Source organism: Netta rufina, assembly GCF_964035555.1.
Source record: "Netta rufina genome assembly, chromosome: 3".
NCBI classification, from domain to species: Eukaryota; Metazoa; Chordata; class Aves; order Anseriformes; family Anatidae; genus Netta; species Netta rufina.
The window spans coordinates 43,164,330-43,452,687 of NC_140125.1; the positions used below are offsets into that span (position 1 = coordinate 43,164,330).

Sequence of the window (288,358 nt, forward strand, 5' to 3'; positions counted from 1 at the left end):
GTAACCACAGCCCCGAGGTGAGCCAAAGGTCTTGGGCTGGGGGCTTACAGCCATGCCCATGTCCCCAGGCACCAAGGGGCTATGGGGGGGATGTGGTGGGTTTGCCTGGTCAGCAGCAGCACCTGCAAGAACACAGTGTGTGTCCTCCCTGCAGGGAAAACTGAGTTCACAGAATGAAAGCATCCCTGCTACAAGCTCAGCCACCGGCTGGCTGATGGAGCCAATGCCAGCAGCACAATCACACCTGCAGAAACAAGTTTCAGAAACATTCTCTTCTGAAAGAAAGCAAGCTGCTGGAAGTTTGGTAACAGAAAAGCCCTTTTCATGTTTTACTCTGTACTGGTGACTAAAGTCAGATATGACAGATTCCATAATCAGGTATCAGAAAGTCCTGGTGAGACCAGATGGCTAAAGGGACAGCTTTTTCCATCAGAAGGGTTGTCAGGCTCTCGGCTCCTTCAGCGCAGAGTGAAAACACCCAGTCTGAAGCAAGAAAGAAGCATCTGTGAAAAAATAAGACCAGAAAACAGTTACCACAGAGCAAAAACCTTCAGAAGACACCTCACAAAGCAAATTGTTAGGAATTGCAAAAGAAAAAGTGTATCTCCAGCATTTGGAAAACACTGGAACAAAATTAATTTTGCAAGGGTTTACAACCATGTGCAGTGAGGACCACACAGTAAATGCATTGCTGCTTTATGGGATGTGGCAGCAAAGGTGGCAAGGCACAGATATACGGGGTGCTCTCCGCAAGAACTGAAATGTCCAGATTAACTCCTTCACAAGAAGAGAATTACATTCAGATGAAACCAGTATTTGACAAAAAAATATTTAGAGGGAAAAAAAAAAAAAAAACAGAAAATGGAGAATTGGTATGAATGATCCAGTTTCCCTTTTCCTACTGCAGGTATGATTTGATTTCCAATCGAATAAAAGTAAAAATAAAAATCACAGCTCAAAATAAAAGATTGTTGTATCTGGAACAGTCAATATCAGATTTTAAAAAACACAGGTGATTAGTTCTGGATTTGCTTTAGAGAACACATACAATAAAGGGGCCCCTAAAATGTACACAAAATAATTTCCAGGTTTCTTTAACAGGACTGGACTGAACACAGAAAATCAGTTTTTAGCACTGTTGCCCAGAAATTCATGCTACCAGGAATATCCTTTATAATGAAGTCAATAAATTGAAAAAAAAATTACTAACTGGGTGAATTTACCAACAGTAGCAGGAAGAAGTAGTAGGTCACTGAGGAAAATATTTAGGACTTGAAATGTTCAATAAATATCACTGCCTACATCTAGCAGAACATTTTTATTGACATGATTGAAGCTCAATATTTTTAAACATTTTGATGGTTCTGGCACATTCTCTAGATAAGGAGAGTTCAGTATGCACTTCCAATATGCCATATGGGAGCAAATACGGTTATAGACTACTCTGTGGCTTAAAATCTGTCCCTGGTATTTCATTCCCCTACAAGAAAGCATCACAAATTCCTGAAGGAATACAGGGCAAAGTAACAGACAGTGCACTAAAAGGACAAGAATAAATCCGAATGAAAGGCTGCAGAGAGCATCCAATAGGGCTCAAAGAGCAGAACTGAAATTCGACAGAGAACTTGAAGGTCACAGAAATAGCATTACTTGGAGAAAGGCTGAAAATAAGGTACAACTAATGCAGAGGGGCATGCAGGCACAGTGAACTCCGGAGGAATGTTCCTATCAGTCTTGTCAGCCTGCACTCATCTCCATATCCTTGTACTGAGAAAAGGAGCTGCAACATCCTCTCAAGAAGAGACTTGTCTGCTTTAAAGGGTTTAAAAAGGGAGCTTCCATCCTTGCATGCTTTTACAGTAAAAGATAGATCAAGTTTTCTACAGGCACCTCAAAAGGCAACGTAACACCTGGCATACATGCTAGAATATGATGAATGTTGGACCTTAGTGACACATGCCCAACTTACTTACTGAAACAGAGGGTTGCTGCTCACAGGCACAAAGGCATAATTCAGTGGAGGCCAGTTCTGGTAAGAATTGGAAGTGACAGTGACAATACTGCATACATTGAGAAGAATTATACCTTGAAAAAAAAAAAAAAAAAAAAAGGGCTTTTTTCAACTGTTATGGGATGGCTCATCATCACTGCATACACAACAACATTGGGTGCTGATGACAGACACGCTCCTGAGCACCTGATCAATCTGTTCTCGAGAATGATACAAAGAATGACAGGAGTGTGACTAGTGTGTGCAGGAATTAGCTAGTCATGGAAACAATGTAGAGCGCGTTACAGAAGTGATAATAAAAGATGAAATAGTTGCAGTAAGTCACTAAGCCTTGCTCTCCTGGGTGGCTGTGGAATTATATACCAAGACTATATTACCAATTCAAATTACTGTGGCTTGCTGTAATTGTTGGCTTGCTATTTAAGGGTGTGAAGAAAGTGCTGCAAGTGGCATTACACCCTGACCTGCTTGCTTCTGAGGACACATGAAGGTCACAGTGGTACACAAAATGCACACAAAAAAAATCATGGGATTTACAGTACTGGTCAGTACTCGGTTTTCTTTGTAAACCCATGTGAAACTTCAGCATAGGAAAAAACATAAGACAGGCTAGTACTGTGATCTACCAGAAGCATTTGCATCCTCTTCCTTCTAGAAGCGAGGATATGGAGGAAGAGTCCATCTTTTTCAATATCTCCCCCAAAATGAAGTAAATCTGAAAGCCTTGCAAAAGCCCTGAAGGAGTTGAAAGGGAAGAATACACCCCTGGCAGGAGCCAGGGCATGCAGAGTACGTGCAGTGCACAATGAGCACCGATAAGCAGCCTGCATGGCTGAGCAACTTTTGCAACACAACAGTAACATTGGATAGTTTGCTGCTAGTAGAATGAAAAAAGATGTAAAGAAGGTCTGGAAGAGAAAACGATCTGTACACAGTTTTCTCAAACACACCCTTGCTAAGTTCTTCTCTCTTGTGAGCTGCATGTAAAGTCTTCTTGAACCTTGCCCCCAAAGTCGTATAAGAAGTTGAAATAAACCCAAATCTGTGTTTCAGGCTGGAGCTTCAGCAAGATGACAGCTTTCTCCTTCACTAAGAAGCAGTATGAAAAAGTCTTCGCTTGAACAAATGTACATGAAAGAGGCTAGTTCTGGTATTTTCTGCTTTCTTTTCAGTCCATCGAATAAAAATATTTGATTTAAAATTTCTGTTCATATTTAAAAGCCCTTTACTACCCTTAAGACTCATGCTGGTTCTCTTTAAATCAAAGGGAAACAAATTGGAAAACTGGAGATAATTAAATCTCACGGCATCTCTGCAAGCCATCCTTAATCTCTGGAGGATGCAGCTAAAGCATAGAGGAATTTGCCCAGAACTATAGCTTTGCTATGTATATGATTCAGTCTGTACCACTTCTCTGCTCAAGTTTTAAAGCTTGTAACAAGACTACAGACCAGCCTAGTTGTAACTACAACTAGTTAACATCACTACTCTATGTAATGGTAAAAATCTGTAAGCATGTGAACCCTCTTCAAATCTGTACGTGTGCTGCCTCTTCCAGTTCTGGATGATCAGGAACATGCAGGAAATCACAGTTTTGATTATGATAATTGGTGAATGACCTGGGGAAGAATTAGGGAAGAAATGGAAGAATTTACAAAGCATTTGGCAGAGTCTAATCTGATGAAAAGAATCACTTCCTCACTCAAAACAATAATCTATTCCTTCTGTTCCATGCAGCATCCCTCTGACTGACCTGGTTTTATCCACTACCTGCTCGTTTGTCAAAAAACACCAACCCTTCCACCACCACAAATTTTAACAAATCTTCCAGTTAACCCAAGTCTTTTACACAAGGACAGAAGTTTTAGTAAGAACAGCATACGTTGGTGACATCTAGTGGACACAAAAAGCTTAACAAAAAGATCAAGCCACATTCTGAATAATTCAACACGTAAAAAAAAAAAAATTGACCTATGCTATATCTACATATTTTTGGCCTTCAACCTCTTGAGTTTAATTTCTGCATTGGCTTGAGATCACAAACCTGAATGCAAGCCTAACGTTTATGGTGGTAAGCTGCTCCAAATGCTAAGATATATTCCAGAGAGCCAGCTATGCCTTGCTTTCTCCCCTTTTTCACACCAGGACACATTGCTGACAAGTCCTCACGACAGTCTTTCAAAATTGCAAGCAATCTACTATATCACAAGTGATTTTAAAATTGCAGGCTCTCCAGGAGGAAAATTAGTCTGCAACACTGTCAAAGAACATTGATTTGTCTGCCATGAAATTGTGCTATTTGAAAGTATTCCTACCTTCTGCCTGTAGAAACAGATCCAAGTGGGCTAAGCCCCTTCATAGGAAAGATAGTAACTAAAAGCAATTAAGCTCATCATTTGAATCAGTGCTTTTCCCACAGGTTGGGTTTTTGTTAAGTGTTTTGATTTAACGACATCTGAGAAATGAAGCTACATAGTTTATTTGTTATCCTAGTCTTTTGTTAAGTGACCAACTGAAGTACCTCTACAGGACCCATTCTGGTGGCAAAGACGTAGGGCAATTTCTCATGGTGTTGCCTTCCCAGGTCTTGCTGCTTCCAGTCTTTCTCCCCTTGCTATCCTTTGGAGAGCTGATTCTGGAACGAAAATTGGCTCGGTTAGCTTGGACTAGAGAGAGAATGTAGGTAAATTGTTTATATCACTTCTCAGGATTCAAATCCCAGCTTCATTTCACATCTACACAGCACTACCAAGACTGTTGGGCTTCTAACCTGAACTATTAGGTTATATCTAGCATTCCCAGAACTCAAGCACAGGACTGAAGCTTTAAGGAAACTTGGGAGACCTTTAAGCAGACACAAAGGATGCTTTAAAGGCACTTTTTGGAGCTGTAATGGTTTTATGCTTCTTCTATTCATTCTTTTTTTATTTCCAGGAAAAAAAAAGTAACATAATTCACTGAGTTTTAAAGGTATTTTGAAACAAGAATTCTTACAGTAGTTTGTCCCCAGAAGCATTTATACAGCATCAGTTTAGGGACTGGTATTTTATGCTTTAGTGAATCTCTTCTCAAGAGGATTATTTGTTTAAAGGAAATTTGGAAAAAAATAAAAATGAATTAAAATAGAAAGGCAGAAAAACTAGGGCCTCTCATCATATCCACAGCCTCAGACCTGCTATTCAAAGCAGAGGCAGTGGCATTATACCTCCAGCATACCAAAATAACTCAGTTCCTCCAAGTCATGGTCCAGGGAATGAAGCTGAACCCTTCACCCAGCCACATGTGACTCCTCATCACCCCCACTTCAGAGTCAGGTCCCTCTATCCCCTCTGGTCAGCCCCATCAGTATATGATCCTTCAGCTTGTGGTCTGCACTGTTCGGACATCATATGGGAACTGAATCCAGTGAACCTCCATTTCTTACCACCCCCATCTGCTTGCAATATACTTCTACCCTATACAATCCCAGGGAAGAGACCCTGAACTAATGCTGCAGAATTTCTCTTACAGTCATGCTACAGCCTACTTTCTGCTCACAAACGCACTGGTTCAGCCAGCTGTGATTACAGTGAAGGAGGCCTTAAGGAAACTCAGGAATAATTACCCCCAGCAAATCCTATCACACCATACTGCAGGAGCAGGAAGACACCCCTGTGAGCTTTGAATAGTAATTCAAAAACATGTTTAAGGCAATTAGTTCTACTAAGTTTATAATGCAATGCTTAATTATCCCACTTATAAATGTGGGATTAATTAATAAACCTGCTGCATTGCTGCATTCATATCATCATGCAGATTAACAATGCCAGGGTAAAGGAATTCTGTGTTTTCTCTAAATGCTTGTATATAATTCACACAGAATCACACAATTTCTAGGTTGGAAGAGACCTCAAGATCATCGAGTCCAACCTCTGACCTAACACTAACCAGTCCTCCACTAAACCGTATCCCTAAGCTCTACATCTAAACGTCTTTTAAAGACACCCAGGGATGGTGACTCAACCACTTCCCTGGGCAGCCCCTTCCAATGCCTAACAGCCCTTTCAGTAAAGAAGTTCTTCCTAAGATCCAACCTAAAACTCCCCTGGCACAACTTTAGGCCATTCTCCCTCGTCATGTCACCCAGCACATGGGAGAACAGGCCGACCCCCACCTCGCTACAACCTTCTTTTAAGGTACCTGTAGAGTGTGATAAGGTCAACCCTGAGCCTCCTCTTCTCCAGGCTGAACAAGCCCAGCTCCCTCAGCCACTCCTCGTAGGATTTGTTCTCCAGGCCCCTCACCAGTTTCATTGCCCTTCTCTGGACTCACTCAAGCACCTCCATGTCCTTCTTGTAGCGAGGAGCCCAAAACTGAACACAGCACTTGAGGTGCAGCCTCACCAGAGCCAAGTAAAGGGGGACGATCACCTCCCTAGCCCTGCTGGCCACACTGTTTCTTAAGCAAGCCAGGATGCTGTTGGCCTTCTTGGCCACCTGAGCACACTGCTGCCTCATATTCAGCCGACTATCCACCATCACTCCCAGGTCCTTCTCTGCCTGGCAGCTCTCCAACCATTCCTCTCCCAGCCTGTAGCTCTGCTTGGGGTTATTGCGCCCCAGGTGCAGGACCCAGCACTTGGCCTTGTTGAACTTCATGCAGTTGACCTCAGACTGGGGACCAGACCAGGTGAAAGAAGTCCTCCAGCTCCCCAACCCAAATGAAATTTTAAACCCCAAATCACTTACCTGCCTGCTTCTGAATTTGACTCACTGTCAAACAACTTCACAGGGAAGTAGCATCACCAGGGTTTTCCTCTTCTGAGTTGTCACCGCCGATGTTACTAGCTCATACATTCTCCAAAGCTATTTCTCAGAGATGGCAGAAAACACGATGAAAAAGCAGTCTATCTTGGAACACTGAGTCCATTTCTCCACGACAGTAGAAAAGCACCCAAAGTAACCTAAGCCTCAAACTCCTCTGGAGTGGCAAGTCTTCCCATGACTCCTCATGCTTCCTATATAGCAAAGGTCAAATGATCCCCACCTGGCAGATTTCATTTCACATGTGTGGAGTCATGAGACCTTGTGGAATAGGCTCAACAAGCTCGTTTCAATGTTTAAGGTTCAATTGCTCCTTATTGCTAACAGAAAGAACCTGACAAGGGGCTCAGTGGTTAGAGTTGACCTAATTAATTAACTACAAAAGGCATGTAAGGGTCGTATTTCTGCTAGTCATTCTGTGAGGAAAATTAGTACAGAGCCTGTTAAAATAAGATAAATCAACATAAAGAGAAGAAATAAATAAAAAAAAAAAAGAAAATGACCTAAAAGACAAAATTGCCATCCTGGATTTTCATCTGTCTAGGCATGACAGATAAGGAATATAGCAATCAGAAAGACTTTACTTGACATTAATGTTGCTTAAATTTGCTTTTCTGAGATCTCTTCCTTATGCCGGACTTTTCAAAATCTAGCGCCATGACCTCCAACTGCAGTATTAACTTTGGCTACATATAAACTATCACGTATAAATGCCAGGCTCTGGATCCTCACTCCCTATTCAGGTCAAGGACCGGGCTGAAAGTTTTGGCTTTAATTTGGTTACATGACTACATTGCTGTCTTTGTGGTTTCCCCCAGCCAGCAGCTAAGCACCACACAGCCGTTCGCACAGCCGTTCGTTCGCTCAAGGCTTGTTGGAGCTGTGCCGGGGAAACAATGGCAAGGCCGGGGGATAAGGCAATGGCCCAGCTGGAGTGCATCTACACCAATGCACGCAGCATGGGTAAGAAACAGAAGGAGCTGGAAGCCATCGTGCAGCAGGCAGGCTATGACTTGGTTGCCATCACGGAGACGTGGTGGGACCACTCTCATGACTGCAGTGCTGCAATGACTGGCTATAAGCTCTTCAGAAGGGACAGGCAGCACAGAAGGGGTGGTGGTGTGGCTCTCTATATTAGAGAATCTTTCGATGTTGTGGAACTCGAAGCTGGGAATTACAAGATTGAGTCCCTTTGGGTTAGGATTGGCGGGAAGGCCAACAAGGCTAGCGTCCTGGTCGGGGTCTGTTATAGACCGCCGAACCAGGATGAGGAGACGGATGAGGAGTTCTACAGGCAGCTGACAGACGTTGCAAAATCGTCGGTGCTTGTTCTCGTGGGGGACTTCAACTTCCCTGACATATCCTGGAAGCACAACACAGCCCAGAGAAAGCAGTCTAGGAGGTTTCTGGAGAGCGTGGAAGATAGCTTCCTGACGCAGCTGGTTAGTGAGCCTACCAGGGGTGGTGCCCCGCTAGACCTTCTCTTCACAAACAGAGAAGGACTGGTGGAGGATGTGATTGTCGGGAGCTGTCTTGGGCAGAGTGACCACGAAATGGTGGAGTTCTCTATTCTTGGCGAGGCCAGGAAGGGGACCAGTAAAACCGCTGTATTGAACTTTCGGAGGGCTGACTTTGAGCTGCTCAGGACACTGGTTGGCAGAGTCCCTTGGGAGGCGTTTCTGAAGGGCAGAGGAAGCCAGGAAGGCTGGGCGCTCTTCAACAAGGAAATCTTAATGGCGCAGGAGCGGTCTGTCCCCACGTGCCCAAAGACAAGCCGGTTTGGAAGAAGACTGGCCTGGCTGAACAGAGAGTTGTGACTTGAGCTTAGGAGAAAAAAGGGGGTTTATAATCTTTGGAAAAGAGGGCAGGCCACTAGGGAGGACTATAAGGATGTTGCGAAGCTGTGCAGGGACAAAATTAGAAAGGCCAAAGCTCATCTGGAGCTCAATCTGGCTACTACCGTTAAAGATAACAAAAAAATATTTTTATAAATACGTCAGCACAAAAAGGAGGACTAAGGAGAATCTCCATCCTTTACTGGATGCGGGGGGAAACTTAGTTACAAGAGATGAGGAAAAGGTGGAGGTGCTTAATGTCGTCTTTGCCTCAGTCTTTAGTGGCAATACCGGTTGTTCTCTGGATACCCAGAACCCTGAGCTGGCGGAAGGGGATGGGGAGCAGCATGTGGCCCTCACTATCCATGAGGAAATGGTTGGCGACCTGGTACGGCACTTGGATGTGCACAAGTCGATGGGGCCAGATGGGATCCACCCGAGGGTACTGAGAGAACTGGCAGAGGAGCTGGCCAAGCCACTGTCCATCATTTATCAGCAGTCCTGGCTATCAGGGGAGGTCCCAGCTGACTGGAGGCTAGCAAACGCGATGCCCATCTACAAGAAGGGCTGGAGGACTGACCTGGGGAACTACAGGCCTGTCAGTTCGACCTCAGTGCCAGGGAAGCTCATGGAGCAGATCCTCCTGAGAGTCATCACGCAGCACTTGCAGGGCAAGCAGGCGATCAGGCCCAGTCAGCATGGGTTTATGAAAGGCAGGTCCTGCTTGACGAACCTGATCTCCTTCTATGACAAAGTGACGCGCTGGGTGGATGAGGGAAAGGCTGTGGATGTGGTCTACCTTGACTTCAGCAAGGCTTTTGACACCGTCTCCCACAGCATTCTCCTCAAGAAACTGGCTGCTCATGGCTTGGACTGGCGCATGCTTCGTTGGGTTAGAAACTGGCTGGATAGCCGGGCCCAAAGAGTTGTGGTAAATGGAGTCAAGTCCACTTGGAGGCCAGTCACTAGTGGTGTTCCCCAGGGCTCGGTGCTGCGGCTGGTCCTCTTTAATATCTTCATCGATGATCTGGATGAGGGGATTGAGTGCACCCTCAGTAAGTTTGCAGATGACACCAAGCTATGCATGTGTGTCGATCTGCTCGAGGGTAGGAAGGCTCTGCAGGAGGATCTGGATAGGCTGCACCAATGGGCTGAGGTCAACTGCATGAAGTTCAACAAGGCCAAGTGCCAGGTCCTGCACCTGGGGCGCAATAACCCCAAGCAGAGCTACAGGCTGGGAGATGAGTGGTTGGAGAGCTGCCTGGCAGAGAAGGACCTGGGAGTGATGGTGGATAGTCGGCTGAATATGAGGCAGCAGTGTGCTCAGGTGGCCAAGAAGGCCAACAGCATCCTGGCTTGCTTAAGAAGCAGTGTGGCCAGCAGGGCTAGGGAGGTGATCGTCCCCCTTTACTTGGCTCTGGTGAGGCTGCACCTCAAGTGCTGTGTTCAGTTTTGGGCTCCTCGCTACAAGAAGGACATGGAGGTGCTTGAGCGGGTCCAGAGAATGGCGACGAAGCTGGTGGGGGGCCTGGAGAACAAGTCCTACGAGGAGCGGCTGAGGGAGCTGGGCTTGTTCAGCCTGGAGAAGAGGAGGCTCAGGGGCGACCTTATCGCTCTCTATGGGTACCTCAAGGGAGGCTGTAGCGAGGTGGGGGTTGGCCTGTTCTCCCATGTGCTGGGTGACATGACGAGGGAGAATGGCCTAAAGTTGTGCCAGGGGAGTTTTAGGTTGGATCTTAGGAAGAACTTCTTTACTGAAAGGGTTGTGAGGTATTGGAACGGGCTGCCCAGGGAAGTGGTTGAGTCACCATCCCTGGGTGTCTTTAAAAGACGTTTAGATGTAGAGCTTAGGGATATGGTTTAGTGGAGGACTGGTTAGTGTTAGGTCAGAGGTTGGACTCGATGATCTTGAGGTCTCTTCCAACCTAGAAATTGTGTGATTCTGTGTGAAGTACTCCACCTGGTAATAAAGCCTTACTGCAGGAGGTCCTTCCCCGAGCCAGGTCAGCCTGCAGTCCCTCCCAGTCGATAACTGTGTAGAAAATAAAGATAACCTTGCCCGGCAGTCACTGGATTATGGTAATCAGGACACTTCATTCACCTCTTCTCTTGAAGCATATAAAAAACACACTGCATTTCCCGTTGAGCAGTGATAGCGGGTGGCAAATATTAACCATCAGGTGTAACTCCGTAACTGGCCCTCTGGCACACCACACAGTCAGTCCCACTGAGCGCCCTTGTAATTCTACCCCAAGTCTCAGTGCTTTGCACCATGCCCTTGAGCTATACGATAGCATCTCTGCAAAGAGCTCCTAAAATATGAGCAGAATACGCATGGACAGCCTAACGCCCTGTGCCAGTGGCACACACTTCAGCGGGTCCAGAGTGAGCAGAGGCAGCTCGGTCTGTACCCTGCCCAAGGCCAGCGTGTCCCCACAAGCAGGACAGGGAGGCACTTTGCACCTAGAAAGCAAATGTGTGGAGCCCTTTAGGCGAGCTGGGAGCAATTCTTAAAGAGAGTAAATGGCTTCCCCTCCTTTGCAACGGAGGGCTGTGTCTGGGCAGTGGGAGGGAGATGTGATCTAGGAAACTACGGCAATTTTACTTTCAAGTTGATGTCGTTTGTTGTCTCCAGTGGCTGGGGGTCACACTTTCCATCAGGATGTCTCTGAAGTGCCCCGACAGCCCCACAAGGAACGGTGCTTTGTGCCTGAGAGCGCAGGTACCAAGCATGAGTCAGGCAAGCTGGTGATCTATACAGACAGCCACCGCAGGAGCTTGCAGCAACACAAGGACTGAGCTGCAAGGAAGCAAGCGTGCCTTGTAAACAAGCTCCTTTCGCTGGAGGAATGAGTGGTGCTGCTGCTCGTCTGACAGCAGCAGTCCCAGCAGCACGGTGGGACAGAAAGAAATTCAGTCTAAGCACTGTAGAGCCCCTGTCAGAGTGTTTTGTGGTCAAAGAAGGAACAAATTGCTGAAAGAGGGAGCAAAGTGGTTTCCAGAGCCACGCCTGCAGACTCTGCTCTCAGATTAGGACACTTAATCTCCTTTGAAATTCTCTTGGTGCCAGCAGCTGAAGAAGCGGAGGCTGGTGCACTCACTCCTTGTGCAAAAGGCAGAGCCCCCCGAGGTTTCCCCAAGAAGGGCAGGAAAAAGCAGCCAATGAGGTTGTGAATCAGAAGCTTTATTTGAGCAAGGTTTGAGAGATGTGGGGTGGGGTGGGGTGGCGCGGAGGCGTGCTGAGCTCTCTTGGCCCATAGCTGCGGGGCCCATTGGTGTGCTTGTAGGCCCATGGCCAGGTAGGGACGGGATCCTTGTGTGCTTCCTGCTCCTTTGGTGGCTGCGGTTGTAGAACGCTGCACCAGCCTTCAGGTCAGCGGCCGCGGAGGAAGAGGACAGTGGCGGACGTTGTTGTGCTCGGGGCTCTGTGATGGGGTGCGAAAGGAAAATGATCCAAAAGAGCAGCCCCAGCCTGTTGCCAGGGTCAGCCCCTGTATGCCCGGGAGAGGCTCTGTGAGCCTGACAGCAAGGCTGTCCATCCCGGGTCTCCCTCATGGCCAAGAGTCAGCCATGTTGGGCCAGGCCTTCCCGCAGGCAGTGAGACTGTGGTGGGGAAAGGGTTGGGGCGATCTTATCTGTCCTGGAGAGCGTTGGCAGCTCTTCTGTCTGAGTTCTCAATGGGAGAGTGACCAGGAGTGTGCCATGGTGTGGTCTCGTCGGTGTGTTTGTGGCTGAAAGAAAAGAAACACCAAAAAGAGCAGCATCCCCTGTGACCACGGGCAGCCCCTGCCTGTGTGCCAGAGGGTCTCCAGATACTCACTGAGGCTGTCTGTGTCCCGTCGTCCTGATGGAGAGGTCACTTTTGTCCTGGCCCGATTCTGTCACGTTCCTGCTTGCTGTGGACCATGTTGGGTGTGGGTTGGGGTGATCTTACCTGTCCTGGAGAGCGTTGGCAGCTCTTCCTTCCAGCTGAGTGGTCGAGGGCAGTGAGGCCAGGTTGTGCCGTAGTCTGGTCCCATCCCCAGACACACATCTTAGAGTGTGTGTGTTTCCAGCTGTAAGAGAGAAAGCCAAAGGGCAGTAGCCTTCCCCTGTGGCCAGGAGCAGCCCCTGCCTCCCAGCCTAAGACTCTCCCAGCCTCACAACAGTGCTGTCCATCCAGCTGCTCTGTGTTGGCCAAGAATTACCCATGTTTTACCAACTCCACAGGCGCTGAGACCATGGTGGGGAATAGGCTGGGGGTAGCTTATCTGTCCTGTAGAGCGTTGACACATTTTCCAGCTGAGGTGTCAAGGGGAGGGAGGCCAGGAGTGTGCCATGGTCTGGTCCCATCGCAGTCTGTTTCTGGCTTTAATAAGAGAAGGAACAACAGAGCAGCATCCCCGTGTGACCGCGGGCAGCCCCCACCTCTGTGCCCGAGGGTTTTGAGCATCTCACCACGTCCGTCTGTCTCCTGTCATCCTGATGGAGCGGTCCCTGGTGTCCCCGCTGGATTGTGTCACCTTCCGGCTTGCTGTTAGAGCCTGGTGGGTGTGGGTTGGGGTGATCTTACCTGTCCTGTCGAGCGTTGGCAGTTCTCCCTTCCAGCTGAGTTCTTAAGGAGAGAGAGACCAGGATTGTGTTGTAGTCTGGTCGCATCGCCGTGTGATTCCAGCTGAAAGAGAGGAAGCACCAAAGGGGGCAACATCCCCCTGTGACCACGGGCAGCCCCTGCCTCTGTGCCCAAGAGTCTCTAGCGACTCACCAAGGCTGTCCGTGCCCCATCATCCTGATGCAACGGTTGACTCCCGTCCTGGCCCGATTCTGTCACCTTCCTGCTTGCTGTTGGAGCCTGGTGGGTGTGGGTTGGGGCGATCTTACCTGTCCTGTAGGGCATGGAGAATTGTCTGGCCCAGTGCTGGCAAGGAGCAGCCAGGAGCGTGCCATGGTTTGGTTGGGTCCGTGTGCTGTAGGGCGCTGAGAGCCATTGGAGGTGAGGGCCTGAAGAGAGAGGAGAGAGGAGCTGAGTTCCTCTGGTGGAGTTTGTGTCCAGAGCTGAGGCTGAAGCAGGAGCAGGCAGCTGAGCAGCCTCCCCGTCAGCACGGGCAGCCATGGCAGGGCTGCGTGGCCGCTGGGGCCAGTGTTCTGGGGCCAAGGCTGTCCCCGCCCCTTTGTGACATGGGGCACCCCCTGCCTGCTGTGCCATGGGCGCTGCATCCCCATCCCCATCCCCGGGGGGTGGCAGCAGGTGATGCGGAGCCCAGGCCCAGGCCGGGCGGTGGAAAAGGTGCCCAGGTGTTTGGGCAGGGCTGCGGGGCCGTGCCACGAAGCTGTGCGAGCGTGCTGGGGTCTGGCTGGGGCTGTGCTGCCTGCCCTCTGAGGAACCTGCTTTGGCGGGGGGGGTGGACCCGATGATCGGCTCCGGGGCAGACGCGTTCTGCAGTGGAGCGGGGAATCGGGCCAGGCAGGGCTAATACGAACACCTCCTTAACAACAGCTGTTAGCTAGGTGATAATGGTCTCCACCAGGCACGGTGTGCTCTCCAGGAAGTCGGTACACACCCAGACCGACCACCCGTTAAAAAATGCAGCAGTTCAGGTCAATGGATGCAAGGAGTGTCTGAGCCTGTTGCTGCCATCGGCGGGAGGCAGAGAAACTGCATGCGTGAGGTGTGAGCAGGTGGATGACATGGTCCGCATGGTGGCAGAGCTCAAGGAGGAGGTGGAGAGGTTGAGGGATATCAGGGAGTGTGAGCGAGAGATAGACTTGTGGAGTAACTCCCTGCAGGGCCTCAAGGGGGAATGGACTAAAGTTGTGCCAGGGGACTATTAGTTTGGATATTAGGAAGAACTTCTTTACCGAAAGGGTTGTTAGGCATTGGAAGGGGCTGCCCAGGGAAGTGGTGGAGTCACCATCCCTGGGTGTCTTTAAAAGATGTTTAGATGTAGAGCTTAGGGATACGGTTTAGTGGAGGACTGGTTAGTGTTAGGTCAGAGGTTGGACTCGGTCCTCTTGGAGGTCTCTTCCAACCTAGAAACTAGTCACACACTAGTCACACTCCTGTCATTCTTTGTATCATTCTCGAGAACAGATTGATCAGGTGCTCAGGAGCGTGTCTGTCATCAGCACCCAATGTTGTTGTGTATGCAGTGATGATGAGCCATCCCATAACAGTTGAAAAAAGCCCTTTTTTTTTTTTTTTTTTTTTTTTTTCAAGGTATAATTCTTCTCAATGTATGCAGTATTGTCACTGTCACTTCCAATTCTTACCAGAACTGGCCTCCACTGAATTATGCCTTTGTGCCTGTGAGCAGCAACCCTCTGTTTCAGTAAGTAAGTTGGGCATGTGTCACTAAGGTCCAACATTCATCATATTCTAGCATGTATGCCAGGTGTTACGTTGCCTTTTGAGGTGCCTGTAGAAAACTTGATCTATCTTTTACTGTAAAAGCATGCAAGGATGGAAGCTCCCTTTTTAAACCCTTTAAAGCAGACAAGTCTCTTCTTGAGAGGATGTTGCAGCTCCTTTTCTCAGTACAAGGATATGGAGATGAGTGCAGGCTGACAAGACTGATAGGAACATTCCTCCGGAGTTCACTGTGCCTGCATGCCCCTCTGCATTAGTTGTACCTTATTTTCAGCCTTTCTCCAAGTAATGCTATTTCTGTGACCTTCAAGTTCTCTGTCGAATTTCAGTTCTGCTCTTTGAGCCCTATTGGATGCTCTCTGCAGCCTTTCATTCGGATTTATTCTTGTCCTTTTAGTGCACTGTCTGTTACTTTGCCCTGTATTCCTTCAGGAATTTGTGATGCTTTCTTGTAGGGGAATGAAATACCAGGGACAGATTTTAAGCCACAGAGTAGTCTATAACCGTATTTGCTCCCATATGGCATATTGGAAGTGCATACTGAACTCTCCTTATCTAGAGAATGTGCCAGAACCATCAAAATGTTTAAAAATATTGAGCTTCAATCATGTCAATAAAAATGTTCTGCTAGATGTAGGCAGTGATATTTATTGAACATTTCAAGTCCTAAATATTTTCCTCAGTGACCTACTACTTCTTCCTGCTACTGTTGGTAAATTCACCCAGTTAGTAATTTTTTTTTCAATTTATTGACTTCATTATAAAGGATATTCCTGGTAGCATGAATTTCTGGGCAACAGTGCTAAAAACTGATTTTCTGTGTTCAGTCCAGTCCTGTTAAAGAAACCTGGAAATTATTTTGTGTACATTTTAGGGGCCCCTTTATTGTATGTGTTCTCTAAAGCAAATCCAGAACTAATCACCTGTGTTTTTTAAAATCTGATATTGACTGTTCCAGATACAACAATCTTTTATTTTGAGCTGTGATTTTTATTTTTACTTTTATTCGATTGGAAATCAAATCATACCTGCAGTAGGAAAAGGGAAACTGGATCATTCATACCAATTCTCCATTTTCTGTTTTTTTTTTTTTTTTCACTCTAAATATTTTTTTGTCAAATACTGGTTTCATCTGAATGTAATTCTCTTCTTGTGAAGGAGTTAATCTGGACATTTCAGTTCTTGCGGAGAGCACCCCGTATATCTGTGCCTTGCCACCTTTGCTGCCACATCCCATAAAGCAGCAATGCATTTACTGTGTGGTCCTCACTGCACATGGTTGTAAACCCTTGCAAAATTAATTTTGTTCCAGTGTTTTCCAAATGCTGGAGATACACTTTTTCTTTTGCAATTCCTAACAATTTGCTTTGTGAGGTGTCTTCTGAAGGTTTTTGCTCTGTGGTAACTGTTTTCTGGTCTTATTTTTTCACAGATGCTTCTTTCTTGCTTCAGACTGGGTGTTTTCACTCTGCGCTGAAGGAGCCGAGAGCCTGACAACCCTTCTGATGGAAAAAGCTGTCCCTTTAGCCATCTGGTCTCACCAGGACTTTCTGATACCTGATTATGGAATCTGTCATATCTGACTTTAGTCACCAGTACAGAGTAAAACATGAAAAGGGCTTTTCTGTTACCAAACTTCCAGCAGCTTGCTTTCTTTCAGAAGAGAATGTTTCTGAAACTTGTTTCTGCAGGTGTGATTGTGCTGCTGGCATTGGCTCCATCAGCCAGCCGGTGGCTGAGCTTGTAGCAGGGATGCTTTCATTCTGTGAACTCAGTTTTCCCTGCAGGGAGGACACACACTGTGTTCTTGCAGGTGCTGCTGCTGACCAGGCAAACCCACCACATCCCCCCCATAGCCCCTTGGTGCCTGGGGACATGGGCATGGCTGTAAGCCCCCAGCCCAAGACCTTTGGCTCACCTCGGGGCTGTGGTTACTGCTGTGGGAAGCAAGGTGAGAAATCACTAACAGCCTCTTTACCTTCGCAATGTGCAGGTGATGGTAACTTTTCCTGAGCCCAGCCTTGCTGTGTTTGTGAGGTGGTTCACTGATGGATGTAATATAATGCTTGCACTGGTTAGTTGAAGCCGGTGGTGTACAAAGCAGTTATGAGTGTGATGTATGTGTACCAAAAGAAAATGGTCTAACAGGTAATGGAGCTGTACAACAGACAGAATTAATGCTGTAACTGACTGCATAAGATGAAGACAAAAAGAAATACATGTACAGCTCATCTACAAAGTTTCTTTGCAAGTTACAATGCTTTATGTTGTAAAAGAAGTCTTTTTAGAAAGCTAGTTAAAATCTGTAATGCTTTTCTCTTTGAAGGGCTTGGGAAGATTATTATTGGAGTGCTAATATTATTGAAGTTGTGCTGGAAGAAGAAAATTGTTATTTTAAGGAAGAGCTTTATTTTGGGCTTTCTCCTTGGACATTCCTTTCTGCAAATGCTAGAGCCCTGCAGTCAGGTTGTACTGAGCACCTTGTAGTAGCTTTGCATGACACCACAGCTCAGTTTTAATATGAAATACTTAAGATATACTCGAGATACTCAGTTTTAATACAAGATGCTATCACTGTTCTTTAATTATTAAATGGACAATGTTTCTTGCATAACTTGCATTGTTATATTGACATACTGCTTGATTTTTATGTAAACTCTGAAATTTTTCTAATAAAGTTTCAGAGCTGCTACAGGCTTGTTTTTCCACAGACCTCTTTTTCTTATCTTTGCTGTCCTGTGTGACTTTTTTGCACCTTGCTTAAAATCAGCTCAGCATTGTGATATATGTTCATCTGATTCGTGTCAGTATGGAACAGAGCTAGGGCCGCATGGTATGATGAATGTGACCTTCTGTCTTACATACCCTTGTATGACCACAAGTCTAAGAAAAACAGAATGGTTATGTATATAGTTCTTGTACCTTGCAAAGGAATATTTTAACAATTCGTGTCAATAGAGAGCAGTTCTGGCTGTCTCTGGGTCCTGCACTGGCAATTTAATTCTTCCACAGATGTGGTTTCTTCCCTTTCCTCCCAGTGTCCCAGTCTCATTGAGTGCACCCTCAGTAAGTTTGCAGATGACACCAAGTTAGGTGCGTGTGTCAATCTGCTCGAGGGTAGGAAAGCTCTGCAGGAGGATCTGGATAGGCTGGACCGATGGGCTGAGGTCAACTGCATGAAGTTCAACAAGGCCAAGTGCCGGGTCCTGCACCTGGGGCGCAATAACCCCAAGCAGAGCTACAGGCTGGGAGAGGAATGGTTGGAGAGCTGCCAGGCAGAGAAGGACCTGGGAGTGATGGTGGATAGTCAGCTGAATATGAGGCAGCAGTGTGCTCAGGTGGCCAAGAAGGCCAACGGCATCCTGGCTTGTATCAGGAACAGTGTGACCAGCAGGGCTAGGGAGGTGATTGTCCCCCTGTACTCGGCTCTGGTGAGGCCGCACCTTGAGTGCTGTGTTCAGTTTTGGGCTCCTCGCTACAAGAAGGACATCGAGGTGCTCGAGTGAGTCCAGAGAAGGGCAACCAAGCTGGTGAGGGGCCTGGAGAACAAGTCCTACGAGGAGTGGCTGAGGGAGCTGGGCTTGTTCAGCCTGGAGAAGAGGAGGCTCAGGGGCAACCTTATTGCTCTCTACAGGTACCTTAAAGGAGGCTGTAGCGAGGTGGGGGTTGGCCTGTTCTCCCACATGCCTGGTGGCAGGACGAGGGGGAATGGGCTTAAGTTGTGCCAGGGGACTATTAGTTTGGATATTAGGAAGAACTTCTTTACTGAAAGGGTTGTGAGGCATTGGAACGGGCTGCCCAGGGAAGTGGTTGAGTCACCATCCCTGGGTGTCTTCAAAAGACGTTTAGATGTAGAGCTTAGGGATACGGTTTAGTGGAGGACTGGTTAGTGTTAGGTCAGAGGTTGGACTCAATGATCTTGGAGGTCTCTTCCAACCTAGAAATTCTGTGTTTCTGATGCAGTCCCCCAGCTCAGAGACAACCACCTATTAGTCTGGCACAACGGATTTGTGTGTTCCTTGCAGTAGCTGCTCCTTCACCTCCTCTTCACATACAAGGACACGCGTCTCTTTCACACTCCTTCAGGAGTAAACAAGCCAGGAGAGATTAAAGCCTCTTTCTTCAGGTCAGTAAGATACCTGCCTTTGGTTTCATTGAGAATTCAGGCCCTAACAACTCAAGTGTCTTCTGGACGGTGTTTCTTCTGGGTAGGATAATTTCATTTCCCTTTTGAAGACTTACAGGGATGCAGTAGCACAAGCAAAGGCATAAAACGGTACCTGAGGCACAGGCTACTTTTCAGCCTGCAGCAGACTATAGGTATGATATCATCCCTATATCATATACCATGTTATCATATCAGGAAACGTAGAAAACTGCCTGTTGCTTCTCAGGTTTAAAGTTTTCCCTTAAAAGGTGTATGCAAAGGTGTAATCAGCTGTTTCAGTACACGTATGTGTACACGTGTACACGTATAATGTACACGTATACATGAACATTTTCCTCTCCCCTTCCCAACTTGGAGTGCAACAGTTTTCATCATACTGTTATAAATTCCGAGTCAACTTAGCTTTATGAGATTTATTTATGGGCTTAATAAAAGGCAAGTAAAGAGTGCTGGGTGTGCGGGGAGTCTGGGCTCCTCCAACATGCGCACAAGTTACATCAGGCGGCAGCTTTTTCTGCTCCTAGGCTAATACATGTTCATTACTACTTCTGGAAAAGGCAGGGTTATTATAATTAGTTCCCGGATTCCGAACCCTCCCACTGGCGCATGCGTATCAGTCCCCGGTGGTCCCTCTGGGGGTCTCTCGTGCTGAAGGCTCATAGTCTTCCTCCCAGGCTTTGTCCTTGTCCTTCGCCTTTGTCCATCTTGGCCGGACATCAGGCATTGCCTCTAACTCTATCCAAGAAAGAGAGAGAAGCACACCTTTCTACTCTGTCAGCTACTGGCAGACCTAGAGAGAGAAAAAAAATAAATGTTGTTAATTAAAAAGTAATGTTGTTTTAAGGCATTTCACCAAATATGTGATATTTGGTAGAAACCAGACAACAAATGAAAGGGAAGAAGAAACAGTAGAAGGTACTTACATGGTCTTAATTTCCATGGCAATGGACAACAACAACAACCTGCAATGATTTACAAGTGCCTTACACCATTCACCCTTGAGACAGAAAACTGGGATTCCCATATGATGTAAGGGGAGTGCAATCCCTCTCAAAATACAGGAGCCTGGCTGACGTTACTGAGTACTGAAAATGTTAAGGCTAGGCAGCACCGAACTCAACAGAGAAGGGAGGCTGAGTCTCCCTGGCTGTTCACGTAACAGACAAGAGCCTCAGCTTTTAGCCCTAAGCAACGGTTCGTAGTGCCAGGTGGGAACTAGTTCTTCTTAAGCCAGGGACCATTTCAGCATCTTTAAAGCTACAGAAAGGCTTGAAGGCTCTGTGGAATCGTGTTCCTGGCACAAAAATCTGGGGACCAGGACTGGCCAAGTGTGTTGGGGAGCAAGCTCTCTGGGCTGATTACCAGGGCTTTTAACTAGGTTTGATGGGGGAAGGGAGGGGAGCTAAAGGGGACAGAGAAGGGCTGGGGGAAGTCCTCGCTACTGTTATAAATGGCTCAGTCTTCAAAATAGGACTATAATCAAAGTTTACAATTTATTAAAGGAATAGAGGCAAGCAAACAGCGCTGGGTGCGCCGGGAGTCTCTGCTCCACCCAGACTCACACCAGTTACACCAAGCAGCTGATTTTTGCTCCTAGGTTAAACACATATTCATTACTACTTCTAAAAAAAACCAGGGTTATTATAATTAGTTTCCAGAATCCAAACCCTCCTACTGGAGCATGCGTATCAGTCTCCAGTGGTCCCTGTGGGTGTCTCTCATGCTGAAGGCTCGTAGTCTTCCTCCCTCTTGTCCTTCTCCTTTGTCCAACTTGGCTGTATGGCAAAGACTGGTGCAGCGTCCCCTGCAAGCTTTGTCTTTTAGTCGTTCTTCAGCTTTTCCTGTCTCCTTAGTCTCCTGGCCAGATATCAGAGACTTGCATAGTGTCCCATGCAACAGTCATAATAAATAGTCATACTAGTTAGCAGCTATTCTGACACCACCCCCCCCCCCCCCCCCAGATTTCAGAGACTTCAAGGAAAAGCCTACAAATACATTTTCCTTCAAGCTCTCTATTGACACGAATTGCTGAAACATTCCTTTGCAAGGTACAAGAACTCTATACATTAACCACTCTGTTTTTCTTAGACTTGTGGTTATACAAGGGTCTGTAGGACAGAAGGTCACATTCATCACACCATGCAGCCCTAGCATTGTTCCATATTAACACGAATCGGATGAACACGTTTCACAATCCCCCATCTCCTTTTTCATGGCATTGATTCGTGTTTTCCTTTCCAATCAAGTCAATACTTGCCAAATTGATACCAATTGATACCAATTTTGGATCTTTCTTTGTTTTTAGTATTAGCATCAGGGAATGGGTTTTCTCCTTTCCTGATTCTGGGTCAACAGGTACCGCAGATATTTGCATTCCTTGTATAACCGAGTGTATTAGTCTGGTAATACAAAGTATTAAACATGGATTATTAACAATCCTCCACATATCCCCAATACAACCATCCTTATTTTAGCAAGCCAATCACCACCCATAAAGCCCCCTCCCATCATGCTCTTAGATCGATTCCCTTTGAGATCTGAACTGGGACATGTGCAATTTTCTTCATTTCTTTTACAAGTTCATTTACAGCTTTTCTTTCTGTTGTGGTTTAACCCAGCGGGCAGCTAAACAGCACGCAGCTGTTCACTCACCTCCCCCCTCCTTCTCTGGGATAGGAGAGAGAAACGGGAAAGGGAAGCCCATGAGTTGAGATAAAGACAAGAAAATAACAACAACAATAATAATGACAATAATGAAGATAATAGTACTACTAGTAATAATGTGTACGAAACAAGTGATGCACAATGCAATTGCTCACCACCCACTGCCCGATGCCCAGCCTAACCCCGAGCATTCCGGCCCTCCTCCCAGCTCTTGCACCCCCAGCCTGCCTGCCGGCAGGAGAGAGTGAGAAGCTGAAACGTCCTTGGCTTGGTGTAAGCACTGCTCTGCAACAATTAAAACATCAGCATATTATCAGCACTCTTCTCATCCTAAGCCAGAACATAGCATTCTACCTGCTACTAGGAAGAAACACCCTCATCATCAATCTCTAAACAGCAAGTACTAAGGTTAAGTTTTCCACAGACTTCTCCTTCTCTAGTAAATAATCCAAAGCTAAGCGATTTTGATACAAAGCAGTTCTCATCTTGGTATTTGGCTTTGAAATTAATCCAAGCGCGTCTCCGGTTTTATTTACAACTATTTCTATTACAGCTTGTAACCTAATTATTCTATTAAGTATATATATTGGGGTCCTATAGCCCCAGGATCAGTCTTCTGCCCACGTAGCTGGATCATAATAAGCAAACGTCTTCAATCAAGGGGTTGGGCCCGCTTTCAGGGTCGATTTGGGCTTGTGTTACCATCCAGCCTGTCAGGGTGATGCAGCTCCTGGAAAACGAATCACAATTTTATATGGTTTAAAAAATAAAAAAAAAAATAAAATAATAAAAAAAAAGTTCTTACCTTATTTTCTCAGGACAACCTGACCTTAGTGTGGGAGAAGTCCGGTCGAGGCCCTTTCACTCGGCAGTCAATACCCATAGGGGTTGCCTCCCTCGGTAAACCATACACACTGCAGTGGAGGGTCCTGCCCTGGTCTTGCCTTCTCTCTTTCCTCCCTTTACGCTTGTCCCCTTTATTTGGCATCCTTAATTCATGCAGAGCCTCATTGCCAGAATATTAGTTCTTCTGTAGCTTGAGTTTCAGTGCCCCAGGAGCGGACTCAACCCTCCAAGTTTCAGTAGTTACTGGTCCTTTTATTCTGGATGCGTGGGTCCAACCCCTTTCTGCTGTGAGGTAGTAAGGAAAACAAGGTACAATCCCTCCCGTCGGGGGTTCAATGATTCTTCCCTCCAGGTTTTTATTAAGACGTTGTCTCTTGGTTGTATTTTACAAATAGCAAATCCTAAAGGTGGTGTTTGAGCCATCATTCCAATTTCTCTTAGCTCTTGTAATCTCCTTCCAATAATAATTACACATTTCTGGATGCTATGATCCTCAACTACATTGTTTCATATGGTGATAATCCAGTCTCACTGTGTGGTTTAGTTCTTATGTTTAAAAGTGCCAATGGTAAGCATCTCGCCCAGGGCATTTGTGTCTCGATCATTAATTTAGCCAATTGTTGTTTTATTGCTTGATTCGGTTTTTCTACTTTCCCTGAACTTTGTGGGTGCCACAGAGTATGGTATTCCCACTGAATACCTAATGATTGACATAATAATTTTATTATTTTAGAAGTAAAGTGTGTGCCCTGATCAGAATCAATGTACTGGATTATCCCATTTGTAGGTACCAGGTGTTCTAATAGAATTTTTACCACCATTTGTGCCGTAGCTCGTGCTACGGGATAAGCTTCTACCCATTGCGTTAAATGATCTACTATGACCAATAGATATTTTATTCTCCCTACCCTAGGCAATTCAGTTAAATCAACTTGTACTTTATTCTCAAAAGGCCTATAAGCTGTTTTTTCTCCCTCCCGTGGCTGCTTGTCGAAACACTTTCTTATTTGTCTTCTGACAAGTTAAGCAACTTTGTACAATTTGCTTTGCTATTTCAAAAATCCCAATGCAACCAAATTGTTTAAGTAAATGATCACTTAATGCCTTTGTACCCCAATGTGTTTGTGCATGCAAACGTCCCAATATTTGCTTCGCATAAGCTTTTGGCAATATCTCTCGTGAGTCTGGCAGCGTCCATTTTCCTTGTTCTAACTTAGCCCCTATTTTCTCCAGTTTTGTTTGTTTGCTTTGTTTTGTTTTCCATTGCATTTCAGAGTCGGTCCAAAAATTCCATAGGGGTTTCTTTTGGATCTTGTTGGAACAGATTCTCAATTCCCAATTTAACCAGATTTTGGTATTTACCGTTCATTATTTCCGGGGTGACTATAGTCTCAGTGTGGGGTCGGTCAGGGGAATGCAATTGTCAACAGTTCCCTGAGCGGTCCCATTGGCAATCTGAGCTCACTCATAAACTCAGGTTGTTTTAAGAGTTCGTTGCTTTTCTGTGCCCATGACAACCCTCTCGCACCCATCATGGTCCCTCTGCCCCAAAGGGCTCACACCGGTGATTTTGAGATCACAGCCTCCTGTGGAGGCAGAACTATTAACACTCCTATATCCTCTTTCCCTGCTCATTCAACTTCAAACAGCTCTGTTAAATACTACATGCCACACCTTTAACACCCTCAACAACTCTTTTAACCCTTCCTTTACCTTTCTCCAGCCTGTACTTTTCTCATGCCAACACCAAAGGCTCAGTCAGGGGCCAACTTAATTCCACTTCTTTTCCCTCTAAGATGCTGGAACAACATGTCAGTATAATACATTTCATCCTATTTTCCTTCTCTCCTCAAAAACAACATTAATTGCAAGATAGTGTTACAGTCGATTGATCCATGAAGTGGCCATTTAGTTTACACAGTGGCTAACAATGATTGCAATACTTGGTGAAAGTCCTCTCACTTTCTGTGCCCCCAGTTCTAACAATATCCTTCCAATGTGCCAATATGCTCCCAAGGAGGCTTTCTTTAAAATGTCTTTGCTTTGGATATTACTCATTTCCTTGATTTCCCATTCCCTTTTATTTATTTATTACTATTCCTTACTAGTTACTGTCCTTTGTTTCAATTTCCACACAAACCTGCAGGTTTTTACTACCTTTTTCTAATCTTCTTCCCCAGCGTCCCAATTCTCTGGGATTAAATGCTTCTTCCCACACACAAACTTTACTATTTCAGATTATGAATGAGCCCTGTTCCAATCATAAATCCATGGAACTTCAGGAAAACAGCTGAAGCACTCAGCCTTTTGTCTTCTAGACAAACATTACCGCCTTTTCCACAAAAATTTACATTTCAACAGGACCGAATTTCAAGCCGAATACCATTTTTTCTCATGCACTTTGTTAGTAAGCCCATGCAAAACAAGGAATCACTCCTGTGTATCCATCAATATGGGGGTTTAAAAAGGTATTGAGGCCTAAATAAATTCGCTCTCCCCCTTCTTACCAAATTCCCAGGGCTCAAGCCCGAACCACCAAAGAAATGACTCTTTCAATTCTGCTTTGATAATCAGTCAGCCCCCTCCCCCCCCCAGTACTTGGGAAACTCACCAAACACCACAGCAAATACACCAACACTTCTCAACTGTTAGTTACTTAGATAATGCTCCCGCCTTTTTCTTCTTGTCACACTCAAAGCATTTAAGAGCAAAAATAGGCTCACAAGATACACCACCAGGCCCGTATATTGGGCACCGCCAATCAGACCTTGGATAAAGCAGCCCTTCTTTTCGGTCTGTCACGCACTTCGTTCGTCTCCGCCCAGTCCCCTCGCGGAGAACACGGAACCGCGGATTGAAACTCCGCACTCATTTTGCAGCGATGCTGTGTTTCACTCACACTGCACAATCATGCAAGCACACAAAGAGGCCTCTAGCGCATCTCATTCATACCACAAGAACATAATTTAGAATAATAACCAACCCAAATAAGTATTGTCTCTGACTGTGTTCTTCGTGAAGCGACTTGTAACACTTTGTTTCAAACCCTTCCACTTACGCAAATACTTTCAACACAAAATACCTGGACATTTCAGAATAAGACATACAATTATTAACACTCCAGTTAGTATCCCTCCAGCAGCTGAAAACATACCGTTTGTCTGCAGCTTCAGGAGGTCTTTGTCTGCTCCTGCGGTGAGCGGCTGAGTGGAGTCCCCTCCGAGCAAAACACTTGGGGTGCACCTAGGGGCATCTGCTCCGCAGCCGATCCCACAGCCGAGCAGAGTGTCTCCTGCCTGGCTCACAGAAAGACGACAAAATGACTCACAGAAAGCTGACTCCACGATCAGTAAGATTGTAAAGTAGGCATGCTCACTCAGTTCTGGGCAGCACGGAGGGGGTAGTCCCACCAAAGTTGTGCATGCCTAACGTGGCAACTTGCTTTGGTTATATCTAGCAAAGAGTTATATATACATGAAGTTTCCCAATGCTCCTGTACATATGCATAACCTGTCCCTTTGCGAACAATCCTCCTTATCTCAGACCTCTTGTCCTTCTCCTTTGTCCAACTTGGCTGTATGGCAGAGACTGGTGCAGCGTCCCCTGCAAGCTTTGTCTTTTAGTCATTCTTCAGCTTTCCCCATCTCCTTAGTCTCCTGGCCAGATATCAGAGACTTGCATAGTGTCCCATGCAACAGTCATACTAGTTAGCGGCTATTCTGACACCCCCCCCCCCCCCAAGATATCAGAGACTTCAAGGAAAAGCCTACAAATACATTTCCCTTCAAGCTCTCTATTGACACGACTTGCTAAAACATTCCTTTGCAAGGTACAAGAACTCTATACATTAACCACTCTGTTTTTCTTAGACTTGTGGTTATACAAGGGTCTGTAGGACAGAAGGTCACATTCATCACACCATGCGGCCCTAGCATTGTTCCATATTGACACGAATCAGATGAACACGTTCCACACTACTGCCACTGTTGAAGACAGGGAAAAACTTCAGAGCTCTCCCATAGGATTGTCTGAGGGCTCCTCAGAGAAGGTAGCGTTCCCAATCCCCCATCCAGTACATTCTTCTCGCATCCCCTCGGGGTAACTGTACCTGCTGCTTCCCTAAAGTGCCTGTACACCAGTGCACGGAGCATGGGAAATAAACAGGATGAGCTCAAGATCTGTGTTTGGTCGCGGGGCCACGATCTCGGTGCGATCACTGAGATGTGGTAGAACAGCTCACACAAGTAGAATGCAGTCATGGATGGCTACGTACTCTTTAGAAGAGACAGGCTGGGGAAGCAAGGGGGTGGGGTTGCCCTTTATGTGAGGGAGCAATTAGAGCATACCCAGCTGCAGCTGGGGGAGGGTGATGGACAGGTGGAGAGCTTGTGAGTAAAAAAAAAAAAACAACACAAAAGGGGTGGGCTGGTATGGGAGACACCGTGGCGGGGGTCTACTACAAATCTACTAGATCTGTGTGTGCTAAAGGAGCTGTCAGATGTGATCGCTGAACTTTCCCTATCATCTTGGAAAGGTCCTGGAGAACAGGTGAGGTGCCTGAAGACAGGAGGAAAGCCAGTGTCATTTGGATCTTCAAGAAGGGCAGGAAAAAGGATCTGGGAACTACAGGTCAGTAAGTCTCACCTCTGTCAATGGAAAGGAATTGGAGCAGTTTGCTTGGGATGCCACAATGGACCAGGACTGGGGACCAGGACTGGGGACCAGCCTATTCAGATCCTCCTGCAGAGCCTTCCTACCCTCAAGCAGATTGACACACGTGCATAGCTTGGTGTCATCTGCAAACTTACTGAGGGTGCACTCGATGCCCTCATCCAGATCATCGATGAAGATATTAAAGAGGACCGGCCCCAGCACCGAGCCCTGGGGGACGCCACTAGTGACTGGCCTCCAACTGGACTTGGCTCCATTTACCATGACTCTTTGGGCCCGGCTATCCAGCCAGTTTCTAACCCAGCGAAGCATGTGCCAGTCCAAGCCAAGAGCAGCCAGTTTCTTGAGGAGAATGCTGTGGGAGACGGTGTCAAAAGCCTTGCTGAAGTCAAGGTAGACCACATCCACAGCCTTTCCCTCATCCACCCAGCGCGTCACTTTGTCATAGAAGGAGATCAGGTTCATCAAGCAGGACATGCCTTTCATAAAGCCATGCTGACTGGGCCTGATCGCCTGCTTGCCCTGCAAGTGCTGCGTGATGACTCTCAGGAGGATCTGCTCCATGAGCTTCCCTGGCACTGAGGTCAAACTGAGAGGACTGTAGTTTCCCAGGTCAGTCCTCCAGCCCTTCTTGTAGATGGGCGTCACGTTTGCTAGCCTCCAGTCAGCTGGGACCTCCCCTGATAGCCAGGACTGCTGATAAATGATGGACAGTGGCTTGGCCAGCTCCTCTGCCAGTTCTCTCAGTACCCTCGGGTGGATCCCATCTGGCCCCATCGACTTGTGCACATCCAAGTGCCGTACCAGGTCACCAACCATTTCCTCATGGATAGTGAGGGCCGCATGCTGCTCCCCATCCCCTTCCACCAGCTCAGGGTTCTGGGTATCCACAGAACAACCGGTATTGCCACTAAAGACTGAGGCAAAGACGACATTAAGCACCTCCACCTTTTCCTCATCTCTTGTAACTAAGTTTCCCCCCGCATCCAGTAAAGGATGGAGATTCTCCTTAGTCCTCCTTTTTGTGTTGATGTATTTATAAAAATATTTTTTTGTTATCTTTAACGGTAGTAGCCAGATTGAGCTCCAGATGAGCTTTGGCCTTTCTAATTTTGTCCCTGCACAGCTTCGCAACATCCTTATAGTCCTCCCTAGTGGCCTGCCCACTTTTCCAAAGATTATAAACCCCCTTTTTTCTCCTAAGCTCAAGTCACAACTCTCTGTTCAGCCACGCCGGTCTTCTTCCAAACTGGCTCGTCTTTGGGCACGTGGGGACAGACCGTTCCTGCGCCATTAAGATTTCCTTGTTGAAGAGCGCCCAGCCTTCCTGGCTTCCTCTGCCCTTCAGAAACGCCTCCCAAGGGACTCTGCCAACCAGTGTCCTGAGCAGCTCAAAGTCAGCCCTCCGGAAGTCCAATACAGCGGTTTTATTGGTCCCCTTCCTGGCCTCGCCAGGAATAGAGAACTCCACCATTTCGTGGTCACTCTGCCCAAGACAGCTCCCGACAATCACATCCTCCACCAGTCCTTCTCTGTTTGTGAAGAGAAGGTCTAGCGGGGCGCCACCCCTGGTAGGCTCACTAACCAGCTGCGTCAGGAAGCTATCTTCCACGCTCTCCAGAAACCTCCTAGACTGCTTTCTCTGGGCTGTGTTGTGCTTCCAGGATATGTCAGGGAAGTTGAAGTCCCCCACGAGAACAAGCACCGACGATTTTGCAACGTCTGTCAGCTGCCTGTAGAACTCCTCATCCGTCTCCTCATCCTGGTTCGGCGGTCTATAGCAGACCCCGACCAGGACGCTAGCCTTGTTGGCCTTCCCGCCGATCCTAACCCAAAGGGACTCAACCTTGTCATTCCCAGCTTCGAGTTCCACAACATCGAAAGATTCTCTAATATAGAGAGCCACACCACCACCCCTTCTGTGCTGCCTGTCCCTTCTGAAGAGCTTATAGCCAGTCATTGCAGCACTGCAGTCATGAGAGTGGTCCCACTACCACGTCTCCGTGATGGCAACCAAGTCATAGCCTGCCTGCCGCACGATGGCTTCCAGCTCCTCCTGTTTGTTACCCATGCTGCGTGCATTGGTGTAGATGCACTCCAGCTGGGCCATTGCCTTATCCCCTGGCCTTGCTATTGTTCCCCCTGGCACAGCTCTAACAATCCTTGCTTCAGCCCCATCCCCCTTCTTACCTAGTTTAAAGCCCTCTCAATGAGCCCTGCCAACTCCTGGCCCAGGATCCTTTTTCCCCTAAAAGACAGGGACCCGTCTGCGGCCATCAGGCCGGGTGCCGAGTAAAGTGCCCCATGGTCGAAAAACCCAAGATTTCTGAGTTGGCACCAGCCCCTGAGCCACGTGTTTATCAGGTGGGCTTTCCGTGTCCTCTCTGTATCCCTCCCTGCCACCATAGGGATGGACGAAAACACCACCTGCACTCCCGCTCCATCCACTAACCGTCCCAGCCCCCTAAAGTCTCTTTTGATAGCCTTCAGGCTTCTCTCTTCAATGTCGTCAATACCTGCCTGGACTATCAAAAGAGGATAATAGTCTGAGGGGCGAACCAGGTTGGGAAGCTTCCTGGCAACATCCCTGACCCTGGCCCCAGGGAGGCACCAGACTTCCCTACGGGTAGGGTCAGGCCGACAAACAGGGCCCTCTGTTCCCTTGAGAAGAGAGTCTCCCACAACAATAACCCTTCTGCCTTTCTTGGTGGAGGCAGTCCTGAGGTGTGGAGTCGACCTCCTCGCCCTAGGCATCCTCCTGGGAACACTTGCTACCTCTTCCTCACCCACTGGCCTCTCAATCTCCAGGGCCTCAAACCTGTTGTGTAAGGGCACCTGGGAAGGTGGGGCCGGAAGGGGAGGGCATCGCCTGCGATGTTGAGCAGGGACCTGTTTCCATTCCTCCTCAACTCCCAGATCCCCTCCCTCTGCCCGAGGGCTTGTCAGGATCCATACCTTACAGTTAAATGCCTAAATAGTTAATTAGGAGCATGAGGTTCAATGTTCTATACTGAAACTAATCTGCAAGATGATCCTTGTGTTTCCAATTAAAGACAATCTTTTCCCTCAGCTGATTTTGCTGTTTCTAACTTCATCACTGTGAGCAGCAGATGGATTTGGCAGTGAGCACATTCCCACTGTTGCTGGAGGAATTAGAAACCTAACTAGGTTTGCTAAGTGAATGGGCTGAAGTTCATTTTTCCTCATAATCAGGAGGAACAAGCAGGTGTCAAATATTTATATTTGAATAGGTAACAGCTCCACTCTTCTGCTGCCACTATCAGTATGGGCCAGAGGGAAGAGAAGGCAGCTTTTACCTGTTCTTGCAGCCTTGAGTACCAGAAAATTAGTGTGTTTTAAATAGCCATCATAAGTGAAAAAAGCTGTTAAAGGGAATGTATTTATTTTGGTATTTCAGCTCTCAACTGAGGGAAGCAGATGCATGCTAATTTTGTGGGAGCAGAGAACATGCAGTTCTTACATGCATTTAAGTTGCTCAAAAGACTTTTTGCTCTCTATTAGTCTTGCTCAAAAGAATACAGCTGATCACCAGAGTAAGAACATGATTAAGACTTCTGAGACTTTGATTTTGGCCCCATAGGTGACTAAATCTTGGTTTCCTCTTTAGTCTCTCAGCATATTAATGTGATGCACAAAGTGACACTGGGCAAACTTCATCTCTAGTAGCTGGTCTGAAGTCCGTGAGTTTATAAGATGGCACTTTTCCTTTACTATTTCTCATCTATTCATCACATGATGATTCAAGTTAAATCTGAGTGTTGATTACAGTAGGTCTTATAAGAACTAGTATACTTTTCAGTCGAAAGGAAAACATCCAGCACAAAGAGTAAACAAATGCAACCTTATTAAATCTAGAAAATCTTAGGCTTCCATCACATCTTCCAAAAGGCATTTACAGCATTGTTTAAAATCCTAAGACAGATGTATGAGACTAAGGTCAGAGAGGAATGACAACAGTAGTTGTGGAAATGCAATCAGTTATACCTTGCTATATGAGGTCCCAGCTAACAGCTCTGGACAATAGCTCAGGGTAAAAAGCGTGGAATTTGTTTTTGTGATCGGGGTATTTAAAGGTACGCATAAGTCTGGCCAGGATTTGAATGCTGGTTTTCTACCATTAAGAAAAAGAGCTTAAGTTGTTGGTTTTTAGCATCTTATTCAAAATACATTATCTTGAAGTTGAAGATTCCTCTTAGGAATTATTCTGTCTTCTGTTTCAAAAACAAAACAAAACAAAACACAAAACCCAGAACTTTTGACATTTATGTATTTCATGATGTCACACATGATTTCATAGTGTGTGACAAACACTACTTCAAAAATATCCCATTAATAAGAAAATCACCTCAGTGTAAGAAATCCAAGGTGATACACGAAGCCCAAGTAAATACAAGGTGTCATGTTAGGACACCTCTAGTTTAATAAAGGAGCTCATAAGTTTTCCAGTGATGGGAAACCTTTGGGATCCTAGAGATAAACTGAGGATGAATCAATATCGTCAAAAACAGACTTTCACAGAGTTCTGGCTTTGGCAATTTTGCTTTTCTTCCTTTCTTTTTTTTTTTTTTTTTTTTTTTTTGAAAAAGCGTTATTGGAAAGTCCCAACCAGCTTTGCATCTAAAACAACTATAAGCAACATATCATTGAAAGAAAACAGAATGGCTGTCATTCACCACTGTGATTTCACATAGATCCCTGATTGCCCGCAAATATCACACCACTTATATACAAACATGGTAAGCAGGTTACAGCCACAGTAACACCAAAGGCTACATGCTCAGAAGTAAAGATAAGAAAAGACAATCGGTACAGGCTTTGAAGAAAACAACTGTTGAGGTCTTCAAAGGAGTAGCTTGAAAAGGCAGAGAGCCCCACTTTTGGCTTGTTTAAAGAACCAACTCGTCATCATGCAGAGCTGTTGTGTAGCTGCTCTTCCATCAACTGCTTTCCTTTGGAATGTGAAGCTGGAGGACCCCAAACCTCACCTTCTTTCAAAGTTAGTGACTTCTTGTATCTCATATTCATACCCTTATAGCATACAGATATTTTGGTGGTGAGTGTTGGTAGTAATGAGCTGTTCCTCTCACTAGCTCTGCAATATACTACTGCACAATCTGTACTTCAGAGAGATGAGACTTACAGTGTAGCCTTAGGCATTCAATTTCTGTAGCTCAGTTATAAGCCAAGCCTTTCTATACCATCAATAAAGCCTCCAGAGACCCATTCAGAGCTCTTACTTCTTCCAATTCACAGTAGGTACTTATTTGTGTACAGTCAGATGCCTCAATCTGGATAATGGAGTATCTCTTCTCCTCCCTCATCTTTATGTTTCACGTTAATTTATTAAATCCCATCTCCAAGGTAAAGAATTGTTCCAAGAGAGAAGTGCTACTGTGAAGAACAGCGTGGGGAACTCCTCCTGACATTTAGGCCAATAGGCTGTAACATCATTCTTCTTTAGGAAGACTTTCTTATTCCCTGCCCTCTCATAAGTGGGGAGCAATTAGATGATGAAGCTTTTACAAGAGTAATATTAAGCAGCAGTAGTTGAGTCCTTTTATTCAGACAAAAAAGACAGACTTAGTATTTTAATGGATTTGGGATAGGGGCAACAACAAAACAGCATTTGTTTTATAAAACAAGAAATCAATGCTAAGTTTTAATATCTTTGACCAATTATTAGAATCTTAAACTACTAAACTTAATGTAATTATTTCCCTAACGTGGCAGTTACTGGTTAAATCATTGCAGACAGCTCTTATTGGAAGCATTCCTTAACAAAGTTAAAGTTTAACTTCTAGAAACCTGTGCTTTGAAATAAAAGTATGTACAGCTGGCTGTGTATTCAGTTCCCAGGCTAAGAATTAGTGCTACTGTGTGTGTAAAGTTAAGGTATTAACTCTGCTGTAGCTGTTGTTTACCAGCGAAACACGGTGACTTTGGCTGCAGTTCACTAAGTGCATTACGGAAAAGGATGGAATAATTATGTTTGCTTTACTGACCAGAGCCAGAGTTTACAAGCTACAAATAAGTGAATTGGCTCGACCAAGATCAAATGCCAAGCCTGGCCTGGAACTGTGGCCTTATCTCCAGATTGTACTGCCTGCAGTTACAACTTCCCTGAACTCATTGCACTGAAAAACAGAGGAGTAAACCTATTTTAGAAGCTGCTGTTCAGCATTTCCAGAACTAAATATTAAATATCAAAGCAAGACGACAGCATTTAATCAAATGTAAGTAAAAGTTCTTAAAAGCTTAAGTCTAATTGACCTTCTAAAACATTTGCACAACTCCTGAAGTACTAAGGTGGCTGCATTGATCCAACTTAATTACATAGGCACATTTTTGAAATCTCTCTTGAAACAGCACTGTTAATTATTGCTGAAAGTGGCATGGGAGAGGTCACTGAATTGATAACATTTAGATATAGTGTTTTTAACTCTTTGGTATCAGACACCATTAGGGACAAGCCTACATAGACAAACTCTTAGACTCCCTCTATCACGTTGATTCCTTAACATGCAGGGAAATAGTAAGGCATCCTTGATGTTGAGACAGAACACATTTATTTATGAATATGGACACAATAAGGCAAAGGGAGAGAAAAGAGTAGATAAAACTGGTATTAGATGGTTGTATAACACCCCAGTAAGGATGAGGCAGAGCTGAAAGTCTTAATACAATAAACATGATTAGTCAATTAACACAATTTATAGGAAGTATCATAACCAGAATACAAATAATAAAATACAAAGATTATTCAAGAATAAAAAACAGATGGAGTCTTTAGTTTAGTTACCAAAAGATTCATATGCTCGCTTGGTAGTCCAAAATATAGGAAGAACCACAGATATTAAAAGTCTCTTAATTTACTCCAAAAAGGGTACACTCAGTCTCCCTCCCCCAAACTAATAAAAATACCTGAAGGACCTGAGCACAGGCTGAAAAGTGTAAGGGAAAAAATTAGAATCCTTGGATCAAGGTCATGGCTTCAAGCTACTTCAGTTTGAGAGAAATGAAACCACAGAAGACAGATAACTTGGGTAAATTGTGAATTTTTTTTACTAATTAAAAATACAGGGCTGAAGAAAAGGAAGTTTAGAAAAATGGTAAGAGTACATGGAGGAAAAAATGATGTGAAACTGGAAGAAAAAAAAGTGATTTTATAAGTACAGTAGGAATAAAACCAATCAACCACCACCACTACCACAAGGAAAGTGAAGCTATAATTCCCAGCAGTCAGACAAAACCATCACCTCATTAGTTGATACCAAGAAATCTTAAGTCTTCGTGATCTTGTTTGCATCATTCTTTTTCTAAAACAGATCAGATGTTAAGCAGCTCCTACCACAATTAAAGCCAGCAAGTAAAGGTAAGGCTTCAGTGTAAGTAGGTAAAAAGCAGGCTAGGGAAAGCCTGGAAAATGGGGAAAAATAAACTCCTAATTAGTTGGGCTTGATGAACCTATCCGATCTGATTGGAGCAGTCATTTCTAAGAACCACAGAAAAGAAAGAGACTGTAGAAAAGAACAGATGGTGGGGCTTTTGTTTGTTCATTGTTTTGTCAAACATTTGAAAAAACAGAGTGAGCAAGCTAGTTTGTAATGTACCTGCTCCATTAAAAAAAAAAAAAACAAAAAACAAAAAACAAAAAAAAAAAAAAAAAAAAAAAAAAAAACACCCCACAACCCCAATCCAATCAGGACACTCTGAAAGCACCTCAAAAGGTGACAAGTGGCAGCTACAGTGTTTGACAAGACTTGACAAATTAACATAATTTCTTCTTACAACAGGATAACAAACCATCTGGCAATGGGAGAAGTACCAGATGTATTTTGACCATGACAAGGCTGTTGACGTTGTCACAGATGATGCCAGTAAAGGTCTCAGCTAGGGATTTTTGGACACTGCTTTGCCTCCCTCCCAAACTCTGAAAGCAATAGAGAGCCCAGAGAGGGATGTAATTTCTAGGATGTTGTTCAGGAGGAAGGACTGAAGGATGGCTTTCCCTAGTAAAGAAAAACTGAAATGGAATACGATAAATGTGTCTGTAAACATGGGAGAGCTGATGTGTTTTTACTGTAGGGGTATCACTGTTGAAACAAAAATAAGTAAACATCTCGGTGGTGCCTCCTACCACAGAAACAGAGCTGTTTGATGAAAGCAGATTGATCTATGGGATCAATCCATCCTAAGAAGTCCCGAACCAAATTCCTGGGCATACTGCCAGCAATAGAAAGAAACAGAAAAACCAGAGAAACTGGTAAAGAAAAAGACCTAGGAAACACATCAGCATTTGCTAACGAGCAGATTTGAGTCAACAGTGACACAGTGCCTATACATGTAGAGGGCAAGAAGAGAACACATTTTGTTGCCCCTTGGTGTGGCAATCACATCAGTGCAAACACCCTGAACAACATCAGATGATGTCTACAGAACATCTTTTGACATTGTCCACAATATGAAATTACATTTTCGTACTATAGAGACCTTTACATACTGCTTTTTGTCAGAGAACTACCTTCAGTAATATCTGTTGGGGGACACATAAGCCAGACCCCTCTGTTTGGCTCACATGCAGCCAGATAGGAATAGCAGTGTCCATCCTTCTTCCTTCAAAGCTCTAGAAGTCTGAAGAGGTTTTAAAGGTAAAGGGAGAAAAACATCTAAAAAGCATCTATGAAAATATTTACAGGTAAAAGAGAATCTACAAATATATAACGCACAACCACAGAGTACCCCAGATATCCTGTAAGAGATTCAGAATCCCTAATACATAAATAAATGGTCTAAGGTACATTTTTCTCCTAAATATACTATTCAATTCTTAGCATAACTCTGGAAAGAGTTTCACATGGCAACTCTGCAAGCCTGAACGAATATATTCTGTAGAGTCCTCCAACTTGCTAAAGACATCATGGGTGGTGGCCACATGCTATGATGCCCTCAACATTCCTTTCGCAGTCAGTTATCCGATGTGATATTATTGTAGAGAGTATCTGTTCTTTAGATCTTCTAGCTATAGATAACATCAGAACAGGTATCTCTTAGTGGTCTGGATCTATAAAAACAACAGAATTTGCTTAACCACAGGAGTGCACCCATGATAAAAAAAAAATCCCCTCACTTCTGCTGGGTCTAAATTGGCTAAGGGACAATCAAAAATCCTAACCCCATTAACAGTTAGAAGCAGAAAACTTCTAGCTATTGGAGGGAAAAGCAGTTTCCCTGTGATAAGACAAGACTGTTCCCTTGCTTGCAAACATCTAACAAGTGGGTAAAATAGGGTGTGTCTCTGCGCCAGTCCCAGGAACCAGCCATCAGGTAGCTGCATCCCAAATGAGAAGCAACCAGGGCCTTGGTGACGAAGATTTTCACTACCAAGAAGGGAGCAGTAGGGATAATTTCAGGTGTTCTTCAGTGAGAAAAGTAGGCATTTTGATGACAACTACCATGGCTGATGGAAACACCATTATCAGCTCTGCCTTAAACATTTCAGATGGCACTTGCATATTCATTTCTCTAAGAGTTAAGAGCGCATCTGACCAGTGAATACCCTGCCCCTAGAAATAGCCTAGAAGGGATAATCCAGCACTTCCAGGAACAATACACTCAAAATAGCTTAACGTCACTGGGCAATATATGTGATGTCTTTGACTTACCTAGACTGCTGGCAGATACACTTGATGTTTGATCCAGCTGCTTCCTAGCACGACTACCTCTCCATCGCACATGGGAAAATCTTGTGCCCCTCCAACTGTTGATAACATTTAGATGCCATTTTTTTCTGCCTCATAACAGAAAAAACAAACAACTCTTTTAATCTGGAAGGTAGAAGAGTAAAAAGACTTCATAAAATTTTATTGCCTAATCCTGTCTGCCATAAAAAGGAGGTTAGGAACTTTTAAATTATTCACATGCTTTACAGAACTGCGAGAGGAATGAATAGCCCTATTCTTTCTCTCTGCAGAGAGGTTCTTAAGTCTCCATCTGTAGAGATATTCAAAACTTGACTGGACATGGTCCTGAGCAACCTGCTCAGGCTGATCCTACTTAAGCGGGGGGTGGGGGCAGACTATATGATCTCCGAGGCCTCTTCCAACCTAAGCAATTCTGTGGTTCTGTGAAACAGATGGGTAAATCCATCCTACTCACATAGCTCTGTATATCTGGTCTCCATACTATCAGAAGAAAAAGCTTTTTGTCTAAGGCACCAAATAGGCTCCCCAGGGAAGTGGTCACAGCACTAAGCCTGTTGGAATTCAAGCATTTGGACAACGCGCTCAGACATATGGTCTGATTTTTGAGTAGTCCTGTGTAGGGTCAGGAGTTGGACTCAATGATCCTTGTGGGTTCTCCCAACTCAGGATATTCTGTGATTCTATGGAAGAAAACTATCGACTAACAGATCACAGAAGATACTGGATTTCTAACAGCATTGAGATATTTAACTCAAGTTTGGTTTGCTCATTTTCACTTATGATCAGGAAAAAGCCTGTTATATACTTGCAAGGACTCTCTGGCATTAGTTTAGAATATCTAAAGCTATAAAACCTTAAGTACCCTTAGCTCACAACGAAAGATATACTGGATAAAGTCTCATGCTGCATGCACTGTGGTAATCTACCTAGTTATATTAAGAGGTGGCTAATGAGAGACAGGATCTTTTCCCTTGCCACACTGCTACATGCAGATCTTAATATTACTGTTGTAACACTGCCTATAAAATAAATAGCCTGTGCAGCTTGGCTTGTAAGTATTCCCATCTGGGCTCTATACTGACACTCACTGGCCACATGAATATTTGTTAGCTAGGCAGCCTCACTGAAAGCTCCACACAGGCATGTTTGTAAGACGGGCCTGACAGCTTTTAGTTTCACTGCATCGCTAGAAATTATTATGGTGCCTGTTGCTACTGTGCAAACAGATACTTCCTCATCTCCCTACCCAAAGATGGGCTAATAAGCCCATGGGGAAAATGAAAAGGGAAGTTAAAAGGCAGCGATAGAAGCTATTACAAAAAAACAAAAAACAAAAAACAAAAAACAAACAACAACAACAAAACTTCATTCTCTTAAGTAAATAAATAAAAATCCTTACCTGTACTCTTGATGCTGAATCAGATGCAGAATTTATTTACATCTACTGCCATACCACCTCTAAGGGTTGGACACGGTGCTTAGGGACATGGTTTAGTGGGTGACATTGGTAGTAGGACAATGGCTGGACCAGATCATCTTGAAAGTCTTTTCCAACCTTAACGATTCTACGATACCCAGCCACCGTTGTAAAAGCATCAAAAGAAGTACATTCACACAAAAGAAAGAACGAGCATACACCATATGATTCTGCCCACACCAACTGCAAGAAATTACAGGAACATTCGCATTGCTGTGCTGGATAATTAATCTTAAAGTAACAATCACATTCAAATGTTCCAAGAACAGGCTGGCCACAGTTCCTGGTTACTCCCTGAAGAACTCCTTTGTACGAGTTAAGATAGCATTAAAATATAATTTTCAAGAAAATCCAGGTCACTTTGCAACACAGTAGCTACAAAACATTTATTTTTTTAAATAAAAAACATTTAAATCATCAGGTCTTGTAAAACAGCATGTCAAGCGTTCATCTTTGTTGTGTGAGCACCTTCAGTTTTATGCTAAAACAATCAACACAGTTTATTATTTGGTCAGACTATTAACCTATGTTGAAATAAATATACCTTAACCAAGACAGATCACTTAATGCACACCAGATTACCATAGCTTTACAAAAAGTTTCTCTGGTGACAAGTGAAACAGAGACTGCTAAACTATGATTGCAGTGTTTTTTCTCTTTTTTTAATTTCAGTGAAGACTGGCCTATGAAACTATGAAAAACAATGATAGCTTAAAAGGGCTATATAACAAAAGAAACACATTTGAGACGGCTTACCTAAATGCTCTCAGAATGAGAGGTGGAATACATATTTCTAAATTAGTTATAAGATGCCGGGCAGATCATAACATATGACCCATTCTCATGCAAAACTATCCACGGAACAGAAATAGAAATTTTTGTTTAATAACAAAAGAGATAAGCCACTGATAAGTGAAAATAATGGAGTCCACAAAGGGCATTTTATGCCGATACTACTGATTACAAGATGTAGGGTGTAAAATTCCACAAAGTGATATAAACCTTTTAAAGTAGAGAACAAAAGTTTGCAGGTCAAAATTACTTCAGCACCTGAGATTTTCCTGCAGAAAGGCAGACCTTGATACTTCCTTCAGAAACATGTAATACAATAACTCCTTTTCTCTCAGTGTTGCATCAGAATAATTGATCAAGAAAGAGTTGAAATACACAGTGTTCCACATTTCTAATTATGCCCTGAAGATAAATCTGCTAGCAAACTATATTTAAGATTTGATCCATGTGCATTACATAATTGACTGCTTTATGAAAACATTTTGTATTATAATTGGAATAGATTTCATCTACTAAGTAGTCTGATGAAACTGAGTTTAAAGAAAAGTCAAAGAACAGCATGCAACTTGAATCATGTTGACAATGAACTAAGATTACTGAAATAAAAACATGTTTGAACAGAATGTAATAACTTAACCTGCTATGCATGAATCTAGCTTTACAGACAACTAGTGGTTATGTCTTCACTTTTGGTAAAGATAATACTTTAAGGAAATCCTTTTCTATTCTCACTTTGAGACCTGGGAAGTTACAAGTCTGTGTTCTGCTCTGCATGACTAAGAATTCATGATTTTGTACGTGCAATTTTATCTGTCATTCTCAAGGTAACCAGCAAACTGCATACCAGTCTTCAAATAGAAACTTTCTTTTTCAATTCCTTGGCTTTGAAACTTTTAAGTAATTGTGTATTCTACTTAACAACTGAACTCCCAGACCCCACGGGAAAGAAGAACATATAAAACAAAGGCCTCAGCAAAACACTGTTCTGAGGAGAACATGGTAGTTTTATTCTAACATGATCTAACTTTATTTATGAAAATTATTTATCAAATGATATGCAAAAATAAGATTTCAAATACTGGAATATAACGGCTATTCATTTAATTCTAGAAGGAATGCATTCATGAGACAAAGTAGACCATACACTTGGTTTTACTTATTCATTTAGTGAAATTGGATTTTTTTTTTTATTTTTTGTTTTTTAAAATCAAGGTTAAATGTCCCTCCCACCACAACTAACAACCTGGAACTTTCTGGAACCTTTCTATCCCTGAAAAACAGTTAAGAACATCTCTTTCTGCCCTTTAATTCTTAAATATGAATAACTGGGCAATCAGTAGTAACTTGAGGTAATATTTTTTTTTTTTCAGTTTAATTTAATTTGTTTTTGCTGCTCTAAAATCTGAGTGCAGTAAAATGCAGTTATATCACTTAAAAGCAAAAACCAGTCGTCCTTAACCCCATCAACTTTTCCCAATACAAGGTGCAGCAGAATTTAAAAAAAATGAGGGGAGGGAGAGAGGCAGAAAGGGGTGCACAACCCCCTCCATCACAAACAAAAAAAATCCCAAACCAAGAATATTTTTTTTCAGTGCAAACACTGCAATCTTCAAAACGTTAAGAGTACAAATATTTACATTCCAGTGTATCCTTACCTACCAGGAATGTTGTTTCACATTAGAAAGTATGTCAAATACCTTTAATCCAATCAAAATACTAACGTTTACCCTCTCAAATTGATACAGTGGCTGAAACCGAAGTGTTTATACAATCAGTACAACTTTCTGGAGAAACTAATGCACACAGTTGAAAGTTCTCTCAAAAACCAAGGACAAAGACTGCAAATGCAGCTGCTGGTCCTTAACCAATTCCAGTATAACAGGCTAAAAAGAAACAAGGCATTTAATAGAGTGAACTTCTACACTGGCATCTTAATCCCTACCCCCTTCCCAAATTCTATAGGGCCTAGAGTCTAGCTGCAGATAATCCCCATTTATGTGAAACACTTTTTCACTGAATATAACATTATTTTACATTGTTCAGTTTTTCAATGTGCAAATGTTGAATTTCTAATAAAAAATTCTAAAGGGAAGGAAAATGTATGTGACACTGCAAAAGGAGGTGGATACATTATTTTAATCGTTCAAAATATGCTCAGCAACTTCATCTAGAAAACTATTTTGCAGCACTGTGCTTGTAGAATTACTAGTTGGGATTCCAAGAAATATGTGAAAAAGGCACCTATTATAGTTTCTTAATTAGCTGCCCATTTTAATAATTTTGGTACTACTTGTCACAGTACATCAGAAAACAGCAGCACAAAGCATTAGACGGACAAGAATTTTATATTTGTTCTCCTTTAAAAAGCAAACATTTTAAAAAGGCACTTAAGACAGAAACTCTCTTTCCAGTTCATATATAGATGGCCGGCAAGTTTTGCTCTTCATTCTACATAAAGGTACAGTACAGTCTCTGTTTTGACCTTCCACATCAATATCAAGTAATGAAGGCATGTGGCAGTTAGTTCTTTCCTCAGTATCTGGCAAGAAGTTAACATCTGGATCTGTATTGCCTTCTGAACATTCAGGGTCTTTAGAGTTCGGTTTATTAACACGTGGAATAATCTGCCATGAATCAATTTTACTTCTTACAGAAGAAGGTCGAGGCCTTGGTATAATATTGATAGCTCTTTGTTTTTCTATTGAAATACCACTGTGATTGCTTCTTTGTTGAAGAGACGGGGAATGTAGAGTTCCAGTAACTGACAGAATGGGCAACTTGGAGACGTCATTGGTTGAAGTAAATCCATTAGCTAGTGGAACGGAAAGGCCAAACACACAAACAAAAGAAAGAATGTAAACCGTGTGTCTCCTTGATTTCTTTGACATTTGTAAAACTGGGTTACCATAAGCATTATTGTGTTTTTTCCCCCCCCATCAAAAAAAGATTAAGAGTCTCATATACATTTGTGGTGAATCTCTTGAAAAGATAGCGTTACTCAATTAACACTTCCATCTATACTTTCTGCTACAGGTCATACCAATTTATATTTATTTCACTGTTACAAAAGAAAGAGAAAGTATTAAACATCCACTAATTGGATTCCACTAATTAATAGTGGAATACAGCCCCCCAGATTTGTCAACTTATTACGAATAATTACATACACATAGAGTACCATAAAGAATATTACACTTAAGCCACTATAGAATATGACTACTGAAATTCAGAACTTCTGTTATTTTCAAAAAGTCATTAATCATGAACATATCCATTGACATAGTAAGCAAATATAAAGACTTTTTTTCCCCGCTTCTATTTGCATTAACATCTTAAGGATTTGTGAAGTATGTAATAGAATTCCTGGGTCAAACAAGCAACTCAGAACTCATCAGATTTGCTTTTCTTGAAGTTAAAAATGTGCAGTGTTAAAACGAGAATTCCCTCACTTACACAGACTGTGAAACAAGTATGTTTCTCAGTCTCATGAAGTCCCCAAACCACATAATGCATGCAGCTCACAACGTAACTTCAGTTTTTTTCACCATTGTGAAATAACACCATCATTGTACATTTCACAAAGAACGGGTTACCACTGACATAAAAAGACTAGTGAAACCTATTTTTGCAATACTTGAGAAAAACAAAGCATCTTTTCCAGTGAAACCTTCACAATACCAACAATGTAATAGGATCCTATTCCAAGGCTTAACGCAGGGTTCAGACACTGAGCACTTACCCACATACAGTTATGATTGGTGAGCTAACACTTGACAGTGTAATAAAGATCTAGTGACTCATTACTGAACGGTTAGTTTCCGTATGTTTTCTGTTTCTATACTTAACAATTCCCCACATTTGAAATTCTCAATTACCCACCTGTGGTCTGAAAATTGTTCCCATCTGATAAGGTTCGTCTGTGACCCAACACACGTAACTTTGTTGAGGAATCATTTGGCGCATTTTCAGATTCTTGTTGCAGACACAGATTGAAAGGCCGATTTTTTAATCGTGTAGAAACTGTGTTAGGAGCCAGCTGTATTCTCTGTTCTCTCTTACTTTCGTAAGTTTCAGATGAAAAGTCATCATTAGAACTCCGTGGATTGCAATCACCAAGCACATTGCTTATAAATGCATCTTCACTGTCAGACTGAAGTAGGCATTTTGTGGAAATGGAGGGCATAGAGAGAAGATTCACAGTATTTACAGCTGGATTTAAGGATGGAATACTTGTTTCCTCTTTCTTGGACTGCAGTCTTGTAGGGCTGGCACTCCTGCGAAATTTTGAAGCACGCTGAAATAGTCCATCGCGTTTCTTCTTCTCATCTTTAGGCAAGAGCTCATCTGGACCCTGCGATTTGTTCAACTCTCTAATATCCAAGCCCAGGGCAACAGATGCAAGGAGGACTGCACACCCATAAAGCACCGAATCAGTCTTCTTTTTCTGCGTCGTTCTGCTCAGACTGTTTGTAGGTGTCATTTGAGGAGTACTATTTGTAGAACTAGCAGAGGTTCCTTCTTCAAAGCTCTCGTGCTCTGCTGTGTTCTCTACTTGATCATCCTTCCAAAGAGGTAGATTAATATAGGCCTGATTTGGCAACTTAATTGGCTTTGGTCTTTTACTGTCCAAACCTTCAGGAAGATGTCTCTTATCTGTACATACACCTAAAAACATTACAATATACTTTAAGAATACAGTTCAGCTGCTATGCATGCCTGCATATGTACACTAGGATTTTCTATTACTTGTAAGTATTAATCTTGAGATACACCGTATGCGCCCTTTAGATGTGGTCAGAAGTTCAGAGACTCACATTGTAACATTCAGAAACACACCCTTAGCCTAACCTTTTCAAGTTCTCTGGATAGTCTTTAAAATAGCAGAAGAACCATTTCACTATAATGTCGTACTTTTAGCAACTCAAAAGCAAACCCTAGTAGAAGAAACTTGCAACCAATCTTCCTGAGTACATAAGCTAATTGTGAAGAAATTGTGTTTTCTAGAATCGAAAGACAGTTTTGTTTTTAGAAAGGCAAAATATATCTTCCAAAAGTTACAACACAGTTGAAAAGCAGATACTGTGTTTGCACAGCTTTGGTAGTGCTTTTCAAGTATTCCTGCGTATATATTACAGTAAAGTGATTTAATATACACAAACTGACAGATGAGATCTGCAACCGTTTCTTTACAACATTTTCAATTGAGCTGTGTTACAAAATCCACTGAATTTTTCCAATTAATTCATTAGGTCATGGTGATCTGAAGAGCAAATTTGACATTTCACATCTAATGACAAATAAAAAGAAAGGTGCAATTGACTTGCATGTGTTATTTCACTGTAAACTACTGAACAGTAGAGAATAAACACGGACACATTTGAAATGCAAATATGTCAACTTGTACAACCTTCTCTGTGTGTAGGGATTTAACAGTAAGCTAAAATTTTAAAATTTTAAAGTAAAGTAAAATTTTAAAGTAAGTAAAATTTTAAAATTGCTATTTGCAATGCTGTGTTTTATACCCCTACCAGTATACAGGAAGATGAAAATGCCTTTTTCCTAGGGAGAAAAGCAGTGTCTAAGCAGCTTGCCATTTCCACTTCCAGCTGGTGCAAATCTACCAGCTGCTGGGGACACCAAGTTATATCAGTTTATTGGGTTTTTCTCCCCCACGATAGTGGAAACTTAATTTTCTCAGTTAAGAGAACCTGTAGTATAGATTATATGTGCAAATATGAAAATGATTATGAATATTGTATAGGTATAGCACACTATAGGAACGGACATAAAAAGCAACATTTTGCTTATATTAAATGCTATTATGTCCCTGATTTTCCTTTGTGATTTCCTGTAAATCCCAATACGTTGCCTCAATGACTGAGATTTAAAATCCACATAATTTTTCATGAAAATTTAGAGAATAACCAGCATTAGAAAAAAAAAAAAGTTAACAAATATCTGGAAATATATTAGGGCTTACAGTTTTTAATTTACTGCATTTGTTCCCTGCCTATGCAGAGGCCCCCAACAACAACAAAAAAATCATTAATGATTATTTACATGTCAAGACAGTTATTGCTTTAGGTATTTCTTTACAAAAAAAGCTACAAAGCAGTGCACATACCTAACACACAAATCAGCCTACTGACTCAAAATCTTGGAAAAAAAAAATCTGTGTGATATGGCAGATCTCATAAACCTGTATCTATTTGTTGGCTGCTAATGATGGAAAGGTAAATATTATACCATTTAGTGTTGTTATAGATGGGTTTCTTTTTTGTTGTTTATTTATTTGCACAGGAATAGTATCTGTAGCATGACAACTCTTAATAATCTGCATAATTCTTGAGGAACTTGAACAATGGCTTTATACCACTGAAGACAGTCTTCACGCCATCATATGGCAACTTCCACTTTTTCAGAAATAGCTCTTACCTTGGTCCACGAATAGTGAAGCTAAAGGAACACCCTTCTGATTTTTCATTACAAGGGTTGACCAAGGGTTGCTGCCATCTGAAAGGGGTCTTATTCTGAAATAACGATAGTTATTTTGATATTACAGAAGATATCATGCTTATATATACACTTTGACAGAAAAGTGCTACAATATCTCTCTTTAAACTACAAACATGTAGTACACAACTTGAAAACAGTAAAGCTTCCTGAAGTTAAAAAAAAAAAAAAAAAAAAAAAAAAAGGAAAAAAGTAATAAATAGCATAGTAGCATAGTCATATGACTTAGGATCAGGAATTTATTCTAACATGAAAATTTCAGCACATAATAGCCTAAAAAGAAAAATAATGAAAAATAGGCCTTGGCTACCTAACGAAGAAAAAAAGCTGGTGAAAACTGGGACATGTTCACTGTCTCAAACTGACACAAATATCAGAAATTTATTATACATAATGATTTTCAAAGAAACAAAAATATCATAAAGCCAGTTTCAATAGACGGTCTGGAACTAACCAGGTTAGCAACCAGGTAAATGAGCATATGACTCCACAAAAAAGATGCATTTAAGTAATTATACATGCTAGAAGCAAAGGGATCTCTCTCATTAGAAAACAGCTAACCTCCTGTTTTCAGCAATGAGAGAAAATTAAGTAAACACGTTCAACTGATTTTTAGAACTCTTTCACTCTGTATTTGTCAGTGTGAATGCTTGTGTGCACTGTGCCTCATGTGCACAAAGTCACTCTTACTTAATTGTACTGGAGGAGCCCACTGGGTGCTATGCTTGCAGTTCCTCAAGCCAGTCTGAGGAAGGGCGAGAAAGACAGAGAAGCCATAAATGCCTTGTATGCATTAGTAGTTCAGCATCCCAGTATCTTCTAAGTCTCAAAAACTGCAGATAAAGGGTTATACATAAGAGCCACAAAAACATTAAGACAAGTAAACCTTTTATCCTCAAATCTGCTTGGGAGAGCTACTCATCACTCATGTAGTTCCTAAATTAAAAAATAGGTAGGACTGAGTTTTAGCTACAACTATAGAGAGCAGAACTTGCTCACTACCTACATTAGTGATTCAGTTTCCAAGGACACTTAGTATTATCAAACAAAATGTAGTAGACATACTTGTCCTTACAATCTGCACGATCCTTTGTTTGAACTGAACTTGGTCCCCATGTACAACCTTTCTTTTTAAAATTTCTCTTCACATCTTCAAACTCTTCTTGGTGATAAGTTGTGCTCCTTCCCCAGGTTCTGTTACTTTCATCTGAAGTTACTAGAGATTGGATTAAAAAATACAATAAAACTAGACTCTACAAAAAAAACAACAAAAACAAGTAGTTTTATAAAAAATATTTTGACAGAACTCTTTACTGCAATATCATTCTGACACAATAATACAGGAGTAAACAAAATCTGAGACTTTCTTCTTTTAAAAAAACCACCACGCAAGCTGCAGCGAAGCAAAAAGATGAGCAAGCAAGAAAAGTAATTTATGAGCTCAGAAGACACCCAAATTAAAGACAAAGCCACAAGATGATCATATTTTCCATGCTTCCTTTAACTGAGAGCCTTATATTTAGGTAATTCAGACAAGTGAATTAGACTGAGCACTTAAATTCCAATGAAGAAAATATACGCTGTGAAACAACTGTTATCAAGTGAAACAGGATATTCCAATGTGAGAAAGATTGATGTTTTCTTTCTCATTAAATCCAAACAGATCATATTTTTAAAGTGTCACTTCTTCGTTAAATGCTTAGTCTTTCACTTCCGGTCAGCTGTGAAATTTAACAGAACCAGCACCTTTGAAACATAATGAAATCTTGCCTTTTTTCATAACCCCACTGGGAAGTTCATATTCACTTGTGATATCTACATCTTGCTGGTACACATATACACTGTTTCTTCGGCCATTAGTTGTGTGTGTATCTGTTTTGGGAATCACTGAGGAAAAATTAAGAGAATGTAGTAGAAATCTTAGTCAAGCTGATTTCAGACAGGGATCTGTTTCCCTTCTTATATTTTTAGCTTTGGTCATAAAGTCTGGGTCTAAAAAGGCACTAAGCATCTTTTGATAGAGGGTTTTTACTGTAAGGTTTACAGGGTCCTCTTTCTAGAACCAGTCCCAAGAAAGTACGTTTTTGTATGCAGCCAATTGGAGAAGTAAACTTCTATCAATGTAGCATACTTACAGCTATGATGGAGACATAAGAGAAAAACAACTTAGCTTGTTATAACAGCATAATTAACAAGGTAGTCATTTACACGCCAGGTCTTCTGCCACTCCTGCACCACTGCAGAGTATTCTCCTCCCTCACTGTACACCTTTTCACCAGCACAACTTCTTGTGTAGTACAACAGACTACTTGCCTTCTTTCAGCTCCCATACTTCAACTGTAATTCTGGGGCCTATGCAATGTATATCTTCCAGGTTCTCATTCCCCATTCAAACAGCTTTCAGAAGTAGCTGAATTAGGTTTTATGACAAGATTTACAATCGACTAGATTTTTATTTTAAAATAAAAAGCATTTAGATTTGGAAGTTAGAATCACTGATGACAAAGCAAAGCAATCAAGCAACCAATTGTTAGAAATGCCTGTTCAAATCACCTGTATTTGAGTAAGTCTTCTTGAAACAAAGACACTTTGAAGTGAAATCAAGATAAAACATTATTGTGGGAAAGAAAATTTATTTTGCACAGGTGCAGATGGGTGTGGAAGCTAAATTGTTTCACCTAGATACTCCTGAAAGATCTGATAAGCTTTTAGGTAAAGCCTAGGGATTCACATTCAAAAGTAGAAGAGTGCTTCTTTTAAAGGAGAGCCTTTATGTTGTCCCATATGTTTTAGACCTACAAACACCAATGCCTGCTCAAAGAAAAAGATCTCCAGTGGCACATAGCACACATGTTAGGATTTACACTGGCACTGCTACGCACAGGCTATGAATTAAAAACAAACAAAAAACCCTTGAGTTTTGTGCCAATACCTGAAACTAGCTTCATTTCCAACTTCCATACAGAGCAAGGAGAACCAAAGATAAAACAAGACATTCTTGTTTATATATAATTATGATATTTCATAACAGAAAACCTTTTTTCTTGCTGCAGAAAGATAAGAAAACAAAAACAAAAATCTACAAAAAAGCACGGAAAACCACCACAGCCATAACACTTTGAAGAGGTGGGAGGAACCATTATAAACACAGTTACTTGTCAGCTAACTTCTTGAAAAAAAAAAAAAAAAATTCACTTTCCTTCAATCTCAAATTTTCTTTAAGAAAAGCAAGATGGGGTTTGTCCACCTTTCTATTACTCACAATATATGGGTAGTAATAGTCTTTGGCCAGAAAACGCTGAGTTACAGCTCAGCAAATACTGGAGTGAGTTACTATTGTCAGAAAAGACACTATTTTACCTTTAGACAATAATTAATGAGAAAGACTGCATAAAGCAAGAAGAGAGATGTGGTTTCTACCCAAGTTTTAAACAACGTTTCAGGTTGGTTTCAAATAAAAAGGAAATTTTGATTTTTCCTCCTCCTTGATTGTCTCTGTTACAGCCCAGATTCTCAAATAATTTCCTTCAGAGGAAACTACTCCGGCAATGCCAGACAGCCACTGTCCATAAGCAATCAACTGAATTGTGTTCCACTGGTTTTACGGAGAAACTTGGAAGGTTTTTCCTTTCATGTAATATTCCATTTCAAATATGGATAATCAAACAATCTACTTCACACAACAGATTAAAAAGTATAAAAGCAACCTATCTCTACATTCCCAGAATTATTTGGGAATTTGGCATTCCCAAATATAAGTGTTGGCTTTACTATAACAATATGGCAAGTTTGCTTCCAAATTCATAACTCCACTACATTAGCTTAAACAGATTCCCTTCTGGCATCAGTATACAGGGAATAATGTAAGATTCCTTCTTTATTTTATTCTGTTTTGTATTTGCTTACAGCTTGCTTCTTTTCTCCTGAGCAAGGTAAGTTACTGGTTGATTCTTTGGCCTTTCCACCTTACAAGACTGCCACGTTCACTGAACTTTTTTTGACAGTCCACAACTGATTTAACTTTGCAACTCTAATAAAACTAATAAAAACTTGTTTTCTATCTTACATGGGTTCTGAACATGATGTTTTCCCTTTTGCTATTACCAATTTTGATTCCTTACTGTTTTATTCACATCAGTTTACAAATGAGTTACTGAAGTTATTAAGATAATGAGTCAAAGTAGTCATGATAATTTTGAATTATTGAAAGTTAGTAAGCATTTTAGCAAGATTATCCCTTTCACCAAACAACAACTTGCAAAAGTTAGAACAAGTTAAGTGACCTGCAAATCAGAAACCTGTCTGAAATCTGATCTTACCACCAGTGTTTCAATGAGTATATAAAACAAACATTCTTTATTGACAGAGTGAACAAACGGAAATATTGGAGACTTACATTGTATAGCTCGAAGACGAGGAATTATTGTGGGGCTACTTGATGGACTGGAACTGTTACTGTTTAAACTCCTCCTCTTATCCAGATTAGGGGATGCCTGCACTGTTATTTTGTGCTGGAAATCTATTAGAGAGAATTTAAAAAAAAAGTGTTAATGTTCTAAGTAAAGACTCTTCAGGAGATTATACCATTGTACTACTTAAACCAATTAAAGAATATAGTGAATTAGACTTGACTGCACAAGAGATGTTCATACTAAAAATGCTGACAAACTCTGACCCTTAATGTAACGATTTAGATCTTGAGTCAAAGTTAATCAGGTAGGATTTCACACCTTCACAGACTATGTGATAGCTTTGCAGTAATAAAAAAAAAAAAAAAAAAAGTAGCTACATCTAACCAGACCCAAACTGATACATATCCAGATGACAAGCCATCATTCAATCTTTTTGGTTGTCACAGAGGGAAAGAAAAGCTAAACAGACATACCCCAGTATTTCATCTCAAATCAATCCATATTCAATGAACATTTCAAAGTTTAGATTCAGATAATTCCGAGATGATCATTAGGCAAAGATGACTGACTGTGCTAATACTGATATTAAATACACTGTATGCTTGAATTATATAGACAGAGGATGGGCACTCTTCACAGCAATGAAACATTTTTTTTCTTTTTAACATGTAATTCATTTACAACAAAAAGGTAGCATTAGCAAAGACGTCACATCCATCAACAACACATCAGACAAACAAAACACCAAAATACAGAATTTGAAATATTTCTACCAAAATAAATATTGGAAAGCAGGAAAAACATTATGAAATCAAGTTTGACCATATGTTCTTCTCTAATTCCCATCAACAATACAATTAGATTGTGTGCTATTGTTATAACAGACCTGTCTTAAGTACAAGGTCATCTGAATGATTCTTGACAACAAAGAACTAAGTGGTGTTCTGGAAAAACTATTCATATTCTCACTTTTTTCAAATTAAATAATGAGCAAAGCCGGGGGGGGGAGAGGAGAGAAGAGCAAACGTTTAGTTTGAGCTTGTGATCCAGCCTAAAGCAAGTTTTGAAACAAGTTTTGAAGAAGTTGACATGCTTTTCTAGGAGGCTGTAGTGTGATTTTTTTGTTATTGTTTTTATTATAATTGTTAAAATAGGTAAAATAAGCATATTCACTAGAGCTGAAACTGCTCTAAATATTCATGCACGTCTCTCTCCACCTTCCAGGTGTATGATTCGGACCCTACTGTGACAACATGGAATTAGTTACTCACTTCGTTAGCAATAAACTGACAGACCTAGAAATGACTGAAAGGAACGCAGCTCACTGACACCAGGATACTAATACCACTCGTGAAGACTTGCCAATCACAGGCATAAACTTGAGTTTCTCTATTGCCATCGTGTGGCAGCATTAATAAGGTGAAAAGAACAGTCCCTGACACTAGAACAGTGTGACCTACCACCTTTGCAAAGGTGGTATTTCAACAGATTTGGACCTCCTTACGCTTCTTGTCTCAACGAACTGCTGTTTTTCCACTAGGTATTTGCAAGTTCAAGGCAAACAGTAATATGTGATCATTTTACAAAGTTCTGTGATGTGATAAAAAGGTATTTTGCTATCAACACAATGACAGGAAAATCTGAACGTCAGATTAGCCTCAAATCTTTTGACTTTCTCTCCTGATTTGCTTTCCCTCTGGATTCAAAGGATTTCTAGCTGAATCGGGTGAAAGATACTTCTAATTGAAATTAAGGACTACTCCACAAAATACAGCATGTGAAAGTGGTATTTTTAAGAAAAAAATTCTTACGTATCCTTTGCACTACTAGGATAGAAGAGCACAGAAATTAATTAAAATAGCCTCCAATACTGAAAAATTTAACCATGGAATTGAAGGCTGCATATTTAACTTAATATATACCGTGAACTAGGAAAAAAAAAACACTGCAAACCTGAAGGCAAACTAATTCTGTGCCCATCTTTAAGTTTTAACCGGCTTCTTTTGAATTTGCCCTTCCTCTTCTTTACATTGGGTTTCTCTTGATTTAACTGGAATATCATGATATTCAGTTCACGCTCCAGTACATCAATCTCACGTTCTGCTAACTGTTGCTCACGGCGCTTAAGTAGTTCTTCTTGAGATTTTTGCTGAAGAGCTGCCCTCGTCAACTCCTCTTCTCGTGATCGAAGCTCCTGAAAATAAGATTTACACAAGTGAAACTAAGTAACAATGTGAAGGCTGTATTAAATGATATGCCAAGTGTAGGAAGGTTGTACTTTCTTATCTGTTTTCATGATGCACTATAGATATTTCACATGCACATATGACCTGACAGTCCTCCATTCTGCATAAGCCAAGATTCTGCATCGGGACACAAACAAGCATTATACAGATTTCCTTTCAAGTATTTAACTTGAGTCACTTTACTTAAGCTAGGTAAGCACTTGCAATGGGAACAACATAACCAACCAAGGATTATCAGCTTACAGCCTAGCAGAAAGAGTGCTCTAACTGCATCACGTCAGAGACTCTCTCATTGCACGTGGGTTGCTTCTATACACTAAACAAAAAAGAATGACCTGACAAAGACACAAGTGAATGCATTTATCTTCATTTTCCTAACCTTTCCTGTTTTTCAGCCATGTATTAGGTAAAACTTTTCTATCTGGAAAAGCAATCAGTATTATAATGAATGAAAATTAGTGTAATAGGATAAACCAAGTCATAGACAGAAGACAGCTGTTTCTTAATTAAAATCCAGCAGGTATCTGTATAACATCAAACGACTAACCACTGAATTACACCACATGGGCTCTCCAACTATTAAACCCATAAAATAGTTGTTCTTTTGCCTTCCCTCTTCCCCCAAGAGTGAGGAAGCTTATTAATTTTTAGTATAAATATATTCTCAAGGGTAAACAACTTTAAGATGGTAGGGTTACAGCTACCTTAATTTCCAACTAACAAAATTTGTTATAAATGTATCTGAAATTTAAGAGACAATGAGTAAAGAAGAAGCTACAATGTGCTTGATACCATATGTTTCTCACTAGAGATATTTTTTCATTTTAATGTATGATTGTGTAAATTCTGTCTGGATTGAAATCAAAATTCAATTGAAAATAAAAAAAATAGAAATTAGATTATGCTAAAAGTTCTAGATTTATAATATTTTTTCCCCCTACTTAAAATTCCTTCATTTGTCATTGTACAGTCTTCTATTTTAAGAGCAGACTGCCTACTTCTGGTCATCAGTATCTACCAACGTCATATGCTAGCAGAGACCCTTATCTCATGCCAAGCTTTTATTCAAATACTGAAAGCATAAGACAAATATTCTGCTCTTTCATCTCCCACTTTGCTTTGAATAAGGTAGTTTCTGAACAGTATCACTTTGGTACTTTCAAGGGGAAAAAAAAAAAAAAAAACACACCAAAACTCTGTTCTTGCCTAAAAGACTACAGATGTCAAAAAGAGGTTAGCACCGAATTAAACTCTGGTTCAGCGAGAAGTATCTGTTCCTCTGAAAGACATTTTTTTCCTTTACAACTAATATATACACATTGCTTATCACTGTTTTCAAATTTAATTTAAATGATTGACACATTTCATACAGCTTGCTAATTTTAAGTGAGCTTGTTTCAACAGAATTTTTTTTAATATACTTTTTTCTCCCGCTCTTAAATCCAATCTGCTTTACATACACAACTCGGCAAAAGGTAATTATGTCTCTTAGGAATTCAAGGGAGCCTGTCTTCATGCCAGCAATTTTTTTTTATTTTTATTAAAAAAAAAAAAAAAAAAAAAAAAAAAGGAATTTGATAACCGTTTAGAAATTACTGCAAATTCTCACTTTCCTCCTTCTCCCATCCAGTCAAAACTGGACAAATTAAAACAAGGGTTGGAAGCAGAAGGCACAGGACTTCAAATTTAGAATAAAGGTACTTCAGATTTTAAATAGAAAAGATGTTTATTGCTATGAAGCATTAGGAGATATTGTTGAGAATTCCTATCTTGTCCTCAAAGCCAGGTTACATAAAGCTCCAGATCACAAGGAAAAGATACTGAAAAGGTAGACAATCTGGAAAATGGAAGTGTTTCTTCATTGAGGGTTTTAGTATTTACTCTTTTCCAAATAAACTAATTAAAGATAGACTTACTGCAATTAGTTATGCAATGTTTCTACACCACTCTACAATTAAAACACCCATTATAAGGAAGCTAGGAAAGAGTTCTATATTTAAGTTGCTCAAGAATGCTCATCAAAAGTAGATTGTGATCTTCTCCTGGAGTGGGTGTCACCATCACTCATTTAGAGCAAGCCCTTGAGGAAATTCCTGCAGCTACAGAAGTTCCTCTTGCACAGGGAATAAGACTCCACACAGGGTTGTTGTTGTTTTGTTTCTTCTTTTTATTATTATAAATACTTCAGAGACGTGAGTTTCTCCCTAGTACCTGTCAGTAAAACTGATAATGTGCCAAATTAAATAAACACAAACTTTTGAAAGCCTTGTCTCAGTCAAAGTTACATGCTTTAATTCTTCAACAAGTTTGCCTAATTAGGGTAGATGCCTTTGGAGATGCATTTACTTTGGCAGATGAGAAGTAAATTTCATTTTATATTTTTCCCTCTTTAATTAAATGTAATTCACTTTTACACCAAAAAATATGACTCTTCTCAGAAAGCTTTGCACTAACTTATCTAATCCTCAGTTTAATTTGGTCAGTGAGGTTTCCTTCAGTAGAAAAATCTCATAATCTACTAATGCCTACAGAAAATAAACAAACAAACAAAAACATCAGTGGGAATGCCTGTTCTTATAACAATTACTCCCACAGTAAGAAGGAGAACATGGTTGTTTGAGCAGTTGCTGGAGGGGAAGAAAAGAGCTAGGCCCTACAACAGATTTTGGCAGTGGCTGGTGACCCCACAGCAAGTAAGAAGGAGCCTTTAGTCTCTGTAGAGGTACTATAACTCATCTGGAAAGGAAGAAAACTGACAGCTAGAGAGGCACATAGCCCAGCTGTAGCAATCCGTATGCCTGTTGCAGACAGAGGGGACCACGCAGATAAACATGTCCAGGTCTGTGAAGTGAAATGCAAGAGGGAAAACCAGAGGGCAGAGGAAAATGCAGACCGGAAAGAAAGAAGATTATTATTGAGGACACTATGAACTTAGTGGTGATCAACATATTCTGATAACCACACATACTTATATTACTGTAAGGGATCCATAAGATCAGGCCTACCATGAGGTGCTAGCCCACAAAAGCCATTTATGATGTTTGGTGAAAAGACACGAGGGAACAGACAGCTGACAGTGACTTGCAAGATGCAAGTTTTGGTTTTGATTGTATCAAAGTTTAAGTGACTAAGTCTTTCATAAAAATTCTTCTGCAAGTCCCTGAATCTCAGTTCTCTTCTTCCTCGCCTATTACTACTTCATGACAAATGATACATGCCAGACAATAATTATACTGCAAGAACACTGCAAACAAAGGACCCCTTTCTGCTAGAAGCGTTTTAACAGTGGCTGGAAAGGACAACTGGCCTATTCCAACTGGTATCTTTATCAAGACGTCTAAAGGAAAATATAAACCTCATGGTGATTAAGAAACATGCTGAGGTAACTAAAGGAGAGGACAAACAGAACTAATTGTGAGGGCTCATTTAGCATGAACATACCATAATATGAAAACATGTAAAGAAGATCAGTAACAGGAATCTAGATAATAAACAGGAGAAACTTGATTCACTGATTCATGAGTATAAAACGGACCTAATCTTATATCTGGCAAGAAGATTTCAAGAACCACAATACTGAAAGATCAATAATTTAAAGTTTGTTCAGGAAAAAGAAGAGAAAAATACTTTTCCCTTTTTGGAAAGGAAGCCACATGATACAGTCATGTAACAGGATGAAAAACTTTTCATTCCAATAACTGAAGATGCTCACTTGCAGCTGCTAAAAGCAAAACATGAAGACTAATAGATTCAGAAGCTACACCCCAGAGTTTTTGAAGAGAGACAGCCAAAGGATTCTGGATTGGTGACCTTAATGTTTAATAAGATTCAGGAGAGGGAAAAATAAAACAGGATAGATAATAGGTAAATAGGATGGTAAGCAACTATACATCTGCCAGGTTGACATCTCACATAAAAGAGTGCACTGGCTGATATATAGCTTCATTAACAATGAAAATAAAAGAACAATATAATTAAGGCCAGTCAGCATTCCTATAAGAAAACGAGATCTAAAAAGATCTAAAACTTTTTTTTTTTCTTTTTAAGTAGGATACAAGTCTAGCTAATTAAGACAATGTTTGTTAATAAAATTATTTTGCACGGCTAAGTAATTTCTTGTATTTGGTATTGCTCTAATTTCTAAATAAAATGGAAAAGGAACAGACCGGCCAATAGGCTGGCTACTATAGCTCAAAAGTATAATCATAACTAGAAAGATTACATTAAATTGAACTATTAACAGAGTGACCTCATGGAAAAAAAAAAAATCTCTCCACAGTTATTAGCATATTAAATTTACGAAACAAAAAAAGAAAACCATGAAAATTTGCAGTGGTTATAAAAATTAGGTAAGGAGTAAATAAACTCTGGTTTGTTTGATAGGTGATACACTCAAATATTCAGAAAAAAATAACATGGTAAAAAGCCTACATGCTACATTTACAGATCTAGAAACTGTTTTCTTTGGGAAGGCAGATGGGGATATGCTGCCTCTTCAATCACTGAAATGAATGACATATTATACTTCCTGTCACATCACATCATGCTTCCTGTCAAACTTAACATTTCACTTCAACTGAAGTAACAACAGCCTCAGCATTCAAGACTGTATTGTTTTTATTACAAAAGAAAGGAGAAAAGCAACCTTACCTGAAATTTGAGAAAACCAGTAATCAAACCTTTTTTTCTTAAGTAAGCTTGCTACAAGACAGTTAAAGTTCTATCTTAAAATACTGTTCAGAAACAAATTAATGGCATTTAAGAAGAGTACATCCACCAATAAAAATAGGAAACAAAATTAAAAACCTGTTTTAATGAGAGTAAATCCTCTCTTCCATGTAGCTTATCCTCTCAAGTGTGTCTCAGCAACTAAATCAGGTTTCTAGTATTATTTTGATAAACCACAACTCAAAAGTTCAACATTGCTGTATCATAAACATACACCCTTCCTTCACTGCCACGCAACAGGAATATAAACTTACTTTTTCCTTGGTCCTCAATTCATTGAATATCTGCTGAATTTCCAGTTTCCAGTCATCTTGCATAGAATGGAAAGACTCCTGAGGCATTTCCGTCATAACTGCCCCCTCAATGGCAGTAAGCTGTTCAAGAATCAAGGCAAACGATGGTCGGATATGAGGGTCCTGCTCCCAGCATTCTAGAATTTATTAGAATCTCATCAGTACTTAATGACTCATAGGCCTTTCTGAAGAACTAAATGAAACTTCGAGGTATTTGTTACTGTACTTTAAGTTACATAATCCATTACCATCAGCTGCAAGGCTTTCCTCTTTTCATGTTCATAAGCTATATCTACATACCTGTATTCAGAGAACTGTTTTTGTTTATAGCCAGATTGTTTTTCATCTCTATCTTTAGGATCTTGAACAGCAAAACTAGCAGTACTGCATACAAGTGATACTTATCAAAAGGTAAAGAAATTCATTACACATGAGGAAATAGCCATTAGCAAGCAACATTTATTTCTCTCCTGAGTATTTCAAAAACATTTTTGACACTCAAAAAAAAAAAAAAGAGATAAAAATGCCATTTGCAGTTCTTCCCCTTGAGATTTTCTCATATTTATCTATTTATGTAGTATATAATGTATTTTATGAAAACTTATGCAATTTGAGTGTAAAAAGAAATCAGTAAAAATAGAGTCATAAACAGACAAAATGTACTCTGTCTCCACTGAAAAGCTAAGTGGTATATCGTAATACTCTATGACTTGCTCAGAAACACATTCAATTGTCTGTAACACCAGACTGCTGTGAAAAGAAGAACAAAATACTTTGGTATGCTGTACATTATCAAATAAGGTGTTTATTTTAACTCCTATGATTATTACAGGCAAGGATACATACCCCCAAACCAAAATTATTTAAATACACAGGAAGAAACAGCATAGATACCTTTCATTAGTTTTGCAAACGGTTCAGGACAGGTGGATGGAATGGGCAAAGTAAGCTTATTGACAGCAACTCCATAAGCCACAGCAAGGCCATCAATACCACGGTAAGGAACTTCTCCTGTAAGCAGTTCCCACAGCAACACTCCGTAACTACAAAAGGTAATTTTTTAAAAACAGTTATTTTCAGAATACTGACACATTATTTACTTAAGAACAAACAAGTACCTGTCCAACCACGTACTGAAATTTATGAGGATTTCCCGTGTCAAAAGTAAACGCCTTAAAGAGTTGACTATTTCAGTCATCTCACACCTTTCCACTAATAGTGATTAGCCAAATTGGATCAACTAAGACTTGCTCACATCCTACTCATTGTCATTTCATAGCTGAAAAAAAAATATTGACATGAAAGACTCCTACTCAAAAATGTAACCTGAAGTCACTTTAATATTAATGCTTGTGTCATGTAAATCTCACCTACGATGAAAGTCTGAACCACAGGAAAACAAGCAACCCTCTCCCTGCCAAAACCAAACAGAATGAGAAGGAAAGCCTTGGCAGAGCATTCAGACCATACAACTTTCCAAACCTTTCACAATTTACCTAGATGTACATTAAAAAAAAAAAAAGAGAGAGAGAAGACAGCTTTATTTAGAAGTTTGCACTTCTATATATTCATATACGTATGTATAGACAAGGGATTATATATAAAGGCCTGTTTAACTTTTCCAACAGATACTACAAAATTGAGAAATGGCTACATAAACTAATTTCTTCATACTAGAAAAAATACCACTGTCTGCAATGAAAGGTGATGGAAAGAGATCTTTTCTTAGCATCAGGTATGGAAATCAAGAATCACAGGAATTCCTATTGCAGCAACATTAACCATAAGAATTTCTGCTATGCTCTCTACTCTAGAAGAAAGGCTGGGTGTTGCTTTTACCTTCTTTGGGTTTGTATACCCCATGCTTGTTGAACAACCCAACCCTCTACAAAACTCTGGGACAGGACACTAGCTGATGTTGTTCTAGAGCTCCCATTCCAATACCACTGAAACTGATGACTTTTACAGTCATTTTTGTGGAAGCAGGAATTACTCCTTGTAGAATGTAAGCCTGAAGTAGACTTCTCAATTTTTTTTTTTCCTTCTTTTCCTGCCAGGGAACCACTATCTGTAGAACAAGGATACAAAGGACAACCTATTACTGCTTTTGAATAGCAAAGTGAGTAGGCAAAGGGAAAAATTAGAATACAAAGTATTGCTCTTGCAATATATATCTTCTCTACAGTTGTGTGAAGAAACCATCTGTAAGTTTTGCAGGACTGGATCCAACTCTCCTACAGGAGGAGAAATGCACAAAGCACCGGTGAGGTAAGGGTTATGCACCCCTTAATACCCAACACCCCTTCTTTGCAGCCAAGTAAACCTTAGTACTAGAAATACAACCCCAACTATTGTAGATGTGACAGGGAGAAGCATACACACTAGTCAAATTTTTCTTTCACTGTCGTCTTAACGAGAAAGCCATTTAGCACTGTGTAAGACCTTACATCACTTGAATTAATAAAAAAAAGCACAGTAATCTAAATACAAACACAAACAGAACTTACGATTTTTTACACGTATGGTAATTACATAGGAAGCAATTTGAACTAAGTACCAATGCTTTGTTTATCTAAGAAGTTTTGCCTATCATAAAATCTTGTAACTGTGAATTCATTCATTATTTTGTAACAGTTAATCAAAAGCTAAGGAATATGGTCTATTCCTAAAAAATTGAAAAGAAACAGAAAAGTCTTGGGCTTCTTAATTACTTCACCCAAATGTTTTTCAGTCTAATCTTTGTACTTCCTTGTATGCTCAAAGGATGATAAAACCAAAAAGTCCTATTTTGCTTTAAAACAGTGGTACTTCTGACAACATTGAATTTCTGCAATACATACAAGTTTTATATATGATGAAGGAATTCTACTTAACTACATCTCACCTGTGTTTTTAGACAAAGCATTAAATACGATCTTACGCCTCTCCCAGCAAGCACAGACTGTTCTTAATTCAAAGAGTTCCCTTGTTCAGACTATTCTATATGTATTTTAGCATGAATTATAAAGTTAAGCAGAACAATAATAAAACTAACTAAAAAGAAATAATATTTCATAAAAACCTGTGTCGCAACATTACCTTCAGTTATATTTACAATTTTGGCCTTTAATGCTGGGTAACTTTCAACAGTGCCAAAGAAGACCTTGTAAAATTTTAACAGACCAACACCATAACAGCCTAAAGTACCTCTTGTAATGAATGAAAAGTCTTAAACTCAAGTACCAAGAGCCAGTATAAGGTGGGGAGGAATCCTACAGATGTCCTATTCCTACTGTGGTGGAGTTTTTGGGAGGTACTATCCTATCATTATGTAGGACAACAACTGCTTATTAACTCTTTCAACTACGGATGTTGCTACTTCACGCATTAAATTTCACCTGCCCGCATATAGTCACCCTATGTATACAGTCAAAGCTTCTAAGAAATATATTTATTTTTTTTTTTAAGAGCAAAAAACATCTCCTTTTACATCTTCAGGGGAAAAAAAAAAAAAAAAGCAGGCATGATATGCTTGCATTATACAGTAAGACCACGTAACCTAATACACTTTCAATAAGATATCCTTTAAACATTTGCATTATTAAAATTTATTCTCCTGCTGTCAAATGTAATTTAAGCCTTACTATATCTCATTACAGCAATACCTTGCTGTTTTGACATATTTTAAAAGCTGATCAAAAAGTAGGTAAAGTTCTCAAAGTTTATTTTACTCTACAACCCATCTTCTAAAGCAGAGGTCCCTAAGCATTACTACACAAATCCCTTGAAAATTATATGAATGCGCAAGGCAAAAGCAGCTACTAGTTCTGCTATTCAGCAAATGCTCCTCATATTGTCAAGAGCTTGTACAATGGAGGCATGAGTTATTGTGAAAATCACTGCTGAAGAACACCATCATCACTTGGAAATCTGTGAATGCATTTGCACTTTCAGGCTACATACACAAAAACAAACCGACATACCAAGTCTGAAAAGCATGATAAATGATGGAGGGGTGGGAGTGAAGGAGTAGAATTCTTTGGGAATTTGGAACTATACATCAAAACCAATACAAATTTATATTTTTGAGTGTTTTATTTACATGTAAGTGTATCATATTACTTACATAAAAGATATGTATTATTTTAATAATAATTGAGAAATTATTATTATAAAATTATTATCAATTTTTTTTTAAAGTTATAATTCTGGTTTGGGAAGCAAAAGGATACACAAGCAGGGCTTGGAAAGCACCCATTCTGCTACCTAGGATGACCCCTCAAAAAATGCTGCCTGGAAGATTATGCATGAAAACACTGACATAATAATTCCCATCATTGGCTAATTCTGAGAGCCCACATGCAAGTGCAATCATGGTGAGCAGGCTCAAATGCTCATGAATTCCTCTCCCCTGCCTTTTTTTAAGAGGCATAGAGACATTTTCTGGAGACTCAGTATGTGCAACTTCTTAGAACTTTCCTAAAATATGTTGTGTTACTGCCGTAGAAAGACACAGACTTAAATTTATAACCTGAATGTGTTTTAAAATAAAAAACACTCCCATAACCAGAGCATTACAAGATTTACAATATTCATTATTTGGTTTTCTTTTGAAGAAAGAGTAAAGGTAAGCAACAGAATAGATCAAGATGCAGTAAGCAGGAAATCTTTAGAAGCCAAGGAGGACTAAACTATACTGTACAACAGAGCCTTTATACTTAAAAACCTCTCCTGTTAGAAGCCCATCATTGAACTAAATACTTACATTTTTACAAGAGAGGCGTGCAGGAGAGAAGGCGAAGAAGAGAAATACTGTAGGTTCCAAAAATGTAAACTAATGTTGCAGCAGAATTTAAAATAATTGCACCAAAGCATACCCCCTCAGATACCTAAAATCACAGCAACAAGACTGGACAGGACCTGTAATTAAGCATGGAATACAGCTGATTAGGGAAACGCCTACACCCAACCTCCACCCCACAAAAGAAAAAAAAAAAAAGAGAGAAAAAAGGAAGAAAGAATGGAAAAAAAAAGAATGAAGCCAATGATGTTTCTCAACTGGTCATCAACTCAGACTGATGTAAACAACATGCTGAAAATCAGTTCAAAACAAATGGTTGTCACAAAACAGTAGTGCAGATACAGAATAATCCTGAGAATGCCAGAAACATTACTTCATATTGTAGAATACCAGGCATCTACACAAAATAGGACTCTATTTAAGAGCTATACAACACTGAGCATGCATAAAAGGCATAAGAAAACAGATTAAAGTCCTCCCCTCCTTCCCTAAATAGCTACCACAGATCCTTCGCAGAGAAACCATTTTAAAAAGAAATGTAGACTTTTCAGGGTGAGGCACTGCAGCTTTTAAAGCCTGTTGTGCAATCACAACTCTTCCCCATTCACAAAACTAAACTGAAACTGAAGTCTAAATCACCTTTCTGTGATACATGTGATACACCACTCAAAAATAGCATCAGTATTGAGAGACATCATTTATTAATGATCCACCATAATGTCTGTAATGCAAAATTCAAAAACGTAACATAGGCAGTTCCTCACTTCCCAAATTAGACAGTAGGTTAAAATAGTTTTGTGAAAACACTCTCTCTTCACTCCAGTTACTGGAAGCAAAATCCTATGAACATAAAAACTCAGATCTGTTTACTTTTATGCATAACCACATTCTAGATTCCTAGAAAGCGGCACTAATTTCAGTTAACTGGCAAAGTTCTAGTTTGTCAGTTAGTTTTGTTTATCGGACATGACAAGGTAATAACTGGCTGGTCACATTTCTTTATGCACAATGAGACTTTTCAGACATCTGACACAGAGCAAACATACAAACATTATCAAACTGATCATGCGGTAGTATATCAAGAGTATTTTATATTAATACTCCAGATAAATTACTTGGGTATCTTAGCCAACAGGTATTTTAAAAAGCTTCTCTTAAATGAGACCTTGCTTTCTTTCCAAAATATGTTTTTCCTGCTTATTTTCCCTCTCCTTCCTCCAAATTTGTAAGTCACAAATACAGGTAGATGAAATGAAGTACAGGCTGAGATATTAATATTTTTCTTAGAACAGCTATGCTTGCCATATAATGAGAAAGTAACTTAGAACAACCAAAGAAAAAGTAAATTAAAAATCCATCCAAAACCATCAACATACTTGTACTGAACAGTCTTCAGACAAACTTCTTACCTCCAAATATCACTTCCTTTAGAGAACAGGGAGGACTTGATAACTTCAGGAGCCATCCACGCATAAGTCCCTGCTGCACTCATTTTGGTTGTTCTGTGCCATTCTCTAGCCAGACCAAAGTCTGTAATCTTCAAAGTTTTATTGCAAATGTCATCATGTTCCATCTTCTCTAGCAACAAAACTGCAAAAGATCGAGTTTGTAGATAAGTTGAATTGGAATCAAACTAAAATATCTAGTCTTGTTATTAATTTCACATACACCTTGCACTTCGCAAATAACTGTTTAATACAAATGTTGTGAAATTACTGAAATTTTACATAAAAATGAAAAAGGTTACTGATAATTCTAGCCTACTCTGAGCAATGAAAGGGAGAAATACGGTGTCATGAGCACTTTCTGCAATTGTGTAAGTACACATTAAGCTAGTATATGAAACCCAGTGGAAAGAGATGTAAAGCAAAGCACTTAAGTTTAAGAAAGCACAGAATGCTACCATCATACAGATGACGACAGGCCATGAAAATGGTATTCATTTTGGAACAAGATTCTGAAGTAGTAAAAACAGGAGTAGTAGTAAAACAAAGGTGGATGTTAAGAATTCTTCTCAACACAATAGGAAACCGTATATCACCATTAAAAATACGTCCCTAATACTATATTCAATCCTGGTTCATCATCTCAAAAAGTGTATCATAAAACTGAGATACACAGAGAAAGATGCAACTGGGGGTGCTCCGAGCAGCGCGCCCTCAGTTACAAGGGACGGTTGATAGACCGGTGCTTGTGAGCAGGGGAAAGAAACAGCTGAGAAAAGAGTCTCTGATAACAGGCAGGGAATGAAGCAAGCTACAGGTAACAATTGTTCACAGCTTCTCAACACGAGACGTGGACAACATCAAACAAAATTAGCCGATAAGAATCAAACACACGCGGCAGTTGTTCACACAATACTGTAGGTGTACTTTGGAATTTTTGGCATAGCGTGTGAATACTATTATTTTACTTCGATTTAAAATGCACCTACACAAATTCACAAAAGACAACTCCATCAAGAGCAATTACATTAAAAAAAAAAAAAACAACAGGAATTCAGGTTCAAGAAATCCCCAAGCCACAAATCACTAGAGATTGGGAAATTATACCAGGGAGGTTAGCTTGCCTTGGGAATACACAACCAGCAGCAAGTCCCTGGACTTGGATCAAATCCATATTGTGTTAGATCCACTGTAACTTCACGCCTGTTCAAGGTGAATTGGCAAATTATCTTTCTTTCTGGTGCTCCCTCATACAGCTTGTGTACTCACCATCTGACCTGTTCTTAACACAAGAGCATTGGCGAAGTTGTCATAAAGCTTCTTAAAAGAGCCTTAAAAGAAAAGAATGGGCTTGCTGTGTTAGAGCTGACAAAGAGAAAGCCAATGGGTGCAAAGGAATTGTTATTAACACACTACAATTTTAATTTCATATTCAGTGCCTCTGTCACCATCTACGGTAGTAACTCGATTTTAATTTTCTGCTAAAACGATCTCCTGGGCCGAAGATCAAAAGTTGTATTGCAAATAAGAAGAATCAGCAATGCACGTGTTTTCCAAGCATATGGAGTGCAAAGCACAGTTCAAGGGAACCCATTAAGAAAAAGCAGATGAAAAATGACCTTGCCCTACAGAGGAAAAACCGATGAGCCTGTATTTGCAATTGCAAGAAATCGTTTTTACTGGTACAGATTAATTGCACTCTTATGAGCATTTCAAAAAATGATGTCAAATCCAGATTAAAAAAGACAGAGCCCACATTCCATTTTCAGTAAGCTTCTTAACGCGGAGTGGAAGAAACGAAGGCCAAAATGGTACAGACAAACACCGAGCTCAAAGCCGGCACCACCAGAACAAGCTAAATTCATGCACGGGTTTTTATAACTTTTATACTTGAATGAAAGACCTATTGTTTGCTCTTCCATTTCAAACATGCTCAGCAGAATTCCTGACATTCCTTGTCAGTCAATGTGACCGAAACCAAAAACAGTCAGTCTTGCAACAGGTAATAACTGGCCGACGGCCAGGTTTCATCCTAGGAAGGGACCACGTTCCTCAACAAGCCGCGCTTCCGTTTCCTGCAGGGTCCGGCGAGCGGCCCCAGGGCGCGCGGCCTGGCAACACAGCGGAGCCGCGCTGCTTCCCACATGGCAGCCTGCGGCCCCTTGTCCTTCTGCGGCCTCACAGCCCTCACCAGCCACCCGTCTGACCGTCCGAAGTCACTCGGGCAGCCCTGTGCTCGCCCTGCTCACGCAGCCCCCGCTTATCACTCCTCCAAACCCCTCAAGTTATTCTGCCAGGCTCCCGTGCACCTCCGATGCGGGGCTGGGTGACAGCCAGCTTAGCGCTCCCTAGCTTAACGTTTTTCAGACTTGATGCCTTCCACAAAGAGTAAAGTTCAGGCTTATACAAGCAAAACCAGAGACCGTGACTATTTCCGAATGATTCAAAACCTAAGAGAAGGAGACTAAGTCAGATGTGATAAGAACGCTTTGCGTCAGTCAAACTAACAAAACTTTATCTCGGATTGTTATTCAAACATCGCATGTACTACGGCAAGAAATAAACGTTTGACTAAATATTTTAAGGCCGCATATTTTCCACCTGGTTATGCTGTTTTCAACTTGATTCTGAGTTTAACACGCCTTCTGTCCTGACTTTGCCCTTCTGCAGAGAGATCAAGGAGACAAAAAATTTATTAACATCACAGTACCTGAGGTTTGAGTGCCATACACCAGGCACTGCTTGAATATAAGTGACAGCATGTGCCCAGAACTATTTACAACTGGGGAACACAGATGTCACTGCATGCTATTTTCAATAATTCCATGAAATATAAATCATTAGGTTGAAGATAAATGCAAAAAAATCCTTAGAGTTAGAGAGAAAAATGAAAAAATATAATTGCTACATGGCTGAGCGGTATTAACATTGGAAGCTATGATATAGTGGATGTCCTAAGAATTAAAGAAGTTTTTGAAAGTGTAGCAAGGATACACAAGGGTTCTAACAGCATCCCTAGTAAATTTCTATTTAACCGTACAGATAAGAACTTATACTCTTGAGCTATCTAATGTTACTGAAGAAAAACTGGAAATCCAGGCATAACTCATTCTAGACCACTAAGGAAGTAGTTCATAGAATTTTAAATAATTCAGGTTGAAATGGACCTCAAACCCCCCACTCAGAGTAGGGCTAACGTTAAAAATGTAAATCTACTATCAATCCTTTTTATGACTCTGTAAAGTGATGGCAGTAAAGATCTATATTCGCTCAACAACAGACGTTAATTTGACTTAAATGACATCTTGGAATAGACTTTCAAGAACACTAGTTCAGGACAATAATTAAGGACACTGAGGCACACAGAACAGAACAAAATCACAGCAGAGTTATATTACAAACAGCTCACATCACGCTAATCCCATTTTTTTCCTGCTAAATAGTTTTTAAGAGAGGGATAAGGTAGCAGACCTGAGCAGATGTAAGTGCGTTTTAGGAAGTTTAATCATAAAGACAGGGTAAGAACTAATCAAAGAATTCTATACAAGTGCCATATAAAGGAAGATCTCAAAAGACAAGTTAGTTACCAGGATGAAAAGAAGTCATCACTGAGTTTATTAGAAGCAAGTTTGCTTCACGTGCCAATTAGCAATCTGAGGAAAAATACAAAGTGCATGTCAAGAATGGACAGCAAAGTCAGAAAATAGTGCCCACTCTGAGGAAGGCCACATTATCACGCTAGGAAAACACGCAAAGGTAGAAGTGATTGATACCACACTCTTCTGCTACAAAGCAGAGGTGAAGGAAGAAGAAAGGTCTGGCTATTCTAGCTAACAGAAGGAGAACCAAAACAGCAGTTGCACAGAGTTGCAGAAGTAGCTCATGCAATTCTAAGAGGTACTAAAAAAAAGGCTTTTTTCAGGAGAAACAGGGAAGTATCATTAGAGTTGTACAAGGCATAAGACCTCACGTGAAATACTGGATGACTAGAACTGAATATATATGTCCAACAAAAGTAACCTAAACAGGGGCAGGTGCAGAAAATAGAACAATTAGGAGCCTGTAACACCTTTAATTTAAATAAGTTAGAAGAGCTTGTCCTCTTCACTACGCTAAACCATGGCTGAGAACAGATATCAGCCATATCTACAAATAAGATGCAGGTCTAAAGCACTAGTGCTCTTATCAATACCATGCTCTCCCTGGTGCCCTGCCCAGCCCATCTTACTTGCATGCTCATGACTAAACTTGGTTTTATAACTGAAGCTACAGGGGTGGGGAGAGATTCATACCAGATTCCAAGATATTGCCTCTGTTCTTCCACCAACCCCTTCTGGCTTGCTCCTCAAAAAAAGTCACAAAATTCAACAATCTTCCTGTCAAACCTAATGGTTGCTAAAATAGAAATGCCATTAAATCTGTCCCGCTTGCTTTCTGCATTATCATAGTTACAGCTGGAGTCTTTCTCTACTGATGGTGTACTGCAAATATTTTATGGTGTAGCACTATGCAGATAAGTTGTTCTGTACTTTTTATAACTGGATCTGCAGAATCAGAAAGCACCGGCTAGCTCAGTGTTTCTCTAATTAAACCTGGACTGGCAGCACCTCCACAGAACTACTATCGTTCCCATACATCTGTCATCCATCAGGAAAGGAACAGAATTCAGGCTTGAGTTGAGTTGAAAATCTTTCTGAGAAAAAAAACAAAACAAAACAAAAACACAAAGTGTGAGGCAGGACATAGATGCTGTGTTCCACAGAACAGAGAACTGAAAGTTGGGTGCAGGGCTCTGCTACATGCTAAAAAAAGAACAAAGAACATGAGAGGAACCAACTGGTTACACAAATGGGGAGACGGGACCCAGTTCTTTTTTTTTTTTTTTTTTTTTTTAAGCACCAAATATTACTGCCATCAGATACTTCCTGGCTACAAGATTAGCTGTAAGTGGTTAAGAAATAATGGGAAAGAGCACATTTAGACAAGTCAGATTCCTGGGGTGCATGCAAACTCAGATCTAGGACAACACCCCCAGTGCTACCTCTAGTACTGAGCTGAAACTCTAAAGAGTAATTGAAATCATTTGTTTAAATCACAAGAATTTTGTTTAAAGCACAACTTGACCAAAAAAGCTCACTTTCTCCCCTTTCTATTTTTTTAAATTCACATAGTTTAAGTAACAGTATTTAAAGCAAGCCTGAGGGAAGTCTGGACAGACCTTGTAGTTGGCAGCATAACTAGGAAACTTCCACCTAGCGCTAAGATCTTCAATGCTATTCTTTTAATGTTATTTCCTACCGTGTTAGTTTTCTTTTTTGTTACTAAACATACACAGATCATTATATTTCACCAACTTTGTTAACTATCTGAAAGTCCCCGTTTAATACAATCTTTGACAAGATTCTTGAAATCCAAAGACTTTATGCAATTAAATCAATTTTAATTTCATAATGCATTCCAACACTTCGGGCAGACCCCTTTGGGTTACACAATTGGTTTAAGGGGCTAAACAAAAAGAAGCCAAGTTAAAGGACTGAACGCACATAGGAAGCTTAGATGCATTTTTAATGCTTAGATTTACAAAAATTAACCTGAAATGCTCAACTTCTTTGGATTACTCCTATCTTTACCGTCTCTGAAGTTTCTACTATACTATACTCTCTTCAACATCTGTTTTGTTGCTATTAAGAATACAATGCTAAGCAGTCTTACTTTCTTGAATTAGTAGTTACTTGCCACCTTTTCCTGCCAATTTATCTACAGTTCTCTGAAGAGTTCATTATGCATTTTGCAAGTTATTTAATAGTATAGCTATTTAACTTAATATGATTACAGGTTGAGTGCCTACATGCCATTATATTTACCACCGATAAAGTCATTCTTCAAGAACACCAAACAGAAAATGAATAGGTTACAGTATACAGCTCTACTTGCAAGTGAAGATTGTGTAGACAATGCTGCTACTGTCATCCCCCCATGCCCCCACTCAGTTCCCTCTCCATCTGTTTGTAAATTAATCCGGTTCCTGTTAATTCACTAAATCAACATGCATCAAAACCAGCACGGCAACCTTGTATCTTTACCTGGGAATTACCAAGCAGGAAAAAAACCTGATTAATCACGTTGCATATTCAGCTTATGAAACACACTACCTTGTCAATATTAAGAGACCTACCTCCATTCCTTCTAGCTGTTATTTGGTTTCAATTGCAATTTGACATTAAAATTTCAGCACTGTTTATAGAAGCCACGTCCAGCTCTACTGAGTGTTTCAACTGCAAATTAACTATCAGAGTGAAAACATTAACTGATCAGGATGTCTTCAATGCGTACAAAAGGTGATCCACAGCACTACTTCTTAGACACCTTGCTTTTCTCCTGCGAGTTCTTAATATAACAGTTAAGAGCTGAGCCCCTCACCTCTGCAGCCAGCATCAGTCAGATTGTGATCATCTCACTGGATGAAGTTTAGAGCTCACCATCAGCAAAAGAATTTTATCCTTTACATAAAGATTACATATGCAGGAGGCATTCCTCTACCTCTTATTGTGAGACTTCACCTGGAGTACTGCATCCTGCTCTGAGACACCCCCCCTCAACATAAGAAGGATGTGGACCTGTTAGAGCAGGTCCATGAGGATGGTCAGAGGGCTGGAACACCACTGCTACGAAGACAGGCTGAGGGAGTTGGGGTTGCTCAGCCTGGAGAGGAGAAGGCTCCAGGGTGACCTTATAGTGGCCTTCCAGCACCGAACCTCCAGGCTTATAGGAAAACCGCGGAGTGGCTTTTTACAAGGGCATGTAGTAACAGGACAAGGGCTAATGTTTTTAAGCTAAAAAAGGGTAGATTTAGTTTAGATATTAGGAAGAAATTCTTCCCTTATAGGGTGGTGAGGCCCTGGCACAGGCAGCCCAGAGAAGCTGTGGGTGCCCCATCCCTGGAGGTGTTCAAGGCCAGGCTGGATGGGGCTTTGGGCAACCTGGTCTGGTGGGAGGTGTCCCTGCCCATGGCAGGGGTTGGAACTGGATGATCTTTACGGTCCCTTCCAACCCAAACCATTCTGTGATTATAAGGATACTGTGCTCCACTATCCTATATGCCCTTTTGCTACATACATTCTTTAATTAAGAAGTTAATCACTTCTTAATTTTCATACTGAATTGAAAGCATCTCAACAATTTGTTCTTAAGTATATTTATTTAAAAACATCTAGCTTAGAAAAAACCCTACCTCACACAAGCCAACATATATTTAAGAAGTCCTGAACAAAGTGTTCCTAACTGGAAAGCCAAAACAAGACAAGACTTGACAGAAAATGTCCTTGATAGCAAGAATTTACAAATACACACCAAACACATAAGAAAAACATGTCCCATAGTGGGCCATGTGGCACAGAAAAAACAGGCAAAACATTAGAATGACGGAGACTTGCCTGAGTGTCTGGAAAAAAGGAGGAGAAAAGAAGAGAGAGGAACAGTTTCAGCAACTGCAACATACCTTACATCACCATTTTTTTGCTTCCCCTTCACTTCTTTAATAACCATTATTAAAGCAACTTTGGGCAAATGGAAACTTGAGAGAAAGAAGCAGTTTTAACAAGTTATTGGCACACACTGCAGATGCTGCAAGTTATTTTCCTGCCTGCCATCTGTGCTTTACCTGCTATTCTGATAGTTCTGCAACACAAAACAGAAATTTCTGTTATGCCTTAAGAGGAAGTACCAGAGGTAACAAGCATTTATAATTAGACATTCAAATAATTACCAGTTTAAAAAGTAAATTCTGAAAACTGAGGATTTGGACGTTGCACTAGAAAAAAAAAAAAAAAAAGCAGATTGTACACTAAACGTTCAAGTCCTTTGTTTAGTAAAATACCAGGATTAATTCTATTTAAATTTTGCACTTAAGGGTTACCACACTACAGCAATCCCTCCACAATTTTACAATTCAATAGAAATCAGTCCACGCTGAAGCTTACTTTTAAAACTCACAGCACTCGTTTACACTGTACCTACCAGGAAATTCCATACTCATTTGAAACACAGCAATTACTTTGTTTTCAAGTGAGCTTTTAAGGTCTTTCTTCTTTGCTTGTTACTAGTTTTTAAAAGGCAGCTATGCAATAAAAACAGTGACCAAAATGCGGGGAGATTAGAAAGAAATGCTAAGAGCAACTAGGAGCAATAGTTTGGTGGTAAATCAGTCATTCCTGACTAAAGAATTCTTTTAGTTTCAAGCTCTACAGAGTAGAGTGAGTGCTTATCCATTCCTTAAAGATAATCATCTTTGTTAGGAAATAGTGAATAATTTATTTTTCTTAAGCAATTCCTTTCTATTCAAAAAAAAAGTCAAACCAGAGCTATTATACTCAAACTGCAAAAGGAGAGTCATAGCCAGTACGGAATTCATGAGGTACAATTCCCTCCAAAATAAATTTTCAGAGAATGTGCTAATACCTCCCTTACTCCAAATTCACAACCTGGACATTTTCTTCAAATTAAACCAACGTATGCTATGCAGCATACCAAATTCACAAGGCCAATGCAGCTGAGGTTTGTAACCTCAGAAATGACACCCAGAAGCAAGAGGTTACCTTCTTTCGGAACCAAGCTAACAAATTAACTTTGCTATCATTAGCCAAATCACCTGCTCAATAGTTAATTTTAAAAAGCAAGAATATTTAATTCAAATTTCTTTTGGATTTAGATTATCTTCTTCCAGTAAATAGAAAATCACTTGCTGTATTTTTTATTTCAAGCTAATCAGGAAAATCCACAGCTTCTGAACACATGAAAGCATTTACATAGTTGACATACTTTTCCTGAGCGTAACACACTATACTTGTCAATTATGTACTTCCTTGTTACTTTACTTTTTGTGGTCCATATCAAGCTGCATTTGCTGTGCTTGTTTTAGGATACTTTATGCACAGAAGTACCACTTTGAAATCAAAGATAGGTTAGAAAAGTTTTAAATAAATGTATAGACATACACACTAAAAAATTAATTAAATCAAAACACATTCTACCTTTAAAGGTGACTTACTAATGAAACTGAAGTATAAGGGTGTAGGCTGATGTCAAAACCAAGACTGTAAGAGCTACCTATCACTACAATACATATCTTAAACTCCTCTTCAGTTATGGCCCCTCACCTATTTTGGTTAGTAGATCCAACTCTTTTACAACTAGGTATAAAGATGGAAAAAGCAGCAAAGCTGGAATCTATTATAAAATCACCTTTGATGAAATTTACTATTGAAAAGAATCAGCTGAATAAACTCAAGACAAAATAATTTTTTCCTGTCCCTTTGAAGATGCCTACACTATGAAAAATTAGTCCAAGAACCCAAACAAACTCTGGTTGTAGACACTTTGTCAAGTGTAGTCACGTAGTTCCCTGAGAAACTCGTCACGACAAATGAAACCCCTTTAACATCATTTCTATGGGAGATTTTAATAAGCTACATTCCATAAAGGTCTTCAACTTTGATCATCAGTTTCATCTGAGAATTAAAGCAATTTATTTTAAAGAACATTTAAAAGAGTCTTGTTGTTTTAAAACTTTTTTTTTTTTTTTTTTTTTGCTAAACTCAGACTGTTTCAAAATAAATCAGGAGAAGAAAGACAAATTTTGAGCCCACTTCTTTGTTTTTCTAAACACAAAACTTGGCAGAAAAAAATATATCAAGTTTTTGTTAAATCCTTGCGGCTTCCTCAGTAGCTGAGGAGCAGCCTCTCGCAACTGTGCGTTTCCAAGAACTCTAATCTTCTTTAATAGCAAAGGCAAAACATGTAATTTAAAATGAGTATTTGCAAGCTTGGCAGCACTCTTGGGAAGAGAAAACCTGCTCTTTTATCTCAATTAGTGTAGATTCAGCAACAAGTTAAAAATGATAACTTTTCCTTTTGTATGATACATTAGGAGAAAAGAAATACAATTAGTTTCAGGCATAACAATGACATTAATCCTAGTAGAAAAGAAAGAGAGAAAACAACCCAAACATACAGAACCAAAACACATCCAGTTCCAGGAGTTACTTTGTCCCATAACAAACCACAGAAACGAAGCAGTTACTCCTGCATTTTTCAGAGGGAGGGCCAGCTTATCAGCTCCGAGTTAATAGCACACCTGCCAAAACACAGATTTTAGTAGCTACGAAGAGAACAAAGCATGATTATATAGCCAACACTGGCATGTCTAGGATTGATTTAACCGGAGCTATGACCCCACACAAAAAAGGTTAAACCTGGCAGGAAGAATACTTATGTGCTGACATTATACACTATTTTTTATATATACTTATATCTACATATATCTAGATATATCTATCTAGATATATCTTATATCTATACTTATACTTATATCTAAATTTGTTTTATATATAAACCCATGGCTTTCAGAGGTGCTAAGTGGGTCAAAATTTATAAAACCACTTACTGGCAGCTACTGATGTGGGGTAAAGCTCTGGTAACATGGTTAAAGCAAGGTAAAAATGGTGAAATTAGTTTTAAATGGTCAAATCAGGCATGTAAGTTTATGACACCAGTTATTAGCTTGGTACTGCTACCATAAACAGTTAAGTCACTTGGTCTTCAATGTACTTCTACATACACTTTTATTGACTTCAATACCATAATTTTACCTCTAACAAGAAAAAAAAAAAGCTTAAAAACAAACAAATCTGCACTTTTTATAAGCATTACTACTGAAGACCACTGAACTGAGGTTCAATGTTTCAAATTTAAACAGATCATCAAAAATAAAGAAAACCAAGGGCAGAAGTCATCCATGCTGCAAATACTCCTTGCAAACATTCATTCTACAAGGCCACAGAACTTGAAACACTGAAGCATGTTTAGAAGAAAGTTTATGCTTACTGATAAGAAAAATAAAAGGCTGCAAACAAAAAGCCATTATCTTCTAAGGTCAAAGAAACCACAAAATAGCATTCAACATCCAAGTACAGTTCAATGATGTGTTACTTCTTCATTCTTTTAAGTTTGCAGAACACAACTATGAACTGAAAATATTTAATTGGAAGGTCCAAACACACGTACTGTGCTTGCAGTCCCCAAAAGCGGTGGGGAGATACACAACTGGAGCTGAAAACTCAATTAGCTCTCACATTTTTCTAATGTTGGCTAACACTATCAATGCCCAAATCGCAGTTATACTTTTGTGTTATGTTTGTTTAATGCAATACCTCATCACACAAGCCTTACAGTCAGCATGCAAATTTCTTTTCTCAGTGTTTAGGGGAAGGAACAAAATTATATGATTATTTTAACAGCATACGGGAGCTATTTAGCTGCCTGATTTTCCACCCCCAAAACTGCCATTTCAGAAAAAACAGTCAGAAAATCTGCAAGGTGCAGACTAGGATGTGATCGCCCATGCTGGGCAAGAAGAGGTCTCCAGAAACCTTGGCCCAAATGCACCTCTTGCAGAAGCCTCCCAGGGAGGAGTCCAACAGGGAGCAGGAGGAGACAGACTTCCAACAGCTGTAAAACAGCTCATTTGGTGTCTTACAGGAGACAGAAAAAAGACGGGGAGGAGAAAGACATGAGAGATGTGAGATTCAGAATGAGATATTATATATATATATACACACATATATATATTTATTAACTATACTACCCGTTGAAGGACCAGAATCTTTACACCAAATAAGAGAAAGAAACAGTATATTATTTTTAAAAGCCAAAACACCTCCTTCCCTTGGAAGTTAACCTCTATGACATTTTATCACTAGCTATTTCTACTGCAGATGGGGAAAGCCACAGCAACCAGCTATTTAAAATTGTTCTTCATTGAATTCTAGTATCTCTTTCTGAACACAAAAGATAGAAAGTATTTACATGCAGCAAGTAAATGTATCAAGTGAAAATATAATGGGCATAACACAAAACATTTCTTTTGATACACTGTGTCTCAAGGCTGCTAGGCCTTTGCTGCTCCCACAGACTCCAGCAGGCTGTCAGAGTCTCTAAAAATAGAGAAAATAAAATCCCTATCTACAATAGTCAGAGCACATCAAATACTGGGAGCAAGGTTTTATGAAACAAAGCAGAACACTTTCAAGTGATATAACGATACTGAAGAGAAAAACATACTTGAATTCAATGACATGCTAACTTTTATAGTTCATAACCTTCAAAAGAGATGCTGTTCTCCAAGCTGATGAAATCCGGCAATCCTACAGTTTGCATGAGGGTATTTTTTAAGAATACTAATCAGACAAGATTGCTAAAACCAGAGCTCCTTCCTGCTCCACATACCCAGGATGCACGACCAGTTTTTCTGTTGCAATGCAGCAGCATTATCTTCACAGCACAGCACAAGGCAGGGCTACTTAAACTCATACAGATGGGCTAGGAAGCTGGTAGACCTGGAACAGTTTCTAAGCTTTATGTAATTTAAGTAATTAAGAAGAGTAGCGTTTAATTACCATGACTTCCTATATGAACACAGCACTGAACACTAAGGCAGAAGAATTTTAAACTGCTAACAAATAAGTGGCTCATGAAACATCTACAGAATTATCTATGGACCGAGCATCTTCCTAACCAGAGGACGATCCAGCATATAGTCTAGGATCAGCGGTCCACTACCTGTGGGCTAAGGGTCTTCTTTAAGCCAGCCTTCCTGAATTTGGCCCCACTATTTTATCTGTCTGTCAGATGAAATACTGAGAGCATAGCCATGTTCTCGGAGCTGTCAGGTTCCTTCGGGCTTCATGGAAATCAGCCATCTTACAGAAGAGGACACCCGTCAAGTCCACCAGAGAAATGTTCTTTCCTCTCCAGACATTAGAGATGCCAGCCAGTATTGCCACTTGAGTGGGGAGCAAGGCTACATGAGCTGTTTTCATACTGATGACAGCAGATGCAGGCTGCTACAGGAGGCAGCAGGAAGGCCCTAGTAGTCTGTGACAGCGAACATCCCAGGGAGCAGAAGAGCAAAACTATCATGAGTGAGAGCATCACAGGGAGGTGAAGAAGATGCGGGGCACATGCCCGCAGAAAAAACCAAAAACACTTTTTTAAAAATGTATTATATCAGGTGAGCAGTAATTGTCTCATGGCTACAGAAAGAAACAACTCCGAGTTTTGCTGCCATTAGAAGACATCTTGGGACTTTATTTACAGACAAAGAAAGTTAGGTTGAAGCTCGAATTTGCAGAAAAGAGTCCTTCATCAAAACTACCAAAACCAACTGTATTAATTTCATTTTGATTTTTTCTTCATAACTGCTCCTTAGAAAACACTGCATATTCAAGCACTCTAATGTACAAGCAATCCTTACAGCTTTACTTGTGATGTCCTAAGTCTTCCCTCTTCGAAACAGAGCTAGAAGACAAATTCTGCACCCCAGTGATTTCAGAATAAAATTGGTTAAGATACCAAATAGAAATCTGATGTAAAACTTTTCATCCCCTCACACAACAGCTAGCATAATGTTGCTGGGTAAAGAAGTTAGAGGGAAAGTAGATGTTGCAGATCCTTGAGAACATCTCCATCTTATTTTAAGGGAGTTTTAGCAGCATGACGTGAGCAATTTCGCTACAAATAACCTATAAAAAAGAACCAGAGGTTATTTGTCCTTGCTTTTCCTCAAATTCCAGTACACCTTCCCTCAAAGTTATTGTGTGAGATTAGTTTGAAGAATGCTACATTGAAGTGGATTGTCCAGCTGCAGTTTCACTATTCTGTTGTATGCTTGATTCCTTCAGATTTCAAGTATTGCTTTCATTAGCACGGTCACATCCACAGCCTTATTCAACAATCCTTGCAAATCAAGCTGTTCTTGACGGTATCTAAAAGCCATACAAACTCAGCACACTTCAGAGAAGTGAGGGCTGCAATGGACCCTGTGATGCTGGAAAAACTAGTGGAAGTCACAGCAAACCAAAGCCTGCTCACATATCCATCTCTAACAAACGAATACAGAGGACTTATCAGTATTATGCCAGTACACTGAATCTGCACCTAATCAACTTTGTGCTTTACCTTGTACTCATGGATGTGTCCACGCCATAAGCAAGACATTCTGAACTTTTTGTAATGGTTTCTGCAAGTACACAAAGCTGCTGCACTAGAGATAAAGCACATTTTTAGGCAGAAGTACTGCACAATCTGCAATCAAGCCCCAAACCACAAACCTCTGCTTTCTCTACACTAGACTTCAGAAGGTGAAGCCTAGCTCGTTTTACCTGAACATATTAGTAGCTTTATTCAGACTCCAAGAAAAGCATCAGAAGAGGTGGCAGCAAGCCCCTAAACCACCCCAGTTAACAAAAAAGTTGCCCTTTGAAAGAGTCATCAAACCCACTGAGAAGTGCAACCCCCCCAAAAAAAACTCATGTTATTACTAGCATCCAGTCTTGTACATGAATGATTTTATTTTCAGTAAAGCAACTTTGTCTTGATCAACTGGCACGCTTAATTGAAATTATACTTGTACCTAGGAGAATTAAGAATTAAGAGTTAAGAATGTTAAAGTTTTTTTTTTGTATTTTTCACACCTTAAGATACCTGCATTTCATTCACATTATTCTGTAATTCAGAATTCCTTGACTATCAATGCTGATTTGGAAAAAAATCTGATTTGGAAAATCTCAAGTTTTCTTTTAAATTTTTCTTCAGATTTTAGATAGGTAAAGTCCTCCTTTTCATCCTTCTTTTAGATCATCTTCTTAACCTGTAAACTATATCTAAGAACATAAGAACTGCTTGTTAGGAAGATGTAAACTATGTTCTCAAAATAGAGTGTGTTCTTTTCCAGAGAAACTTCTCACCTTGTCACCTGCACAAGTTTTTATAAAGCACCCACAGCTAATTTGCAAATCACCATTAACGGCCATGTCTATGCTTACTATATTTAATTTCATCAGACCTACCTAAAAGCTGAGTGCTCTTTACAGCTTTGTTTTATCTACTTCTGAATAACCACTAAGTAAGGAACTCCAGAATTGAAGAGATTCCAATACCAACAAAAGCCAAGAGTAACCCCCTTAATCCCTTGTCCAGCCCTCATAAACATTGTTAGTTTTTCTTCCAAATATTGAAAACATTTCCATGTGTATTCATTTATTGCTTTGGCAGAAACAAAACCTTTTCCCACCTCCTAAAAGGAGCCCAAAGAAACCTGTGCATACAAACCTAGCTGGCCTCTAATGTCCACAAAATAATAATAATAAAAATCTACTGATCTTATTACTACTATTCAGTTTGTGGCACCTTCTCTAAACTGTCATGTCAGTGAACAGCACTACATATACTGTCCTACAGATCCCAACTCCAGGGAATGGCTTGGAGAGAAATCACATGCTTGCCTTTGTCTATTGCCTGCCAACCACAAGTCCAGACATATATCCTTTCTGGATCAAATAAGCTGATGGAAGGGGCTAGAAAACAGTTCTTACTTAATTGTTACGGAAGAAGTTTGGTGAGCATCCTGTAGCACTCCATATCAAGGGAAGTAAGTTTTCCAATTTCTTGTCTAAGGAAGAAAAATCCCTTATCAGTGAAAATCAGTAAGCCAGCACGAAACGGACACATTGGCATAGTACCTGGCATTGACTAATGGAGAGCAGTGAACCCCACGGCTAACAGTCCATGGATAGCAGCAAGGAGCAGACAGATCCTGTGGCAGAGCCCTGTCTGTGGCTACAGCCATTGCTAAGCTGCTGCCATCCACGCTAGCAAGTCAGCCAGGCACCCCTGCAGCTTTCTACTCCCAGCGTGTAAGGCTGGAAAAGGCAGCAGTAACAGAATGAAGGGAAGTCCTGGATGAGTGGACAAGGGCCGTAACAGTACACGCTGTCAGGATTTGCAGCCATTTTAAATTCATGTAAAATTGTTGAACTTAATGACTACAGCATCACTACCGTATTACTGACTTCCAATGTTATCTTTTAGTTGATGATCAAGGCTGTCTGCAAGCTTCACCAAGATAAAGAAATGCGGGTGAGAAAACTAAGTGGCTAAAGTTAATTGCATGTGCAACAGTGGTTAATAATGAAAGAAGTGAATAAGCGCATATACTGAGGTTGTAATTAAAAGCACATTTTTAAAACGCTCTGCCATTATCTACATGCACAGAGGTGATAATGGTAATCAGTTCACAGCAGTCACCAACTCAGCTCTAAGCACTATGCTAAACCACAGGGTTATGAATTCATTTCAGATATGGACTTTGCCACCGTCAAACGAGGAGGGTAGCGTATTCTGTCTAAGGAAAGGCACACGTACTAAAGGTGAAGCAGCTCAGTCTGAACAGAGCAGCAAACTAGGAGGACACAAGCTGCCTGCTGTCAGCTGCATATGATTTAAGGCGTTGGTCGTGACGTCTGCCAGGTCCTAAAGCAACGTTCCAGGAGTTCATCATCTTGCACTACAAACAGAACCACAAATACAGCTGAGCTAGGTCCTTTCTTTATCAAACAAATAGTGAAAGTACTCTCGGGAACAGTCCCATGACTGAGCCTTGTCTTAACAACCCATGCATGATGACCTTCAAGGCATACTGCAAAAGCCTTTTAAACAAAGTGCTTCCAACTTGAATGAAGCTTTTTCATTTCGACTTAACTACTTAAGGATGCCCAACTGAAAAAAAAAAAAAAAAAAAAAAAGCAACACCGCTGCACATTTGGGCTGCTCAGAACAAAAAGGAAAGGCTGCAGAGACTGCTTCAGCCATTTCTGTATGGACTAAGATTTCTACTTTCTGGTCACTAATTTGAAACAACCGCAATGGCAAGTCATAAACACCTCTACCCCAGCAAACCAGTGTTCAAGCACAACTCTCTTATGTGCTCCTGTCTCAGCTCCAGCAGCTGGATGAAGGATTCACTAGGCACGAACCGAGTTACTCCCTCACTCTTTCAGGTGCTCTTGTCCATGCCAGAGGCTGAAAGCCAACCTGGCAACCGCACAAAAGTTCCTACTGTTTTTAAGCTACTGTCTTTTCTGCGGCAACGCTCTCTATGCAGGTGAGCTTTATCAAAGCTAGAAACACAGAATGTAAAACAAAACCACGTGCAAATGTTCACAAGCGATTAACTTTGCGAAACCTGCCTTCGGAAGTCATAGTAAGCCAAGGCCTTGTGAAAGCAGAAGTACTGAACGTGTGCGAGCGAGCAAAGGAGTCTCGTGAATCTGCAGCCGTGACTGTGCAAAGATTTCATCCCGCTTCCCTTCCGAGCGAGCTCCCGCCCGAGAGGCCAGGACTTTGCTCCGCGTGTTTTTCCAGCGAGCCCTTCTTCTCCCCAGCCTACCCGGCTGTCAGCTTCAGGGACAGCGCTGAGCGAGCCCACCAGGCTGTGACACCTCTCTGGGAGAGGTGGGATGGGGGCACGGCGCCCAGGCCGGCTTGGTGGGCAAGCCACTGGTTTTTGGGCAGCAGCGCCGTGCCCGGCGGCCCGTGGGCAGCGGGACTCACCGTTGCTGGACTTGAGGTCGCGGTGCAGGATGGGGACGATGGCCTGGTCGTGCAGGTAGAGCATGCCGCGGGCGATCTGCACCGCCCAGTTGACCAAGACGTGCGGGGGGATGCGGGCAGCCCCGGGCCCGGCCGAGGAGGAAGAAGAGGATGAGGAAGAAGACGAGGAGGCGGCGGCAGCGGCCAGGGCCCTGTTGAGGGACCCTCCGCGGGCGAACTCCATGACGAGGCAGAGGTTGGGCTCCCGCAGGCACACGCCGTGCAGGGCGATGATGTTGGGGTGCCGCAGCATGGCGAACAGCCGGGCCTCCCGCCGCACGCTCTCCGCCGTGGCCGTGATGTCCTCGTCGGGGTCCCGGCGCGCCGCCTTCACGGCCACCTCGCGGCCCCGCCAGGTGGCCCGGTACACCTTGCCGAAGCCCCCGACGCCGATCACCTCCCGCAGCCGCAGGTGCTCGAAGTCGATCTCGGGCGGGCTGCCCCCCGCCGCTGCCTCCTCCTCCTCCTCCTCCTCCTCCTCCTCCTCCCGTCCATCTCCGCCGCCTCCGCCACCGCCCGGCCGGCGGCTGGCGGTCACGTAGTTAGCGGGGAAGATGCCGAGGCGCTGCCGGATCTTCCCCGCCCACCACCCGTCGTCGCCGGACACGGCCGCGTCCTGCGACAGCACCTCCACCACGTCCCCGCGCCGCAGGCTCAGCTCGTCCTCGCCGCTCGCCTCGTAGTCGTACAGCGCCGTCCACAACGGCGCCGGGGCCGGGGCCGGCTCCTCACCACCGCCGCCGCTCCCCGGCGCGGCCATGGCAGCGCGCTCAGCCCCCGCCGCCCGCGGGGCGCCCGCCCGGCCGCATCCCCACCTGCCGCCGCCCCGCCCCGCCCCGCCCCGCCGGGAGGGAGGGAGGGAGCGACAGGGAAAGGGGCGGGGACAACGCGGAGGGGGCGGGGCCCGGCCGCCGCCGCCGCCGCCGCCGCCACCGCCGCCGCCGCCGGCCGGGAGGGCGCAAGCGCCGAGCGCTGGAGGGCGGGGGGAGCGGAGCGGCGCCGCTCCCCGCGCTGCCGCCGCTGATTGGCCCGCGGGAGGCACGTGAAGGGGGGCCGTGGGGGGGCGTGCGGCTGAGGAGGGGGTTAACGACCACAACGGGCGGGGAGGGAGGGCAGTCAGCATCAGGGCTCTGCCCGCTCGGCAGTCGCGGGCGGTGCTCGGGGCTCCGCTGGAATAAAGGCTGAGGGGGTGCTGACGAAGCCCCCGCTTCCCTAATTCCGCTAAGGGGGGCGGGTGGCTTCCACGCGGCGAGCTTCCTCCTCCAGCCCTGCTCTGCGCCCACCCTGTGAGGCCCCGCGTGGCTCAGCCGCTTCTCTAGGGAAAAAAAAGCCTGGAAACAGCACCTTCGCCACACCTGCTGTTCCTGGGTCCAGGTTTTCCATATCCCGTCTGGAAAAAAGTCATTTTCGAAGCACCAATACTTGTCTTGAAAGCTTGAAGGAAGTGTGTGGTCTCAGGGACATACTGTCTTCTCACCAATGCTGTGGGAAGTGCTGTTGAACAAAAACTTGTTTTCATCTCTGGAGCCCACCGCTTTGTCCCACCAAGCCCAACGTTCTGGAGGAAGCTGCAGCCAAGGGCTGGTTTCCAGAGGTGGAAACCGAGGTGGCTAGAAGAGGCTGGGGGAAGGTGCCAAACCACATCACCTGGTAGAATTAGCAGGCGCGATGAATGCTGCTCGAGTTTTCACACCAAAACCCGCACCCCGAGTAGTGCACGTAAACACAAAATTTGCAACTGGGTATCCCAAGGCTGAGGTTCCAAAATAGTCATGCAAAATTAAAATTACACAAAGTTAATAAATTCCTTTTTATCCCACAGCCTAAACCGTGTCTGCAGCTCTCCACAAAAGGCGAAAATTAGACAGTGACTTACTGAACCGTGCTAACCAAAAAGAAAGAATGCAGAACCAGCGTGTCTATCGAGTCTTTTCCCATTTCCTTTAATATAAGAGAATGCCTTGCAGCTATTCAGAGAGATAATTGCGAGCCTTTTCCTTATCTGCATAGTTGCCTTATTATAAAAGCCATAAAGTATGTTGTAATACAAGCGTTCTGCCACACAAATTCCACCTTGAACTTTATCTGTTATCCGAAGGAATCTGCAGGAACTAATTAACTGTGGAATGTTTTGGGTCAGGCGAGGTATTGGTTGCAGCAGAGCGAAAAGTTTAAATATTTATTTAGAGCTGCTCTTCCAAAATTTGCTCCCCGAAGTACCACGATGCACGAGCTCGGGTCACCCTGCGTTCGGGTCACGCTTCTTGTTTCTGCAGCACCGGGCACTCCAGGCTCTCGGTGTGTGATTGCTGTCCCCAGGTGCTCTAATAATGGAAATTACTTTCCAGAGGACGGCAGGAGGCTGCTGTAACCTTTCCCATGGCACCACCTAGTGGAGTCGTGGTTCCGAAGAAGGCAACGCGGGCTGCTGAAGGTGAAGGGCGCTGCTCAGCTCTCTCGAGGACTCTGCGGTCACGTTTTCCATCCTCCTCACTCCGCTGCAGCTGCGCCACGGCCGGGACACGTGCCCTGGGCTGGAAATGACAGCGCCCTTCGTACCCGCAAGTACCAATGCACCAGCAAATGCTCGGTGCCAACGTGAGCGAACATCAGATGAAGGAGAGGGGCAGGATTTGAGGACGGGACGGACACACCGCCCTAACGGGGCACAAATTGCATCAGCTGCACTGAAGCGCTCGCAAAAAACCTGGGGCTTCCAAATCACGCCCGACATGAGTCAGCTGTCTCAAAAAAAAAAAAAAAAAAGGAGAAAACTTCGGAAGAAGCTTTCCAGTTCCGCCTTTCTTTCCCCACCTCTGCTTTTCGGAGGTGCGCGCGTTGTCATGTGTCGGGATGTATAGGGAAAGCGAGCTTTTATTTATTTATTTATTTTTTATTTTTTTTTTCTGCCAAGCCAACCGCGTGAGTTGTCACGCAGCGGAGCCGGTATTTATAGGGGGCTAACTGCAGATGCAGGAGGACTGCGCCCTCCTCCCCGCTCCCTGCCCGTCGCTTTGGCGAGGCCCCGGCCCCGTTCCCGGCCCCCCCGGGCGTGTCCCCGAGCCCCCCCCCCCGAGCATCCCGGGGGCGGGCGCGGGGCGGGGCGGGCGGGATGCTCGGCGTCGCGGGGCACCATGGGAGAATCCGAGGGCCCCCGGCATGGCGGCGGCGGCGGGGGGCGGCTGAGGGGCGCCGCTGGCGGTGGTGGTGGCGGCGGCGGCGACGGGGGAGGCGGGGGGCGGCCATGGTGTCGCCGGCGGCGCGGCTGGTGGTGCAGGGCGTGTGGGCGGCGCTGACCGGCGGCTGGTACCACGACCCGGAGCTGGGCGCCTTCGCCAACAGCTGCCACCTCTATCTGTGGCTCTTCCTGCTGACGCTGCCGCTGGCCATGCACCTGGTGAGCGCCCCGCCGCCGTGGTGGGACCGGGAAGGGCACCCCCGGCCGGCGTGGGGCTGCGGGGAGGGGAAGGCAGCAGCCGGGCCTGTGCCCGGGGTGACCCCCGCGGGGACAGCTCCAGCGCATCCCCACCTGGCCCGGGCTGTGCTGCTGGGGAGGGAGGATAAATGGGGGAGGCTGGGGCCGAGCCGTGTGCGCCTTGCTGAATGTCACCCCGCTGTGTGTCACCCTGCTGTGTGTCACCCTGCTGTCACAGCGCTACTATGCACCGTGCCCTTTGGGCTCGACGTAGCAAGGCGGTAGTTTTATAACCGGGGCGCATTTGCCTGACTTTAGTACGGCTTTCCTTGACAACTTGAAAGTTTACTCCAGGTGTGTTCTCCTCCTGTGCTAGGAAAGCCTAAAAGTAGTTTGCTGGATCATTGCATCTGTTCATTGGTGTGTTCTTCAGTGACTGTAGCTGTGTACTGCTTCTGTTGGTGAAAATTGCCATTCATCTCACACTGACTACTAAATTCTTAACAAGTTTGTAGTTTTTTTTTTGTTTTTTTTTTTTTTTTGGGGGGGGCAAACATTCTAAAAAGGTCTCATCACCCTGTAGGGTAGGTGTAGTCAGCTATGGGCTTCATTTTCAAAAGCAATGAGCATTCACGACTCCCTCTGCAATCCCAGGGAAAAGTCAGTCTTGTGTTTTTTAAAAATCAATCAGTGTACTCTATTTTGTGGCATGGATTGCGCTCACTCCCTGTAAGAATGGTTCACGGAGTTCTTGCACCAAGGTAACAGTGTATTTTCTTCTGATTAATTGCACCTCTGCCTTCTGCAAGCCAGCAGGAGCCTGAAGTTGTAGGATTTACTGCCAAAGTGGTATGTGCGATTGTAAGAAGGAAAAAAAAAAAGAGGAAGAAAAAAGTAAGGGTTAACTTTTCCAGTTGGTGCTAGTAGGTTTGTGTCTGAAAGAATGTGTATTGCCTTGTGGGTAATTTCCGTGCTAATACCCTGGAAGAAGGCATGCAGGGGTGCACAAAAGAACACTGGACCTAGAGATTCTAGGTTAGACGTAACATAGGAAATTATTTAAAGAGAGAGAAGGACACCTAACTTATCTACTGAACTTCTCACTTTCTCTCTCCTGGGTTTCATCATTGTCTATCCTGATGGACTTGCTTTTTCTGCAAACTGGCCAACTTTGTGATGAATCATCCGGTTAAATGCAGGACTTATGTTCTTGAGCTAATGTATCTCAATGGGAGTTCTTTATCCTTGATAAGAATAGTGTATTTATTATGCTGCCTGCTCAAGTAATGATGTCCTCAAGTATTTGTTTTCCTGCTTTTAAGTGGTTGGGCTTTGTAAACTTTGTGCAAGCCACATATTCTTGCCACTTAGAAAACTGAACCTGCCATTTGATTAAAGGTTTTCTTTGGGGAATTTTATTTATAATGTTTGACAGTGTTTGGGGTGGTATTTTTGTTACACGCTTACCATTAGTAGTTTTGGATTCAGCTTAAGCAGTCACAGATATCTCTTGAAATGGCAAAGTCAGAACAAAATAGAGTACTAGTACTAAAAATTTTCCTTTGAATTGGATTGACTCAATCATGCCTTTGTCAAAGTCAGAAAGTCTCTCTGGAATGGTTTGATTTGAATGAACTGGCAAAATTCATCCGTCTCCTTTTAGGTTTTTCACACTGGCTCGGGTGAGATATGCTGACAGTAGCATCAGGGAGCTTATAGTATCAAGTTGTTTCTGTTGTGTGGATGGAGGATTTCATTCTCTAGCACCGTCAGCATAGCTTACTTTGGTTCTAGTTGTTCCAGTGTGAACTTCCCTGTCCCTGAAAATGCAGATCTCTGTTTCCATCTCTCCCTCTTCTTTCTCGGTTTTCCTTTGTAGTAGTAAATATACAATTAAAAATGTATATTGAAAACTCTTTGGAGCAGCATTGCTGCTAAAAATCAACTTTCAAAATCTTAGTGAGATCTCTTTTTACCATGTTGTGTCAAACCTCATAGCAGATTATGAATTAGTTATCTTATTCCACCGAATAGCCCAGGGTTCCCAGGTGTCGTGTGCAGGAAAGAAGTGGTGCATGTTAAACAAAGCCACGGGGCTGCATTCAGCCCCAGTGCAACACCACTGAAGCAGAGAGATGGCTTTGGGGATGCTTGTACTGTAGCCTATTGTACAAGCTGCAAGGCACTGCAAGTTCACGTTTTGGCGAGTCCCTGAAATGGTGAGAGTTTCTTCTGCATTTTGTTGGACAGCAAACTCTTGAACTTAAAGGTCTGTGACTTCTTATGCATTAGGTCTTCAAATCATGCCATGATAGGATACATAGAACATGGCAGTATAAGGGTGTGGGCATGTAAACAAATTACTCAGAGGTAAACTGTGATAAAAGTTGCAGTGGGTTGGCTGCTCTCAGTCCCTACTTTATCTCTTTGTCTCTCCATAAAAGTAAGGAAGTGTGTGCCTCTAGGACAGAGAGCTAAGCTACACCGTTCTTACCCTATTTACTGTGAGGTAGAATGCACACTGAAATCTGAGTTTACACCCCTGGGCTTTGATGTGCTACCTGTTTTTCCATGCTCTGTACTGCGTTACGGACGTACCTTAGTTATTAATTCAGCTAAAGGAACATCAAAATATTTATCTTTGGCTCCAATACTATTATCTCCCACTCTTTCTTCAGCAAGCGTGACTGTAGTGGCTGACTGCACATTTGTTTGGCAGCTGACTTGTTTCAGTTCTGTGGCACGCCGAGTCCCAGGTGCAGCACCGTGTACCTTTAGATGCAATGGTGGGTTACATCTGGGTCTAACCAACTCTAAATATTCCATCCGATTTACAAGGTGTGGTAGTTTGTTCAAAGGTTACATGCCTTTAACTTAGGAAATACCTCAGTCACCTCTACCTTTGTGCTACCCAGATAACGTTAGCAGACGCACCGAGAAGTTGGCCATTCCTCTGGGAGTGATCTCTGGGCAGGCAGAAGTCCCCGGCAAGTGTCCTGCCTGCATGGGCAGGACAGTCCTGCTGCATTTGCAATAGTAAGGTCACATTTTGAACACGTGAACCTGTATTGTTGCCCATGGCCACACAATGTTCTGGTTTGGGGAACTATTGGAAAACAAAAAAGCATGTTATAGTGGAATATTTAATTGCACAAGAGGGAAAAAAAAGCTACAGCTTCCACAGAAACCTGTGGGATGCCATAAGATTGCTTTTTGATTAACTTGTATTTTTGGTATATTTTTCTAGCTTCTAATAAGATGTCAGCTCAGCTGAAGCTTTTCCTGTCATGGGGGCAACATTCAAAGGGCAAAAGAGCCATGCGTGTTCCTGTTGCAAGCACGGGAGGGAGGTGTGCTGCTGGGGCCTGCTCCCGGTGGGGCTGTCGTCTCTTGCAGTTAGGTGAAAGTACCCAAAGAACTAAGAAGTCATTCAGCAGAGAGGATGGAGAGAGATGATGAATACACAGCCACATGGTGTGATTATAAAACCTCGTTTCCATAGGAAATGAGGCTAATTATAACTATAGTACATCAGAAGCAAATCTATCATGTAATTCCTCAGTGGACTATAATTTAATTCCTCCTTAGCTCATTCGGGTAGCTTTCACATAGCTGTACCTGGGAACACCAAGCACACTCGTGACACCTCTACCTTATGCAAGAGGCCTGATTCCAAAAACCCAGAGCTTTCCATTCCCACCTTCATCTTTCTCCTGACTCCCCACGTGGGCTGGGAGCAAGCTGCCAGCTTGTAGTACTTAGCTTGCGCCAAGATCCAGAATATTAAGGATCTGCTGGCCGTATTTACATCTATGTATGTGCACGGGTTTTGAGTTGCGGGCTCTGTGGGAAGCACTGTATGTTGGGTGGACCTGCAAGGGGGAGCACAGGGGGAGGCACAGAATGTGTGTCTGGGGGGTCTGCTTATGAGGCAGGGATGCGGACTTGTGGCACTTAGCATTAGCCCAAAGCACTCCTCTCCTTCCCTCAGAAACCTGGGAGCCTCTGGTGGTTTCTCTCCTGTAGCGCCCTCTGTACAAGCATAGATTGCGTTATTGGAAGTTGATTTTTGTTGTGTCTGCTTGAAGTTATATCATATTTATTAAGTTTTATAAGTGTCACCTACGAAGCACTTCTTTTCTAGTGACTCATTCTGTGACGTTATTTAAGAATGAGTTTTTTAGTCCACGCTTTTTTAGCGTATAGTTGAAGAGATTTCCTGGAAAGTGAACACATCTCTTTGAAACAAATAGTTACAGGTAATTGGATGACATTCTTTGTGGAACCAAGCGATTTTTAACTTGTATTTTGCAAATACGTTAGTCATACATTAGTCATAAGATTCAAATTCCTGAACCTTATCCGCCAAACCTTCTACCTTGAGAACTCTGGCTTGCAAACGGATCCTCTTTCTGGCCCAGATTCAGTAAATGACTGAAGGGTATGCTTAGTTTTGGTGTACACACAGTGCCATGAAGCATTCTTAGCAGACTAAGCCTCAACTTGTAGAAAGTCGTGTCTTTCTTATTAGGTATCGTTCGTAATACCTACCTGCTAGATAGCTTCTCTGCTTCTATCCAATAGACTCTTTGTATGTGAATCAGAATAGTCCTAAAAAGGACTTGCCTGAAAACTTTCCCTCGTGTATTTTGAAGGTAGGAAGTCTTGCTAAGCCAAAAGTGGCAGAAGAGTAGCTATCCTTGCTTACGATAACACAGAAGAGATTCAATACACTCATTTCAAGGTCAGGATAAATGCAGTGACATGTTCTAGAGATGAATTAAGCGTGCCTTGTTCCCTTGCCTTCCCCAACTATGTGGGGGTAGTGCAATTCATTTCTGAATCTGAAATTCTTTTTGCATCCAAAGACTCCTTGATCTGCAAAGGTGGTACTTAAAAATGATAGATTTAGGGCACAGAGTGAGGATCATTCTTAAAAATTCATTTCAATAAACTTTTAGCATGCCCTGAGCATTGGAAATCTTCTTTTTAGTCTCCATGACAAATTGTGCAGAGATATAATAATGCTCTGGAAAAAAAAAAAAAAAAAGAGAGAAAGGAGATGAAACGTGCTGTGCGAGTGCAGCTGGATTAAAACAATATGTAAGGGTGTTTCATGAGTACAACGATGAAGGCTTTGGCCCTTCAAATGTAACTGCAAGTATCTATTGCTGTGACTTTCCCTTTACGGTAAGGAAGTATTTACATAGGAAAGTGCTGTTAGTACGTCATGTCAGTGCAGCACCAATGTCTGTAGTTGAACTATAATTCACTGTAATGACTAAGAGAGAGGGTGCCCATCACGGATCAACAGGCACAGATCAGACAGCTGCGAATTAACAATTATGAACTTCAAAAATAAAAATAAAAATCAAAGAGGCTGCCGTTACAGATGCATTTTATTCATTTGTGATGACTAGTTCTGATTAATTATTTATAATTCTTCAGAAGTAAAGATAATAGGAGACATGCTGTGAAGTGTTGGAAAAAGCAGACTAAACTACAGCATTTTACTTCCAAATCATAGCTTCGAAGCAGGGTAAGATAACAGATTTTTTTCAAAAGGGGGTCCCCATTTGTGAGTAATTAACGTTTCATTATGCCTGCATTTCTGTAAGTTCAGGAAAGGCTGCATTATCCTGGGAATGGAGTATTGTAAGAGTGTTTGAACAATGTTTGTTAATTGTACGCTTTTAGTGATTCTGTTCAGAAAATACTACTACTCGTAGCTAATCAAAAGAAGAATAAACCTTCTAGTATGATTTGGAATTTGTACAAATCTTTAGAACTTCTTGGTGAGCAGAATTCATGTCTGCTGCATGGAGATGCAGTACTTGTGTCTGCAAAACTCAGTAGGGGTACAAAAAACATAACAAGAACTAAAGATTTTGAAAATAACTTTAAAGATTCTAGTAGCATCTTCTTAAAGTAAACTGTTATGATGATGTCTTTATTATTCCTTTCTGTAGGCTTTTCCAGCAAATGCTGTTACGGCTTTCGCATACTGCAGCTCAGTGACGGTGTTCTTCACAGTAATTAAGGTGGTCAGTTACCGTCTGCATCTGATGTTTGATAAAGGAGAAGTAATTCAACAGCAGATCTCAAGAAAAAATGGAAGGCAATGTAAAGATGCAGAGGTCCCAAAAGGAAACACAGTTCAGCCCTCAAATCGTAGGTAAGGTTTTCGTTGTACATTAATGATACACTTTGTAAAGCTGGTAGGTTTGTACAATGGTTCTGCATAGCAGAAATGCCTGCTGACTGCAAGAAAACTCCTTATGGTTTTGTGAGGAATGTCACTTAAAAACCTGCTTAGTGCTTGAATTCTCAGTGGCTCCAGCCACTGTGTTACAGCTACAGAACTTCAACTGAGAGCTCTGTGTAAATGAACTTTTTGTTTTGTTTTTGGTGTGTTTACAGTTGCTACTGAAAGCTCTGCTGCTGCTCTGTGCGAACTATGTATTAGAGGATTTGTTCTTGTACCTTTGTGCTGCTGTTCTTTTGTGTCTTTACATACATGTATACACGTCTGTGGCACGCTCCTAGCAGTGACGTTGCTGGGAGTGTTGAAGTCTGCCTGCACAAAGACTCTTCTGAGAAATGCTTCTTATGAGTCAATAACCATACAGAGGTTTTGATATAGTTGAAGGATGCCTTTCAGGCTCTGTTTCTGTTTAGTTCTCACCAGCCTGCAAAGCTGTTCCCTGTTTACGGGTGTCTGATACAGTAATTTAGGAGGCTCATCTGTTCTAGGTTGGCTCAAATTTAAACAGAACCTCCCTGTGTGTTTTCCTTTTCTTTGGCTAATGAAATAAATGTAAACTTTCATTATCCTGCCATTGTTTTGGTTACAAATTAGAGGTAGCATCCCTTGAAACCTGCATGTTAAGTCACATAAGGTGTTCCTTATAGGAGGTCACAGACACAGCCGTATGTTATTTATCTCTTGATCAGAAGATAAATGACTTAATTTTGACTAGCTGGATGACAGAAGTTTTAAAACAGGCCTTGGTAGCAGGCAGGTTGGTTGAACAAGTTTTTGAAGCCAGCTAGCTACAAAAAAAAATTTCTGGGGAAGGTAACTGAACTGAGACCCCAGGGAAATAATTTTGTAGCTTACGGGTAGCTGTAGGGTCTTAAAACTAAAATTGGAATAACAAAAAACACTTTTTGACATTTTGTCATAGTGGTGATTTTCTTTTTCAACTAAATTTTTGTTGCATTATACCAGAGAAAGAGAACTTATTGGTTCTTGTTAGTAGGTCTTGGTCAAAAATACTTGCTTACATCCATGGAAAATCTAATAGAAAATGTGTGAAAAGAGTAATGAATAGCTGAATACATCCACCAAGAAAATGATTAACAAGTTGCCTGTAGCATATATTTCTCTTGCTTAAGATGAGAGGAACATCTTTATTTTGTCATCTGATGGTTATATTAACGCACAGTATGCATTGCATTTCAAACAGTTGTTTTATGGGGGATTGTAAATAAGTAGACAGATAAAACAGTATGTATTCAAGGGTACAGTAAAAAGATGTAGAAACCAGGAATTACAAAAGGAGTAGCAAGGAATTGTACATTTAATAATAAAAATAAATAAAAAATAGCCTTTTGTGCCAATAAGTCTGTGCATTTAGCAGGCAGGCTGAATGACACTGTATGCACATAGGGAGTTTGGAGAGATGTCATTATATTTCTCATAGCAATGTCCTACTACTTGTGAAGGCACCATGAACATTCTACATTGAGTGATTTATTTATTTAGCAAGCTCTCTTGGAGAGGGAGAAGAGGCAAAATAGATCACAGCGTTTTTCAGCCTTGTACTTTTAAACTGGAGGGGGAAAAATATGCTGGCACTTCATCACATTGTGCTGTTCCTTCCTATTCCATTGTTATTCCTTAACTTCTCAAAACTTAGGGTGATCTTCTGTGGTTATAAACATTTGGTTCCTTTTCCCCCTTTTCAGCAATAACACTAGGGATAATGGTGTAGTTGGCGAGATCAACCAGAATGACTCTACCCCGACAACTCATGAGAGTTCAAGGGTACAGGATCTCCACTCGCAGAACTCATCTGGACCAATGGTTAGTATGCTTCTCTGTACTCAAGTTTTCACTCTGTGCATTACGCAGCTTACCACATAGACTTTTTTATGGTCAGGTGCTGACTGCTTGAAGCACATCTGCCCTGAATTGGAAGGGTACTTCCATGAATATACTGTGTATAACCACTGCTGTTGGCCAGCCTTGGCTTTGTCCTAAAAGTTTGGGTTTACAAAGGCATATCTGCTATAGATAATTCTGTAAGTCATTAGAAACCTTTGAAAATCTTGCTAAAAGCAACTAGTTTTCATGACTGCTTTGAGAGAAGGGAGAAGCTAATGCAATCAGAGTGGTCTCTCGTAACCTCAGAACGAATCTGCTCCTGGAGTATTAATAACTTGTTTTTGTTTAACTAGACTTATGCTTATACAATAAACATTCAACATGTACCTTCGGTATTTAAACAAAGCATAAAAACAGATTTTAATCTAGGGGATGTCTATGTGAGTTTAAAAATGCATGTATTCCAAGCCATTGTCCATGCTTCTAAATCAATTAGTGTATGAAATAATGAATGTGATATTTGTAGATCTTGTTATTAAAGGAAAAAAATGAGATATCCTTGAAGTCTGAAAAAGGAAGTATTCAAAAATTAAGAATCAGAATGAACACTGTGTGTGATCTTAAGCTACTCCCCACGTACACTGTGATAAAATCTTTAATTATGTGATCCCATGCTATTTTTTCCTACAGGACTTCTGCCTCAGTCAGTACAGAGGATGGTTAGCAATCTCTGAATAAGTAGCTATTTGATACTTCATTCTGTCTTCCTTTTTTTTCCCTCTGTGTCCCTAGTTATAGCAAACTATTCAAATCCTGGTTTGAATCAAAACTCTCTCATTTCCCTAGAGTGTTTTTACCTTTCTGTAGCATCTGTTTGGTTTAGAAACATTAACGGTTTTTCTTTTATGAGCTATTTTCCACCTTGTTTCTGTCCTAGTCCCCAGTATTCTGGTATTTGTCCAGTCTGCAAACCCATTTCTTCTGGGGATCTTGTCTGAGTCTCCCATTTCCAAACATGTAGGTTGGATCTACTCAACTAGTCAAACCTTTTCTTGCCTACAGGATACCCCCATGAGATTTTTGGGAGATAACAGCTGTTTTTTCTTGGGTTTGGAGTATGTTAGCCTGAAGAAATCCATGTTATTTTTTCCCAATGACTTTTATCTAGTTCTCCATTTAGGCTGTTGAATTTTAATCCCAAAGTGTTTCTCTGGAGTATTGTCTAGTCTGGGGCTTTGCTGTGCAAAACAGACATTGACCTGCTGATGAGAACGCATCAGAGGCTACCAAGATGGCTGAGGAGCAAGGTGCATGATGAATGAGGACAGGCAGATTTTTTCCTGTTTTAGATGTTTTTATCCTAAAGGCTAAAATCCATGTAAAGCTAAAAGAAGAGCTTTCTGTTCTCTTCAGCTTGCTAATGGAAGAATATAGAGAAGATTGAGCACTCTTCTCAGCAGTGTGCTGAGATAGAATAAGAGACAATGGACAAACTACAATTGAATGTAAAGATTTTATTTATTTATTTACCGAGAGTGTGGTCAAATACTGGAACAAGTCCAGAGAGGTTGTGAAATCTCCATTCATGGAGATATTCAAAGCTCTGCTGGAGGTGGCCCCAAGCAACTTGCTCTAAATGTACCTGCTTTGAGTGTGTGTATGTATGGGGGAAAGGGTTTGGACTAAATGACCTCCACAGCTTCCTTGCAATCTGAATGACTGTAGGGTAATTTAATGGCTTTCTCCTCTAGTTTTTCATCGAAAAATTGCTGGAGATCAAAGTTTTTCAGCTACATGTTTTCAAAACAGTAAAATGAAAAGAGGAACAGGTGAATGCATTCTATTCCTTAACAATTAAAAAAATCTAGAGTAGGCACTGCAAAAAAAAAAAAAGTTTTTTAAAGATCTTAGATTTTCTTTTTCCCCAAACATCATGCACACAATTGCAATGATGCAGTTTGGAGCATGGCTATTCTATAACCATCTCCCTCACCCACCCTTTGCATTTTGTGTAAGGTATGCATCCAGATTTCAGTGGTGTTTAGCAGTAATACCAGTGCTGTAAGTAACCTTTGATTAGATAACTGTTGCATTGATTTGTTACATTGCATCATTGTTTTATTGCTTTTTTTCAGCAGAACTTAACATGTAGCCACACTAACTTTGTGTGTTTTTTTATTTTTAGGAGCTGCCAACACGGGAAACTATTGAAGATCTCAAAGGTACATGTATCTCGAAGGCTTTATAAACCCCTTTAAACCTTTGTTTAATTGTTGCTTGGCACACAAGTCCCCACAACGGGTTCTATCATGCCTCATGTCAGGAGCTGAGTGGAAAAACTCAAGAAGACAAAATCTCAAGCGGATTCTACCAGAATAAGCTCTCTCAGCTCTCAGTTGGGCTGTTAGGACCACAGCCTTTTCATGAGCGCACAGATAACTTCCCCACTTTTGACATGGGGAAATGAAAGAGCCTTCTTCACACGTTCTTGGGGAGCTCTGTGCCTCTGGGAAGTATTAAAAGAGGAAGCCAATATTCAGGTTACATCTTAAAGCCCTCATACATTTTCTGACTGTATACCTTTGCAGTTGTTGACCTTTAGCTCAGTAGGGTAGACTCCAGCACACCTTGCTTTGCCTGCAGTTCCAGTGCTTGAGACGTCTCAGTATATTTCAGTTTATCTCCTTTTGGTTTAGGTTGATCACCATATCCTATGGAACCGTTTAAGAACTGCCTGAAGTATTACAATAAAATTCAGCCATGCTGGCTTATACTTTCTTCTCTCACTAAGTGGGGATAATTCTGTGTAAAATATTTATTTTTGATATTAGCTGTTTCTTGAGCTAATTTGATTATTTAAATAAAATAGACATGCTGCTACACCTGTTCTGATCTGAAAGGATTCTGGGTATAGAGTAGAACAGCAATTTTTCCACATGAGCCCTATTTTAATCTTCAAACACAATCCTACTAGTACGACTTATAATATGCCCACAACTATTCATAAAACTAATTCATCTTTGTCATCACAAAAAAATGGCTCGTTTGGTCTGACATTCTGACATTTATTCTCATATAAAGCACTATCAATATTACTGTATTTGCTTTCATAGTATTGTACATGCAGCTAACCAAAAGGATCCTTGCTTAAGAACTGCTGTAATCAGCTGTGCCACCTGTGCTTCCATTTGCTCTGCTCTGGAGCAGTTTTTCCTAGCTAAAGAATGGACCTTGATAATAGATAGTTGTCCTTGTTTTGTGAGACCGAACTTCTGTTATGTCTTTATTAGGGGTTATGGTACTAGAAGACCAGGCTGTACCAACAGTTTCATCTACCTCACCCTATGTCAAAGCAGATACATTACCTGTTTCTACAGCTTCTGCTTCAGGTTCTACTGCATCAGCAATAGCAACAAAACCAGCTGCTATGGAAACACTTTCTGGGAATGAAATAAACGAAAAAGGAGAGAATGGACACTCATATGGAGAGCATGGATCACGAGGTATTCTTGTGGAGAGAGATGTAGCTAAAAATTTCTCCAATGTTTCTTCATCGCAAGGTGATATTTTAAGGACTGGAGTATCTTTGGAGCCGTGGGACAGTGAAAATTCAATTATTTCAGAGCACTTGAGTAATCCTAGAAGTCACAAAAGAGAGAAATTGCTAGATGGCTCGCTGCAGGCGAGCTTTAGCAGTAACTGCCCACAGTGCAGTGCCTTTACAACCAAAGATCCTGAGCACGTGGAAAGTTCTTGCAATGCTGGTAATACCAATGAGGACCTTGATTGCTCAGACAGTGAGACTGCTGTTGCAGTTGTTGACAACTCTCTTCCCGGAGACCAACTGTGTGAGCCCATTAAAATTGTCATCACGATGAGCAGCACGCCAACCACCACCCTCAGCGACCTAGCAGGCTCTGTCCATCTAAAGGGTCTGGGGACTGACAGAACGAGCTCAGCCCTCGAGTCTGGTATAGTTACTGCAGATTGGCAAAGTCAACAAACTAATGAACAGCTCAGAATTCCTGTTATAACTTTTGATTTGTCTGATGACAGTAAAGGTAATGCCTATCCAGAAGTTAGTGAAAGTGATAGAACACCAGAAATTTTAAAGGCAGATCTGTCGTCTAACCATTGTTCTGGCTATGAATCTGGTGACGCAGTGAAGGAACACAGCAATCCAGCAAATAGTCCTTTGGAAACTAACACTTGTTCAGATCCAAATCAGAAGAATGCTTCGGAAAACATCCAGAAAGTGGATTTAAATCCTAAAGAAGAGCCGCAGAACCTAGATCCGCAGTCCTGTAGAACTGCTCATGAAAAGAGGCACATGCGGGTGCTGAGCGTAGACAGTGGGACAGATGTGCTTTTGAGTAAGAATTTCATGGAGGTATCTGAGAAAGAGAAGACCTTACCAACTTCTAAATCTGATTTAGAAGCTAAAGAAGGACAGGTGCCCAATGAATCTAACTTTCTGGAGTTTGTCTCCCTCCTGGAATCCATTAATACCTCAAAGATGAAGGCATCTAATCAATCCACTGTCAAAACAGAGACTACAAAAGAAAATGTGCTTGTTGGAGGTATGGTGCATGATTTACAACCCTTGGAATAAGACAATTGAAACTAGTTACATTATTTATAGCAACATTGCCTGAGATTTGCAGTACAGTGAATGCAGAGGAAAACTGGTTTTGTTAATAGGGTCAGGGAAGGGCTGGACTTGGTGGGATAAGGTTGTTTAGTGAAAGCGTGGTAGTGCCAGCTGCAATTTCTTGAATACTTAATTTTCTTAACGATTCCTTTTGAAAAAGCTAATGCTAACCTCAGCAGGTGTCCAGTTGTCGTGGTTCCGCTCGAGTGGGCAGCCGAGCTCCACCACAGCCGCTCTCTCACTCCCCCTCCTCAAAGAGGAATGGGGAGAAAATATGTGAAAAGGGCTCAAGGATTGAGATAAGGACGAGAAAATCACGCAGTAATTATTGTAACGGGCAAAACAGACTCGGCATAAGGAGATAGTAAGATTTATTGCCTATTACTAACAAGCGAGAGAAGTGAGAAAACAAAGGAAAAAGCAAACCAAAAGCACCTTCCACCTCCTCCCCCCGAGCGGCGCAGGGGAACGGGGGAATGGGGGTTATGGTCAGTCTACAGCACTTCTTCTCTGCCGCTCCTTCTCGGTCACTCTTGTCCCCTGTGCTGTGGGGTCCCACCCACGGGATGCAGTCCTTGATGAACTGATCTGGCGTGGGCTTCCCACAGGCAGCAGCTCTTCCAGAGCTGCTCCAGATATGGGTCCGTACCACGGGGTCCATCCCTCAGGAGAAAACTGCTCCAACCTGGCTCCCCTACGGGCAGCAGCTCCTGCCAGGTCACCTGCTCCTGCGTGGGCTCCTCTCCACGGGCTACAGGTCCAGCCCAGAATCTGCTCCGGCAGGGGTCTTCCACAGGCGGCAGCCTCCGTCGGTGCAGGGCCACCTGCTCCACCGTGGCCTCCTCCACGGGCTGCAGCGTGGAACCCTGCTCCACCGTGGTACTCCATGGGCTGCAGGGGGACATCCTGCTTCACCATGGTCCTCACCACAGGCCGCAGGGGACTTCTGCTCCGGCGCCTGGAGCACCTCTCCCCCTCCCTCTACACTGACCTCGGCATGTGCAAGGCTGTTCTCTCACTCCCTTGACTCTCCCGGCTGCTGTGTGGCGCAGCGTTTTTTTCCCTGTCTTAAATATGCTCTCACAGAGGCGCAAAACAACATTGCTTATTGGCTCGGATCTGGAAAACAATGGGGCCCTTCCCAAACATGGGGCAGCTTCTAGATCTTTCTCACAGAAACCACCCCTATGGCTCCCTGCTACCAAAACCTTGCCACGTAAACCCACTACACCAGTATGGATCTAGTGTTCCATGCTAGAATAGCTTGCATGTGGCAGGCCTCGATTGCAGGGATACCAGAAAGAGTTCTTAAATTGTGCGTAGCTACAGCATTACAGCTGCCTTTGCCCATCTTACCTGGTGCATGTTACTAGTGATCTGTGGGTTTGTAGAAACTGGAAGTGTCACTGGTGGTAGTTCAACTTCTATCTAATTAACGCACGTGTGTTCCTGAACTTCCTCTACAGTTGTGGGTTGGTTTCTAATTAAAAACAAAACAAACATACAAACAAAAAAATACATGTATTTGTTCTCAGTAGGTAAGAGTTCTGATTTTTGGTTGCTTAAAACTAATATATTCAGGTTTTAAGGAGGAAAGTTGGAGGGGTGGGGTCATTGGAACTTTGCAGTATTTTGATGAAAAATGGTTTCTTCTCATCCAACTTGTCCACTTAATTAAAAGGTTTTAATTTCTTTAAACAAAATCAACTCATTTAAAAACATATACGCAATCCAATTTACAGTTCTGATAAAGAAATAAGTGTTTCTAACCAATATTTTCATTGCTGACACCTAAATCTGTGACCCCTTTCTGTTTTGAAGGAACAGTATTCGTAACATCTTCAACTGCTGTGCAGACAAACCTAGCGAGCCTGTTTTGTGAGTGTGTGAGATGAGGTGCAGTGGAGCTGTGTGGAGTCTGGAGGTACTTGCCAAGTGATCTGTAGTTCCCTGGTTTAGAAGATCTGGGCTAAAGTCAAATAAGACAACCTCTATCCTCCCCTTCTCCAGAATGTTCTGTTCACCTTAGATCCTGTAACAGGTTGTTCTAAGATAGCCTAAGAGGAGGCAATCTAAATGCCTGCTTTGCATTGAATTTGGTTAACTTAGTGGTGCTCAGCAGAGCATCTCCTCTCCCCCGTTTCAGAATGACATCTCTTCCCTAGACTGGCCCTCAGCAGCCTGAATTTCCCTGCCTCTTCCCCCAAGAAGCCTCTCATTACATGGAAAATGTACAAGTGATTTCAAAGTTGTAAGCTTCATGAAGGCAAATATGAAATTCACATTTTTAGCTTAAAAATGGTAGATATTTCTTCTCAGTGCATCGTTTCCTGTCGGTTGCCTTTAGCCTTCACTTCACTTTTCCTAACTTTTTTCTCTTCTCTGTCCTATCAAAAGCATTAGACCCTTATCACGGTTTCCCCCTACGCTTATTTCTCCTTCCACTTTTATATTTCCCGTCCACTATTTATCCCTTTTCAGCATAGGTGCTTGACTTCCCTCCTGTGCCACCTCCTTATTCTGTTTCATATTTCTCATCTTTCTCATCTTTCCCTCCGTTCTTCCTAGCATTCCACACTGTTGCTTTTCCACTGTCTTTAACTCGCCTGAAATCATTGCCTCCCCACAACGTGGGGGAAAAGCCACATGGTAATATTTCCGAGGTAAGCTTAAAACAAGAAGTGCAGCTAATTCATAAATGGCTTTCAGACAAGCACCTTCAGATAACATGACTGCCTTCATAAAGGAAGGAATAATGGCTGATCAGAATAAATCAGATAATCCATAAATTCCCTGGTGACACACACACACAAAAAAACTTTATTAATGTGTGTATAGTTATTAGGCTTTCGATCTGGCAAACTAAGTGCTTCTTCTTAATATCCATGGATACATGTATAGAATAGCTATTCTATATCCTCTTGAATGAGGATTCAAGACCTTCCCTCAAACCAATCTGATACCTGAAGTGACCAAAACGGAATCCTCTACTTTCCTGTTTCTGTAAGCCCACGTGTTTGAAAGCCAGTGGAGCTGAGCATCATAAATGCGTGGTTAAGCTGCCCTGCTCATGTCTCAGGTGGGAGTGGAATGGGGATTAAGCAGCAGCTTCTACCACTGTGCGGTGTCTCCCAGACCTTGTGTTGGTGCTGTGGGAAAAAAGAGTTTCAAGCTGATTTTTTTTTGTTTGTTTCAAGCTAGTGAGAGGTAGTTCAAAGGCAGTTACTTTTACGGGCAAGAAGGCTTTATTTTCGAGCCTAGTCAGAATGAGCTCTTTGCTAAAATAAATTACTGTCATTGCTGGCAGCTTCCCCACAGTAAGACTTGATTTTAGGACTGAGAAAGCCTCTAATTTGTTTACAGCCTTGCAATTACGAATGTTTTTTAACAAAATAGCATTTTAGAGTAAATTTGAATAAACATTATTCCCACATTAAAGTGGTTGTTCAGAAAAATGGAGGGGAAGGAATATAGAGCAAGACAAGCTATGTACCACTTGTTTTGAGGGAAGAGCTTGTTTGTCTTTTTGTTTCTTTGTTCTTTTGACCTTGCAAACCACTTAATTGGCAAAAGCTAATAATAGATGCCTGGTCCAAGCGATCATGAAATGCACCGCACAAAGGTGTTCATTAGGAAATGTGAGAAACTTGGCGAATTCCTGGAAAGTCGTGTGTTCAGGGCTGTGTGTAAGAAAGCTGACGTTTTGCATAATTTGGAAAAGGCAGGGAAATGTGCTAATTGCAACAGTCTTGAAAGTGAGCAAATGTCATAGATGGTTCTTTGTTCACTGTCTGCTCCCTCCACACACTTGTGAATTGTGTGAAAGCAGAAGATGTATAATCTTCACCCAACAAGCCCTTAAAACCTTAGAATCACCGAACAGTTTGGGCTGGAAGGGACCTTAAAGACCATCTAGTTCCAGCCCCCCTGCCACGGGCCTGGACACCTCCTGCTAGATCAGGTTGCCCAGGTCCATATAACCTGGTCCCATCCAACCTGGCCATGAACACCTCCACGGATGGGGCATCCACAGCTTCTCTGGGCAGCCTGTGCCAGTACCAGCTCACTAAAATGCAGTACAAGAAAATAAAAGCCTTACTTAACACTAGCAGGGATGCCAGATTTAACGTGTTAAAATACAGGATGTAAAAAAGCTGTCTCTAAAAAGCTGTTCTGTTGCCACCCCGTCTCTTCTAGATCGTGAGAAAGTACCACTGACACTTGCTAAAAATGGCTTTTGGGCCTGTGTCCTTTCAGTTCTGAACCAGACTTTCACCACCCGCGTAATGAAAGCCTGTGGAAGGGCAACTGCAAATTTTTTTTATGCTTTGAGATGCATAAGGAAAGCCAGGTTTGTTGCGTTGCTTCGAGTTCCTCTGCCATGCCTGGAGCTGAGGAAGAGGAGCTGTACATCTGATCTGTGCAGGACGAGGACTCATGTATGTGCTGCCCCTGCTGACGCAGGTGACTCGCACTCTAGGACAGCTAATGTTATCACCTGGGGAGCAAAGCTGGCCGTAGGAGTGGTGGGAACCCACACAGAAGAACCTAAACCAGGACTGCGTGGCCTGAATTTGGATGTTTTGCAGGCTCTTTTTAGAAAAGGCACTCATCATCCTGGGCAGCGCACAAACCACAACCTTGAGCAAGTTCTGGATCTGAAGCAATTACCCTGCTCCTATAAAAAGCTGAAACATACTTAGGTCGATATTTTTAGACTCCTCTTTTTTTTTTTCCCCCCACATGTAAGAAAGAAAGCTACAACATATAATCATGGGGGAGAAGGATCTTGTGCGTAGAGCCACCAGCCCAGCTAGCTGCTGCCCTGGGAGGGGCAGGGGAGCTTCCTGGCAGAGCAGCTGCGTGCAGGAACCACGTGGAGTTTGATGCCACTTTTTGGCAGGGACTGATGGGGTGCAGAACTTGATTTGCTAAATCTGATGCTCAAGATGCATCAAAGCACCCATCAGTCTTATGGGTAAGGCTTGGCAGGCTGTGATTTAAGAAATTCAGGCTTGAAGTTCCAGTGGTGCTGCTGTGCTCAAGGGTAGGGCTGGCACCTGTAAAGAAATCATGAGGTTGTTTCAGAGGTTGGTCTTCTGACATAATTGTTAGGTTTACTGTTCAGTCTATTTACCTGAGACCTCAAAAATGGGGTTTTATTCCCTGCTCTGTTACTGGCCTAGGTGATTATTTTGAGCAAGTCACTTCAGCGCTTAAGTTTCCCTGTCCTGTAACAGATAGAGCGAGTGCCGTTGGTTTTTCCTACTGCTTCAGGATTAACATGGTAATCCTGATTAATGGATAGATAATCCCATGTGCTTCTTCAGTGCCTGTGGTGAAATTTTATAGCAATTCCTGGACTGCATCAGGTTCACTGGGCACTGTTCCTATTAGAGGGTGACTGGCTTTAATATTGCTTTTCTATTTTAATGTAGTTGTAGCATAGTAGGCACATTTGGATCGTGAGTAAGCTAGATGTTACTGCTGAAGCAGAAGGAGTGAAGAAAGGGTTGGGAATGGCAATTAAAGTGTCTTCTGTTGGCTTTTATGATACATGCTCCACAGATATGAATGGGATATTTCACAACTCAGACGGTTATGGTTTCATGCTGGGTACTTACAGGAGCACAGACTGATTTGAAATTAGTTATCTCTGCATCCAAACAGGCAACAAATATAGTTCAAAGTGAAACCTCCTATTTTGGATCATAGCGTTGTGGGGAGAGGTAGATTCTGCAATAGAGCAATTAAAGAACAGAAGAGACTCGGGCTTAATTAGCTTAATTCTGTTTGACCAGATTTCAAAACAGATGGCATTTGAAATTATGACAACAGTGGCATTCGAACTTGCAAGAGTGTGTTGTGGAGATTGGGATAGGGATACGTAGATAAAAGACAAGGGAACAAGGTATAGGAGACAGGGAAAGGGGACAAAATAGTAAAGTATTTTGGAGAAAATTTACAGAACGATAACATTTCATTCTAATCACCTAATGAAACAAGGCATCTTTAAAGTTGTGATAACCAGCTGTCAGTGTGTTGTGACTACATGTACAAAGGCTGCTCCACTTAAACTGTAAAACTTTTCCCAGTCTTTTCCCAGTGTGAAGTAAGGGCATGTTGACAAAGGTGATTTGTGATACCTAAAATCACTTCCACAAATGAACAAGTTGCATGGCAAAGGCAATTGTTGATAGTGCAGCTGCATTTAAAATAGGAGCTTGTTCCTCAGTTTGTTATATCCCGAAGTAACATCACTATGCTGCTACAACTCTTCAGTGCAGGGAGTATCTTATTCCCCAATGGGACATACGAGAATGTTTATTTTGGTAAGGATTTTGCCAGGATGACTAAGGGATGTGTGTTATGCTCAACCAAAATATGAAAGCAGTGTACAGACCAAAACCTAGGCGTTTGTGCAGGACTCTTCTGCTCCACCCTTCCCCAAGCCTGACGTGGCTATCAGTCTCGATAGTTTGACCTCGCATGCTTAAGACGTGGTGTATAATTTCCAGATACGTGTCCAAGTTACTTGTTGAGCCCACGTCTGTGCTTGAGGCTTCTGCTGGCCCTGCTGCTTGCCCATCAGAGATGTGGAGCAGTGCCGCTGTCTCAGTGGCTCTGGCTGAAGGCCATGGTGAAGGTGCAGACATACTCAAGTGTTGTGCTTTTGCTCCTGTAGAGTGTTTTCTTCTCATAGCTTAAAGTCAAGCTTTGCCAGCAAAATTTTCACGCAGGGAGCGTTTCAGTGATGTAGAGCTCATTATGCACCCTGGCAGGACACTCCCCGTCTAGACACCTCTATCTCTGCTTAAATGCTGAAGGTGTAAGTCACTTGGAAGAAAAGGAATGATAATTGTGACAAACAGTCATAAGTCCATTGCAGCTTATCTCTCCAGTGCTGGAAATAGTCATCACCACGGTGTTGTCTGATCGGCGTATACAGCCTGTAAGAAGCAGTACTGTTTATGTTTACATTATTCTGACTTTTTACCACTGCACTGCAGGGGAAAAATCTGAAAGACTTGTGGTTTGGAACGGGAAAGAGAGGCATTTTCTGAAACCACTAGATAATCAAATTAAAAAATATTTTAATTGTTCCAGCCCTAGAGCCAGTTTTGGGTAATATGGGGCCAATTAGATTATTAAAACCACAATTTCTGATCACTATCAATTATTCTTACTGCTTGGGACAGTCCGAACCTTTGGGAAGATGGTTTTGATTAGGTATCTACAGCCCTTTCACCTATTTCTGGTAGCTGCATGATTAAGGGGATGCTTCATTAATGCCACAGTTAAATATGATACAGTCACTACTTTAGCTGAAGTTATCTTTAAATAGGAAGGAAAAAAAAACCCAAAACACACTCACCCCTTTGTTTTTTAATAGGAGAAAGTAGGTCTGGAAGGCCCACTGAAGATTGTCTCCATATCCAACAGATGTAAAACTTTTCCCTAAATCAAACTCTTATTATTGCACAAGTCAAAATCCATGGTTGTAGCATGCTACAGAAAGAGAGCAAGAGACTCAGAACATCATCGGTATCATAGTGACTTTTTAATTTATTTTTTTGTAGAAGCTGAAGGAAAACTGCTGTTTCAAGCAAGAGTTACACGGTGTCTTTACTTCTGCTGCCCACTCTGTTGTTTTTGGTACCCCAGCTGGTTAGACCTGTAGTCATAGTCTGTGGCCCTGGTGAGGTTCTTCAGGTGTGGTGCTGCTTGTTGCGCTTCACGTGAAGGGCTGAGACCTGCTGGGACCAAGATGCCATGGGACAATTAAAGTTGTCTGTATACTTCTGGATTTTAATTATCTGAAGAAAAATAAGAGTGCACAGTGTCTTATGTGATTATGAGGCTGAAGAATTTGTTGCAGGTGTCTGAGGCTTTAAGATATTCTAGGGGTGTGCAATGTGAACTGAAAATGGTGTAGAGATGTCCTAACTCCTGAAGGTAGGTAGGTTTGTAGAAGTAAGGTGTTACAAGATCAGCTGATACGGCTGGAAAAAAAATGCAGACAGGTGATCTAAAAAGTCTGTGTATCCAAAAGCTTGTCTGCTCAATGATATCAGTTGGCTGAATAAAAAGATACGTTTTTCTCTGGAAGCCTTGAACCTGCTTTATCCTCAGACCATCTTAGCTATAACAACATTAATTCTTGACTGGTGACTCTTGCAGGTTAGGATGGTAATCGTATTGGCAGGAAGTGCAGCTTAGCAAATGGAATTTTTGTAAGGGGATTTTGTGCTTTTTTTTTTTTTTCTTGATGATTAAATTTCTACGACGCTTAAACAGCATGTATTGCAAGAGACCTGGGTAAGTACATATCAATGCACCTTGCAACATGCAAGAAGCTACAGACACACTGCAGCATCTCTAGCAAGCAAAACAAAACCTCTTTTTTCCTTAAACATTTAATTGTGTGACTACTCATGGTGATGAAACCAACATATGTTGCGCTTCAAAATCCCAACAAATACATTTTTTTAGTTTACAGTCAAAACACAGTTGAGTTGCAACATATTTCACAGTTCAACATGAACATCAGTAACTAAAAGAGATCACCACTTGAAAGTTGTATGCATATGGATAAATGATATATATGAATGGTATATCTGTAAAAAAAAAAAAAAAAAAAAAAAAAAAGTAATGCAATTGCTAGGAACTGAACATATACATTGCGTGTATTTTAAAATCTTTGGTTTGGTATTTTCTAAGCCTCGGGAAATCTACTGAGAAATTGTTTAGCCCCTTTGTTCTTTTTCATTGTATCAGGAGCACAGCTGGTAGGGAAGAGAGATTAGGCAGCTACCTACTTTCCAGTGCAACAGCTCCCTTTCCTTTGAAGGTACTGCCTGCCTTTTTGTAAAAGGGGAATGAGCCAGTGCTGCTGCTTTTCTGCTGTCGGTATGCATGACTAGGGAAAAAACTGTGGCCCCCAAGAAAGTTACCTATTACTACTGTAGGGTAGGGATAGATTACTTCTCATCTTCATCCAGAGGGAAGGAAATTCTCTTATTTGTAGCATCATGCAGGTGGTTCTTGAAACAACCCATTTGTTTGTCCTTCTCAGGTCAGAGTACCTCCTCATCCAATGTTCTGTTGGAGTTGTTTAAACAATATTGTTTGTCATGTTAATGTTTTTTGTAACACAAGTGTTGGCTGTAGTGTTTTAGCTTTTCTTTTAGATGTTCTTACCCAGTCGTCAATGAACAAAGCTCCTGACAGTCATCTGTGGAGAGTGGCTCTACTTCACTGCCCTGTTTTCCAGATAGCCAGACGACAGAGAGAAAAGAAGAAGTGGTGGGAACAGAAAAGCTCCGTGAGCAACTTCCTAAACAGGAAAGATCAGATGTACAAAGCCAAGATCGTGCTAGTACTAGTCCGGTGCTACCAGAGTCTGCCAAATTTACAGCACTGTAAGGCCAGTTTACTTTACAATTTTGTACTTCAAAGATATGATGTAAGCTGTTTTGTTTCATTGAGTAGAAATGACATAAACTTTTAATTAACCTCTCTTTCTTTTTGTTTTATTGAGAACAAGAAAAAAGTTCCTCATAGTAGTTTTGAAACATTTTTGTGTCAAGTTACCAGGGCAACAGGCAAAGGCAGATAATCTACCGGGTAACTTCTCAGCAGGACAGTTCTGTCTTGCAAGTAATAAGTGGACCTGAAGCATCTGTACAAGATGAGCTGTCCGTGGATGCAATGCATGTGTTCATAGATGAAAACGGTGAGTTTCTCTAGTTGGAATAAGTGCAATATGTGAAACAATTAATTCTGAAACCTTTAGACTCCCTAGAATTGTATTTCTCTTCTTATCTGTTACTGATTGCTTGTTTTCTGTGTGCATGAAAGAAAATGGCTTAGTAAGATCAGTAAATTTACTGTTGGATCAGCAATAATGAGAGAGTTCAAAATTCAACTAGCACAGACCTGAGGTATGCACAGTGCTGTATCTGCCAGAAGTTTGTCTTCCAAACATTACCCTCGAGAAGTGCAGGTTTAGCTTTGCTTTCCAGAACCTCTGGCACTTTCTGCCTGGGGAGGACGGGGGTGTGAAGGGAGGAGGGTCTGTACGAGGACGGCAGGGCAAAATGTTTCTCTTCTTTACTGTTGTGTTCTCCAGCTGAGCATGATTAGGTGCTGACTCAGGCTGAACTCTGGTAATGCTGTGGTTGGTCCTGTTCAGATTCGTGGTCTGCCATCTCTTTCAAGTGAATTGACGAGTGAACTAGTTTCTCTCAATGCCTGTGCTGGAGCACAGTTTCTCTGCTGCTATTACTGGAGGTTGAAGCTGTAATATGCGTGGTGGTGGTTTGTTTGAACTCCACGTGGAGCCCTGTGAGGTCCTGGCCAATACCTCTGAATGGCAGCCATCCCAAAAGCTGTGTTTCCTTTAAAGCTGCCTTCAAAACCAGTGTGGAATGAATACTCCTCATAGCTGGGATCCTGATCCCAGAGTTTTTTGGTTTTCTGCTGACTCCTCATGGCCCTGCTCGCAGCCCTACAGCTGCTCCTGATGTGTTGTGTGTCTAAGAGCAGCAGAACATCATGGCCTCTGGCTGAATGAACAGTGACCCTTCGCTTCTTGCTGCGTGTGCAAGGGGAAAGTAACAGTGGCTATGCTTTTAGCAGAATTTTTCACTGCTTTGTACCTCCTGACCTCACCTTTGTGAACATAAAGAACAAATCTGTTTTGTAGTGATTTCATATATAGGCTTTTTACATTTACTTCACGTACCTTTTAATGACGGTGTAGTCCTTAAGCCTCTGATGAATCTGTTTCAATGGATGCTGTTTTAATTTGGCTTCACATCATTCTTGTGCCCAGCACTGGAAAAAGAGGTCAAATCTTCACTGTAATCTGTGCTCTGATCTATCTGAGGTTTTTACTTGTTCAAATGTTAATTTCATTTCTGAACTTCAAAATAAGCCTATTATGAAAAACTATATTTAGGTTTAGAAATGTGCCTGATATAAGATATATTTTGATAAATTTTGATGTGGAAAACAAACCATCATATAACTTAACTGTTGTTTTTTTTTTTCTGTTTATTTTGTAAAGGGGAAATTAGATCCTGTTATTTAAAGGCTGGCTGTCAGAAGGAAGGAAATTTTCGACATCAGATATCAAATTGTGATTGTATTTCAAATGCTCAGTAAGTAAGCATTTCTTATTTTTAGAAACGTTAAGAGCTTTCATTGCTGGAAGCTATGAAGCAGATTGTAACTGTGAGAGATGCATGTGAAGAAGAGAGCTGGAGGATAAATGTGTTAACCTATTCTAGAGATGTCAAAACATGCAATTTTATTCTGTACTAGAACAATGACTGCTTTATAAGAATATCGATAAGGAAAAGTGAAAAGGAAAACCAGAACAAGTCAGTGAGGTTTTCATAACTATCTGGGAAAAGCCAAAGTCAAGTGTGGGGATATAAACAAGACAAGACAGTAAATAAAACAAGGTGAGAGACTGTTATCAGGTGTTCTCTCAACTTTATTGTCTTGCTCATTTCCCTTACTTGTTGTGTTTTGTCAGTATCAGCCTGTGACTCTATTTCCTCTGAACTAGAGCAGCAGAGCCTTTCATCTTGCATGAAATCTCTAATGATAATTCGCCATTCTGAAAAAGGCATCTGAACAATTTTCAAGGTTTTTTTCGGAGTGATGGCATAAATCCCACACTCACTCTTGTGGTTTCTGTTCTCTGATGTATTACGTTGTTACGTATGTTTGCAAGAAGAATTTTAACTATTGGTAAGTATTTCTATTAAATTATATGTTTTTAATATTGTTATAGAGAATTTGGAACCGTCGAGCTAGGGGGTGAGAGGGGTTGTTGTTAATAGCAAGTATTGTTCTTAAAATGTTTGGCTTTTGGTGGAGACTTTTGAAAAGCTCAGGAGTATGTTAAGAACATGTTAGCATTTTAGATAGAATGCTGTTAGGAAAGAGATGAGGATGTTTTTTATTTTCAGTAGGTGAAGACTTAAAAAACAAATTAATAAAAAACTGGTTCCATCCACAATATGTTCCATTTCTTTAGCAAAATGGAGGGACAAAAAAAAAAACAAACAACTGGTAGAGTTCTGTTTTGATTAAATATCAAACATTTTGTTTTGGGGTTATTTAACTCTTGCGACTTATTTATTTTTTTTTTTTAATTCACCTTGTACAGGATAATGCCTTCCCCTCCCCAGCCCCAACATAGTTACATGGATTGAATCTGTCCTAAATTCACAAATAGTTTAAGGTCCCCTGACATCTATCAGTTAATCTGCTTTTTTGAAAAGAGAACAATCTTCCTTCTCTTATGCAAAGTCCTTCTAAAGCTGTCTACTAGATGTTTATGTAACATCTACCACATTAAATGCAGTTTTTTAGTTTGTGGTTTGCAGACCTCTAGAAATGTGAGTTACTTTTAAGGAGTCTGCTAAATACTATTAGCAAATGCAAGTCCAGATGTTCTCTGCAGTCATTTTCATGCATTTAATTTATAAAGACCAGTACCTTTGCTGGAAATCTTGGAGTGTAGTAGCAGTTCAGACTGAAACAGAACAAAGCAGCAAAGATCAGTGCGTTCTCAGGACTGATTTTGTATACGAATGGGAAGGGAGAGCACAAGAGCTTTTCTAAGAACAGAGCAGCATGAAGGAAAGTACAAAGCAGAAGTTCACATGAAAAACAAGGAAGGAGAACCAGGAAGCATGAAGCATGCCCAAAGCTGTTTTTGCAAGGGCAGTTAGTAATATGACTAGGCCAGAGAAATTAATGAGAGCTGTTTGTTCAAGCGGCAGTTCCTGCCATCTGTGCATTGATTTAAGGGTAGCATGGGAAAGAAAGGGTTTTCATTTTCTCCTTAGATGCTCACCATCAAGTAAGCTTGTACTTAGATGTTATGGAACATTTCTTGCCTATAGAAAATAGAGGGCAAATCTGATTAATCATCCTTAAAAACAGTTCAGGAATGAGGCATCTTTCTTACCTTGTTCCCTCCTACCTCCACCAGCAGGCATGCACACCAGTTATGTCAGGTTGGTTTCTTGGCTATGGTTAAAGATAAGCCAAATAGTCACAGTTATCAACTAAAGATCTGTTCATTACTACACAAAAAGGCAAATATATAGAATAATAATAAAAAAAAAAAGCTCAAGGCTTAATCAATTCATGTTTCAGTTACAATCTCTTTTGTATGTCTCTGTGGAGAGCTCTCCAGAGAAATTATTCACTTGATGTTGGCCCTCCTTTGATAGAAATGTTCGGTATTAAATAGATTAAGATTCTAGTATACATTTCCCCAAGCCAATAGCAAGCTATCTCTTGTACTGTCATTGTGAAGGATAGTAGGACTTCCTGGTATCATTTACATACCCCCTGTGTCTTTTGCGTTGTTTCTTATGTTGCGTGAGAAGTCCATACCATCAGGAGAGGCTGCTTTTATGGAAGAGTAGTGGAAAATAGCTTCTTCATGAGTATTTGAGGTGATGTAGAAATAACAGCTTTAAAATTTGTATATGAATGCAATGGTGAGCCATCCAAATTAAATTTTATGTGCTCAAAGGATGTGGGAGAAAATTAGTACCTGGACATAAGAGAGGTAGCATCCTCCTTGAATAGGAGGGCTAGGGTTTTGATCTCAGTGAGCTCAGATTGCAGAAGCTAGAATAAGATAGTGGAGAAAACATCTAACAAATCTGCAGTAGAAGTGTATAAGCTTTTAAAACACCTATCACAAATCACGTTCTCTCTACTATGAAGATTAAGCTGCTCCTAAAGCAAAAACATCAAACTGAGTTAAGCCAGTGAAGTAACTGCATGGATGTACATGGGCTGTGCCCTGATGCACCTCTGTGAGGTGGAGAACCAGGGACACTGCACCAAGCTGGTGGTGGCAAGAGGCCCCTGGCTTTGTGGCTGTTTTGGGGAGAAGCAGTAGAGCAGAGGTGCTGTCACTCCTGGAGCTGTTGGACTTCTGGGCAGTGCTGCAGCTTGTGAAAGGGGAAGGGGTTTTGACTGAGGAGGGTGTGAACCCTGACTGGTCTGTCGAGAATACAGTAAGTAACTTATGAATTGGCAGAAGGTAAATATACCTTTTGACTAAGTCAAGCAAAACTGGATAAAGTATTTAAGTCTATGAAATAATATTTAAATATGACTTGAAAGAAACCATTAAAGAGAGCCTTGAGGCAGACTAACTAATGATTAACAATCTTAAATTCAAATTACAACTCACTGTTTCTGTCTATTGAATCCCACTGTTGTCTGCTCCAGGAGTAAAGTCTTAACCAGTCTGGCATTTTACAACAGCAATTGTTAGGAACGGAAGTTAAAGTGGTATTTGTATGGCCTGTGAGCAGTTTAGATTAAACTGCTTGGCATGGCTTCTGAAATCCAATTCTCTCAAATAATGCAGAGTCTTAGCACTGCCACTCTCTCACAGAAGTGATGCTGTGTTATGATTTCTTCTGTTCTTCGCTTGTAAAGGCTAGGTGGATAACCTGAGAGAATAAAAATGGATTAAAATATGCCATAGAAAGCTGATGTCCAAATTCGAAGAAATTAATGCTTTCATCCTGAAGAGGCTCCTTGACATTGGAAGCAATCTTGTCTGAAGGGATTGGCTGAATTCAAATACCAGTTATCATCACCTCTTTTAGGCTCTACTCTGTTGTGAGATGGTCCTTGGAGTATTCTCCAGTTTATCAGTGTTAATATATATTCTACCAGATGCTATAGTAGTTGGCCTAAAAAAAGACATTACCTGTACCTTTAGTCCTTGTCCTGGAAACTTTCAGAACTTCTTAAAGATAGCATAAACACTCATTAGTAACTTCTAAAATTATCTCTTAATTCTGCCAGAGATTGTTGAAAATTAGAATAGTTTTACATTAACTTCATATTTGTGTCTCACCAAATTCTATCACCAGTCCAGCTTCTTAAATATTTAAATAGTTAAAGTTCATCCCTGCATTGTAATGATCAACAAAAAAAAAGATGATGCCTTTTTCATCTCTAACCTCACTTTGCCAGTGATTCTTGTTAATGAGTTTGGTGAATTACTTCAACGTTGGCAGGTAGCTAATCAATTCCCCAATTGTCCATGTAATTACCTTGACCCAACTTTTGTCTGTTGTCTTGCCAGCAGTCACTGGAATGGATTCCCTGTGGAGCTAATTGCCTCAAACTTTGATGCTCCCATTACCTTGCCAACTTCACCTCTAGCCCTTAAGTGCTTTGTGACAGACTTTGACAAGACAGAAAGTGCTTACTGTATTTGAAGTTCATGGATTACATCAGAACCTAGTTGCAGAAAGACCTTTTGGATTTGTTTTGGAGTGGGAAATCTGAAATAGCTTTCTCATCCTGAAAACCCTTCTTCTGCCCCATTACATTATGCTCCTTACCAATCTTTGTCTCTTTTACAGTGAATCCTTAATGTTTCTGTGCCATGTGGCTTAGGTATATGGATGGCTTCTGAGAAGGTAGAGGAGGACAAAGTTCGCATTTGTGTAAAACTGGTGCCTAATATAAACTCAAACAGCCTTTTTGTATGGTCAGTTTCTTTTGATAAAATGGTTGCAAGGTTTAAAACCCTACCTGTATACAACAGTTACAATCTCCAGTTAAAAAAAAATCTTCCCATTGATTGGTGATACAAAGTAAAACCTACTGTCCTTAGCAATAACACATCCTTAAAAACATGGAGTGAAAGGATGTCCAAGTGAAAGAATTGTTAGAGGTGTATAGCTGGTTTGGAGGTTAGTACAAATGCATTGGAGTTGGGAAATGTCTTACCTATTAGGAGGTGTCACTCTGATGCATCTCTTCTGTCTGTCACTGTGTGACAGAAAGCAGATGTTTCAAAAGAGTGTCTTTTAACTACCTTGACTGTCTCTTGTAATTAAATAACTAAATTATTAAATAATTGAATAACTGAATCAGTTTTGATTAGCAGTGAAAAAGATAAATGTGAGCTATCATGCTATCTTGGGGTGACATGTAAAGTGGCTAATAACTACCAGTAAAAATGTAGCCCCCCCCCAAAGTTACAGTAATCATAATAATAGAATTAACATGTTCTGCATCAGCAGCACAACCTGTCCCCAGTACGGAGGTCAGTAGCACCATAAGCTACCAACGTCAATGTGTAAATTATAGTGCACTTGTATACTCTGTGTGTACTTGCTGTATCAGGCTACTCTTTTTTTTTAAGCATTTGATTATTTTTCTCCATGTGCTTTCTTTGCATGCTGCTCTTCTTGTTTAGAAGATCATGCACCCTCTAGTGTGTTTGAGTTCATGTACGTATTGGAGAAAAATCTATCAGTATTTGTAACTTCTCAGTAACACAGCTTTCCTCAACGTGTTTGAAATACTGCCCTCTAAGATTTCTGTCTTTCTAAATGACTTGGATGCCAGAGGTTGATAGATAGGCATGTTATCCTTCCTAGGTATAGCTGCCATTTTTTCTCTCAAGTACCAAGTGCTAAAGTAATGTACTGCCTGAATCTGTAGCCTAAAAATTTGCATGAGCACTCTTTGGTGACGAATAAGTGAGACAGTCATTTTACAATTCAGTGGTGGGACTTGGAACCCTGTCTGCTTCCTTAACTTAGGTTGAAAAAAGACAGGAAAAGTAAGCTTACATTAAACTTGTGGGCACTGATGTGATATGCTTTACTGTTTTGATAGTTTCTCCTACCAAAAAGGTAATTCCAGTGTTTAAAATTGTGTTCTTAGTGTTTGGAGAAACCTCGAACACAACATCTTACATTATACTTGACAATACTGTATCTTAATGTTGTTAAATAGCTGTGACAATCCCTGAAATGGCCTAATGTTTATACATTCAGATTATTTGTTCTTCCTGCCTTGCCTTTTAAAATAACTTTGCAGATATTCCTAGCTAGAAAGAAACTATCCAAAGCTTCCATGGTACTGCCTGAAGCAGTTCACAGGCATGGTAGCATGGTGGCACTGTAAAACTTGGTTGTTTTCCTCTGTAAGTTTTAGTAATGATGTATCATGATTTTTATCTCAATGTGTCATTTTGACAGTTTAAGTGAACAAATTCAGTTTCAGGAAGGGCTGGATTCATTTCCAGAAAGTGTCACATTTTTCCTAGGCTGTTTTGCTCAGGTATATTGCAGTGCATCCCTGGTATGTTCAGATCTGAGATGAAAACAGATCATTCAATATCCCTGAAGAACATGCCAGTGTAGGGTTGCGGTAGATACCCAGTAGTATCTATGGCTGTTTGAGCATTTTGCTATGCTTCCTTATGTCTGTTTTCATTTAAAGCATTGAGCTTTTTTAATGTGTGTGCAAACATGGATGTGCTACGGTTAACTACAGTTCCAAAAATACAGAAAGTGGACCACACACAATCCTGATGTGGAAATGTCCATACCAACCTGGCAGTGCTTGCTGTGTGAAAAACAGATGTGTGTAGCTCCAAGGAAAAACATTTTAGTGATTTATTTATTTTTTTTCTCAAGTAGAATAAAAGTGAAGAGCTACTTTTTAAGGAAGGGCCAATTTTCTCTCTCAAATCAAGTATTAGCTCTTATAAAGTCAACTGGAGTTGTGCCCAAAAAAGCTATGGAAGCATTATACTTATATTTCCGTTTATATTTCCTTTAAGAAATACTTTTTTTTTTTTTAAAAGAGAATCCAATTTATGAGAATAGTGCTTGTATTCTTGAGCCAATTTCCTTCTCTCCTGTATTAAGCTACTGAAAAGAAATCAAACTCCCAAGCCCTGTGCAAGATGGTATCATCATACACCTGCATTGGTTTTGAAGTGATAGAGCTGGTGTCTGTTTAGAGCAATCCAAATGTTTACTGACAGCAGTTCAACTTGTGATACAAGTGTTTGATTCGTTGAAATACTTAGATAGGTTGAAGTGTTGTCCTCTTGTTGCAGTTAATCACTTTGAGTCTGGCAACAGTCAGTAGCAGCCATAAATTGCATTAGGAGGCTGATGTGCTGTATGCATGTAATATAAACTAGAGTTTAAAACAAATATGTAATGCTGCAGACATGGATATATGGCACACAACTGAAAATATTTGAGAGATGGAACAAAGAATTTTTAGACTTGCCCAGCCCTGAGGAAAAAAAACAAACAAACACATCTTTATCTTAGCTGCACTTTCCCCCTCCTGACTGGATGACATCTGGGCAACATGAAATCTGTTGTGCGTATATGAACTTAGCTTGCTCTATACCTTAAAAAAAAAATAAATCATTGTCTGCTTTATTCATAATGTATGTTTTGTCATTTACATAGATTATATTACACAATAATTTTATGTGTAATATAAATGTAACCCATATCATTGTAGTTGTTTTTTACATATGGTTCATCCATACCAGTATTCATATTGTACTTTGCATGTTCTGAGCAATCAGTCCATCTAAAACGATGTAGCATTTACAGAAGCTCTGGCACTAAAACAAAACTTCTCAGAAGCTATATTCTTTTTTGATTTTAAAATGCTTTCCAGTATAGGTAAATAATTCCATACAGAAAAAATAAATAAATAAAAATCTGCTTGTTTCTTATTTTCTTTTGTTTCTTTGAGAATAGAGCATTTTTCAGCATTAGCTGAGCCAATAGATTAAAAAGAAGTAATAGCAGCAAAAATGTGACTAGCAAGTACTAAAAAAATAATTCAAGTTACCTGCCAGTATAGCTTTTATGTGTCACAGAGTGCAGTGTTTCTGGCCCTGGGCAAAAGAGAGCTTCCAATCAATGAGTTAACTTAGTTGATTTGCAATCATATCCATGAATAAGCTGCTTGAGTGCATTATACTCTATGAAAGCACCTATCTGAATGCCTTAGCAGTACTGTATGTCTCCTGTATAAACCCATTAATACTTTAGTATGTTCACCACTGGAAAATTCTCTAAACCTATGAGGAATAAGCATCATAGGAGAAAGTACTCTGATTATTTTATTTTATTTTTTTTTTTACTGCTAACTTTTTTAAAGTGCCATTTTAGAATGAGAAAATACTATATGACTAAAACATCTTTGTATTTCTCAGCAATGTGACCAAAATTACCAAGACCAACTCCTGCTCTGACAGTAGGCTGCTGACTTAGTATGAAGGACTCTTAAAGCTGCTTAGCAGGCTGTGCAGTTCTGCAACTGGGCACTTTTTAAAATGGCTTCAATAAATATTTTGTAGCTCCTTTTGGGATTCAGTGCTTTCAGATGAGCTGGTTGCTTTAAGTGTAAAATTGCTTGAATGTGTTATATATGAGTATAGGGTATGTGCATGCACTGAAGACAGTGATGTTTGAATTCTGATAAAGCTAATGATTTTCTTAAAAAACACTCTTTGCAAACTCAGTAGCCTCTCCTTTTTCTGCTGGCTTGCTAGGTACAGGAGAGAACATTTGTGTTAGTGTGGCCACTTCAGATCTTTTTCTGTGGGTGGTTTTTTTTTTTTTTTTTTTTTTCAATCCCCCCATCACTCTTTTAACACAGAGCAGGAAAGTGCTTTTGACAGAATGGGGAGGTGCTGCCACATGATGGCAGCAAAATCCTGATCAGGAATGGGAGTTTCAGTAGTCTTGTAGTTTCTGGGGCTGGTGTCTACCCCACCTTTCAGATTGAGAGCTCAAGAGGATCTTCTAAAAGACTGGTAATAATGGTGCAGTGGGTGCTTGCTAATGCATTAATTCCAGTAAAGTTACTTCTTCTCATCCTCTAGTTTAACTAGTCTGTGCTGTTTGTGTTGTCAGTAATAGTTTTACAAATTATTGATTTACCTCCTTGATACAAAAACTTAAAAAATAAAATCTGAAAAGAGAGAAGCAAGGGTGAACCAAGCAGTAGTGTCTCACTTAATGAATATAATGTGTGCTGCTGCTCCTCTTGTAGTACTTTGCAAGACTTTAACAGTGGCCTTATATCATTTTCTGTCTGTTATGTCAGTAAGTTAGTGTATCCAGCTTTCTCATTCTGTCAACTTGTGTACTGTATCTTATTACTGTTAGGAGTGGTATTGTTGTTAGCTAAACAAATAATAAAAACCACTCCTGAAGTCCTGTTGGATGAGTAACAAAATGTGAACAAGATTTAAGAGAGACTTAATGTTTAACTTGTACTCCCCTCAGCTGTAATCACTAAGGGAAGTTAAAGTATGCATTCTGAATTAACATTAGTCTCTGAAACTGCTAATTTCTTTCCAAAATAAGTGAAGATTGCTGCTTCTTATTCATTTTTTCCCTATTTGCCGTGATTGGGCTTCTCACATAATCATCCAGTCTTTAATGCTGCTCTCACTTCTGCATATTTCAATTTGCTTACATAGTTTAGGTTGCCTTTTAGTTTTTAAGTTGTCTTTATTTCATAGGACAGTTGGCAGCTGTAAATCTCCCATAACCAGTGGATTTGGTCTCAGTGCTGGGTTATGCAATAGTCTGGCCAGGTTAGTGCTGGCAGTTCTGTGGTGGAGGCCAGGCGAGTGCACGTGTAGCAAGAGGTCTGGGTGGTGAGGTGTACAGATGATGAGGACATGAAATGGCGAGGGAGGCATTTGAGGTGAGAAGGAGCAAAGCTGCTCAGGTGGTGGTAGGAAGATGTCAGCAATGGGGTCAAATAGTGGAGGTGCCGTCAGGGAGCCGTGGGCTGCTATCGATCCGGGACTTCCAATCTCACTTCAGACAGCTGTGTTTGTGCTTTCATGTCATTATGACGGTATCAGTTGGAGGTATTTTGAACGCACCTCAGATGAATACCTCAGATGTGCTGAAAGGGAGCTTCCCACCTCTGGACTTCGCTCTGGTTCACAGCCATAGCTGCTTGGACTTAAGAGTGGCATTTTAGTGGTTATTACAAATGGTTTCAACTGTATTGTTATAGCTGTGGATATTTATGTAGCATGCTGTTACACTCTGTAGTGACCTAGACAGCTTCCTGAAGCAGTTTGATGGGATCTTGATGGTTTTGTATGCAGGAGTATGGCTGCTATTGCAACTGTTGTGACACTGGTTACAGGCTTCCCTGTCCTAATTTAACTTTCTATCTTTAACTATCGAGGTTAAAATGAAATTTAGCCAAGCCCTGCAAAACATCTTTATTAAGCAGAGAATCCGTTGTAATTGTGTAACGTGTCTTTGTAATGAGCTTACCTTGAGAGGTGTTCAGACTCGAGGCTAGCTAATCCTTAACGAAGGGGATGACTCAGGCTGGGTTATATTTGAATAGCTTGAGCTAAATTGACAACAGTATAAGGCACACATACGTCCTGTCAAACAGTAACCCGAAAGGGAGAAGGAAGATTTTTCCAGTGCTGTGTAGTGATACTAAAACCCCCAGGGCTCGGTGCTGGGGCCGGTCCTCTTTAATATCTTCATCGATGATCTGGATGAGGGCATCGAGTGCACCCTCAGTAAGTTCGCAGATGACACCAAGTTAGGTGCGTGTGTCGATCTGCTCGAGGGTAGGAAAGCTCTGCAGGAGGATCTGGATAGGCTGCACCGATGGGCTGAGGTCAACTGCATGAAGTTCAACAAGGCCAAGTGCCGGGTCCTGCACCTGGGGCGCAATAACCCCAAGCAGAGCTACAGACTGGGAGAGGAATGGTTGGAGAGCTGCCAGGCAGAGAAGGACCTGGGAGTGATGGTGCATAGTCGGCTGAATATGAGCCAGCAGTGTGCTCAGGTGGCCAAGAAGGCCAACAGCATCCTGGCTTGTATCAGGAACAGTGTGACCAGCAGGGCTAGGGAGGTGATCGTCCCCCTGTACTCAGCTCTGGAGAGGCCGCACCTCGAGTACTGTGTTCAGTTTTGGGCCCCTCGCTACAAGAAGGACATGGAGGTGCTTGAGCGGGTGCAGAGAAGGGCGACGAAGCTGGTGAGGGGCCTGGAGAACAAGTCCTACGAGGAGCGGCTGAGGGAGCTGGGCTTGTTCAGCCTGGAGAAGAGGAGGCTCAGGGGCGACCTTATCGCTCTCTACAGGTACCTTAAAGGAGGCTGTAGCGAGGTGGGGGTTGGTCTGTTCTCCCACGTGCCTGGTGACAGGACGAGGGGGAATGGGCTTAAGTTGAGCCAGGGGAGTTTTAGGTTGGATGTTAGGAAGAATTTCTTCACTGAAAGGGTTGTTAGGCATTGGAAGGGGCTGCCCAGGGAAGTGGTGGAGTCACCATCCCTGGAGGTCTTTAAAAGACGTTTAGATGTAGAGCTTAGGGAAATGGTTTAGTGGGGACTGGTTTGTGTTAGGTCAGAGGTTGGACTCAGTGATCTTGGAGGTCTCTTCCAACCTAGAAATTCTGTGATTCTGTAAAACACTTCCACTGTTGTACCGTTGCTCAACTAGCTTATGTTTATTGTGTTCTTACAAAACTGAATTGTGAGCCAGGAAAAAATTCCTGGCTTTATGACCATTTATCAGTAGAGGGTGCTATGTATCTTTTGCATTCGATCTGCATAGGTTGTATGTTTACCAAAGATATTTTTAGTTATTAATTTATTATTCAAAATTTGGTTCAACTATACCTTTGCTTACATTAGCAGTATGGTTTACCATAGTAGATCTTGATAACGTTAATTTGATTCTGCAAATGAACAGATTTTCTGTTTAGTAAGATTCTATGTTATACTGACATCAGCTTTGTTACGGTGATTTTATGATTAGAGAGTGCTCCTATTCAAGTATGGTAATAAATCTATGGAATCTACTTTACAGGCTTACAAAAACACAAATACCACCATCACATTTCTTTCTGGTATTTGCTTTCAGTGTGATAATGTCATCAGATGAAATATGACATTTAAGTAGCTGTGTAAGCATCGGGGAGTTAGCAGGTGAATGTGAGGAGGAGGTTGTGTGGAAAATAAGAATAAAGAATAATAATAAAAAAAAAACAACAAACAACTAGTTGAAGGGAACAGAAAATCAGGGAAGAGTAAGAAAAGATACAGAGATATGAGGCTGATTAAATAAAAGGCATAGGAAGCAGACAAATGCTAGAAGACAACTCCCAGTTTTGAAATTATTGCTTTGGTGGCTCTGTCTTTCCATCCCCAGTGCCCTGATTGCCTTGTCAGGAATCTAAAGTTTCAGCTTTTTCCCACAGTTAGTGTCCCAGCTGCTTATGGCTCTTCTGCCAATTGCTGGTAGGTGGAGCTGTGAATTTTGCTGCTGAAAGCAAACAGAAAACAGACTGTGGGCTCTCCTGGCTTTTCAGTTATCTTCAAGTCTGGTGGGAGAGAATTTGATCTCCAAGATTATTCTTGGAAGAAGTCTTACGAGTAAAATGATTTTGATTTCTGAGAACTAGTAGAGGATAGTACCAGGGGAATATCTTGGCGTATCCATCCATCACTCTGCCAGTTCCATTCTTGGTAAACATGGGATAAAAGACATGGGCCAATTAAAAAATGCTCTCGACTCTTATTTGGCTTTTGTAGAAAGATAACTAACAACGCAGAAATTTATTGAAGATAACTCTTCTCTTAAGAAGATATAAGTAGACACTATTCTATTCCCTTGCTGTGTTTTAAGTCACATTTTTGGCAGGGATTCCTGAAGCAGTGTTCCTGAAAGCCCTCAGCTACGTTTGCCTTTTTCCTGCTGTGAACAGGGAACCCCAGGATCGTGCTCACAATGGCAAGGAACAGGACGGCTCATTTTAGGGAAACAAGGCAATCAAACCGGACAAGGTCACCCTTCAGTAGGCCACTTCAAAATATGGAAAAGGCTTCATTCATTAGCTGTTCTGAGAAACTTTTTTTCCTGGGAAGTGTGCCTTTAGGCTTGCTCACCTGTCTGCCTCCCTGAATCTGTCGGTTGAGACCCAGGCTCTTGGGTCAGTTTGCATCACTTCTGTATGGTTTCATTATTGTCTGTTGGCAAGGTGCTGTACAGAACCCATAAAGGAGATATATTCTTATGGAGGGCTGGGCCATCAGCTGGGTCGAATTGAGCCAAGTCCTCATTTCCTAGTACTGCCCACAGGGAATGTGACAGCTGTCCTGAATATGTGGAACAGATCTGCTTCTGCCTGTAGCAGGAAGATTGGGGAGTGTAGGGGAAGTCATTAGGGCTAAGAACATGGGGAGCGTTCATGTCTGCTCGTCTGATAGCTCTGCTGGAGAGGCAGCTGGCAAATATTAGGTCTGGCATCCAAACCTGCTACCAGTCAAGGCCTTCATTTAAAAAACAAACAAAAAACCCACTGTGTGTCTCAGAGACCAAAGGCAGGATGATTCCTCTAGTGACAGTCAGAGCTGCTGATATTCCTGTTGGTCCAGACAGAGCTAGCAAGTCGTGGTGCAGAGAAAAAGAGAGTATGTGTGTTTCAAGCTGTTGGTGTGATAGTTCAGCCCTGCTTCTAAGCAGTCCAGGCACCTTGTCCTAGCACGACACTAGCCATTGCAGCTTAAGTTAACACCCAGGTATATTCAGGACAGCCACAATTGCAAAGCTCCTTTTGTTGGGCTTAACAAGGGTTTCAAGACAGGCTTTGGGAATTGTCCCCAAAAGCAGGGAAGGTTGAGTTTGCTAAAATTAATAAAGTTGCTTGGGGGCGATCATAGGATATGCAAGATGAGTTTTGTTTTTGCCCTGGCACAGACTTCTTGGGTCTGTGGCAAATTTTGTAGGCAAATGACTTCATTTTCTTCCTGCTTGTCTTTCCTTCATGGCAAACGGGAACAGTAGATATTGACTACCTTGCATCAGGTAAAAGCTCTGAGCTGCTTGGATAAAGTACTAAGAGCCCAAGGCAGGCAAGTAATGAGCTCTGAGCAGGGTCCCTAGTGTATCAATCCCACTTACTGTTGCATGTGCAACAAGTATTCAAAATAAATCTTTTCCACAAGTAACCATGATCTAATTTCAGTATAGTTCTTGCTGAGACCATGTCAGTCATGCTATAGTGGCTTACCATTTTTGCAAACCAACAGGTATTGCTGCTGTAACTGCAGAGGATTTCCTAAAGTAAACTATTTCAGTGCTGTATCTATAGCATAAAGCAGTAAATGTGGAGGTGAGGGGGAATCATCTTGCTCAGGGCCCTCCCAGGGTGAATTTAGGCTTGGTGCTGGGGATATCTGAGCTAGCCTTATGTGAATTATTGATGTACTGCCATCTTGTGAGGGCAGAAGGAAGTTTCTTATAGCCTGAATTCTCAGTAGGTAAGTTATTACTTAAAAAATTCTGTGCGACTGGGACAAAACTGGTTTGGTACCTAAATAAACTTGGTTTAAAGCTAATCTAGTATCTCCACAGCAGCTACTCTGTGGTTCTGCACTGGGGATACCCAGCTTTTGACCTGAATTATGAGAGCAGGTAAACAAGAGGGAAACTTTGACAAATAATCTATTATTGATAGTAGAGTAGCATGCTTGGGAGTAGTAGAGATTTGTAGACAACCAGAAAAAGGAATGGTGTTTTTCTTCCAGAGTTTTATGTCAATATTAGTGGTCTTAGAGTATGCCACACTGATGTTTCTGAAAATAACTCCTGGACTCGGAGTCACATCAGGTAACTTGACGTATTTATTGCACAGATACCCAAATCTGGACTTAATGTACGGTCTCCATTGTCAGCAGTCACAAAAAGGCACTTCTGAAGTGTGATTCATTGTAGGTGTTCATCTCAGGATGAGAAAAACCGTGGTATGGAAGTGTCCGTTTCTCTGCAGTGGATGTAGAGAATGTATCTAAATTTGGGGTTTAACTGCTGTGGGCCTGGGCTAGACTTCAGGTATGGACGTGGAAGACTCCATGTCCTTTGAGCCAACCTGTCTTCCTCCGGTAATGTTTCAGTAATACTAGGAAAATGCTGCTTTGTAAAACAGTCTTTTTCTGTTCTCTCCTCTGTGTGCAGTGAGATCCAGTTCAGCTCCTCCAGCACTACCACTTCAGAGAGCCAAGATCCATCTTCGGGGGATCAAGCAGCAAGTGCACTTCAGCAGCAGCTGCTCCTCATGGTGGCACGAAGGACCCTTTCAGAAACCCCACGGGTACATTGTAATATCTCAGTTTCTAGCGTTTTGATAAACTGGCTTTATAAACAAATGCTGCAGGCTTGTTGCTGAGCCAGTTTTGTTGCTATCCTGTGCTTTTTTTTGCCTGGTACAGCTCACGTGGGAGAAGATTTATTTTTACGCTGATAGATGCAATTGAGCTGCTTTCTACTGACACTGAGGGGTGTCCTAAGAGAAGAGTGGTGTTACTGGTTTAAGGGGCTCCTTGTAGAAAAAGAGGGTAAGCAAGGGAGAAATTCCTCTGCAAAATACAGATCTGCAAGCTGTACTAGAGACTCCATCACCTTCAAAGATGATCTTCTGCCTAACTTCATTTGAAAGCAAGAGCACACAGCTGTTAGGTTTTTAGACGCACCACCAGATTTTAATAGTATGATATGTTTACTTCGGATTCATTAGTATCCTAAAACCTTATGTCTGGTTTCCCTTTTCTGAAACTGGCAGCCAGGCTTCTGGATGTCTGTTGCGGAATGTCAAAGCCACCTCCCTCAATGCAGTTGCTAAAAGAAAAAGGCCCTCAGAGTTCAGTCTGCATGCTAATATGTGGACATATTTGAACTTTACAGTGCTTGGGGTCTGTGACCAATGGCTTGAGGCTGTGGTCTTGCTTTTACTGTTCCCTTTTTGATAACTTTAACCTTCTCTTTTCTTCCACAGCAAGTTCTAATTTGATATATAACCTCAAAATGCCAGTTAATTATCTTTCATCTTGGATTTTGAACAGAAACTTTAAGCTAGATACAAATTATATAGAGGAATTATTTTAAATTAAAAATCTGGTAATTGTCCCTGTCCGTTAGATGTTTTTCAGATTTGGACAGACTTCTATCTAAAGGCTAAGATATTTTCCAGATATTTGTAATCTTGTAAAATGCCTGTAAATTAGAGAAAAATTATCAGTCTCTTTTGCTTCTAGGAAAACAGCGTTATTAAGAAGTAAGGCATATTGCTCAAGATTACATAGCAAGTTCGTAACAAGGTCAGGAAGTAATTTCAGAACTTCCTGTTTTATGATTTATTATTAAACATGAAATCCTGAGTCTATGCAAGTCAGAAAACGTTTTGTCATAGATTTCAGTGAAGCTAGGATTTCATGCTGTCTCTGACACTATATAAATTTATGAAGTTTTACAACTTTTTTTTTTTTATATGAGGCACAATTACACTTAGTGAGTAGCTCAGGGCTACTCAGTTTCCCAAATGCTGCTCAAAATTCTGACTCCAGCCCCAGTACTGCAAGCCTCGTGTAATTGACTTTATCCAAATATATTACGCCTCCTAAGGAGTCAAAACTTCACTTATGCACTCAGTTTAATACATGTTAAACTGTTCTGAGGAGCAAGCAATCAGTTCTTCAGATCTTTTTAATAGGCTATTTGCCACTTTGTTTTATTTTGATTTAGTTATAGTGAACAATCTAGATTAGAAGAGTGGAGCTAATTATTGCAGTTGATTGAATTTCATGTTACTTTCCGTTGGGACGGAGAATGAAGAAAGGAACAAGACTGCCAGAATAAGCAAGTGTAATACTTTCAAGTAAATTTTTCCTTAAAGAAAGTCATCTAGCAACTTTGTTTGAGTGATAATAGAAATACTAAAATTTTGCATACCTAAACTATTTTAGATTTTAATCACCATGATGGAGGGATTGCAACTTGTCTTATTGCTTTTGGAATTATTGGAAGTTACTTAAAAACAACAACAAAAAAGTGCTTAGCAGTCTGGCATCCCCTTGAAAGTCTGAATGTTGAGCAACATAAATGAATTACTGTTCTTTGCTGTTACCAGCTGTGTTACTAGGTGTTGTGTGGATGTGCACTTTTAGACAAGGGGGCATGAGATAAAAGCATAAATTTGGATTTTTCTCTGAATCTAGGGCATTTTACCTCATTCTTGCCAGCAGACTGAGGGTATTAATGAGTCTATTCCTATGGCTTGGCTGACATACAGCCATACATTAAGCCATGTGTAAATTATGTATAAAATTCCTTTTTCTGGAAATGGAAGAATATAAATTATTCCAATAATTTAAAATAAAAAATTAATAATTCCTTTGTGCAGGGAGATAGGTCATTTAAAAGTCTGCATTTTGCTAATAGTTACAATTCAAGATGGTGATCAATTATTTCACACAAATTAAAAGGCATGTTGAAATTAGAATGGGGAGGGCAAACACCAAGTGGTTAACTCTGGAAAGTGATATTACCTAAGAGACCGCTTAAAAGTTAGAACTACTGATTGCCTTTAGGATAGTATTAACCTTCCTGGTTAGAGAAGGAGCTCTATCATAGCACAAATAATTCTAATGTACACATTTCATGGAGATCCATAATATATTTATCATCTAAGTTCCTTAATTATGTTTAACAATAGCAGTGGCTAGAAAAAGGTTGAACACTTCTGGACCTTACACTGATTAGAAATCTCAGATAAGTCCTTGAAGGCAAAATAAATGATTTTTGTTTCATAAAATCAATTATCGGTATGCTCTGGAGTTTGCACAGGTTTGTTTTTTTTTTTTTTTCTTTTTTTCTTCCTGTTGTCTAGCTTTGCAGACTGGCTGGTGGTCTGCAGATAAGCCTTCTTCCTCACAACTGCTGGTGAAGCAGTGCAGTGGTAGGGTTAGAGAAGATCTGAAATGTTCTAATTCAAATGGGGCAAGAAAAAAAGATGTTGAAATCTAACAGAAGCAATATTCAAAAAGAATTACTTATGATTATGTTGGTAAGGTTAGAGACTCTTAAACTAGTGGTGAGCAACGTGATGATGCTCACCTGATGTGCTGTTAGAAGCATCTTAGGAAAGATAAAGCTGTGTTGTGTAAGGAGAGTTAAGTCATGGCTCTGGACCTTAAACATTACTTGAATTTGTTGGTTAAAACCAAGTATTTGTCCTATCAGGGGTAGTTTTGTGTTGTGCTGTAATAGGCCTGACACGTGGAAAAAAACTTTAAAAACAAACTTTAGACAAGAAGTTGCGAGTAAAGGGGATATTTTAAAAGGAACATTTGATATTTATGTTTAAAGTATATATCACTGTTGAGCTCCACAATTGATACAGCTTCTGTCCATCTGCAAGAAATTAAGCTGGTGTGATATCTTTGTTTATAATTTGAAGTGAAGAAAATAAATATGTTCTCACTATCCCTTGTAGGAGAAAAAAAATATCTGAAACTTCATGTAAATTTGGCCTTTTAAGCATGTGTTTTGCTGGCAGCCATATGTCAATGTGAAAGAATGTTTTGTGTATTTCTGGTTTGTTTGTTTTTAAAGCAACCCAGTCAGGACCCTGAGGATTCTTCATGTTCTTCAGCACAACGGAAACTGAACAGGCAGTTTTACAGATTTATTATATTTCCTGGTAAATGGATTAAAATCTGGTATGATCGGCTGACCTTGTTGGCGTTGCTGGACCGGTAAGCTTTCTTCATGCAATTCTATGTAGTATTGCAGTGTGGGGCACTGTGTCTGTAGAACAATGCAGACCACTGAAGAAGAAAAAAAATGAGCATAGTGTTAGTCTCATATTCAGGTTGAGCAGGTAAATGCTTGTTTTCCTTAAGTTTAAGAAAATATTCTCCTTCTGAGTTGTTTTTGGTGGTTCTCACTATCCTTCAGCTTCAAGAGAGGCTTTGATTCATGTGAGCACCAGGCCTACAGAAGAGTCCTTAAATTTGTCTCTCAGCTGTAGGATCCAATGGTTGTGAGCTTTCTATGGAGAAAATCAGCGTGTTGTGCAAAAATGTGGAAGTGGAAGGGTTCCAGGCTGTTGTAAGCCAAGTATTCCAATCTGAAATTAAAAAATAATAATAATAGAGTAGTATTCAGAAGAGAATCTTTCAGTGACTGCTTCTCTTCTACTTCAGTTTTATTTGTTTAGAGAAAATTTCTTGTCTTGGCATCTCGCATCCTTCCAGTCCCTCTGTTTTGTATCAACTCTTTTGGCAGCACTTTTTGCTAGAAGACCTCATGTGGTAAACTTTTGGACTACTAAAACCTTCAGACATATTAGCCTGCATGCCTCATAGTCATTACTCTCCTATCTCTGCTTGATTCTTCATTTTGGGTTTGGGTTTTGTTCTACCCTGTATGGTAATATGGGTTGCACAGCAGAAGTCTCAGAAGACAGCTTTTTACATGCTGAAGAAATCTGGCTATACAGTCAGGGAGCTTGGGTCCAGAGCAGATAAATTTTTTTTTAATCTGTGGTGTCTTACCACTATTTCAACTGCAAGAAAATTGTATACTGATAAATTCTTTTGTAAGAGCCTGAATATTAACTTTGTTCTTTCAGTCAGCTTCCATGTTCTAACGGAACAGATAAAATGAATAAAATGTAAGGTGACAATTTTGGTCTTTGATCTAATTCTTTGTTGTCAGGAGTATATTTTTTCATTAAATGAATGTCCTATTTCCTTATTTATTTATTTATTTTGATAATGGTATTTTGAATACATTTAAATCACCTCCATTGTGGAATTCTATCTGGGAGATGAGGTTGGAGGGTGTTGATAGTCTCTTCTGGGCTTCAGTGCATGTCTTATCTACCCATTTTAGCTGTCACTATGGCTTAGGTCTTTGGTACAGGGGTGAAGACTGTTAAACATGGAGATGTAGGTTTGGGAACAAAACCTCAGGTCTTTTAAAGTCTGATAGCTCCAGCACTGCCAGTTTATACCAGCTGCAAATGGACCTGCCCTGCTGTAATGAGTATATGAATATATATATTTTTTTATTCACATAGGACAGAGGATATAAAGGAGAACGTACTTGCTGTCATCCTCGTAGTTCTCGTTTCACTTCTTGGATTCATGACTCTGAACCAAGGCTTTTGTAAAGACATTTGGGTTCTGTTGTTCTGCCTTGTTATGGCCAGTTGCCAGTATTCTCTCCTCAAGGTAGGAAACAAGTTCATATCCAATGCTGACTTCTCTTTTAACTTCTTTGAAGGCAAAATCCTGTAAGCAATTTTTTTTCTGTTCTGTTTTCAGAGTGTTCAGCCTGATCCTGCTTCACCAATACACGTAAGTCTCTGCCAGAAGAACAAGTCTTTCTCCTTTGTTATAACGTGTATTGTAAAACAGTCAGTTGTTCAGTGAAACAGAGGAATAAGTATTTTGCCGTTCTAGGTGATTTATGAAAATGAACAAGATACCGCCTTAAGTCATTTGAATTTGTAACTGCAATTAGAAAAGTGGTTTTTATTTAATCTAAAATACATGGTTAAAGCAATGTATCTGGACCAGTTTTCTGAAATTCAACATTGTGGCATCAGGCAAGCATTTTCTTCACTTTGCTTTGGAAACAGTGGCTGAACACAGCCATTGTTCTGGATTAGAACCTTGGTCATTGGTCTGTTGGGACTTTTTGAGATAAGGGATTTTATTTATTTATTTTAATTTGGTATTGCAGTTGTAAGTTTCAATAGTATTACTAGCTCATCAAATGGTGTAGATTTTGCCTTTGTTACAATATGGTCACTGCTTCAGTGCCTATGTAGTAGAGAAAGGACCAAATCTGTGGGTAAATGCAGGCTCTAAGGATCTGTTAAGTTTGTCTGCTGAGTATATTCTGAGAAACTGAACTCTGACAGTGACACCACCCTGAATGGAGCCAGTTCCTTACTCAAATCTATCTTCATTATAAGACTGATTGGAACATCAACATACTGCTGAAACCTGACCCCTACATCTGTCACGGTTTCTCAGTTCTTTTGATTTGCTGGTCTTGGGACACATTCCAGTAACGATGTGGTACCTCACTTGCTTTTACACCCTCTGCCCAGATACTAATGTTTCTTACTTTGTTCTTTGAATGTTTTTGAGGAATCCCTCTCTTCCCTCAGGGCTCCAAAACAGCATGTTGAAAACTGCAGGTCTGTTGGATTATTTCCCTTTGGCAGGGAGCAATTATTTTTGTCAGTTTAGAAGCTTGAACTACAGGCTGAACTTGAAATTGAGGTTATTTACAAGTGTATGCTGCACATCTCACTAAGATGGATTTTAGTCGATTCTTAGTTCCCCTTCTATGCCAGTTGTTATGGGGTGAACTTACAGTATAGTTGGCTACAATGCATCCACAGGAAATGCATGTCTTTGTGAAGAGTAGGGAAGGCTAATACACAGCAACTTATTTACAGATTCACTGCATTCATTATGGTGTAATATTTTAAATTAGTTTAAAGAAATACTCCTATCTTAGTCAACAAAAAACAGCTTTACACTAAAATCAATTTGTCAGTTCAAGTAGCACGTGTGAAGGCATACTAATGGGAACCATAATCAAATAGTTTGCACTTACACAGACATTAGTAACATGCACATTTGCTTAAAATGAGTGGCAAACCTGTAATCAAAACTTCATTATAAATGTACCTAGCCCACATTTTTTATAGCATTAAGGACAAAGTAGCTAATGAAGTTTAATAATAACATTTTTTGTGCAGAATCTGGGTTTGCATTTCAGACTTGCACAACACTACTGTTACAAGTATTATTCATCGTATTCTGTTCATCATGTAACACTGCATCAAAGTAACAGACATATTTCCGTCTTTCATAGGCTTCTCTAAAACGTATGGACAGTTTCTTGCATACTCTTTAGTGCACTATAGAAAGCCAATGGAAATAAAATGCATTTTGTTTCCACGCAGGATTTAAAGATGGAAGGCATTACAGAATAAATTAAAATAGAAGATGAGCTATATCTACGTAATATTACATCTCATTATACAATACGATAGGTATTTGTAAAGGCTTGCTTGATCTAGTGACTACTATGAAGAATAAGAGAACAAGAAGGCAAGAAAAGATACGCCTTGTACTGTTTCATGATACATGTGACTACATTAAAATTAAAGAGAATAACATCTCTTGATGTTAATGTGAGGATGCAGATCAGCATGGGGATTACTGAATGATCAGTACCATGTCCATGAATGAAAATGCAGATGAGATTTTTCAGGGTGAAATGAACTATTGGCAGCTACAGATTCGCACGCTGAATTAGTTTATAGTCTTGGATTCATGAGTAGCCTCTAGTGCCTTATGTTACCCTTGTGTGCCCAGGAGGTTCGAAATTTCTTCTGGGTCTCTCACAAGCAGGCTTTCTTACTGCTTGATGGGACTTTTTCATCTTTAGCTTTATACCCTTTTGAAAGACTTTTTTTTAAAGACCACCCGGTGAATTCAGAAAACAGTGTTTAGGAATGCATAAATCTTTGGCTAAACTCCTTCCAAGTGCCAGTGTATTCACATCATGGTATTGAGGAAAAGGTTGCTGACTAATCCTTGTGAAGTCTGGTACAATTTTATTTATTTATTTATTTTTTTTTTTTTTTGAAAAAGGATCTTTTCTCTCTACTGAAACTCAGATCTTGTCATGATGACAGTATTAAGACAATAATCAGTGTTTAAATCAGAGACTGTAGCTGTCACAGCATGATATGGGGCAAGAAATAATTCTAACTCAGCTAATAATTTGAATTTTATGTTGTTATCACAATTGAGTAAAAATGTATATATTTCTCTTTTGATCAACCTTAGTGTTGAAGTTGGAATTTCTCATGTTGTACAGCACCAGTCCTACAGTTTATACTTGCTACCAGCATTTATCATAGCAGTAGGTTTAGGAGTGTTTCCTGCTGCAAGATGAGAGCATAACTTTCCTGTCACCCTGTGCTTTAGCCTCTTCGGGTCTGGTTGAATGGGAGCTGGGAGCTTTAAGGTTTCTCTTCACACAGGGGTATGTGGTTTTGTGCTGGTGAAAGTCTGGAATAGCCTTTTCACTGGAGTGATGGGGAGCAGAACATGAAGTCCATTTCAAATGTGAGTTTAACCAGTTTATTAACAGCATAATGAAAGGGAGGTACCAATGACTGCAGCATATTGAATTCAGAGATCCAAGAGACCCTAGCTGTGTGCATTTCAAGGTTATAGTCAAGTGGCTTTGATAACTGCAAATTTCTTGTTATTGTTTAGCAGCAGCAGTGGCAAATTGGCCAATAAAGGTTGTGTCTGTAGTAAATCACTATATAAAAGGATCATGAGAGCTTGTCTGTAAATCCCTCTAAGACACCTGTATAGCTCAGGATCTAGTTCAGGTCTACAAAGGCGTTTGAGCTTTGAAGGATTATGATCAAGCTCTTAATAAGATCTACTGAATCACTTTTATAATTTCATTGTCCTGGTCTCATTACCTGCCAAAGCAGTTATCTAACTCAGTTTGGTAACTACCGTAGTCAGTTTAAAGTGCTGTATGGGATTTAGAAAAACTATTTTTAGTTTGTTCCTGTATGATTTTCTGTTAGAACCAAGGACACACACTTTTCTTTTCTATAAAGCTTTCCGTCTGTCTTCTTGCATGTTTGCACACAAGCAAAAATTATTTAATGTCTTTCTGAAATTTCCCTCATCAAAATGCTTTGCAGTCAGAAGTGCTATTTTACTTTGCACTTGAAGTATTGATGAAATTGTTCTGCCTTTGTTGAAAATTTTCATATTTTTATCAAAACATGAGATGTACCAGCTCTGTTTGTAGGACATGAATGTGTTTCTGAATTAAGAAATGTGACCTTGAAAAACTCAGTGTTTTTTTTTTATTTGGCAGAGTTAAGGGAAAGCAAGAGTTTTCACTGATGTTTCTTAGTTGAGAAACTACTGTTTGATAAGTTAGATGTAAAATATAAGAGAAACCCAGATTTACTATTTAAATTTGTCTGAAGGAGGATACAGAGCAGTTTCACCAAGATGAAAATCATTTTTGTATGTGAAAATTTGAAGAGCTGTGCAGCCAGTGTCCTTCCAAATGCATCAGTGCTCTTTGGTTTGCTCCTGTTGGTCCAAAAGTACCCAGTAACTCCAGTTCAGGATTCTGTCTTGTCCCCTGGTGCCACCTGAAAAATAAGGAAAGTAGTATTTACTCACATTTTGCAGACTGTTCAGACAACCCTTCAAAGCTTTTCCCTCAATCCTAACTAGCATTGTTGTTATTATCATGTTAAGACTGATCTGTTTAGCCATAAGAGTTAAATACTTGATGTAAACCTAATTGAGTATGTTGGTGTTCTGCTTGGAACTGAAAGATGTTTAGATCTGAACCTCTGGACTTCTAGTCATCACCTCAGTCTTACCCAACTGCTTTCAAACAACTACCATGCAAAAGTAAAATCTGGGTTCCGTAAATCCAGAGATAAGACAGGACTGTAATGTCACAACAGAAGTCCTTGCTTTGGAATGTGCATCAGGCTGTAAGTCATTAAGCAGTTTAGATGCAATATTTACTAATTTCTTTTCCTAAAGCACAATTTGTATTTAAGATAAATGAACTGAAGTTTAAAAATATGCTTATAATATTATAACTTGTCTGTTTTTAAAGTCAGTTTTTTTCCCAACTCTCCTATGATTTTTTTCATGGATGTGTGTGGTATTTAAAAAAACAAAACCAAGCTACACACGCAGTACTTTAGTAACACTGAAACTCTTATTAAACACCAGCTAGCATTTTGTCAGTCTGACGAGATTCATATTCCATGAATATAAGGTGCAATATAAGCACGCTAGTTCCCAGCAATCTGCCACCTTGTTAACTGATTGATCCCAAAAGAGAGTACAGATCTGTTAATAGTTGTGCTAACATATAAGCTTGGCTGGCAGCCAAACAAATACAGTTGCTGTTTCAAATCAGTGAGTAGACTCGAAAGAAACGACCTTTTATTATACTCACTTAAATTACACTTCACAAATAAGAACACTTTCACAGCAACTTTTTGCAAGGCAATCACAAATCCTTGTCACTCTGCTCCTGGCTTTTCACACTGAAGAAATCTTTTTTGACTTGCAAGCATTTGAAATGTCTTATTTACTCCTTAGCTTGCTACCAGAACTATTAAGATTTTTTTTGTGTCTTTTATTCTCTCTGGCCCGCAACCCCACAACAATTTTTTGTAGGATTAGTTTGAATCAAGCATACTAGAGATGAGTATGGAAGGTGTAAGGTAAGGATCCTTCCTTGTATTTGGATTAGCATTTCAAAGCGCCACTTGGAGCGGAAAGGCCAGGAGCTGTTGGTGTCACCCCTTCCAGGAACCACAATGGTGTCAAATAGTTGAGATTAAAAAAAAAAAAAAAAAAAGTTGGTGCAATGTGTCTGTTTGCATTCTTTTGCCTGAAAGGTTCCCCTCAGCAGAAGTCTTGTCTTGCTTTCCTTATGTGGGCAAAATGGCACTGAGGAGACAGGTGGCCAACAGGAATCCCTTAATGCAGCGCTGAAATGCAGCTGTCTGGGGAAAGGAATTTTGCAGATGTTTAGTACCACATGCATCCACGCACACAAGCATTCTGTATTCTTGCGGGTGGAGGAATAAGTGTTTCCATAGAATGTATGTTTTCCAAAGTAGCAGATGGATAAACTGTACCTGCTTTAGGGCAGGAGTGGGAAGGTGTTAGCCTCCACTGTCATAAAACCATGGCTTCATGATGTGCATGTGCTGCAATTTAGTGTGGGACAGTAACCAGTGGCAGTTGACCTCTGCTCTAACTCTGTTATGCACTGTTATGGGACACCTGTTGAAAAGCACAGTAGCAACTTCCATAACTTTTTCAACCTGGCATCTTGCACCGTGCCCAGTTTCTCTAAAGGGGAGTGTGATGCCTTTGAAACCGTTGTGATGCATCTGTTTAATCAAGAGAGAAGAGGTTCTACCTGCTGAGTCACCTCCAACACTGCCCTGACTTACAAAACTACAGTACTGGCCTTACCCATGCCAGCAGGGGGACAAGCAAAGGACATCAATGGAAGGAAAAGTAGTCATGAAAAAAGACTGTCCTGAGAGCAGACTGACAGTTTGTTCAAGGGTTTGAGATGTCTTTTTAACACATTGCCCTTTCAGGGTGAGCCTGGGAAGAAGGCCAACTCAGTTGTTACTTTAAAATGTGTTTCTAAATGCCTGTAATGGTGAATGTTCCTTTTAAATGTATTTTTGGCCTTGCTGGAGACAAAAGGTTCTCTTTGAAAAGATGCCGTTAGCTTCTTCGTCTGGTCTCATGGTGGCATCTGCTGTCAGTGTTGTGAACGGTCATACCAGGGACCATCACTGCACATGTTCTGTGCCTTCACCATGGGGTTTAGTGAAGTGCCATGGCATTAGGTAGGCTCAAAAACTAAGGCAATTTAAAACCAAGGACCAACAGCATACATATGAACAATTAGAGCAGGATCCTGACAGAAGTGGACACAAGTTCATTTTGAGCTGTAGGCATGCCTGTACAGCTGGCTGTGGGGACAAAGCTGATTCCAAGGGACAGTTAGTGCAAAGGCAGAGGCAAGGGAACAACATGGATTAAAGAAAGTTTCATAGGAGGACAGCATGCCCACAGCTGCCAAAATCAAGTGCCACACCTCATAATACAACTAGCAGGTGCTCTATGACTTTCTTTTTTTGCTTCCCAGAATACTCTTGTATTTCAAATAGTAATAAGTATTAGCCAAGCTAACTGAAGCAGACAGTCATTAAAATAGAAGTAATATAGAGAAAAAAATCTTTCTGTTGAAAAGAAGGGTTCAGACAGATGGAGATTTTTTTTTTCCATAGAAAATAACTTCTTCTGTAATTAGCGTGTTTTGAAAGGTCCAGAAGGTTAGATATTCGAAAGAATAAATGATTGCTAGAGTTAGTCTTAACTGGTTTTTGTGCCTTTTGAAAGTCTCCTCTGGAGAAGATAAAATGCCTTGTTACATTTTTCTTATTAATTAGTATGTATAAGATATTAAAATATTTTGTCTGACTCCTGAACTCTCTCCAGTTTAATGTAGAGCACACAGTAGGAGAGTGAATACAAAATTCAAATGCTCTTTTCTTTTTTTTTTCCATGCCAGGGGCACAATAAAATCATAACCTACAGCAGACCTGTATATTTTTGTATATTGTGTGGCCTTATTTTGCTGCTAGATGCTGGATCTAAAGACACGAATCCTTCAGTTTACACAATGTATGGCTTGAAGCTCTTTTCGCCTAGATTTCTCCAGTCGGCCAGAGACCATGTAATAGGTGAGTCAATATTTTTCCTAAGACTGTAAAAATGAATTAAGTGTTAGCTGGGGAAGTCTGTGTTTTCCCATGCTGGCAATCAAATGCATGTTATGGAGGCACAACTCTGAGTCAAATTGATAGAAACATTTGGAATGACTTAAGACACGCGGGGAGGGGGGCAGTTGGCAACCTTCCCTCATGTAAAAAGAGTTCTTAATGAAATGAGGCTCATAGAAAATTCTCTATAGAAAACTAACAGTCACTGATGTTATTAGCAAAAGACATCATCTGTGAAATGCGGTTAATCTTTGTAAGGGCTTGTCTATGTGGAGCAGTTACTGTAGAATAAGTCGAGCTTTAAATTTAATGCCTGGAAGCTAATCTCTGCCAAGTCCTCAGATGAACATTCATCTGCTCATGAAGAACACGCTTTTTCTTGGTTTAGTTTAATCTTGCTGTCCACATGATGTGTTGGTGTGGAACCGCCAATCTGCAGTAGCTTTTCCAACTTGTTTCCTTCTAGAATCGTATCCTGAAGTGGCTAAGGGCATCCAGGTATTGCCCCAAAATAGTACTTATGGTCCTTAGCACTAATTTGGGGTAGCTAGAGCTGGAAATACCCTGTTCTGTCAGGACACTTCTTCCAGTTGTGCATTTTTAGTCTATAACTGTGCTGCTGCTGTAGTTGTGTTACAGGTATGAATGCTGAACTGGACTTGGGTCAAACTGTGTAACGCTGTTAGGTATGAAGTAGAGAAGTTATTAGTCTTGGGATTTAGAACTAGAAAAATGTCCTGTGTTAGAAGAAAAAAACTGTGCTGTAGAGTGTATGACCTTTGAGATCATTGTTCACCTGTGACTATCGGACTTGCATTTTGCTATACTTAAGTCAGGCTGTTATTGCCTGAAAGGTTGCTATTTTTAGGAAAAGTCTTCTGGTCCTTCATGAGGGTTCATTGACTCCCAATCCTTCTCACCAGAAACAGGGGAATAATGAAGACCTGCATCTCACTTATTTTCATTAGCTTCTTTCATTACTTTCCTTTGGTCTCATTAAAGTTTCTTCTTACATCTTATTTTCTCTGCCTATCAAAGGTGAACAGTAAAAATGCTGATAAATAATTCAACAAGAATCTTAAATGACTCCTGGGATAGAGATAAATGAAAAACTATAGCAACCAGTATGGAGAGAAAAAAAAAAAAAAGCGTGGTTATAAATGTGCTAATTTTGACTGGCCTCAAAAGAGATCCTGGAGCAGATTCTTGACACATCCTGGAGGGGGAGCGGAGAGAGGAAATATAGGCTCATCTCACCAGCTGGCATCTGTTTAACAGGAGAGGGAGAAGAAACCATTTCCCTTTGCTTGTTCCCCCATTATTATTTTGCCAGCTCTGGGAGCTGGCACATCTGCAGGTATATTTGTTCAAGTGATGTTTGAGGCCACACTCTGGCTCTTCCTTGCTTTGTCTCTCTGGGAGTCACAACTTCTGGCTCCTGTGAATCCTTGCAGGTGTTCACAATGCAGCTCTGCCTAAGCTATGGTAGTCTGTCATCTTCCAGCCTCTTGCTGCACTTTGAGTAGATTCCCTTAGTCACTTAAGGTACAGGAGCATTTGTTGTAGGTAATAAAATCAGGAGGGAAGTTGGCCCCACGACATACCAATGATGGGTTGCTGTTCTCTTGCTTTTTTACCCATCTGCTGGTTATTTCTAACAATAACTATCTATATAGATATATGTACATGTATATAGCCATATAACTAATAATAAATAAGTAGTATGTTTGTCATTTTACATTTACTTTAAAGCTTGTATTTTACTCATAATTTATTGTGGTACTCAGAACTGATGTATTGGGAAATCAGTGGATTTTTGACTCTACACCACAAAGCACTGAGCAAAGGAAAAATTTTCTATTTCAGGTGTTTACTATGGTAAGAAGTTAGTGATAAAAACTGTAGAAAGGACTCACCAAGGAACTGGTGTGATGCTGTATAGCATGCTATGATCAAAGTCTTGAAACGAGGTTAAGAAGAAAATCAGTGGAAATGTATTAGATGTGTAACCTAATTACTTAAGAAATGTCTCTTAACAGGTCCAGTTCTTTGGAAGCAATCTATTTAGGATCAGATTCTGTTTTATTTTATAAATTGATGATGGTTCTGCTATTTATTTATATTAGTTGAGGGATCATGCCTTTAATTCACTCTAACTATGGCTTTCAACTTGAATTTCTTAGTTCAGTTGATGTTTGTGGTAGATTAACATATGTAGTGCAAGTAAAGGTGCAGACGGAGGTGCATTGGTCAGTAAGTGCTGCAGTGGCAAAAATCATCATGCACTACATGCGTGGTAGTTTTTATGATGAGACCACGTGAGCATTAGAGAGAGGAGTGAAATTATTTGATGGAAATCTCGGAAAAGTATCAGGTACTGGCAGAATTTGGAGGTAGGAGGTCCTCAACTTGCTACTTCCAGTAATGACAGAGCTTTTGTCAGGGGGAGAAAGCTTGTGTGAATATTCTTTTCAGCTATACTCAGAAGGGCAGAACAGAAGGACTAATTCTCACCAAATAACACATTTATTTTCCTTTGACAATATGTATTATCACACAGCAAGTGGACTAGTACCCAGATGCATCTTTTTAATGAAATCACCCTTTTGGAAAAAAAATAAAATAAAATAAAATATTTGCAGCGACATTGCCACTTATTTATCGTTCCTCCTTTCTCAAAAGACCCAAAGGTTCTCCAAGTCAAAATTTGTGTTTTCCTATGGCTATTATCTGGTTGATCCTCCTTTAGAAGAAACTTCCAAACTGCAGTGTTAAATGCCAGCAGCTCATAATAGCATCTCTTAGTGGTCAAACTCTTGAAGGTGTTCTGTGTGGAAATGTGTGCTGTTTAAACATTCTCTCTGGAATTCATAATGCAATTCCAACTGATTAATCGGCTCCTTTTATTGACACTTTCCCACAAGAGAAAGTACTGTTCCTAAATTCAATCCTCTTTTAAGTGACAACTGTTTATTTTGCTCTCTGGTGTGCTCCTTCATGCTGGAGGAGATAAACAAACCTACCTTAGCTACAGAAGTAATTAGGATTATTCAAGTTATTATCAGAGAGAGAGTGAGGTGAAGACATAGCTGTAGTCAAACAACTTTTCTCTTCTTGTTTATTCACCACTATTTATTTTGGTGCATTGACAGTACTGTGTCTCAGGTCTTGTCCTTCCTCTTCCTACTGTCATGCAGGTTTTTCTGAAGTTGCTACAGCAAAGGCGTTCATTTGAACTGTAAATTACAGAATTCTAGAATATCCCAAGTTGGAAAAGACCCCCAAGAATCATTGAGATCAACTCCTGGCTCCATACAGGACCACCCAAAAATCAGACCAGATGTCTGAGACCATTTTTCAAATGCTTCTTGAACTCCATCAGGCTCTGTGCCATGACCGCTGCCTTGGGGAGCCTGTTCCAGTGCCTGATCACCCTCTGGGTAAAGAAACTTTTCCTAGTGTCCAGCCTGACCCTCCCCTGCCCCAGCTCCAAGTCCTGTCGCTGTCCCTAGAGCACAGAGCTCAGCACCTGCCCCTCTGCTCCCCTCGTGAGGGAGCTGCAGGCCGCCATGAGGCCTCCCCTCAGCCTGCTCTGCTCGGGGCTGAGCGAACCAAGGGACGTCAACTGCTTCTCATCTATCTTGCCCTCCAGACTCTTCACCATCTTTGTTGTCCTTTTAGTCAGTACTCTGAGATGAGTTCTGTCAGTTTTGCCATTCCTTTGCCCGAGGAGCTAGTTTTCAACAGTGAGTTTTGGGGATCTTTAGTTGATTGCATGGAGATGCTGTGTGGCCTGCTGGGCAATTTGCTGTCATGCCATTGTCCTTTCTTCAGGAGTCTTTGGTTGGCTTGGTGTGGATTGGTTGAATACCTAAAAGAACAGAGTGGTAAAGAAAGATTGATAGTGGCATTTGCATGTAAAAAGAAAGAAAAGAAATGCCAATTTTATACATGGGAGGAGTATAACTCCTTCCATGGCAGGAATTCATGAGGAAGGGTGCATTGCGAGTGCAAGTATACGTAAGTGAGCTGTGTCTGTGTTTAACACTTGAGTATGTCATTTCTTCTCCTGTGTTTGACTTCCTCAGCAAGATTTACAATATTAGATACTAGTAGTGTATAATAGGATGAAGATAAAAGCTGTCAGATTAAACTCAGTGTATTGTTTTATTTTAGCATGATGTGCATTAGTAAGAGGAGCTGGAAGTAAAATGTGAAATTAGCATTCAACAAAGAACACAAATCCTATTGTTACCTTCTTAAAATTTGACTGAAGTGGGAGGGGGATTAAGTAATACTGGTGATTTGTTTAATTTGCTCTTTAAGAGAATGAATAAGAGGAGACTGCAGCCTTCGTAGCCTGTAAACTAACAAATGCATACTTGTTTATGAGGAACAATGGCTGACACACGTCTCTGTCCTTCAAGTTGGAGAATGTTCTGGTACTAGTACGACAAAGCACCAAGGATATGATTAATCATGTGCATATATCCTTGAAAGCTGATGCTGCTAGAGACTTAGGTCAAGTGTGTGTTTAAATGCTTTGCTGGACAGCTATGCTTAACAATTTCTAGAGGGGAGCTAAGAGAAATGGATAAGATGGAGGAGTGGCTGGAAATAAACAGAACGTAAGACTAGAAGCACAGATATCCAAATTATGGCTCCTGCTTTTCATTGACTGTAAGGCAGCCATTTCAATTAGCATTTCTGTATAGGATGAAACTGTGAGAAGATGGCATAGTGGGTTTAAGTCCTAAGTTTCTTTGCTGTCTTTAATATTCTTTCACCACTGCAAAGTTAAGATCTACACTTTTAGAAGGTAGAGAAATATTCTGGGGAAGTATGATTGTAGGTTTGTCCCATTTTTACATACTTCCATAGGTCTTCTCTGTTGATTTCTGCCAGAAGAAGGAAGATACAGTGATAGTCAAGATACTGAGGGTCTCAGCTATTAAAATATTTTTGTTTGCTTATATTGAAACTTTATACATGTAGGTGTGCTTAAACCTTTGCAGATTCAAGGAAGAAGTTCCAAAGTCTGCGAATTAAGATTTCTTTCTGTATTTTAAATTGACTAAATATAACTTTTCAAGTATTTGAGAAGCAGTAAGGAGGTTACATAACGCTATTTTTCTGCCAATGTTTTTATCCAAAATATATTTAACCTCTGAGCCTTATTTCCTTGCATGTAAAATTGAATAATTTATTTAGTATAAATAAGTAAAATATAATAATCATGACTAAGGTTAAAGTATGCTCACTTGAGTAATGCTCAGAATTTATTGTAATGTTTTATTCCAGTATTATGCCTGTTCTCTGTTTGCTGTGATGTATGACTGTGTTCTAACATCCACCTTCTCTTTTCTTTAGTGTTTTTATATTGCTTTCCTGCAATTTCCCTTCTTGGTCTTTTCCCTCAAATCAACACCTTCTGTATATATCTTTTGGAGCAAATAGACATGTTGCTTTTTGGTGGTTCTGGTAAGTAGCCTGTTGAGCCTGAGCTATCACTTTCTGAGTGCATCTCCGTAAAGGATATTATTGCATGTTTTAGATCACAGTGTATGTTAGAGTTCAAAGAGCTAATGGTATTAACTTAACAGTGTGGTGAATACTAATACTTAGATTATTTTTTCTTTTAAATGGTTGTATTCAAATTGTGCTATAGGCTGTAGAATATGGCTAACACCAAAGAGCTCTTCCCTGCCATGCCCAATATGAATCACTATTTTAAAAACAAACAAAACCCCCACAACTTTTTGAATAAAAAAAAAAAAACACTCTCAAAACTCCATTTAAAAGTAGAAATTACTTTTTTTCACATTGTTCGATGGTGTAAGGCATGTTGACATGACACTGGTTATGATTTATTATGATATTTCAGTCAGAGATTAAACAAGACCCATGTGAATGAGAGACAGCACATAATTTTTCGGTGGTGGTGTTTTGCTTTTCATTATTGCTTAAATAACAGAGAAAAATGGCGTACATAAGATCTACACTGTCATCTTAGTTTGGATCAGAAACAAACTATATCCTTCTTCCCACTAACCATGTTTTGCATCATGAAATGATGTGTGAGTATGCAGCCTGGATTCGGTTTGGATGAAACTTGAAGGGCTCACTAGAAGGTTCACTATTAGGGTTCACCTAATGCACTCCAAACACTTATGAGTGTAGGGTCTGTGGGACCAAATGAGAGATACTCTGCAGTAAAGCATCTCAAAGCACATGTATCATGGATAGGACATCCTCAGCACTTTTCATTCTACATACCCGCAGTTACTGCGTTGTTACTGCTACTGTAGGCAGAGCCTTTGGCAAGTGGTTAAAGCTTGTACTAATGATTTAGGTGTGCTTTGGTTCTTGTCTCATAGATACCAGAGCAGACTTGGAGGAAATGCCTTGATAAAGTCCCCATCCCATGATTAATGTATGCTGAAACCTAACTAGAGGACTGTTTTGCAGCCCATGTGTCTCCATTGTGGAGAGTGCTGAACTCCTAAGTCTGTCTGAGACTGTTTCCTACCCTGGTTTTGGAAGCTTTTGCAGGAAGTTAGAGATGAGATGGCATCCTTCTCTCTCCCTTTAAGTTCATTCACGTATCTTGAATACAGTGCAAATCATGGTTTACTAAGCAAGTTAGGATGCTTTTGGATGATACCAGAGCCTGAATCTCAGGAGCAGAGGGAAGGAAGAAAATTCCACATAGAGCTTGACTAGAAAGTTGCCTGATTTGCCTATAACTTCATTCCTCCTCTGTAGCAACATGAAGAAGCATACAGATATTTTGGCAAAGCAGCATCCAGCACAGAAAGCAATAGTGGGGGACCTCAGATATATGGAAGAGACAGGGAATACAGTGACATCAAGCTTTCAGTCTTAGTTGTAAAGCTTAGTGAGCTGATTTGGGGCACTGTTTGTGACACTATGGTGTTCTCTCAACAAACAGCTTTGTAATATCTTTTATTAATTTGTACATCTATTGTGATGCAAGAACTGGTTGTTGTTGTTTTTTAATGCACTTCCTCATATATGAGGAAATTAGTTATCTTGTGGTGTCTTTATTTCAGCTGCTGCTGGGCTTGTGTCTGCACTCTACAGCATTTCCCGAAGCTTTGTGGTTCTGATTGTCCTATATGCTTTCTGCTTTAGTGCAGTAAAGGTAAGTTGAAACACTAAAAAAAAATTCGAAGTTTCAAGCTGAAAGTTTTTGTAGTCTAGGAAGACCGAAACTGTTTGGTGCTACATGGTCATCATTATTTATCAAGATAAGCTTTACAATCCATGTTTTATTTTCTGCCTGTTAGCTACACTGAAATACCTTGAAACTGCAGTGGAAATACTAATGTAAATGTTTCACTGATACTTGTGATTGTTTGCCTCCTTACTTATATCGCATTTATGTCTGAAAAGGGCCATTGAATTTCCAGTTTTGAAGACTACGTCTTCTGCTTAAAAACAGTTGCTGTTAGTTCCTTTGAGACAGGCTGAATTTGGCCTGTTTTCTGCACACCAGTGGCTGCTGACACATCTGTACACTGGCAAGGTTCATGCATGGATTTATTGGGAAGCCTGTTAAGGAGTGAGCTTTACCATCATTATTGGTATCAGCCAGCATGGCCCTTATGTGTTCCACCTGCCATGTGATGAGCCAGCAGCCACATAACCATACAGCCCTGTTGCTGGTAGTCAGATAGGTGCTAGATCAGCTCTATATCTCTTCATGCTCCAGCATTGCACATGCTTTTTGGTATGGAGAATTCACTGTGGGACATCATTGCAGGCAAGTCTTGGCATACAAAGTTCACAGTCAGAAAAGAAGTGTAAAGTGTATAACTTATACATGCCCTTCCTTTGGCTGTATTGAAAAGAAAGTAGAGAAAAATAAGAATTTTCATGTCCTGCTTGGGCAGAGCAGCAGACTGTCTAGCCCAGTACTTCCTGCTTCAATAGCAAAGGCAAATGCAATTTAGGAATTGAATGACTACTTTTTTGCCACTCATTCCCCAAATATTCCACCAGTATCCACAATTGTTGGTTTAAGGCTGTTAGTAAGAGCATCTTTGCCTATTTCATTCATTCAGTGTTGTCCATGAATTTGCCCAAACCCTTTCTGAATGTGCTGCTGCTACCTGCCTCCACAGCTTTCTGTGGCAACATGTTTCAGATTTCACTGTGCTCTGTGTGAAGAAGTACTAATTTCACCAAGTCTTCTCTATTCCTAGTACTGCAGGATTTGTGGAAAAGCAGTTCTGCATTCACCGTATCCAGTGTCTTGTTAGTTCTGTAGCCCTTAGTCATATCTGCCTCAGCTATATCCTCTCTAAACCGGAGTGCCAGCCTTTCTAGTGTCTTCTTGTAAAGCAGCTCCTCCTTGGCTTAGTTGTTCTGCTGTGTGCCTTCCATTATTCCATTATGATCCATAATGGATTATGATTTCATTATGAAATGTGGAGAGTAAACTCTGTATGGTACTCGGGATGTGAGTGTACCACAGCTCTATATGGTCACAAAATTGCTTGCTTTCAGTACCCTTCGTAATGATGCTCGATGTGTTTTTTTTTGTTTTGTTTTTGGCAGATGCTGCCCTTTGAGCCATGTTTATTCTACAGCATTTCTTTTTTTTGCGTGTTAATGTATATCACCTGCAATTTTAGTTGTTGTCTTAAATGAGAGATAATGTTGAAGCTAATGTCTTCAAGTCTTCTGTAAAATTCTCAGTGACCACAGTGAGACCACAATTTCATCCTAGTTTTGTGATAAAATTTATTCTTTAAGGAATAATCTTTTCATGGTGTTTCATTACAAGGTAGATGTTGTCAGTGCCCATGCAGGGATGCACCAGGATGTGCGGTGATTTACGAGCTATTCTCAACATCTTGCAGGCATACGTCAGAGGATGCTTTGTGGTGTTACACATCTGCAGCGCACGCAGAGAGCCTGATATGAGGTTCTGCAACAGCCAAAGACGTATCATGTCACCACTCAGGCTGGTGGTTTACACAGATGAGAGGTGCTATCAGATGTTTGTTTAAGGGATTTCTTTAAGGAACACAAACATTTCTGCAAAACAGCTTTTAACAAATTTTCCACTTAAAATTTTAAATAGGGGGGCTTAAATCAAAACTGGTCAATTATACTGCATTAATTATCTGTCACAAGTGAGTATAGTTAGCTGTGCTTGAGTTTTCAACCACTCACAATAGTAAGGTAAAACGTGTTAAGCCGCTGTTTTATCTTGCCCCTCTATGGTTTGAGTCCATACGCAATCAGAGACTCACAGAATGATTCGGGTTGAAAGGGACCTTAAAGATCATCTAGTTCCAACCCCTCCCCTGCCATGGGCAGAGACACCTCCCACTAGATCAGGTTGCTCAAAGCCCCATCCATCCTGGCCTTGGATAATAATTTACAGTAAGTCACCTGCTGAACAGTGCTCCATTGAGACACTCCGAGTATCTTTGAAAATAGGGTGTAATCTCAGGGACTCTTGGTCACCAGGCTCACCCAGTATATCAGTTCTACTGGTTTGACCTTTGAGTTGTGTGGTGCTAGAAAGCTTAACTGCTTCTCTTGTGCAGTGTCCTAAAGCTTCTGGTATTCCTGCTACCATTTTCCAGCTATAGTGATGATTCAGAAACAAGCAAATGGGATAAGGGTGTGTCTGTGAGGCTGAAAAGAGTGAGAAAAATCTATGGTGGGGGTTGGGGAGCTGGGGGGCAGAAGCAGCGAGAAAAACTGAGAGAGCTATGTGGAAGAAGGAATTGAGTTGAATGACTGACAGGCAAATACCTGCAAAAATGATCATTTTTCCACTCAGCTTGGCAGAGGACAATTCACTACTTGGGGGCAGAGAAGTTGTGTGATGGATACTTTAAAAAATAGTTTTGTAAATAGTATTAAAGAAAAGCCTCTTAAAATATTCTACAAACTCCTTTCTCAGCATAATAGTTGAAATTACAAGATGCAGGTGGCTTTGTAGATAAGCAATCTCCTCATGGATTAGACTTCAAACTGCTTAAAAATATGCTTTAATGCTACCCTGAAGTTATAGAGTGCTGTGAAAGATTTACAAGATATCTGCTGTAAATTGCCAATATTAAGTGCAGACTTTCTGTTCACACAGAAATTACAGTTAATTTGAATTTTTATGGCACTGTTCTTGTGAAGACACTTCTGAGGAGGTTAATTTAAAGCATGTAAAGATGATTCCACTTGATTCAGCTCATCATCTCAGTCCACTGGGGTCCTTGAAATTTCATGTATTTTTCTACTAGAAAAGAGCATTTGCACTCTCCCTCCTTGTTCTTCAGTCAGGTCTGGAGCTTTTTGCCTTTTGGGCTGTTATAGATAACATGTCAAGGAAATAATTCTGTCAGACTTTTTCTTTCATTGATGGAGGAAGAGGAAGAATTAAAAGTAACAGAATCTGATCCTGAATAGGGACAACTGTGAAAGGCAGCGTAATACCTCTGTAAGAAACTGGAATTGTTTTGATATATAGTGAGCTACAACTTCTCATCCTAATCAAATCAAGATTTTTTTTTTTGATGCACTTAGAAATTGCAGAGTCTAATTCAAAATCAAGTAGGTGCTACAGTCTGTCTCACTTAGGTGGTTTTACAAAAGAGGTAAGTATGTGGTTGTCTTATGGTAGAAAAAGGCATCTCCTCCACACTTACGTTTCACAGCTATTCTTTATTGTATAGCTTTTATTTTTACTCTCTTCACTTTTAATTTGGCAAAAAAACAGACTAATGCAAAATTTTTAATAGTTCATGGAGGTAAAATTATTCCAATCAAAAAGATGCAGGAAGGGAAACATGACAGACTATCTTTGATAAAGGATTTCTGGGTTGTAAAGCTTGTTTTTTGGCTGAAGTGTAACATCCTCAAATGTAAGCCCTGTTTATTGGCGGAATATCGTATAGCTCAGCAGGTATAACGAGCAGAATTCCATTTCCTGAAGTAAATTGCAGAGCAGAATGGATCTCTATCTAAGTGGTTGTGTGCTTGTTACTGGTGAGCAATTGCTCACGTCAAATGCCCAGGCTGAAGATGCATTCCAGCAGTATCAGGCTTTAGCCTTTCCTTCCTGAAGTGCTTCTTGTGTTCTAATTGCTATATCGCCGTGTAACATAGTCTAGCCTAATTTCTCTGTGCATGTTAATTATTCCAAAAGGAAAGATAATTTCTGAGGAAGATCATTAGAAGAATAATTTATCACATGGCTTTTTTTTTTTTTAATTAAAACAAATAACAGTTCTAGAATAAACATTTGTTAAGTGAGGTTTTTTTTTTGCTGATGTTTAGAACTACAGAAACTATATACACACACCTACAGTAGAATGAATTAATTTCTAAATTTGGCTGCATTATTTTAGAGTAGCAAATTCACATCAGTTAATTCTTTCCTCTAGAGCTCTTGTTTTAGGAAAAAGGAAATCAAAAATAAGAATTGAATTGTTTTGGGGTATGTCCACAAAGCAGCACAAGTAATCACATTAACTTCAACACGCAAACACAAGCTCTAAGGACTGAGGTGAATAGGCCTGTGTTGAAATCCCATGCCTTGTGCAGACTGATTTTGTTGTTGAACTGTGTTGTACAAAAACAACTGAGGGGCTCTGTGAAAAAGCAGGATAAACTATAATTAGTTTAATTTAATTGTCATCAATTCTGTTTGGAAAAGTCTCCTGAAGAAATCATTATATAATATTCTTGGGATTTCATCTTATGATTTGCAGACCAAATTTGGCTTGCCCAAAAAGTTCACGTGGCTCTCAAACTTTTTCTGAATGACCTTGCAGCTGCTTTGCCATCACATTACCGGAGAGGTTTCTCTGTAAAGGCTAAAATACATGTAGCACCTAAAAGATGATGGTTGGCTCTCAAGTCTTGTGCTAGTAGTGACTGGGCAAGTTGGAGCATATGACAGGCTGCTTACGTGTCCAATCGTATGACTTGATTAGAAGCATGTGATGGAAGAAAAATTGTGCATTTTGCTGTGAATAGAATACTGCATCTAAAACTGTAACAGTTGCTCCAGAAAAACCCATAACACAAAGTGGCTGGAATTTCAGGTCTCCAGCTGTGTGTCTGAAACCTTGAGGACTTGTTTGACCATCAGGACAGGATGATATTCATCGCAGGTGTCAGTCAAAGGCACATATTGCAAGAGGAGCAGATTTTCAAATCATGATTGTGTTCTGGTGAGGCTGGTGAACAGAAATCATGCTGTCTGGTGATGACTATGCTCATATATATGATATATGCCTGCATATATTTTTGGTTTACAGTCATGTTATCCCGGTCATGTAGAGGTGGTTTGGCTACAGCTTTCTGGTGCTCTGACGCATCTCTTCATACATCTGATCACATGGCACATCCATGTCATGAGTGATGAGACACCAGCTGCTTATCCAGCCTTACATACAACAATACTGTGTACTGTGACCTTGACTTCAGATAAGAGAGAAGTGCCTTTCAGAAGTGCCTTTGCACTTCAGAAGCAAAGGTGTTTGCTTCTGAAGTGCAAAGACCTGAGCTTCTCCTGGTTGCTTTGAGATTTTTTCATCTCCTAGACTTGTGTCTAATGATGTCATCACTCCCTACTCCAGTTCTTTTTCCAGGTCCACTAAGAACTTTCATTTAGTTGTTGTTTAATAAAAAGCTCTCAATTCTAGATACAGTTTCATCACTTATTTTTTTGTCAGTCCTTGCACTATTACATGTAATAGCATCACTTTTTTTCAGCTTTCTGCTCTTTTGAAGCTATTGGGTAACAGAGTTTAGTTTAAAATTATCTACATTCACTTCAGCCTGGCTTTATTTCTGATCTCAGCTTCAGTCCTGTAATCTTAAACAGAAATTGGCAGCTCTAATAGCTACCTTGGCTTTGATATATGAAAGGGTTATCTCTTTTTCCTGGAGGAGATGTTTTTATTTTCAGATATTATATCCATCAGATAGGAGACACAGGAACTTCCGTGCCATCTATTTCATTTGAGTAGAATTGCCTGATGTGCTGATTTTTGTCTCCTGCTCTGTTTTGTGTTTTTTGTGCAAATATTATTTTTTAAATATCTGTTAAATAAAATCAGGTATGCCTGTTTTTTCAACTAACATTCATTCTGGAATTTAGTCATCTTCATACCTCTCTTTAGCACCCAGTGTGTCAGTGTATTGCTTTGAGGCAGAGGAGCACATCCTCAAATCTTTCTGGAATTAGTCAGTCCTTCTCTTCCGCCTTCTTCATTACCTTAAATCTGAAGAAAGTATTCTCAGGTAATTTATTTATCACTTCAATGGGCAGTTACTAAAAATCCTGAGAGTATTTTAAGCCATTCACATCTTACAGTTGATGTAGTTTGTTTCCTTGCTTAATGAGTTTTAAACTCATTAATCAGAATAACAATGCTTCTTGATTCCTGTTTTCAACAACACAGGCTTCGTCTGTGTACTAATAATTTTGAAATATGCGTCTTTATGGTTTTATAATGGGAAAGTATTACAAGCATACATCTCCCTCTGTCTGCTAAGACTGTCCAAAACATTTCTAAACAGCACTGAATGGGCCCATGTGTATACACAGAATTCCCGCATGTGTAAGTGACCAAAAATAGAAGTATAGGATTATTAGACAGCTTTATTTCTATTTGATAAAATGCTTCCAGCACCATTGGAGGTTTTCAAGACAAGGCTCATCAATTTTATGTACTTTCCAATTTGGAGACCCCTGAGGTTCAAGCAACAACTATTAGGAATGTTAATTTTGGAGAGTTGTCAGATATCACGTATTTCACTGAGTGATGTTTGCAGCTGTAGTCAGACTTGCTCTTCAGTTGTAACCTCAGTAGTTATGCTCTTAGATCTCTGTGTGTATAATAGGAGCTTCTTGTCCAGACATAATAGAAAAAGTGTATTCTGTCTGCAGAATCTAACGTGGCCTGAGGTTACTTTTTTAGAAGTATGTCACTGCATAGGAATGTAGAAAACTGCGATTCTTGTTTAGGATAAACTCACCATGACATGAAATGTGAACATTCATGCCTCCTGTCCAAAGTCATTGCCCATCTCACACTCTGGCCCGGGAATTCCAGTCACAGACTGAGAGCCTGTTGAGTAAGGTGACATGCACACGTGCATGCACATCCATATGGATGGCTGTAGCATATCAGAGTGCAAAGAAAGAGACATCATCAATCAAAATGGGGAGCGCTATCTGTGTTCTGCTAGTTCATCACTTTCCAAGGCTTTGGAGGTCTTCTGGGAAAGCAAAGTTTAGTTTTCTTTGGATGATGGGAAGATAAGGCTGGTGGGCATCTCTCTCAAGAACATGTTTCTAGCAAGTTTAATGCAAGGATTGTGAATAATTAATGATTCCTGGTCATTAGTGTTCAATGGAAACAGAGTATCCATGGTAACATACGTGGCTATCTTACAGTTACCGTGGACTTGTTCTCTACAGGGTTATCATTTCCTTAAAACTTTGGGTGCGGGGTTTTATTCCCTTTTACAGTTTCATTCAGATAGCAAGAAATGCTATCATCTTATTTCTGAACTTAGAAAATATTTACTACTTAACATACACATGTGGAATGGCTGACAACAGCTGTCCTGCATTTTACATAATGTAAGCAATAGCATAGATCCATGATGCAGCTGAGGAGTAGAAGTAAAGAGAAGAACAGAAGAAGATCAGTTGAGTAAGGATGAAACGATGAGAGAGCAGGAAATTAGAAGGTCTATGAGCTTTGTGGAGACTAGTTTCAGTTGTTCTTTATAGTAAAAAAAAAAAAAAGAAGTCACAATGCAAAACACCTTCACCATTTCTTCCTTGAATTAGCATTTTTGAATTATGCTAATGCTCAAGCAATCTATAAAGTCTTTGAGTTTAGAGGACTATTCTGTTTCAAAGAGAAAAAAAAAGGAAAAAGAAAAAGGTGTGTGTGTGAATAAAAAAAACAAAAACACACATATAGAAACCATGCAACCACAAAAAAAAAACACCAAGAATTCTACTTACTACAAGGGTTCTGCTGTGTTCAGAGCACTCTGTCTCTGGAGTAGGACATGTGATTTATTTTAACATACCTTTCAAAGATAAAGGTTTGCTACATGCATTTTTTTTTAAGGGAAGGAAGAAGCAAAAAGAATAAATCATGTAGGACAGAAAGCTACTATCGCCACTTATTTTTAAAAATACACTTTCCTTCCTACCTCTACAAGTGGTAAAAGGCTTGTAAGTTCAAAGCCACCTTTATCTTCCTTTTTAGTGGATTGTTTGGGGATTAGGCAATTCTGTGGTTGAAGTGGAACACCACCCCCGAACACTGTATCTGTTTTAACTCACCACTTTCATCCTTAACCCTGTAAGACCATTTGAGTTGTTTTAGAAATGACTACGTGAGTATCTGCATCCAAGTCAAAACTCTATGTGAAAGCACTACATGTCACCTCAACCAAATGAGGTAGAGTAGGCAGTCAAATTCATGTCTGGGTTGACAGATAATACCAGTTTCCGAGACTAAAATCTATCATTCCTGTTTTCCCACTGAGAAGAATCATAGTCCAATTATTGACTATATTTTTTTTTTCATCTTTTTAATTTAAAGCTCTACCAGGCGTCATTAGAGGGGGAGGAAAATGACAAAATGGAGCGGGGTGCATCACTGATGCTGGAGAAATGACACCTTTGTGCATTCTCAGCTTTTGTAAAACATTGCGTAGCCTTGTTCTGGAAAATCCTGCTCCCTAGGCAGCAAATATTGATGCTTGTCCTGTCTGCCTTCCTAGCTCCCTGACAGCTGTTTTCAGGAGATGAGGGAGAGGTGCTTAGGAAGTGGAGCCCAGGCTAGCCAAACACAGAGGCTGCTCATAGTATAGAGAAAATTGGGAAGTAAAGAGCTCCTGAGCCATTACTATGGGAATCAGCCGTGTAGGGTTTTACAGTAGAAAGAGCGTGGAATGGTTTCTCAAAATGATACATTTCAACACCAGATGTATGGATAGGCTCTTTATAACGTTTTGCTTTTGTAAGAAGTTGCAGGGCAAAAGGGCAGTCACGCACTATGTGGTTATGCTGTCCTGGAAGTGCAGTGGATATTGGGATAGGCTCTGATCCAGCCACTTGCAGACCATTTTGGCTTCAACTACTTTTCTGCAGTGTCTTGAAGAATATGAATTTCTGACCTGAGACTGAGCATAGGAAAAGCTAAACCAAAATGTATTTGGTTCAGTACCTGGGAACAACCAAAGAATAGAATTGGATGGCAAAGTTTAACTTGATCGGATAGAAGTTGTGTAGAAGCACGGAACAAGCCTAGTGAGTGAAATGGCTATGGATCTGATTCACCAAGTTTCTGTGTCCTTCACAGCCAAAATTTCTGTCCTTTTGCAGCCAGTACTCACAAGTATTTAAGATTAATTTGTAGCTGAGGATGCCACAGATGAAGCTGGTCATAAGTATTCATTAAGCTTCCTATGCCTCTTTTTATTATCTCTAGCAAATTTTAGCTGCCTAAGTCACCCAGAGGTAATTTCTCATCTTGATTATGCTCAGAGTATGCTAGTGAGTGTGTAAATTGTCTCTTTCCCCCCTGCTCAAGGACAGTGGCTAAACATGCAGGGCCTAGATGGACCATATAAAGCAGCAGAAAGATTTAGGAGTGAGTTGCCAGGACCATACCCCAGCTGGGTGGAATGGGCATTTGTTGCAAGCAGTCTGGCCACAGGTCAAGTAAATCACAGAATCAATTCAGAGTTTAGACAAATACAGTGGAAATGATTTCACTCGCATCTCATTTTAATGAAAAGTTGCCTCTAGAGTTTCATTAAAGAGAAAAGAAAACATGCTTTTCATGTGCTTTCTTAGCTAATTGCTGATAATAGAGGAATTACAGTAGCATAATCACAAAGCGTGTCTGTAATATTGCTGTCTTTTTCACAATGATAAACTTTGAAAAGATAAAGGATTGTCAAACCTTGGTAGATGGCATATAGACTTAGGTGATGTGCATTTAACATTACATGCACAGCATGGCCTACTTAAAAAATAAATAAAAAAAAATAGTACTGCATTCCTAACTTGCAAATGCTCTGCTTTCTGTCCCCCTGTTCAGGAACCCTGGGATGCACAGCACATTCCAGCACTGTTTTCTGCTTTCTGTGGTCTGCTAGTTGCACTTTCTTATCACCTCAGCAGACAAAGCAGTGACCCATCTGTACTGATGTAAGTTGCCTGCAGTTGTTATTTATTGATTTACCTTTACAGCACAAAAAATGTGGTTTGCTCGGAGTCATATCTGTGTTTCAGAACTGTGGGGATTGTCTCCCAAAATGACTGTGGTGAGGTAGAAATTCCTCAGCATGTCTGCTTGCATGGTTCCTGTCAGTCCTGTTAAGTAAATGAAGTGCTGCAGTCAGATCAGCAGTAAGGCTGGTGCTCTTTACATAGCTCTTCCAAATTGTTTAAGGCAGATTTTATCCTCTGGGAAATTGAATGCTTGCCATATCGGAGGATAGTGATTTAGTTGAGGGGACTTGCAGACTTCTGGAATTGCAGAACATTCATTGGGTGGCACCTTGGCAAGGAGAAAGGTCTTCTGATTTGTGGGGAAGATGGCTTAGGGTGAGCATCAGTAGACAGTGCCTCTTCAAGATCGACCCTTTTCTGCTCCAATGTACTCTGCTAAAGGTAGCAGAAGAGAGTTTGTGTGTATTGAGAGTGGATGCTGGGAACAAGGGAGATCCAAAGAAGTCCCAACGTCGTGATCTGACAGTTGATGTGATGTGAGAGAGGCTTCTAGATCTGTAGCTTCTTTTGTGTGTGGGAGTTGTGCTATGTGACTGTCATGGGGGCTGTGGTTGTGCACAGACAGCTGGGCATCTACATGTATGGCTGTGGGCTTAAGCAAGCAAGCAGATTTCATGCTGCCATTATCACCATGTCATCTAGGATTCTGCTTCACAGGCAGCTCGGTCTTATCCTGGCATAGTGCAGAGAGCGTATGAGGAAATCCAGAGGCTCCCTTCTCTCAGTTCTGTGAGGTGTGCTGTATATGTCATGAGGTGAGGCTCATGTATACGTAGTCTTGAAGTATATGAAGATTGCAGTAGGCATGTGGTAAGTCAGGCTGGTTGGCCGCACAACTTTGTAATGCAGGAGAGAGGGCAGAAGTGAGATACTAACAGAAATGGGCTACCCGGTAAATCTCACTGAAGAGCTGAGAAATTCTTTCCTCAACATTGAGAAGATTGAGGGAATGTGAAATTTAGATATTACTAGGTCATAGTGTGACAAAGTAAAAAGAGCTGCTTGTATCTACTGTCTTTATCTGAAGCCTACCGTGTCTTGCACTGGCATCAATAAGACCTGGATCAAGTTCTGTGTAGGTAGCGTGTAGTTCATAGGCCATTACAGGATGGAAATCAGGTACAGAAGTATGAAAGTAAAGCTGTGTGCTGTATTGGGGAAGTTTTTTTTAGCTTTGGAGTAGAATACACGCAGGTAAATTGCAAATCAGCATGTGAGTGTGAGCTCTTTCAATTTTGGAGTAATTTAAATGTATATTTTCTCCTCCACTCTCCAGGAAAGACACACCAGTTCATTAACTTCCTTAATAAAGTAAAAACTTGTATTTCCTTAAACTTTTAAATCCAGCTCCTGATTCTGTAATATTCTTAATCAAATCCTCAGCAGCTGAAAAGGTTGTTAAATATCTTGTTTAGGTTTATGTGTACAGCAACATCAAATGTTCTTTATGCAATCGTGATGAAAATGCATAATCCTTAGGGAGAAAAAAAAAAGAGGTTTAAGATATTTTTTAAACAGCTCTTAAACTTAATTAAAGGAAGTTAAGGGGATTGGAAACAGTGTTTAAAGGATGGCCTGTGGCATAAACTTCAAGATAGAGAAGGTAGCACATAAATCTTGAACTGGGGATTAATATGCAATTTATACAGAAATGGCCTCTCTGGCCTTTCTAATGTGGGTCTAGAGAGCTCTCATATTGGTTTCAGCTTAGCTGAATTATTAATAAAGGGCATGAATACCACAGTACCCTCTTAGCTCATTCCTCTGAATGACACAGGCACATTGATTGGACTGCTCTGGTTGCTGAGACTCCTTGACATTTTGATGAGGAAGCTGTACCCTGATCAAAGGTAGAGCTGGTTTGTATCAATCTCCAGCTATACAAAGATAAGATAGCTACTGCATACATGAGGAAGGAAAACTGAGGCTCTTCTACCTCCTCTGCTCCTTCCCCTGCTCCCCCCACTGCAAACATTCATGTCTGTTAGACATGTTAAGAAGTATCCTAACTAGTTTGTGTTTTTTTTTTTTTTTTTTTTAAACAGGTCCCTTATTCAATGCAAATATGTGCCTCACTTTCTACGTCAACAGTTTGAAGATTCATCAGCAGATCCACTCCCAGAAAAGATGAGAGAATCAGTGGTAAGACCTTTTCTTTCATTACTTTCTGCGTGAAGTGCTTTCCCATCCATTTTCCACATTGAGAAATCTTCTAAATATTCTTAATTAGCAATTTAAATATTTAAACTAATAAAAACAGAAAATGGAAGGATATCTGTCCTGTTCCTTTAAATCCACAGATTGAAACTGTGGGAAATACTTCCAGACCTCTCCAGAGAGTCCTGAAGGGAGAACTGGTACCCTGCAGAGGTTGATCTCATAGAGTTCATGTGGGAAGATCATCAAGCTTCTCAAAGTGTTAAGGGGCATTAGGGATTTCCTAGAGTCATGAACTGTCACGTTCTTAGCTGTCAGACAGTGATTCTTCCTGATCACATCCTAATGCCTGCTTAGGAGCATTTACAGCAAAGGCAATTATTCCTAAAGTCCTGAATGCTTTCAGAACCAGGGAGTGCTCAGAGTGTCTGGGAGACAGACCGCCTTTTTTGACCTTAAGACACAGCCTGAGAGTCAAAAGTGCCAAGGGATACAGGTCACTAGTATGGTGCCTGGCCTGGCCTCCAGGTGTCCCTTCATGTGGATGCATCTCTCTTGTATATCTTGTATCATGTTTGATGGACATTTTATAAGGTGTTATGTAGCCTAAATTAAGCATATGAGTTTAATCCATTATATCAATATTTTCTGCTGTTCATTGCTTAGCTGCTGCTTAGATTATTTCCTACCAAGTACAATGTTAAATTGCTTACTGTAATAAGGCCCACATAGGATTAAGTGATACATGTATGTTTGGTCCTTGGCTTTATTGAGCTTCAGCTTCTTGCAAACTGAGCCACATTGCAATGTGAATGTAGTAACAGGAATAAAAAAAAGAAAAAACTTTTTCTTTTTTGCTATATTTGGTGTGTAGACTTTTGCCACGAGTCATTGTCAGTCCATTCTTGTACACAGACACTGTATTGCAGATGCAATGGAAAGCTTCTCTTTCCCTGGTATTTATATCCCACTTGTATCTTTTGCTGATAGCACCCATTTTGGAGCAGTACAGAGTCTGATCTCATCTGTTCTGCAGAGGGACTCTTGCCAAGGGACTGAAGCAGTTAATACAGCTGTCCACTTAGTTGGTTTCATTTCACAGTGCAGAGGGAAACCTTGAGCAATGCTTCAGTACATTGAGTAACACAACTACACAACAAAAGAATGAACAAATTCACATCTAAGATCCTGATTGTGTTTTCAAAATGGAGTTATGCTGCCGACTCCAGACCTGTTTTTGTGCCTAATGTGGATAGGGGTCTGATGTCTTATATTCACACAGTTACCATGTGGGTCAACTGCACTGGGGCTCTTCAGCCACTGGAGCTGAAGATGGCGACTCCTCAATCTGCCAGGAGACTCTGCCTCCAGCTGCCAGGAGACTCCTCCTGTATCTCAAAGTGCAGTAGTAATATAGCAAGTAGTGAAGAATTGAACTAGCAAAAAATGCATCTACCTCAAGTTTGAGGGACACAGTCAAGCCACGGTCTCTACTGCCTGGCCTAAGCAATAACAATCATGTGCTTGTCAGGAGGCAACTGACTTTAAAAGCAAACTTAAATTTAACTTAAAATAAAAATAAAAAATCTGAGTGCTCCTCTGCAAGTAGAATAATCCCTGCCAGTGCTGTAAAAATGTGCTGGTGATGTTTAAATGCCACACAAAACAGCCAGCCCTGCTCAGGTCTGTATGTACATGTATGGTGTGCATAACAAGCCATTTAAATGAGGCCCTTTAAAATCAGAAATTCTGAGGCATACAAAACCAATTCGCATTGTTAAGCAGCTGAAAGCAAACAAGGTTAATACCAAAAATTAATCTGTTGTATTCTGTAGTGGCTTCATATTAATGTTAGCAGTAATAAATACAACATCTCTAATGTTTAGTTACATGACCTTTACTATTTCCCTTTGCTTGAATAGCTGTGGAAGAATTGCCAGCTTTGGAAGCCTGAATTATAAAGCAGCTGTGATGGATAATTGACCATTCAACTTTGAGAATGGAGCTTCCTACCATTATAATTAATTTCTATAGGCATCCACATGGCTGATTGCTAGATTAACCAGTGGCCTGAGGGTGTTAATGTGTTACATTCAAACCCAGGTTCCTTCCTGGCCTTTAATACAAACATTTAGATAATCAGTGAAAGGCTTTGTACAAAGCTCCAAAAGTGTAATCAAAAATAATAATAAAAAATCCTGTTATAATATGTAAAATCTCTGAGGCATTAAATGCGGTGTTGTTAAGTCAGTATTTCTTTGTTGCCTTGAGTGTAAAATGGAGGGAAAAAGAAAAAGAACACCTGCTTTCACCCCAAACCATAACACATGTGGTAACACAGTGGTAATGACTCTCACTGAAGAGATTTTAGCTGTGATCAGAGCCTAACTTTCCTATATTGGATCAAATACAACAAAGGATTTAAGCGCCGCATTGTAGGGCGATTCAACATTCATTTCATAATTGCCTGTGGTTGGGAATGGAATCCAAAGTCCTGCTTTAGACAGTTGGATTTAAATACAGGATGGAGGACAGAGTTGTGTAGAGGGAGGCATGTGCTTTGCAACAGCTAGCAAGGTCAGGGGATGCCAAGTGCAGGAGAGGGTCCTGTGTCCCATCCATGAAGACTGCAGGAAGATGCCTTCACTCATTTTGAGTTTCACAACTTTCAGTCCTCTCCTGAAAATGCTTTTTTTTTTTTTTTTTTTTTTTTTTTTTCTTTTCTTCTAGTGAGCTGAACAAGGCTCATTCTTACAAGACAGTCTGAACAGTTGGTGCTATAGTCAGCTCATCAAGCAGCTCACAGTGAAGTGAGCTGTTCAAATTCACATGGAACAACCATTGTGCAACCTACAGAAAAAGCAGTCTAGAAACAAGAACCAAAACTTCTCTGCTTCCTGATCTGCCTCCCTTTGTGTGGCTGACAGCTCTACTGGTCGAGTCACACTCCTTGCATTTCCCACAGAGCCTTTAGGCAGTGACTTGCCTTCAGCAAGAAGGGTGGAAGCCACAGACCCACCCACAGCAACCTGTAGGTGGATGCCCAGGGCCTTTTCCTGGAAAGTGGCTCTGAATCCCCTTTAGGCAGAGAGACAACTGCCTAGGGTCAGCAGTTTGGTGCAGGCTCTGGCCATCATGCATTGATATAAGACAAAGTTGCTCCTGCCCAGTTTGTTTTAGAACAGGGGAGGGGGAAAAAAAAAAAAAAAAAAAGTTTTAATGTGTCTACCACATCAAGCTCCTGCCTCCTGTGTGGACCATGATGCAAGTCAGCAGCTGAGCAGTATGTTTACATTTTGAAGCAGTTCTGTGCACGTGCAAAGGGCATGTGCCTGGCATAAATGAAACCTTAGGCACTGCAGATATCACCGAAGTTGGAATGCAACTATCTAATTTGGATTCAAATACCTGGATAGTAAGTCTTGCTTTAAAACCACAGACCTTTTCCTGTATGTGTTGCAATGTGTCAAAAGCAGTGTGATTGAACCTTAAAAAGAGCACTTGTAAAGTCAAAGATGGGAAAGATGAGAAATACCATGCAAATACCATGCAGTACAGTCTGTGTAATACAGTTTGCTCTCTTTGGTGAGCTGGCCTGAGCGTGGAATGGAAAGCTTGGATGCCTTTTCCCCCTGCCCCCAATATCTATTATTGTCAGTACTTCTGATTTTATAGCCAAGTTCTTAATGTTTGATATAGTTCTTGAAACGGCAGCTTCTGCAGTCACATGGTTATGAAAACAACTCAGCTGTCATTTTAATAGTAATCCTTTTTGCTTGTGGAGGAGAGCTTGAAAATATGATTGGCATGTGTTTGTTCTTATAAGCTTGTTTTAGATTATTGAGTAGTTGGATTCAGCTGCACAGAAAAATGATACTTGATGAAGACTTTTCATAATACATCTCCACAAAAGGGCTGGAGTACGGTGCTGCATAAACCTGGCACTGCTCAACTTTCTCAGATACTGAATTTTATAACCTCAGTACTGCTGCTTTTTATTGGCTTTGTGTGAAGTAGCTTTAAAATTTTGCAAACGTTACAAAATTCTGTCACTTATATGAGTTAGTGGTAATTCCCTTATTGGGGTTTTGACCACAGTTTTTCAGTACTGCTACACATACTAAATCCCCAATATTTGCTAGTGAGAGAAGGTCTAAAACTGACTGTAGAGAGCCTGTGGGGATGTGTAGGGGTCAAAGGTTTGTTCACTGAAGATGACCTTCTCTGAAAGGTCCCTAATGTGGTTTTCATGGTGCATATGGTGGCCAACAAGCAAGGAACAAGGCCAGCAGTGCTGGGTTCTGGAAAGATGGTTCAGGAGGAGTCCAGCCTAACTCTCCTCGTGTTTCTTCCCATCTGTAGTCCTTCCTGAGCACCATACTGCCTGAAGAGGGCACAGCCTGAGGAGTGGAGTGAGCGCTGCTCATTTGCAAGGATGGCTTTCTGAGCAAACTAAGAAAAGACACAGGGCAGGTTTTATTGCTTGAGAATTCAGCTAAACTGGATTGGAGTTTCATGGGACAAAGCAAAAGTACCTTTTGAGCCTGAAGGCTTTTTAGTCCTGCTGAATTTCAAAGGCCTACTGCAGCAAGTGGAAGTGCTGATGCTGGTGACCTTTTACCAAGCATTTCTCAAAGCAGACAGTGATAGGCAGCCTAAATATAGTGGTTGCTGCCAGCTTCCCCTGTAATTCACAACCCTTCTGTTCGCTGCTTCTACTTTCTTTGTTTATCTCCCTTATTCTTAGGTTTGCTATCGCAGCATTATTTTATGTTTCCTTTTCTTGTCTCTGATGAGATGAATGAAGGCTACCTAGATTGCAGCACCAGGAAATTGGATGTGTTTCAAATTCTAAAAAAGTGTTGTATTCCACGTGTTGTTTCTAGATGCCTTTGAATTAAAATATAAGTTAGTATTTAAACCAAGAGCTACAAATAGTTACTCATATGATAACTTAGTGCAAGTATTGAGTACTGAACTTAACCATCCCTCTTATAAATCTAGGACAAGATTTTCATTTACTGGGAAAGACGTTTGAGTGACCTCTGAAGTACAATTCAGAAGATCACAGAGCTCAAAAGCTATCTTGTTTATTTGTTTACCGAGAATGACATTTTAATCACAAGAAAAATGGGTGGCTGGAAAGACCGTGATATTTTCTAATCTTTCAAAACAAAATTACTCCTACTGTAGTTATAGATCTTTATATAAATGCAGACTTGTCCTTGCGTTATCATTCGGTGATACCAGAAAACGCCTTGTCTGAAATCTGTAAGGTCTTGCTGTAATTTGGCTTCTGATACAGAAAATCAGAGAATGGGACATGTGACTTTAGAACATCAGAAACAGAAGTTAATATATTTATTGCAACATTATAGAACAGCATGAGTCATTTCAGTAATGCAAGAAAAAGTAAAACTGAAGCAATCGTATTGCTTGCAAATAGGTCAAGGAACCAGAATTTTGATTTCCCAAACCAAAAGACCGTAATGCGAAAGAACTATATTCCTTAAACAGGATCAGACTCAGTATGAAAATGTATTACTTTTATTTCTGCAGTGTTAAAACCAGATTTTAAAATGTATCTTAAATGTAGGCACGATGAATTTAAACATAGTTACTTTGACAAACGTAGCATACCAAGAAATAATTTCACAAAGCAGAGTGGAGAAAAAACTTTATCAGGAAGTGAAGATTAGCCTCAACACAATGCAGACTGCGAGTACTTGGGAAGCAAGTCACTTACTTTGCCTAGTTGAAATAGCATTGGCTTGCTAATTTTGTATAAAATAATTTTCACAGAAAGAAATTTTGAAATCGGATCTCATTGTCTGCACAGCGGCTGCTGTTCTGTCATTTGCTGTCAGTGCCAGCACTGTGTTTCTATCATTAAGGGTATGTATCTGTCCTTTATTTTTTTTCTAAGGTATTATCTCTTTTATGCAAAACCACAGGATACTTTAGCTGGAAGAAATAGAGATTGTGGAAAGAGAAATTAGGGAAAATGTATTTACTGACCATGATAACTTAATGCTTTTTGATTTGCAGTGCAATTAGATTGTGGATATCTGTATTAGGCAAAGTATTACTTATCTGGTGTTTCTTCCTTTAATCCTTTGCATATCTGCACCTCTTTTAGGATATGCAACAGGGGAGACAGAAAGGACAAACCTAATCATTTACCTTTTCTCCTCCATTTAGGGGGAAAAGAAAACAACAATTCAACAATTGTTCATGCAAAATACATATTTCAAAACACATCCACCTGTGTAGTCAGTTTGAACATGAGTTTCTAAGTGCGCAGAAATACCATTTTAGGAAATGTTGTTACATATCTGCAAATTATAACTGTTTTTCTTTCTTTCTCACTTGGCCCAGCCATTTCTCAGCATTGTCCTGTTCGCTTTAGCGTGGACTGTGGGATTCGTAACACATTACATACTTCCTCAGCTTCGCAAGCATCACCCCTGGCTGTGGATCTCCCACCCCATACTTAAAAGCAAAGAGCACCGGCAACGGGAAGTGAGAGGTTTGTAATGAAATCTTATCTAAACAATGGATGCAGTGGCTTGCAGCTTGTCTTGATTTAAAAACAAAAATCCAGAAGGAACAGGGCTGAGGGGATAATTTATGTTTTATATTTGATAAGATGTCCCATGAGCCTTTTCTTTTCAAGGCTAAACAGTCCCAGCTCTCTCAGCCTCTCCTTGTATGCCAAACACAACAGTCCTTTAAACATCTTGCTGGCTCTAAGTGGCCTTTCATGAGCCATCATTTGATCTGCTTTTTTTTTTTGCTTTTACATTACAATACTGTTACTTGTGTTGCTTGATACACTGGCATTACAAATAATTTAAAAATTTGAATTGAAAGATTATGAATGAAATTGAGGTAGAATTATTTCTACTTTTTGACTTACAATTATGCATCATTTGGACAGCATGGATAATGCAAGTTAGTTTTAATTTCCATCGTAACACTTTTAGAGGAACTTAAAAATTGAAGGAAACTGTGAAAATTTCTTGATGACTTGTTCTTGTTTGTCTGCTGGCTTAAGCAGTGGTGCCCTGACACCAGTATATGTAAATATTTTATTATACTGGGGTCTGATCTCCTGTTCTGATTTAGTTATTTCCAGGAGCAGACAGTATACTTTGAGAAGGACAGTTATTTTCCCCCAGCTCTCATCTTGTATTTGCTACCAGCCAAAAGCTTGCTTGTCATTTTTTGATGGATCCTGTACCTTAATCATTCTCAATATATGTTCCTGAGGTGTTTGAAGACAATGTTGTCAGAACACAGTCTGCTGAGGGACTTTAATCTGTTCAGCTAGGCAACAAAAGAGTTCAGATCACTCTCTGCAAAAATACGCGTTAAGGATTTAAATTTTCTTTTAAAAATTGTGTCTTTCAAAATGATTACTTTCCAAACAAGGCTTGCGTATGAAAAGGTACCCAAGAGACTCGATTGAAGGTTGCCTTTTAACTTTTACTGCAATACAGCAAGGAAAGCGTAGTAGAAATATAGATGTTTTTAAGGTTCATGTCCAATTGAAAACATTGTTCGGGGCTTTCTCTCCTTGATAATCATGAAGTCTGATGTGTACCCAAGTTCCGTTGTTGCATTAACTTAATCATAAGACATTACTGTAGGTCTTCTTTGCTTTGTCCCCTATTAAGTCTGTCTTCATTTGTCAGAAAACGTTATTTTCCTAAATGCAATGACTCAGCTTTTGAAAAGGTTGAGGTCTACATAGAGAGATGCCAGATTGATCTCCACAGATGGGTTTCCTTCTACTTTGAGATCAGATGCATTTCACGTGGTACCTGCTACAGGCAGCAGGCTTTTCTGCTTCCTTTGCAGTCCTCATTTTATATAATTTATATTTCCTCACTTTGGGGTTTAAATATTATTGGAATGCTATGGTCTTCTGTGTAGAAAGCAAGAGTTTAATTTATTTATTTTTTTGTCTATTTATTTATTTATTCCCTGGTCCCTCGAGCTGCTGAAAAGGATTTTTTTATCATGTTCTGAGATGAGAGGCTGAGGAGAAAAAGTTGTGTAATCCCTTTGATAGATATGTCTGACAGGCTGTCTTCTTTCTTTTACCCTGTAAGAAAAATGTAGAAGCAGAACTTAAAGGTTACCTTTGTGTATAGCAGAAGGAGGTTGGAAAAGAACTGTATTCTATATTTTCAGGCGTGAACAGTAACAGGACAAATACACAAAGCAAGGGTTCTGTTAGCACTATTAACAGCATATAATTTAATTTTCAGCTTCCTAATTTTTGACAAGTGCAGTTCTTATGGTAAGGATGAATGATTGCTAGCAATTAGATGAGCAGCTGGTAATGACAATTCCACAAGTTTATTCTTGGGTTTGTTTTACAGACTTCAGACGAGTCATTTGGACTTTCAGGCCCTCCACAATATAGCAATTTTCAGAACAGTTCTCATGATGCACCTACGAGATAACTGATATATTTCTTGTTATTATTTTGTATGAGTGCAAGAAGAAAGGCTGAGCTTAAGATGTGTGAGCTTATGGTACAACAGATGTGTAGAAAGTAACGACAGACTGTGTGAGAAGGCCTGAAGCAAAAGATTCTTAGATTGTTTCCTCCTCCTTCCCCATTTCTGCTCTTATACCCCACAGACTCATCTAAGCCATTTTCAAACCATCCACTTCTTTCCCTGGGTGCCCCCTCAATATTTGCTATTCTTTTCTCTGTGCGTTGTCCATACATGCCTTGCCATGTCTTTCTGCTCCTGTGGCTACCTTTCCTTTTGGTCTATTTGCTATGCACATCTCTTTATTCAAGCTCAAGTTCTTACACAGAAATTGGCTTTGGGCAGCCAGATGAAGTTTTGTAGAGCATAGGAGCTCTGAAAGCAATTTGTAGATCAGGAGAAGGAGAGAGCATAGAGAATAAAAGCTAGGTTCCAAAATAGGCATCTGACTGTGTGTGTATAATCTTAGGAGGTAGCCTGTCAGCATGTTGTCGTTCTTTGTCATTGAGAAGGTGGTGTGTGGCTGTGTGTGTGTGTATACATAATTATTTTCATTTCTGCAGGAAAAAGTGTTGGAGATTCAGTAGCTGGCATTGTTATTTCTGAGTCAATACCAGGTTCTGCCTTTTTGTGTTTGCTCTGTTTCTCCAATAACCTTGTGTAGATGAGTTCAGTTAAGAAGAAAGATGCTACTGTTTTCAGTACACAAGTGGTTCTGCACTCAGTTCACCTAAGTTCTCGTAGCACTTTAGTTGTACAGAACATTCTGTTCTTATTTAATATTCCCATTAAACCTGTGATCTTGTTAGAAAAGTCTACTGCAGAAAAAGATATTATTTACTGATGGGTGATGTGATCCTGGCAGATAGTTATTACAACAGCTGTTCTTAAAGTGTCTTGAGAAACATCTGTGACAATGTCTTGCTCCTATTACTTCTTCAGTCTTTAGATATCAAAGCGTATTTAGTAATGAGGTCAGTAATACTTTGCAGTCAAATAAACAATATTTTGCCAGTTGGAGAGAGAGGCGCAAAGTTCAAATGAGGTTCCCGGTCAGAGCCAGAGCTGGAGAGGGCCTCTCCAGAACCATTGCATTACTAAAGGTGCTATTTAATACAGTGACTAGTAATTGAATTAGGTAGAATCTGCCATTTAGCATGTGCCACCTCTTATAGTTTCTGAGCATTTCTCATGAATATGATTATAAAAAGCAAAACAGATACTCTCCAAACTCGGAGAGAAAAATGATTTCTCTGGGAAAAAAACAAAAAAAGAGGACTTCTTTGTGTAATGAATTAGTTGGTTTATTGTATTTATTAATATGAGCTAACTCATATTGTTACTTCTATGGTATTGCAGTGCAAAAATGTAGATAATTTGATGAAATGGTGTGTTATCTGAATTTTTTATTTCAGATGCTGCTCATTTGATGTGGTTTGAAAGACTCTATGTGTGGCTTCAGTGCTTTGAGAAATACATCTTGTATCCAGCTATAATATTGAATGCCCTCACCATTGATGCTTTCTCAATTAGTAAATACAAGAAGCTTGGTACACAGTAAGTTGATTTGCTTATAACTCATGGCATGTGATTAGTAGACTATTCAGATTTACACTAAAGACTGAGAAATGAAATTTGTTTCTTAAATAAGTCTGCTTTTCACAATTTTCCTTTGTGCCTGAACTAATAATGTATTAGTTCAGTATACAATAATCATTGGCTCTGCTGAAAAAGAAAAAAAAAAAAAAGCTACCATAGCACATGCTAAGGCATGACTCTAGTGAGAGACAGAGAAATTAAAAGATTAAAGAGCTATATATAGATATATATGGAATGTCTAAATGTCAATTAAAAGCAAGACGATCTATACTAGGCTGCAGGTGTCTGATGGGTATAAACACAGTGGGGTAACTAGAATTAATCAGATGAAAATGAGAAATCGAGGCTGGATATCAGGAAACATTTCCTAACTGAGGATTGTTAAGACTATGGCGTAGCCTCCCAGAGGAATTATTGGCAGCTTCACCACTCAAGTCAGACTAAACTGAATAAAATATTCAATAGTGTAGAATGGCAGGTAGTCCTGCATTAAAAGTGGTTTTAGAAAGATATGGATATACTTTTTTTTTTTTTTTTCCTTTTCCCAAGTCTGTCTCTGATATTAAGCAGAAGTGATCCATGGACTCACAGTATGATTCTTGCAGAGACAGCCTTTTATGGTAAATATTTTGGTTGGTGACTTACCTACTGCAGATATTCAGCAGGCTTAGTGACTGCAGTATCCCCAGTGAGCAGAATTTCTGCAGTCTTTTTATCAGAATGACAGTGATGCAGATGATAAAAACAAAGAAACAGCTTGTGTTCAGGAAGGAAAGTTCCAGTACCAGGAAAAACTGCTGGGGCAGGGAGAAGTTCCTCAGTATTAATAATAATTTAGATTTTTGACTTTAAAAATTAGATTTAGAAATTAATGTACAAATGCATGTTTTGCTTATTCTTCTCTTAAAGAATAACACAGCTTTAAGGACTAATTTTTTTTATATATATATTTTTAAATATGTTCTCTGCTTATAGTGGCTAAAACTAGCATAGATTGTTAAACAGATTTTTCCATATATTCCTCCCAGACAGCTGCTTTTCCAGAGAGACTCTCAATGGTCACTCAGATGGGCTGTGTAGTTCCCCAGTGACCTTTTTGTCCTTGGGAGATTCTAAGGTTGATGTACTTCAGGGGTTTAGGTGTGTTATTCAGGGTAGGTCTGTGTTGATGACCATCACTGTATTTGGTTCTGCAGGGCTGGGAAAACTAAAACATAATCAAAATGATATTTTTCAGTAGTTAGCAGACGTGAGTGAATACATGCACAGAGCAAATACGTGGAGTTTAAAAGGTGCTATTTCTGCATAGTCATTCCTCAAAGCTAAATTACACTTTAAAGTATCACCTCCCTGAAGCCTTCAGATGTAGTGAGTCTGTCCAAAAATCTTGAGATTAAAGAAAGCAATTACATTTGTCTGCCTCTGATTGTTTAGCCTGTAGGGGAATAACATGACAATCCTTTGCTTCCCCATCCTCCGTGTGTATGTGTGATCACCTTGGATTTAAATCTACCTTTTAGCATGCCAGTAAAAATAAAATTCCTGACTGCAATTTCAAAGAAGTTCCACTCAGGTATGCCCAGACTTCAATCAAAGAGATTCTGTTGACTTAGGGAGCTAAACCCTATGCTGACAGTGGTAGAGCTATAGAGCTGTAGCTCCTTTCAGACAGTAAAGCCCATGGGTGAATGCTGCTGTGTCAAGACTACTGCTGACCTTGGTGGTACAAATCAGTTTGGGCTATGTTTACCCATGTGACAACTGTATTAGTGGACTGCAAGGAAGATGAACTCTTGTTTTTTTTTAGTCCATAAGGTACAGAACTTGCCTTTCCTGCCCCTTGTTGTCTTTCTCCTGATCTGCTGCCTCTGGTAATAGGAGCACAGAGGCAGGAGAGGATGGAAGTTGCCACATAGTTTTCTGTCTGCTTTTTGTCTACGCCGATCTTCATGTCTTTCCTTCTTTTTCTTGTAACTGAGGTTGCAGCACTCCCAGTATCCCCTTCTCTCGCACTCCTCTTTAGTTTTCTTCCACTAAGACTAGCTTGTAAATGCCACGCACAAGACCTTTGTCCTCAGATCCTATCTCTTTCTCCTCAACTCTGTAAGCCCTTGAAGGAGTCCTAGATTCTCCTTTGTCCTTCATATGCCATGTTGCTAACACAGAGAAAATACAACCCTCAGTATATAGATAGCTATTTTCTTTTGTTGGAACACTCCTTACTTATTTACCACCCAAGGATCAGACTGTATCATGCTGCAGAGAAGGGAAGGCACTCTCCTTTTATGTGTCTGAAAATACCCAATGTGGTAAGTTTCGTTTGATTTTATTTTGGAGTTTTTCTCAATTCAAATCTATTTCTTAAAGTAAGTTTCATCTTGTTTTATGATTAAAAGGACTGAAGTGGTTTGCTTCTTGGAGAGGCAGCACAGCTGCTTTCACAGCCAGAAGTTCGCTACAACTTTGGAGACCCTAATGTGCTGGTTATTAGTGGGATTCATGCTGACAAGCTGAAATGCCTTCTCATGTTACCTGCCACAGAGAGTTCAGAAATAAGCCCTTATTTCTCATTCTCTCTCTCCCGCTTTCTCTCTACTGGGAGTTAAGGCACCGGGAAAGGCATCTTGTGCGACAGTATCTTTAAAGAAGAGGGATAATGAGCAGCTTATTACCTGTTACCCCTTGAGAGCATTATTTTATAAATGTCCTTTTTGTGAAATTTTCCAGGTGTTAACAGATTTGGTAAGGAAAAAGTCATCTTTTTGCTCTATCATCTCTAAAATTTCCATGTGAAAATTCTTCCACGTTGTAAGAATTTTATTCTTTCTGCGAAACATAAGATCCAAATGGTTTGCACGTGACACATTGGGATGGATTCTGGTGACTTCAGAGTCTGTTCGATTTAGGCACTAGGTTAGCCCTTCAGGAATTCGGGGAAAATTGAAAACCGCAGCTTTGACAAGGCGAGAAACAAGGTCAGCTTGGTAATTCATTCAAAGAGTGATGTCCTGGTGATTCATTAGAATGACCTGCACTCAGAGAAACTTGTATCTTCATTAAGGAAAATACACAATAATGAATAAATGCCACATGAGATCAACCTGGAAATGCACAGGCTGAGAGCCTTCCTAGAATGATGAAAACCTGTTTGGAGCTTTCTGACCCATCAAATGTCAGTCATGGCAGCAGGTATTCTCCTGGTTCGCAGCAGGATGGAGGAGAACCTCCTGTGCATTTTGCAAATATGTGGCCTACTTTATGAAGTCACTCAGTATTCATTAAAATCCCCATCTATTTTTACCAGCATCAAAACACAACACATCTCCCCAAAAGTATTTGTATTTGTGTTTAATTTACATAGGAGAAGTCATCTGGCTCTCAATTCACAGGGAGTTACTTGTACATGTCTATTAAGTTTATGTTGTCTTTTCAGGAATAGATCCAATTCAGCTTTTAGGCATCAACATGTAAAACTGCAATCCGAATGTACTTGTTCAAGTGCCAGAAAGCCCTGGGGATGCCTAATATCACTAAATACTCCTGAACTTGACTTGATGGTTCATTAGGAGGCTCAAGGTGTACTTCTGAACGTGCCTGGAGCTTTCTGAATAAATAACTTTTACCTTACCCTGACTAGGAAGCAAACACCCAAAGGTTTTGAGCTGAGAGGTGTTGCCCAACATGTGATCAGGATTGGGGTCACAAAATACTGCTTCTGTTTCCTTCCTTTTAAAGACCTTGGTGGCGCAGTCGGTGTTGCCTACTTCATTTAACCAAAGTCCAACTGCTGAGCTCCTGCCAGGAAAGTGGAGGCTATGGAAGGTTTGCTCCTGATTCCTCCTGCTTTGGTGGGAAGGAAGTTCTTGTAATGGTGAGGAATCATGGGTTCCAATTCCTGCTTTAAACCCTATCACCGTGTCTTCTAGTGGTTGTTAGATAAAAATACAGGACCATGCCAGTGTTTACTGTGTGGAGCCCAGTACTCTGTCGCAGCTCAGGGGAGTGCTTGCCAACAAAGATGTGGAATCTTACTCTGCATTTCTGGTGACAAAAAGCCTTTAACTCTTCTTAGCAGAAGAATTAAACAGATGCAGCAGGAGTTGAGGGTACTTTGGAGGATGGAATGTGGGTCTCAATTCCTCCAGGGCTGGGAAGTGGATGGATTTGGGTTCTTTCCTTCCCATGCAAGTATTCTAGACAGCAGGGTGCTGCAGGAAAGCGTGGTGTCACAACCGCTCTATTGAAAGAATACAGCTATGGTCAGTTACCTTCAAGAATGAGCAAAAATGTTTAACTGTGCAGAAGGGAACAGAAGGAGACAAAGTCTCCACACCTACAGTCTTAGGTCAGTGTGGGTTAAGATGGGGCAGTGTGTTCAAACCCATCACCATCCTGGTGATTTCCTCTAGGATTTCCTCTAGGCTAACTTTAGACATTTGCTTGTTGCCTGATTCTCCCCTCACACTGAAGGAGGAGCTAAAGTGCATTGCCTTTGGTTTTGATTCTACCCAGGTGATCTAAAACTAATGTCTGAGACCTTCCTAGTGTGTAACCCCCTAAGTGGGCTGTAATTATCAAGAGATCAAAATTGCTAAGATCATCTTTCTAATTCTGTAAAGTATCTTAAAAACAAAACTAAAAAACAACCTCAAGTCTCAGAGTTCTGATATATATATACAGAGACTGGAATGGTTTTCTAAATTTAAGGTGTGCTAACACATTACCTCCATCTTTTCTTCTCATTTAATTCTACTACCTTTTTTTATTGTGTAGTTTTCTGGGTAGTAAAAAAAAAGGAACATTATTGTCTTGGAGATGCAGTAGCAAGCACTTTAATTTTTGGAGAGCTTCATGGTTTTCTGTATGGTCACTTAGTACTTAGCATTCTCAGCTTAAGTTCACTGTCTAATAAAGTAGAATGAAATGCAGATTGCATGAGTTTTACAACATATAGGTACAATGCACAATTTCTTTTAATCTGATGAAGGAATTACTATATAGACTAGATGACCTGCAAAACAACAATATTAAAGATTTCAAGCATCTCATATCCATGGGTGTTTCTATCCATAATTTAGGCATAGTATGTAATAGGAGAATATTTATAAACTGTGATCAAGTTAAATTTCTAGTCATAAAAATTGGAGTGGGTTCAAGATGTTTTCTTAAATTACAGCAATAGATTAATGGAATAATGAAGATAAATTCCGAAACAAATTTTATTTTAAGAGCTGTATATAGTATAGCCTTTTTAGGTTCTTGGATTTTAGTAGCCAATACTCTTCTTTTGGTACAGAATTATTTCTTTATCACAGATTACAAGTGTGTGATAAAATAAAAAGTTGCAGATGGGTAATGTGATTATTAAGAGAACACAGGATTAACATCAGAAATCAATAAGATGTGTAGATCTAGATATACAAAGCAATCTGAAACACATCTGGTGCAGCTATTTGTATTTAAGAGCTTCATAATTCAATGTTTTTATTACTTTGACTTGATTAGGTTTTTCTTTCTGTATTTCTTACAGCTGTGATATTATCCTGATAACAGTTGCTGGGATGAAACTCCTCCGTTCCTCATTCTGTAATCCTATTAATCAGTTTGTTACTTTGAGCTTTACTGTGATCTTCTTCCGATTTGACTATAGAGACATTTCAGAAAATTTCTTGCTGGATTTCTTCATGATGTCCATTGTGTTTCACAAGGCAAGTTTTCTAAGTACTGTCATTTCTTTGGAAAAATGTATTTCATAGCTTTGATTTATCTTCTCAATGTCACTGTGCTGATCAATATGTGGTGGTATTTGTCAGAAATGATGCAGACACATATAGGCACAGATGATTGGTATTATAGAGGAAAAAAATCTGTAAGCTAAAACCAAGGTTTCAGTTAAATGTCTTCTGGTTTTGTGCAGTGTTTTGCATTTACTTTTTGTTCACATGTTGTTACAGAAGTTCATAACTATCATTTTCAAGAGCAAAATCCTCAATGGGTTGGAAAGAGCCTCTTGGGTCATTAGTGCAGGGCTGCCCTCCGGATCAATCGCCTGGGTGTTTTTTATCTATGTTTCCTTTGAATGCCTCTTGTATTCAACTCAACAACTTCCTCTGGGAAATTATTCCACTAGATAATCATCCTCAGGATAATAAATGTTTTCCTAATGTCAGACTTAACATTTTTCTTTTCCTAGTTTCTATGCGTTATCTTTGTAATGCTGCCCTTAACCTTAACCTCAAAGCTCCTTCCTCTTTCTCATTGTTAACCCTTGGCTAGTATAGAATGTTTTCTAGTTGCATTAACTTCCAAAACAAACAAACCAATAAAACCAAACCAACAACAAAAAAACACTTTCTGCATCATTTGGATCATATCCTGCCTTGATTGACTATCTATGCTGTTTCACTGGAAAAAGTAGATTTAACTGATACCTAGATAAAACATGAGAAAGTACTGAAGACTGGCCTGAAGCTTTTACCAATTCTTTTGCATTTAGCTTTTAAATTCTCTGGTCCCTGATTGTTGTAACATACAATACGGTCCAGAGGTAATTCTGCTGAGGTGCTTTTTTTTCTTGTCCTTTGTTGTTGATTTTGTTTGGTGGGTTTCTTTCACTAAAATATTCCTGCTACAAGTGTGAGTATGACCCAGCTAACATGACTTCTTTTATGAGAGAAGAAAGGCGCGGTTCCATATTGACTGTAGTATGTTCTGTGGGAGATGCCTATCAATGCGTGGATGTATTGAGCCCTTCTCTACAAGGAGCATCAGCTAACACTGCTGCTCCCACCCACACGAAGTTTCAGCCTTCCTGAGGAAAAGCCCAGTTTATTGGTGTTACGTTGGTGGTTCCCAGTCACTCAGGCAAAGTGCAAAGCAGAAATTGAAGGCTTTCTCCTCACTTATTTCTGTGCTGCTGGAAGGGAGGAGGGGAAGGGAGGACTAACAGTAAGGTTGTGAGTCATCATGGCCTTTTTTTTCTTGGGCCACTGTCCAGCAGCAGCTTCACCTTCTTAAAGCCTCCAATCCTCAGTCCTGTACTGTTGCTCTGCTGCACCACCTCTGTGCTGGGGTGAGAAGGCAGGTACTAAGGGATGGAGTGAGGAAGAAAAGGAGCAAGAAGAGCTTCACAACCATCTTTTAAGAAGCACCGCTTTAGAAAGAACTGCTCCCCACCACATACTATGTGATCCTAAAATAGGGTCAGAGTAACTTTTAAGCTTCTTACCTCTGAGGGAAGATGAGCAGTGAAAGGGATGCAGAACTTGTTTGTGTCGTGGCAGTTTTTCAAGTACTTGTTGCACTGCTGTGTTCCCTAGGGAAAGGGTGTGTGTGCATTTTTACCACCAAAGCAGGTTGTTGATTATGTGCTTCAACAGACACCCTGTGTCCAGTTAACAACTTATATAGCCCTAAACCTAATTCTCCAAAAACCTCCTTAGGGAATCAAAAAATGAGCATCGGACTTGGAAGTTTCAGAATACATTAATTCTTTTGAAAATGTTGACCTTGTGAGCGTATCACAAAACACTGGTGTGGGCTATTATATATTTTTTGGAAGAGAGAGACGTAGAGGCTTTTCAGTGTTGGTCGTGTGTTTTTTTTTGGAGTTGCTTCGTTAGTCTGGATCTACTGTTCACTGTACAAAGGAAAGTTATAGCAATAGGAATGAGATAATGAAGGATGCATACCAAATTGAGTAGAGATGTGTGCTGGAATAACTGCTACTTTCTAATACAGGCTTTCAACCTAGTAGAGATGTGTTTTTAAAATGCAGTTTTAGCATTGATCTGTCATCTTCTCCATATCTCATTAAATCTGAAATTTTGCAGGTCATTAGTTCATCAAGTGGACTTTCCATGCTCCATTTTAAAAAAATGAAATTAAGTGGTTGAATTATTTATATTACAAAAGCACACGCACTGTTTCACAGTGATCATTAAAGCCAATCTGAAAAATAGCATAGCAGATGATAGCAATTAAAGTCCTATTAATTTCAAATCGTAAAGAACATATTTTCTTTACTGTAATTAAGGTCTGAGCCTTTATTAGCTCAATATTGTGGAACTTTTTAAAAGGATATGCTTACTTGAGGATAAAGATGATACGTGTATTCCATACTATAGGCACTGAGCAAACTGCATGCAGATTTGTAGCTAAAAGCATTACAGGCCTTCACAAATTCTGTCCATCTGTAGTTCAGTCATTTTTATGTTTGAAGCTATTTTTAAAAAGATAAAGACAAGAACCAGAATAGTTTCTGTTGTCTTCACCTTTGGCTATGCAGAAGTTATCACACAATCATGGCTCTTATCTGCTTGCTTGTTGAAAGTGTCAACTTCCTACCATCAGAGTCATGGAACCCTACAAGTGCTATACTTTAGTCATAGTGATGGCAATTTTTCAGCATGGTTACCCCGCAAAAAAAAAAAAAAATTATTTGCATGCTGTCAGAGCAATGCAGCAGTAAGCATTTATTTTCTTCTGCCAGCCACTGGAGAAAGTGTCTAAATTCAACAGACATTCACAACTGTGCTAGTGAATCTTGAAGCAGATTGTGTTGAATAAAACTCTGCTAATAATGTTGGCTGGGATATTTCTGAATATCTGATTGTGCTTCTCTCGTTTTCCCCATTGTGCAGTTGATTTAATGTACTTTAGTAAAATCAGATGCTCCAAATGAGCATATTGCCCTCTGAAGAAGTTGAGGCATGGAAGTCCGAATCACGGCACTGAGACTATCCGTTTGCAAATATCCAAACCACCCACACTGGGGTGATAGAGAGAACAAGAGAGTCTATTCAGTTCTATTCCTGAGGCTTTTTTAACCAACATAAATTTTTGGTCTATTTTAACATGATTATTAATACCACATGATTAATTCACTTTTTTTTGGAACAGCTGTTCACGTTCTGACCAGTTTTCAGAATGTGAAAAATTAATGCTAGAAGTTCATTAGCCATATGTTGAGTATGCTATTTTGTCTTTCAAATTACTGTAGGAAGGGAGCAAGATAAACATTTAGAAAAGACTTTATTTTTAATAATGATTACAGCTTTCAAATCAAGTGGAACAAGACTTCTCAATCTTTCTTATTTCAGGACATTCCATGTAGCCACCCACGGTTTGTCGTGTTGGCTACAGCCTGGGATTCTTCTGTCTGAAATTCCCATTGTCTATAGTCTTTAAATCAGAGCTGATTGGTCTTTTTAAAAATGTGATAGTTCATTCAAAAACTGTATGTATACTCTATGGGAAATTGAACTAGATAATCAAGACAGTCTTCGTGGTCTTCATGATTCCATGTAAACTTCTGATATGAGCCAGTTGTTCTCTTGGTCTTTTGAGAAGATGCTATAGTATCAGTGTGAAGTTTAATAAGTATGTTCATACTAGGTGAAACAGGAAAACCACACGTAATTGCGAATATATTCTTCACAAGGCACATTGAAGATGGAATCTATACTGGGACTTAGGAAGTTTCTTTGTAGACACCTAACAGTAATATTTTTTTTTCTATAGTAGCATAGAAACCATGGGAATATTAACCAGTTAGGGGATATGGAAGAATACACAGTGAATACATGGTGGAAAGATGGACTTTTCTTAAAATGGTGAAAAGATGGATCTCTGATTTCTACTGAGGAAAAATTCTAATGTACATAACACACACAAAAGGGAGAGCGTATGAAGTGTGATATAACTCACCAAGTCCATCTTTCTTCAATGCAATTTAAAAAAAAATAATAAAAGGAATGTGCCCAGCACTGCCCTCCTTGGCAACTGTGTGAGCTGCTTTTAAAAGATGTCTGGAATAACAGCTGTTGAAGTCAAGAATGAAGAGGTATTGTGAAGTGTGATTTAGAACTCAATGCAAATAATTTTAGAACAGCCAGGATATTGGTTTGGAACTGGTTAAGTGTTAACAAAAATGCCTAGGGCAAGGCTTGTCCCCAACTCTCTTCTGTGTTCTAAAGATCCAGCTTTGCATTTCATCCAGTGCCGTGTGCATCTTTTAACTCTTGTTGGTGGAGAAGTGTGATGCTGTCTTCCTGAACTACTTTTGGAGCCTCGATTGGTGCCAATGTTGATTTGAGGAAGCAAAGAGAGAAATGGCTGGGGAGGAAAGAAGAGACATATCCACTTCTTTCTTTGTAATGTTTGTATCTGGCAGTGTACAAACTAAGGCCAACTCTCCCTCAGTTGTAATATCCAGCAGTGTACATAGTTGCCTGTCTGCAATTTAAAAAAAAAAAAAAAAAAACAAAAAACAAACAAACAAAAAAAAAAAAAAAACAAACAGCATCTGGTTTACTTTTCTGCAGTTGCAGACTTCCTAGGCAATGCTGACCATAGCAACAAGGAAACAGCAGCATCCCTCATGCCTGTGGATGGACACCTGGAAGAAGTAACAAAGTGGTCCACGGAAAGAGTCACCATGTCTTAAAACAAGGTGGTACCCAAGGATCAGTCGATGCTGCTTCCCCGTAAATTAAGATTCACAAGCTCAGGGCAAACTGGACACCAGCAAGCTCTCAAATGGACTTAGTTGGGTTCTTAAAACAGCTTAGGAATGTTGGGGTATTGCTACCAAAGTAGACGTCACTCTACTGTTCATAGTGGTCTGGCTGTATGGGTGAATCCTTTTCAAGGAAACATGCATAGGTGAGCAGTTTGAATCTTGAGCCTGTAGCATTATCTAACTTACCTGAATGGGGACACTGGGAAATCAACCTGTTTCCATTTTTCCTGCAGCTATATCTTTCTTAGAGCCATAGAAAAGATCTACATGCATGTAAATGGAAAAAAGTGGTCCTTCTCCAGTAACACAGATTGAGAACTTCAAATTCTTGCCATATTTTAATACAGAGGGAGAATCCCCATCAGCAGACAAAAAGTATTATAAGTTCTATTGACTGGAGTGCATCTTCCCTGCATTCGCTTTCTTACATGATCTAGTTGGTTAAAGAAACTGCCCGCGTATTTCATGCTGTGCTACACAGATACCTTTTTGGCTTGATAAAATTATCTTGTCTAGTATTTCATACCAGATTGCCAGTACAAATGGATGGAGCAGGTTTACAATCCACTTTGAAAATATTTGAGTTTCTTATACCTGTGCTACAGCCATTCACGTAGGCCAGCACTAGGTCTGCAGCACCCATCTAGGCCTGGAGCAAGCTGATCATCTTGCCTCTCTTCTGTACTGTAATTGGATTTTATGTGCCTGACAGTGGGTTTCAGCATGCAATTTCTTGGCTATTCAAGTTGAACTTCATGATACAGGACTTCAAGGATGGAAATAGCTGCTGCAAGAATAGCACTTATGCCAAGATCATAAGTGCTGTTCTGATTCCCTCAATCTGTAAGCATCTAAGCTGGCATTGCCATTGCAATCAGCGTTGGTTGCCCTGTAAACTGTGTGGTTGCTTCTTGCGATCTCTGTGGGTGTTTTTGTTGTTTTTTGCCTGTCTGCTCACAGCTCAGAGCAAAAAGCAGCATATTGGAGGTTCCTGTATGCCAGGCTGTGGTGAGTTGGTTCTTTTACCTGTATCTTTCATGTGTAGAGCACAACTGAGATATTCAACCTGTTGAATTCTGCACTTCAGAATATCAGTTTTTGACAAATCCATTCAACTTCCTTTAAACCCCAGAGAAGGAACCACGCCGAGCTTACATCTACTACACCCATCCTGAAGGGAATGATAAGACCCACTGCCATTAACCCTCTAATGTATAGGAATATATCTCTTTCAGTGCCTTGTATGCTACTGGCAGGCAGTCTAATGGCCTCTTAATTTGTGTGTGTGGATGAACTAATTAGCAATACTAAAATATGAAATCACCTTATATTTTCTGATAGTCAAATCCACTGAGGGCTCTGAATTTGTCTTCATGCATAAGGCAAAATAATCAAAGAACCAGAGCTTGTTAAATTTGCCTTCATTAACACTGAATTCATTTGCCTAAATACTGTTACCCCTGCTGAGCTCACTTAAGAATACAATTTCCCTGTCTGATGTTTCTTCTTCCTTCCCAGAATACATTTTCCAGCTAATAAGGAGCCCATTTTTTTATTCACTTTGTATTTTATACAAACTTTTCTCTTTCTGTATGCTTCTTTTTGCCATAGTATCCAATGTCACATATTTATGAAAGATCATCTGAATGTCAAAGTAACTCTAGCTAAGACACCGGCTTGTAGCAACCTGCCAGACGTGTTGATCAGGCTTAACTCTGTAAGAGCTCAACATCTACAGCACAGTCCCTTGGACAGGGAAGAAATTATGCATGTCATCTTATTTTCCTTCATTTTATGAGAAAGCACTGCCAAGTGCATTGACCTTCTTAGTGCTTTGTTAAGGTAATTAACCTTTGCGGCAACAAAACTCTTGGTTTGTCTGAGTGTTCCAGTGGATTTAGGTGCTACTTATAAGTCAAAAGCCTCACTCTTTTTTCTGTCTCCTTCTGATTTTCCATCCTACTCTAAATCTGATGTTTCACTTCAAAGCTTCTGGCATTAAGTTGTTAATTCGTATTTTAATCCATTTCTTGCCATCCAGGCATACTGAAATCCAGTGTCTTAATCAGCTGCACCTTCTTTGCTCACAGCTGTTTCCTCAACTTTTGATATCTGGTATATAAACCCTGTTAAGACACTTTCTGCTGAGTAAAATACCCAAGGCTATATCTGATATTTGACAGGATAATCCCAGTGGTATTTTCTGTAGACTCCTTAACTCTCTTGAGCATTGTACACTTCATGTTTCCTTTGAATATTGGAGAAGTGGTTTAATTGATTTTTCATTCAGTGTTCTGTCACTGACCTCTTTGTTAGCCTTTACTCCCCAGTGCTATTCCCCAGTTTAATTTTCTCTCCTTTTTTTATTTTTTGGGTGTGTTTTTCTTTTAGATTAGGACAAACAGTCTTGGGTGCAGGAGGATGTACACCTGCTCCCTGGATCTGTCTGGCTCACTACATATTGAGGACAATACTCATTTACATTCATGCTGTTAGAGCCTTGTGCTGTATCTGTTGATGCAAGCACTGAGAGAGAAATCTTGAGTATCTGGTGCTTCAACACACAACTCTGTGCATTTTTATGTCTACGTTATCTAAAGGAAATCTCTAGAAAGTTGCAGCCGTGCCTGTGAAGGCTTCACTGAAAAAGCTGGATCGGTACAGCTCCTGGATGATTTAGTTCACTTGTTCAGTCCTCTGCAAATTAAGCTGATTATCTGTGATCTTGTCCTTTTTTGCCCATCTTGGGAAACAGGGGAGGTGGTTTCTTTTAGTACCACAGTCTCCTTCCCTGGGCTTTTGCTGTTAGCTGACAATGTTGGAAGCAGCAGCCTCTGCCATGAGCATATCCAGGGCTGGTATGTCTTATCATCTTCATATTGTCATAATCCTCATCATATTTATGCCTGATGTTTAACATTTAACTTAAAATTTAAGGCTTCAGAGACTTGTTACTCCACCTGTTTAAAACATACCTGTTTTGTATACCATTGATGTGAGGTGCTGAACACTGTGTTTCAGGAGTATAATCCTACAAGATTTGGTATTGGAGCCTTGGACTCATTATAATTTCATCCTCTTATATATGTTGCATTAGACAATGATGTTGAAATTCCACAATATAAAGGCTTCAAATGTCTGTAAGCAGAAGCAAATAAAGACAGTCTGGAAAGAATTTGTCATAGATTCAAACTTAGCTGTATTCAAATACACCAATAAAATGTCATAATGATTTATGCACAAGCATTAAAAAGATTTAATATTTCTAGTAAATCTTGTTTTTTAGGATTTTGTAGGTGAAAAGTGTTTCAAATAGCATTAAATGAAAACTAGAAAGTCAATGATCTGCAAAGCAAACCCGCAAACTAGAATAAAATTATTTCACCCAAGTTTAATTTCATATCCATTAACATGTGCATACTTATAATGTTTCAATTTTAATATATCTTAAATTTTATTGACATAAATATGCATATAAATGCAAATAAAGAAAATGTATCAGTAGATATCAGAATTTACTTCCAAGACTACTCCAGCTACCAACTGACTGGAATTAGTTTAACGTGAAAAATTAAATGCCTGTGTCGTAGTTCCCCCACACACACACCCGGCCCTCAGTATCTGAATATCTTAGTCCAAGGCTCAAGTTCTTAGGATCTAAACAGGAATATAAAGAAATAACTTCTCAAAGTGATGAATAATTGTGTTTTTTTTTTAATCTCTCATTTTTGTGTTGCATACAGCACATGGAGCCATATGTGTATGACAGTTATTTTTGTTTAAAACCAATGTGTGCATATACTTCTTTAAAACACAGCAAAATTCAAGCTTAGCAAGGAAATTTTAATGTTTATGCATTATTTAGTCCCAGTATTGCCAAGGAGTCTGCCCACACAGAGTCCTAACAGATGCTAGACAGATAGACAGGCTGCCAAAGGCTGAAGGCATTGCATAGTCTCCATCTCACATTCAGTGTCTTTTAAATTCAGCTGTTAATCTCTGTCTAGATCATTGAGATACAACAAACTGGGAAAAGGAGATGACATTTTAGTGGTGTTTCCGACTCCCAAATCTTTTTTTTAATATTAATTTCAAGTCACGTTCCTAATTTGTAGTATTATTTAAGTTTGGTTAAGTAAGAATAACCAGATTTAAAAGAAATACTTAAAAAATTAGTCTTTGCTTCTACTTTTTGTATAGACACATAGAAAACTAGTTTATGCACTAACATTCTGTAGAGGCATCAGAACGCACAGAAGACTTAAGGATGATTAAGATGATAAAATGTGTTGTGTCCGTATAAAATAAATATAAAAGGCAGATGCATATTCTGCATTTTCACTTGACAGTAGTAAGAAAGTGGTAGTTTAAATTCGCTAAGTATACTGATAATTTAAACTCTTTATCAAAGACTTAAAAACTGTTTAGAGTGCAAAACTGTCATATGAGTAGAGGTATCTAGGAGCATTAGAACTTTATACCCTAAAAAAATATATCATTTTTCTGCTTAATGAACTGTAGAAAACATTGAAGTTCTAAGAAAGTGCAATATAAATATCCACTGATAAATCATCCTAAACTGGGATGTAGAGGTCTCAAAGAAAAATTAGTGTTTTATATGTGTTTAAGGAGGTTATGAAGATGGGAAAAACTTGGCACAGATTTTTTTTAACGTTTTCCCTTCAAATGGGAAGCTTCCCCCTTTTGTAACTAGCACTGTTTGAAAATATACTTTACATCTATCAAGAGCAAGTTATTACCCTCATTCAGAACAAACTTTACTGAGCATAAATTTCATGATTCACAGAATCACAGAATGGTTGAGGCTACAAGGTACTTCTGAAGTTCGTCTTGTCCAACCCAGCTGCTTAAAAGTAGGTTCAGCTACAATAGATTGCTCAGAGCTGTGTCCAGCTGAGTTTTGAATATTTCCAAGGTTGGAAATCCCACTACTTCTCTTGGCAACCTCTTCTAATGCGCAGCCACCCTCACAGTGGAAAGTCTTCACGTGTTCCATTTCCTATATCTCAGTTTGTGCCTGCTGCCTGTTGGTCCTGTCACAGGCATCACTGAGAGGAGTATGGCTCCACCTTCTTTAGTCCCCTGCATCATACATTTATACACGTTGCCTTCACAAGGATCCTTATTTTCTTGAGGCTAACCAATCCCAGCTCTCTTAGCCTTTTCTCATACGTGATATCCTCCAGTCCCTTAACCATCTTCAGGGCCCTTCACTGGACACGACCCAGTAGCTCCATGTCTGTCTTGTACTGGGGAGCCCAGAAGTGGGCACAGCATTCCAGATATGGTCTCACAAGTGTTGAATAGAGGGTGAAATGATTGCCCTCCTCAACCTGTGACACCACTCATCCCTGGGTTGTTAGCTGCAAAGGGATTCCTGAAGTTGTCCTAGTAAAGACCAAAACAAAGAAGACACTGAGTACCTTGTCCTTCACCAGGTCCCCTGCCTCATTCAGCAGTGGGTCCATGCTTTCCCTGGTCTTCCTGTTACTGCTGATAGCTATGTAGAAATCCTTCCTGTTGCCCTTTTACCATCCTCACTCAATTCAACTCCAGATGGGTTTGGCTTTCCTAACCCTTTCTAATTTTAATTGGTTCTGACAATTTAAAAGGTGTTGAAGGCTTTCCTCTTATACATGTACTAATGTCTTATGATTACTGAAGACCAAAATGTGGCTAGTCATTCACTTATTTCAACTACAGCTGTTTCTGAGGATTAGCTTCCTTGTATTTATGTAGGCAAACTTTAGCAGCTTCTGTTTTTCTGTGAGTAAAGCCATAGCACTTTGTCGATCCTTGGAGTTCCTGTATCAGAAAGAGAAGAAAATATGTAGTGAATTGGCTAAAACTGCTAAGGAGCAATATTTTTTCATATGTTTCTAGGAAAAAGAAAAAAAGGGAGAGAAAGTAAACCCAAATCCCGCCTTCCTAAATCTCTGTGCTGTAGTCTCTATATGACATTACCTTTAGTAAGTATATTTAGATATGTAAAATGGTGATGGCAAGTTTCCTTTAAGGTGTTTTGCAGAGCATGCCCTGGCAACAGTAATTTAAGAAGTACTAGAGGCACTTGACAACTCTTAATGAAAGCAATAGCTTGAAAATCACACATTTCCAGGCCCCTAGGTGCAGTGTCACAAGGCTCTCAAAAACTAAGAGAGGTTCACTCGAGTGTTCTTACATGCACGTTCTTGCGAATGAAAACAAGCTCAGTCGCCTGTTTTGTAGAAGCAGTAGCTCAGAGGCAAATGCTGAAGGAAACAACAGCAAGTTCAAGCAGTGGTGAATGAAGAAATAGTAGGGCTTGCTGTAAGCAGCAGGGAAGTTTAGGCTCCATGGCCTATTTTGCAAGAATTTGTAAATATTAAAGAACCATGAAAATGATGTAATGGAACAAGAAGCCAGGAGGGTCTCCTTCTGGATTTGGTTTCCTAGCAAATGCAAAACCTGCATTTTATTTGAGGTTTGAAAACCTTTTGATGAACCCTGAGCTTTGAGCACAGCTGGGGTGATTTATGACTGTGATTTCGATCTGTAGTGGGCAGAACTGTGCTGGGTTATGCAGCAGTTCTGAATTTTTGAGGTTTCACTTCAGTCATTAGCTTTTTCAGCCCTTCACTTAAATTGTTAGTGGATATAACTTTTCTCCCAGCTGTTCATTCAGACATTTCAGATAAATAAAAATGAAACAATGCAAAGCAATCCTCCAACCTCCTAAACAGGGTTCAAATAAATACGAGTCAGTTCTAGTTTCAGTTCGGTTTTACTTGCCTACTTTATCTGATGTTGTAGTTTTTGAGTCACATGTAGTATTTTTGAGAAAACAAAGTTGACAAGATATGAATTTCTCATAGTTAAATTAAGCAGGGGTAACCAGGCAGTGCCTTGAAGAGATCATGCAGCTAGTTTTTATCTGAGCTTTGGTGATTTTAAATAATATGCTTGCGCAGAGTTAACAGAAACTGTATTTTTGCATATTTTACCTACTTTGAGTTGTGCCAAAGCACAGAATACAGGAGAAGCACTGTGTCCACTGCAACTGGAAGGTTTATCAGTTAAAACTGGAGTGTGCTCTGCCTGTGCAATTGTTTGGTGACACAAAGACCAAAACATTTTAATGCTATTAGTCATTCTGTGCCACCCTCCCAGTTCATTTACAACTACTTACAACAGAATTGGTAGGGAAGCTCAGGGAAACATCTTATAAGTGCGTTACTGATGTGGATGCAGATGGTCAAGTGTTACGTTGGGGGTGGAAACTTAGAGGCAGATGAAATGAGTTAACCAGTGAAGGTGTATCCTCGCTGGCTGTCAACACGGTAGTGAATAAATTGTGCTTAGGACCGTGTTGTGATGCTGAGGCAGCTGTCATGGAGAAGCTTGTGTCCGTGCTAGTCAACTCTCCCAGCTTGTGTGCAGGTGGAGGTACAGAGCTGCCAACTGGATGTGAACCACAGAGGAGTTTCATTCCAAACCGTGCCTGGGAATTGCTTGAAGAGTGCTGGCTGGACTGGCCCAAAACCTTGCTTAGGGACCTTTCTACCAGTTTAAGAATGTACACAATACCCATGTCTGGGTGTGTTGCCTGGAAGTGTTTAATATACCAGTATTGACATATCTTCAGTGTCTTTCGGGATACTGGCAATGTCTTATTTTTCATTAACTCGGTTAGAAGATTTATTACGAGAAATTCAGTGTGTATTTGCTATGCGAGCATGAAATATTGCGTGTACTCCTGGTTCATTCTCAACTTGTGTGTGTCTTGAGCACTAATGACTATTGATGGCCAAATCTTTCCCAACAGCATGTCAGGAACCCGCACTGCAATATGAATCTGATAGCCCAGTGCAGGCAAGACAAAAGATCTGTTCTGGCCTGATGCCAAGAGAGCTGGCAGAAAAGAAAAATGTATTCCAGGAAATAAGTACACATCATTCTTGAATCAGAAGCTGCTAGTTGCAGCACCAAGCATATTTTACAGGAAGCAAAAGCAAATTCAATGTTTTCCAATTTGTCCAGTGCCACAATAAAAAATCACGTTAGTGCAGCATGTTTATGGTAGGATGGTTTGATCTTGAAAATGCAGCTACAATTCATGGTTAATGCCAAGCATATGCTCAGATAGAGATAGCATCTCCTACTGATTCAACAAATAAAATTCTTGTGTTTGAGAGAAATGTGCCTAGTTTCCATGTGCAGAGCCACATGCATCACACTTCGAGCTTCCTTTTTTTTCTATATCCACTTTCTCCTGGGGTCTCTTCTGTAATACGGGAGTCTCTTCCTGGCAATGTGATATATGCAGCAAAAATCAGAACCTGTTGGCCTATTCAAAGTAGTAGGAAACGTGTTTTCCCAATGAAAACAGACATGTTTTTGCAGAAAGGTAATCTGGTACTTCAGTATGGTGGTTAAGAATATACCTAATTGTAAGTGTGAATTTCAAATGAAGAATAGGTTTTTGTACCTTACTAAAGTAAGGCTGTAATGCCAATGAAAGATAACGCAATATAAGCTATTTCACATTCATTCTGCTGCACAGTTTTAAAAGATGTGTTATTTTCAGATATTATTAGTTAAAATTTACCTCAGTGCCTAAAATGTCACTTTTTTTTTTTTTCCAGCTGTGGGACCTACTGCAAAAGTTACAGTTCATCATGACGTACATCGCTCCCTGGCAGATTGCGTGGGGGTCGTCATTCCATGTTTTTGCTCAGCTCTTTGCAATACCTCATATCCTTTATAAATTTATTCTTCTTTATTCTCAAATTCCTTTTCATGTATATAATTTAGCTACAGTGTTTGAACAAGGTGTGAAGTTTCCAGGTAGCTTGTATTTTAAAATGCGAAAATGGTTAAATCACCTCCTGGGGAATCTAGCTTTCTCTGTTTTTTGACTGTATGGGATTTGAAACTGGGAAACCAAGTTCTGACTCAGACTGCTTTATTTATGCTTGCCCACTTCTCAACTTCGACAGTTCAGAGCACCGACTTCTGACACGTCTGGAAAGAAATGGTATGGCTGGCATACTCCCTTCAGCTTGGGTAGACTTTTATGTATACAGAAGCTGGTTTTGTAAAGTGTTGGGCATATTGCTGATTGAGCTCTAAAATATTAAGTACTTCCTCAGTTGCTTCCAGTTAGTATCTCAGATACAAATTCATGTCAGTGAGCTAATTCCTGTTGCAACTGTCCTGATTTATTTACTTATTGCATTTCAGAAGCTGGATTTTACTATTTCTGTGTATGTTTTTCACTGTGGGACTGAAAAGCACTCTCCTTTTTTACATTTTTTTACATTTCCACTGTGTTTTATAAGTATGTTCATCAATGCTAAAATACTTCAGAAAATGTTTCAGTGCCCTTTCCAGGGCTGTGACCGTTGTCACAGAGAAGATTTTCTGAACAAAAACATCTCACTTTAAGGTCTAATTCAGTTAGAATATTGATGTAACATGGGAAAATGACTATTAAAAAAAAATAATTAAATTTGATCAGTTAAATTTTATTGGTATGTAAACCATTTTCAGAGACAAGCTTTTCATTTCTTCCTTCCCTTCCAACCAAAATTGTGGAAAAAGAGTTGGATGCTTTTAGTTCAGATGTACTGAAGAATTTACTTTGTGCTGCTTATTAGATATATAAGTTTAAGTCTTTGTCCCTTTCATCTCACAGAGAGTATATATTTTTTTTCCCCCTCAGGTGATTTTTTTCCCCTTTGCTCTTTGCTGTGATATACTGAATTATATGCTGCATTGAGTAGCTATGCTTTTGTTTAGAGTTAAGAAATATAAATGGGAGTCTTGAACAGAGAGAAGTGAAGCCAGAACAACTCCCAAAAGGAGAGCTTTAAATTGGCTATTTACAAGAGGAAAACACTTTAAAAAGTTTTGATCCATCAGAGCACTTGGAGTGATTTGTAGCAAATTTACGGAATTTCACAACAGAAAATTGGTTTTCATCTCCGTTGTAGGTATGAATTGCAGGAATGTACATATAACGTTATTTAGCAAAACATCTAACAACTAAGATTATATTTCAACAAGTTTCCCTTTGGTCATATATTTTGTGCAGTGATAACTTTACTCTTGATGAAAGTACCAATTAAGCTTTGCAAAATGGAAAGCAGTTAACTAAGCAGGATTCAGTTTATGTACACAGTTATTACCGAAGTGATCTTGACTAGCTTTCTATTATTTATATTTACAATCTCCTTTGTAAATGCAAATCTGTCTTTCAAGGCAATGTTGCAATTAAGATACTGGTTAAATGTAAAAGTTACCATTCCCACAACAACAATAACTCTGCCATTCTGCACAGTATTTTTATTTGTTGTTACCATAACCCTGCAGACAGTACTAATGAATAAGTATTGCAGTTTGCAGAGGCACTAAGCCTACCATTTCTTTGCAGAGTTAATTATTTGTGGCTCTTAATGGCCTAGATCACTTCTGCAAACAGGACATCAATTTTTAAACTTCAAAGTGCCTCGGTGAGCTTTTGCCATAGAGCTCAGTGATATGAGAAGTTCCTCTCACTTTAGTGCATTTAATTCAGGCGTGCAGGGTACAAAGGGCAACACACCTGGAGCTTTGCCTGGGGGAGGTTGTGGAGTCTCCACCATTAGAGACATTAAAGAATTCAGACAAACATCTGTCAGGAGACATACGTGTTTGGCTGTGGCCGCTAGATGGTCTAGGTGACCCCTTGAAGTCCCTCCTAATCCTGCGGTTCTGTGAACCGAAACACCGGGAACAGGAATAGGCTTCTGGCTGGAGCTGAGAGCTGCTGCTTCACTTCCCAATGCTTAAATGGGTAAGATGAGGCTATGTGTCTGTACCCCTTAAATTGTCAGCACACTGAGAAAGTCAGTCTAGTTTGTAGTCAAAGGAATACCTAATAAATGAACAGAGAGATTTGGAAGAAAATAAATAATAAAAAAAAAAGTGCTTGTAGTTCAGATTATTCTATCTATCAGAGTTCCTGCTTTGGCTGTTTCAGGCTTACAGCTCTAGCGTCAGGAAAGGAAGCCCTTTGAAACTTGGTTGTCCCACTCTCTTAAGTGATCTTGTGCCTGGTAGTGACCAAATGTCTTGGCCCATAGTAATTGCAATTAAAAATGTGGGTTTGAGGCATCAGAAGGTTTGGGCTGGGTTTATCCCATAATTTTGTATTGAAAAAAAGGGGTGGAAGATGTTGAAACCATCAACCTTTCCAGCCACTTGTTTTGAAGCTAATTTGAATTCAAACAGATTGTTAAATAATACGTAATCTTCAAACGGAACATTTTATTTCACACTGAACGGTTTTTAGTTAATTCTCAAAATTTGATTTTGGCCACCTTAAAAAAGAAAATCCATTATTCTCAAAGAAAAAAGTTCTGCTTCTGCAGCATATAGCATAACAAAGATGGCATGCAGGAGAACTGTCTTGGGACGTAGAACAGGAAAGTATGCCTGTACCTTTTTGACAGTTATGTATATACATCTGCATACACCATGTATATACATCTGTATGCCACTGTACACATCAGCTGTAGGTAAGTCGGCCTGGTGCTGTTACTTGTTCCTGTGATATGCTTACATACATGAAACACTTTATTAAAACCACTCTTCACAAGTCTAATGGGAAATGGCTTCCAACTTGCATACAGCAGAGCATTATGTCTTTCAGCAAAAATAAAAATGTTGCTACTGCTTATGCCTTTAACACAAGCAGTTCACAGGGGAGTCCTAAATGTCTTAACTCATGATGGTGGCAGTTTTAAAATCAATAATGGCATTAGAACCCTCTTAAGAAAACTTGATTTACTGTCCTTATCTGTCCTCCTTACTCTCTTTTTGTCTCTTCAGCTTCAGTGCCTCCTTCCCTTATCTGACACTTGTAAATACTTGTTCATCTTTTACAGCCAATGGTGGTTATGACTCCAGCATAACATGACAGTTTAACTTTTGATGCACTTGCTTCCTGCTCTGTGCTCTCTGTTGCTTTTTGAACTTTAGACTCTGAGGGCAGCTCATTTTGCAAGTTTGCTAATGCACAAAGACACCATTCAGGACCACTCTCTTTTAATACGTTTGAGGGATTCAAGAGATATCTCTTGGCAAATATTTGTTTCTAGATCTTGCAAATTACTTTGAAAGCATGGCTAGTGAGCTGTTTTATGGAAATAGTGTGCTGCAAATGATGCTACACGTGTAAAGATAATTATTGTAAAGTCTCAGACTGTGGGACACACATTATTAGAACAGAGTAAGCTAAAGGACTGTGGGTACTGTGTGATTTGACAGTAATTTTAGTCTGAGATGCAATTAATTGCAGTACTTTGATCATTGCTCCTTTGTCCTTGGCATTTTTCTTTAGTACTTTCTTCCCAAGAGAAGCGTAAGGAAGGACAACTGGTCTCTTATGCCAACTTGGAAACTATTTTCCCAAGCTTTCATGGTCCCGGTATGATTTAAAGAAGAGTTGATCCCTAACATTTAATTTGCCTATTTGTGTGTGTGTGTGTGTTTCTGTTTTTAAATCATGTTCCTTTTAACATGCATGTTTTTCGTATCCTTGCCTATCTTCTAAGATGCTTTCCAGCAGCCTGGAATAGGAATTTACATTTAAAGTAAGCCATGGATTCAGGCATTCATGATGGTGTTTGGGTGATGTTTTTTATTCCCCTGCCCTCACCTTCTCATTTTGTATATGTTTTGAAAAGCATGAAATGCAGAACACTTTTACACTTTTTTTTTTTAACCTTTCAGTCAGCATGGAATATTAAATGGTCAGTAAAAACTAACTTGAAAGCATGATTTTGAGGCAGCATGTTGGATTGTATAGGCATAGTTATTTCTCTATACACTAGATAATCTTAGAAAAAGCAGAAACTCACAGGAGGCAATGCTGGATTCACTGGAAGCAAGACTAATGCGCAGAACTAAGAATTTCCAAGAAAATTAATATGTGTGTGTGTGTGTGTGTGAATTAAACCCTTTCTGTCAGACCTCTCGAAAGCCACTTTGTGTTGAAGATATGCTTGGTTGCTGGAAAAGGGCACTTCACTGCTCTGGCTACAGTCTGGATCTGTCCTCAGGCAGAGATTAGACAGTCACCCTGCTAATACCATACTCTGTTCAGACATGTCACCTCCATTACAGCTGTGTAGCACTGAAAAGCCACAGATTACATGCTGGTAATTGGCAATTTGGCACTGCCTGCCTTCATTTCCTCTCCTCCCTCCACCTCTTTGGTAAAATAAATAATAAAAAGGCAAAAATGCTTTGAAGAGCTGCCTCAACAATGTTTTGATAGTATGATGAAATCATTTGTGTTACCTTAACTTGCAGTTTTCAGACTCTGCTATGCTTTTTTTCCAAACTCTGGCCACTTCAGTCTTTTCTACTCCGCTGAGTCCATTTCTTGGTAGTGTCATCTTTATCGCATCATATGCAAGACCGATCAAGTTCTGGGAGAAAAACTACAAGTAAGACTATTCAAAAGTTTTCTACACTTGTTATTTTTAAAGGTTTTGCTCTCATTCATTTCATTTGTGGAGATATTTTTCTTTCCAAAGATATTCCTTAAATTCTTGTAGGCCTTGAGAGGTTAACCTTTGAATCTTGATTCTGGTGCTTTACTATTTCATGGTTATTTAGTTATTTCTGAACGTGTATTTAAACAATTATCAGCACGCTACAGATGAGGTGTCATGTTGCATTTGTTGTGCAGGCATACAGTAATGAAGCTGTGAAAACAAAACACGGTGAAACTCCCAGTTGTCAGCCCTTTTTGTCTTGCTAGCTACTGTTAGCAACTAAATCTGATAAGCCTTTGGCACCAAAGTCAGGCTGCATTAATATATTTTATACTGGCCTGCTGAAACGGTAGCACTTGGGCTGTGGCAGGTAACTCTCATAGAGAAGTGATGATGAGTGTGCATTGTAATTACTTGCTACATCTGATCTTAGAGTTTGACATAAGAATTGATTTTGTCAGAATTTAGCCATCATTCATTTGGTTTCAGAAGGAGGTAAACTTAGAATATTGAACAGGTTGAATAAAGACTTTCTGCTCCTTTTACCCTGTAGGATTTCAAAGCTCTTGGTAACTGGAATCTAATGGGTTCCCAACAAGAGTGGTAGAGGCAGGAAAACTCTGTCCTTTCCAAGTAGAGAGAGTTTTCAGAGCAAATACCTAGTAACATGTAACCGGGCTCTGAGTAAGTTGTGGCATCTGCAGAACAGCAACAGAAGGTACAAAGTAAAAATTGCATTGGCCAAAGCAGGATTTGGCCAGACTATTGAGAAGTGTTGTACATTTATCACACTTCTGGTATCAATACCACTGATGCATCTGAGCACCTTCAGAGAATTCAGAACTTGAAATTGTAGTAATTGATTCTTCCATCTTTTAGGGGAAATGGTCTGATGAGTTTTTGAAGATTTTTTTTTTTTTTTAATTTGACTTGTGTCAGTGAGTGCACATGTACTCCTCTGTACAGAAACTACTGAGACAAAGCCAAGTTACATAAAGCTTCTGGATATGCTGAGATTTGTGAAAGGGTTTTGGGGTGAGCCAAGTTTTGTACACTGGCGTCAGATCTTCATAAAGTTATTTCTCACACATCCTTTTCTGGGTCAGCAGGTTCATTATTTCATTGGAGTGAAACTTGAGGGCAGGCTTGGAAAAGCAGGAAGCTACTGCCAATCCCACAGACAGCTTTATATTTTCTGACAGAAACCTTGAACCACATTAAGTAGGAAGTGGGAGAATTGAACATCTGCTGCATTTTACTTCAGCTAGAACATTTTAATGTGGCATGTGGCTTCTTTTCTAGGTACAGGTTAGAGAATTGAGCTCAGTGGTTGTACATTTCTTCCATGGTGTTAGATTAGTGTGGTATCTGTAGGCTATTGTACATGGAAATAGCTGGGACCATTTTCATTTGCTTTTGGTGGTATAAGGCTTTTGGGACAACGTGAACAGAAGATATCCAAAGGAATTTCAAAATATAGTGCTTGATATTTAAATTAGGGGGTCTGGTTTTTGTCAGTAGTGACTGTCAGTGATCCCCATCAAAGGAAATAAAGAAGTTAGCACTAATCATTTTTGAGTGTGAAAAACAAACACTTTTAATGCTTTAAACCACTCCCATTTGTCTGTTCAAAATAATCACTCACTACAACTTTGTCTTCAATGTGAATGCTCACATTAGACTGAAAAAAATTGTGCTTGGATGTTAGAAATTCTAATGTATCTTTTATGGTCTTCTCACTTAAAACACAGAAACCGCAACCTGGCCCCCCAAAACCTTTCAGAAGTAGTAAACAGCTTTGTAGAAGACTGATAGTTATCAAAGCAAAATAACTGTCTGAACCTGTGGCCTTCCACAACGTGCACCTCCTAAATTTATGTTCATTTGATCTCTAGCACTTCTGATTCTCCTTTCCCTCACTTGAGTTTCAGTATTTCGTCCCTCACATGAAGAACTGAGAAGAGTTAGAGTTTGAAAGAAAAATTCCTGGGTTATTAAAGGAATACAGTAAAAAGACAAAAAGATAAGGGAAGGGAGTAATATTGTATTAAGAATAGGGAAATTTCCTACAAAACGCTTGAAATAATTGAATAAAGCAAGACTAGCATTGCTTTATTGCCTTAGATCTTGACTCTTCCATATCTAAAAACTCAAAGAGATGGCATGAATGCTTTCTATCAGAGCCATGGAGTTAAATAGGCTGAGGAACTTGAACTAGAGGGGAAAGTTGTTCTGGTTCCTCCACTGACCTCATCTATAAAGGTACTGAAGAGAACCGGCACCAACAGTGAGCCCTGGGGGACACCACTAGTGACTGGCCTCCAGCTGGATTTAACTCCATTCACTGCTCTCTTTGAGACCAGCCATGCACCCAGTTTTTTACTCAAGGAAGCGTACACCCCTGGGTAACATTGGGTGTAACCCAATGAAGCACACACCCCATTCCTTGGGTTTCTGATGGGACATCTGCCACTCCAGGTGATGTGATCTGGAGCTGAAAGTCTCAGAGAACTGAGACAATAGCTTGTTTGTTTTTTTCAAGGAGATGGAGGAACTCAAGTAGGTTAAAAAGAAAAAGTAAAAAAAAAGCTCATTTTGACAGTGAGCAAACTGTGAAATTCCTAGCAAGCTCTTCAAAATTCAGGAATCATACTGTGCCTATTTGTGCTCTGGCGGCGTGTGTGCAGAGCATGGGTGTTCTTCCCCGGAGTCAACACACGCTGTTTGTTTAGTGTGTGCACTTCTGTGGACCTTTCTGGGGGGATAGGGATGGGTGATTTTAAAGAAGAGATAAAAAAAAAAAAAAAAGGGCAATAAGGGGGGAGGTTAAGAAAGAACAACTTGTCATGCAACCATTTTTTACAGCTTTTGCTGCCATTGTTGTTGAAAAGAGAGGGGCGTGAATTCAGAAAGCTGGCCTGCTCTCATGAGCTGCTTGTCCCATGGGAGTCCAACTGTGAGAAATTTTCTCTTTAAAGCAAACAAACAACGTCAACAAAAAAACAGGTTTGATGCTACACTGGGTTTGTCCTGTCGTTAGCTTGGGTTCTGCTTCCCAGTTTGAAGAGTCCTGTTTTATTCTGTATTTTCACAGCTGGTAGAATGATTAGGCCATAGATGGCAGGGAGAGAAAAGGAAATAGCAGTAAATCTTATTTAATGTATAGGCACTTTAAAGCATAGTGCTTGTTCCAATGCTGTTGTTTCATTCCACTGCTTTGCTTTTTTTCTTAAACACTTTGCCTCTCCCCCTCCTTCTGTCCTCTTATCTTGCTTTGTATCTTGGACATGGCAGCAGGCAGAACCGAGTAGAAAGTTTCCTTTCATTCCCCAGTGGGTCTAATCCCTGGATCACGCGGAGCAGCCCCTTCTCTGCTGCAGCTGTGACTTGTCCCCATAAAGAGCACACTGCCAGCAGCAATCCAGAGATTTCAGTGCCTACACGCCTCTCTCTCCTCTGCCCTGCTCCTTCCTGCCTCTGTTCTTTCTTGGTCATCTGGTTTGGTGCCTATTTTTGGGGAAGGCACAGCTTGTGTTTGCTTTGAAGGGTCTCTAGTGAATTACTGTGTGGTGTAACTAAATTAGTTAAGTGTCTCTAAAGAGGCTGTGATTAAGTTGCCAGTTATCTCAGAATGGCACTACTGGATGCCTCTCTGTGTCTGAGACTATGTGAACAAGTCTTTCTTTTCTCCAAGTGCATCAGTATGTTGTTGCTCTGTCATTGTGGTCTGGAAAATAGCTGCTGGTAAGGTTCTTCTAGCTGGGGATGGAGGGCAAGGAAGACCTGCCCTGTCTCAGATTTAGTGCAGTTTCCATTTTCTTTTTTCCGACTGGCTGACATCACTTGTTCCTCATGCACAGCCTACAGGTGGAGTGGGGAGCGTTTTCCCAGTGTGGACATAACCAGGACTGACCCCACATCATGCACGTGTGTGGGAAAAAAAGCTGTGAAATGTGCCCATCTGCTCCCTCCCTTCTTCCCATAAAATAACAAGCCTTCCACTTCCATAATGGTTATTTTTTAACATATCCTAGTGCATCTGGTTTCCCTGTGATCCGGCTTGTCTAGTACAGCTGCTGAACCCCCTGATCTGAACACAAAATGCCATTCACCCACAACTGTCTGTGGGCCTTGCTTGGGAGCTGCATATTCAGACCTTTCACGTTCTCCTTTTTCAGGCTGGTTTTCTTTTTTCTTTAGTCTTTTCTCATTATGTTGTTTAATTTCTCATATGTTCTTAGACCTCCGTAGCGGTGATGTTTACAGAGGAACAACTGCAGCAGATGTTTATAGTTCAGTAGTCTGAGACATTGATTTATAATGAATACTTTCAAGAAAGGTACATTAACCTCTGAAGTCAACAATTATAGCATGACTTAAGCATAAGAAAACCCTTTTTTCCCCGTATCTATAGGAGTTAGTTTGTCTTACTTCCTCAAATATAATTTCAGAAATATTTTGTTTTGACTATGTCGCTGCCAGTTGTCATTACTCAGAATTCAATCTTCTCTGAATGCTTTCAGCCCCTGGCATGAAAGGCACGTTGCACCAAGCAGTTCTGCAGCTCATTGCAATCTTTTCAGTTTCTTCTAAACTGCTTCTCCTTCTCTGCTAATTTTTGTGTTTGGCTGCTTCTGTTTCTCTGTTTTTATAACCGGAGCAGAAAGAAGCACTGTATTCCAGTTCAAAGATTTTACAGTACTGGGCTTACAGTTCCTTTGTTATCAGTTCCTATTCAGTTTTATTTCTGTTAGCCCCTTTGGTGACCACAGCTCTTTTAAGAGAGTTCTTCACTGGGTTGGCCTCAGGGCTTCTCCAGGCTTGTATTGAGTGTTAAGATAATTTAAAACTCAGCAAAATAGTATAAATAAGTTTCAGCGTGTAGATAAAAACCACAATGGGCACTCACAGAATCACAGAACCTAAGCTCTACATCTAAACGTCTTTTGAAGACTTCCAGGGATGGTGACTCCACCACTTCCCTGGGCAGCCTGTTCCAGTGCTTCACAACCCTTTCAGTGAAGAAGTTCTTCCTAACATCTAACCTAAAACTCCCCTGGCTCAACTTAAGCCCATTCCCCCTCGTCCTGTCACCAGGCACGTGGGAGAACAGGCCAACCCCCACCTCGCTACAGCCTCCTTTGAGGTACCTAAAAAGAGCGATAAGGTCACCCCTGAGCCTCCTCTTCTCCAGGCTGAACAAGCCCAGCTCCCTCAGCCGCTCCTCGTAGGAATTAGTGCCCGGGACTTACAAGTCGAAACAAACAGGATCAATGAATGAATGGCTTTTAGTCTGAATTTTTGGTGTGTTGTCTTCAAATCAGAATGGGTCACCTGATAGAGCATAATGAATTCTTTGAGTCTTTCTGATGCAAAGGGATTTAGATACTTGAACCCTCAGCCTAGCTTGTTACTAGGGGATCCTGAGGTCTGCCCATGGATACAGCATTCCTGCTGATGGCAGTGGCACTCCCCACCTGGCAGTGATGCAAAAGCTGAAGCATTAGCAGGTTGCTGCTATTCTTCCTTCATTACTCTTCCTTCATAACTGGAAAATTTCCCCAATAAAGATGTTTTTTGGAAAAAAAAAAAAAAAAAAAAAAAGCTTCTCTCTTGAAACTTTGAATATAAACTGCTCTCTGGGAAGTTGCACCCTGTTCTTCAGGCACATGTGTGGTCACAGTTCTGGCATTGGGGAGAGAATAGAGAAAAACAAAACATTTGAACAGTGAGGAACAACTTTGTCTGTACTCCAGTTTTAGCTCTTCATGAGCTCTGAAGTTGAATGTTACTCATTGTACTTGCTCATCTGATTGTCTTCTCAGGACCCTTTCCTCCCTGCTCTTGTACCTGTATGGTACATTTTTTTCACATTGCACACCATCAGCACTGTCACTGGACTTGTACCTACAGCACTGGCTTGGTCTTTAATCCCCTTCAGTGGATGTGCAGGGCTTTGAGGTGCTGCTTCAGGTAAAGCCCCAGGCTAAAAGAAGTCCTACAAGAAATCGTGTCCTGCTCCATGTCTTGACCTGCCATCTTCCTCTTAGCAAGTGCCCTCGTGTGTGTGCATGGCCCTTTGGCCACTTGCTGTAGCACAGATGTATGCACATGTCCTCTCCAAACCAGCCCTCGGCATACTGCTTGACTCCACAACAAGAGTCACAGCTATCTGGGAAAAGACAGGTGAGGAAAAATGGGATCCTTCAGCCAAATAGAACTGGCATTAAGATAAATGTTTTCTAAGTTGCCAAGAGTTTTACACACAAGGGAGGCTATACAAAATTCAAAGCTGTATTTTGACTGTTTGGCAGTATCTCTTTAACTAGTAACATCTCCTCTTCTCAAATTTTGCCTGTGGCAGTCAATAAAACAAATTGAGGCTAATTGAATAGGAGCCATATGTGTGATAATTAATTGGGAGTGCATTCTGATTCAGTGCTCTGTAGTTCCCTGCCGAGCTAAAGATGCATTCACAACTCCAGTTCACTGAATCACTCTAAGAGGACAGAATAAAGACAGAAGGGAGGCATCAGAGAGAGAATGCATGCTGAGGCCATGCAGGAACGCAAGCAGAGATCAAAACCACAAGCAGGATAAATGAAAAGGGAAAGGGATGGGCAAAGAAGCAAAATGCGTGCAGCAGAGAGGATAGCGCAACAGACATTCATAATCACGAAGTCAGACCTATAGAGAAAAAAAAAAATCATTAGAACAATAGAAGAAGACTTTGAGAGATATTTGGAAAGGAAAGCAGGAACAAGGCAGAAGAGAATAGACTCATAAATCAGAAATAGGAAGCAAGTAATATTTTAAGGGCTTGTATGGATATACAGTGACACTACATTTTTATAAGCTATTCTTCTAATGCTTAGCTTCCAAATTATGTAAATCCAATGAGAATAAATGAACTCATGAAATTTCTGTCATGTTGAGTATTGGAAACCTATTGAAATGTGTTTACTGAATTTCAATAAGAATAAGTGTTCTCAGAAAGTGTTCATCCTATTCACTTGGATAATGCAGATTGCCTCCTGTTTTAGATTTAACTGAATAAAATGTTTAGGGGCAAGCTGAAGTTAGGAGCAGTAAACTCATACCTTTCTTTCAAGAAGATGCTTATTCAACGAGCTTCTGTCAAGATGGAAAGATGGGAAAAGCTGAGATCCCAGAGAAGATGTTCAGCAGGAGTGTAACCATTGAAACTGAGGTGATGTGCAAGTTGTGTACAGATTGCAGCAGGGAAATGCTACGGCTTGCTCAAGTCCTGGTTGTGCCCTGATATGCAAGGGTATATACTAGACCCAAAATGCCTGAGGGCTTAGAAGAGCAAAATGTAAAATCTCTCTCACTTGGCTCTGAGATTATGCAAAATGCAGAATTATACCACATTGCCACTGAGAATTGTCCCTGAAGCTTTGTGTGAATTGGCAATAGGTAAATATTGGATGAGTGCTGGAGAAATACTTTTTCTATCCTTTGGCTACCAGAGTTTGCTCTCAGAACACCACCTAGTTCAACCACGTGTTGGAGATTTTTTCAGTCTGAAAAGCTGTAGGGACTGCCATAATGACTGCTGGAAGTGATCAACATTCTCCGCAGTCCGTGGAATTAGTGTGTATATATATATATGAAAGAAATTAAGTAGCAAGGTAGACAGCTAAGATGAAAAAGGGTATTGGTGACATTTTGGTAAAGCATTTGTGAATATTTTGAAGTACACAGATACTCAAATAGCTAGCTTACAAATAAGAGGTGAGTTTCCCTGCTAAACCTTTGAATGTCAGAGCATTTAGGTGGGCTGTTTAAATTCATGTTTGGCCATTGAGCTTTTGATCTCAGATGCACATCTCTCACTTGCATTCCTTTTGGTGCAGAATGACACAAGCCTTGTTTGCAGGAACAGCAGGCTGCAGAATAGGCTAAGGTCTTAAACAGTCTCAGAAATAGTTTCTCAGAAAATGACCACAAACCAAACCATAACAAAAAACCTACAACCATGAATCTCTCAGAATGAATTATAAAAGTCTTTTAAGAAAGCAAAGGAAGGAAGCACAACAGGAAACATGATAGATAATAAAATGTCCCCACGTTTTAAAAGGAACCTTCAGCAGGACAGTCTTTAACAAGTTTTTTACATCTTAGCCTTCCCCCAGTTTCCTAGCATGCAATCAAAGCCACTTTTTATTTTGCTAGACAAAACACTGGGGGAGGGAGGGAAGGAAGGGAGGAAGAAAGCATGAAGAATAAAATTTAGAGTGAGTGATCAGGAAGGAGAAATTGTTCCATTTTTGAAAGATCTTTCCTTATTAACATGAATTAAACCTAGGGCATGTCTTCCATGCAACTGCCCAGAAAACCTGGCCATGGTTATGCACGAAGGGGCTGTCAGCCTTTGCTGTTATAATCGTGCTGAAAACGTTCTGCCTTTTAGATGAAATTGATTTAAAACTACTTGGGCATCCTCACACGTCCAATTAGTACCATCATTTTTGCCTCTGGTGTCCTTCAAATATTCATGGATGCTTGCTTATTCTGCTATTTCCTTGTTCACCCCCCCACCCCTAGCTATCTTAGCCTACTACTACTGTGTTTTTAATGTTAAGCCTTCCGTTTATAGTGCCAGCAGCATAAGACATTCAAATGGAAATGCTGAGGATTTTTTCCAGACTCCATGAATAGTCATAGGGCTGCAGCATAGTAATGTTCCTCCCTGTTAGACTTGTCTGTTAGATGTCATGGAAAGATGGATTAAAATTCATTGGACACAGACAGACGAAGAACTTTGGATCTACCCTAGAAATGCATCTCGTGCATCCCCCAGAGGGACTGCTTTTCTTTGTTTTGTTCTCTTTCATAGCAGAGATCCACTCCTTCACAGCAGGAATTCTAGAAATCTTGACTTTGTGTTTGGGGCAAAATCCAGCAACATCAAGGCAGATTGTGTTCATTTATGTTCATCTTCTGGAAATAAGCACTGCAATGATCTTTTTTTTTTCCCTTAGTTTGCCTAATTCTCACCATCTGTGGTATGTTCCCAGGCTGCCTGAATCCACCTCAGACTCTTTTCTACCTTTCTAAGGAATTTCGGAGAGCAAAGCTGAAGAAGACAGTCTTTCCAGGTTGAAAAACGAGGTAGAATTTTTGGACAAGGAAAGTATAGGAAGTGACTTCATCTTTTTGCAAAGGAAGCAATAGTTATAATGACACAAACAGTGGTACACAAGGCAGTAGATTATCTCACTGTCCATATAGATGCTAGATTAAAAGAGCATGAGCCAGTTCCTGAAATATCTAAGAAGGACGTTGACTTGAAAATTGAAGATGTTCAAAGACAATCACTTGCTCTCAGGGGCAAGTGCCCAAGGACCTGTGCTTGGTTTGCATAGAATAATGCAGTTCAGGAAGAAATCCAATTACTGAGCTAATTATCACCTTGGATGAGTGGTAACAACCAGATTTCAAGCCAGAAGCCACTGGAGGCAAGCCCAAATCACCCACTTGTCCCAGAAGTTCGCTTTAGGGGGTCCTAGCTGACAGCAAAAAGCCCAGGAGTAAAGGTGTAGCAGTTGGAGCATCAGGAACAGTGTATTAGAGTTTAATGCTATGCAAATTCCCGTTGGCTTCAAGAAGGTGCAAACATAGCTTTGGTTACTAATGACTGTGGAAGATTTTTATCTGATTTTTACCTAGGTGTATTACCTGACTGAATTTATTGAAGTAAACTGAATTTCAGGACAAAAGTAGTTCACCATTTGCTTTTCCAACTGTACACATTGCCTTTGGTCTTCATAAAAATTTAAAACTATGCTTCAAAATATCAGTATAAAGCTTTGAGTTTCTCTAGTACTATCCAAAATGGTGAATCCTTTCTTATCTTGTGTCCCGAGGCCCATGTTTTCCCTCCTCAAGAAATCAATACTGTGCTTGGAATTGGGGGGAAAAGCCACAACAGAGCCTGGTTTCGTTTGGTTTGGGAGAACTGCGCTGCTTCCTTCCCTTCTTCCTATTCAGGCTGCATTATCTCTCACAGAAAGACCTGAAGCACTCGCAATTTCCCTGATTGTTTCACATATCTCTCTTAAAAGGAGAAAAAGGGAAAGAAATGGAGCAGAGCTACATACTGGGTGAAAGGACTCCTGCTAATATAGAATGGAATTTTCTGAAACATTACTTGATTTGTGTTGGTTTCAGTATGCTTCAAGAACATAAATTCTTTACGGCTTGATAGAAATTTGGAGTGAAGAATAGTATTGACTTGTACCCCATTCTGCCACACTGATTTCAGAGAGACTGAAAGTTAAAAAAGAGCCTCATAACCTTAAAACATACGCGGTTCTGAAATCAGGAGCGTTTCTCTGCTGAGAATAGAAAATTGATTCAATTCTGTAACCTAATCTTTATGCTTACTCTTGCATATGTTGCATTTGCAGGTGGATGTATGTTAGGGTAGAGGAATTCTGACAACCTTTTTGAAATATAATCGTTCTTTATGTTCCAAATTGCTCAGAAGGCCCCCCAGCGTTACCGTTCTCTGTTGCATAGGAAATGAAAATTGCCGTTACAATAAGCTCAGCCAACCAGAGGCAGGAAGATAAATAATACATCAAATAAAATGTTAATGTATGTAGATAATGTACTAATATTAATTACAAATAAGTCTAATTAACACTCATATTCTCACCAACTGTATTTCTTGCACAGTTAAGAACATGCTTTTTTTAAAAGCAAAAATCAGTAGGGAGGGAAGTACAGCAGTTCTGTTCCTCTTTTCTGTACTACACGAAAGCCTGTGTGTAGTTTTTCTTGTCAGTGAGTTTTCCAGAGCTCTTGGGAACGGGGTGGGTGGGCTGCAGAAGCTGGATGAAAGGACTTTCTGACATTAGGGACATCGGTGGCATCCTTCTCCCCAGGCAGCTTCAGCGTGAGTTTATAGCTTCAGCTCAGAATCTTCCAGCCCTTTAAGTAACTTGTATATAGAAAATGTACATGAAATCTTAAAGCAGCATTACCAGACTTGTATTTCAGGAAAATAAAGTACGTTTACTGTAGCATTCATGTTAGCTGAGGCTTTCACTTGTACCCTGAAGGCTTGGGAGATGCTTTGGACTCGTGGTGCTGAGTATCCCTAGCCACCACAGCAACCCCTGTTGGACACATTTTCCCCACAGTGGTTTACTTGTTCCTTATCTGTGGACTTTGTAAATATCTTTTTTTGCAGGTAGGTATAAAATCTCAATCCAGTCTACCTTACAGTTTCCCTCCTTTCTGTGACCATTTTTCCCATGTACTTTATATTCTACTGGTAGAGTGAAAACTCTGAGTAGGGACTGTGCCATTCCTAAGGGAGACAGAGTTCCCTGTGTATGGACTGAAGCATAGGATTCACTCATTTTTAAGAGACAAGAATGGCCAAGGACTTTGTCATTGCTGTCTAGGTAAATTTGAAGCTAATTGTGTTTTTGTTTTTGTTTTTTTTTTCCTTCTGTAGATGTTATACACCCACAGCAACACTTTCACACAAACAAAACCCTTTATGTTGAGCTATTGCCCTTCAGGCTTAGAAGGGAAGAGAGACTGATTTAGTGTTCTTCCTATTCAGTGTTGTGTTGGCACCTGGCTGATGTGTTTCTGGAGTCACTGTATAGGCACACTTGGAATAGACTGAGGACCAGGTTAGGAGTATGAATTGCATAATGGTATAGAATGTAAAGATATGTTTAAAATAAAATAAAAACATGTATTTGGGAAGAACTGACTGTACAACGTGTCTTTGTTTCCAGCACTAAAAGGTCGGACCATTCCAACACAAGACTGGCAATTCAGATCGAAAAGGATGCAGGTATGGCCTGGGAGTTTGGGTCATTTGTTTTGCTTGATTTGTAAAACACGATGTATTCACTCCAATAAGACTTAAGCTGAAAAGTTAAAGAGATGCAAAGGGTTTAAATGTTGTGTGAACAAACCGGAACATTTTAAATGTAATAGAGTGCCTCTTTAAGTCGTGTGCCTTGATAAGTAAATTTGCTCTTCAGTTACATGAAGCTGATTAGATAGGTACTGGCATGCAAATCATATGGTTAGAAACAGCCTTTTTCCTTATGTGGAGCACACAGCAGACATCCTAGCTAGACTTAAAGGTTAGCTGTGGTCAGGAAAACATTTTGGAAAAAAGCAGCAGATTAACAGCACCCCTACCACTAAGCAGTTTGGGTAGACAGGTATCTCCTGTTCACTGGGGAGAAGCCTTTCTGGTGTGTGGGAAAGGAAGAGAGGGAGAAATCAGAAGGGTTTAAAAAAAACAACAAGTGAGTAGGCCTCTCCTCCATGTAATGGTTCATTAAGTGAGCTCTGATCCATGGCAATCCAAAACACCTTCCTGCATTGCACCATGCAATTCCTGTGAGACTGGGGAATGAGAGAGTTTTTTGACCAGTCAGTGCACACGCGTTGATACCTGAGCTGATGCTCTCCAGCACCTGGCAGGTCAGGGTCCTTTCCAGCAGAATCTGACACCCAGATTTTCTGCCAAATCCTGGTCCCACTGAGAGAGGCCAGGATTTCATAAGGGGGGTTCTTCCTCTTTCATGTTCTGCAGCTGATTTTATATTTCCACTGAGTTGTCAGAGGCTTGTACTGTGGAGATATTTACCTTGTAATTATTGTTGTCACATTTTTAACCTCCCTTTTTATGCTTATCCATTAGATCAACAGCATGTACAAATACACATCTTCAGGTGTAATCCAGGGTGTCCAAGAGGGCAAGAGAAGTGTTAGCAGTTCAAGGCATATATAATGCTTTTTCATTATGTATCATTTCAAGGCGAAGTGTTAAGATGTTTCTCGAGGTCATTCTGTCATCTGATAGCCATAATCTCTATTATATATGCTAATTATATATGTTAATTGTATTTTTCAAAGCATAGCTCAAGCAACGTGTTCTTTTTGTGTGTGCTTTAAAAAATATTTTTTGACAAACATACTACAGAAGTTACAGAGCTGAGTGTATCTGTATGGACATACACACCTGTGTATCCATGCATTTGGGGCTACATGCATAATGGCCATGGTGATGAAGATGCACCTACATTTAAAAAGTATTAGAGGTGAGCCACTGATGCCTTATAGAAAAAAAGATATATTTCTCACCTCAAGCGTATATATTATGTGAAATAGTACAAGCACAAACCAATACCACATTGGATTAGGTGGCACTATGTTAGCATTTGTGAAAGGTTTATTCCCTTTCTCTAATTATCATCGTAGAGTGCTAATTTTAATACAGATAAATGCCATAGACCTCTGAGATTGGACTTTTAGACTGTGACATGTTCTTACCTAGACAGTTGGCCAAAGCAATGTATAACTGGAGAGCTGATGCTATTTTTAAAGAGAGTAGTAGCAATTCTCATGTTGAATAAAGTGAGTTTCATTCTTTTTCAATATAATAAATGTGTGGGTTTTTTTAAGATATGTGCCACCATCTTAAATACTCAAAAGACACTTCATGGCTAATGAAAAATTCCTGGAGGACTAAAAGAAGTAACTCCCAGTAAATTAATGGAAAGTGTGTGACAAGTTCTTTAGTCAGTAAAAATCTCAGAAATTTAAATGTCTTAGATATTTACATTTAAGCTTATGTTCTGAAATAATATGATTTCTGGTTACTTAAAATAAAGAACATAAGTTAATAGTTATTAACTTAGCTTAGCAGAGTCTTTCAGGGGAGATGAAAAAACTTCTGCTGTTGTAAAACACGAAGGAGGTAATTTGGTTCAGTCTGAACTATGTCATCACTAGTTTGATGTTCAAATTATTACATTCTTCATATTAACCAAAAGCTTCAGTCCTGATTCTCTAAAGGTCTAAAAAGCATCTAGGACATGCAGTCTGTATAAAGTATCATCAGAAAGATACCACCTAGCCAGCGGAAGGTGCTTTATGCAGAAATAAAAAAGAACGTAGGACTTTATGCAGAAGGGCTTAGTTAGTTAGTTTGTTTGCTTCATTAACAAATGTGTACTGCTCTGGTTACAGGGAATGATGACAATAATCTCAACTCCATTTTTTATGAGCATTTGACAAGATCCCTGCAGGAGTCTCTTTGTGGAGATTTGATTCTGGGCCGCTGGGGAAACTACAGCACAGGAGACTGTTTTATTCTGGCATCAGATTATTTAAATGCCTTTGTGCACTTGATTGAAATTGGAAATGGCCTGGTCACCTTTCAGCTTAGAGGGCTGGAATTTCGAGGTAAGGATCCCCGATGATGTAAATCACAACAAAAACTGTCTGCCTTTCTTAACCTGTCACAGCTCTGTAGTAGGACATAAGAGTTTAAGGATATTTTCTCTCTTTCTTTTTGTAGATATTTGTCTGTGTCTAAAAATACTATATTTCTTCCATCATTATTTGAATGACAGTGTTTTGAAACCTAGATATTAATAAATTTAGAGTCATGTTCTGAAGTATCATAAGATGTTCAGAAACATATTTCTTTAGTCACAGATCTTTTCGGTTACACTTAGTCATGTATTAAGATTATTTCTCTCCTTCCATAACCATGAAAACTGAAGTTTCTCTTTAATTGTTCAACTTCCACACAAACTGGTCTTCAAAAAAACCACCAAATAGTGTAATGACTCTTCTCATGGAAACTATCCCATGTGAGAGATCATGAGAGATGCTGGTGGTGAGATGGTCTCCATCACAGCGGACCATGCAGGGAGAAGCAAGTGAATCAGGGCTTCATTTCTCTTTTATTTAGGAAGATCTGACTTCAGCTGTTCAATATATTCCTCTGTCAGGGCACTCCTCTTCAGGAAAAGATGACTGCATTCCCCTTCCTAAATGTTGTGGTATTGGTGAGGTCAGTTGCTCATGGTATCATGCTCCTGTCCTTTATTCTGTTGTTCTGCATCAAGTAGGGAGTAAACCCACAAAGCTTTTAAACAGTTTTTAAATTCTCTGCATGCTATACACAGTGGCTGTGTCTGTTGCTTGGGTTTGTAACCTTTCAAAGATACCATTTTGCAATCGCAGATGCCAGGAGTTTTCAAATCCTGGAATAAACAGCTTCCCAGGCTCAAGGGCTGAGCATCTAATGGGCGACATGCAGAGGAGTGTATAATCAAGGCAACTTTTCAGCAAGGTTGAGTATGAGAAAACAGGAGACAGACTGGCTCTTTGAATGCACTTAGGTGTGGGAGGGAAATAGGAAATAACATGCGTGGGCTCAGGTCTTGACTCTGCGACAGACTCTCCGTAGGATGTTGAGCAGGTTGTGGTACATGCTTGATGCTCACTTTCCTTTCTGTATGCTGGGGAAGAAGATAAGAAAAGTTATGTGGAAAACAGTAAATACCTGAAAAATCTCAGTATTGTGGTAGCTGTTGGGATACTTACTCAGTACAGAGGCAAATTATAAGAAGAAAAAGTCACTAGAAAGGGAGATAAAGAATTTGGTTATCAGCCTAGTAATTTCTTGTTGTTCGTGATGATGGTGATGTATGTGTGTATCTGTGGCTTTCTTCAACTTCAAAGGCATCTGTGCAAGTATAATCTTCTTGTGCGCCCCCAGGGTACGCAGTGGTGCTCCTATGTTTGAGATAGGTACTGAGGTTAATACCTTATAAAAGCCACAGGTGGAGAGGGTTTTTTTTGGTAGTTTTGGAACTTGCTATTATTTCTTTCATGTCCAGGCCAGACAAATGCAAATCTGTGTTGCTCTACAAGAACAGTTAAATACTGTGGCAGTTCAAGTCTCTTAGTTGCAGTCCTGCTGATTTCACAGGCTGATAAATCTCTAAGATAATTGCTTTTTTTTTTTTTTTTTTCCTTCTTTTTTTGAAGACGGTTTTAGTGGATCTGTCATTTTGGTGCCTCTTAGGTTACTCAAAGTACAATTCTTTATGGAAGCTTTGTGAAGTTAGAAAATGTTTCATTCGTTTCTGCAGATCTGAAAATAAAAGTGACTTCCAAGATAGTCTAAAAAGTGATGTACCTTGGAAAATGTTGGCATTAAGTTTATTTTTGTTGGGATTTTGAGTAAACAGGACTTTGAATAAACAGGACCACGCACATTTCCTTTAAAATCCTGATTTCACCAAATTATCTTTGCTCATCATCCTTTTGTGTTAAAATAGTTCATTATAGGATTTGAAATAAATAAATCTCATGCTTAAATTGTAAGAGTTCATTCTTTGTGCAGTTGCCACCTCCTGCTGAGTCCTTCTCCCCCATGCAGTTTAAGAAAAGTAAATCTTGCAAATACAGATGACAAATATGAGAAGATGCTCAAACCACACTTTGGCTAGATAAAAAGCAGGCAGGCTTAATGAGCTGAAAGTTGAGTAGCGAGTAACTGCATAGGTGTGTTGCAAGGAGGACTTTGAGCCATCTTGGTTTATTACCAGCCAGGTGCCATTTTGTGTCTGAGTCTGAGAGCAAAGCTCCAAAATTGTAGTGTGCCACCTCTGTATTCCCTAAAATCGGTTTGTGCAAACAAATGGGTCTGTGAATTGGCATTTCCATGCTGATTGCCTAACACTGCTTGTCTTTTTGAGCAGATCTAACATGTCTGCTCTCTGCAGCAGGTCTTTAGATTCAGCTTGGGCTGAGCCTCTGCAGCCTGTCATGTGTCTCGAGTTGCCTTTTGGAGCCAGATGAGTTCTTCTCATCAATATTCCCCTCCCCAAGCTCTCTCATGTTCCTCGGGAGGGGGTTGGCAGCCTTTGAGGGAGTATTCTTACCGACCATTCAAAGGACCTCAATCCACAGGACCAGCAGAGCGGCAGCAAACATGAACCAGGAAAGCACAGACAAATTACTGAGGGGGGAAGAGGAGGAGAGGAGTGACAAAAATGGGAATGGAAATCTCACCTAGACTACGAGAAAAAAAGTATGATTATTTTTTGTCCTTGTGGATGTGATAGGTATGTGAAGGTTTCTCTATCTTTCAGAATATTTTCTCAAGATAGAGAAGGATACATTGGGAAGAGAAAGTTGGGTGTCTGAAGATTCAGATTACATTTTAAACAAAAAAAAAAACAAAAAACAAAAAACAAACAAACAAAAAAAAACACACTAATAGGATGGAATAATGGAATATACCTGAGGAGAGAACAGCTTGAACAAGTAGCATTGGACATGTAAGAGTAAACCCCTCAGGACCATGCAGAGTAGGTGCCAGAGAAACCACAAGAATTTCAAGGCTGTTTAAGCAGAAACAGATGAGCCCAGAGGGGAAGCAGGCACAAGCTGGATAAGATGGATCTGCCTGATGCAGACAGTAACAAATGTTTTGCAGACTCCAGACTGTGGGCAGGTAGTCTGCTGTGTGCCCCGTGGACGGGCTGAGGTGGTGTGTTGACACCAGGGTGCTGCTTTTGTCTCCAGCTAACCCGTGAGGGCTGCTTTGCTTTAGGTAAGTCATGCTGCAGGACCGTGTCCTTTATGTAACAGGTTACATCCTTGTGTCATCAAGAAACTGGGCTGCTCTAGTGGGGCCGTGAGTTACGTAGAGAAGACAGAGTCTGACTAAAAGGAGCCAGAAGGTCTGACCTGAAGGCAGAAGCCGTGTGACGGGACAAGTCAAGGGCTGCTCTCAGCTCTGTGAAAGCTGAAAGTGAGCAGGAAATCTTTCTTTAGAGGTTTTCTTTGTTCCTTCCTTGAGCAGGATCGCTGCCTCCTAGGGCAGGAAGTCAGACCAGGCTGCCCCAAGCAGCAGGAGGGACCATCTCCTGCCCCAGCTGGGTAGGATCCCATTTCAAGTCCTGCAAATGCTCCGTCGTGGGTGTGGGGTGCAACTCAGCAGAGTAGGATTTTTTCTTTGGAACTTTGGAGCTTACAAAGCCAAGAGGCAGTTGCTGATAAACACTAGGCTTTCAGTCCACGTACAACCACATTTCCTCTGCTTTGTGCATCTCATGTTCCTATTTTTAGTTGTCTGGTCATGTGCTGGTTTTTACATAGGACCCTGTTTTCATTCATTGTACAGATCGGTTTCCCACAAAGAGGGAAAAAAAAAAAAAAAAGGGCTAGAGGACAAACTTGAGGCCTGTAATTTCTGAGCTTTGGCTGCTTGACTTCTACTTCAATTTCAAGCGTAATTTTAATTGAGGGCCCTAAAAATCTGCTGATCCTTAAATAAGAAGTTCACATTTGCTTGGGAAACGAGTGAATCACAACAATGTTCTCTGTGTCTGCAACTGTTTTCTGAGCAAACCAAAAGCAATATTTGCATTGTGGAGCTCTAGCCTTTCCTGTGAGTGTTTCTCATGCACTGGCAATGCTGCCACAGCAGCGCCCAAAGAAGAGGTCAGAGTGTCTTCCTGATTTAAGTGTACTGAGGGCAGGAGAGACCACCTCACGTATTTGCATCCAGCTTAATTAAGAGTTGGCATTATAAAATGACTGATCCAGATTCCTTTCTAACTGTGTATAATTGAAGCATGTGTCTCAGCTTTTAAATGAAAAGCATCTTTGCAGTCGGGTAAGAAAGAAGACACAGATTGAACAAACTGAAAGAACAGAGTTGGCAAAGCTGGCGTTCCTCTCATCTTTAGTCCTGTTCAAACTGAGCATCTTGTATGAATTAGTTCTTCACTCTCCTTTCAAGTGATGGAGAGGGGATGTGCCTCCATCATTTGTCCTGTGTGTAACACAAGGGGAAGGCTTAAATACCTCCAGGTACCGAGAGGAGATGCTCATTCCTACCAAACATAGAGAGGGTATTGATGAGCTTGGGGTTGGTGAAAACTTTCTGCAAGTTTTGGATTGTGCAGCTGCACATTAGTGTGGGGGAATCAAGCCCTTCAGTAACTTAACGATGCTGTCTGTGCTAGACCACAGTGGTACGCTAAAAGCAACCTGCCAGAAGAAATACATAATGTATCATTTAATTTGAAAGGGAGAGACAGGGAAAAACCCACAATCAAGGAACAGCAGAAAGAATGTCAAAATATCTACCTCCCGCAAGTTCCCTGTAGAACGAGGAAGCCTTAAAATATTTTCCTGTTTAGTCTGTGCCTCGACAAAATGTCTTTTGGAGAACATCCAGTTAGGCGTAGCATGTGCAGAAATTACTCGTGGATGATGCTGCTGAAATCTTGAGGAGCTGTTTTCTAACTCATTCCGGGTATTCTTCAATCATATAATTAACTTCTAAATCTCTGCCGTGATTTTGTTACTGAACGTTGCACGTGCAATATTCACGCTTCACTTGGAACTTCATTAGATGAAGCAAGGGAAGAAGCACAGAGCAAGCACAGCTGTAATTGCACGTAGTGGCAGGCAGCTGTGGCAGCAGGATGGGATTGCCGGTGGGGCTTTCTCTTTGTTAGCTAGTTTATTTTCCACGCAAAATGGCGTACGAATGCAGCCAGTTTAAGGTATATGCTTTAGGCACAGTAATGATGTCTAAGAAACAAGGACAGTTACTCATTTTGGCAGCGTGTGGATATGCTGTATGGTTTTGTTACAGTAGCAAGTACATTACCAGTGCAAGGAGTATTTGTTGGTGCTTGGTTTCTGTGTTTGAAGGCTCTATAGCATGAGCGAGAATCAATCATTTTTTAAAGACTGGTTGCAGCATTCCCTTTTTACTTTTTCAAATCAGTTCATACTGTTGGGAAGTAAAAGTTGCCATCTTTATGTCTTTCATGAGGCCATGCTTGATGTATGTTTGGTGACTGCACAAAACCATCAAAAGATATTGATAAATTACAAGGAGTTCAGAGAAAAGCAGCCATTTTTAACATGTCTCTTTCGAGAGAAGGTTAAAAGAATTGAATGCACATTGTTTGCAGGAAAGAACAAAGGCTGAGAGACATGATGTTCGGAAATATTATGGGCATGAACAGAAAGGATGCAGAAGGATTTCTTTGATTTAATCACGGTGAAGTACTTGAAAAGACATAAAACAGGGAAGACAATACTTTACATTGAATGCAGGAAATCTGTGATGTAGAAGCCTTTCTAGGTGTACAGTAGTGCTCCAGCAGTGTAAATCAACTCTGCATTTCAAATAGGCTGAGAATACCTTAGTTTCTTTAACACAGGCTAGAATAAATATTTGATGCCTTTTTTCCCTTTCCTCCCTTGCACAATCTTACATGTGTATATGGGTGTACTGGGGAAGACTTCTGGAAAGAAGGAAAATGTTCTTAGATGCTCAGTAGCCTTTTTATTGAAAATATTTCTTTGTCAAAAGCAAAATATTGCACTGCATTGCACTCCAAAAGAGGTGACGTGGGAGATTCTCACGGTATTTGGTAGCTGCAAGTTTAACAACCAACATCCCTTGAGAATGCTTTCTTTCACCTGGGGTTTCACAGTGTGTCTTGGTGGACCAAGAAGAGAAGTTTTTGAGGAGAGGTAATGTCTGTTGTTAGACCAACCGATCTGTTTTGAAAAATGGGTTATTTTTTGGGTATAAAGGACTTGAAGCTGTTGAAAACCAGAGCAGTTTTATAACCAATAGATTTGATGTTTGAGGAATTATTATTGTTTTTTTTTGTTGTTGTTGTTCTGAGTCCTGAGATTTTTCCTTGAAACAACCTGAAGTTCTCACAGTTTATAGATTACTATTTCTAATACCAGTTCTACAAGGAAACAACCTGGAAAGAACCAAAACAGCTGGTAGTTTCCAGAATTGTCCAGTTCCACGATCCTTGAGTTTTCATCTGGGAGCTCAGTTCACCCCTTTTTGAATTTTTTTTTTTCTTTTTTGTTTCTAGAACAATACAATGCTTGGTTTGGGGACAAATAGCCTTTTGCTGTCTTTTAGCTCTTTACGCTGCTTCTGGGTGATAACTTGCCACCTTTTAAGCTGCTATGCTAAGTAGAAAAGACATGTCAGGGGTAAAGGAGCCTCGTCCATTAGAATTTAAGAACACCCAGATTTACAGAACTCGATGGAACAAGGTCACTGTATTATTTCCACTGTAATGTGTTTATTTGTAAAATGCTACTGATTTTGCAAAACAAATGGTGAACAAACAGGCAGTTTTGTGAAGTCCTTGGTGAAGAGACCTCTGCATACCCTACCTTGGGCTTCAGTCTGTCTTCATGGCTCCCATCTCTGTGTCTGGCTCCATCCCTCAAACTTAACACCTAGTTAAATCCCTCAGTCCAAAGCTGGTTGTTGGGGTCACAGAGTTTAGAGCTTGAAATGCCTAGTGCAGGAGAATGATTTGTGCTCTCAACATCTGTGGGGTGGAGTTAGTGCTTGAGCCCTGTGAGCCCTTTCGTAGTACGTTTGCACCCTGGGTGCTTGTATGTCAGCAGTCCTAGATGCTGAAGCTATGACAGCCTTCAGCCACAATAATTTATGTGCATTCTGGATGTGTTGTTAAACTGGAGTGTTTTATAGCAATGTTTTAGTTTTATAAATAAGTTTATAGAACTGCTTCTAGAAGTATGTTGCTGTGTTAGAGGATCCTCTTTCTGGCTTTTCAGTACTGAGAAATGCTTTTCCTCTCACTCGCTCAGTTTGCAAGATGCAAAAGCATACTTGGATTTCAGCCTTAAATTCTAGAAGGTTGGATGGTCATTAGTTTAGGTATATATTCTGAATCCTCTTGAAGTAAGATTACAGCTTTCAGTTCCAATTTTCTCATTTCCATTAGGATCATGCTAACAGGGCACAAGTTGGTCTTCGGGTCCTGACGTGTCCGGAAAATAGAAAGAGTTCCAAGTTCTCACACTGGTTTTCTCCTGAGCTCACATAGATTGACCTTGCTTTGTTGAGCTGGCACGTGTTCTTGCATTGATGACTTTTTGGCAACCATCCAGTGTTAGATATCTTACAGATGAATCAGCCTCATCTGTGCTAGCAAGGGTCACAGTGAATGACTAAGCCCGAGCGGAGTGGGAGAGCTTATTTTCTTTCTGCTGAAGAAAAAAACGTTAAAAAAATGTTTTCCTTCAGATTTCGAAATGACTGATTACCAGTGAAAACATTTTCCTGTATTTTAATATTTAATGGTACTACACTTAATTATATTGCATAACTGAAGTGCACGTTCTGCACCCTGCTCTTCGGTTTTATGAATAATTCTCTCAGAATTGCTTGAACTTGATCATTTTTGGAGAAGCAATATAAAATTGACATTTTAATCATCGGTTTATAACATAATATATACGAAACTTTGGGGTCACTGTTCTGTAAAAGATGCACACAGATGCTTAACTTCATTTACTGCCACTTGTCCCTTTTGGCTCCATGCATAACACTGAGCACATGCTCGTAGTCCTTGCACTACCAGTGTCTAGAGTAATGAACCAAAAGGGATTGAGGCAGGCACTGGTAAAATGAAAATTTTCAGTAACGTCTAAATTTGTGACATTGAAATCCAGCCAGTGCCTCATGGCCTAAAGCAAGGCTCAGTTAAAGATGAAAGAAAATTCATGGCAGTCCTGCTAGGACTGACTGGAAGAAATAAAGGGAACCAACACGAACTTGAGCATCAAGTCTGCATTTGTCTTTGCAGACTTGAGTCTCTTTTCTAGATGGTGCTTGGAAATATTAATCAGCAGATGAGTTGGGACTGAGGACATGCGCCAGGGATTTGGTATTTTGGCAGAACACTGGCCATGCCTCAGATCACACATTAAAGTAAACAGAGGCTCTCCAAGCAATCAGGACGCCGAATCCCTGGGGTGATAGTACCTGAATGCATCAAGCAGCTGTTGTTAAGCAAGGGCATGTTTGCCAGATGCTGACAGAGCACAGCCCCAATTCCATTCTTGGGAATACTTTTGTGGAATGACCACATGAGCTCCTTCATTTGTTCCCAGAGGTTTTGTAATAATACAGGCCCAGTTAGAAGGCCTCTGGCTCCCCAGGTTCAAAGTTGATGATTGTATTCACTGTAGAATAATTTGAAGTTTCATTGATTAAAACTATCTAGCAAAGATGACTTGGAGACATTTTTACCTGTTGAATTAGCTGAGAATGGAAATAATTGTTCTGGCTGCTTCTTCTGTTTGTGATGCATGTGATGACAGCTTCCCTCAAACACTGAGGGTCCCTTGAACTCACCAGTTATCAGCCTCTTTAGGGCCCATATTTTACTAAGTACTTGGCTTTAGAAGACTGGTAATTACAGTCTCTACTAATAATATAGAGAATATTATAGAGATATATAGAGATATATAGGCAATATAGAGAGCACCTAAAAGCATAGCCAGCATTTGGTAGGAATGAAATGTGATATTTGCTTACAAATTAAAACTAGATTTAAGAATAGAGTAAGCAAACACATCTTTAATTCCACTAGTTGTGAGGGGTTTAGTGGTAGTTGTTTATTAGGCCTGTGCTTTTCACCACATATAAACACTTGTCGATGTTTAATTTAGCACCTGGGATGAGGACTGATCTTCTCTTAAATTCAGTTTAATACTGTAAGACGTTTAACCTTTCAAAAACTAGACATAACAGCAATAGTAACAGCACCAGAAAGGAGTAGTTATTTTACCCTTTTCAAGCTCTGTACAGAGGAATGTGCCTCTCCCTGTTTTGCTTTGAGTACAATGTCTTTTGACTTGACTTCAGAAAAGCATCCACTGACCCAGAGCAGTTACTGTTTTTTTTTGCTGTTGAGCATTAAGTGTTAATTCATGTAGAAATCCGTGAAATATGAAGCAGAAGCAGGCCAGTTCATGTCCAGTCCTGCTGGAAATGTCAGCTTGATAGGTCATGTTTTGCACTTTGTGGCAGTCTTGATCAGATAGATGTTTATACTAAGGTTACTTAAGCCATTTAATAATTAGTCATAATGGTATATACCTGAAGTCCAAGGGGGAACACACGTGAGTATGTGAACAATGCTGGATTTACACACACAGAGTACGTTTTCAATTTCAAACATACCCAAATTCTTCTCTCATTTACACTGACACAACAGAACAGGTCTGTTGGTCCTGGCAGATGCTGCTTATTTTTCTTTATATAATCTCTAGCAATAAAGCTCTCAGAGAGATTATGTGTTTCAAATCATGTGGTTTTCTTGCTATTTTTGACTGTGAGAACACAGGATGTGCTCTGAAGTGTATTTGCTGATATGTTAAATTTATATGCCATACCACACTTTCCTCCAGAATGAAAGGTAAGTGGTAGCAGAGATGCAGACTCGAATTAGTATGTGAGAGACATGCTTGTTAAGGAACATGTAATGAGCAGATGAGAGCCTGCTGGTAAGTGTTGTGTCTTTGATGCCAGCTAAGGCTTTAACTGAGTGTATCGCTCTCCAGAAACTGCAGTACAGTGTCTAGCACCTTCCTCTCCTTTTGAGACCATTTGGAAGCGGACTGAGCCAGCTCTCTCATGGGGTGACACTGAAACCACTGGTGGAAAGGCCATGTGAGATGTATGTGTAGCTTGCATGGCCTTGAAAGATAGTTTCTGTAGAACTTCAGGGGGGGAGAGGAAGTTCTGCAACAACCCACAGAGAATAAATTTTAAGAAGGTCTACATGTCAAGAAAATATAACTCGTGTATTTTGAGAACTGTGTGGGGAGCACATGTCCACCTCTGGTTTTGATTTGTAGTGCTCTACATGGTTTTCAAAGCACATTTATAGCTTTTAAATCCTGAGGGCTCAGGCTGACCATCAAGAGTGCACAGCACAGGCCAGAAATGCAGTCTGCAAAGCAGAAATATTATTGTTGCTGCATCTGCCTCACAACTTCTTTTTGAGTTAATATGACTTTTTCTGATAGATTTCTTCCATTTTGATCTAAAGGCCTGTGTAATAGGCTAATTAGAGAGCTGCTCTGTCCTCGTGATGTACTGCCACTAGTGCTATTCATTAGAAATGTTTGATCCAGAGTAACTTTTACTCCAGTGGGAAAGAGAACAACCAGTTGCACGTTATTTTTGGAACCTGCTTTCCAAGATAGTTTGCTCTAACCCAGATTTTACAAGTGCTCTGACAGACTGTAAAATCTTTGTTTGCATCCTGTATGTTATTTGAAGAAGCAGACTGGGACTTGGATCAATTTGCTTAATATGCCTGATGGAGCAAGAATCTTTAGTGTTGCTTCCTGGTGAGTTTTTATTAAGGCAGAAGCTGTGGTCTGTAGTTTGGCTCAGCTCAGAACCAAATGCCTAGAACATCAGATTGGGCCCTTTTGGCTTTTATAGGTGGTAGTAAATAGTAGTAAATAAATGATGTATAGCGCTTTATTTCCTACTGCACATGGATCAATTGGCACATCTAATTTGTTGCCATAGCTCTTTCTATTAGATTTTTGCTAAGCGTGTAGAGCCTTAAATCATACTTCCTCTGCTTGAAGGAAGTCCTTTGTTTCTTCCCCCCACAATAACTGGCAGCATATTCTCTTTTTCTCACTGCCAAGGGACATATTGCCAGCAGAGAGAAGTGGAGGCTATAACAGAAGGAGATGAAGACAATGAAGGCTGCTGCTGTTGTAAGCCCGGACACTTGCCTCACTTGTTATCGTGTAATGCAGCCTTTAACCTCCGATGGCTGACATGGGAAATAACACGAACCCAGTACATCCTGGAAGGATATAGCATCATTGATAACAACGCTGCAACAATGCTGCAAGTGTTTGATCTGCGGAGAATACTTATCAGATACTATATAAAGGTAAACTCTTTGGTAAAGTGGACTGTATTCCTATCCTGGAGTGTCTAAAAGCTAGCTTGCTGGCTAGCTTTTAGAAATAGAGTTTGAAGTAGCTGGCTTTGTATTCATTCATTTCCACTACTGGCAGTCAGACTGACTCAATATCAGGTAGGGATAATTAACTCATATCTCCCTTTGCTGCACATGATTCTGGCCAGTACATGTAGTACAGAAAATCATGGACACACTTAAGCAGAAATCAAGAAGGGGTGTTAACATCTGCTGATAAAGGCAGAGGAAGCATTCTTACAAAGCAAAACTCCACTCACAGTTTGCTATTTCTTCTTGATTTCGCCTTTTTTACCATTTTTTTTCTGGGAAAAAAATCAACAAGCATAAAGATCTTTGGAGCTCTCTGAAGAGCTGTTTCTCAAATGTACTTTGTTACCAGCATAAAACAGCAGGTAAAAAAGGGTTTATGTAAGTATCACAACACATTTGAAGTTAGTGAATTCCATTGATTAAACTTCAATTCATTTATACCACTTCTATATTTGCAGTGTTATTAAGATCACAGTGACCACACAGATACTTATTTGTCAGAAAAGCCAAACCCTTTCAACCCAGCAAATGAAGAGATCACTATGCTTTACTGTCTTCTGCTGAAGCAACAAAAGCCAAAGGCTGCTGTTTATGCTGTTGGTACTTCCATTAAGCTAATTACCAAAGCTCCCAACCATTTCTGACATCTCCTCCCTACCTGTGTCTCTGCAATTTTAAAAATCCTGTCAACCTTAGAGAGACACCTCTTCTAAATAAATTAGTCATTTTTTTTTGCAAGCGAACCCATGCAGTTAAAACAATATCATTGCCTCACAAAGGTGCTTTGGTCATGCAGTTGATTACTTTGTAAAACACAGACTGGGGTGTCTTAAATAAGTTCAGAGGCAAAACTGTGTGTGAGCATGTTTTTTATTTATTTATTTTATAAGTATATAAGCAAAAACACTTCTTTAAACTGAAATTAAAACATTGCTACAGTTGTTTCACTTTACTTTAAAAGGTAACCTAAATTTAAATTGATGCAAGCTGTTATGATTCAGTTTTTGATAGTGAATGGGTGAATGAGGTTGAAAAACACCCCAGCCTATGCTGGAGTAAAATTGGCAGTTCATTAGTTTAAAGTAACAGAGTTGTGCCTTGTAAACAGGAACTTTTAAAGTGTCTTTAAGTCAACTAAAATGCAGAGGACTTGTGGAAAGCTTGAGGTTATGACATATGAAGTATAACTTAACTAAGTGTGCTTTAGAGTTTTGGGTCTGAAGTATCCGAGAAGCTGCCAACATATAAAGTTGCTTTGACAAACTTTTGTCCCCTATGTTAATGATGAGGTTAATTCACTTGATCCTGCCTCAAGTGAAAGGGAGGAGGGTTAAATGATCTCCATGCTACTGAGGTATGCTGTGGCTCCATACCCACTGGGTGCAGGTTTTGTAATGTTCACCACCTATGACTTGCAAGATGTGGGAATCTAATCTATTTTGCTTTGATTTCCTCGAGCCAATGTCATTGTACTGCTTTTATGGAACTTCATTCCTAGAAAGGTGCCAGTCCCTTAATCTACTTCCCTTCTTAGTGAAAGGAGAACAGAGGATCATAATAACCAGTTGGCAGCTTTGGTATTAACCTGTGCTGGGGCTCCCTTAAATTCAGGAGAACCCTTCCTCAGAATGACCATCCCAGAAGAAACTTGTAAGATTTTTTTCCTCCTGTTCTTCATGTTAGTAGTTTCTTCCATAATCAGGAGCTTTGATAGGATTTGATAAAATCCTTGTTACAGCTTAGGAAGGTGAGAAGATTATGTTATGTATCAGATAAGCTATCACCCTGTTTGTTTAGTGCTGTTAGAACTTACCTTCGGATAAGTGATACCAGAAACAGAAGTGAGAATTCACTCCTTCCCCAGCTTGCCCTTATCGAGGAATCCTGAGCCGTGAAGACCCTGGGCAACTTTGCTGTGAACATTTTCAAGCTCTGACACTTTCCTTTTAGCAGAGCAGGAAGGTAATTTTATGAAGAACTCCAGTTAATGCAGTGTTCAAGTCAGATAAATCACAAACTCAGAGAAGCCGTAGACTTGAGCTTCAGCAACATCTGCACTTCCATCACACTAAGTGCTTGGAGTGCTTCTAGTTTATTCTTTGTAGCTTACAGTATGGTAAATATTTACCATATCATTTCTGAATTGCCATATAGCTGAGAATGTACTCACACACAAAACATACCCATGAAGAGCTACCAAGAGCAGAACTTAATTAGGTGGCAGAAGTTTTTGCTGTTTCTGTGTCTGATTACCAGTCTGATTATTTTCCCAGCTGAATCTGTTTCTTTGTAAACACAGGTGAGAATAATAAGAAAAGCAAACTGTATTTTGAAGATCAGCAAAGCAAATGCATGCTTTGTTTCAGTTCTCCTATGCTTCATGAATAAGTATTATATTGGTCTTTTAAAGAGTGAGTTGCACTGAGCTTCTTATTCTGTATGTATGTGTTTCATTTGCAGTTTCACTGACAGCCTAGAAAAGCCCTTATTTTTCCTTATAAAAGGATTTTTATTCTCCACAAATAAAGTGGGTCAGCTCCTGTAGTCCTCCTGCATATATTTTGAAATCATTTCCTGCCCAACCACTGTGATATTTTTCCCTTGTGCCTCCTCCATCTTTCCAATCTAGTCTTATTTAAACGTCTTCTACTGTTTAAGAAATCTGCATTCGCTGAGTCCTGTGTTTTTCGGCTTCTATTGTTTCTGCGTGACTCTTTAAATGAGCTTATTGTCCTCCACATGCCAAGAAATTAAGGGTCTGTCCCCAGTCTGTATCAGTCTTCCTTGTCTTTTTCCTCTGGAGTTTAATTTCCCTCTTGCCTGTGTATTTTTGTACAGTTAGAAAGACAAATAGTGAATGGTATCTAGAATTTTTTTTGAGGGCTTGTGGTGCTTCTGTCCTTTTTCATTTTAATCCATCATATTTTCATTTTATACATTTAATTGCTTATTAATATTTCTGTTGCGTGGATGAAGTAGAACCACTTCATCTTCAGCCATTTTCACTTGCCTCTTGTTTGATTTGGGATCCAATTCTAAATGAATGTATTTTATCAAACCAAAACATTATAGTCATAAAACATTATCATGTTTTATGATAAAATGGACTTCCCTGCTGCTGTCCATGAAACATGGACTTCCCTGCTGCTGTCACCTTCCTTGACAAGACTGGAACTTCTCCTTAAGTTCCGTGTTCTTTTGCAAATAGTCTTTAAGTTTAGTACTGATAGGTTTCTCTTATTATTACTTTAATGGTTCCAGACCCACTGGTTAGAACTTAAGCTTAGAACTCAGACACAGATATGAGTCTTGCTGCTTTCTATTTATGTATTCAGTAAAAGAACACCTGCTTAAATGCTCTTCCTCCTTCAGTGCTTTTTAAAAGTAAGGTCAGTCAGATCAGCTACAAGCTTCATAACATTATGTATAATAAATTCTCCATCATTATTTATTGTCCACATTGACAAATAACAAAAATAATAATGTTACTAAATGCAGAGGGAAAAGAACAATTAAAATGGGGTTTCAGGCTTACATTATACACATCTGTCAAATCTCACCTTTGTGGTTAAATTGTGGTGGAAATGTTTTTCTAAAGACTTAGGAAAGCTTTCTCCCCAGATAACAGGACGCTCACACAGAAAAAAGAAACCTGTTCTGACCATGTGAGAATCTACTGCTAGTTTTTCAAAATTTCCCTGGATTTTTATCAAAATCACTTTCTTGGTAATAGGCTCTACAAGCCCCACCAGTATTCACAAAGGAATTCCATGTTCTTATTGCAGTCCATTGATTTGTATTAGTTTTCCTATAAGGCAGCAATGTATTAAAGACATGACTTCTTTTTCTGTTGTCTGCTATTTAGATATCAAGTATTATCATCTAACTAAACAGTTTGGTGCAGCAATGATGCCAAGCAGTAAAAAGTAGGAATAATATGTACCATTATGGGTAGCTAGTGTTGTCCTCTTTGATTTAATCTCTCTGTGTAAAATATTTCTGCATTAATCAGAGATTAACTGATGTTTGCACATTTTGTCAACAGAGTATAATATACTTTACAGCAAGCTCTCCCAAAATTTTTGACTGGATAAAGGACGAATCCATCCAAAAGATACTGCAGCCTTATGCAAAGTGGCATTATATTGAACGTGACCTTGCAATGTTTAACATTAACATAGATGAAGATTATGTTCCCTGTCTCCAAGGAATAACAAGAGCTAGTTTCTGCAGTGTTTATCTGGACTGGATTCAGTACTGTGCCAGGAAAAGGGTGGAGGTAAGCTCTCATTTTTTTCAGCAGTAAGTTTTAATTCCTGAGCTAGGAGTTAACTGATGCATGGTTACTCTTTTTCTTCCTCAGGATTAATAGAGGAAAATGTATTTCATTTAAACTGTCAGATATAACTTTTTAAAGGAAAATCTATGTTGCATAGAATGGAAAAAAGCACATTAGATACTACTGTTGTACAAAAAACTGAACCTCAAGCAGCTTCAAAGCTGTCATTGTTGAATACAGAACCAATTCCGTACTGTGCATATTCTCCAACACTGTTAATTTTATCATCTCTAGAAAGTGTGCCTATAGCAAGTGTTCACAGAAGTGCAGCTGGAGTGGGCTTTCTTCAGGAAGTATCATCAGAGCATTCTTGTTCCTTCAGTGTTAGCAGTGTTTGGGTACCATTGCCAAACATTTGTCCACGTTTGTGCGCCCTTTCCAAACATCTGCCTGTGCTTGAATACAGTCCTCAAGCGGTAGGGAAGTGCACAGCAAACTAACTGCTAGCGTAGATCACCCCTGAGAGTACGACATTCAGATGTGAACTACATCAGAAAAACGTGTGAAATGACCTTGCGGCTCTAGAAGGTCAGAGACAGGTTTGCTGCCACACATTCACATGCTTTCAGCTGATAAGATTACTGATGGTCAGCAGTCATTTGGCAAAAATGCCCTACTGTATTTCCGTGGAATACTCAAAATAACCCAGAGGCGGAATACAGTTGCAGACAAGCATATTCCTCGGTTTTAATTTTCTTATTATTGCTGACAATGGGGAAAAAATGAAAAGCATATCTTTCCTGGCCACCATGCAATGTTACTTGTGCATTTTTCATTCAGGATCACTAATAGAACATCCCAAGTGCTACCACTGACCTTAGCTGATCAATGTAACATCACTGAATCTTAATGTTTCTTCACCACTTCAGTTCCTTCTCATGTCTCTGCACCTGAATACAGTTCCACGAGTTCCTCTGCATGCCACTATATTTGGTGTTGTTTTCATTGAACTGTCCTTCGAGCCTTATCACCAGCTCTTCCTGCTGGGAATGTTTCATCTCTTTTCTTGCTCATCTCCAGGTCTTAGCTCCCAAATTTGGACACACACAGCATCCCAAAGTGCAGTGAAAGTCTCTGCTAAATGACACCTTTTCACCTGTTATGTGGCTGTACCTTTCAAAATAAAATGGTAGATTTAGGCATGTCCAATAAACTTTAAAATCCTGTAAGTTAGAGATAAAAGAGCAAACTAATGCCTGCACCAGTGCATGTCTGTGTGCACAATTCATATATATATTTTTTACATCTTTTTCTTTTTCCTCTTTTTTTTTTTTGTAATTCATCAGCTGTGTAGAGGTAAAGGTCAACTATGTGATGAGATTTAAAAAAGCTTCAGTGTGTGCCCTGAAAATCAGTATCAGCTACATTCTCCATTATAACTGGCTTCAGTTTTAGAGTCAAAGGAATCACTGATTGCATGGTCCAAAATAATAATATGTACCCTCCTAAAGATTCACATTCATGGGAGTCTAAGTTTTTCCTCCTGCTTGATAGCAAAGCATTTGTTTTGTTTTGTTTTCCAAAAATTTCAGTTAAAAAAAACAAAACAAAACAACACACTCCTAACCTAGTAAATATAAATTAAACATTTTGACTACTTGTTAAAATGTGAGGTCAGTGTCATCAATGGCATGTAGTTTAGATAGATGTTGGTATTCGCTAGAAGTGTTTTCCCCTGCAGTTTTCTAAATAGATTGTTCTGAAATGTGTCAGGGTGCCTCACATGCACCTGTTGTCCCATGCAGAGGGGTTTTGCTGCCTCTAATTGCAGTGTCTCTCAGCAATAAGATAATCCGCTCTGTTTTTGAAAGTCATGTCTGGAGGAAGTAAAAGCAAAACAAACAAATACAACAAACAGCAGAGATTCCCTCCCTCCCGTTTGATCTCGCTACCTGAGATTGAAATGTTCAGTTTCTACTCAGTGGGCAAAATAAGCTGCATTTTGCGGAAAGCTTCTGATTGCAATGATTTTCCTTCTTGTTCTGCTTAATTGCAAAGAGTGTTTGTGTGTACAGATCCATCTACAGACATATTTTATGAATGTTGCTATTTATAGTATTGAAATGCTTATCAAGACCGTATTTGTGTCTAGAATTACATGCTACTCTTAAAACTTTGTAGCACTTGGACAGCGATGAGGATTCTCCACTAGTAACGCTTTCCTTTGCCTTGTGCATACTGGGCCGAAGAGCTTTGGGAACTGCAGCTCACAACATGGCCATCAGGTAAGTTTTGGGAATCCTTTCTCCTCATCATGAAGATCTGTTTGTGTTTTTTTCACTTACTGTAGAATCTCAGCAGAACCTTAGATCAAGGTACCTTTTATGCTGTTCTAGGTGTTCAGCCTGAGTAAATAATTGCATAAAAAAGGCATTTTATTAATAATCTTTACTTTTTTTTTTTTTAAAAAAAGTCTATCTTCTCACCTAATTTTATTTTTTTTTTATTAGTTGTATTTGAAATTCCTGTATTCACAGTTTAGTAGCAGTAGAAAAGTTTAGTAAATATAGAGTCTCTAAGTGACCTTGCTGTATTGGCACAAAATTATGAATAAAGCTAGCTAGCCTTCTATCAGCAAATCCTTAGGGACAATTTGTCTTATTAACAAGTAAACAAAGGCAGCATGTGTGAATTTGAATGCACTTTATGTTATAAATCAGACCTTTAAACATTCACTCTAGCTTTATTACCCTTTGAGACGTTTGTAATGTCTATTTTCACATCTTTTTTCAGTCAGTCATGCAAAATGTTCATGACCCACATGGCTATTTCTTGGTGTGCTGCTCTTTTCTGCTTTCTCAAGTGGCTTTTGTCGTCTCTTTTCTGCTTGTTTTTGCATATTCCCTTTCTCTATTAGTTTTATTCTGGGTTGAATTTATTTTCCCTTAATTTCTATATATTCAGATTAGTGAAGTGTTTAGTAAATGTGCCCTATTTTTTGATGATCAAAATTTTCAAGTATGGGGACATGATAGAAAAGTTGATGAGCATTTATGGTCTTTTTACAGAAAAGATTAAAGTGATTTTGATCTGGGCCCACAATAGATATGTCACAGTGATACTAGAAATGCTTCTAAAAATATCACAAAAGCTTCCTAAAACTGTCAACACATTGCATGTACTTTCCACAGGATCTTAAAAATCTTCATTATGACGATTTGGCACTAGTACAGGTACAGTAACAATGGCGCCTATTTTTATTGGCTTACATGGTTAGTAGCTAAGGCAAAGAGATAATATTATCAGAGACTTTCCAAAGCTTGACCTCAAAAGTATGAATGTTGAAGATAGTTATTTGGAAAGACTTTAAGAATTGCAGGAGTCAGCTATATTGAAGTCATTTTAAAATCTGGAACATAACCAGTGAACCAAATCAGGTTCTGTCTTTTGGGAAGTGGACACTCAAGTATTTAAAAACATCCTTTCTTGCAGAGAAAAGGTCTGTAGAAGGGCAAGAATTGTGGTAGTCATATGCATTGCATAGCTCTATCCCTGTTTTTCTGATTCTATTATATATAATCCTTTATCTTTAATTAAGTCCTGGTTTTCCTTTCTATTAAGAAAGTGCTCCAAGGCAGTATTGAATCATTGTATTTTTAAAATGTACCTTATGTCATAAAAGGGATTAAATGGAAGCTTCTGTCAGAATCTTTTTCAGCACTTCTTCACAAAAGCTTCTCCTAGAGAAGTTTCACTGTGAAAAACTGTGTCATTTACCCACTTGGGTAAGATATCTTCAGTATCTTTCAACTGTCAGAAAGATCTGGAAAAAAAATAGGAATCTGAATAGCACAATTCAAGTTATAAATTGCTATTGCTACAAAACATGACTTGAGCTTGGTGAATGTTGTTTATTTTTGTCTCTGAAGAATTTATATATTTATTTTAATTCACAAGAATACTTCAATATAAATTATTGCCTAGTGAGAAAAGTGGGTACTTTGCCCTCAGACATCAAGACCTTTATCAACAAAAATCCCCCAAATTCATCTGAGTAGAGGACAGAGAGCAGTTCTTACCATCCTTATACTGCTTCACAGAGATCATCGCAACTTATTTAAACATGAAGAAGCAGTAAGGCAGCCAGAGTCTGATAGTTGTACAATTACATGGCATACCAAGGAGGAGACTTTGTCCAAAACATGTAACACCCATAAGGACAGAAAATGTTTCCAAAGATTAACTTTTGGCAGTGAAGGCAGGTCTCCCTCCTCTCGCTCTGTATTTGATGGAGAGACTCAGTACTTGCAGAGGGTAATTTAGAGCATAATTGCTGGTCCTTGGCCACAACTCTCAGCTTGCTGCAGGTCTATATTCAAAGCAGATGGGAGAGATGTACTTTGGAGCATCAGAAGTTGGAGGAATCATTTCTTAGGTGATTTTTTTTTAACTCCTTTTCCTTTAAAAGGTATCATGATTATTTAGGTTAATCTGGTTGGCACTTAGAAATGACCTTGAACTTTGTCTTGGATTTTCTATTAGTTCTGGCTGTGAAGCACCTGGTCTATAGTGTTGCTAGAGATTTCTTGATGAGTTTGGGATGTAATGGGCAGATAGGTGTTGTAATTTTCTTCCCCACGTGCTTATTTCCATGAAGAATTTCAGATATGTTCAATGTGAGCAAACAGTCCAAGAATCTGTGATCTGGTGCCCATGTTTTGTTCTCTGGGGTGACTGTGCAGGAAGGAGGAAACTTTGTATGGACAAAGTCTAGCCCTTGCTGTGTCTTGAGGAGTGACAGTCATCCAACTGCTTCACAAAAATAGGAATGCAAAGGTAACGTGCTACATTGAGCCGTGCGCTACAGAATTGAGATTCAAGTTTACATTGTGTATGTAAACTATCAATTTGCACTCATTTACACATGATTTTGTGTAATCTATTAATCAGTAAATGTCACTGTGTAAACCAAGGTTTTAAATGCTCTTATATAATGTATGTAAATAATTATTCAGTGTACCTGTTCATGGAAATGTCAGTAGAAACCCAACATTAACTCTAGATTATACTATAAATGCATTCATTAGGAAGGCAGAACATTGCTATGCAAATCACATGCTCTTTTAAACTGTTATTAGGAGACATCCTGCACAAAATGCAATTTGAAGAATGACATGACATTACCATTCATTTATTCAAACGTGAGTGATATGTTTCAGTGTGCATCCATGGATAAAATACTTAATAATGTTATTCAGCCTCTAGACCTACTAATAAATAAATGTTCAGTGTATGTTTCAAATCTGGAAAAATAGGAAATTCTCTTAATAAAGTGTCTCTCATCAGATACTTCCAGTGGGAGCTGGAGCAGGCAGTGCAGCTTTTTGTGTGCCAGAGCTGAGCAGAGCAGGAGCAGGGGAGAAAAGTTTGACCCTTAGCACACAACCACAAACATTTAAAATATCGAATTGAAAGGGGCTGCCAGTGAAGATATTTCTTTGAGGTGAGCTAAGATGGACAGGTGATTACTGGCTCACAGGCATGCAGATGTCTTTATTGCTGAAATAAATATACAGTTAACATTGGGAGAGGTCTATAAACTGCAGACAGAGGTTTGGGTTTGGGGTACAAAATATACACATACATATTCACCAGCTTGTTAGCCATCATCTGTTTGTACTGTTTGGAGGCTTGTATCAAATGCTTTTCATTCCAGTTGATGGAGCAATGTAAGGAGTGAAGAAGGGGGGAGCATTTGCTTTGGCTCTGTTGCCCTCCCCCAGTCCTTGTGGTGCTGCTTCATCCCCTCCTTGCTGCACATCCCAGAGCTGCATCCCCCACACCTGCATTTTTAGAAACAGCTCGCTGTTGTGATAGCAAGTTTTCAGGTCTTAGCTCAGACAGTTGGAAGTGTTGCCAGAAATAGCAGTTGTGTCTTTTCCTGATTAACATAGTTTCTTTGGCATGTGAATTTACCTTAACTAGTTTTTAAAACACTTGGAATGAGCCTGCAACTGCAGCAGATGACTAATTGAGCTATGTTCAAACCGGGCCAAGAAAGTAGCAACAACCTAGAGTGAGAGCAGAGATCAAAGCTGTTGGCTCATAGCTGCCTTGTAATCTCATTAGAGTCTTCAGGAGAGAGCATAACAATGAGAGGAATAACAACAGCTGTATTTTATGTGGATTAAGGGCTGTGTGTTACAGGCTTGAGTTAGTGTCACATTATAGGTAGGAAAGCCTTGTCCAAAAGCCTCATTACAATTGGCAGAGGAATAAAAAAAGGGAATGGTTTTGTGAACGCAGCAATGTCCTCCAGACCTCTCTGGTGGGAAATACAATACATAAAATAATTGTCTCTCAGCCTCCCGCCACTGCTTTGCTCCTTGTAACAGTCACATTTGTTCTTAAAAATGCTGGTTAGAGAACTTATTATGCAGAGGGATGAGAAATGGCTGAGTCTTCCCAAACTGAGCACAGTGGGAGCTGTACGTGCTTCCGTCCTCTCCCTCTGCTGATGCTCAGCTGCAGTTTTCATAGCTGTCCTAGTGCTGGCCTTGCTTTCAGCAGATGCTGCTGTTCACAGCAGCCTGTTTAGCATGTGCTGATGCCTGTAAGACACTTTGATGCGAATGCAAACTCTTTGTCTACTCTGGCGTTCATATTTGTTCTGAAAGCCTCTAATGATGTAAAAACCAGTTCTCTTTCCTGCCTGCTCCTTCCTTCATCCCAGCCAACTTGTCATAGCAAATACGGGCAGTGTTACTTGGGGAAAAACTATACCACTGAGCCATCAGTAGGTGCACGTTTTGGGGTCCTTTTTTTTCAGTTTCATCCTGGAAAATCTATTTAGGTACAGAAGTGTTTTTTTTTTTTTTTTTTTCTAGGCAGGGATTCATTCATTCACATATGCTGCATGCTGTCTGCTGGGGGGGCGACTGGAAGGATGATTTGTGGGTGCATGGGCTGCACCCACCATTTTTTTTTCTTTTCTATCTGGTTTATTTTAGGGCTTTCCTAGCTATTAAGCAGGGTTTGGGTACGTTATCATCTTCCATACTCCAGAAATGATTGATCAAGGGTCAGCAGGGATTCATTCTTTGAAGACACATAACAACTCCCATTGAAACCCGTGCTTGAATGTTTTGAAGCTCTGAGTGTACGTGCCTGCCTCTTAAACCTAGGCATGTTTTAATATGCAACTTAGTACTAATAAATGCAAATGAGGTAGGAATTCACAAGAGCTTCCCTGTGCTCCTACTGTTCCCAGCAGTGAGAGAAGCCCTGCCTTACTGAGTGGCCTCAGTCCCACTGATCAGTTGATTTGTATTACACGGTGCTTTTGCAGAGAAAATCAGTATCCAGCTGCTTTTCCAGTAACAACATATATATCCTTCTGTTTTAATTTCTAAAACACGCGACCCACCATGGGCAAAATTAGAATGTTTGAGCTTGAAGGTAGGCCAAGCAGCCTCCTAATCTCTCTCTTCCCTCTCTCTGAAGAGAAAAAAATGTAAAATATTTTTTTCTTTTCCAAAATAATTAAGAAAGCTCAATTAAGTGGAAAGATGCATTCTCTGGAGAAAGTGTGGATGGTAATGAAAACCTCTAACATCTTAATGCTTTTTCTCCTTAGAGCCTTTACAATCTAAAAAATCAACTCTTGTAAGAGTGAGTAAAATCTTGGCAGGTAGATGAAACCATGTCCTGTGGGTTTGTAAGAGATGCCTGCTTTTTAACAGATGGTTCTGTTTTCTTCAATTTCAAGATGAGTTCTTCAGAACAGTGTTAGGTCTGTGGTCCTCCTATAAACATTACCTAAGTGGCTGCTGCGTAGCTGTGTGGAGCTCACAATTCATGGTGCAGGCTGGAGCTGCAGGCTGACTGGTTCTCTTCACAAAGCCCTCGTGCAACCATCTTCTAGCAGCTGCTCCATTTTGTCCCGTTCACATCTCGCTTCAATCTCAGATCCAGGCAAACCGTCCTCCAAGGTCAGGCAGAACTGGTTACATCTAGTCTCCTGTATGAAGAAAGAAGCCCAGCTGTGGTTGCTTTAAGGCTTATTGTTTCGGTCTGAAATGCCAAAGGTTTAATTCATGCTCTCACCTGGTTTGCTGAACAGCTTGTGAAACTCGGGATTCTTTTCAGTACGTCTGGTTTAACGTTTGTCTGGTTTTGAGTTTCATGGCAGAAGTCTCAGATTTGCTAAATGTATATTTTACAGCTGTTATTTTAATTATTATTTTTACCTTGCAAGCAGAACTGCTAACAGTGACAGGGCTGATCAATACCTTTTCAAATGAGGGGGCAGCCTTTGCTGCCTGACTAGGCATTGTCGAGCAGCTGGCACTATGGCCATGCAGCACCCTGATGCACCCTGTGACCCTCCCATCCTTAGGACTTCTTTTCCAAGTGCCACGATCCTTTCATGGCCAGATGTTTGCAGTGCAAGCAGAAGGAAAAACACCGACCCAAAGGAATGGGTTTTCAGTAGAAACATGCAGCCTTTGCTTTATACCAACCTCAAGAATCCATCGTGTACAGTCCCAGGTCCATGTCCTGGTTCTCCCTGTGGTGGGCAGCCGGCTGGGGTCTGGCTTGGTGGAACAGAGATGGTTTCTGGGACTGACTGCTGCCTTTGTCCTGCAGTTTAGACTCCTTTCTTTATGGCCTCCACGCGCTGTTCAAAGGAGACTTCAGGATAGCAGCGAAAGATGAGTGGGTCTTTGCAGACATGGATCTGCTGCACAAGGTGGTTGCCCCGGCAATCCGAATGTCTCTGAAGCTACATCAGGTAAGGTCTTTATTTTTTTTTTTTAATTTTAATTTTTATCTTTTTCTGTTGTATTTGCTTTCTTATGGAAATAAAGGAAAACTTGGAAACTGTCCAAATTAAAAATGAGAGGGAAGTGGAGTACTTGTTGCCTTATTCTGAGAGACTTCCTTAACCAAAATGGAAAAGCTCAGCATGTATTTGTTTTACATTCAGTTGACATGGGGTACCCCCAGCTGTCCATTTTTTAACTATTTTTATTGCAGAGCTTGACCCTGCATTTTTCATTAGAACAAAACTGATGGTCACATCATGTTCTACTTGCAGAGGTACCATAATGATGGTTTTTAACTTGAAAATAAATAAATTGATCAGTAACTTTAAAAAATCAATAAATTGATTAGGCTAATTTCACTGTTAATTTATCAGTCCTTTGATGATAGGTGATACATGAAAAATACTTCCATATATTAAAAGTCACAGCTGAGAGGAGCAGTGTGGGTTGAAGGGTTTAGTGTCACAGCTGTGTTTGATTATGTCATGCTGTTTCTGACCCCATTCTGTTTTCAGTTGTAAAACTCTGGCACACCTCCATTGAAGTCACTCCAGTTTCTTTTGGTCAACCTTTGTATAGCTTGGAATTGATTTTGTTCTTGCTCTGGCATATTATTTAGTCTCATACACTTTGATAATGCATGATATTTATAATTGCTCTGAATGTAACTGAAGTGGAACTGCTCTGATTAATGCAAGAGAATTGGACAAAATAATGTTGTGAATGTAATCCCTGGCAAGTATTGCTTTGTGACAGCTAATGAAGTAACACAATATTGTGATACTTGTTGATGGATTCACAGTCTGTGCTTTGTTGTGGTTTTACATGAATGAAAAGAAGGATTTCCACAAGAACTGTGGAATGTCCCAGGTAATTCTGATCTCCCTCCAGATTATCCAAAACCTCTGCCTACTGTGGTTTCCCACATTATAACTTGTAACTGGATAAGCTCTCGTTCTCTGCCTTTGTCCAGTGGAGACAAAATCAGAACAGGTTACAACAGAACACTTTTATGTATTACTGGTAAATCTATTGTTCTACCTCCTCCAACACATGCTGTGACACAAGTCATTTTGGGGGACAGATTTTGGCAGACTGTCAAAAAAAAAAAAAAAGGAATAAACAAACAAAAAAAAATACAGGTTTTTGTTAATAGTTTTTGTGTTTTCATAAACATACCTGACCTTTTCAATACTTGTTGTACTACCAGGACCAGTTCACCTGCCCAGATGAGTATGAGGACCCGGCAGTTTTGTATGAAGCAATCCAATCTTTTGAAGAAAAGGTTGTGATTTGTCATGAAGGGGACCCTGCCTGGCGCAGTGCTGTACTCTCCAACAGAGAAGAGCTGCTAACCCTGAGGCACGTGGTAGATGAAGGAGCAGATGAATATAAAGTTATCATGCTCCACAAAAGCTACTTGAGCTTCAAGGTTATCAAGGTACATGAACCATCTTTCTAATACTGCAGTAAAAAAGGAGGAGGTTGATTGTATTTGTCAGAGTAGGGACTGGAGGCCCCAAGGGGAGCGCTGTTCAGTTCACTTCTGTTTTGCACCATTAATTTTGTGCATAAAAAGCAACATCCCAGGCTTAACCAGGGAGTAGCTGCTCATGCAGTTCATAAAACCTGTAGGTACAAAGACACGGCATACTTACACACTCCTACTGCTGTTCTACCTAGACCACATAGTTCTGTATTTTAAGTAACAAATGTTTTCCTGTGGTCTGCACTGTGTTTTACCTACCTGTAGGTCAACAAGGAGTGTGTCAGAGGACTGTGGGCTGGGCAGCAGCAGGAACTGATTTTCTTGCGCAATCGTAACCCAGAGAGAGGAAGCATCCAGAATAATAAACAGGTCTTGCGGAACCTAATTAATTCTTCATGCGATCAGCCACTGGGATATCCAATGTACGTTTCCCCTTTAACCACCTCGTACCTTGGGACACACAGCCAACTGAGGAACATCTGGGGGGGACCCGTCAGTTTGGACAACATTAAAAAGTGGTTCAGATCCAAATGGTTAAGGTAGGTGTTAAATTTTGGTCATGCAGATAGACACTCTGCAGTCTCAGTTCCACTGTATTCCCTGTTAAGAGAGTAATTGCATACTGTTATCTATGAGTAAAAAATTAATTGCAGACAACTCAGAGTGTAATAGAACAGCCCTACAGATATGGCAGAAAACACATGCATTTGCAGCTTTTAAGCAAAGCTTTCTGTATGTTAGTCAAAATTCATTATCAAATCACTTGTCAGCAGAGACATTTCCCTTATTCAGAGAAATTTTACTGTTTAGTCCTTGTAAATAGAGGTCTCTTTTCTGTAACTCAGTGACATGTCAGAAAATGAGGAAACATGTTGGTGGGTTATGCTCCAGAGCTTCAGCAATGTAGATGATCATCCCATGATGATCATCATTGTTCTTGACCAAATTACATGTAAAAATAATTACACATTGCAACATCTCCTGACATGGATGGCACAAGTTCTCCATGTATTTAGACTGACCATGTGTTTGTTCCTGCAAACAGGATGCGGAAAGACTGTCATGCAGCTCACCATGACAGAGGCAACGTTGAAGAAGTGGATAATGGAGGGGGGTCATCCAGCGGCCATTCCGCAGGTAACTCAAGCCAGAGCAGTAGCTCGCAGCACACCAGAGATGGAACCCCTCAGTTGCAGGCTTCATCACATGAGGTCCACCAGCGTGCAGGTATTTGCACAAATTACTTGGCTTTTTCTGTAGTTTTCTCCTGAGGGGCCACATGGACAGATGCTTTTTGGGCTTCTCTCATATCCAGTGGAAAACTAATTTTAGAAAGGGGGACCTTTGTCTTTCCTGGTGGACAAGCATGTGTAGGAGATGGCTTCCTGATATTGTTTCAGATTTTTACAGGGAGAGTGTAAGACAAATGTGATTCGTGTGGCTCACCAAAGGTTCCTCTGTCAAACTATTTACTGTGTTATTTTTGGACTAGGAGGTACTACTAACAAAGGCAGAATGAGAAATTCAGATGGGAGTCTGTGTGTGTGATGCCCATTCAGTTCACACGTTGAGCCTGTGCTTATTGTTGGCTGGGAATAGCAGAACTAAAAATATGCAAAAATCTTAATTATCTTAGAAGAAGCATGATGATTTATTTGAGGAATTAGTTTGGCTGCTCATCAGCACTTGTGGAGAATAAACAAATAACAAATAACTCGCTACATCTATACATCAGTTACCAGGAGAAAATTAAATGTTGCCAGTCACTCTGTCAGTTAACACCTGAGCCTTTTTCTTATTAAATTATGGATTCAAAAGTACTTCAGATGCGTTTGTAAGGTAGAAGTACTGGCCTTCACATTGGAAATATACGTTAAGTTTGCCAGTGGGTCACTGTGGCACCTGTCACTAAGGGACCAGGATTTGCTGAAAGGTCAAGTTAATTGACTGCATTACAAGTTGCGGTACTACTGTATCAATTAAGGCAGATAACTAGAGGGTACAACACTTGTTTGTTTCCTGTTAAGATCATTTTGACCTACCATTAAAAATAATGGACAGGAATGGAGAAAATCTTGCCGTGAATGTAAATCAGGCTGTAAGGATAAAATAACTACTGCTTTTAATTGAGTCTAGCTTTAGACTAATCCCCAGGTGCATACTCATAACTTGACACTGCAGTAATCTGAATGGCAAACTTAATTGTAAAATAATGATCCTGAGCATGCCATGCAATAATGAAAATTAATTGTGAATTGTTTAAAAGGATGTATTGGGTGCCTAGAAAACCACAACCAAGAGAGATCACGCTTAATTAAGAAAAGCTACCTGGCTTTGAGGTAAAATGAAGAAATGCACAACAAATGCAAGAAAATGGAAACCAGCAAATGTAAATCAGTATTCAGTCCTGAGAGAGAGTTGGTAAGAGAAAGAAAATGAAACAAAGAGAACTTTCTGACTAGCACCATTAGGGACAATAGGAAGAAAGCTGATTTGCTGCTGTTTATTTTTTAAGAATATTAGAAGCACAAGAAATTTTAACAGTAGTCTTGATCCATCACTATATAAAAAGGCTAAGTTGTCAATAATGTAGAAATGGGGAAAGAACACATCCATTTTATACTTGGGAAAGATGTAGATGATCTATGATCTGGTCATGAAGTAGTTCTTTGCATCCTAATGGCTACGGGGACCATTAAAGAGCAGCTATCAAAGCTATATGCTTAATTGAGCAAATCCAAATAACTCTCATTCAAGAAGGTTTTTAAAGGAGCTGCTTAAAAAGCAAGCTCTGTTTGATCTTCAGTAAATATCAGGACAGTACGGTGATACCAGAGGACTAGCAAAAAGCTTATGCTATGTCACATGTTAAAGAACGAATAGGGTCACCTGACTAGTACATGTCTGTCAGTCTGTCTGTGGGTCAGTACTCTTTTCGCCTCCTATGCACAATCCCTGTGCCCTAATTTAAGAAAGACCTTTGTAATTTGGAAGGAGTTCAAAGGAGAGAAAAAAAGAAAAAAGAAAAAAAAAAAGATCAAAAATCTGGGAAACGTCCTGTAGAGAAAGATTAAAAGCTTTCAAATAATTTCTATTGTAAGAGATTCTTTGATCGTAGTCTGCATGTACTTACCTGGGCAACAACAGGTGACCAAAGCCAGTTGCTTCTAGCAGACTTCGGTACAACAAAGCTAAACAAGTTCTAATTTGAAGTCAAGTACATGTTTTTAACAGTGAGAGTAAATAAATAGCAAAATAAATGGCAAAGGGTTAAGATGGATTCTCCCTGACTGCAGGTGTTGGATGCCTTTCTTAAAAGTAATAGTAGTAATTAATGCCACATAGAAGTTAATTCCAGGAAGCTCCATGGCCTGTGCTATATAGCATGGCAGACTGGGTCATCACAGCAAATCCTTCTAGTCTCATAATCTATGAATCAAGTGCATTTAATGCTTTCATATTTCATTTTGCAGCCTGGTGCCACTGAGTCTGCAAAATGCAATTAAAACCCTATATAAAAGTGTGACAAAAATCGGGAGCATTGGAAATGTGTGGGGTTTTCCCCCAAAGTGTCCTTATTTCATGATGCGGTTCAGGGAACACTCTTTGTTTCCTAATTGTTTTCATGGACAGACTTATTTCTGTGTAGATATGGGTGGTCCTGTCCAGCGCTCTAACCTCCGCCTTTGGGATGAGTATCAAGTACTTTTGGACAGCGGTCAGCTTGGCAGTTGAAATCACAAACAGATGTTTGGCCGTGGTAGCCCCTGCACAATCCCACGCACCGCAGCCCCTCTGTTCCCAATTTGAATCGGTGCCTTTTATTTAGAGACATGATGTATTAAAATAACCATCGGATGCAGAAACTGCAGCGCTTACTTAAGCAAAGCCCCCGGGTCTGAAGAACCTGCATGGCCCTGGCGGCAGCGCACGTCCTCCCTGCTCATCATGCTGAAGGGCAGAGCACACTCGTGGAGCCACACACCTCTGTCCTGTTGCTCTCAGAGATCACGGGGCTTTTATTGCCAGGGCAGCAGCGCTGCATGCCATCCGAAGAAAATTATTTTTTTATTGTTCTAACAGTAGAAATAATGATGTATTGTAAATGGGGTGGAAAAGCATCCAGTGCTTGCCAAACCACCTAGGTTGTAGCCCAGCCGAACGGCTTCAATGAGGTAGGTTATGGCCCAGCTCTGCCATCTGACTCTGTGCCAAGGTTCCTAAATTTTCTTTGCTTCGGCATCTGAAAAATGGGGCTAATGGTACCAGCCTGCAGAAAGCAGGCCTGGGGATGTAAAACAGCATGGTTCAGCTATATCATGTAAATAGGTTGGATATTAAATCCTGCCTTCCTGGATGCAATCCTTGTGAATTGAGCAAACAATCATATTTGTGAGCCACAGTGTGGGATTTATATTGCTCTATGCCTGCAACATTTCAATACTTGGAAGGGTTTCAGTGCTTCTGTCCCCTCCATACTACTTGTGTTGGGAAAAACCAAGGGAAAAAAAAAAATACCAGCAACCCCAACAACCTGGAAATGCCTCAGACTTGTTTCTGTGTTGGTGGATCTCAACAGATTACCTGCCTTTAACCCATAGCGATAGCTAGACAAAATGCTGGCTTGTGTTAGTGTTTGGAGTTTCCTGGAAAGCCAAAAGCCAAGGCACTCGCATGACCGGGTGTTTGCTGCGTAGGCCTGGGTTAGAGCCAGTCCGCAAGCAGGTGTCTGGAGGGTTCACTGGCTGATAAGTTGATTTTATTTTTCATTCTGTGGCTATTTAAATATGCAAGCATAAGAAATACAGAATCGTTTTGTTGGCATGACATAAGGTGCTGATGTAAATGCTAAAAACAGCAGGGGGTATATGTACAGGAAGACAGAATTTGCCTAGGCCCGTCAGAACAGTTCATCCACTCTATCCAACAGAGGCTGCATCGAGACGCTTCACAGAATGGGGCAAGAGCTGTACGTGAATCTCATTTAAACCTCCAACAGCTTACCTTAAGTAGGGGTGCTCTTATCTTTTCAATCTGTGATGTACTGTAAATACCAGTCTTGGATCTCAGTCAAACTGTCAGGCTTAAAAACTGTCTTGTAGATGGAGTTATTGTCTTCCACTTGGCTGAATCCTCAAATTATCATTCCTTATATGCAGTTTTTAATTCACAATTCTATGCTTTACTTTCGCAGCTAAGTTATACCAAGCCCTTTAAGGTGGATATTCGACATCCCCTACTTTAGTGTGGTTGTCAAAGGGGAGTGGAGTTAGAGCAATGCTGCTCATTCACTGGGCAGGTTAAAACGTAGAGGGCAGAAGAGGTGAGAGCCTGTGATCAGCGTACCTTTCTTCGTGTCTTTTCTCATTTTCCTCTCTTTTGACCCAGTGCAGAACCACTGGAGCAATTCTGACCAAAAGTCAGAACTATTGTGGTGGAAAAAATAGAGAGGTTCATAGGTTTAGCTGTTTCTCATGTCTGCGATTCTTGGATTCTTAAGTTGATACAACCCATAGTAACACGTATACACAGGACACTGTCAACAGCATGGACTTCATTAGGATACCACAGAAGACAGCACTTAAATATTTTACTTTTTCTTTTAAAGGCAGGAGAAAACACAGGAGTCAGTCTGTCCAGGCACACACTGCTTTAAGCCAAAGGCCCCCTGTTTCAAGTCACTCTGGACCAATTGTGGAAAGCCGCCAGCCTTTCATCCAAACATCTACATCTGCCCACGAAATTGCCCAAAGGCTTTCAAGTAGCCAGCTGTCACTCCACAACTCGGCAACATCTGTGTTTTCTCAGTCCCCTGCTGTTCCCGTTGCTGGCCAGCTGACTGTGCAGGACCGAGCTGCTGCACTGCTCAGGTCCAGCCTGGCCTCGTCCACCAGCTCAACTCTCAGCCTGCTGTTTGGCAAGAGAAGCTTTTCAAGTGCTCTGGTGATTTCTGGGCTCTCAGCTGCGGATGGAGGTAACACCAGTGACACCCAGTCATCCAGCAGCATGAACATCGCCATGGGTCCTTCTGCCAGAGCAGCGAGTCAGGCAACGCGGGTAAGGCTGAAGCCAGAGCAGCAGTACTGGCCGTGAGCTGCCGTGCTGCTCGCCTGTCAGGTCCTTGAACCACTGGTTTCTTAATTCCCTCCTAGTTTTTTTTTTTTGCATTTTGGTATTTGTTTTGGATTTTGCATCACAATGAAGATGAGACTGTTTAGTATTTGTGTGTATATGGGTGATGTATTCATTGGTAATGGTAAGCTGGCCATTAAGAATGCACCTGAAATTGCAAGCAGGGACAAAAAGTTGCTCTTCCTTTTACTGAGACTAGGGACTCAAGTCTCTGTTTTATGCAGCCCAGGTGGTAAGTACCAGCATAAGCAGACTAAATAGTACATTTCTTGCTTGCTCACTCAGGACTGGATTATTTGTACAAAGAGGAATGGCGCCCACTAACAGTGTACTTGTTCTGTCTCCTCCTTTGACCTGAAATTCAATCCAGAACCTTGGAACCTTATTACTGAAAGGGTTAGTCAAAGGAAGGCTGCAGGAAATATTTCCCAAAGGAAACTAAAAAGCCTTCAAGGAAACCTGCATGCACTTTGAATCAGCATTTTCTAACAGAAAAATAGTGCACACAAACAATTTCCAGCCTTCATCCCAGTAGGTTTCCAGTTCTGTTTCATTCTTCCCTGGAAAATTCAGTGCACATACTAGTGCTACTGTTTCACTGTCTACTGAAATGTATTTAACTTTGGTTGCCATCTACGGCTTTCCTGTATTTTAAAACCTTTACACTACAGAGCAGTAATGGGAGAAGATGGATTAGAGATAAAGGGTGGCTGCAACTAGAGGCTGGCAAAGTAATTAAGACTGACTTTCACATCTGGCCTATCAAAATGGAAATCAAATTGGCAACAGGGGAAAATTGAGGATATGGAAAGTCCAAAACACTTTTCAGCTAATATCATTCCAAATTATGTATAAATTCCCTAATTTTCAAAGAATTCTCCAACTCCCAAGTGAAAAAAGCTCCTTAGCCTTTGTGTATTTTGCTGTCAACCCAAAAATGCCCTTTATGGTACAGTTTATGAGGCTTTGCCATTAAATTCAACAGAATTTGACTGAACATTACTCATCTGGGTTCAATCCTGCTTTAGTACTCTAATAAGCTTTAACAATACGTACAGCTGAACATATCAGATGACAAGGTATAACGCCAACTTCCAACGGTTTACAGTCTAACTTGCAAGAATTCAGCCAGTCTGCAGTGGTGGGTACCAGTGGTGGGATTCACCTCGTCTGACTTTCAGCCATGTAAAATTTGGGTGTGAAGTCTCAGTAGACCATTGGTGTGGCCTCTGTACTTGGAGGAGAGGATGATCCAGTTCATCCTTAGAGCTGTCAGGAGGAAAGCTTCCTTTGGAAGACTCATCAGTCCCTGCCAACTATTGGCAGCCTGGATGATACACTTAGACTGCGTTGCTATATGTAGGTGAGGTGAGCTCTGGCCAAAAAGTAACTGCTTGGAGTCCAGGTGCTTCTTTGATTGAAAGCACTGAGGAGGAAGCATTTTACTTAAACCTTAACGCAGCACAGTTCTGGAAAGCTTTCATAGTTGGTGAGATCCTGCAGTAGGGTGACACAGTGCATAACATTTTCAGGTTCATAATTGCATTCCAGTTCTGCTGCAAAGGTGCCTTTGTAACTTGGATTTAAAATTTGGTGTATAAAAGCAGCCCCAGACTAACCTATTTAACTTCTTAGAAGTTAGCCCTGCCTAAAGCAGGGGTTTGGATTGGATGACCTCCAGAAGTCCTTTTCAATCCAAAGTATTTTACAGCTCTCTATACATGTACATTTGTGGTACTAAACCTCTAGCTCCTCTAATTTTCTTTCCAAATTTATGCATTACAAGTACCTGTTCACTCTTCAGAAGTCCCTTGTGAATTATGCATGTTAAGAATCCCATGCAGTCTCACAGAATGACATTCCTAAATCAATTTTTAACTTTTTCACCTGTCACTTCAAAAAACAGCTGAAGTGTTACTTAGAATAATCTCCTCGACTCCTCCTTTCTTTCTCTCCAGCAGCTCACTGAGACCTGCGATGCGACGGAAGCTACAGAATCCAGACCTCGTCGAGAGCAAGGTCCGGCCCATGCCATCTTCATGAGCCAGACCCTGGAGTGCAGAAGGGCCAGCCAAGAAGACATGGCCCTGGAAGACACGGCTTCTCAGCAAAGCCTCTCTGAGGAGCAGTGAGGAGTACCGCTAGCGCAAGGGCCACACGCTTCTCAGAATTAAAGACAGAGTTAGGTCAGGGAGCTGCAGGTGGGTTTAAGTTCTTTCAAATGTAACAAGCAACCTCCAAATGTTTATTTTTCTAACTTCTAAGCAAGAATACACAGGGCACATGTTCTTCAGCTAAAGGCCTTGGCATGGGTGGGGTTGGAAGATGTCAGAAAACACGGTGCCACTTCATCTCAGGTTCTTGTAAATGCTAGAACAACAAACACAACCTGTTTGACATTCCTTCCCCTGCAGAGGTGTTGACACGCTTGTGGTGGGAAAAAGCAAGCATAACAGCTGGCATCGTGAGTGAATACAATGGGAAATACTATTACAATTCAGTGAAAAGCACACAAGAAATCTTTCCTGCCATAGCTAGACAGCTGATTGCATGCAAATTAATTGGCACTTGATTATAATGTACAGCAAAGGACAACTTTGAACAGAAGCAATGAATGCATAAAAGGACAGTACAATACGTACTGTAACCGTAGAGCTAAATCTGATTATTTTTTTCCCAACAGCAAATCTTTATTTTCCTTCAACATGTTATGCAGGTGCTAATTATGAATAGCGACATAGCATCACACAGACTGATACACTGCATGCAGCTATACTGAAACATTGTGTGAACAAACCTTGCTAAAAACATTAACAGAAGTCAAACGTGAGAAAAGAAACTCGCCAGTGCATGGAAAGCCTTCACAAAGCATATGGTGCACCTTATTTGCAAAGAAAGCAGCTTTGTATTAACAGCTGCCCTTAGGTATAATCTCATGCTCCTGTTTGGTTTACAGCAGTGTTTCTCAAATTCCAGGCAACAGCCCCCTTGGGAGATGCAAAAGGGCCCGGGAGAGTTCTCCTCAAAGGCAGCAAAGTGCAAAGCAGACTGTAATTATTGTCTGCATTTGTAGTGGGCAGGGAGCAGCTAAATGCCTTTAATTGCTGGACACAACTCAGTGTCCATAAACACTTGTAGCCAGTAATTACAGAGCGCTCTGATTTCCCTCCCCCAGAGAAACTGAGCTGCTGCCAATTTAATAGTTGCATAAAGATGGATGAGGCAAAAAGAGAAGTCATGCTTTCACAAAGTTTGAGAAACACTGATTTACAGGAATCCATGACTATTTTGGAAGCCAAAAGGCTACAACAACTCCTTACTGTACTATAATGCATAAACACACATGCGAGCGCGTTTTGTTTTATTGTTTGTTTTGTTTTGTTTTGTTTTTAATTAAAAAATTTGCAGCTATCAGTGTCTTGCTATTCCTCTTTACTGTAAGTACCATAGATCGTTTCTAATTCTCCTCACCACAATGTGCAGCCAGGCTGGCTTGTCCCAATTAACAGGAAAGATTTAACAAGGGCTGCTGTAGCTAAGTCTTATTACCATTAGATGATGCACAGTTGCATTCTCAGCTTCCTACTGTGCCGCACTAGAAATTATAAGTAGTAAAACTAAATAACACCTAGTGAAAAGAAAACCATCCAAGTCTGCTTTGTGTGGCTGCAGTTTTGGGGTTCTCTTACATTGAATTATTTTCACTTGCTTTATGAAGTTGAGAAATCTTTTGTTTTTCTTTCACTTCAGATCTTGACAAGTTGATTATTTATAATGCTCAGCATAATCTAGGCAAAATTCTACTCATGTTTACAAGGGGAAAAACAGACTATTAATGTAAAGTCCTTGAGGCACAGGGTCAGCAGGGTGGCTTAGGCCCCGTTAGCATCACCTCCAGCATCCAGGTGTGATGTGGAAGAGGAAACTGAATTCAGCTGCTCCTGGCAGATGTTGCCTCGCCTCCCACCACCCCGCGAGTGGAGTGCTTCACACTCTCCCTCATGTGGGACAGGTGGAGGTTACAGGCATAGGTGGGGGGCTCCTGCTGGCAGCCACCGGCCCTGTTTCTGCCTTGGGAGCTTTTGCACTGCAGTCTACCAAGATAAACCATCACCACTTTGTCTTTCTAAACCCTGCTATGTGTGGAGGCAGGACAAACAGCTGCAGAAAGCACTAAACTTCCTTGTTAAGTTAGCCTCACATAGGCCTATGATTTTCAAATCTGTAACTTAAAGCTGAATTAACTTCCATAAAAAATAACTAATTCCAATAGTCCCAACTAACCTAAATTATTCTGTGAATCCAACTCAAGCAAACTAAACTGGACCAGGAAACAGCTGCACAAATTGTTCCATTGCTGCACCTGCTCTAACACCAACAGTGACAACGCCTTCCGACTGCACCACTTCAAAAGACTCGCCCATCTCCATGGTCTCTGTTCCTGTGCCCTAAGAACTGCAGCCACCCTACAGTTCCTGAGCCAGCTCCAGCCACCAGTGAGGACAGGAGGGTGCAAGGAGCCCCAGCTCCTGCTGCATGGGGTGGCCACCAGGAGAGGCCTGTCCTAACTCACCTTGCATTGTTCAGGCACAGCACACAAGCAGGAAAGAAGAGGATTTAAACACAAGTAATTTACTTTTAGTATCCATACATACTATAAGTTTTCTTTTGCTTTGAAGTTATTACTTCAAAGTAATAACTTTGAATAGAATGGTGACTTGAAGAACAAGAGTGACCATTACTAACAGTATCACATTTAAATAAAATCAGAAACAGATGGTAGCACAAACTTTCCTCCACTGTTTCTACATCATTTTGGAGATAGTCAAATGTTATCAAGACCACTGCTATATCCAGTGTCAGCTGCTGCGCTGACCAGCTCTGGAGTGCCCAACACCATTGCAAAACTCAGCCCTGAGTTCGCTCAGGTTGAGCAGCTTGCTAACCCTACATGTTTGATCACTTTACTGCAGCTGTGGCAGTAGAAGGAGGGCTACAGCCAACATGTCAGCACCTTTTATGAGCAGTTCCAGTTTGTGTCAGTTTTGAAGATCCCAGGTGCTAGGCCTAAGTTTTCCCAGTGGCAGTGGCTGACGCTTGTCAGGGTCCTAAGAGAGAAGCCTGCTGGGTGCTCACTTGGCCAGCCCAGAACCTTTCTGGTTCTGAAACCAGAGAGCAGAGATGCTCCCATCGCTGGTGGGCTGAACTCACCCTTGGAGGAGATCAACTGAGCCGCAAGAGCAGCCAGTACACACAGTTCTTTCACGGAAATGGCAGAAGGGATGAAGAGACAGAGCCCCCCCCAGGTAACAGCAGCACTGCTGAAGAGAAACACCCGGCATGATTTTCTGCACGCTGCCTTGATGGGGCCCTCGCAACGGGAGAGCTGGGAGAACACCTACAGTACAGCAGGCTACAGGCAGGAGGTTAATGAGCGTACAGTGAAACGAGCACAAATACAGCACTTCAGCCCTCACATTAAATGGGGGATACTCGCTGCCTGCTCTCATTTTGTTTTCCTATGCTGTCTTTTCACAAAAGAGAGGCTCTAGTTCACATCACACAGTAAAAGCTGGTGATAAAACTCCTAAGGGTGAAACATGCCCAGACCTGGTCAAAAGATTTTGGTAACATTTTACCAAAACCAACCAGAGATTGCTCAACTGCTTGCACCCACCAGGTATGTTGGAAGCATCTTACAAACTTATGTATATATATCCATAAATACACACACGTGTGCTGTGAACTGTCACTGAAAAGTCTCGCCTTGTTTCCACAGACAGAAAATCTTGACCTTCACTGCAATTACAACAAACGTTAGCAAGAGCACTTACCACCGAGTCTGTTTCTCTACCAAGATGGCCAGGTACTCTCCATCTGTAACATTCTGGAACTATGAAGTTCTTAGGAGTCTCTGCAATGCTATTCACAGCTTTTTTAAAGAGCTATTTACTAGAATAAAGCAAGAAACGTCACTTGCATTTGGCTCGAGCCCACCAAGTGACTGCACTTCTCTTGCTGGGAAATTTAAGTTAAGGATTAGCTGAATTCTATGCAGCTCATTTTAGAAGATTAGAATTACCAGTGAAATTCTCCAGCATGTAATAAGCATCTTCTCATCAATGCATGGTGTTTTTGTGTTTTTTTGTTTTTTTTTTTTTTTTAAACTACTCAATTATTGCCATTTTTAGATTGCTCCCTGGATTGGGAGCTGGTATTTAATTACAGTGTTTCACTAGTGCTTGTACATCCTTAAATCTGCAAGACAGACATATTACATATAATTAACTTTGCAGTAGGTCCAGTGTTAAAGATTCACCTCTCATTCAGCCTTCTCAGAGTTTTACAAGTCAAAAGTGGTCTAATGCATGATAAATAATGCAGGCCCTGCTTATGCCATGCTGTGTGCAATTTTATGTTGGAATTAGAAGCCTCCTTGCCAAAAATGTCCTTGATTCTCAGGCTCTGAGAGAATAATTGGTACCTCATATTCCCTCCTTTTTTGCACCAATTAAAACCTGCAGGTGCACTAATGTTGTCATCTGGAATCTTGCTGGTACATCAGAGGTTATTTTCACCAAATGTGTGCTATTAGTAAAATTAGCCCATCAGGGGAATTGGGAATGCTCTGTTTGTTGTTACAGTTCTCTCAAGGCTTTCCAAATATTTTACTAGTGCAAGACCAGACAATAAATTTTTTACCTCTAAAGTAAACACAAGGTGTCATAAAAACTAACTTCACCTGGAAATATTACTTTCTCCCTCGGTGCGTATTTGAAACAGGCAAATCATTGCTTTGCCTGTCTCAGATTTAAAGGCCAGAAATGACTGGTAAGATCATCTAGGAATTCCTGCTGAACACAGAACACAAAATGTCTCTTTATTTCTCTTAAAAGCATGGCGTATCTTGGAGAGAAGATGAACTTAAAGTAAGATCAACAAAATAAAGACTCACCCATCTTGAGACAGGTAGCAGAAGGCAAGAGCCCCTGATGTCAGTGGCAAAAAATACCCTTTGATTTAAAGGCACTGATGTTTCATTCACAGTTGAGAGAAGGAAAAATCCACCTCCAGTGTTGGTAAGTCGTTCCATTGACTAACTCCCCTCACCTAACTACAGAAAGTATTCCTTGTACCATGAGACCATGTGCAAGGCAACATCAGCACACTGCTCAAAAGTTATGAGAACTGCAGATTTTTCCAGTCTAATTATGGAACCACAGTAGGCATCACGGCATTATTTGCAGGGCAATACACCTTGTATGAGGAATTAGCATTACTTAACAGTGACAAAGTGAACTATCTCAACTGGAGTTTGGAGAACTGAGCTCTGCCATCACTCCTGAAGAAACACCCCTTCCCACCCTCTATGGAAGTGTCAAATACCCCCATTTTATTTAGCTTTAAAGGTCAGTCCTTCCTTAAGGCTTGCTAGAATTTTGCTAATTATGTAAACATTGAAAGAAATGTTTTCTAGCATATTTTACAGCTTAACTTCTTTGACTGAAGTAATGGGACATCCAGCCTTTAAGAGCAGAAAGAATTATTATTGAAAGCCTATGGCACGTAGCCCTTATAAAGTTTGCTTTGGTCTCAAATCTTTCACCTCTAACAAGGTGCCTCAACAGTGCTTTGCATTTAACACTAACAAGCAGTCAAAAAAGCACCAAGCAACCACTGCAGGAGTTTTCAGGCTTCATGGTTTAAATATCTGTTTCAGAAATACCTCGATTATGGCTTCTATATAAGTCACCTTTCTGAATGAGGTCCTTGGTTCCTTCCAATAACTTCATTTCAGATACAGTGGTATATTAAAATAAAACCACAGTTGTCAGCGTCCTCTTGTTCAGCAAACTAAAGCAACACAGTGAAATGAAAGAAGAATTTCATGAGGTCAAAATCCTGGGCAGTGTATTTTTTCTTAAATAAGGGTCTCTTCAGCTTTATGCTGTTCAATAAACTACCCAAGTAAGGCAGGAGCAAATTGTTCCCCAGGCCAAATAATGATCCTCTCTAACCCTTCTCATTTTACCTCCCAATTTAACTATGAGAAGCAATTTCCAGTACAATTCTCAGTATATTCAAGCGTGATGTGTTCACACCCATTAGAAGGCATACTCTTAGCACTGTTACTCCCGTACACATAAAGTTGCAGATGCAAACTCCTCCTAAAAGTTTGTGGACACCTGAAACAAAGCCCACATGAGCGCATATGGATGACTGCGTAAATCTGTGCATCTCAAGCACATGAAATGAGCTGCACAAACCCCATATTAATACAAGTTTGTGGGATAAGGTGCCCAAGCAACATGGGAAAGCCAGTCACAAAACCACCCAGCCCCAGTACTGCAGCAGAGCATGGCAAATTCCCCCTGAGTTGTGCCAGCATAAGGCACAAAAACTAAAAAGCAATATCCAGCCTCATGGTCCACCTGGGCCTTGATATTGTTCAGATTTCTGGGTGGCAACAGTCAGAGGTTTTATCTTTTCTCATCAGCATGAGATCGCTTTGGGGCTGCTGCATAAAGGGCAAAGAGGTTGGGTTTTGAGCTCCCTCTTGAGTGCCCTGCAGTAGCCCTCAGGTAGCACAGCGCAGTTGCCTCTGCTCTTCTTACTGCAAATCCTGGCGCGATGGTTTCATTCAGCCAGTGGCCTCCAGCTGGACGCAGAGAAGCTGCTGCCATGCCAAGAGACAAGCACAACGAGTGCCCTCTACAAAAAGGAGAGAACAAACACCCTGCAGGCTCCTTGTCACACAAGGAGCGCAATGGAGCTGTACCACCGCTGTCACCAGACTCAAGCAGGTAAGATGGGATCTTTCACATGGGTGAGATGGGACCTTTCACATCCAAAACACAGAACCCAGCAGCCACCACCACCACAGGCAATGACTGGTGAATGCTGGGGTAAGAGCTAGACATGATCTTGCATTGACAAGGTTGCATTTCTCAGTGCCAGTCCTTTACAGACAGGGTTTGGAGCCATCCATCCATCTTGTCTAACAACAGAGAAAAATGCCTGGGGTAATTACGGTGGATTTACAATACCTTCAGGGCTCAGTCTTATTTTGTGAAAAGCAGGCAGGAGCTGTATGTTCCCAGAGGGGATCTCTGCGAGGAATTCTCTTTTCCCCAGATAAGAAGGCAACCCCATTATCCAAATGGCTGTGGCCAGGATGGCACTGTCATGGAGCTGTCAGGGAACAGGGCCACGGTGTCCTTTAACATGGCATGTCCCTCCTGCCATCCGGGCAGGGACAAGGTTTGTACCAGACTGGCATTCCAACACAGGAAAAAGAAAAGACGCTCCCTGCAAGCTCCCTTCTGTTTCCAGGGCACCTGTAAAAAAATTCCTATCCTCATCCAGCCCCCTAGAAATGTTGGTGTCAGTTTGCACAGAAATAGGAAACAAAATCGATGTTTGAAAATGCCTTTAGTTTGCTCACTTTAACAGTCGTTGAACCAAACAGAAAAAAGTTAAGCAACAACTCAAATCTTAACATCTTACAGCCAGAGATGACTATAAATTGTACAAGGAACAGGAGTGCACCTGGGAGGGAGTTCTGTTTTTGTAACATGCAAAAACAGATTATGTGCAAGTACTTTTTCCTAACACATTTGCAAACCTCAGAGGAAAAAGACATTGTCTAACACTCTCACACACATCTTATATCACAACTATTAAGTGTGTACACAATTGAATAAGGAAAAAAAAAGCAAAAAAAAAAAAGTATCAGTAAACACGATGGCTTGTAAAACCCATATAGACAAATGCAGAATTAAGTCAATCCTGACCTCATAAACTGTCAAGATTTGATTCAGCTCCATGAACCTAAAGCTTTTTTTTTAAAGGGGTGTGAAGCAAGGCCGCCATCTAAAACTTTAAAATTAACCCAAAAGGCAGTCCTCATAACTACTGTCTGGGCCACTTAAGAAAGGGTATAGTTGGTTACATTTCCCCCTGAAGTGGAATTCTGCATGTAGCATTTGGGATTACAGGAAATTTCCCTGGAAATCTCCATAACCCTTCTTACCACACAGTTGAGGAGAGAGGTGCCGGTTGGATAGGGGGCAGGAATCCACTCCCTCCTTCCACCTCATGAATTGTCAGCACCCCTGGTGAAATTTTGACACACCTCAACCAGGTCAAAGTTAACAACAGTGTTTATTTATACTCAAGCCAGGCAGAGCACACACACTTTTTGGGCACAGTTGTATTCTGTTACACTGGGGTTAAGTTCTGGTTCCTCAATGCGCATTACTGCATGGGATGTTACAGACCCCAAACTGCTCTCTGGCCAGAACAGTCGTCGTCGCTCTGAAGGACTCAGATCTCTATCAGATTTGGCAGCTAACTGCTTTTACATGGTGTAATTAGGATCGGAGTCAGACTGCCTAACTTCCAAATACCCAGGTCAGATTTTCATGTTAACTATGGATCTGTCAAAGTTTTGAATGGATCAGCTCATGACCTGGACGAATAAGAACCCTTCCATCTTGTTTTCACAGTTTAGACTATTACCAGCTTTACCTTGCTTACCCTGGAAGCTCTAGTAAAGCCTCCAGGAGCTTCAGCAGGAAAGGCAGATTAAATATCCACAAAGCATTATGTTTTGTAAAAATAAAGGCTTTAGTGTTTACGGGCAAGAAAAGATCTTCATTTTCTGCAGGACTCCACCGCTGCCAAGATGTCTTGCAAAATGTTGTTTCTGTTTTCCTTACTAACCTAGAGAAAGAGAAATTAAAACTGATGTAATTTGATGAATAACCTCTACATCACTGTTTACTCCAAAAAACAAAGCAGAAATTTAAATGCATTTCTTTCTTGGTGGAGGAATGTTGAGTGTCGAACACCTGCCTTCTTGTACTACTGAGAACACAATAAGCTAAAGCCACAAACCTGCACATGTAATTGAATATTCAGTGATCTTTTTGATTTAATTACCCATGGCATTTTACAGTATTATTCAGGGCTTGAATAACTAACAAGAATTGCTCAAAGAAGCTCTGTGTACTTTTGTCATTACTAGAAATCCTTTTTGATTACCAAGCATCATTTTTCTACTATAAAGTGGAGTTCTTACGCTTGAGAAGATTTTATTTCCAGGGATGACAGCCTGAGTCAAAAACATCTTCGGTGAAAAAATTAAAACAGGCTTAACAGCACAACTGTGTACTTAGACACCTTAGCACTGCAGGGCAGAAACTCCTTGAAAGAGAACTCAGACTACCTGAAGAAGCTGGGGGGCTTCCGTGGTGCACTGAGGCATGTCCTTGGTTTGATAGTCTGTGGCAATGCTGGGCATTAAGAAGAGCCCGTGTGGAAATCCACAGTCCAGCGTTTTTTCTGGGTCCATCAGTGTTGCAGCACCTGCAGACCACTGTGAATTGCCAAGGAAGCATTGCCAGCTCAGCTCCTGGGTACAGCAGTGACAGAGCACAGAACGGTGGGGCTGGGGGTGCAAATTACCCCTTCCTGAATGACCCTGCCCTCATGCAGAGCCTGGTGACCCACTTTATGTACGTGCGTGGCCACAGCATGACCAACCAAAACCTGGGGAGAGGGCTGGGGTGGTGCAGACAAGAAACCCCAGTACAGATGGCATGAAGCTCTCCACCAGCAAGGTTTCATTGCATTCCCTGTAGCTGCACTTAATACCTGAGCATGTGGCTCTGTATTCCTTCCAGAACTATGGTCAGTACTGAACAGGAGAAAGTCTGTTATTATTATCATCATCAACAACAAATTGGTGACAGTCCTACATGAAGAATTTAACCCCAGGCATCTATTGCTATTCAGTCACAGACAGCCTACCCAAATGCTGGAAAGCTGCCCTATAAACCTAGAGACAGCGGTCTCACCTATGGCACCTGAATTCAAGGGAGCAGATCAACACGGGACTGATGAAAAAGCGATGTTAAAAAAAAAACAACAGGAAAGGACTGGGAAGATCTGCCTGGAAGTTGCTGTTTTTATTGAGTATTGTTCCAAGGCTATTATAAGATAAAAAGAAAGGCCCACAACAGCAAAGAGCTAGACAATAAAGAATGGAATTGCTCTTCAGTAAGGCTATTGAGACACCCCGAGGTAAACAAGGCACAGAGCACAGACGAGCCAAACTCTAAATCTCACAGCAAGTGTCCTGACATCCTGACTTTCAAAGGACCTTCTGAACATTTAATAGCTCTTCCCACTGTCTCACAGCCAACAAAAACAATACTGCATTTTATCTGCCCCTCTTCCATACCTACATGCCAGAAGTCCAGTGAGAGCACCAGAGCGCGTGCCAAGTGCTGGGAAATTCTCACGAGTGTTTTGCAAAGGCTGCTTGATAGATACCAGCCTCCTCTCAGATCTGGAGACATTCTGTGCAGGCAGCTTTCCCAGACAGAACCAGTCTCCCAGTATCCGTGCTGAATGTACAAAGAGATGGGCAGTTTCTTAGGGAGCAAAAGCAACTGCAGATACTGCTTTTGACTAAGCATTTAGGTAATCTGGAAGAAATGATCACCTAAACTCCAAGCATGCAAAAGGACAGAAGCTTTCGTCCCCTCACAATTCAGAAACTGTTGAGGAAACAGTGCTAGCAGAGAGCATCCAACTGGAACCTCACCTACTATCCATTTAACTCTTTTTTTCCTGTCTCAAAGGACAGAAATAACCAAACTTCTCTCATGGGTTTCATGGAAGCAAAATTAATAGAAGGGAAAATGGGAGAAAATGAATCATGCCAGCTGCTAGGGATAAAGTGATCCTATTTATGACTCCACGTCTGCAAAACTACGCAGAGCCAGGCAGTGCAAAAAGAGCCCCTGTACTTTCACTGGAAAGTTTAGTTCTCAGCAAAATGGAATTGGGCAACAATGGAAAAAAATGTGTTAAATATCAGATCCCCTATCGTTAAGTGCTCTAGATAAAATAAATTAAACATTGGGGACCGAATCTCAACTGCTTTTAGGGCATCTGGACCCATTTACACCAACTGAATATGCTTTCAAGACAGAAGGGGCTGTAAAACCCAAAACAGCTGTGTCCAGGCACTTAGTGTCAAACATCAGAACCATCCTTGTGACAATAAAAGAAGGATCAGAAAACCCTGCTGGGTTACTTGAATGCAGCGTAACTCCACGCTAAGTGACAAAGCAGACAGAGCTATTTTGGAAGATAGCCACCTACTTCTGCACACTTCCAGGCATCATAAAAGTTAGCAAGAAAAGACTACCGTGGGCTCTCTGGGCACTCCAGGCTCTCCCTGTGCCACAGCCCTTCAGTGAGGTAGCTGGTGATCCGGCATTTACTTCAGCCAGTAACACATCCAACTCCCCAAGGGCAGGTTCTGCTCCTGCTCATGCACACGCTTTAACTAGCTGGGAAAGAGCATGTAGCGTGTCACGGGAGCTAGACAGATGCTCTCCTGCACAAGACTTTAGCGTAGCAGGTCTCTTGTCATCGGGGAACTATTGCAACCTGCCACGTTTCACACTCTTGCTTTTGGCTGAAGGATCCGCCAGAGAAATCTGTACTAAAACAAAGAAACCTGCACGTTCTAATCTCAGCATCATAAACACGATGGCTCGTTTTTTTTTTTTTAGTAAAGGTTTTTTTGTGTTAGAAAACATTGCTCCATTGAAATGTACAGCAAGACTTCAGCTGGCTGTAGACATTTAAGAGAAAGACGCGCTGGCAGACTGACACACCCAGTCACCTGGGGCTGAGCAGCACGTGCCCTCAGAACATCACCTGACACGAAGAGACAGTGGAAAGCTCCGAAGCTTCCTTGAAAAGCCAAGCAGTGCTTTCTAGCACTTTGCCTCCTTCCCTGAGAAGAAGGAACACCATAGCCTCACCGTGCCTGCATCCTATGCAGCAAGTGACTGCTGCTTCAGTGAGGCATTTGCCACCAACTCTCCCTCAGTTCTTCCACCAAAAGGCAAGTCACAGAGAATTCACACCCACGTGCATCCCTGGTCAGTAGCACAGCAAGCACGTCAGCTGGAGGGTGGGAAACACGGGGTTTAGTGTCTGAAGGGAAAGGTAGGAGCCAAATGTTTATGGGGGAAAGGAACATTCTCTTGTCTTTGCTCCTAGGGCTGCTTCAGCACTTAGACAGGCTTTTAATTCAAAAACCAGAAAGTAAAGATGAGGAGGGGACCACCAACTAGGAGAAAGACGAGGTACTTTTCTGAGCACTGCAGTTCTGTTAATGTCACTTTGAAGAGGAAAAAAGGAAATGGAGGTTTTTCTTTCTCTGCAGAAAGTAAGATCATTCAGGACAGGGTTGTTGTGATCCAAGTGAAGGAGGAAGGAAAAAACAAATCACAACCAAGTACACGCTGTCACTGTGACCTGCATCCACTGCAGACCAGGCTGCAGCACCGTACTGCTCTACAGCTTACTGCCCCTGCTAGCGAGTCCCACTTACTGTATCCCTAATTTATAGATCCAGAGAGTTCAGTTTTGGATATATGCCTTAGTTCTCTCCTAGAAACAGTAACACTGAGCAGAAAAAACAAATCAAAGTGGGGGCTGTGTTTAGCTTGGTTTTGCAATGTATCCAGGGCACTTAGAAATGTTAAGGGAACCTCTCATGTATTCCTGTGAACAGGCTGATCTGTTGTGGTGAGTTTTTGAGAATTTCTCTGTAACTGATCAGAAATGCACTTTGAGGCCCTAATATCCTGAAAATTATGTCTGTAAAACAACATAATGAATTCCAAAGTTATTTCACTGACTCCAGAGAAAGCACACTCCATTTACAAGTGTCTTTCTTCTAGAAATCATTTCTGCAAACCCCACTGCTGCTTTTTTTTTTCCTTGAATACGATTACTGGTAATATTTCTGCAAACCAGTCTGAAAAAAAAAAATAAAATCTGACTGTACTTTAAAAGGTTTAACTCTCAGGAATAATGAATACTTAGATGGTAATAATACTACAGCAAGAAAACCTTTAAAAACAACTACATCATTACTTCCACGGCCCCTCACAAGCAAAGCCAGCTGTGAGACTGCTACAGTAAGTGCCAACTGCGAGGGTTTTTTTTAATAAGGTGAACACCTGCCCATTAAGAACCAAATGGAAACTAAAAAACTTATTTCATACAAGCTACCCACAGCTATCAACTGGTAGTAACAATTAGTTTTTAAACAGAGCCAAATACAAACCAGCAGCCCAGCACAGAAGGCTCTTTAAGAACATTTAACGTTACTCACGTTGAACACTTTAACATCTTTCCTACTTCTTATTTCTTCAACAAGATCCAGTGGCTTTCCCTTCGGTACTGGAATCGTTCCAAGTACCACGGTGCCAGGGTCGGTCAATGTTTCCCGAACAGCTCGAATAAAAGCCTGGCTGAAGAGCTCCATCTTACCAATCTCATCTATGACGCAGATCTTTTTCTCTGAATCGCTGCTGTGGTTTACCTGTGGAAAAATGCATCGGCAGGCTGTAAACAACACAGAGCTTAGAAACAGCAACAGAAACAGTTTCTGTGCTAATAAAAATTACCTCCACAAGAAATCGATTACATTGTAATTCTGGGGGAAGTGGAAGAGTCAAAGCCGCTGTTGGTGACTGACAGGCTTTAAATTTGTCATTTATATTTCAGCAAAGATTGTTGGAAGATGAGAATGCAGGGACAGCGTAAATACCTAAACACCAACTACAATAGGAAATATTCACTTCAGTTTTTCCTTCAAAGCAGCATTGACCCTGTAAGAGCTGTGTGACAGTTCAGAACTGCACTTTGCCTACCTAGCAATTCTCATTAAACCTGAGGGACTCCTGTTTCTCAAAACATTGGCTTCTGCATTTCAAATAGATCAATATCCACACTGTACAATTATTGAAAAAAGACTTGCATTAAATCTAGATTTGGAAGCTTGTCTTCTTGTAGCTACACGATGCCATTCGAAAAACAATTTTAAATTGAGAAGCCTGCTCCTTGTTGTTTTAGCATAAGAAATGCTAAATCAAATTTTTATACCCTTATCTTCAGTTTCCAAGTTGTAAGCAAGATTTCAGATTTCATAAAGATTACTCTTCCATTATCAAATCATACAGCAGCAGTTTTGCCTGTGCCAGCTGAGCCCCTAATGCTGCAAACTCAGGCATGCAGAGAAGAGAACAGACAGACTCAGGCAGGTCTCAAGGACTTTACCTCTGGCTCCAGAATTTGTAGCATCATGGTAAAATTTCAAGAAGTCAAAAATGTTTGTCCAAAGTAGAACAAGAAGTCAGTAGCCAAACTGCAAACAGAATTGTGCTGACCTCCCCAGAAGCAATGGTAACATTCACCTTCACATTGTGCCTCCCTTTTCTGTCTGATATATTGCTCTGGCATAGTCTCTTGCCACAAAATTGACTTGAACATCAGATTTGTGATTAGAACCTCACAGCACAGCAAGCAATGCAGAGGCACATTGTGATAGAAAGCCTCTAGAGTTGAAAAAAAAAAAACATAACTAAAAGAAACACCAAATAAAACTAAAATCAGAAAGAGTGTAAGAAGGGCAAAAAACAGCATTTCCCTCAAAAAAACTAACTTTTTTTAAAGCTATCTTTAAAAAGCTTTTTTTTAAAGCTATCTTTAAACCAGGACATTTCCAGCTTTTTTCTCTCTATTTACTTCCAGAGAAGTGGAAGAGCTGTGTAACATGCATCCTAAAACTTTTTCAAGCCAAGTCCCTGCTGAGCTGCTGTTTTATTTAAAAAGCTTTCACAGATCAGTCAGCTAAAAAGCCAACAGTCTCTAGGTCACCCCCAGAGAAACAGAACATTTTGCTTTGGATACAATCCTCAGTCCTGCCCGGTAATGTTTCCAGAACCAAAGAGCTCACCCACTGTAGGATCTATCCCAGTTCTCAATGGAGCGAGCAAGACCCAAACCATAAGAGCTGAAGCTGCCTGCCAGCCTAACCAGGCGCCTTCCCACTCCCTGCTGCTCTTTGATCAAACCAGACCATGCCTTGTTCATTTTCCTCTTCTCGTCTCAGGTCTGTGATCTTCCTTGCCCTCTCTTGTCCTCTCCCCGTTCTGTACCACGTACATGCATGACCACGTTCCCACAAAATGGATTAATGGTGCTTTCAGTGAGAACAGGGTCGTGCACTGTCCTACCCCTTTGGCCCCTTTTCTTCCTCTCTTCGCTCTCCTGTACTTCCAGAAAGCTATAAAACAATCAGAAAAAATGAACACTGCTAATACCCTTCTAGCAAGATCATTCGTAAACTTCAAATATATTAAGACAGCAGTAAAAGGATTCAGAGTACAGCACTGACTTAATGAAGCCTTTTTTATTTATTTTAAACTATCCTTCTATTTACTACCAGTAGATCAAGTTACAGTGAAGTTAAATATTTTAAAAGTCCCATTTTATTCATATTCCCTTTCTCCCTTGCCCCTAACATCTTTACTTTCCTCCTCTCAGCCTTTAGCTTTCCTTGACAAAAGCAATCTGACCCTCAATCTCTTTTTAGCCCCTTTGCACCCTTCTGTTTTATTACTTTTTATAATTATTATTATTTTTCTTTTTTTTTTTTTTTTATTTTCCTAAGTTCATTAAGAAGTCCCTTCTCCCTTGGCCCCTTGAGATTTGGCAGTGTAGAAAAATCACAACACGATTTTTAGCAGTACTGTTCCGCAGCTGCTGCACAGCTTATGATATGTTATTGCCAAAGTCAGGTCTGTTCTTGTTTAATTTTGGAGAGGGGAAAGGTTGGGATGAGAAGAAGGAAAAGGAAGAAGGGACACAAGCGTAATATTGCTTGCACTGTTGTAACAGGATAATAGAAGGATATGGAAAAGCCACAAAACACTCAGTGTGCAGCAGCCTGTCTCAAATTATAGACTGCTGTAACATTTAAAACCTAATAGTAATTATGTAGCTGTAAACAAAAATAATCACTGGATTCAAGAAACAATGTTTCTACTGGAAAAAGAAAGGAATCAGTGAGAGGGGAAAAAAAGAGATATAAGAGGAGCAGCAGGAAAATCCTTTTTCTCGGACCTTCTAACTCCTGCCAGTTGTGTGTTAAGCCACCTGTACGTTTTGTTTACCTTACAACATGGAATCTGGTGGTATGGGAAGAAACTTCCTATCGGCTGTCCCTCAGCCCAAGGACAGCCTGGTCACAGGACGATGTCACATCAAGGAAATGGAAAGTGAACTCAGCCCCTTCAGCTTCCTGATCCTGAAGTCGATCAGTATCAGTGACACCCAAGAAAGAGGCCCTTTATTACCATCAAAAACTAGGGCTGTACAAGGGCCTTCTGATAACGCTCATTACCATCAAGCATCCATTTTTCAGCAGCTTTAATGTAATACTCACATTTCTCAGCACAGGTAGAACCAACTGCTCAAACGAAACGAGGTCTACAACATACTGTCCAACTCGATATTCACGTCTTGAAGCAGAAGAATCAGAACTGAATTTGAAAGACATAAACAGATCATTCTAAGTAGTAAATTTAATGAGAATTGACTGCAGTCATTTCAAGTGCATTTATTAGAAGAGTTACCCCACTAAGTCAAACTCCTCTTAATTCTTCAAAGGAAAGAAACTCTGTAAGCCACGCATTAAGTCATGCTGCAGATAGCATAATTCAGATAATAAACATACCATAGGATACCTTCAGTACTATGCAAGCTTAAATTTGAACGCTGTATAGAAGAATAAAGGAATATAAAAGCTGTCAGATATATCTGCACTGAAACCAAAATAAACACCTGCAGTTCATGGAAGCATGCGAGCTACCTTTGAATTAGGTATTGAGACATTACAGACAGCAGCACAGCAGTAGCCCAAGGCTCAGAATGGGCTCCCAAACGCTTAAATGGTTTTGGGAAAATAATTGGAAGGTTTCCACGTGCTGCATCACATATGCAAACATCATTCTTTTTCTTAAAATTCACACATGGGATTTGTGGGCCAGTCAGTGGCTCCTTAAAAGATGTTGCATGCAATTTCACTTTAATTTTCAGATTTTGTACCCATCAATTAGCTTGTGGAAACAAATAATCTTCCTTTCTGTCTACAACAAGCTATTCACTGTATCCCAAAGAGACTTGGACTTGTGAGAACAGGCTGAGCACTGCTTCCTCTAATGGTGTAAAACGGGCGCTAAAAGAGACCATCCTTCTCTAGCATATTTTCCATGTTTCACTATGCGATAGACATAGGCAACAATGCAACAATGCAAGGATCAGCCAGGTCATGAGAACAGAACAAAGAACCTGACATGAAAGCCATATGTGCAATGGTAATCTCCTTCTGGAGGAGCATTTAACATGCTGACACATGAGAGAGGCATAAAACAACAAGCTGCTTATAACAATTAAAACTTCAGTACCTGACTCTAGATAAAGGACCTCGTTTTCCAGATAAAGTGACAACATCAAATCCTCTTCTTCTGCCACCTTCTTTAACTTCCTCTGTGTAAAATCCATCAACGGGAACATCTGAGGATCTTAGTGCCTGAGTGACTTTCTGGATCAAAGTAGTCTTTCCAATCCCTAAAATCGTGGGGGGAACAAAAGGTACACAGGATTAATCTTCTTTGGAAAAAGCCTATTTTTTAAATACCACAGCAATGACGTGATTTAGAACAAATAAATAAATAAATAAATAGCCAGTGTTTATTTTTAAGAAAAATTTACAGACTTAAAAAGTGGCAGGAAAAGCAAGCACAGAAGCACCTTTTGAAGTCCACGTTGTACCAACACCATGTTTTATTAGTCTTTAAGAAGTATGCCTACAGTGAAGTCACAGCAGAATGGTAAAAATATCCCAGGCTACACTGAACTTGTTCGCTTAGTGTCTGGACAGGCCATGAAGCTTGCCCTACGATGGGCAAACACGCAGGAGATTAGCCCATGCTGGGAGCCACACCGTTACACAACTGATATCCAAGCTAGCTACGAGGCTGACTGATCAATCTCCTTTTCTTTATCACTGCTCTTCACTATCTTTTAAGATCAGAGATGAATTCATCCTCTTTTTAGATTAGGTCAAAACTGATTGCTATTACCAGAAGCCTGACTTCCAATGGATTAAGCATGCAATACTTGTATCGTGTCCTAGCAATTGGAAGCACTCGGTACCCCCAAGATGTCAGATCCCACATGGCAAAAAAATACTTCCAACAACAGTAATTGAAGCAAAAGAGGTTCCGATTAGATATGGGGAGGGAAAGGCTTTTTATTTTTTTATCGTGAGGACAATCAAGCCCTGGCACAGGCTGAGCAGTGTGGTTGTGCAGTTTTCATTCTCAGGAGTTTTCAAAACCTGACTGGATAAAGCTTTGAGCAACCTGGTCTCATAGCTGGCCCTGAATTTCCTTCCTGTGTGAATTATGCTGAGGTCCTATAACCAATTCTCCCAGATCTAAGAAAGATCGTTAAGACCCTTCCCATCTGATGCCTCCTAGCACAATTTAATGTACCTTCTATGTGAATGTTGGCCATCTTCCAGGCACCCTCTGTTCTCACAAAGGAGCCATTTCCCTTCTTTGCTGCTTTAGAACATCCCTCAACAAAGCTGAGCATAAAAGAAGACAGTCGCCTCTCAGAATTTATTGTTAGCACTTCATTTTTTATCGTTCTTATTAAGAAAATCTGCTTTGGAAGATGGAAATTACCCTGCAGAGTAACACTTTAAATTGCTGGAGACAAAAAATATAGATGATTGTGATGTGTGTAAAGACGCCAACAGAAGCCTTTTCAATAGGCAAATTCCTTCCCTAGATTTTAAGCAGATTTAGGAACTACTTCACTGTCAGTCTCTCAGAATGGTTTGGGTTGGAAGAGCCCTTAAAAATTATCTAGTTCCAACCCCTGCCATGGGCAGGGACACCTCCCACCAGACCAGGCTGCCCAAAGCCCCATCCAGCCTGGCCTTGAACACCTCCAGGGATGGGGCACCCACAGCTCCTCTGGGCAGCCTGTGCCAGGGCCTCACCACCCTCTGAGGGAAGGATTTCTTCCTATTACCTGATCTAAATCTATCCTCTTCTAACTTAAAGCCATTTCCCCTTGTCTTATCCCTACACCCCCTGACAAAGAGTCCCTCCCCAGCTTTCCTAAAGCCCCCTTCAGGCACTGGAAGGCCGCTATAAGGTCTCCCTGGAGCCTTCTCAAGGCTAAAATACCACAGGCAAAACCTTCTGTGGCTTCAGGGGCACCTTAGCCAAGCACAACTTTTAAAGTTGAAGGCCAGAGGGACCCTTGGCATTTGAACGACAACAAAATAACAACAGTGGCACCATCAGTACCCGCCGTCTTTCTGAGGCCTTGTCTCTGCATGGGAATTGATACTGATGCAGCTAGGTGGATGTGATCTCTCTGATTTGGTTACCTTCATTCAGTTAATTGCCAAAGTAAGCTAAAATGATTCAAAGAGAGTTTAAGAAAGCTTAAAATTACACATTTATCTAATCAGAAGAGTACATTCAATTCCAATTAAATGAACAGAGGCGAGGCCAGGGTCGGCCCAACCTCCTGCAACTGCCTTTATTTATGGGGGCGGAGAGGCAGCACGAAGCGGGGAGTGAGCGTGTGCTGCTACCTGAGCCCAGCAGCAGCGTTTGAGAGTAATTACAGCCAGCACCAGGACCAGGAGAAGGCTCACAAGACGGAGAACCAGGCCCACGGCTTTATTAAAGCGAGCTCGGCAGCCGGAACAACAGATCCGGCCATTTATCACCCTTACAGCTCAGCCCCAGCCGCCCCCCGCAGGCGCTCCCCGGCTCCCAGCGGCTCCCCCCGGGCCTGCCCTCGCCCCGCGCTGCTCCGGCTGCCAGCGCCGTTACCTGGGGGTCCCGTGAGGAAAACGTGCCTGGCCATGGCGGCCGGCCCCGCTCCGCACCGGGAAACGCCGCCCTCACGCCGCCCTCGCCCCGCCTCGGCCCCGCTGCCGCCGCAGCACGGAGCCGGCCGGGCCCCGGCCCCCTGAGATGGCCGCCCGGGAAATGGCGGGGCCCGGGGTGGCGCCGGGGCTTGGCGCTGCCCTGCGCTGGGGTTGGCTCTGCCGTGGCGTTTGCCAGAAGGGGGGTGTCGTTTAAGGTTAGGGGAGAGGTGAAATGGGAGAAAGCTGATTTCTGACACGTTTTTTTTAGTCAGCTTGACCTACTTCTCTGAAATATCTCCCTAGATATCCCTGAATATCTCCCTAGATATTTTTTTTTTACCCAGTTCAGTAAACAACGTGGTCCAGGATGTGTGGAAACGGTCAATGAAAAGACAAACAAGTTGTCCTGACACCTCAGTGTGGGCACCAAGTGAAGGGTGACTGGGGCTTAATCAACTGGCTTGTTACAAAGCTGAGAGAATTTGGGCACAAATGAAAGTGTTTGGCACGTTAAAAAAGATGCTGACAGACATCTGACCACATCCCAAAAAAACGTATACCGTCAACACCCGTTAGGCCCTGAAGATGGAGATTTGTAGGAGAGCAGGGGAGGGGATTTTGGAGCCCAGTCTCCAGACACACAAGGGTCAGCACTTCCGCGAGGTGGAAATCGTCACCGCCGTTTTCAGAAGACACTGCGGCACAGTGCTGCGAGGAGGTAGGGTTGATAAATCAGGTATTTGGCCCTCAGGTGGCTTTCAGAACCAGGGCACATCCTCTTCAACTGTAGCCTCAATCTGAGGAAGTCAAAATCCATTTTGTCCATTTGCCGGGAGAGTACCCTTATAACCAAATTCACATGCTTTTCCTGTTAAGGCTGAAGCATGGCACAGCCACAGATTCAAGCTGATCAATTATCATGCTCCAATACTTCATTAAAAAAAATAAAAATAAAAAACTCTGACATGCCTCTTGGGGGGTAGGAGGGTGGAGAGGGAACAAAGCTTTCCATATCATCTAAAAATGAAAAATACATTTTCATAGTTTACATCCCAGTACTTTTTTTTCTTCTTCTTTTTTCCTCAGGAGCAGTGAAGTTGTCATGATGTTAACTTACAGCTTCCTACAGGGGTTTGTCAGGCACCTTTAATCTAAAGAAAGAACTACAGCAAAGAACTGCATATTGACTAGACTATTAACACAAGCACAATGCTTTATAACTGGCTACTTCACCCTTGGCCTGGGCTTCCTGCACAGAACTTATTGTGATTGATTTTACAGGTAGGTTTTCTGTATAATATTAAGCTATTTCAGACTACTGGCTGGTTGCCCAGGCAAGCCACATAAAGAGACCCATACAATGTTATTTTGTTCAACATACAGTTTTACTAGGTTTTATAAATCAACCTTTCATTTTCAGAAGTGCATGTGGAGAATTTTAGGGCTATCACTACTGTTTGACAGAACCCTTGGTTTCTTGTACCATAATCGAAGAACCATTTCACCCTGTTTTCAGAGAGAGGACTCTTGACAGTTACTTCACTGTGTGGCTAAGACCTTGGTCTTGCAAACAAACATGTGAGTAAAGCAGTTGCAATATCAGGGATTAAATTAGTTACCATTCCACTTAGATTTCCATTATAATTTATGTATTTTTGACATAAAATGTTCTCCCCTTCTGGGTGCTCTGTTTAGGCTGAAGTTATTTCAAATGCACCAAGAACGGGAGGTAGTTATGCCGGCTGTGCCTTTGTAGAGTTCTGCTGTTGAGGGGACTTTATATTTGCTAAATGCATTTGAAGTTTTATGTACATTTCCTCTAAGAATTACTGTTTAGGTCTGCTCCCTTTGATAAACTTATTCTATAATCTAGTCACTGCAGAGAATGCAAGCTGTTCAAGAAACATGAACTGCAGCATGCAAGTTGTCTTCTTTGTAGCTATGTGCTATAACCAGTTGTCTGGAGTCAGCCTGCTTGCTCTCCTGATCAGGGGATTTTTGCATTCTTGGCTAGGGGTGGTTAGCTGAAGTAAAAGAAGCAACACATAGCCTAATAGTGTCAGTAGCTAAAAGAAAATGTACAATATGGGGTTTACTCCTTTTCGGATGAGGAGAGAAAAAGACAGCTCTTTGTTCTGAAATAGGTAGCTTAATTAATAGTAATTTATTTCTAAATGATTAACAGTCTGCTGGCTCAAAGTATCCTCCTGTCCAGTTACCTAAACTTTTTGGTATGTGGGTGTCGGTTAAATTCAGCTTCTGCTGAATTGAACTGTATGGCTGGGCAAGACCATGAAAGAAGTATTTGCAGAAGTCTTGTGCCTGGAAAATGCCCCTGTTGGAGTACCCGTGATTAGTTGTGATTCTGAGTTCCGAGTGACCTGCAGAGACTTTGGAAGGAGCTGCCAATCACAGTTATGAACTGTTGCTAAGCCTGGGGAAGCCTGCTTTTATTGCTGGATGTTCACTAAAAAAAAACCAACTTGGATAGAGTCCTAGATCTTTATGGTGAACGGGGAAAAATTAATTAAGTGCAAGTTTCCAGACCAGTGGCTAAGAAAAGAGGTCATTTAAGATATTTATGGTATTCCCTAGGGCAGAAGCTGGAAGGAATGAGAGTGTAATCTACCGTCTCTGACCTGCACCCCCGGTTGGGCAGTAGTTTACGTTTCAGCACTCTGCCTCAAGGAAGGCTCAGCACACAGTTACAATTCTAGCCCTTCCTATATCTGGTATGCTTTTTTTTTTCTTTTCTTAGAGAAGAGAGAAAGTTTAAGTTGAAACACTTTTCTTTCTCTCCTCCAGCACTTTTCTTTTTGATTCATAGTGCCCTGAGTTTGTACAGCATTTTGCTTAGGTCAGGGTAGAGTACATGCTATTTTTTTAAAGGATTTAATTTTAGAGAGTTCTTTACTTTGTCCTTCTTCTCACTTGCAGAGAATGCTCCTGTTCACAGATTGTGGACCTAGCTGTATCCCACTAGGCATCTAATGACATTAGTGGCAGTATTCTTATAACTGCCTCTAGTTTGTCTGTGGAGTACACAAGGCGTCAGCAGGTGCCTGAGAATAAGCACTGAGCATCTACGGCCTGCCAGTCTTTAATCTCAGACTTCCCAGAGAGATAAGCCACTAACTACACGCAGGGCCTCCTCTAGATGAAAACTGGTGCTCTCTGTGTTAGTGATTTCTTCATGAATCTTTCCTGTGTGGTTCACGAAGTAAAAATTCTTTATGTTCCAGCAATGGTTGTGCTTCCCAGAACAGAAGAAACTCCTGAAGTATTTCCTGAAAATAGAGGCATAAGAAAAAAGTCATGTCAAATGTTATAAACACCTTCTAAATAGAAGTGGAGAATACTTATGGATAAACTTACATGAATTTGCTACTGTAGAGACCAGCGTTCAAAGAACAGAGTTCTGTGTTTCTACCAACACAGCACATCATCCCCCAGAAATGGTGTTTTTCTATCAATCCATATGGTTATATTCCTTACCACTGTAAACACGCACACATGTCTACATGCATGCATCTATATTTGGCAACATATACCTTGGGGGATTAGCTGCTCTGATTATAAAGACTTAGACTGTTCAGAGAAATGTATGGTGTTAAGAAAGACAATCAGGGGGAAACCAATAAAAATGTTTTGTCCGTATGATAGGACTGAACAGGCAAATTTGTACAAGCATACCCTGTAGGTGAGAAACCAAACAGAATTTCTGAGGAGGAAAATGGGTGATGATTTCACACTGATCAGGAATAAAAGCAGCATACTCTTGAGAACCTCTGCACACCACTGATTTTGTTGGAGCTTGCTCAAAACTACAGGGTGCACCTGTATGTCTCTTTACAGGATTTAAGTTTAAATAATACACTTCTCCTCGCTGATGATACAAAAATGATACCATTAAAAGATGTTTCCTTCAGCTGATACCAAAATGCATCGGTATTTCCAGATATAGTGTCCTCCTGTAATTTGGGGTTGTGATTAATTGCCTCAAAGTCAGCACGGCGTGATATTGAGAGGAATTCATCCATCATGACAGCATGACAGTGATGCTCCAAAGAGTCAGTGTGAGAGAGGCAGGAGGAGCAAGGGGCTGACACAAGGCAGCTGGTTTGCTAGGAAAGCTTAAATAGCACAGCCTAGTTCTGGCTGGGATCAGCATCAAGTGTAGGTGTTGCCTTGGAAATGGGAACATGCAGATCTGTCATGGGTAACATGTCCATGCAAGATTTTCCTCTTTCATAGTTTGTGCATGTCCTTTTTCATAGTTTTCATGCATGTGCATGGCCTGATTATTTATTTCTTCCTGAGACAAGGTATGTGCACATGGGTTAGTCCAATGCAAACACCTTTCTCATCTAGCAGTCTTCTTGTAGAAAAGCTTATTGTCAGGGGACCAGTGGAGCAGAACCAGAAGCCAAGGGTGACAATGACTCCAGACATTGTCCTTGTTGTCCAGGCCACCATCCCACTGTATCTGAACACTGGGGGTAGTGCCAGGCGCTGGTACCAGGATCCATGGACAGTCCCAGGCAAGGCGATAGGACAAGTCAGGTCCAGGACTCATCCGGGTAGTCCAGTCAGGAGCAGCAGGAGATAGGGCCAGACAGGAATGGAAACAAAGCTGGAGTATCTCCAGCTGGTCCAGAAGACAGGGCAGGAGACAAATGTACAGCGCAGGCCAGAGGCCCATCCAGAAAGCAGGACCAGAGACAGGGTGGAGAACAGATGCCCATACAAAATATCTCAAGCATGAACTGAAAGTCCAGGGCCAAGCTGAAATCTCTCAAGGGGACACAGGGAAAAGGGTGAGTGGAGGCACCAGGTAAGGCTGCTCAGGGCCATTTAGGCTAATGGGTGGCCTGGGTGCTCTTTAAGATTGTCTGGTCCTCTGAATCACGTAGTTGTAGCTCTTGCTCTTTGATTAAAGCATAGCATACTTGTCTGTGATACTTGATATTGGCCTGGTCCTAGGAAAATGAAACCAACGTGATCATGCTGTGTGGATATGTATGTCACTTCACCTCTAATAACCTTTGAACCTCCTGGACAACTGCAAACAATTTAGGAGAGAGGAAAGAGTCAAAAGCCTAATAAGTTGCGATACATTTTTTAACATGCGTGTCTGGATGTAACAGAAAGACCATTGAATGCTCTGAGGGGAAATGTGCAGCATAAATAGAATCCTTATTAAGCAGGAGAGGAGCCACGCAGAGTTCAAGCCGTAGCACAAATCTTTAGGAAACCAGGTTTCACTGTTTCCTTTCTTGATGAAACAGCTTGCTTGTTTGCTCTTTTCAGTGATCTCCCACCTCCTACTTCTTCAAAAAGAAAATAGTCTCCTTGAAACTGCATGACATGTTGCATGAGATTCTTACATTTTTAGTATAAATAGCAAGAAGCATTCACTCTGAAAGAGAAAAAAAAAAAGCAACTCAGCTTGCTATGGGATGATGAAAATAGATTTCCTATGTTAATCTGTTATTTTGACTTAAATACTCACCTGCAAGTTTCAGATTTCGGCTGAGTTCTGCTTTGTGGTAGATGTCAATGGGATAAGCTGTACTAGAGGTGGAACTTGACTGCGGCAGGGAACAGATTTGATCATATTGCCAGATTTCTCAGTTGCTGTTTTTTAAGGTGTAACATTTTTGTCAAGCAAATGTCATTCTTTTGATTGTTGGTTTACATAGGCATGTGAACATAAGTGAGTTTCTATACTACCTCGAGTGACAGTTGGCAGAACGCTTGGTACAAGCTGCTAGGATACAAGTGCATCAGGCAGCAATTCCAGTAAGATAGTTCAATCAAAGAAACCACAGGATGAAGTGAACGCAAAAATCCCAGGAAAGCGAAGCAAATTATCTCCCACAGGGGGTCTAATCTCCTCAAATTCATGAAAAAAAAAATAAAAATCCAAAGTTAGCAGGCATGAATAGTTAAGAGAATACAAAGCAAAACTAAGCCAGTCTGACAGGCTAGATACGTATGTATTTAGAAGAATTGAGTTCTCGGATTTGTATTCCTCAGAGACACTCCTTTTGTGATGAACAGCCTTTATTCACAAAGGATGCAGGGGTAAGCCCTGCAGTGTGCTGCTGGACAGGTGCAAAGATGTTCAAGGAGAGCCTCCGTGTCTCTTCGGGCAAGTATGGAGCGGTCTCATGTAGATGCTGGTGGAAGTTGCTGAGTGTGGCAGCCTGAGAGAGGCTCCTCGTTCCCTCTTCCAGCCGCTGGCGAGACCGAGCATGTTTTCCCAGCAGACACCCACCCACGCAGAGCACCTATATACATGCACAAATAGTTGGCCAGGCAGATCAGCGCTGGCAGAAAACACAACACACTTGCAAATATAAACAGCAGCAGTAGACTCATCCTCGTCCCTTTTCTGTCTCATCAGGATTAATTCTGTCTGATCCCATTAATGGAAAATATACATAAATATACATATATATATACACGATATATATATACACATATACGTGTATAAATGCACACATACATGCATGCATACAATATGGATCCATGCAGAAGCTGGGTCCTCTCGTCTGCACTTGCCATGCAAACGGGTCTCTTAGTTGACCCCCACGTTTCATAGTCTGTCCGTGAGCTGGCTTGCACTTGCTGATCCCTTGGTAGCCAGGTTTCAGATCCTTTGGTCTTTCCAGTATTTGGCACAGACTTGTGGCTGCTTTGATACCTGGTTCCCAAGCCTTTCTGTCCTTGCCTGGTAATGCAGCTTCGTGTCAGCGATCACACTGATGTGTACACACACAATATGCACAGCCTCTGCTCTCTCTGCTTGCTGGCACCATGGACACATGGGCTGCTCTGACCTGTGGTCCTCACTTCAGATGCTGACAGTTCGACCTCCACGTTCTCTGTGTTCTCCTGTCACTGGCACCCTACTCGCAGTGGCCCTTATGTCTCATGGCACCCTCTCCTGCCACTAAGACCTCTCACTCCACCCAGTTTCTCCAGCTGGTAGCATGAGGATCCCTGGGCTCAGCCCTTAGGTACACACTTGCACAGACAATACAGTGTCCCCTCACAAAGAAAATATTTAAATTTGGAGATCAATAGCGTGGGACAGACTATGATGATCAGGTACAGAACATGGCCAGATGAGTGTGACATCTAGCCCCTTTGATCCTGTTATCCCTCTATTTTCCCATGCTTGTTCCTCCCCAAACCACCTTGATCCCTTCCTTTCCATCGGAGGCAGGGACCTCTGATGAGGTTATTGGGGTTCTCCTTTCCACCATGTGCATCTTTGATCCTGCGTGTGTATGGTGACAAGCCTTTAATCACAACCTGACAGATAAGGTGAGTAGACAAGCTTTTTCTCTGCCCTCACAAAGCATTTCAGGAGGGAATGCAGTCTATCCTGCCTTTTGCTCTGTGAAACGACTTCAGTCTTTCGTGAAGTAAGGGGCAAAATTACACCAAGCTAGATTTAGTGTGACTGTGTATTTACAAGAAATTGACTTGTTTTCCTCTAGTTCATCACTTTACACTGAATTTTCTCCGTCATTTTATTGCTGTCACATGAAGTCCTTCTGTAATTCATGCCATTCAATTTTTTATTCCTCTATCCCAAATAATTTAGCATCACCAGCAAACCTTGCAACTTCAGACTACTGTCTTTTCTGTATACTTATGATGAATAAAATAGGCCCTACTGTAGATGCAGATGGACAACCAGTGGTGAACATCATTATGAAGATTGCCCTTTTTTTCCACTCCATTTTCTTTCTTCTATTTTATGCAATTACTTATCTTCAAGATTATTCCATGGTGGTTTACCTCTTCAGGAGCCTTAGGTGAGTGGCCTTTTCAAAAGCCTTTTTGAAAATTTTCAGCAAATTATACACCTGGCCCCTCAGCTTCAATAATTTAATTTCTCAGACATGTAATGCCCCATTTGTTTTTCAAATTGGTTATTAGTTTCAAAAGTTGCTAAGTCTGAAGAAACAGAGAGACAGTATAACTCTGAAATCTAATTTCCATCAAACATGCCTTTTTCCATCCTTTTGCTGGTGATATCTTGAAATGATTCCAGTTGGATTTTATTATCCAGTAAGATACTTATTACTGTAAATGAAGTTGGCAGATGAGTCCATAATTTCCTCTTGTTCTTCTGTCTATTTGATGAAAGCTTTAGATCATTCAAGGTCAGAAGAGACCATTAAGCACATGCACTCATATCTATGTTATAGCATACACCATGAAATATTACCCTCTTATTCCATGTGAAGCGTAATGCATTCGGGTTGTTTGAAGCTTTATCTTTTAGCGAGCTATCCAAGTGGGGTGCTAGCAAACCGACCAACACAGTTCGAGAAAATATTCCGGTAATTAATTACCTTCATTTAAAATTTTCATTTTCTTCCCTGTTCAGATTTTTCTAGCTTTGGTTTTCAACCAGTGAGTCTTATTAGATCTTTGTTTAATGAAGGAAATCTGATATTATGCATGCCTACATTTGTGTCGATATGAAAATAATGCCTAAATGTTCTCTCTTTACATCTTCCCCCTCACATTAGTCGTCAGTTTAAGGGAGATCCTCTCCTCTCCCCCTGCTCTTGTTACAGGAACAAGCCTGTTTTCCTAGTGCGAGCCAGTCACTGGTAGTTACTTTTCTACTCCTTCTTTTTCTACCAAGAAAAGAACAAAGGAAATAAATTCTTCCTGCTGAATTCCTCTTGGTGCCACCTGTGGTTTTGCCCAGCCACAGTGAAGAAAGTCAAAGAGTCAACAGTCTGTCCCGTGCTAAAATCTACACAAACTCTGGCACAGCTGTCAGTCATCTCTTGCCTGATGTGAAAAACAAACCCACTTTTGGTACCAGCAGTAAATGGCCCTGATGCTGCTGAGTAGCCAATGCAGTTCAGTATCACTGGGAAAAAGGTAACACGAACAATCAGGTGGATGGAATTCATTTCTTAAATGATAAAACCATCTTCATGGTTACCATTTGCTTTAGTTACTATTTTTTTGTCATGTGTTTTCTAGCTTAGCTGCATTTGTCATGTTACTGGTAATGTAGTTATGTTTAATTTCTCCTACAAACCTTTGTGGAGGGCTGTGTATAATTCTGTTTCTGTCATCACAAATTCTGATTCATCAGTTCAGGTTCTCGTGCTGGAGTCTTGGTTGCTAGGAACAGAGGTTTGCCTCCTTGCCAGGAATCGAGGATTTGTTTTCTTCCCAGAAGAAAAGCTGTTATTTACTTGTTCGTAATACGTGCTTTGCCTGCATGACTGCTGCTCGGATCCATTTGTAGTTTAGGTGGCTTTCAAGTAAAAATCCTTCCCGAGTGATTATCTTTTGAAGCAAGTGGATAAACACCATGAGGGTAGAAGCATCATAACAAGGCAATCCATTTAAAATTTAATAAAGGACAGATCCTTGCCTTATGACTTTTGTGTCAGAGATTGTCCTGCTGTCATGTAGGTTGGTATTCAGTCTCACTCCTGCTAGTTGTTGTAGCTGGTCCATGGTAGGCATGTTCCCAGGGGTGGTGGAAGACACCTGCCTTCCAATTTCATATAAAACACTCTTCTGCTAGGAAACTTTTCCCCATTCAGTGTTACTCCTGTTCCACGGTGGAAAAAATCTAATTCTGTGTTCACCTGGTATTAAGTTTAATTGTTGGAAACTGCATTTTGGAAAGTAGCATTTAAGGATCACCTGGGCAGTCGGTGTCAAAATAAAAGCTGACTGTTCTGTATGTTGAGCTAGTGGGAGGTGATGTGGTAAGTAGCCTTTTTTAGTTAGGGCAGCTGTGAAAGGAAGAAAATGTGGGGGCAGGGGTCCAGAAGATGCTCTCTTCTTCCCCAGTCAGAAGTCTCCTGACCCACACTCTTAAAGGAAAACAGGAATGGTCATGTTATTTACCTGGACTGAACTGTAGACTGCTGTCGTGCTGAAAGAAGAGCAGGAACCGTTCTTTTTGTCCTCGTGTCCCAGCCTGAGGCTCGGGCCTTTAGAAGTGGCTAAGTTGGTTGGAAGGATGTAGCCCTGGGTTGCTTGGACCAAAGGCCAGAAAAGGTTTGACGTGGTCTTGCTTTCCCCTTGTTGAGTGAGTGTGGGATGTTTTTCACGCTTGGAAACTTAGAAAGGAGCTAGGACTGGGTTTGGGGTTTTTTGCAGCCTCCTTATTCTACCATCAAGTTGGTTTCCCTGCAACAGAGCGAGGAGCTCAGTCTTTGCTTTATGTACTGTCAGCCCTGGGGGCTCTGGCCTCAGCCCATATCCAGCCCCACAAAGCCTGACTGCAGGCTGGTAAGTGTGTTTACTCCAGCCTTGAATATAATGTCACAGTCATTGCCACTTTCATGTTATCTTCCTTCTGTTGCAGGAGTCTCAAGTTTGTTCATGTGACCTCCATGGCCATTCCTGTTCTTTTCCACCTTTATGGCAATGAACAACTTATGTGAGTAAGTTTCTATGAATGGTTTCTGTTTGTGCTATTTGATTTTAAATCCTTCTTGTTTTATGTTGGGTGCAATCAAACTCAGTATTTACTGTGTTTTGTACCTAATATAACTACTTAAGCCTTTAGAAATGGCTCTGTTGGGCTGGGTGCTAATGTTTTAGAGAACATCTGTTACGACTCTACATTGTAGAAATCTGTGTGAGAGCCAAAAGGTCCAAAGGAGATCCAAAAGCAGAAGTTCAGTGACTAATACCACCATCTGTTTTGAAAGTTTGTTAATCTCAGCGGCCTGACTAGAACGTGGTTTGGATTATTTATGTTCTGTTTCTTTCGTATGTCCTGCTATGTTATGTATTTGACTGTTGTAGCACTTGGCACCGCCTGTCCCAGTCCATTTTGGTTGTGGTGTCACAACTCACGCAGCACAACATTCTCCCCCAGAGGTGTAAGCAGCGTTTCACTGTGTAAGTTGGCAGGAGGGAGGACAGCTATTCCCCTGGTATGCAGGCAGCCCAGAAATGAATCCGTCTGAATGAAAGGTGCTCTGTAAGATCATTAAACACTTGTAAAAGCCTGAATGTTGCTTAGTATAGAAGTATAGTCTTGGGTCTTAAAAAGTGTAGTTCTATACTTCTGACTGTACTGCTGACACTCTTTCCTTGGTGGTAGTGATAGATCTTTAGTGCTTTTCTTGCTTTTCTTTAGTTTTAATGTTTTGTGGTGTTTTGTTTTTGTTTAAAGAGAATAATCTGAGAATCCCGGCTCCATTATTCAACACAAGCTGGTCCCAGAGCTTTTCAAGGAGTTGCCACTAGCTGTTAACAATTTTGTATCAACCCAAGCTGCATGCAGAGAATATACCACTCTTTAAAGTACTTTACTTCTTCATTCTGGCATGTAATTCCTCAAGGAATGGAATGATTTTTAGGCATCACGCCTAGTGAACAAGGATGCTAAATGTCCTCTGAGGATACCAGTCACTGATGTCTCAAATGATGATCAACAGTAACCAAGTACTGACATTCAGCTTAGTCTTACAGGAATCTCTGGTACTGCAGAGGTACAGGCACACAAATGCAAACATATCCTACAAGCTATCATTCTACTAACTTGTTCCATTATCTCTTGAATCTTACTTCCCCTCTTCTGAATTTTTAAATTTTTATTGCAGGAGTTAAGTTGCTTAGAAGTAAAGCTGCCTAGAAACTTTTTCCTTCCTGGCAAGTAGAATCAGAAAAAAGGATGAGCTTCACCTCAGACTCAAACTGCCTGCATCGAAGTCTGGAGACCGGGTGACTGCAATTCCACCCCATCTGTGCGTGACAGCAGGCTTGCTGCTGCCCCTGCCCTTGCAAGTCTGAAACCTGCTTCGCCCTCCAACTAGCCTGATACATAAACTTGCTGACCTCTTTAGGTCTCTCTCCTCCCTTTTTTACCTGCACTGGCTCAGATCTTGCAGTTTCAGCTATACCCAGTGATCTCAAAAAAACGGAATGGTCTTCAAGTCCATTCACAGTATGCCAGCCATGACTTCTGTTTTCTCTCAAGGTTTTGTTCAGAACTCTAGCCTGAGACTAAAAACAGAAGGTTGGATGTTTCTTTGGCCTTAACATTACACGTTCTTCCTGCTTTTCTTTCAAATGTTGCTCATTATACAGTCCTTTGTACTTTACAGTTCTTTCCTTTGAAGTCGTACATGTGTTTTACACAGATTAATGTAATTGGTGTGAGCCTGCTCTGGTGGAACAGGTAGAAAGCTGATCCTCCAGTCTCGCAGATAGTAACAGAATAGCACAGTTGCAGACTCTGGGACATACAGTGGGGTTTAGTCATGTGCTTTTAACTGTAGGTTAATCGTAGTGTCTCTGTGATATCTGAGGAAAGAGATGTCATGTTAACTTGGCTGCTGCCTTTATCTCGTATAGTCTAGATTTCAGATACCAAAATTTAGTGTCTTTGGAGTTCTTGTGTTGTTTTACTGTAATTGTCACGGATCTCAGTTTTCTCCGTTGTTATGCAGTTTTTAAGTAGGTTGCTTCTCTTCTGTATTTTATACTCCGAGAAGGCTTTGCATTCCCAAAAGCTTATTCGTTTTTTCTAACAGCTATACCTGTCGGTTCAATAAAAGAACTTAATCTACCGACTAACTTTATCTTGTCCTACGCTGTAGACTTCTCTACCTATTCTCTTTTACTTGAGTACTGAACAGGGGGTTTCAAACTGCTGCAAGGGATCTGTAAAATACACGATGATGAAAGACATGTTAGCAGTCAGAATCTGGCAGCTGGTTTTAAGTTTCAGACTTAAGTTTTGTTGAGAGGACGGGGTAGGGCAGTTTATCTGTAGATAAAGAGACTGTCTTTCTTTTTATCCACCTTAGTCTCCAGTTAGAGTAATTTATCAAAGATTAAAACATAAAAAGTAAGTAGCATTCTTGTTCCTGCAGACTGTAGGCTGGTAATGGATAAGCCTTCAGGGATTTAACATTCAGTGCAAATGAGCATCCAACTTTAGCTTGTTGTGAGGTACATATATGAACATCTCACATCTGAGAAGATATCTTCCCTAGGTTTACTATTCTCTGCTGCCAAACTGGAATAGTATGAACTTTCCTCGGTACATTTGCCCATTTTTTTTTTTTTTTTTTGTATTAGAAAAGGGAAGTTAACTACCTGAGCTTTCACAGATGTCTTTAACATACTGGACTGGATTTCAGTTTAGTGAGAGATTTTCTGTTTGCAAGTTATTTTGTCTTTTCCCACTAAATATGTTGGTTTGCACAAAGATCAAGAATTTAAATACTTGACTGTGTGTATCTTTGCATGTACATATATATACTTTTTTCAAATATATATTTTCACACATACCTTTGTTATAAAAATACACTCTGAGAGACACAACAACTAGCATTTCCAGTGTACTCATACTTCCACTTGTGCATAAGGATCAGCCAAATGCTAACACTGCAATCATTTTGCAGCTATTTGCAGAACATGAATTGTTTTTCTCACTTCAGTGTGTCATTGTAATTAATTCGCATTGGAGAATAACATTCCATTTTCAATTTAGCTGCTTCCATTTAACTCTGAGTCCTTGTTAGAATGAAGCTTAAACAATGATTGCATCTTAGGAAAATATACAACGAGAAAATAACATCTGCTGCACGATGTTGGCAAACACCAGGGCTAATGAATGGTCACCAGTATCTAAACAGCTGTCTGTTTGCAGTTTAAAAATATTCTTTACAAGTTAAAGTACATTTATAAACTAATTTAACTCTGATTTGCAGTGTATGGCTCAAATTGCTTTGCTGTGGTAACGGGTGATGGACAAGTTAGTGAATTGCAAGGTGTCTGTTCCCCTTAAGAAGGCTGACGTGAATGTGACATCTGTGTTGGCTTGCGGAGTCAGTACGGACGATTTGACTGGGTGAGGATTGTCTTGTCACTGGAGAAAACCTTCGTAATTAGCTGAATATCATCATCTACCTAGGAGTGTTGCAGATCAGAATACTGGAGGGTTTTCCTGAAGTGGAAAATGGATGGTTAACTAGTCATAGCATACAATTAGATGCAATGAAATAGACACAACTTCAGCACTCTCCACTCCATACATCATATTCGTAACAACGCTCAGTCTGTACGTCTTGTGTCCTGATAAATCTGCCCCACAGCCCAGTACTGGCAGTGGAGATGCCAATCCTCAAAACAACATATCAACTCTATGCAACGTATCAACTCTTTCTTTTGTCTCTCCTCACTAAAGAGGCATAAAATTCAGTTCCCCTGTCCTCCTGGGAGAAGTTCTTTAAAACCTTCCTTTGTTATCCAGGTCAGCACTAGGGAAGTCCATTTTCTAATGAAGAGTTTAATTTTACATCCAAGACATCAAGTGCACAGTGTCAGTGGTCTGCAGGTCAGGACTCAGCCAGCAATGCAGATTCTAGACGATTTTCCCAAATTTAACATTTTTTAGCCTTGCAACAGTATCTCTAGCTTGTCAAGTTCCAAAGCTGCATGGCCACTTTCATACAGGTATGTGTAATGCATTTTGACCACTTTGTTTTCCCTAATGGTGGCGTTCATGCTCAAATAACCTCATCATGACGTACGTTCTCTTTCCTCCCTCACTTTTCCTCCGAAGCAGACAGCATTTAAGAAGATGAATTGAATTTTGAAAATGAGTCAGCAAAGTGCGTGTTGTGTTTTATCTGTATCATACACAGAAAATTAGTGTTACAATGTGTCAGTAATTCATGGTGACATTTAAATGGGGCAGAATCCAGCATAGATCACAGAGTGCTGAGCAATATTCATTATTCATTTTAGACATAAAGAATAATTAAAATGAAATCTCTAGATGTTAGGGAGCCTTTTTCCCTTTTGTCGGGATAATCTTGGCAGTATTGCACATGCTTAAACAATTAAAGAGGTTAAAATAGTGCAAAAGCTCAGTGCCATTTAATATAAACAGTCCTTCACCCCTTTCACTGTAAAAACTTACTGGATTGCCGTGTTTTCCTTGCTGGAAAGTCCAATCTTTAACTTTGCAGCTGAAGTTTCAGATGGATCTCCCCGTTTCTTCTATGTATTGACATTTATCATACAGATTCTCAGTAATTTACTGAACCTAGACACAGCATCAAAACCCATGGGAGGAAATTTTTTCAAATGGCTTTCAGTCTCCACAAAGTCGCTTTTTCTGAATGACTTCTCACTTCAAAACTGTGGTTTGGGGTTTTTTTAATCCTCTGATCTTAGTCTCTAGCAAGTGCGATGCACTGATTATCTTGTAGGAGCCACTGAACTCTGACTTCTTATTCCTTTTATGCTTCTTGTGTTTCATTGCTTCTCTGCTATATCTTCCAGCCAACATCAGGAGAAAGGCAAGGGAGGGGGTACATGTGGAGAGAAGTTCCCTTGCTTAGCAATGAACAAAGCCACGGATTACCATTTATTCCACAATTACAGTGGATGGTGCATGGGATGTATGTGTGAAATCCCAGAAGAATTGTGGTGTGTGTGAGAAGTTGGTTTCTTTGACTTTTCTTTGTCTTTGTGGTGGTGCACTCTGAAATGAAAAGAGCCAAGCAAACTATTTTTGGTGTCAGTTTTCCTTCTCAGCCTTGTTTCTGCTCCTTAATCTTCCATCGGGGTATAGAAACACTTCAGTGCTTGGGCTCATTTAATTTTTCTTCCTTTCACAAAACGTCAGATTAAAAATTGCTTCCTTCTCTTGAACCTAGTAATTGCCTGTGTGCTTTGCAGCCAAAAATAAGGGGCAGACTGTGGCCTCTGGAGTAAAACAGAGCGGGGAGTTGGTCTCACTGTATTCCAACAGGGTGACAGAATGGCCTCTTCTCTTCCCTGCCTTTTACTCATGCAGAACAGGAGGAAGCTTTCTTCTGTATATTTTGTCCCGTGAAGTGGAGCAACAGCTTTAGGACCTACAAGGTTGTATCCCAGCTTCTCTCTCTTCTTGCCATTGCCAGGCTGAGACACTGAGCACCTAGGGTCATGCGCCAGGGGACCTCTCAACTGTTGTGGTGCCTCATGCTCTGCCTTAGAGCTGCACCTGGGCATGAATGTGTTGAACAAGCACACGTGCAGGAATGCACAGGAACACTGGAAAGCAGCAAGCCACCAGGAACCACACTATTTATCCAGATCTGCAAACAGAGCACCTGACTTGCTAACTAAATGTCTAGATCTGTCAGAGAAGAGTGCTGTCCTTGGCACCGGAGAAGAATTATTTAAGAGACAGGTAAGCGAAATAATAATCTGGAGAAAGACAGACTTGAGAAAAATAATCTGATGGACACACTTCAATAGAGAGGGAAATGTGAGACTACAGCAATGCAGATCAGTGAAGCTTTGTGTTGGGGACAATCAGTCTATTCCAATCTGCTGCTCCAGGCTTCTTCATGCGTCATGGAACACAGTCTGAAAAGGGGAGCGGGTGGCAAGGTACACTTAACATAATGGCAGAGAGACAGTGAATTCTGTGTGCCTGTTTGTTTTTTTCCTATTATATGAAAACACACAGATTTTAGGAAACCAACTTTGCCTTTCCTGTGGAATTGTTTGCCAAAAGGATTTGCTAAATGTAGGTTAGTTAAAAAAACACACAACAACAACAAAACCCACAGAGATAAAATTGTAACAATCCTCTTTTTTATAAGCTCATGGTTTTGAAGTCTCTATATAAATGCTATTTCAGGGCATAATGCACAATAAAGATGATAGTCATTTTTCTCCCCTTACCTCTCTCCTAAATATCATATGGTCCTCGTAAATACCAGAGAATGCACAGCTCTAAAACTTAAGCTCTTTCCAATTACTATCAGCTGTAAATTTTGTATGCTTATTGGAGGCTGTAGCCACCAGACATCGTTTTTGGCCATGTCCTCAGTCAGAGGAAGAACTGTGAAGCTAGATTTGTTCCTTTAAAAATAAAAAATAAAATGGGAGCTGTGAAGGGTGGGTGGAGGAACAGGCTGCTGCACTGTGTTTGATATCTTAGAACCATGTCTTGTCTGGATCAATAGAAACATTGATTTGCTTTGAGCCTCTGGCCATCCTGTGTACAGGGAAGGTACAAACCTGCTTGCTTACAGCTTTTTGAGTCTAACAAAGTACAATATCTCATATAGAGGATTAGCATGTTTTTTGTCTGTAGCATGAGGCGAATACAAGGCCATTGCATGGAAGTTTGCAGATGATAAAAATTCATGGAGCCGTAAAAATGAGGAAGGCACATGTAGGTCGTTTTAGAAGAGCAGTCTGTATTGCCTGATGAGCTCGGTGCATTTACGCATGCCAAATGAAAGCCTGCGTGCATCAGAAAGTGAAAAAGTAGATCCCACTTACAGGTTGGAAGCTATGTCTCAAGAGAGAAAGCTTCAGAAAGGACGAGGAAGGGCTGGAGGTTGATGGTAATTGGTTGAAGATATATTCCTGATCCTACACTAAAGCTGAGTAACTGGCGCTGTCCTTGGCAGTATAGCTGGGGGAATCCAGAGCAGGGATGGAGAAGCTCCCCCTGCCATTGTGCAGCATTAGTGGGCACGTTACTGGGCTTCTTTGTCCTGGGCTGGTGCTAATACAGATAGGACGGGAGAGAACAGCGAGGTAGAAAGTCATTAAGTCTCTCAGAATGAAATTCATCCATTCAGGTGACTTGAGGTGACTTAATCACTCTTAATACACGCAGGAAGGTTTGTAGGGCAGTTTTAATGAGCTCTAATAGGGGAATTGGACAAACTCGCACTGGAAATAGAGTGCCAAATTTTTTAAATGGGCTGGTAATTAGCTTCTGGGACACAGCAGTCATGATGGATTTCTCATCACTTATAAAACCTTATATCTGACTGTGCACTTCTCCATACAATTAGGTTTGACTACAGCTTATTAAAGTGACGTGGGAACTGTTGGACGAGGGCATCTGCTCTGGCTATGTGTGTGCTTTCTGCTTTAAACTTACTTGCAGTTGAGGTACAGTCCTGCTCTGCGGGAAGTGCCAGGGTTCAGTTTTACAGAAACTACAAACCACCAAATCTCTGAATCCAATCCTCTTAAACTGTATGGACAACTGTAGGGGAATTGGACGCTGTTGATTAAGGAGAAGTTCTTCAACTCCTTCTTCCAGAGCTTTAGATTTCAACGGACCTCTGTCCAGTGTAAAAGTGTGTATCTTGCTAAACTTGCCAACAAAATGAAAGACAAAGAGCTGCAGTTACTTCAGCACACGTAATTTGCAGTGGTGAGGAGAAGACATGTAATCACCCTTCATCCCAAAAGAATGGCTGTCAATGGGGCACATTCTGCTCTGTGACACCGTTGTTGCCTGCGTTGCACTGGTCTAAGTGCAGTGTGTGGTGGCTTTCCCAAAGACTGCCTTGTGTCTGATACAAGCGACCTGTCTCGCATCTCACCAGTCCAAGAGAGAGCTCTGGGAGAATCAAAATCGTGTTTAATTTTGCAAGGGGAACGTGTCTCATAATGCCTACCTTTTTCTTATTCCTCTTTATTTTACTGCACATCTGCTTCAACCCTGCTGCTGCGCTGAAGCGATGCCAACTGCCAGGAAAGTCCCCGCATCATCAGTTCAGTGGGCACGGAGGAAGTTCGGGTAGGATCAGGAAGCAATCTGAACGCGACCTCATTTGAACTGGTCATCTCAAGGTACCCAAGTGTCCATCACTGCAGCAGGTGCATTGCTGTAGAAGGTCTGGTTGCACCTGCTCCATCTCACAGAGAAATGCCCGCCAAGGGAATCATTTCATTAGCTGCAATTTTAGCTGGAGTAAGCCCTCCTGCTTCTGTGAGTGACTGCACTACCATAAACCCTCTAATAATGTGGTTGCTGGACTAACTTGCTGGTGGTTTATGACAGCAAGGGCTTTGTTTGCTTGGGTTTCATTAAACCAGTGTTTTTTTCCTGTTGGTTTGGCTAGGGGGAGCTTGTTTGTGGAAGAGTCCCCAGCACAGGGAGATGAGTTAGTTCTCAGAGCTATGTAAGGCAGCTTCCCCAGGCTGCCTGGAATCACACAAGAGCGTGGTGCAGTATAAAGAGGTCACCTTTGCCCCTTAAAACATTTTGAATTAAGGTTTAGAGAAGGGTCTCAAAGAGCCTCTTGCCTTTCTTCTTAGTTCTGTCCTGTTGGATGCTGTGTGTCTTCTTTGGTGTCCATTAGCATCTGGGATTGCCCTTGGTCATCACATTCCTGGTGGTCTTCCTCCCTTACTCAGCGACCTGTTTGGTTTTGTTTGTCAGCATCTCTGTCCAATTCTGTTTAAACTGTCCAAGGCATTGAAAAGAGAGGTTGAGGACAAACTGACATGCACAGAAAAGGTAACTCAGCAGGTAAGCCTGGTGGCTGGTTTGAAACTGGCTGTGGAGAGTGCAAACTTGCAGTGTGTCAACAGTCAAAACCTAAATCAACAAACAGAGGGAAATAAGCATACAACAATTCTTCAGAAGGGTGTGGTTTTGTGGTACTCTCAGCTGCACACGCTGGTTGAGACCAATATGTTTTTGTGCCCATTTTTTTTCTTGCTGTTTGATCTCTTCCCCCTCTGGGACAGCCCCATCCCCCTATTTCAGCTTGCAACATTGGCCTGATGGAGCTCGTCCCAGAGGGGCTGCTCTCCAGAGCAGGTTGTGTGATGCTCAGCAGTGCTTTCCTTCCTTCTTTTTAGCAAACTTCGTTAATTCTCTGCTCTGGGCTTCTTCTGCAGCCATTTCAAATTGCCGCAAGGATAAATCAGGGGTATTTGAGTCATGGGTTTTGGTGTGGCCTTTCCACAGGAAATCATGGCCAATTTTGGCAAAAAATCTCAAGCCATGTAAGGACAGTACGGGTGGTTTGGATTCCAATATATTATCTAAAAAATGTCATCTTGGGGTAGTGTGAAACAGTTTGACCTAACAGTTTGTTAGGTCAAATATCCAAACTATCAGACGCTCCTGCACAGCTTGGCAGCCTTGTGGACAATCTCTTCATTCAGTCTTTGCTTAAGAACAGAAGTCCTTCCCGGGCTTATCACCACTTACCAGAGGTGCAGAGGCTTTTTGTGTTGTAGTGGTCAAGTAGAAAGGGACTTTTAACTTCCTTAAGTTATCGTGGAATTCACTTCTTTAATAGAAAGAAAATAAATTAGTGAACTTTTAAATTTGATTACTCATTAAAACAAGTTTCATGTTTGGTACGTATACAAAATTTCTGGTGACAATGCAGCATCTTGTTAGAAGAAAGTTATTAATCATAACATCTCCTTATTAGCATGACTTTTAGGAAGAACATTGTGAGTACTTTTTCTCTAAGAGTTGGCTTCATAAAGAATCTTTTCTGATTGTGCATGTGAGAAAAACAAAAGTACTACCTAAACAATTGTTTTTACGTGTTATAGTTGTGCTGGAAATATGCTTTGTTATCTGTAATTCTGGTCTACCAGCCTAATGAAATGTAAACTGTTGCTAAACTAAAGTTGTGGGGTTCTTACTCAAAGTTTATTTGCAGTTAAATACCAAAGGGTCAGCTTGAAGCACTTAGATATTAACAAAACTCCTTTGCTTCTTAATGTCATACAGGAATAAAAGACACTGTTTATTCCTCCAGACTGTATATATTCCACCAGCTTAATTTTGAGGCATACTATTTAAGAACGCCTCCTGTTCATGGTACTTATTTCTGCTGGTTGTTTCTGGGCTTACGGAGGTGAGTGCTGTGCTTAGGCAGAACTGCTCCTTATTGCTACTGAGATCCATCACTTCACACACGTATTCCTAATCACCTTGAAATGACGATAAATGCCAGCTCATAAATTAAATTTTTGCATCTGCCTACTAATATTAGAGTCAGTTTGGAAGATGCCACCTGTGGGATATTTTTTATTCTTTTCTTGCACGTGACAAATATGGGAAGATAATCCAAGATGCTTCAACGAACTGGTCAGGGAATTGCTTATTTTCCTTGTGAAAAGATTCTGATAAATGAAAATGCTTGATTCTTATGAAAATCAAACAACCCTAAAAGGTCACAAATCCCAAAATTATGTAGGGATTTTCTTTAAGGGGAAAAACAGATCTTTTAATTAAAAGTTCTGTATTTTACCTTTTACCAATGTTTGTTGTTTTGTTTTATGGTGGGTTCAAGCCACTTCAATTTCGGATTTCCTTCATATGGAAGAAATGTATCAACTTACTTGGGAGTTTGTTATATTTTATAAGACCACAACACTGCAGCATGATTTTTTTTTTTTAACATTTTTAAAACCTGAAGGCAGTTTGACCAAATCTTGCGAATAAAATGACACTGTCCTTTGTCAGAGACTGGGTATTTTTAGATCAGGAGGAAAATGTTTTGGAAATGTATAAACTTCCATATTTCTAAGACAGCTAAAACAGACACTGTCTGGTTTGCTGAAGGAAAATTTCCAAAACAATACAATAAATTGGAAGATTTCATTATGCTATGTGGCATCTCTGTGAAAGTATTTCATTCCTACCCTCAAAAATATAATTTAGAAAAATGTTTTAAAAGCAAGAATATGTTGCATTTTATGCACTTTCCCCTAAATTATAATCCAGAAGTATGCAAATATATCTAAAAGGCCTGAGGATATATGATGATGTTAAGGTTTTCTCTGTCTTAGACCAGAAAAGTTGAATTGCTTGGCCAAAGCGAAGGGATGTGGGGAGAGCTCAGCAAACTGTGAGGGGGGAATAACGCAGTGCAGTGTGGAGGCTACTTGGAAGGACAGCTTCTCAAACACACAGGGATAAGTGAAATCTACTGAAGTGAGTACATAAAAGGTTTATGCTTTTCTCTTGTAAAGGGAGATACCCTTACCATAAAGGTGGAGTGGTTTCCGTGTGGTGGGAAATGCTTTAAGGCAGGTACACGCTAAAATAGGGACTCACGGAAAGGCAACCTCACACAGTTAGGAAAAACCCCTAACTTTTAAAAGCAACTCTTCACTGCTAATATTTCTGTAAAGCATACATTGACTTGCTTTTGTTGCCAACAGCTGCTCATGCTCCAGCGCAGGGGAGTCGGTGCTGAGACACGCAGCCAGGATGTGCAGATGCTTTTCACTCCCTCGGTCTGGCGGGGCCGAACTGCTGCTCCCAGCGGAGAGGCACTGGGCGGCGTGGCAGCAGCATCAAAGGGAGGATTTATTGCTCCCCTGTAAGGCGCGGTTTGCATGGTCTCAGACGCAGTTTGTTTGGAAGGAGGGAAGGAGAAACACGTGAAGGTGAAGGAGCCCAAATGGAGAGGCGTGCTTGCAAAAATGATGAGATACGTTGGCTTTACTGTAACTAAATCTAGGAGTCCTGGTTCCCAGGGCCCCATGATAAGGCATGGTTCTCTGCATCCTTGTCCTGCTCTGCGGGCTCCTCCAAAGGAAAAATAAAAGAGAAATAAATAGGCTTTAATACATACACTCAGCAAATGTAGCCAGTTTGTTTAATGCATTCAGAGCGGGGCTCAGTGCAGGGTGTGATGCGCTGGAAGGAACGGGACAATTCCTTTTATCCCAGCCTCAGTGAGGTGGACACATGAGAGCAGTCTGACCTCTGAAGTCTTTCGCTCTTTCATGGCTGTTGATACTAATGAGGCTTCCAGGCAGAACCATCTCCCGTTCTCTGTTGTTTCCACGTTCTTCATCTATTCCCTGGCTCCCTCCTCTTTGTTCTCCACACCAAAAGCTCATTTACTTGTTTTCTTGCTGGCTGTAGCTGCTGGGGTTCACTTCCTCTCTGTGCATTTTCTTCAAAAGCCTTGAAATGTCACATAGCTCTATGTCCTGCTGAGATGCTCTTGTCTTATTAATGTAACAATAGGTGTTTTTTAATGAGAAAACATGAAAGTACCATGAGCCTTCCCCTGCACCTCCCTAGACTGATCATGAGAAATTGATGAACTGTGTGAAGGCTGCAAAGACTTGGGGATTCATTTTAAGTCTGATTGGGCAAGTACGCACAAATCAGAGTCCGTTCTTTAGGAAATGGTTTGAAATTGGCTTTCCCAAATCGCACACTTTGGCTAGGAGCTCAGGGCTCCGGGTCTCAGTACAGCCTGATGCAGTATCCCTTGAATAATTAACTCCCCTGAAGTGATGAAGGCAACTTATGTCATGGACTTTGGAGCAGAGGCTTACGTTATCTGTTCTCACTGACTGTCTGTCTCTGGAGTTAACAATCTGGGGCTTGTGTATATTCTCTAGTAAAAGCCATCAGGTGCTCACGAGGTGGGTGCCTGCCCTGTGCTGCAGATCTCCCGTGGAAATGATGCAGCACAGCCCCAGCGACGGGCAGCTGGTTCCTCATCTCAGGGCTGGCCTCGTAACTCTTGGTGGCGTGGAGTGCAGTTCCCTGTTTGTAAGCTGAGCCAGCAGCCAACCCAGCGGTGCTTCTGCAAATCTGGGAGAAGTTTGCTGTCAATTTGGGAGCCTAGCTTGTGACTCTGCTAGGTCAAACTCTCGGTCTAAGTTGATGTTTGCTTTGGTTCCACTTTTTGTTCCACAGCGTTTGTTGCATAACAGCGGAGAAGGCAGCTGAGAAAAAGACAAGCACCAGCAGGGCAGGCAGCTAATTGAGAGCACTAGCTTTTTTTTCTCTGCAGCATTTTTTAAACAGATCTGGAGAGACCTGTCTGTCCCTCTGCAGTTTTGCTGTTTGATACAGACCCATTGCAGCTTGCCGAAGGAAAGTTTTCTGCTTTCTTTTGTGGAGACCTTGATCTCTTCGTACTTTCCACCCACCATGCTTGGTCTGCACATGACCTGGAACGAAGGGATGTGGTTGGTTTCAGTAGGAATCAGAGCATTTTTAGAGCAGGAGTGGAATATCAAGGACCACAGATTTCAACAGCCTCAACTTTGGGTTAGCAACAGGGTAGTTGCTATGGCAAGGGTTTTTGGTTTTTGTCTTTCTGAGTGTCTTTGAAAGGGTATCAAGCTGGACCAGTGGTACCACTAATTCATACCTATGTTACTTTCAGGAGAAAATAAGGCACAGCTTCTGGACCACAGGGAACTATTACACCAGACTATATGATGAGGTGGGGACACGTGCTAGGCTGCAGCTGGGAGCATGCCTTTGAGTGCTGTGTGCTTTCCTGGGCAGCGTCCCCTGCCAAGACACCTCCCACCCTGCAGTGCAGCATCCCGGTGTCCTTTGCCCTTGAGGGTGGGTGGATGTGTCTACCCTGAGCACAACGTGGCTCTGCACTGCAACCATGTGAGAGGCTGTGCTCTTGGCAAAGAGTAGGTCCTGTGCTCGGCACCTGAGATTTGCTGGGGTCTGCGTTATAGCAGCAGCTTTGCAGCTGAGACACACCTGCCAGTGTGAAACTAGGAATTACGGGGCAGAGCCGCCCCACATCATGTACAGGCATTTCTGTGGAAGAAATGAGAGAGCCACCCAGGTTCAGAACCAAAAGTTCACCTAACCAGTGTCCTGTCTCCAGTGATAGCCAAATGGGGAAGCCTGGAGAAAAGTTTAAGAACAAAGCAAGCCTGCAGTGCTCCCTCCCCAGAATGCTCCAGAGATCCAGGGATTTTAGGCTCCGTGGCAGCACCTTTGGATTCAAGAGTCCTTAAATGATTTTTCATGTGAATTTGCCCTTTTTTGAACATACACACATTTTTTACATGTATTCATGCGCTAAGATGTTTTGCAGTTTAACCATGTGTTGTGTCATCAAGAATCTCTTGTTTGCTTTGAACTTGTCACCTGTTAACTTCATTTAATGCCCACAGCTATGAGTGGGAATTGAACTCGAAGACCAGAGGATCCCTGGCTCAGCATGAAATGTGCACTGAAATGTGTCTCACGTGGGCAAACACAAAACACAGAACAGAAATTCCCCTGGCCTGTGCTTTGTGAAGGCACATCATGCTGCCACAAGAACTCCCATACCGCTGCAAGAAGAGTTTCCAAAAAGTGACTCACTTTGTATTATACAAAAATGTGAATCCTGAAATCTCAGGTAAAGCCTAGAGGGAAAGGTGTGAGAAAGGGATGGGAGGAAGGTTCAGGTGAGACTTTGTCTTGATACATGCATGAAATGTGGAAACCTAAGATCTGTTTATAGTTAGGTCAAAAATTCAGAAGAAAATAAAACACTAGGAAAAAATTACAGCTTCCCTTTAAAAATATATATCAAAATCTTGAATTGTGCTAGCAAATAGGAACAGTAAGATGTAACAGTGAAGCTCAAACAAAGCTGGATACAGAAGTTATTGATGGCAACAGATCTTTAAATTACATACAGCAGCGGGGAACACCCAGTGTTAAAAGATAACACATGCATATCCGCATATTGACACATGTTCTTTTTTAAAATCTGGCCTCCTGTGTTGGTGTTTTTACTGGCAGCAGGAATATAAATTTAGCCTAATCTCTGATTTTCATTCCAGATAACATCTTCCTTTTCCCAGCTGCCAGTAGTTACAAGGATGTCATGCGAGAGTAATAGCTAACTGGTATGAACTGGTGCCTTGGCCTTGAAAATCTCATAGTCCTGGCTCTGGTTTTTATGAGCTGTGCTGCCTCCTTCGTGGGTTCTGTACCTTTTGTTTCAAGGGAATTACCTGCAGGAGTGAGGCCTGAGGAACCGAGATCTTTGTGAGGAGAACCATGAATGCTTTGTGATCGAGTGAACTTGCCATGCTATAAAATCATGCCATTAAATTATTCTGTCATGCATTACATGCATGTGTGTCTAAACCTTACCACGACCACAAAATCAAAGGCAAACCACGCAGGAGCTCCTCGGATTAAGGTTTCATTATGCTTAATACCCACCCCTACTCCCACTGAAATCTTACAGGTTTGGAAACAACTGTTTTGATGGATTAACTCATTAAAGTTTGGGGAGTTTCAGTGAGCGTGGTAGTATGCAAAGCAAATGTAGAAACACCATCTGAAGTCTTTCACCCATCACTTTTCTCAAATGTCGCCCCTGCCAGCACGAGTATGGAAAGGACAGTTACAGCTAAAACAATCCAAAAAATCTGCTATAGGACTATAAAAATGGGACTGGAAAAGAGTATGAGAGTTCCCTGAATCCACTCCCCTAACTGTTCTGACCAGCTGATTGTCTAACCTCTTCTTAAAATCCTCCACTGATGGAGACTTCACAGCCTCCCCAGGCAGTCTCTGAGTGCTAACCAAACCTTCCCACTGGAAAGCTTTCCTAATGTCACATTTGCATCTCCCTTGTGCAATCGAAGCCATTAATTCTGGCCTATTGCAACAGGCGTTGGGAAGAGCCAGTTCCCTGCTTTGCAGCAGCATTTTGTGTACATGAAGCTCCCCGGTCTCTCCTCTGCCTTCTCATTTCCAGATTAAATCTTTCCAGTCCCTTTGATCATTCCATGCTGCGCGCTTTCGCTGAATCTCTTCCTTGAAGTGGGCCACCAACGCTGGATGCAGTAATCCAGACCATGCCTTACCAGCACATCACTGAATACGAGCTTCTTATTTTATAAATGTCTTTTATTCCTGTTTATACAGCTTAGAGTGGCATTTGGATTCATCCATCTAAGGATGACCTTTGGCTTTTCTGTGACAGCGCAGTACTGTGACAGCAGTGACAAACCTGTGGTTGCGGAGCCACGTGCCGTTTACAGGTGGATCAGGTACAGCTTCCCTGCATGGGGCTGTGTAGGGCAACTGGGAGCAGTCCCTGTGAGCAGGACCAGTAAAACGGCTTGGACACCAGAATTTGTCTCTTCAGACTGACGTGTGGAAGACCTGTTTTCAGTTTGGGTGGGATCCTGTGGGACTCCTCAGGTGCCAACTGTGCTTGAAGGAGGTGAGATGGATCCAGCCAGCTGAACGCTGCCAAGGAAGCAGCCAAGCTACCAGGGTAAGATAGGGCAGTGGAGATAGGGCAGTGGTTTTTCTGGCCACCCCTGCTGCACGGAGTGAAATCTAGCCAGACACTCTTCATTTATAGTACTCACAGTTAACTACAAAGGCAGCACTGCCAAGCCAGAAATGGCCTAAACCAAAGGCACAATTTCAGTTGACTTATGCCCATTGAGTATCCCTGGGATGGAGAAAAAGATCCATCAAGCAAGGAATCTCTGGGCTCCACCTGCTGCAAATGTGAAACACCGTCTGGTGGTAGGCACAGGTCCACAGTACTGGTCTGCTAACAACCATCCCCAAAGTGGTGCACAGCTCCGGGCAAAGCCTGCAAGGACTGCTTGTCTTCCCAAGTACAGACATGCATGTGCAGCTGTACACAAGCTTTTCTGTGTTACTACAGCCTTTGAATGAATAAACAGTGATAAGAGGTGTTTGAATATTGTTCCTGGACTTTGTTTTGACAGCTGTCGCTTGTATTGTCTCCCCCCAGGTCTATCTTTTAATTACATCAGGTTAAGGCAATGTCTCATCTGTCACCCTTGCCTGATAGCAGAAAGGGACAAATTCAGCCAAGGGTTGAACAGATTTAGCTTGCCTCGCTGCCATGACACGGTATTTGCTACTCTCCACTTGAATCCCTACCGACAGTCAGTTATCATGGTTAGAAAAAGGAATGGTCTGTCTAAGGGTTGAGCAGTGGTTCAGGGAACTGCCATGTGCTTTGTGTGATGTCCAGCAGCTAAGGCATTTTTAGCTGAAGCTGTGGCATATGGCGTAATTCTAGATCTCAAGAGCCAACGGCATTCTCACCAGCTAAGGGGGGCTGAGAATCGGCTGCAGAATGAGAAAAAAAACAGTCTTAGCACTTGAGCAATTACCTAAGCTGTGTTCACATCTTCCCATAGTCACTTGAGTGTTACTGCAAATAGGAACTGGTCAAATGACCCCAGAGAGTACAGTGGAGAGCCCTCCGGATTATTTTTCCCCCTCTGTTGCTAGCTGGGGGATGGAAGTAGCTGGCTTTCATCAACACGTCTGTGGAGGTTAAATCAGCCTGCTGGGGAGCTGACCCAACATCACACGTCTTCAGTGGTGGCTTCTGCACCATCGCTGGGATCTCGCATGTGAGCAGTGAGTCTTGGAAATACCCCGTGCGAGTGGGCTGCCAGCTGGAGCACAAAGAGGGAAATCCGTTCAAAGGAAAACACTCCTCCAGCAGCTTGGAATAGAATATATTTTTAAAACCACCCTGGAAAATAAATTTCCTTTGGAAAAATCGTAACTAGGAAGATCTGTGAAAAAACTCTTTGCTGACTGGCACAACTGTGTTAAGAAGGAGCAAAATACAGTATGCTACAGTAAATTTTAAAGCTTGCACGTATAAGCTCAGAACAGAGTTGCAAGGTTTTCTAAATCCAAAATGTCTAAATTTAAGGAAGACTGGTTACATTGTTCTTCACTTCCCGACAGAAGCTAACCTGCACACGGTTTGTCTATGCGTGTTATGCGTGTAAGATGTAAATCTTACATCATTAAGTAAAAATAATGACATTTGTGATAGTGATAACTCCCTGGAGCTGAAAATCTGTTATCCTTTTGAACCAGATTTATTTTACCTTTCTGCCCTCCCAGATCCAGGAAAAGCAGAGGAAGAGAAACACCTCCCTTTTTGCTTATTTTTTTTGCAATAAAAGGAGAAGCAGTTCTATTTCCATGCATTTCCTTCCAGCTCCAGCCACTTCTGAGAAGGCCAGTGAAGGTACGTCTGTCCAGCCATCAGTCTGACATCTCTGACATCTTTTCCATGGCCAGCTAGTGGTGAACGCACACAGGACAGACCCCACCTGGGGACTGATGTCAAGCAGGGCTGTTGCAAAGGACTCACTAGAGCTTTGGCACAAACATCTCAGAGTTTCTGATTTCTCTCGAACAAAACTGCGCCGTGTTTTCTCACTGCTTTTCTTGTTTGTATTCTCACCCTCCTCTCCCTTTGAAATAGTTCGGTGGCATTGCCGAGATAGCAGGCAGAACACAGGTAACTTTTCTCAGCGAGGTAATGACTCCTTTGTTCATCTTTGATCTGGATGATTCTCCCTCTCTTTTTTCTTTTCTTAGTTTTTGTGGGTTTCTTTTTTCTCCTTCTTTTTGAGACACCATTTGTTTCAGCAGCAGATAACTTACCTTACTCACCTTCCCTGCCGTGACAGGCCTCCTGTTTCCACTCTAGACTGCAATCTCTCACACGCTGAGAGAGGAAACTGTAGATGACTGAGCATTCTCTATTCAGAGAAGAATGTCCTTTAAAGAGATTATTTTCTCTTCCTGGAGGGAGTTGTCCGCAGGTCAGGTGGGTGAGTTGCAGTGAATCACAGAGGAGAGAGTGAGGAGTCAGCTTGGGGTCAGCTCTTTTCTGCCTCCCATGTCTCTCTTCTTCAGGTTCCCAGTCTCAGTGATGTTCAACCTTTCAAGGTCTTTCTTGAGAGCAAAAGAAGGCAAAGATAGCACATCTCTTTCATTTTTTTCCTACTTGTCAGCCAAACGCTGATCAGACTTCAGCACCCGTGAAACTGCGGGGAGTCATTTCTCTGCTTCTGTGCTAGTTCCCGCTCATCTTGGCCAAATGCCTCCTGCCTTCCTACCCTCGTTAGAAAGGGAAAACTAGCTGAAACTGTCAGCAAGCTGAGACAGAAACCCAAAGCACCTTCTTGGACAGGGAAGCGGTTTGTGAGGACCTCCACGAGCAGCCTGTGCATGCTGCACAACTGAGGCTTCCCTGCAGCGAGAGAGGAAAGGCTGGGGTGCACGCCGGGGTGGGCCGTGCTCAGGAGACTTCACCTGCACCCCCCTGCAGCCAGCAGAGGGGCCCTGCTCCAGCCAGACTCAGCAGGGCAGCGTCCCTGTCCCACTGCCCTCAAAAATCCCCCAAATCCCTGCTGCCAGAGCTGCCTCGCCTGTGCTCTGTGCTGTGCCGAGCTCCTGCTAAGGTCGCAGCATTAACTTTGCCTGAAAAACCTGCTGGTTGTTAGGGGTGATGCCCTTTCCAGGGACTGCTCGCTGGCTTCTCCGAAACTTGCAGATAGCAAACTTTTCAATATTTATGTGGGAGGGATTCTGCAAACTCGCAGGAATATGGGGCAAAGCTCTCTCCCATCTCATCTGCGCTTTTGTCTCGTCCTTTCTTCCAGTTCGCAAAGCCCTTTGCTCCTTTCCTCACTGCGCAGTGGATAGGAACATTTGGCTTTTTGCAATCAAAGCAGCTATGGGGGTCTCAGTGGGATTATTTTTAAATGTGAGCATTGTGCAAGTCCAGCTCCAGGAAAAGAGGCCAGTATTTTCTTTAACACATGCTGGTACAAAATCGGAACAACTCTTCTAGAAAGCTTGGAGATTGAAATGGCCTTGAATTAGACCCAGGGACCTCAGCTTAATTACAAACCTAAATCAGAACGAATGTTCTTTTATAGTTCTGCTTCACAATGGTCCCTGGACTTGGTGAACCTGGATGTCACATATATAGATAAGGATGAGCTGTGCTGAAGCAGAATAAAGGGCGCATTTACCGAGCTGTGAATTAAGGCTCTGTTCTCTGCTGAAATCTGCTGCTACTTCGCTGTGTTTGAACAAGTCTCAGAGCAAAGGCAGATCTCTGCTACTGAGGGGAGGCATGGCAGGGCCAGTTCAGCTTGTTTCGCTCAGGCTTGCTCCTCTGCCAGAAATTTCTCTCCTCTCCTGACAATGATGCTGTAGCGTTTCTCATGCTATAGAAACCTACAGCGCACACCACAGAGGTCGTCTGTCCTCCTCCTTTTTTAAAGGCTGTCAGGACTGAGCCTCTATTAACGTTGTACATTTCAACTTGCAGAGTAAGAGCCTGAATAAATTGCAGAGAACTGCCTTTCACAAGGAGATGAGCAGTTCTTCCCTGCTCTACGTCCCGCAGCACGCTTTGGGAACAAGGTTACATCTATCTGAGTCATGACGACCAAGATAGCTCGGGCTGCATGAACTGCAGGCGGATTTCCAAGCAGAGAAGAGAGGTGGGGCCCGCAGCATTTGGGAACGAGAGGAGCCCCAGGACCTACACTT

At 40.9% G+C, this 288,358-nt stretch overlaps 3 protein-coding genes across 3 annotated transcripts; 1 reads left to right on the forward strand and 2 right to left on the reverse strand.

Moving 5' to 3' along the window:
* Positions 1–41,721: 41,721 nt before the first annotated feature.
* On the reverse strand, positions 41,722–81,995 carry MAP3K21 (mitogen-activated protein kinase kinase kinase 21; the record flags this gene model as incomplete). Its single annotated transcript, XM_084284411.1, has 11 exons — positions 41,722–42,146; positions 43,214–43,999; positions 45,770–45,864; positions 46,913–47,063; positions 47,618–47,734; positions 50,244–50,366; positions 52,213–52,453; positions 57,488–57,663; positions 58,421–58,569; positions 63,716–63,896; positions 81,197–81,995. 11 exons carry the CDS (start codon positions 81,993–81,995, stop codon positions 41,722–41,724), a joined length of 3,243 nt encoding a protein of 1,080 aa, XP_084140537.1.
* A 2,475-nt stretch (positions 81,996–84,470) lies between these two features.
* Positions 84,471–237,724, forward strand: PCNX2 (pecanex 2; the record flags this gene model as incomplete). The annotated part of the gene is made up of 34 exons (XM_084283877.1): positions 84,471–84,632; positions 90,620–90,825; positions 92,622–92,739; positions 94,946–94,982; positions 96,051–97,340; positions 106,686–106,833; positions 107,002–107,147; positions 108,483–108,576; positions 123,269–123,404; positions 126,701–126,843; positions 128,172–128,325; positions 128,419–128,451; positions 135,302–135,473; positions 140,883–140,993; positions 142,586–142,677; positions 152,639–152,748; positions 154,878–154,974; positions 160,792–160,884; positions 161,368–161,518; positions 164,915–165,056; positions 170,629–170,806; positions 184,266–184,374; positions 188,987–189,116; positions 200,951–201,009; positions 203,205–203,420; positions 214,530–214,783; positions 218,910–219,143; positions 221,325–221,428; positions 227,793–227,937; positions 229,182–229,412; positions 229,725–229,999; positions 230,506–230,687; positions 235,069–235,517; positions 237,551–237,724. Exons 1-34 carry the CDS (start codon positions 84,480–84,482, stop codon positions 237,722–237,724), a joined length of 6,366 nt encoding a protein of 2,121 aa, XP_084140003.1. The 5' UTR covers positions 84,471–84,479.
* Positions 237,725–245,005: 7,281 nt separating this feature from the next.
* Positions 245,006–257,571, reverse strand: NTPCR (nucleoside-triphosphatase, cancer-related). The gene is made up of 5 exons (XM_084284227.1): positions 257,399–257,571; positions 254,942–255,104; positions 253,921–254,017; positions 250,804–251,013; positions 245,006–246,317 (listed from the first exon to the last, which is right to left on the reverse strand). Exons 1-5 carry the CDS (start codon positions 257,430–257,432, stop codon positions 246,249–246,251), a joined length of 573 nt encoding a protein of 190 aa, XP_084140353.1. The 5' UTR covers positions 257,433–257,571; the 3' UTR covers positions 245,006–246,248.
* Between the last annotated feature and the right edge of the window lie 30,787 nt (positions 257,572–288,358).

What these genes read in the sequence shown, in the direction of transcription:
- NTPCR (XM_084284227.1), bottom strand. Translation starts at nt 257,432, where the DNA reads ATGGCCAGGCACGTTTTCCTCACGGGACCCCCAG. An exon ending in TTTCCTCACGGGACCCCCAG is followed by an intron (nt 255,105 to 257,398) that starts GTAACGGCGCTG and finishes CCACGATTTTAG; the next exon opens with GGATTGGAAAGACTACTTTG. An exon ending in AAGATGTTAAAGTGTTCAAC is followed by an intron (nt 246,318 to 250,803) that starts GTGAGTAACGTT and finishes CTCTTTCTCTAG; the next exon opens with GTTAGTAAGGAAAACAGAAA.